Source organism: Halichoerus grypus, chromosome 10, assembly GCF_964656455.1.
Source record: "Halichoerus grypus chromosome 10, mHalGry1.hap1.1, whole genome shotgun sequence".
Lineage (NCBI taxonomy): Eukaryota > Metazoa > Chordata > Mammalia > Carnivora > Phocidae > Halichoerus > Halichoerus grypus.
This window is the reverse complement of record NC_135721.1, coordinates 7,143,316-7,431,047: the sequence shown is the minus strand read 5'-3', so window position 1 is coordinate 7,431,047 and position 287,732 is coordinate 7,143,316. Positions and strand designations below refer to the sequence as shown.

The 287,732-nt window shown below is 45.9% G+C and overlaps 5 protein-coding genes and 2 long non-coding RNA genes across 16 annotated transcripts; 2 read left to right on the top strand and 5 right to left on the bottom strand.

Annotated features, from left to right (window-relative positions):
- Nucleotides 1-11,621: 11,621 nt before the first annotated feature.
- Nucleotides 11,622-31,394, bottom strand: RRM2 (ribonucleotide reductase regulatory subunit M2). 2 transcript variants are annotated; one of them, XM_078055965.1, is made up of 11 exons: nt 31,151-31,394; nt 30,992-31,066; nt 30,480-30,623; nt 30,039-30,155; nt 29,341-29,474; nt 27,586-27,680; nt 27,325-27,458; nt 26,030-26,134; nt 25,830-25,943; nt 14,290-14,392; nt 11,622-13,909 (listed from the first exon to the last, which is right to left on the bottom strand). In XM_078055965.1, exons 1-10 carry the CDS (start codon nt 31,256-31,258, stop codon nt 14,300-14,302), a joined length of 1,119 nt encoding a protein of 372 aa, XP_077912091.1. In that variant the 5' UTR covers nt 31,259-31,394; the 3' UTR covers nt 11,622-13,909; nt 14,290-14,299. The 2 variants fall into 2 exon arrangements, with proteins under 2 accessions (XP_077912091.1, XP_035953445.1); XM_036097552.2 differs by lacking the exons at nt 11,622-13,909; nt 14,290-14,392 and adding an exon at nt 23,866-25,752.
- Nucleotides 31,395-31,485: 91 nt separating this feature from the next.
- Nucleotides 31,486-32,731, top strand: LOC118539180 (uncharacterized). Its single transcript, XR_004919019.2, has 2 exons — nt 31,486-31,717; nt 32,521-32,731. It is a non-coding gene; the product is annotated as an uncharacterized LOC118539180 (long non-coding RNA).
- Nucleotides 32,732-63,158: 30,427 nt separating this feature from the next.
- Nucleotides 63,159-84,598, top strand: LOC118539179 (cystin-1). The gene is made up of 3 exons (XM_078055959.1): nt 63,159-63,581; nt 78,607-78,659; nt 82,682-84,598. The coding sequence occupies exons 1-3, from the start codon at nt 63,225-63,227 to the stop codon at nt 82,794-82,796; spliced, it is 525 nt and encodes a 174-aa protein (XP_077912085.1). The 5' UTR covers nt 63,159-63,224; the 3' UTR covers nt 82,797-84,598.
- Nucleotides 84,599-91,541: 6,943 nt separating this feature from the next.
- Nucleotides 91,542-100,635, bottom strand: KLF11 (KLF transcription factor 11). The gene is made up of 4 exons (XM_036097551.2): nt 100,417-100,635; nt 98,378-98,647; nt 96,159-97,119; nt 91,542-94,254 (listed from the first exon to the last, which is right to left on the bottom strand). The coding sequence occupies exons 1-4, from the start codon at nt 100,456-100,458 to the stop codon at nt 93,974-93,976; spliced, it is 1,554 nt and encodes a 517-aa protein (XP_035953444.2). The 5' UTR covers nt 100,459-100,635; the 3' UTR covers nt 91,542-93,973.
- Nucleotides 100,636-118,241: 17,606 nt separating this feature from the next.
- Nucleotides 118,242-119,941, bottom strand: LOC118539161 (uncharacterized). The gene is made up of 3 exons (XR_013442146.1): nt 119,397-119,941; nt 118,982-119,196; nt 118,242-118,644 (listed from the first exon to the last, which is right to left on the bottom strand). It is a non-coding gene; the product is annotated as an uncharacterized LOC118539161 (long non-coding RNA).
- A 6,719-nt stretch (nt 119,942-126,660) lies between these two features.
- GRHL1 (grainyhead like transcription factor 1) lies at nt 126,661-176,978 on the bottom strand. 6 transcript variants are annotated; one of them, XM_078055960.1, is made up of 16 exons: nt 176,800-176,976; nt 173,400-173,586; nt 170,478-170,548; nt 168,015-168,405; nt 166,921-166,997; nt 165,373-165,529; nt 165,069-165,180; nt 164,024-164,118; nt 144,921-145,079; nt 138,290-138,377; nt 136,898-137,037; nt 135,187-135,224; nt 132,953-133,044; nt 132,526-132,611; nt 129,472-129,536; nt 126,661-128,363 (listed from the first exon to the last, which is right to left on the bottom strand). In XM_078055960.1, exons 1-16 carry the CDS (start codon nt 176,817-176,819, stop codon nt 128,249-128,251), a joined length of 1,893 nt encoding a protein of 630 aa, XP_077912086.1. In that variant the 5' UTR covers nt 176,820-176,976; the 3' UTR covers nt 126,661-128,248. The 6 variants fall into 6 exon arrangements, with proteins under 6 accessions (XP_077912086.1, XP_035953441.1, XP_077912088.1 ...); XM_036097548.2 differs by having other exon boundaries at nt 138,326-138,377; XM_078055962.1 differs by lacking the exon at nt 176,800-176,976 and adding an exon at nt 176,088-176,623.
- Nucleotides 176,979-190,277: 13,299 nt separating this feature from the next.
- On the bottom strand, nt 190,278-258,618 carry TAF1B (TATA-box binding protein associated factor, RNA polymerase I subunit B). Of its 4 annotated transcripts, XM_078055956.1 has the most exons (16): nt 258,276-258,367; nt 256,643-256,741; nt 253,045-253,132; nt 250,846-250,943; nt 248,666-248,761; nt 241,503-241,656; nt 236,493-236,649; nt 230,273-230,372; nt 208,873-209,020; nt 207,010-207,187; nt 206,387-206,433; nt 204,656-204,746; nt 200,578-200,648; nt 199,726-199,948; nt 193,836-193,950; nt 190,278-190,832 (listed from the first exon to the last, which is right to left on the bottom strand). In XM_078055956.1, the coding sequence occupies exons 1-16, from the start codon at nt 258,291-258,293 to the stop codon at nt 190,758-190,760; spliced, it is 1,758 nt and encodes a 585-aa protein (XP_077912082.1). In that variant the 5' UTR covers nt 258,294-258,367; the 3' UTR covers nt 190,278-190,757. The 4 variants fall into 4 exon arrangements, with proteins under 4 accessions (XP_077912082.1, XP_077912083.1, XP_035953439.2 ...); XM_078055957.1 differs by lacking the exons at nt 190,278-190,832; nt 258,276-258,367 and adding an exon at nt 258,523-258,618 and having other exon boundaries at nt 193,580-193,950; XM_036097546.2 differs by lacking the exon at nt 190,278-190,832 and having other exon boundaries at nt 193,580-193,950.
- Between the last annotated feature and the right edge of the window lie 29,114 nt (nt 258,619-287,732).

Below are 287,732 nucleotides of genomic sequence, written 5' to 3'. Positions count from 1 at the left end.
ACGGTCTCTCTGAATAGCCTTCGCAGGCACAATTAGGCAGGTTTAGCCTGGCTTTCACACTCCAGCTCTGAAAAAATCAAATCAGCGAGGAAGCGGAGCCTCTCGGAAGTTCTCTGAGAGCTTCTTTGGGCGGGGAACAAAGCGCACGCATAATTACCTGCTTAGCTGCTGAGCACCAGACCCCAGGGCCCTGCTTGCAGGAGAGCGGTCCTGCTGGCCGCCACCCCCCACCAACACCCGACCTCTCCCCCCCTCCCCTGTTGGCAGATGTCGTGGGGAGCAGCCAGCTGAGCGCACCTGTCTCCTGAGGTGTGGTGTGGGGTGGCCCTATCTGGAGGCCCCCTCCCTGGGCAGGCCTGGCCAGCTGCAACCACAGGACATTCGTTACTGCCTAGAGAGCACAGGCGAGAATCAGTGAAGCCATGGACCCCTGCGACTAGCAAGTCCAATCCCCTCCTTCCAAAGCTGGAGCCCCGAGGTCACATGGCACGTTCAGGCAGAACCCCAACTTGAACCGAGTCTCCCTGTAGGTGTCACTCGGCTAGTGGAAGATGCACAGCCATTTTTGCCAGAAAAAAGTTGGGGCTTCCAGCCAAACAAAGAAAATGGGTTTTTCCTGCTAAACTGGTACGTGCATCGAATTGTCCACACGCCAAGGAAACTGTTGCCAATAGCTTTCCTGGGGACAGAGAGGGGCCCTTTATCTCCACATGGAGAAAGAACGGGTCCAACTCACACAGCCAGTAAACATCAGAGCTGAGACTCATCACACCACCCCCAATTCCTGGCCAGAGCTCACGAGTGGTATCAGTGGGCCCCTACCCCCAAAACACTGTATCTGCAATCCTAACAAGACAGCATCCTAACTGACTCAGAGCCCAGGACTTGAAAAGGGCAGCTCCACACCATTCCACGGACCAACAACTTCGGAGGGCCTAGTGGCTCGAGAGAGATCACTCCAAGTGAGGGGAATCCCACTGTGATCTGGCTCCTCCTCTTTGAGCTCTGTGCACTTGGACAAGTCCCTGCCCTCTTGGTGCCTCAGTCCCCATCTGTAAAATGGAGACGATGCTGTCCACCTCCCAGAGCCTGGAGAGTGCCTGATCCAGGTTGCTACGTGGCACGCGGTGCATTGAAGGTCATATCCACTTGTGTTTGGGAACTGCCCCCATTCTATACCAAGAAAGCAGCCTATAAAGGCTCTGAGCAGTCCTGCAGGAGGGAAGCCTGTTGAACTGCTTCAACCAGTGCTTCCTAAGCCTCGATCCTCTAGAGCTGGTTTTTTTTGGTTGCACTATTAAAATCCTGTCGTGGGGGCACCTGGGTAGCTCAGTCGGTTAAGCATCTGCCTTCGGCTCAGGTCATGATCTCAGGGTCCTGTGTCCAGCTCCCTGCTCAGCAGAGAGCCTGCTTCTCCCTCTGCCTCTGCCCCCACCCCCAAGCTTGTGCTCTCTCTCTCTCTCAAATAAATAAATAAGATATTTTTAAAAATAAAATAAAATAATAAAATAATAAAATAAAATCCTGCCTTGGAGAACAGCACTCGAGCCCTGCCTCTCTGTGGGGTCCTCATGGAAAGAGCCTGAGTCTGACCTCAGCAGCACCAGCAGAGGGAGGCTGGGGTGGTGTGTGGAACGGAATGGGAGGGGTAGGCCCCAGCTCCTGAGGGCCAGACCCAGAAGTGGACACTAGGCCAACACTGCCAGCCAAGGACTGGTCATTGGAAGAAACAAGGAACTCAGCGCGCACCCCCAGTGCTGAAGGGCAGGAACCAATGGATAGTGAAGTGTGGAAGTGGCCTTCTGGAATCTGCCGGGGGCCCGAGGAAGAGACGCCCAGTGAGCCTGCTCATTGTCTCGGCATCAGAGCAGGTGAGAACCACTGTCCACAGCCCCTCAACTGCTCAAGCTGAACCGAGGACAACTCCACTCACTAGGGATGGGGTTCTTGTCCTACTTGGGGCCACGGACCCCTTTGAGAATGTCACCCACCCACCCCCACCTCACCTCTCAGGACCAGATGTAAATAAATATTAGGGCCAGATTTGGCCCCCATTCGAAACTGACATCCATCCCTTGGCCCAAGAGAGTGACGTGAAGGGCAAATTCACGGAAGAAGCCAAGAGACCATCCTACCCAAAGGGCTAATGCCCCGACCAGGCCGCCAGGGGTACAGCTCTTGACGGGTCACTGTTCTAACTACTTGGGGCGGGTGCTGGGGAGGAGCTCTCCTGGGCCTGCCCAGCTTGGGTTGGTCCCAGCTGACTGACCCCAGGCTCCTGGCGGAGGAGGCCCTTTCCTCTGCTGGGAGCAGCCTGGCCTTGCTCAGAGCAGAGCGTCAGCCCTAACTCCAGAGTCAGACGCTAAGCTGCTTATTATCTGAATTTAAATTAGCATAATGAGTTCAAGAGGCCCTATTACTCCAGACACAGAAAATGAAATTAGTGAGCAGAGATCACTACAATTGTATGCTAATCTCATCCTCTGGCTGAGGAAGGTCGGGGGAGGGAGGGCGCCAGATCCCGGGCCGAGTCTAGGCCCATGGCTCTCATCACGGTCCGGGTTACCGGCAGGGAGAGGACAGAGGTGGCTCCGCGATGAGCCCCCACACAGCCCACCGCCCAAAGAGAGTTAGATGTGCTGGTTGGCAAGGTACAGCTGGGACCCCTTCCCTCCCCAACATCCCCCTAAAGACAGGCAGCGGAGGCGGTGCGAGTTGTGCGGAGCGCTGACGTAAGGTTCACAGGTTCAAATCCTGGCTGGGCCACTTACAAGCTAGGTCACCTCGTACCATAGAGCTGACGGGCAAAAGTCTGTGGAGCGCTTTCCTCTGACCGACTCTGCTGGCTGCCTTATGTGCAGCCCCCACTCACTCCTTCCATAAAACCAAGATAATCATCCCCATCTCAAAGGATTGCGGCAAGGATTAAATATGCTGACGTTTACGAAAATGACCAGCCCGGTACTGGACAGAAGGAGACACGCGATAATGTTCTTTACAGAAATGCATTCATTCATTCCTTTATTCCTTCCTTAACTTCTGCGCTCTTTTATTTAAAATAAAAAGGCCACAAAAAAAGTAATAAAAAAATAAAGTAAATAAAAAGGACCGCTAGGGTGCCTGAGACTCCAACAGCCGTGGCTTTGCGGTCCCCATTTAAACACAGTGTCACCTGCACTCTCCCCTCCCCGCGTCAAGCCCAGTCCCCACAGGGCAAGGTGGTCTACAGAGTCAGGAGGAGAGCTGAGCCATCAGCCCGCTCGACCAGGATCATTCATAATTCTCCAAATGGAAACAGCACGAATGGCAGGCAGGAGTCGAAGGAATCAGTTGTGGCGTATTCGTACAATGGAATACTCTCTCCAACGGCAGAGAGGATGGGTTGTAGCTGCAACGGGGACGCGTCCACAGGCGGGACGCTGAGCCCAAGGAGCCGGATTTCCCAGGATTCCCTTTGTCCCCGGTACTGACCCAGGCAAGACCACCCCATGGGGACACAGCCAGCCCCTGGTGAGGTCCGGAGGGGTGGGAGGGGCTTCCTTCCTGATCTGGGAACCAAGGCCCAAGCGCATTCGCTCTGTGGACCAGCATCCAGCTGTGCCCCTACAGCACTTGGATTCTTCTGTTTTATGAATCTGGTTTTAAAAAAATGTCTACTAGGCATCCCAGGGCGGTGTCCTGTAGACAGTGGCCCGGATCACGGTGCGAGTGAGAAGAGAGGAGGCAGGGCTGAGCCCTGGGGCCTGTTCCCAGGTCAGGAAGCGGGAGCACCCAGCAGAGAAGACAGAGAAGGGGGCCTGGTGATGCTGGTGGGAACCAGACGCCATAAAGGCTTCCAGGAGCACGTGCTGCCGGGACCAGAGAAGACGGAGGACCCGCCTTTGGGTCTGGCAACGTGAAGGTCACTTGCTAAGAGCATTTTGGAGGTAAAGAGGGGGACAAAAGCAGACTCCTGAGAAAACAGGTGAAGAAAGGGGACAAGACCCGAGGAATCCTAACTAGCTTGCCAGGCTCAGCTCATGCCGCCGCCTCCAGGAAGCCTTCCCTATGGCCCTCTTCCTCTCAAGGCCACTTCACTTTACAGTCACTTAAAGCTGTCCCCACCATGTGAGCCTGGGCACCTCCCCGAGGCGGGACTGTCCTCTGTCACCCCTGCATCCTGGCCCCTCCGTGAGCACTTCAGAAATCTGAGCTCCTCTCTCCCTTCTCAGATCACAGAAGAAAATTCTGAGACTTCCCCCAAACTTTGTCCTCCCGTGCAGTGAACCATTCCTCCCCAACCAATTGTTTGTGGATTGCTGTGAGCAGATTATTAGTATAATGATGAGAGCTAATATTGCATTAATGCGGTTGTTAGATTATTTGCATTGTCATAGTCATTAACTTGGTGATTACAATTTTGTTTCAATTTCAGCTAGCTCCTTGTGCATTCTGTCAAAACTTCCAGAAACAAAGGAATCCAGAACCACATTTCCTAACAGACTGAATATCCAATTTACAGAATTTATGGAAATCCGGCCCGCAGTGACCACCCTCCACCAGGAGAAAAAACAAAGAGAGCCAAGTCCCGACAGGTGAGCGCAGGGCAGGGCCAACCTCCCCACCCTCACACATGGGGAGACGGTTCTCCAGCCCCCCCAAGGCCCTCTGGACCCCCCAGGGCCTCAGGGCAAGAACTGGGTGGTCCTGTGTTCAGAACGGCAGACAAGCAGCACGTATCTGCAGGAAGCCATGACCCAGCCCCTGGTAGCACTTTTTCTGGTACACAGGAGGGACAGCTTGGCTAATGTAGATCTCTCCCCAACCCACATCATCCCCGCCCTAGCCCAGGCTGCAAGGCTGGTGAAAAGCCTGGGTTAATGGAATTCATCTGGCTTTTGATCGCTAGGCTTCACAATCTTTGTGCTTGAACTAAACACGACCAGCTACATTGCTGATGGCTGAAACTGGCTTGTTGACGGCCAAGAGCCTCATGAGATAGCATTTGAGGCCTTTGGCAGTTGACCCAACTCAGAAACCTCACTACGGTGCCAGAACCAGAGCACAGCTTAGCTTACAGGGAAGACTCACATTAGCCAAGCTCACGTGGCTGGTGTATAAAACCAGAAGCCATGTTTTTTCATTGACAATGAGCAACTGAGCTGTGACAAGAGCTGGACTATTTTCTCCCAGAGATGCAGTCTTGCCTTCATCCACCACCCTGGGCCTCTCTCTGGACAGGATCACCGGGTTTTCGTGTCCCAAGGCACCAGGCCTCTGTGTGGCTCTCCTCTCCTGACCCCTGCAGAGGTGAGGCTGTCCTGGCCCCCCATGCTGCTTTAGCTCAGGCTCCACCTCCCATCACTGCAGCCAAGTCCACTGCCCATTTCCTCTTGACTTCTATTGTAACCCCTCACCTTGGGGCTTTTGGGAAAATCCCAGTATAGACAATGGATTGAGCTCATAAACTCCCCTCATTTCAATTTTGATTTTATTGAATTCCAGAATTCAAAGCAGTCCCTTTCCCATGGTCAAAGCTCAACGAATCATTACTGAGGGAATGGATAAATGAACTGGCCTGGCTTTTGCACCTCCGTTCTCTCTTCCTGCAGGTAAGCACCTCCCCAGGTGGCAAACAGACCCGGGGGTGGGGGAGGAGTTGATGACTCAGGTGTGCCTAATCCCAGAGGAAACACGGCCGCCCCCCCATCTTGGACCCCACGGCCAGTCTACCTTTTCTTGGCTCACTCTCCTCCCGTTAGGTCTTACAGGCCTGGGAGCTGTTCTCCCTCTAAGACTGTGCATGTCTCTGTTCCATTATAAGCTGATATGAAATTTAGCTTTGAGAGTGGTTATATTTCCGAAGTCTAGAGAGGCTCCTTAGGGTGCCTTCAGGTTCTACCCATAGACCCAGGCAGACCCTGGCCAGAACACCCCAGTCCTTGGAAAGCAGTGTGGGGTAGGGGCTTTGGAGTCAGACGGCCTGGTTTAGAAGATTGTCCGTGTGACTTTGGACAAGTTGACCAACCTCTCTGGGCTCAACCTCCTTATCCTTAAAGCAGAATTTATGTTGTGAGAATCTGGTGGCATAATTATTCCTCTCTGGGGGCATGACAGGGGTCACATAATCCTGGCTCGGCATCGCTCCCACAGCTGGGGGACTCTGGCTCTGGGAGAGCTCTCTGCTATGTCCTTGGGGAAACCCCACGTGCTGGAGAGGCCGGGAAGGAAGAGGGCGGGCCCAATGGCTGACACACTGGTTCGAGCTGATTCCAGCCGTGTCCTCTCCACTCCTCTGGGGAAGCCTCGTAGCTGACCGGCTGCATGGATGGAGGAACGGGTACCTTCCATCTGCTGACCACAAACACAGATATGAAAAAACCCGGCAGGAGGAGGTCTCATGGAGCCAGGCTGCAATTTAACACATGACACTCAGATATGCAAAACATTTAGCTTATTTATTCCTTTCTAATATATTTTACCATTTTCATAAGACTCCACCCCATTGGAGAATGTAAACTTGCTGATTTAAGGAAGCCCCATCGGATGGGGCCTTGTAGCCTGAACACAGCAGAGGAGCTGGAACCTTCTACTTCTCCTTTCTGAAGCCAATACAAAGACATCCACATGCAAAAAATAAACCATGACTCTTACCTCACACCATATACGAAAATTAACTAAAAAGTGGCTCATGGGCCTAAATGTAAGTGCTAAAACTACAAAGCTCCTAGAAGAAAACAGAGGAGCAAACCCTCATGATCTTACAGTTGGGAAGGATCTCTTAGGGCACACAAAAGCACTAATTATAGAAAGAAAAAAACACAGCACATTGGACTTCAGTGAAATTAAAAACCTTGCAAGGTGGAGAAAATGAAGAGGAAAGGCACAGACTGGAGAAAATACTTACAAATCGTATTTACAAATCTAACAAAGGACATGTATCCAGAATATACAAATAATCCTTGCAACACAACCTATTAAGACAAAGGATTTGTTGTGTGTGTGGGGGGGAGGGGCTTGTATTTTTTTTTAAGTAGGTTCCTTGCCCAGTGTGGAGCCCACTGCGGGGTTTAAACTCCCGACACCGAGAGCAAGACCTGAGCTGAGATCAAGAGTTAGATGCTTAACCGACTGAGCCACCCAGGCTCCCCAAGACAAATGATTTGAATAGACAGTCAACCAAACAAGATATATGTATGAAAAATAAGCACATGCAAAGATGCTCAATGTCATCAGTCATCGGTGAAATGTAAATTAAAACTCCAGGGGATACACTGGACACCCGCTAGGATGGTTAAAATTTAAGAATGTGCACATGAGGATGTGAAGCAGCTAGAACTCTCCTGTTGCTCTCACATGCTCGTGGGCATGTAAATGGACTGTCACTTGGGAAACAGTTTGGGAATTTCTTAAAAAATTAAACATACCCCTACTCTTTCACCAGCCCTTCTGCTCGTTGGTATTTACCCAAGAGGAATGAAAGCAAATGTCCCTAAGACTTCTACAGGAATGTTCATAGTAGCTTTATTCATAAGAACCAAAAAGGGGGAAAACTCAAAGGTCCATCAAGAGCTGAATGGATAAGTAAATATGGTGCATCCACGATATGGAATACTACACAGCAATAAAAAGGGACGGACCCTGGTTTTACACCAGTAGATGGATTTCAAAATAATTCCAAGTGAAATAAGCCAACAAAAGAGAAAATATGCTCTAAGACTCCATTTTTTTAAAAGATTTTTTATTTAGGGCGCCTGGGTAGCTCAGACGGTTAAGCGTCTGCCTTCGGCTCAGGTCATGATCCCAGGGTCCTGGGATCGAGTCCCGCATCGGGCTCCTTGCTCAGCAGGGAGCCTGCTTCTCCCTCTCCCTCTGCCTCTCCCTCTGCTTGTTCTCTCTCTGTCTCTCTCGCAAATGAATAAATAAAAATCTTTAAAAAAATAAATAAATAAATAAAAATAAATAAATAAAAGATTTTTTATTTATGTGAGAGAGAGAGAGCACGAGCAGGGGGCGGGGGGGGAGAGCAGAGGGAGAGGGAGAAGCAGACTCCCCGTTGAGCAGGGCACCTGATGTGGGGCTCCATCCCAGGACATCGAGATCATGACCAGAGCTGAAGGCAGACGCTTAACTGACTGAGCCACCCAGGCGCCCCTATAAGACTCTATTTAGATAAAATTCTAGCAAATGCAAGCTAACTTACAGCGGCAGAAAGCAGCTAAGGGGTGGCCCGGGGACAGGGTGAGGGTAAGGAGGAACCCAAGGGAGAAATCACAAAGGGGTGAGAGCAAACCAGGAGTGACGCAGACATGCATTAGCTTGATGGTTTCATGGGCGTGTACATATGTCAAAGCTTATTAAACAGCACGGGTTAAACATGAACAGCTTATTGTATGTCATTTATACCATAATAAAGCTGGAAAAAAGGAAAAATCATTCCAGAAAAACAAGGAGAAAATCCCAATTCCAAAAGGCAGCAACAACATAAAACATTCTAGAATCACTGTGCAATTGTATTAAAAATAAATGACAAAATCTTGAGGCAGGATAAGTCTTTAGCTCATGAGTCAAAGAAGCGGTCCAAACCCAAATTGCAGGTCTAGAAATAGTAATAATGAAAACCTGCATGTGAGATTCTATAGGAGTCAGCTAAACAAGTCCTCAGAGGAAAATCCATAGTCTTTTTCTTTTTTTAAGATTTTATTTATTCATTTGACAGAGAGAGACAGCGAGAGCAGGAGCACAAGCAGGGGGAGTGGGAGAGGGAGAAGCAGGCTTCCCGCTGAGCAGGGAGCCCGATGTGGGACTCGATCCCAGGACCCTGGGATCATGACCTGAGCCGAAGGCAGACGCTTAACGACTGAGCCACCCAGGCACCCGGAAAATCCATAGTCTTAAAAACTTACATTTAAATAAACAGACCCCCCCCCAAAAAAAGAGGAAATCAATTAGGTGTCCAAAGTAGGAAGTCAGAACAAGAACAAAATCAACCTAAGAAAAATAGGACAGAACATGCATAAGGGTCAAAAGTAACGGATTGGAAAGTCAGCCCCTGGGCATCTCCTCACTCTTCCGGTATACCCCTCCCTCCGCCCAGGCTCAAAGTGGGTGCCCTCCCCACCTGTCCTCTTCCCTCCCCTTCTGGGTTCACCAGGCACTCCCTCAGGGCCTGCTCCACCCTACCCCACCCCAGTTCTCCTGCCCTCCAAGCCTGGCCCACCTGGGAAGGGGGGGACCAGGAGGAGGGTGATGAGCACACACCTGGGGGCGGGGTGGGGGGTGTGCACAAACCTGGGGGTGGGGGATGAGCACACACGTGGGGCAGAGGTGAGGGTTTGAGCACAAACCTGGGGACGGGGGTGGGGGATGGGCACACACCCGGGGGCAGGGTGTGGGGGGATGAGCATGCACCTGGGCGTAGGGGTAGAGGGATGAGTGCACACACGAGGGCAGGGGTGGGGGGATGAGCACACCCATGGAGGCAGGGGTGGGGGGCGAGGGGGGGGGATGCAAGGTGTGGGCTACCAGGCCTCCAGAAGAGGGTCCTTCTCATGCTCTGGCTGAATGAACACACCACCCAGCAGAGGCTGGGATGGAAGGCAGATACAAAGGCCACTCGTGCCCCTTCCCAGAGCAGTGGTCCCCAGCTAGCACGATGTTAAGATTGCCAGGGAGCCTCAAACATGCCAAGGCCCAAGCCCCTCCCCCAGCTTTCATCTGGGCATGTCCCTCAACTTTGGTCAGCTAGTTGCAAGAACCAGGAGCAGCAGGGGAGATGCAGGAGAGGAAGGGACTGTGGGAGCTGGTCTGGAGTTCAAACCCAGCTTCTTGCCAGCAATGCGACCTCAGACCCCTACCTCGACCTCCCTGAGCCTCCGCAAATATAATAAGTGTACCTCCCAGAAGTAGGTGGGGATCAGGGATAACATACATGACGATTCAGCTCGGCATGGCCACCTAGGAATGTGACGAAGGGGGGCTGTCATCACTGCCTACCCCCCACCCCAGCCGCATTGATTCTTGCGAGTCGACTGGGCTCCAGGACCACCTGCCGCATCTGGGGATTCAAGTGTGAGCCCGGCGGGGGGGGGGGGGGAGGCTGGCCATGTCGACAAGGGTTGCCTTGGATCCACGGTCCCAGCTTCCGTGAGACTATTCTGGGTCCAATTCAGAATGCCTGGCTCCTGGCTCAATGGGCTTTGTCCCAAAGATGTAATTTCTATTTTGATTCCATGCGACATTTAATGAAATGACTTTCAGACACCACGCAGCATGTCTGAGTTATGAAAGCACAGCTTCTGGATTCCCCAACACGACACCATCACGGGCCCCTCTGGCTGCTTCAGGGGCTGCTCCACGGCTCCTGCAGGGGGTACGCTGAGCCCGCGGATTCGAGGCGCTGCGCACAGCCCCGGGGCCCGAGGCCCGCCCCGATGGAAGCCTCCCTGTCCGCCCCAGGCCTGGCATTGCCACCCCCGCAGTTTCCCAGCTGGGCAGAGACAGCAGCCTCTGCCCGGGCTTCCTTCCTCCAACCCGGCGCTGTTCAAACTGCAGATCAAAAACGTTCAGGGAGACGGGAAATCAATGCAGAGGGTTGCAAACAGTATTTTTAGAAAAACAAATGAAACAGAATAGAATAGAAAATGCTGGAACGCATTGCACATGGCTGGAGTGACTGCGTCCTGGCATCCTGGGAGGTTGTACACGGGTCTCTGCAAAATGAAAGACTTGACAGAACGCAGCTCTAATCCACTTCCTCCAGCCTCTTGGAAATGCACATCTGATCTGCTTACTCCTCCACTAAAACTCACTGCAGCCTCAGGGACAGAGTTCAGATCCCTCAGCGTGACACTGAAAGCCCCCAAGACCTGGTTCCTGTCCACTCTCACCCCCCCACACACACCCAGGAGAGAGCAGGGCCAGGCGCACCCCCTCGGTGCTCAGCTGACCGAGAGGACCGGACAGCCTGACCGAGTGAGCCGAGCGTGATGTCTCCTAGGTGATCCCACGCCACACGCCACCTGCTGACCTCCTCTGGGCCGGGATGACTTCCTAGATTTTAGAGAAGCTAAGGTATAAATATTTCTGGAAGCCTTCTCTTCAAAAGGAAGTAGAAGCCCTACAATTTCTCAACAACTTGGCTATTAAAAATAGGAATTCCACCTACGTGCTAGAACAGTTTGTCGGGGATCACTGAAGGGCCAGAGTCATGAGGTCACTCACATGTTTGGGGCCAAGGAAGGCGCCGGGCTCAAAAGCTAAATGCCGCAAGAAGGCAGGCAGCCGTGCGCAGCTGGAGCCCCAGCTCCAAGCCCCCCGAATCTCCAGAAGCACAGCGAGGCCAAATGGCATGCAGCCATTAGCCCCATAAAACTCACTTCCCACCACACCACGGAAACATCTGGACAAGCACAGGTCCCAGAGAAAACTGGAAGAGGAATAAACTGTGCATTAGCAAGTAGACACAAGACCTCGTCTCGGACCTTGGGAGCACCCAAGGAGATGCCTGGCTTCTCTGAGTCCTCGGAAGGGAGCACAGCCCGGCCCAGAGCCAGGGACACGAGCGGAAGGAAGAGCCAGTATGCCCTGAGGATTCCGCCTTTGGTTGGGGTCCTGGGCCCGGAAGGCCTGCGGCTCAGGGTTATGGGACAGTCTCCAGAAGGCTCCGTGAAGGAGCGGACAGATGGTCAGTTCGCATCTGCAACCACTCCCGGGTTAGCCAGGCGGCCAGGGGAGAGGAGGAGAAGCTGGGAAGTGAGCCCCATGTACCAACCACCCCCTCAGGGGCCAGAGGCTCCAAAGCATCACCTCTTTTTTTTTTTTTAAGATTTTATTTATTTTCAAGAGAGAGAGAGAGGGAGGGAGGGAGCACAAGCAGGAGGGGGTGCAAGGGCAGAGGGAGAAGCAGGCTCCCTCCAGAGCAGAGAGCCCGATGCAGGGCTCGATCCCAGGACCCTTGGATCATGACCTGAGCCAAAGGCAGACGCTGAACCGACTGAGCCCCCCAGGCGCCCCAAGCATTCTCTCTTTTAATCCCCACTGTCATGACCCTCCTGCTACAGAGGGCAACTGCCCCCGGGGCGGTCACTCACTTGCTCCCGCATCCACTCATTCATTCAATAAACATTTATGAAGAGAATCCAGAGTGCTGTGCCCGTGTCGGGGGCTGGCCAAATATCCTGTGGGGACAGCAGACCCAGTCCCCAGCCTCAGGGGGCTCACAACCCGGGGGGTGGAGGGGAGGGTCAGCAAAGGGGCAGACTGGTTCCGTTCTGCACGGCAGACTCAGAGCAGGTACTCCTGCGGGCCAGGGGAGCACAGAGAGCACCCCTAACCCAGCCCGCTGGGCGGCGGCGGGGGGGGCTCAGGTAAAGTGGTCTCCAGGCTGGGACCCGAAATGCGGCAGGTGGACAGGCAGCAAGGTCCTGGCACGGTCGGGAGCCGCAGGAACAGTGTCCGCAGCCCTGAGGCTCAGGGAGGGTCCGCGCGCGGTCAAGGTGAAGCCAGCAGGGCGCCTGGGCTGGGGCAGATGAGGGCTTCACCTTGAGGCGTGGGGGGGCGCCCTGAGGGCTCCAGCAACACAGGGGCTCCTCCTGATTTGCTTTCTGAAAGATCTTTCTGGACGCTGTGTGGATAAGGGACTAGAGGAAGACAGAGTGGGCGCGGGCAGCCTGCCCCTGAGTGTGGCCGTAGGGATCTGCAGGGGGATGGGGCTGCACTGGGGCGCCATCTGGGAGCGGATCAGCAGGTGGCACTGGGGGGGGGGGGGTGAGGGTGAAGGGAGGGTGCGCGGCTCCCCCTCCTGCCCACACGTGGAACAGCAGCCCACACCTGGCTCTCCGCCCTAGCTCCTAGAGGCCCGGGGGCCACTCGCCCAACAGATGACCAGCATATGGGGTGCAGTTTGGCGCAGTGTCGGGGGCGCCCAAGTGGACATGTCTAGTTGAATGTTCGGTCTGCAACTCAAAACCTACACTGGGGAGAGTGGCAATTCCACAGACCGGTGTGAAAAGGCCCCAGGGGAAAACCCTGCAGGAGCAGAGGAGTGGGGAGCGGGGCATGGCAGAGGGCGAAGACTGGGAAGGAGACGCCCGGAGGGGTAGGTATGGGATCCCGGAGCCAGGGACCCCAGTGAGAACTGAAGGGGAGCCACAGACACAGGGGACACGAAGGACATAAAGGTTCAGAGCCACTCTGGAACCAGCCTGCCCCGCTGCCCAGGCTCAAGTACCAGTTCCTCCCCTTAACTGGCTGTGTGACCTTGGGCAAGCGCTCAACCCCTCTGTGCCTTTGGTCCCTCAACTATGAAGGGATATTGTAAGGGGTGAATGAGTCAGTATATGAAAAGGCGAGCACTACATAAATGTTGGGGGAAAGAAAGCAAAGGTCTCAGGCTCTCAGGGACGCAGGGTAGTGGCGAGATGGGGAGGAAGTCACAGGGCAGGAACTAAGGCGTGAAGGGACCTGGGTAGGTGGTGGTAGCTGCAGAGACGGAACAGGATGGGGAAAGGGTGTCACCTCCCAAGGATGCAACACAGGAAGGATAGAGAAGCCCAGATGTGGTGTCTGGGAAACCCTCCAAGGGGCCGCACCCCTGCGCCCCCCACCCCTGCCTGGTATGCTGGCAGGGCGGGCTGGTCGACCCTACCCGCCCTTCTCCCTCGTCCCTTCCCCCAAATAAAACCGCTCAGGCCCAAACTGTCATCCTTCCAGGACCCTTGGAGCCTCTGACTCCTCTCTCACACACAGGCAACCCCTGATTCGATCCCACCAGCTGTCTTTCCAACCCAGGCAGAACTTGGCCTGCTTGCCACCTCCACTCCTGCCCCTTACTACCCCTGCAAGTCTCCACCACCTCTCACCTGGACCGCTGTGACAGCCTCCAAGCAAGGCTCCGGCTTCCACTGGTACACGCCAACTGATACCGGACCTACAGAAACAACAGTGCACCTTTGAAAAGGTAAGGCTAATCCCAAACTTCCCATGCTTCTCATTCCACTCAGATGAAATCCCAACCTGGGCCTACAAGGCCCCACAAGACCCACTGTGCAAACCCCCCCCCCCACTGATCCAACCCCAACCCCATCCCTCACTCTGCTCTCACCACACAAAAACAAAAATGTCCCTGCCGCAGGGCCTTTGCACTTGCAATGCCAATGCCTAAAACAAGCTTTCCTCTGCTAACCATGTGGTTTGTCCGCCACTTCCTCCTCTAGTTCCTCAGAGCTCTTCCTCGACTACCCACATGAAAAAGCATGAGCCCTTTGCCCGCCGCCTCCTCCCTACTTCCATTTCCTTCCCCTGACTTACCGCACATCAGTTAGTTGGCTGCTTTCCCACGTCCCCCGTCAGTGCACAATCTCCACGAGGGCCTGGGCTTCATCTGCTTTGTGCTTCGTTGTCTCCCTGGCCCCTGAGCAGAGCAGACACATAGTAGGGCGCTCAGTAAACATGTACAAATTAACGGCCTCTCAACCCCACACCTCACCCCTCCTCCCGACTGTTTTCTGTCTTGTGTGCACTACTGTTTCTGGCCCTGGAACAGCACTACCCCCCCACCCCTCCTTCTTCCCTTCCCAACAAGAACAGGTAGGGGTCCTTCCCCTGCTCTCTACCCCCTCCCTCCCTAGACCTACTCACACCCTCCTCTGTGTGATCTTGGGACACAGGACCCTTAATCGCATGCTCTCTTGACTCCAAGGCCAGGCCTCAGACACCAGGCCCCCTTCATTCAGACACAAGCAGGAACCATCTATACTCTGAGAGCTGAGGCCTCTGTGGCATAACCAGGAATGCAAAAGAAGATGGATCCTGCCCCCGGGGGTTGACAGTCTCCCCAGGGAGGCCACATGAATAGAAGGGACGTCATCCCAGCACAGCCTCACACCTGAGGTCCTGGCTTTGCCACCTGTGCACTTAACCCCTGGGCCCAGGAGAATGTCTCACAAGCAGCGGAGCAGGACTTAGCTGGGTCCGCTGGGCTCCAAAGCCCAGGGTTTTCTGAACTGAAAGGGGCTTCAGATCTGGCCCCCTGGCCAGCCATTTTGGATGGAAGCAACTGGCTCCCGGTTTCCGGTGAGATGCTCAGCCTCCCGAGCACCATCCAGAGGTGATTGCAGAGGAGTGGGCGCACACGTGAATCACCAGCACAGCCCTGCGAGGGGCCGTGACATCTGCGTGACTCAGCCTGCACGCTGCAGGGCCCTTCTGGGGACAGCTGCAGGGCTGGCCCAGCCCTCAGGCACTGGGGGTGGGGGGCACCTGCCATCTGCCCGGGGAGCCGCTGCCTGAGTTGCGACAACCGCTCTTCAATATTTATTACAGGAAAATTAAAACAGAAAAACAGAACAGAAAGAAAAACGCACTCCCACCTCCCCAAGACAACTGTTTTCATTTCTCCATTTGCGATACCTCCTGTTTTTATCCATATGTACACATATTTTTATGTCATTGTAACCACGGTACACACAGAATTTATGTTCTGCTATTTTCATTTTCCGGTATTCTGTGAGCTGCTCTCCACGTGGCTGCATGACCTTCATTTATTTACCGCTTATAATGACGGGCTAGCACGCCCTTTAGAGATAGGACATAACTCGCACACCCATTCCCCTTTTGCTCAGCATTCAGATTATTTCCAGCTCTAACTCTAACTGGAGATGGAAGGCTGAGTCCCCTTTTAAAGATTTCAAAATGAATGGGATGATGCAGCCATTCGGCGAGCATTGGTGGAGAACCTCCCACCTGCAAAGGGCCCGGTAGTGGTGAGATGGGGAGCAAGTCACAGTGCTTCGCATGCATGCTCCACACAGAGGCACAAATAAAAACCCACTGACAGCCAGTGGTCCACTCACCACCTGTCCCTGCCCCCACACCCAGTTCCTGGCCCTTCCATGGCTCCCTACGGCTGCCAGGTCAAGTAGAGGCTCTTCAGCATGGCACCCCAGGTCCTGCCCAACCACCCCTTACAATTCTCTTCGATTCCCACCAGGTGACTCCTACACCATCGTCCTCCATCCCCAGATACGGAGTGCCCTCTCTTGCCTCTGGGCTTTGCAAACCCAGGTCACCCCTATTCCCGCACATCTGACTCACCCTCCAAGGTGCCACTTGGCATCCCCTGGTCTGTGAAACCTTCCCTCCCTCCCCAGGGCCTGGCATCCTCCTCTGCACCCCACCGGGCCCAGGCTGACCGTCTGAGCCCTCGGTGCCCTGCACCAGTGGTGTGTTTGTAAATGTTTAACAACCAGCTCTCCAGAAAGGGAGGCTGAATTGTAGCACTTACTAATTCCCATGGTGTAAATACTCCCACCAAAGCTGATTCCGAACCACCAAATGCTCAGCAATACACCGTTCTATAGTTATTTCTACCATATGTCATATAGTTATTTCTACCGTACAGACATGACAGGCATAAACAGCCTCAGCAGCACAGATGATAGGAATGTGTGGTGAGACAGGGTTTGAGTACTTCCCATATTTCTCTTTAATATAACGTATTTTAGGCTTACATAATTTGCTTTTTATTTTTATTTTTTTTATTTTTTATTTTTATTTTTTTTTAAAGATTTTATTTATTTATTTGAGAGAGAGAGAGAGAGAGAGAGAAAGAGCACAAGAGGGGGGAGCGGGAGAGGGAGAAGCAGACTCCCTGCTGAGCAGGGAGCCCGATGCGGGACTCGATCCCGGGACTCCAGGATCGTGACCTGAGCCGAAGGCAGTCGCTTAACCAACTGAACCACCCAGGCGCCCCATAATTTGCTTTTTAATAATGGCTGTATTTAATAACCAGCTCGGTGTTATGAGCTGAATTGTGTCCCCCTAAAATTCATACGCTGAAGTCCCAACCCCCAATACCTCAGAATGTGACTGGTTTTGGAGATAAGGTGTTTAAGGAGGTAATTAAACTAAAGGGATCATAAGGGTGGGCCCTGATACAATCTGACCCATATCCTTGTAGGAGGAGATTAGGACAGAAAGACGGGAGGGGCGACCGTGTGAGGACACAAGAGGAGACGGCCGGTCTGCAAGCCACGCACAGAGGCCTCGGGAGAAACCAACCCTGCCCACAACTTGATCTCAGATTTCCAGCCTCCAGAACCATAAGGAAATAAATTTCTGTTGTTCAAGCCACCCAGTCTGTGGTAGTTCCTTACAGCAGTCCTAGCAAGCTAATATGCTCCCAAAATTCCTAAAAATTTAGGAATTTGTTCTCCTGCCCGTGCTTCCTGGCTCCTGCCCGTTATTGACCATCTACCACTTTCCCTTTTCCTGACTTGACTGTGGACCCTCAAGAGCAAGGTCATGTCTCGGAACGTCTGGGTGGCTCAGTCGGCGAAACATCTGCCTTCGGCTCAGGTCATGATCCCAGGGTCCTGGGATCGAGTCCTGCATCGGGCTCCCTGCTCAGCAGGGAGTCTGCTTCTCCCTCTGCCTCTGCCCCTCCCCACTGCTCTCATGCTCTCTCTCTCTCAAAAAAAAAATAAATAAATAAAATTAAAATCTTAAAAAAAAAATAAAAAGAGCAAGGTCACATCTCACTCAGAAGTCACCCAATGCCTTCTGGAAAGGTCCAAATAGAAAATATTTTAGCTCTACCTAAATACGGCCAGTCGCCACATTTCTACTCTGCCATGTCAGCGTGAAAGCAGCCGGGACGGTACATACACGTGTGGGCCTGTGTCCCGGGGAGACCATCCGTCAGTGCTGAAATGTGGGTTCATGTCATTTAAACATGTCATGAAATATTCTGTTGATACATCTTTAAAAATTCTTAGCTCAGAGTCCGTACAAAAACAGGCGGTGGACCAGATGTGGCTCCGGCGCCTAGTTTTGTGAGCCACGACCTTCAGTGTGTCCCCTGCAGCCCCTGCCTCCGCCCCACCCCCACCCCCAGCACAGGGCCAGGCACAGGAGGAGAGAGGCGAAGTTAATGTTTGATGATCCGGGGATGAAGAAACGAAGGTCAGCCAGCCAGTTCACAGGCTCTCCAATTCAGCTAGCAAAGACCACTTCCAGGCAATGTCATGAATTTTTCTTTAATGCAGAATTTTTTTTCTAATATGCAAGGGAAAAAAGAGCTTTCTGAAACATAAATCTCTCCCTGCAAGGTAGACCCATCACCTCTTTGTTGCCTCTGATCTTCTAAATGATCTCTCAGAAATAAACATCTAGCACTTCTTCCATTAATAACTTCTATTTAATGAGCATCTCAAAAATGTGCCAAATCAAACCTATGATGACAGAACTTTTGATCAGTGGTTACCAGGGGCTGGGAGGGAGAGGGAGAACGGGGAGGACTGCTGATGGGTGCAGGGTCTCTTTTTGAAGGTAGAAAAGTGTTCTAAAGTTGACTGTGGTGGTGGTTACACAGCTCTGTGAATATATAAAAGCCAATGAAATGTGCACTCTGAATGGGTGAATTGGATGGTCTGTAATTATATCTCAACAAAGCTGTTTTAAAAAAAATACACCAGGCATTAGTCACCTGATTCTCACAATGACAATATTTTTTAATATTTTATTTTTTTAAGTAATGTCTACACCCAACGTGGGGCTCGAACCCACAACCCCGAGATCACGTGTGGCACTCTACCGACTAAGCCAGCCAGCGCCCCTCACAGTGACAGTTTCTAAGGTCAGCCTTTTTGTCGCTGTCCCTGCACCAACAGAAACAAACAGGCCCACCGTGGTGTGGAAATACAGCTCAGCAACGGAAACTCAGATCAGCCCAAGGGAGGCCAGGCCAGCCCCAGGCAGGCACTTGTTTGCACACCTTCCAAGCAAACACGTCCTGGGCCCCTGCAGGGGAGGCTCCCCCCCAAGTGGAGGGGAGGCACAGTGCACCACACACAGGCAGCTAGTCCCCAAGCTCTTTCTGGACACAGCTGGAACCTTCCTGTTTTCCATCTTCAAGTTCAGTCATTGCTCCCCACCTCGTTACTAAGCCCGAGTGTCCAATTAGCTGTGTGATGCATGACCGCTCCTCAGCCTCCGCAGACCCACGACCTCATCTGGGAGTCACAGGCAGAAGCAGGTTGGGAGTGGCTCCCTGGGTCCAAAGCCTGGGCCATGAAGACGGGGGAGACGCTTGCCCAGACGGGCCACCTGGTCTCGGGGACAGTGATGAGGCAGAGCCGGACAAGGGGAGTGAGGGCACGATCCCTGCTGAGCAGAAGCAGTCTCCTCGGGACCAGAGTGGAGGTCTAGGGCGCCTGTTCTCTCATAATGGGCTGTGGGTAGTAACAAGAACATGGCCGTGGGGCCAGGACACCTGAGTTCCAGTCCTGGCTGGCCACTGTGTTTCTACCTGTGGTCCTCAGCAAGGCCCATGGCCTCCCAGAGCCTCTTGGACACATCTGTGAAATGGGGCTAATCATCCACGCACCGCCCGCCCCCCCCCCCCCGACCCCTCCGAGTGGTGGTGGATCCAATGAACTCAGGGCTGTGGGTTCTGTTCAGGTCTGACTTGGTTGCATGTGGCACAAACATCCTGATTCTATTAGGACTTTATTGGCTTACTTAAGTGAAAAGTCGGGGGAGTGGAATTCAGGCATGGCTGGATTCAGAAAATGAACAAGGTCACAAAGACCCCGTCTTCTCTGAAGACCTGCAGATCAGCTCTCCTGTCCTGAGTGTGGGCTCCTTTCGACAGCCACAGCAGCCCCATCCCCTCTGCACCCCGTGGCGTCTGGAACCCCAGGGGCTGTGGCCAGGGGGCTTTGGACAGAGGGCAAAAGAGGTCAGTCGGTGGGTGGCCTCTGAAGGAAAAACAAGGCTTTCCAAGGCCCTACCCACTCCTGAAGCAACTAGTCAATGCCAGGAGAGACAACAGCTCCCCTCCCACCATCTCCACCCAATTCAGAGTGCAGAATGAAAGGCCTTCTCTGGGGCGCCTGGGTGGCTCATCGGTTAAGCGTCCAACTCTTGGTTTCGGCTCAGATCATCTCAGGGTCGTGAGACTCAGCCCTGTTTCAGACTCCGCACTCAGTGGGGAGTGTGCTTCAAGATTCTCTCCTTCTGCCCCTTCTCTCACTCACATTCTCTTTCTCAAATAAATCTTAAAAACAGAAGAGAGAAAAGGCTTTCTCTGGGTCACAGGCAGCCTTGGTCCCACTCCTATAAACTCTCAGGTCAGGCCACACCTCACAAGGCTCAGCCCGCCCCAAACTGGCCTGACATCCCCACTCAGCAAGTCTTGCCACCTGCCACCATCCAGGCCCCAACCCCTTGCCTTGTTCATCCCATTCGTTCATCCCTTTAGTGTGGCCAAATGGTGTCACTCGCAACGTTCTCATGTTGTAAACAGCCAATGGGTTACACCTGCCCAGCCCACACTGGGCCCCAAAACCCCACCCCGGTGGTCCTGCCTGGACACAGGAGGACCAGGCACCTTCTCATGTCTGGTAGGAACTCGAAGGAGACAGAAGTTAAAGGCTGGGCTCCAGGTTTGGGCTTCCAACCAACTGCATATAGACTCAGAGGACTCTCTGAATTTGGCATAAAAGCAAACACAGGGACAATGCAAAGCACTTTTAGGAAGGATAAAAAACAGACCGTGACTAAAGAGGATTAGATTAGAACCGCAAGACATTCCCCCTTTGGCCACCATGTCCAGCCGCCATCAGACCCTGGGAGGTAAGATAATGCAATGCCCAAAGACCCTGCAGACAGAGAAGCCATGCGGTCAAGCACAAAGTTACAACTGCTTCTCCCCGGATCATCCCTCAGGTCCGAACTGCCATTTCCAGTAAGCCTTTTTGCCTCAAAGTCCTTTTTCCTTCTAACACAGTGTCGCCCGCCCAGGGCTTTCCCCATCCTTCCCACCTTTTTGCATTATATGTTTAACTTTCAGAAAATAGCTTCTAGCTAGAGTTCTTCTCATCGAATCTTAAGCTTCTGTGATTTAACTGGTTAGTCTACCTGCATTTATTGGGCTTATTGATCTTATCAGGATTTCCATTTACCACTCTCTGCATTTTCTCATCTTTTTTGCCTATTAGACCGATCACCTGTTCAATACCCCTTCTCTGCCACCACTTTGAAAGTGACACACTCTGTTGTGTTCTTGTAAGCAGGACTGTAGACTCTTCACATATCTGGTGAACCCGCTAGCCCACTCTTACTTACAGCAGGACCTGCCCCCACTGTCTCCCTGCTATGTTGTCCAGTATTCTGGGTCCACTTGATTTTATCCATGATTAGATTCACTACACGGCAACCCATTTCTTTGCTCACTACCCTCCTTTTGATTCAATTTTCTCCTTAAAGTGTATTCTTTAGTCCTTCTTTTGAAGAGGGGGTATGAATGAACTTGGAAATCTTACTTCTGAGTAAGTTTATTTTCTCAGCATCTCAAGATTTGCTTCCATAACCTTTGGCTTTCACTGTAGTGCTGTTGAGAATTTCTGCCTAATAATTACTCCTTTATAGATCTACCATTCCTGTAAACTTGAATGACCTTTGTCCGTATGCTCTGCAGATTCACTACAAATGAGCCTAGGTATGGATTTATTTTCATTTATCTGACTTGGGATTCCTTGCACTTGCTGATTTAGTCGCTTCTAGAACATTATCAGTCATTATCTCTTTAAACATTAGCTATCCAGTCCCTCACGGTAAGACTTCCTTTAAAAATAACATGCACCCCCTTTCATCCTCCACGTCTCTCTCCCATCTACTTCTGGATAATTCCATCAGGTCCCTTCCCATCACCAATTCACCCTCAGTTGTGTCTCCTCCTACTAAGCATCTTTTTCTTAAGTTCCAAAATATTTAATTCCAGTAGTTTTGTTATATTCCTAGAAATCGTAGGAAGTTTTAAAAAAATCTGCCCACTTCTTTAGAATATGCTGTTCTTAGGGTTTTCATTTTTTTCCTTCTGATCCCATTATATCATCTATCATCGTAACTGGAAGTTCTCGAAGAGATGAATAACCAACCCCCAGGGCTGCAATGAGCCCAAGCTTTCCCAGTCCCTGTCTTTGTTCCCAGCATCTGAAAATTCCTCTTTCTTAGGAAATCAATACCCACTTAACTTTCGCGATCACTGGCAGGTGTTTGAAGCTGGGAGGCTGTTCAGGTCACCTCAGTCCCCTCTCTTGCTGGAACCACTCCAGTCCTTAGAGCCAGGCCAAGGGGACTGTGGTTTCTGAACCTTACATCCGTAGTGGTTTCAGCTACTCTCATCAGATAACATCCAGATGTGCGAATCCGCTCCCAGGAACAGCAGGGGATCACATTCTTTCTCAAGTACCCAGAGTACACCAGAGTGGCCTCCTCTACAGAAGTGGGGGGGGGGGGGCGAGATGATGGGGTATGCTATCAGCCTTCTCTCAGAACACGCCAAGCCATACATACAATCCTGTTCCCTCAAAGCTACAGCCGCTCCCCAGGGAGCTGGAACCGTATTGCTATGCGGGATTAAACCACTATCAGGATCTCCAGACCAACAGTGACAGAGCTATTCATCCTCACTGGCACACGAACAGCCAGTCAGCTCCCTGGCCCGACGGCCTTAATACCCATCCAGTTCCAGCTGCGCAAGGAGCCAGCACCCAAGTCGGATCACAGGCAAGCAGACAATTCTGACCGCGTGACTTAACCACACTTGGCTGACGCAGGTCCAGTAAGTGAAGTGCGGGAAGCGTGCTCTAGGGTGGGCAGCTCGCACAGGTGGACGGCAGGGGAAGCAGGACTGTAGGGGGCCCACAGGGAGGCTGTTCGGAGTTGATCCTGAGAGCATGGCTGCCCCAACCTGACATTATAAATCAAATGACATTCAGCGTGCCCTTGGGGTATAAAGGCAAAGATCTCTGCTAGGTTCCTCTGAGACACAGAACACACCTGCTCCCCAGACATTACCCACCCCAAAATACTCAGCTCCAATTAATTTCCTCATTCACCAGGGCCTGATCCTTGGGGGCCTCGTGCTAAGACGGGGATGGATCCGGACGTGGGTGTCCCTTCTACGTGAGCCTTTGCAGGAAGAGCAGGGAGGGAATCTGGATTAGTCCCCCGTCCCCCTCCTCCTCCACAGAGAAACAAGGTCACCCCCCACCCCCGGCACCTACACCTCTCCTAAATGCTCCCATCCACCTCAAGTTCTCCGCTGCTCCTTGCCTGCTCTGGCTCATCGTCTAACAGGTTCACTCACGCATCAGCTCCCCCCTTGAGAACGTAGCTGCACAGGGACGGCGGGGCCCCCAGCCCCACCCCCAGCACCTCAGAGCAGGGCCTGCCCGGCTGCTGGTCGTCACAGACACCCGCATATCCACAGTGGCAGGATACACAAGGCCAGGATTTCAAAAAGGCTTTAGGAAGGTGGGCCAGGAAAGGCCATTTATAGACAGAGGGGCCAATCCAAGGCCATAAAGAAGTCCACGCAGCTCAATTTGATGAGGAAGAGCAAAGCTGGGAAGACCTTTAGCCCCATCTGGTCCCCACCCCCATCGTTTAACAGCTGGGAAAACGGAGGCCGGGTAGCGGCTCACCCAGGGGTGTTGGGAACTTAAGCCCCCTTGACCCTGGCCCACAAACTCCAGGAGAAGCACAGGGCACGCTCTTGTTCATCACGTCTCAGGCATTAGCGAAGTCCCCTCCCCCAAATGGATGAAAAGCAAATGAACGCATACACCTTCATGAAAAAGACTTTCTCGTTTTTTCTTCCTAAACTGAAATGCAAATTAATTTATCAAGGAACGGACATAAGAACAGTTCATTTAACCCCTGTGCCGCATTCAGTTTTTAGACTTTGAAATGCTTGACTAAAATCTGCTTCCCTTTAAACAGATCAGGAAACAGAACTGGAGTTGGCAGAAATGAATCCTCCCGTTAACGCACTAACGGGGAGGCCGAATCCTAAAATCGACTTCCGACTTCCACCTGCACCTGACACGCGAGGCAAAAACGTTTATTCACTTTTGTGTTGCACAAGTGTAAGAACCACATAATCTGGATTTACTTTAGGTAACAATAATTTAAAAGATAGAAAGCCCCTGTTACAGAAATTGTTAAATTGACTATTAGACAATTTATACAATAAATGAAAAAAACTGACAATAGAACAGGCCAGTGATCAGCCAACACAACAGGTTAACAAATGCAGCCAAAGAATCAGTGCGTATCATCCACCACCTTCCACCTAACATCATGGCTGGGCCGGGTTTTTTTTGGGGGGGGGGGGCGTGGAAAGGAGAAGGCAGGGGGAAACAAAGGCAGGTCGATTCAAACTAGCCCTATTAAGTATATTATCTTATACTATCAATCTAAAATTATAATGCAAATAGAGCATGTGTTAATATAGCTCATGCAACTCGAGTTTTCTCCTGAAGGTCAGGAATCCAATAAGGTAAATGCTCAGATTGAGGCAGATGCTGGAAGTAACTGCACTGAATTCTATCTGCTTCAATCATGAACTGCACTAACTGGGCAATTATTTCAAACTATGAACCACAGATATAAAAGGACATACACAGTAAAAAAAAAAGTTCTAATTTAAAAAACATGTAGTAAATATAAATGAAATAGAGCAACAGTACCTACTTACAAATTCAACCAAATCGGAATACATGCTCAGCTTTTCGGGGAGCCAACTTCAGTCCTGGTTGTGCCACTTAATTGGAGCAAGATCCTCAGTGGGGCATTTTGTGCAAGGATGATTGGAAAATCAATTTACAATATTATCTCAGATCCTATAGCTAAGGATCTAAAGATCTTCGTTAAGAGCTTGAAGTTGGGGACTATAAGAGGATGCTGCCCCTCTCACATGCCCAGGTGACCAGCAGACAGCCTGCATCATACTGCAAGCTCCAATGATTTAAGTCAGAAGCTCCTTTCCCCTCGCTGTCATTCCACAACACTCGACCTGGCCTCCAAAATACAAACCACAACCTGTCTTCTTTGTGGCACCAACTAGCTAATACCTAGGTATGTGCAGGGCTGACTTTGAAGTTGATCAAAGAGCACATCCATTCTAGAAAATAAAGAATAGAAATAACGTGCTTGATCTGCACAGGTTTGACGGACTTTGGCCACCTAGTAAAATCCAGACCAGCTCCCATTAGTGGTCAATAGAAGGCTTTGCACGTGGGCTAGAAACCAAATTAGGTTAAATCAGGCCTTGTCAACAGTACAAACTCTGTTTATTTGTATGTAAAGTGCCAGTTTTATATACAAATCAGTAAGTAAACTTTAAAATCTGCTTTGAAGCACCAAGGCTGAGACCTCCCAAGGGCCTTTGAGTAACTGACTGATTAATCCTGCTGGATCTGACTCACTCCAGGGTCCACACATGTTGAGCCCTGACTGCCACTAAGAGCCACGGTGAACTCACGGACAGCCAGCCTGCCTGCAAAAGCCAAACACGGCCAAGGTCTTTCCTAAGAATCCGAGTAGCTTTTGTCTATGCTTCTTTCTCGGTGAGACAACTAGCATCACTAATCAACAGGCTTGCTTATGAGGTAGCTACACAGTTTTAACAATACTATTAATGAACATTATGGATAATTCATGGTGTAGCTGGTTTGATACACTTCAAGTAGCTGATTTTTTTTTTTTTTTTTTTGGATGAGAAAGGGGAAAAAAAAAAATCAGCAAAATAAGAGCACATCTTCATTTGTCTTAGAAGTCAGCATCCAAGGTAAAAGAATTCTCTGTTGGACTTGACATCACTCCCATCCTCTGATACTCGCCTACTCTCTTCTCAAAGAAGTTAGTCTTCCCTTCCAGTGAAATATTCTCCATAAAGTCAAATGGATTTTCTACTCTGAAAACCTGAAAAGGTTCACAGGAAAATTTAAATACGGAACACCAGTTTCAGAAGAACCAGAAGGCTATAAACAATACTTTACCTTGCCAAAACCTAGCTCCAGCATAAGTCGGTCTGCCACGAACTCAATATACTGCTTCATTAACGTGCAATTCATCCCAATGAGCTTCACAGGCAAGGCCTCCGTGAGGAACTCCTAGAGACCAAAACAGAGCTTCTCAATAAAACGGAAGCATCAAGACACCTTCTAGCTGGCACGAGAGACACTGATGCAACACCCACCTGCTCTATCCGAACGGCATTAATAATTATTTCCTTCACTCTCTGCTCGGAAGGTTTGTGGACCAGGTGTTTGAACATCAGGCAGGCAAAGTCACAGTGTAAACCCTAGAAGAAAAGGTTTAAGATCACTATTAAAACCAGACTTGTATCAGGGCGCCTGGGTGGCTCAGTCATTAAGTGTCTGCCTTCAGCTCAGGTCACGATCCCAGGGTCCTGGGATCGAGCCCCGCGTCGGGCTCCCTGCTCAGCGGGAAGCCTGCTTCTCCCTCTTCCACTCCCCCTGCTTGTGTTCCCTCTCTCGCTGTCTCTCTCTCTGTCAAACAAATAAACAAATAAACAAATCTTTAAAAAGGAAAAAAAAAAAAAAAGAACCAGACTTGTATCGGTAACATGAAACAGGAAATGGCTTTCCCCTTTTCTGCATTCTCCTCCTACCCCTTGTGTGGCGGTGCTTTAAGCACTTCAGCGGTCAAGGGGAAGAGGGCTTCAACTGCCATCTGCTCTGCGAAGGTCACGGCAGGTTCAGCAGCACCCAAGGCCCTCAACACTGCTCCTCTGGGGAACAACAGCAGGCCAGGTCCGGTCCCTGCTGCCCCGTGTGGTAGCCAAGGATGGGGTAAGACTTCTGCTCAAAGCATTCTTCCTACATCTGTGAGCTCCTGTTTTGCCACTATTCCCAGCAGGAAAGGCAAAACTCGGTGAACAGTCTAGCTGGTTGTGAGATTTACAGCCTAATGCTCGGGAAATCAGTAACGCAATTTCCAGTGAATGGAGTCTACGAGTCTTAGTGCCAAGTAACCCTGATCTTCCTATAACAGAAGGAAGAGCTTCTTATAAAGCAAGACCAAATGATCTGCCCACTGGGCTCCAAGTATGGCAGGGTTCATGGCCCTGGCCTTGCCAACTGGAATTAAATTAGAACATCTGGACATCTTCACCTTCCCCTCCAGTTTAATCCAAGTGCACTCAAAGACATAAACTGGACCAGAATGGATTCTCATTCTTCACTAGGATGCTTATCACCCAACTTTGAAGTACAGTAGGGTCATAGAGAATACTGGGCAAAAAGAATAGAACACCCCATCACCTAGGGTGCATCAGACATATAAAGGTATTGAGAACACAAGTACTTCCAGTAAATTAAAGTATTTCATTTTCTGCCAAGTACGGATATGGCTGAACTCACATGTTAAATGTGGATATCAGGCAATCTTTTATCTGGAGTTCCCATCAGTGAACCCAAGAGTTGTAGATGTTTGGGGTGCCCATTAACCTGTTATGTGAATTAGACTCACCTCATCTCTGCTGATAAGTTCATTGGAAAACGTGAGGCCAGGCATCAGGCCGCGTTTCTTGAGCCAGAATATTGACGCAAAAGAACCAGAAAAGAAGATTCCTTCCACAGCAGCAAAAGCTACAACCCGTTCTCCTGTGAAGAGTTAACACCGACATAGTTCTAGTGAGCAACCGAGCACACGCACAAGGGGGGCCACAGACCAGGGACGTCACTCAAGAGGATGAAGCTCAGGGGGACACGGGGCCAGAGGGGTCCTTACCGTAGGTAGCCTCTTTGTCCCCAATCCAACGCAAGGCCCAATCTGCCTTCTTCTTTACACAAGGCATTGTCTCGATGGCGTTGAAGAGAAATTCCCTAGTAGACACCCAGAGCGTCAGCAGTTACAGCAAAGACCTCCTATCACAAACATCCGGAGAACACCACTGGGGCCAAGGCCAAATCGAGCCTCAAACTGAAATGTTTTCTCATTACTGTTTTTGCTTTTCCTCCAGTGTTCTTTTTAAAATCTCAACATTCACTTGGTTCCTATTCTTTAGTTCATAGGGATCCCCGAGATCTACTAACATTAAAAGTCTTAGTCCGTTACACCAAGAGCATTTATCAGCTTAATTATATCAAGCCCAGGTCATGACAAAGTTCACAGGCCCTATCTTTGAACTTGAGAAGCCATAAAATCTTAACTGCTAAGACTACTTCAGCTATTCTGACCATTATCTTCCTAGATAGCACCTTCCTCACCAGACTATACCATCAGGTCAATTATATGGGCCCCAAATGCCATATGTATATAATAAAGTAATTAAAGCCAATAAATTGAATCATCTGAGCTTGCTTCCTACTGTAATTCTATGCTACACTGATGGTCCCAGATCAGGAAAGCAAATCAACTGGCCCCCCACTTACCTGGGTCTTCCTTATTACCCTCTTCCACCTCCAATGTAACCCTGTGCCCTGCCTGGGAGTCTACAGATTCTCCAGCCTGTTCCTTATCAGGCGACCTTGTTCTCTGAAGCCAAGGTCATCAGACGATATGGCTCCCTTCATTCTCTTTCCATGTCTACATCCTGAGACCAGGGTCTGCCTCTCCCTAGCTTTTGAAGCTCAACCACCACACCTTCCTGATCCTGCCCCTTCTGGTTATTTATCTGGGTCATGCCTATCTTTTATCTTTCCTCATTTCTGCCTACAAATGTGTTCAAATCGTCCTACCCCCCCGAGTCTCCCCAATCCTGCCAGCCCTTCCAAGCCACCACTCATTTTCCCAAATCACACTCTTCCTGGTTACCCACAAGAGCCTACCTTCCAGCCCTACCACTTCTGTTCCACGCAAGACTCTCATCCTGAAGCTGACCTCAGGATCTAGACCACTTAGACAGCCACTTTTAACGTTCTCCTCCTCTCTAATCTTGAAAATGTAAAATGGGTGTGAAGCTACCTTCATTTCTCCTCTGTGATCCCATGATGCAAACCATCTCTTCACACAGTCCTGTGCCTAAGTTCATCTAACCGTAAACTGCTGCCTCTGTTTATTATGGAATTCCTCTCACTCACACTTCTAGGTCTGATTCTCTGTACTGTATTACGAGCTCTTGAAGAGGAGAGTAACGTTCTACTCGGGTGTACCCTCCATCCCCTCCATTTTGCCCCAGCTTCCCATTGTAGGTTAACAGATTGGCCACACGAGTACAAACTCTCAGACCTAGGATTTCGTTCATCATACACAGCCTCCTTGGATGTGTTTTGTTTTGTTTTCAAAGGCATTAGATTGAACGACCAACGGTACACTTCCACTTCTAAAAATGGAGTAACCTCAGAACTTTGAGTTTTTAAGTGACTTGCTAATAAAGTGAGTGTAGGCCTCTTCCTCAGAGCAGACGGGAACATGGGTGGTAGAAACTGCTTTGTCTGCTTAGTCACTTAAGTCATTCTTCTACCCCTATGTAAACTCAAAAACTTGAAATAACGTAACAATTAGTGAGTCCTAAACATGTTGGCAGGCCACCCAAATACTCACCTTTCTTTGGAATCTTTAATATAAGTGTCAATGAGGAGACTGTACATCTCAGAATGGATGTTTTCCATGGCAATTTGGAAGCCATAGAAACAGCGGGCTTCTGTAATCTGAACTTCTTGGCTAAACCGCTCCACCTAGTGGTAAAACACATCACAGTTCAGCTTGAGGAGCATCCACTCAGGGGATCCTGGATACATCACACTCCCTTTGTACCATTATAGGGTTTGCTTCTATTTTTAGAAACAATACTTCATTATTCTGTGGTAAAGCTGGGCATTTTATGCCATATGCGCTCAATTTACAGATCAGGAAATAGATAATGTCTATTTTATAGGGATCCTAAGAACACTCATCAATTCATTTTTTCCTAATTCACTGCACGAAGGATCCACTCACTGTAAGACATATATAGACTCAAGCTATTAAAACAGCAAAACCACAAAAAGGAAAGCAATGTCATAGCCACAAGGAGTAAACCTATTACTACCACTTAACATTGTCTTTGAGCCTCTCGAGAGCCAGTGGGGGGAAAAATTAACCATAGGGAAGAAAGAACTGCAAAGGATATTATAAAACAGGCAACACCATGTAACAGAACTACTAGCTTACAACCAGTATAACTTAAAAGATGAGGAGAGAGAATTGATTTTCTCTTTAATCTTGAAGTGAATGAGAGCAGACGTTTTTTGGAAACTCACCAAGTTTTCATTTACTATGCCATCACTCGCGGCAAAGAAAGCCAGAACGTGGGATATAAAGTATCTCTCCTCAGGCTTCAGGGATTCCCAGTGCTGAATGTCCTTGGAAAGATCCACCTGAAGTTTAGACGACCACAAGGGACATTAAGCATGCGGGGCCTCACACATACACATAATTCTTAACCAACTGAGCCACCCAGGCCATACCATAATTCTTAAACCTTCTTTTAAGTCTACCGACACCACTTGATCAAGAACATCCCGCCCATGCACAGCTCCCTCCCATTCCACATCCTCCGTGGGCAACTATCCCCAACCACCCCCAAGAGGAACAAGAGTATATTTCAAGCAAGTTACAACCACCACTGCAGGGGGCTTCCTCTAGAGCTGGGGGCAACGCTTCAACTTCCTTTTAAGTCTCCAGCTCCTGACTCTGATTACCTCTTCAGCTGTCCAAAAGGAAGCCTCAGCTTTCTTATACATCTGCCAAATATCATGGTACTCGATAGGGAAGATGACAAAGCGACGAGGGTTTTCTCTCAGTAGTGGCTCGTCCTCCACGCTGGGGCCAAGCACCTTAGTTTTCTGTTGGGCGAGAAAGTAATGAAAATGCTAATCATAGAGGGAATCACATGAAATTGCCATTTTTTCGGGCCTAGTGCGTTCAATGACCGGCAATCCCGGGTGGTTCAGTGTGTGGGTCAGCTGTCACGCATGTATATCCTACAGAGAACAGAACCGGGACGTGACAGAGGAACAGGAGGAAATCTGCGGAAGTGTAAAGGACGGGGACGGAATGCCTTGGCGGGAAAGAAGCGCGGGCCGGGGAGTGGCTAGGGTTTGAAACCCTGGAGGAGACAATGAGGCTTTGGCGCCAAGGGCGGCTGGCGCCCCCTACCGGCAGCGCCCCGCCCCCACAGGCCGCTTCCCCGCCGGCTGCCCGGGCCACTCACCGGCTCGGCGGGCTCCTGGAAGATCCTCCTGGCGGTCTTGCTGGCCAGCACGCGGGTCCCGCTGAGACTCGGGGGCTGCGGGGAGACGCGCGGTGAGGGGCAGGCCCCCGACCCACAGGCCCCCCGCCGCCCCGGCCCGGCCGGCCCGCGCGTGCTCACCGTGTTCTCCTTGTCCGCCAGGCTGAGCCCCTTGAGGGGCGAGAGCTGGAGCTGCTGCTGCTGCTGGGGGTCCACGATGGTGGCGAGCGGCACGCGGACGGAGAGCATGGCTGCGGCGGCGGGTCACGGCAGGCGAGGCGGTGCGCAGGTCCTGGGAGCCCCCGCGCCGCCCCGCCGGCCTTTAAAAGCCCACCGCGGAGGGGCGCGCACAGTGGGCGTGGCCACACTCCGCCTTCCCATTGGATGCGCCGGCCGGACGTCCGCGATTCGAGAGCCGCGCGGGAGCGCCGACCGCCCGCCGCCGGGACGCCCCCCGGGACGCCCCCGGAGCCCCCGGGCCCGCGGACAGGGCTAGGGGCGCCGCCGCCTGGACCCCTGCGGGCCCCCCCGGGCAAGGGCTGCAGTCCCCCCGCGACTCGGTGGCCGTGGCGCGCGCGGGACTCGCTTATCCGGGAACCGCTCGGAATTGAATAAAGCAACGCGATTGGAGGCCGCCCCGGAGCGGGAGAGGATTCCCCCACCCCTGAACCGTTTTCGCGGGTCGGGGCAAGTGGTTTTGCAAATGAGGTTAGTGCAAATGCCTGGGAACGCCCCTGGCTGCGAGAGAAGCGCGGGGTTGCGACCGTTTGGATACGTGTACCTGGGTGGGGGGTTAGGGGTCCTCGAGGTCCGGCAGATTTGTGGGAGGGTCGGTGACCACCGTGCTGCCTAACGCTTAGGGCCACTGGCTACTGAGTCCGCAGTGCAGTTGCTGTGTCACTTGGACGTGTCACCAGGCTAAAAAATTCAGTGCCCTCCTTGGTATAATGGGACTGGTCGCCGGACCTACCCTGTGGGATTATTAATAAAATGAGATAAATGCGATAATTCTTGTAAAATGCGCAGTCCATGGTAAAGCTGAGTTAAGTAAATGCCGGGGGGGCCCTTTGGTGCATTTTCCCACTGAACTTGTGTCTGCTGTCAGGCCACTGTCCCCAGTGTCAGCATTTTTTAAAATTAGAAACTGAGCAAAAAAATCCTGAGAAAGGGTGCCTGGGTGGCTCGGTCGTTGAGCGTCTGCCTTCGGCTCGGGTCGTGATCCCGGGGTCCTGGGATCGAGTCCCGCGTCGGGCTCCCTGCTCGGCGGGGGGCCTGCTTCTCCCTCTCCCACTCCCCCAGCTTGTGTTCCTGCTCTCGCTGTCTCTCTGTCAAATAAATAAATAAAATCTTTAAAAAAAAAAAAAATCCTGAGAAAGATTGAAGAACTGGGAATCCATGTACTGCTTATTGGGCATCAAGTAGCCTGAAGAGGAGATTGAAAACCTGCATTGTCATGAGGGAGACATGACTTTATTAGCACTTTTCATTTTACTTTGTGTTTGGTTTTTCAGATTTGCCACAGACATTTGCCCTGAAAGTGGCAAAATGCCAGGAATGAACAGAAAGAAATGTCAGGATCCGAGAAATAAATGATTCACCTGGGAAGTTCCAACATCTGCAAACACTCTTAGGGCCGCCCCTAAGAGAAACACTGGACTTTTTACAGTCTTTTCTGAATACAATAAAGAGGTCGGAGGTAGGGACGATCCCCTCCTCACTTGCGTCTGTTTCTTGCATTTCTTAGTACCACATACATACTGTGTTTAATGTATTCTCAAGCCTCAGAGAAAGATTACTGACAATCATTTCTCTTAGACAAAGCAACGACTAAAACTTCGGTCTGGCATCCTTCGTTTTAAAGCAACTCCCAGACGTGGTCAGTTTCACCTTCCTTCGGCATCCAGCTCCAGGAAATGGACATTTTTAGTGATGATTTTATGGCCGATAAAGCCATTATCACGTCTAAGGAGATTATCAAGGATTCCTTGGTACCCTCTAATACCCAACTCACATTCCTGTCTCACATCATCAGTAACCGAAGTGCTCCTTCCGGCTGCTCTCTCGGGCACCACGTGCTTTTTAGCTTCTGCTACACCCTGTGTGTACAGGAACCGTAAAGTATGACTCTGTGAGCTAGTCAGAATTTGTGACTTCGCCTTCCGCTTAACTTTTTCCTGACTCCCCAAATAACCCATGTGCGTGGTAGAGAACTTGGGAAGACGAGTGGTACCACGAGGCAGAAAGAAAGGTCGCCATTCTCCCCTTCACTGCCTCCCAGCTGAGTCACTTGGGCATGTCCCGTCTAGCCTCCTACGGATTTTTACTGCTCTCACTGCACAGGAGGAAGCGGGCGCAGAAGGCTACGTGGCTCTGCCCAGAGATCACTCCCAGAGGAGACCGCCGAGCGGGGCTTCTGGCCCGCAGAGCCTCCTCTCTAGCCCTGGGGACCGGAGAGAGAAGGGCGCGCGACCAGACCCGGCGCTCCAAATCAGCTGGACAGGAGGCCGCCCGGCCCGGTTATCTGCAGTTCTTTCTCGTTTCCCTTCGGCGCCCGTTTGACATCTGCTCCACGATTGGTTGGCCAGAGAGAGGCTCCGCCCCCGACTTCCGAGAGGCCGCCCTCCTTTGGGCTCGAGCTCCCCCGCCCGCCCACCTGCGAGCCCCGCCCCCCTGCCGTGGCCCGCGCTCCGGCCGCCGGGCCCCTAGCAGTTGCACCTTTACCGGCCCCCGGCTGGCAAAGTGAGGTGGTCTCTAAGGGGCCGCTTCCCCATCCTCCTCCCCCGGGGCAGAGAAACCGGCCCGGGAGCTCAAGTGGTTTTCTCAAAGCCACTGCTCACTCTACCAGACACCCTGCTAGGGACTATTAACACTAATGACGACTGCCCCTGGGCCCCTGGGCCCCTGAGCCAGGTGCTTGGCGCTTTCAATCCGGACAACTGTGTGGGGTATTTTTTTTTTTTTTTTAAGATTTTATTTATTCATTTGAGACACACAGAGAGAGAGAGCATGAGCAGGGAGAGAGGCAGAGGGAGAGGGAGAAGCAGACTCCTTGCTGAGCCAGGAGCCCGATGTGGGGCTCGATCCCAGGACCCTGGGATCATGACCTGAGCCAAAGGCAGACGCTTAACCATCTGAGCCACCCAGGTGCCCCTGTGTGGGGTATTTTTGACCCTGTTCTTCAGCTGAAGGAAGTAAGGCCAGGGAGGCAAGGAGACTGTCCAAGTTCGCACAGCTTAAACTTCACAGCTAGAACTTTTCTCCCCCAACTTTTTTTTAATTTATTTTTTATTAGCTACAGAGGTAGAATTTAATGGTTTATCAATTGCATATAACACCCAGTGTTCAGTCCATCAAGTGCCCTCCTTAATGCCCATCACCCAGTCACCCCATCCTCCCCACCCCCCTCCCCTCCAGCAACCCTCAGTTTGTTTTCTAGAGTTCAGTGTCTCTTACAGTTTGCCTCCCTCAATTATCTTATTTTATTTTTCCTTCCCTTCCCCTATGTTCATCTGTTTTCTTTAATTCCAGTATGAGTGAAATCATATGGTATTTGTCTTTCTCTGACTGACTTATTTTGCTCAGCATAATACTCTCCAGTTCCATCACATTGTTGCAAATGGCAAGGTTTCATTCTTTTTGATGGCTGAGTAATATTCCATTGTAGGTATATACCACATCTTTTTTTTTAAGATTTTAAGATTTTTATTTTTTTAAGATTTTTATTTATTCAAGGTTTATATTTTTATTTAAGATTTTTATTTATTCATTTGCACAAGAGAGAGAGATCACAAACAGGCGGGGGGTCAGAGGGAGAAGGAGAAGCAGACTCCCTGCTGAGCAGGGCACCTGACCCAGGGCACCTGATCTCGATCCCAGGGCCCCGGGACCATGACCAGGAGCCAAAGGCAGACACTTAACAGACTGAGCAACCCAGGCACCCCTACCACATCTTATATCCATTCATCTGTCGATGGACATCTGGGCTCTTTCCGTATTTTGGCTATAGTGGACATTGCTGTTATAAACATTGGGGTGCATGCACACCTTTGAATCACTGTGCTTGTATGCTTTGGATAAATACCTAGTAGTGCAATTGCTGGGTCGTAGGGTAGCTCTATTTTTAACTTTTTGAGGAACCTCTGTACTGTTTTCCAGAGTGGCTATATCAGCTTGCATTCCCACCAGCAGTGTAAGAGGGTTCCCCTTTCTCCACATCCTCACCAACATTGGTTGTTTCCTGACTTGTTAATTTTAGCCATTCTCTCCCCTAGCTTTTTATTAGGAATATTTCAACAGACACAAAAATGGAAAGAATTCTCCAGTGTTCAGCCACCACCTAGGATTCAACAGTCATTTCCATTTGCCGTATTTTCTTTCTCCCCTTCGATGGGTGTATGAGACTTTTGTTTTCTCTGGATCATTTGAAAATGGATTGCAGATGCTATGCCACTTTGACCCCAGGTTTTTCAATATATTTCGGCAGGTAGCTCCTGAAACTAAGGACATTCTCTAACAAACATGGTAGGATATTCACCCCTAAGAAAGCTAACATTAATTCCTAATATTACCTAATATCTAGCCCATAATCAAATTTTCCCAGCCGTTTCAAATATGTCTTTTAAGTTTGTCCGTTTTAAGTGCACACATTACATTTGGTTATTGTGTCTTTTTGTTCTCTTTTATTTAGAACAATTCTATTTCCCCCCCCCACAACATTGACCTTTTGAAGTTCAGGCCGTTTTCTTGTAGAATGTCCCGGCCTCAGTGGGTCTTCATGGTGTCATTTAACTTGTTTTGCTAACCCCTGTATTTACTGCAAAATGCGAGTTTGATCTAAAGGCTTTACTAGACTTAGCTTTTTTTTTTTTATTGTGGTCAAATATACATAAGCCAAGATTTACCATTTGAACCATTTTCAAGGGGCAAAGCAGTGCCTTTTAAGTACAGTACACCATTGTGCAACCATCGGTCACTGCCGTCCATCTCCGGAACTTCTTCCTCATCCCGAACTGAAACTCTGTCCCCATTAAACGCTAGCTCCCTATCCCTCTTCCCATCAATCTCTCATAACCACCATCCTACTTTGTCTTTATGAACTTGACTAAGTACCCCAGATAAGTGGAATCTTACAAAATTTGTCCCTTTGTGACTGGCTTATTTCACTTAGCACAACTTCTCCAAGGCTCATCCATGTTGTGGCATGTGTCAGCATTTCATTCATTTTTAAGGCTGAATAAGATTCCATCCTAGAGATATGCCAAATTCTGTGTATGAGATTTCCTTTCTACAATCCACCTGCCCCTTCTGTCCATGGCCACGTTCTTTTGTTTCCCAACCACTAGGCAGCAAGGTCAGCCCTTCTCAAAACTGTGCTCCACTCTGTGTGTGGTTCCAGAGCACCCCTTCCTCCTTCTGAACTTGATATTCCCCTTTCCCATCTTCAGGATGCTCAGAACCCTCTGTTGGGGAAAATGCATCCAAGGGAAGCCGGAAAACTGAATACTCCATCCCAAGTGTGACTTGTTCGCTGTGGAACTTCTAGAGTGGAACAGTGGGCTGACGGAGGGGTTGGATCAGCCACTTTCTGCCCTCCAGTCCTCTGACAACCACAGGAAACCTGACACGGGACCTTCCCTTCCACAGGTCTCTTGTGAAAACACCTCCCCACCACCCCGCCCTAGCTTACCTCAGGGCCCTATCTTGCCCTCCCTCTTTTGGGGCCTGACCACCAGGGCCTTCCCCAGCTGTCCTCGAAGCCCCTGCTCTGACCATCTTGCTCCCAGGCCCAGCCCCTCCCCCGAAGGCTGCGTTTCTGCCCCATCCAGGCTATGTCTTAAAGAGGATTTCCCAAGGGTTGACTTGAAAAAGAAAGAAAAGAATGTAAGGGCACAATTGTGCACGCCCAGGATAAGTTTATTTCCTCATGACCAAGCTCAACTTCCTGTTGGCTTATTACTGGTCATTTCTCCTTAATAGCCTCCTTCCCTGGATAAGGGGGCCACATCATTGACTTCTTTCTAAGTAGTGGTGCGCGTGTGTATGTTTGGGGGGAGAGGGGACAGCAGCTTTGAATGGTATTCTGAACGGGCCCACCGAGAACAACCTAAGCAAATAGGTTTTCAAGTAGGAGAAGGAGCCAGTCCTGCCATTTGTGAGGAGGGTGGGCTGGGAGGGGAAGGAAGGGGGGGCCAGGTCAGCGGAGAGGAATCCTGGGAGGCCACACTCAGCATTCATGCATTTGAGCTAAATAATAACTTCAGGAGGGGGAAAGACAAAGCCCAAGTAAATCAATCCTACACAGCCCTGATGATTCACTTGCTACAAGTTCAGCTGCTTTTAGACTAAGTGTGGTGGAGTGAAGGGACCAGCCCTGGATTCACGTCTGAATTCCAGCATCACTTCTTACTTATTAGATGACCTCGGACAAGCCGCTGGATATTTCTGAGCCTGTTGTTTTACTGATAAAATGGGCACGATAATTCCTACCGCACGGGGGTTCTTCTAAGGATTAAACAGAGTAGGATATTTAAAGCTCCTGAAAGGTGCTTTATGGAAGTCCAGTCCTTTCCATTTATTAGCCTAGCTGACCTCTCTGTCTCCTGAAATACAAAACTGAAGCTATTCCAATGTGGTTTTCCCCGTTTCCTACCTCAGTTCATTTTCGGGTCACTGGGTCATTATTCCGGCTCTCTCTTCTGTCTCCTCCCCACCACCGCCACAGTAGTCTTTGACGCAGGGGAGTGAAGCAGAAATGGCGCCTCCCATTCAAGCCAGAGGGCCCCACAGCACCTCTGGCCATCACGAGTGGGGGGCAAGGCTTCCTCCGAGGAACTGAAAGAGTGACTCATGAGGAAGAGGGCCCAGCCCCGAGTGTCTCCACTCCACAAAGCCCCCCATGTCCCCAGGCCTAATTCCTACTCCCATGAAGCATCAGGTCCCCTGACAGTCACATGAGGCTGATCTGAGGCCTGCCAGGGTTGGTCACATCCATGCTCAAGTGGCATCTCCTCCCGAGGCCATCTGCGCCAGTGTGGGCCTGGTCCGGGCTGGGACCTTGACTGCTTTCTCCATGCCCTGTGCCCTGTGTTGTGGAGCTGCCTCGTTATCCTCCCTGGCATTGTGCGCCCTGTTTGGAGAGGCCTCCTAGGCAGTCAGGTAGGGTGTGGGGGTGGGGAGGAAGGAGGTAGCCCCAGTGAGCAGACATTGGTTGAATTACATGAATGAGGAAGACGAGGCATTATGGCAGAGAGGTCATGAGCCTGGTTTATGAATCCCAGCTGGACCAGGAAGCAGCTCCAGAGAACTCTCACCCTTGCCAACTTGGGTTAAACATGGCCTCGCACCAGATTCAAGCACGGCCTTGGCCCAGAAGACTGCAGAGAGGCTAGGCCACCTTGGGTCAAAAGCCCAGACTTTCTCTTATTTAGTGAGCAGGAGGATGTCTTTGCAATTCACTTTTTCATTGTTCCAAGGGTACTGGCATTTGCTAAAAAAGAGTGTCTCTTCTTAGGTTCAATGTTAGCTCTTCAAAATTTGTTTTCGTATTGATGGCTGTGACCAAGAAAACACAGGCCCCAGATGGAGTCACTCCTATTAAGATCCCCAGGTCAGTAAACCAAGACTTAATACCTAACCTAACTGCAGTTTCAACAATCCGCAACCCGCCCTCCCCGCCCCCCCACCCACAATCTGGGAATGTAACCTTTAACCAGTACACCTGGAAAATACTGGTCAGCACTAGGAAAGTTACAGATAGAGCCTTTCAGCTAGTTACCCTTAAGAGGCCTTGCCTGAAACATTGGATTCTTTGCTAAAATTTTCTTTTTCTCACTTCCTTCTTAGCTTTAAAAATCCTTTTCTGCAGCTCCATAGTGCTCCCCTTTATTTGCTAGATGGCATGCTGCCTGATGCATGAATCAACTAAAAAAGCCAATTAGGGGGGCCTGGGTGGTGCAGTCCGTTAAGCGATGGACTCTTGATTTCAGCTCAGGTCGTGATCTCAGGGTTGTGGGACCGAGCCCAGCATGGAGCACCATGATCAGCAGGGAGTCTGCTTGAGATTCTCTCTCTCATCTCTCCCTCTGCCTCTACCTTTGCTTGCATGTGCGCAGTCTCTCTAAATAAATTAATTAATTAAATCTTTTTAAAAAAATAAAGCCAGGGCCTCTGGGTGGCTCAGTCGGTTGAGCATCGCCTTCGGCTCAGGTGATGATCCTGGAATCCTGGGATCCAGCCCTGAGTCGGGCTCCATGGTCTGGGGGAGTCTGTTTCTCCCTCTCCCTCTGCCCCTCCCCCTGCTCGTGCTCTCTCTATGGCTCTCTCTCAAATAAATAAATATAATCTTTTTTAAAAGTTAAAAAAAAAATAAAGCCAATTAGATCTTTGGAATTTACGCAGCTGAATTTTGTTCTTTAACACGGCAAATGAACTATTATTGCACTCAGGCATAAATCAGGGCCTTGCTCCAGGCAGCATCTTAACCCCCGGGAGCAGCTCCCTGCTTTGCTCCAGCCCCCTTAAGTTAAAACTTTGTAATTAGTTTCTGGGCAGCTCACTCAGTCCTGGACAGGAAATGGTTAAGCAGGAAGCTCTCCCACCCTCTGACCCCCATCCCTTACCTCCAAATAGATGGAGCTTTTTGATGTGGGTGTTAACCACAAAGTGACCCTAATTCTGTTCCTCCCAAGGAGGGTGGATACATTTTAAGCTCGGATCCCAATCAAGAAGTTGCTTTCTTGCCTCACAGCCTGGCAGAGTTCTACCTCCAGGGTGTGCAGACTCAGATTCGGCCACGGAGAGGCCAGGGTCAGGCGGCCAGCACGGTGCCCAGCTGGGATGGGTGGTGTGTTTTTTGCTTAGGTAGCCCCTAAAACGATGTCGAAAAGTGGTGTGCCCCTTTGTACACACTAAATTGACATTGGAACTTTTTCATCACAAGTTTAAATCGTAGCAGGGGATGCAATTTCCACCATGTTGCCAATATTAGCATTTTTAAAGCTTGACGGGTGTGATTTTTAGAACCTCAAATCCACAGATTTCTGTATGCTTGTTATGCGTTTATTTATTTATAGCGAAGGGAAATACTTCATTTTTTAAAATAGAAAACACCAAATGTAATAGCACTGATAAATTTATAGTTACTTTGTAAAGTCATGTATAAAATCTGAATTCATATTTAAAACACATGAATAATTCCTTATCCAAAAAGAAAAAAAAAAAATAAACCACAACTTGATTTATCTCAAAAGGCTTTAGGGTAAGAGAATTTCTTATGAGATTAAATTATTTTTTTTAGAATTTTTAAAATTTAAATTCCATTAACTAACATATAGTATATTATTAGTTTCAAAGGTAGAGTTCAGGGATTCATCAGTTGCATACAACACCCAGTGCTCATTCCATCACGTGCCCTCCTTAGTGCCCATCCCCCAGTGACCCCATCCCCAGATGACCCCCTTCCCCTGCAGCAACCCTCAGTTTGTTTCCTATGATTAAGAGTCTCTTATGTTATGCTTATTTTAAATTCTTGGTCTGTCCCTTCTAATCTCCAGTTTTTGATGGTATTTGGAATCTAGTTTGTTGTTTCTCTTTTGAGGTAGTTTTACTTTGGCCTGTGATCTCCCCTGGGGCAGTAGCAGCTCCTGGGGAAGGGCCAGCCCTGAAGAGGCCTGAAGACGGTGGCCCACCACCTACCACTGAGCCAGGAGATTCCACCTTCACCTTCAGGAGAAGGAGCCCCCGCCCGAGGGGAGACCCTCCCACAGCAGAGGGGGTGGGGAGTGGACCAAGAGCCTGAGGCTGTTAAATTTATCTGGTGTCTCTCTCTCTTTCTCTCCTTCTCTCACTCAGCTCTCTCACCCTCTCTCCTTTCTCCTCTCTCTCTCTCTCCCTCTCCTCTCTTAAATTTTTGGTCTGTTGCCTTTAAATATCCTTATAATCTATCCAATTATAAAAACGATACATTTTGTATTATTACAAATTCAAGCAATATAAAAATGTATAAACAAAAGGTAAATGTTTCCCATAATAGCTAGCCCCAAAGATAATGTCGGAGCTGGGTGCCTGGGTGGCTCAGTCGTTAAGCGTCTGCCTTCGGCTCGGGTCATGATCCCAGGGTCCTGGGATCGAGCCCCGCATCAGGCTCCCTGCTCCGTGGGAAGCCTGCTTCTCCCTCTCCCACTCCCCTTGCTTGTGTTTCTGCTCTTGCTATCTCTCTCTGTCAAATAAAAAAAAAAAGATAACGTCAGAACTTTCCTTTTATATCCACACTGTTGTCTGGGATCCTCTTATACATACTGATTTTCTCACTTCATATGCCTGCACATCCCTCCACATTAGCACCTGGAAATGTGGTATTTGGTTAAGGGTACAAGTTCTAGACCCAGGATGCCTGGGCGTGAATCCCAGCTTCCCCACTTGCTAATGAGCGTGTTTCCCCCGTTGTGAAATGAGCCTAACAGTACCTAGAACCTACTTCATAGGATTATTGTGAGGATGAAGTGAATCGATACATGTAAAGCACTTAAGAAAGTTCCTGGGACGTCAAAAACACCAGATAAATATTCGTGGCCATTACTGTTATTTTGTCTAACCAATCCCCTGTAATGAACATTTCGGTCATCTCCAATTTTTCACTATTATAAACAATGCTGCAGTGTACACCTCTGTATTTCTTAGAGCTACTCGGTCAAATGGTGTAAACATTTAATATCTGGGTCGGTACCATAAAGCTACCTGTGAATATGTTGGCCAATTTACACTGACAGTGAGTGGGAATGTCCGTCTGTCTATACGTTGGCCATCAGTCTTGTATGGATGGAAACTAATATTTGCTTGTTGTCCTCATCTGAATTTATTTCATTATTAGTGAGATTGAATATGGACACATGGATTTTTTTTTAATTTGTTTCAAGATTTTATTTATCAAATGAGAGAGAGAGTACGCATGCAAGTGGGGGGAGGGGCAGAGGGAAAGACAGAATCTCAAGCAGACTCCACGCTGAGCGTGGAGCCCGGAACAGGGCTCGATCTCATGACCCCGAGATCATGACCTGAGGCAAAATCAAGAGCCGGTAGCTTAACTGACTGAGCCACCCAGGCGCCTCGACACATGGATATTTATTGAATGTCCATTTATATTTCTCCTCCGAATTTCCTGATATTTGTCGCTACGTTGATTGGGTTATTCATCATCTTCTTACTGGTTTACAGGAGCTCTATTTGTTTGGGATAGTACCTCCTTCTCTCTCATATATACAGCAGTTATATTTTCCTGGTTTTTCACGTATGTCTTTTTAAAAATGAGAACTTTTAAATTTTCAAATAGTTTAAGATGCACAAGAAGTTGCAAAATTAGTAGAGTTCTGGTGTACCCTTCCCCCAGATTCCCTCAATATGTTACATAACCATAGTGGATTGTCAAAATCAGGAAATTGTCATTGGCACAATACCATTAAGTAAATTTTGAAGGTTATCTGGATTTCACCAATTACTTTCTTTCTTTTTTTTTTAAGATTTTATTTATTATCCATTTGAGAGAGAGAGAGCACACAAGCTGGGGTGGGGGGGCAGAGGGAGATGGACAAGCAGTCTGCCTGCTGAGCAAGGAGCCCACCATGGGGCTCCATCCCAGGACCCCGGGGGATCATGACTTGAGCCAAAGGCAGACGCTAAACCCTACTGAGCCACCGTGGCGTCCCGGATTTCACCAGTTTCTACATGCACTTCTGGGAGTAAACACTGTGTGTCCATGGTTCTTAGAAATTGGTCACACGTGTAGATTTAAGTAACTGTCACCAAATCAGGAGGCAGAACTGTTCCATCACCACAAAGAAAGTCCCTGTGTTACTCCTTAATAGTCCAAACTACCCCCATCCCTAACTCCTGGCAATCACCAATCTGTCTCCATCACCATAATTTGTCACTTAGAGAATATTATATAAATGGAATCATGCAGCATGCAGCCCTTGGAGATTGGCTTTTTGCACTCAGCATAATGAGCTTGAGGTGGACCCATGTTGCTCAGTGTGTGAGTAGTATATCCCTTTTTATTTCTGAGTGGTGTCTCATGGTGTGGATGTGCCACCGTGTGTTTAACCCTTCCCCTGGTGTAGGATGTCTGAGTTATTTTCTGGGTTTTGGCTATTACAAATAAAGCTATGGTGAATACTCGTATATAGATTTTTGTGTGAATATATGCTTTCATTTCTCTAGGATAAATACTCAAGAGTGTAATTGCTGGTTCATATGCTAAGTGTCTGTTTAACTTTATAAGAAACTGCCAAGCTGTTTTGGAGAGTGGTTGTACCGTTTACATTTTCACTAGCCAGGAATGTGAGTTCCAGGGGCTCCATGTCTTCACAAGCACTTGATATTGTTGGTAGTTTCCATGTTAGCATTCTAGTAGGTGTATAGTAATGTCTTAATGGAGCTTTAGGTGGCATTTCCCTCCTGGCTCATGATATTGAACTTCTTTGCATGTTGTGCTTACTTTCAATTCACACATCCTCTCCATCAAAGCGTCTGTTCGGGTCTTTTGCTCATTTTCTAGTTCAGTGGTCCTCAACCGGGCGTGATTTTGAACCGCCAGGGACATTTGGCAAAGTCTGGTGATGTTTTTGGTTGTTTTCTTACTGTTGAGTTTAGAGAGTTCTTTATTATATTTTGGATGCAAATCCTTTGTCAGGCAGGTGGTTTGTAAATATTTTCTCCCCGTCTGTGGCTTGTTCATTTATCTTTTAATATCATGTATGATGTCTTTTACCATTCAGAGGTTTGTAAGTGTTTATGTGGTAAGGCTGTTAAAAATTTCCTTTTCTGGTTTCTGGTTTTGCTGTCCTGCTAACACACCAGACAAAGATACATTTTCTTACAGAATATTGACGACTTACTTTGTACACTTGAATCTCTGATCTGCTGAATAAGGTTGAGCTCTACTCTACTTTTTAGTAGCTGAGCTCTCCTTTTTTTTTTTTTTAATATTTTATTTTTAAGTAAGCTCAACACCCAATGTGGAGCTTGAACACATAACCCGAGATCTAGAGCCTCCGGTTCCACCAACTGAACCAGCCAGGCGCCCCTGAGCTCGGCTTTTTTAAATTGATAGGTCAGGGCGCCTGGGTGGCTCAGTTGGTTAAGCGACTGCCTTCGGCTCAGGTCATGATCCTGGAGTCCCTGGATCGAGTCCGGCATCGGGCTCCCTGCTCAGCAGGGAGTCTGCTTCTCCCTCTGACCCTCCCCCCTCTCATGTACTCGCTCTCTCTCATTCTCTCTCTCTCAAATAAATAAATAAAATCTTTAAAAAAAAAAATTGATAGGTCATTGTTCCAATACCCTTATTGAATAATCCACTTATCCTTTCTATAGTAATTTTAGTTGATAGGGATTTTTTGTTTGTTTTGTTTTTTAAGTAGTTATACTTAACCCAAAGTAGGGCTTGAACTCAGCGCCTGGGGATGAAGAGTTGCATGCTCTACTGACTGAGCCAGCCAGCTGCGCCTTTTTCTATTTTTAAAAAGATTTTTTTTATTTATTTATTTGAGAGAGAGAGAGAGACAGAGCATGGGAAGGGGAGAGGAGGCAGAGGGAGAGAGAGAAACAGACTCCCCGCTGAGCAGGGAGCTGGATGCAGACCCCAATACCAGGACCCCGAGATCATGACCTGAGCCAAAGGCAGACACTTAACTGACTGAGCCACCCACGCGCCCCACAGCAGCCCCTTTTTCTATACTAATTTTAAATGTATCTTTATCCTATAAAGTACAGCACTAAATTTCCATATGTATAATTCCTGAATTCTCCATTATGTGCCACTGATCAATTCCCATATTCTTTTAATTATTGCAGTTATGTAATTTATTTTTTATGTCTGCTAGGCCATGACTCTCTCATTCTTCTTCTTCCTTTTTTTTTTTTTTTTTTAGGCTCCACACCCAATGTGGGGCTTGAACTCAAGACCCTGAGGTCAAGAGCCACACTCTATGGACTGAGCCAGCCAGATGCCCCTATTATTCTTTTATTCAAGTATTTCTGGACTATTCTTGCACAGTTATTTGTCAGATGAATCTTAACAATTTGTTTGTCAATTTCCAAATTAAAACAAACTAGAAACAACTACCAGAATTTTTAAATTATAATTTCATTTAATTTATAGATTATTTGGGGGAAAATATTATCCTAAGTCCACCCGTTCATGAACATGATACACTTCTTCATTAAGGTTTTGTTCAATGACCACCAGTAAGTTTTATCATACTCTTCTTGTAGGTTTTGCACATTTCTCCTTGGATTGAATTCTCAGTATCTTTATAGCTGAGTGCTTATCCCTTCTTTGTGTTCCATGGCCATCCCAAACTGACCCCCCACTTAGAGCCCTCGGGGTAGCTCTCAGGGCCTGAGATGCCCTTTCTCCTGGTCTCTTTCACAGCTCACTCTTCTCACTCTGATCTCAGCAGAGTGTCACTGGCTTGGTCACTCTGACACACCACCCTATTGTAATGTTTTCCACAGCACTTGTTAGTCACTTGAATTTTTTCTTATTTAGAATGTAAGCTTATGAGAGCGGGACCCAGCAAGCCGTTTACTGCTGCATTCCCAGCACAGGATCCCAGTATGTTCTTGACAAATACTCACTGAATGACGGGAAGGAGAATCTATGATCTGGCTTCACTTCACCCTCTTTCTCCTGAAGTATCTGTTGTCGGTGTTTGATACATATTCTTTATTATGTTCAATAAATGTCACAGTATTCCCAGATCACAGAGAGCTTTTATGAGAAGTGTTGAATTTAATCAAATACTCTTTTTTTTTTTTTTTAAGATTTTATCCATTTATTTGACAGAGAGAGACACAGCAAGAGAGGAAACACAAGCAGGGGGAGTGGGAGAGGGAGAAGCAGGCTTCCCGCAGAGCAGGGAGCCCGACGTGGGGCTCGATCCCAGGACCCCAGGACCATGGCCCGAGCCGAAGGCAGATGCCCAGTGACTGAGCCACCCAGGCGCCCCTAATCAAATACTCATTTGGCATCTACCAAGAAAACTGTGTGATTCTTAACCTAAATCTATTTAATGTAATGTGCTACATTGCATCCTGGAATGATGCTAATAATAAGAGCCAACTAATACACAACGTTTACTATATACTGGGATTGTCCTAAGCACTTTTTGTATTTACTCATTTTAGCTCCTGACGACTGCACAATGGGGATGTCATCATCCCCATTGTACATATGAAGAAGGTGAGACAGAGGAGTTATGTATCGTACCCAAGATCAAACAGGTGAAACTAGGATATGAACCTTACAGTCTTGTTCCTAAATCTGTGCAATTCACCCCAAAGTTAGTCTGTGTCTGTCATGGTCTTTTATTCTTTGACTACTCTACTAGAACCAATAGCATTATTTAGATTTTGCATCAGTCACACACAAAAAAATTGCTAATATTTAGATGATTAAATTTTCTATTCTCACATACTTTGGAATCCAAGTAGCTTCATTAGAATAAAACTAAGAAACTTTACATATTTTTCTTTGCTCTCATAGAGTTTAAATGCTCTGTCTCTTGTAAGCTTGATAGAACTTGCCTATAAAAACTCTCAAGGATTAGCACCTTTTTGTGCAGAGGGAGGTAAACTTTTGATAACTTTTTCATGTCCTTCTATGGGGTATAAATAGTCAGTATTTCTATCTGCATCTCAGTGAGGGATCATTCAGTGAGGGAGGCAGAAACTACTGTAGCCAATTTAAACAGAAAAGTGTTGACTAGGGGGAGTCAATGCTTACAAAATTATTGCAAGTGGTAGAGGGCTGGGCTCTGGGGGGAGCTTCCAGGAGCAACTTCCAGAGCACTGCAGAGCTGGCCCCCCAAGGGAGCTACGACCAGTACCATGACCAGAGGACTGGGATCAAGAGGTCAAGGCCCCCATAGGGGTCAAGTCCACACTGCTTAGCCAGGATCCTTGCCACTGAGTGGATGCTCTGTACTTTTCCTCTCGACACCCGTGTAGCTCTAAGCTGCTATCTTTTTCTTCGAACTTTTTATTTTGAAATAATTTTAGATTTATAGAAAAATTGCAAAGATGTTATAGAAAGTTCCTACGTGCTCTTCATTTAGCTTCTCCTAATAATGACATCTTACCTTTGTTAAAAGTGAAAAAATTAACGTTGGTACCAAATTATTAACTACAGACTTTATTCTGATTCTACCAGATTTCTCACTAATGTTCCAGGAGTCAATCCAGGATCCCACACTGTGCTTAGCTTGTTTGTTTGTTTGTTTGTTTTAATGAAATCATTAATGCCCTTGTATGTTCTTTTGAGTATATATTGGCCAAATTCCACAGGTTTTAATGGGTGTGATCTCATTTTTGCATTCTTTCTGAATTTTTGGTTTTGATTTCCACCTTCATCTGAGTGATTTAGAAAGTCAAAAATGTTAATTATCCATACAATTTGATTTCAGTTTTAGATATCTTTTCATTCCCACTCTGTTTCTTACATAGTTTGGAATCCAAGTAGCTTCATTAGAATAAAATTAAGAAACTTTACATATTTTCTTTGCTCTGATATAATTTACCAGAAAATGTGGCTTGTACTTTTTCCTTCCTTCCTCATTTTTTTAAAAATTAAAAAGATGCAGAGAGTAATGTAATTTTTAATTTTTTAAGGGACTGCCATGTTGTTTTCCATAGTGACTGCACCCTCTTACCTCCCACCAAGAGGGCACAAGGGCTCCCTTTTCTCCACATCCTCACCAACACTTGTTATTTTATGGGTTTTTTATTTATTTTATTTATTTTTTAATTTTTTAAAAAGATTTTATTTATTTATTTGTCAGAGAGAGAGAGTACAAGCAGGGGGAGCGGCAGGCAGAGGGAGAAGCAGACTCCCCACTGAGCAGGGAGCCCAATGTGGCACTCGATCCCAGGACCCTGGGATCGGGACCTGAGCCGAAGGCAGATGCTTAACTGACTAAGCCACCCAGGCATCCCTATTTTATGGGTTTTTAAAATAATAACCATTGTGGTTTGGGTTTGCATTTCCAGCATTAACTTTTATAGGAGTATTTTAATAGGCTGATGATGTAGAGTTTGGAACAAAGTTGATACTGTTATCTGTTGCCTATCACATAACCCTATTTGGTGAAAAAGGTTGAAAACATTTGACAAGAGACCAGAGATTCATTTGAGGTGGGACATGGAAACAGAGGGCTGTAACTCCAAACGTGGCCTTTGGAGTTGGACAGACCTCGTCTGCTGTCCTCTGTCACATCCTGCTGTGTAACTGAGCAAGTTGCCTCTTCCTCGAGCCTTACCTCCCTCATCTATAAAATGGGGCATTAATATTTCAGTAGGACATTTGAAGCTTCAGTGAAAGAATTTATGGCATCTAGTGGAGTAACTGGCATTTGGTAGTCCTCAATAATTGGTAGCTATTATGAGCATTAGGAGTTTTGTTCCAGAGTTTTCCAAGGGCCCCCCTGGACCCACCATCCAAAAGCCCCACTGCATGGCCTGATGAGACCCAGGGGAGGTGTCGCTATTCTTTCTCTGCGGGTGCCTGATGGGCAGGCCCAGGGATGCTTATCTAGGCTTGGCCCACAGCTGAGGACAGGAGTGTGGGGAGATTACGGAGTTTAGAGATGGGGCCTGCCAGATGGGCAGATTCGAAACCTGCAGAATCATACTTTGGGTGGGTTAATATAACCCAAAGTGTCAAGAAGGTGTTCCAAGAAGTAGAGGACTAGGATGCCTGGATTGCACACCCAGCGTGAGCTTGATCACTGTGACTTCATCTCGTACAAGCAGATGTCCACGTCCTTGTAAGGCCCTCGAGGCCCATGGGTCAGCTCCCCACTTTCCTCCCCCCCAAAGGTGTAGGGGAAGGACATGACCCTGGCAATTTCACGGCGCTTACCCCATTAGGAATGGGCAACCAACTCAAGCCTTGGGCTAAAGGAGCCCAATTTCAGGCCACTTGCTGGCCATGGGCGGAAAGAGAAGCTTTGACTTCCTGCTGCATTTGGAGCTTAGAGAATTAAGCCTGAGACTCAGAAGCACAGAGTGGAAGGTGGACTCAATGCAGAGCCAAGCAGAACGAACCCAGAAGGGGACTCAGAACTCTACTGGTTGCAAGTGATAAGACACTTGAGCAAAAAGGGTGTTTATTGATTTAAGTGCCTGAAAAGCCCAGAGTAGCTGTCCCACCCTGCCTACCCCTTCCCCCAACCCGCCCCCCGCACCCAGAAGTGCCATCAGTTTGGCGAGTACCCCTACCTCCACCCCATCTCTGGCACCATCATTCGGCCCTGTTCACATGCTCACCCTGGTGCCTGTTCATTCCCAGGCATCTTCCTACACGCGGCCAACCTTTCTTGCCCTCCTGCCCCTTCTAAGACCAGAGGGTGTGTGTGTGTGAGAGACCCTTCGGTTCTGTGTTAACAGTTCAAGGAGAGCTAAAGGAACAGCGCAGAAAAGGTCTAAACGTTACCTAATGTTACTTTTAAAAAAATCCTACTGATATTTAGTACTTTAAAATCTGAACTTTTTACTTACTTCCTCATAGAGACTGGTGATCAATTTAGGGTCTGACAACAAAAAACATGTCCCTGGAATTTAGACAATATTCCCTTAAAAATATGTACACACACATACATTCTCCCACCCCTTCGGGAGCACACAGCTCAGGCATCATTCCTAGGAAACCACCTCTTGTCTTCCTCTTCCCCTCTAGCGGGTTCTGGCCAGCTTGGCTCTTCAAGGTGACTCCACTTGGCCCGGAAGCACCAAGGACAGCTGCCATCCCGATGGGCTGCACAGGGTCCCCAAAAGCCATGGGGACTCCATCTCCTTCTCTGAAAACTTATCCATAAGAGATACTCCTTGGCAAAGGTTCTGGGAAATGGTACCCCCCCCCCCGGCCCCATCTCCTTCCCTGGGGCCACGTCAGCAGGTTGGAGACCCAAGATGTCCTGCAGGGAAGACCCTATCAGCCTCAGGGACTGGCACAGGTGGCCTGTAACTCCTGCTCCAGGACGCTGGGCCCACCACCTGGCCCCCAGCCCCTGGATCGTCTTCAGCTAGAGGAGGAGGTGTGGGAAAGAAGACTCCACTCCACTCCACTCTCACTGGCCTTTCCAGGAAGAGTGAGAAGCCATTCAAGCCCAAGTTCTTTTTTCTAGCGCCACAGAGGCACTAAGAGAAAAAGCATTTGAACCAAAGCAGATATATACATACACCCTTAATTCCACCCTTTATCTCCCACTCCGGGACCTTGAGTGAGTCCATTTACCGTGACCAGTGGTGAAGATGATGAGCCCTAACATTTACCGAGCGCGCACGGTGTCCCATGTTGGCGGCCCCGTGTCAGAGCACACCCCTCAGCACGTATCAGGGGCTGCGCGGGGTGGACGGAACAACACGCTGCGCTTTCGTCTTTGTGAGTTTACGTAAAGATCTTATTAATCTCCATATTTCCCACAGCTCTGAGCACAATGCCTTGCACGTGGTAGGACATGCTAGATATTAAATTTAGCCAAGTGCCATTGAAGGAACGAGCTGGTGATGGTGTGGGGTGTTGGGGGTGAGCGGACGGGGCGTGTCTCCTAAGCCCTCCTCAAATGAACACCCCCACCCAAATCAAATAGTGCGCGTTGCAAAGGCTAAAGTCAAGTCCCACAGCCAGTGTCACACCCTCAACTTAAGGGCAGATGGCTGCCCTTCAGCCCTGTTCATAAAGAGAGGTTCTGCGAGACCCCCACTCAGCCTGAGCTGGGATTGGAGTCCTGGAGGAGCGGTACCACTCATGGCCGGCAGGGGGCGCGCTCGGCGCTAAGTCAGTCACCTCCAGGCTGGAAGCAAAACAAACAAAACGGGAGACCTCTCCCCTGCTGCCTAGGAGACCCGAGAAAAGCTGATGGAAAACATGTCTTCAAGGAGACGCTGGAGGAGGGGGCTCAGGCTTCACGTTCGCCTGAGAGCAGTGACCCAGTTGTTCATTATAGAGAAGACGCTGGGACACATTTGTATTGCAAAGAAGACATTTTTGTTCCATCTAATAGTCGTTGATACAATCATGTCGAACATCAAAAGGAACACGGTTCTGGACAGGAGCAGCTGTGTGACCTTGGGCAGATTATTTACACCCTCTCCAGGCCTCCGCTTGCCCACCTGGAAAGATGGGCATTTAAGTGTCCTTTGAGCGCTGACAACTGATTTCTACTCCTCTTGATGAGTCCAGAGCCAGAAGGTAAACAAAGTTGTGCCCTGCTTAAGAAGTCAGCCCTGCCTGTCATGGGTACAGTGGCCCGCATGTGGCTGGCCCTCAGTAAATGTTCACTGAACTGTACCAGCTTTGAGCCGATTATACGTTCTCAGTTCTGTTACCAAATTTTCTCAGGCGCTCTAGGGAATTCTTCATTTTTTTCAGTTTTTTTCATCGATTCTCTGGGAAAAAAATGTATTTTGAATTTTAAACAGTTACCTTTTGCAAATGCATTTTTAGCTCACATTCTCTGAGTGCCTCTCACGCGCTCGACATTGTTGTATGCTGATAGCTTGACATGCACGCCCACATTCAGTCGTATTCACTCCCCACAACAACACGACGATGCGGGAATTATTAATCCCCATTTGATGGATGAGGAAGCTGAGGCGCAGTGAGACTAAATCATCTATCTGGAGCTACACAGATGGTGGAAGATGTGTAAACTCACATCTGAGTGTCTTCGTTTCCAAATGCCACTGCCTGAGAATAGACCCCATTTCTGTTTTGGCGTTGGCTGGACAGCGACCGGGTAGCCAGACGTATTTCTGCTCTAGAAGAACAAAAACCTACAAAGAATAGTTCTATGGACAGTTTGCCCATGCTTGTCCCCGGAGAGGAAACGACTGCATTCAACGCAACAAATGGTTACTGAGGGCCAAGTACTATTCTGGGTGCTGGGAGCATAGCAGGGAACAATACAGAAAAAAATCCCTGCCCCCGGGAGTGTACATTCTAGCAGGAGGAAAACAGAAGCAAACAATAAACATAATCAATAAGTATATTAAATTATATCTTAGAAGGAGAAAGGGCTATGGAAAGAAAATAGAGCAAAATAAAGAGGTTTGAAGTGTAGGGTGGGGGGTTGATTGAAAATAGGCCTCCCTACAATGATGAAATGGGACTGAGTGGGATCCATCCATGTGGATGGACGTGAGCTGTGCAGCTTTCTGAAAGAGTGACACAGACACGGTTAGTGCAAAGGCCCTGGGGTGTGCGTGTGTCTGGCATGATCGGGGACGGGCATGGAGAGCAGGGAGGCTGGCAAGGAATGAGAGAGGGCCATGAAGGTGGTCAGAAGTTGCCAGATTCCAGATATGTTATCGGAAGGCCAAACCAAGGGAACTGCTCATGTTTGAAGGTGTGATGTGAGAGAGAGGAGGAGTTGAGGATGACCCCAAGGTTTTTGGCCTGAGTAACTGGAGCAGTAAAGAATTTAGGAAATATAAGGCAGTCTGGCAAAATGAGTTTATGAGGTCCCAAGATATGAAAGGCAGTACCTCCTTTTATTCTCATGAGGAAAAACACACGATTTTTAAACACTTTATTTCGAAATAATTTTAGACCTATGGAAGAGCTTTTCCATAGCACGCCCAGCTCCCCCCAGTGCCGACATGTGGCCTCACCATAGTAGGATTGCAAAGCCAGGACACTGACTGTGGTAAGTACGATACTATTAACGTTCCTGCAGACTAGATCCCAATTTCCTGGATTTTCCCCTACAGTCATTTTTGGGGTGCAGGACCCCTCCTGTGTTGTGTCGCCATGTCTCCTGACTCTCCAACCTGAGACCGGTTCTCTGTCTCCTTGTTAACTGCCTGGCACCTCTCCTCTTTCCTGCCGGGCCCCAGGTCTGGGCAACGCTCTGGGGGGGCCATGTGGAGCTCCGACCACGGGCCCAGGCAGCCAGCACCAAGAGAGGGGCAGCCACAGTGGGACTCTCTCCCTGGCCTGGCCCGACGCCCTGGTCCCCGGCTTGCTGCAGCTCTTGGCCTCGGGGACCGCCAGTCCCTGGACACCAGGGCCACTTCCGATCCATACCGCTGGGGGGCGCCTGGCTGGCTCAGTTGGTGGAGGGTGCGACTCTTGATCTTGGAGTTGTGAGTTCAGGCCCCTTGTGGGGTGTAGAGATTAGTTTAACAACAACAAAGAAAAGGAAGCTGGGTCTGGGAGGCAGCAAAACGCCCCCCCGCCCCCCGCGATGCCTGTTCCCCCAACAAAACACAGATGGCTAAGGAAAGGCTCTCCTAACTCCACCAGGATCAAAGTACTGACTCGGCAGTTTGCTCCTGAGGCTGAAGATCGCTGGCGCCAGTGAGGAGAGCCTCCCTGCCCCTCCTTGCCCCTCCTCGCCCCCTCGGGCCCCCCACCCAGAGCTCGGCAGCCTGCAGCTAGAGGCGCGGGAGTGACTCACTGAGTGCTGGGTTTTAGAGATAAGACCAGGGTGTTGCTGGCACTGTTCAGGCCGGAAGAGGCTGATGGCCCAGTTACCATGGCAACCAAAGTTTGCTTTAAGAGCGGCGGTGCTCGCAGGGGCGCCTGGGTGGCTCAGTCGTTAAGCGTCTGCCTTCGGCTCAGGTCATGGTCCCAGGGTCCTGGAATCGAGCCCCGCATCGGGCTCCCTGCTCAGCGGGGAGTCTGCTTCTCCCTCTGCCACTCCCCCTGCTTGTGTTCCCTCTCTAGCTCTCTCTCTCTCTGTCAAATAAATAAATAAAATCTTTAAAAAAAAAAAAAAAAGAGCGGCGGTGCTCGCATCTTACTGGACTAGAGAGACTTCGAGATGCATGTTGTCATGATGGTGCATGACACGCTCTGTAAATGCCACCAAAGCCGTCCGTGCTCCCGCCTGCTGGTCTGCTAGTTGGGGGGGCTCGCGGGTGATGGAGGGCACAGCCAGGGACCCGGGCACGTGGCCTTATCGTGAGGACCGGTGTTCTGGAGCATGGGCTCTGCAGCGAGACCGCCCGAGGCTCCAATGAGCTGTGTGACTGTGGGCAAGTGTCTTGGGCTCTCTGAGCTTCAGTGCCTTGTCTGTCAAACGGGGGGACCATGGGGTCTACCCCATAATGCTGCTACGGGTCAAACCATCCGAATCTCACAGAGGCCCAGGGGCCCCAGAGCCCTTAATAAATGGTAGCTCTGAAATCCTGGCCGCAGGATTTCGGGTGAGTCACTTTTCCTTCTTCAGGACTCTGTTCAGCGCGTGTGCTACCCAGGCTCCTTCCAGGGCTGACTCCATGCCCCCGTGTTTGCTGTGTGGCATCCTCACCATCGCTGTCTAGTCTAGAACACAGCGCCAGCAGGGGCCCATGGGGGTCATGCTCCAAGTGACAGGATGACATCCGCGCTGGGAACGGGAGATGGGCTGGGGCCGGGAGAAGCCTTTCTTTACTCGAGGATTTCATTTCGTTCCAAGAGCAGGATTCTATTTAAAAATCAGGTTGCAAAAAAAATAAATAAATAAAATAAAATAATAAAAAAATAAATAAAAATCAGGTTGCTGTTTTTCCCACTGGAGCAGGAAGCTAAGAACCCAAGAGGGCATTTGGAAGAAGGCAGCATTTCTCTGCCCTCCCCGCCAAGCCTACGAACATCCCGTGCCTTCACCTCTGCTTTCGAAGACTCACCTTCTGCTCCTCTTTTAAAACCCAGCTCTGGTGTTGGCCCCATGACGCTTTCTTGACCACTCTGGAGTTAATTCATGTTAATCCTCCTTCCTCTCTATTTTGTACCTGTTATTTCCCATTTCTCCCTTTATTTGAATTATTTAACATAGCTGTCTCTCCCTCTGGCCCCCAAATTCCCTGAGGGTAGGGATTATGGATCATTTGTTTATTCCCCAGATTTATCATTATGTGCTTCACAAATGTTTGTAGACTTAATCAAATTGAATATATGTGGGGTGTATACTTGTTCAAACGGATTGAGTTTCTTTTCTGATGATTTCATTTTGGTATAAGTTTGCTTTTAGTTTAAGGAATCAAAGCATAATTGGGTATGTATTCTTAAACGGCTTCAAATAACTTTTAACACATCACTAGTGTTGATGCTTACAAAACTGGAAATCGGAAAGATTTTTCCCTTTATTTGTGTGTGAATAAGAGAGAGAATGAGGGGACGGTAATACTTTCAACATTTCATCTGTAAGGGAAAAAACCAGTAGAAGTAGAAACATAAGGATGACTTGCAGATCTAGTTTCTGGCTCATACAAAAGAAGGAATTTAAAAATTGAGAAGGTGGGTTTGTCTATGAGAACCTTTTACTCTGAATTTCATAGCTCAACAAGCTCACCCAAGGCCCTGGGTGAGAAGGCTAAGTTAGGTATGAAGGCAGAAATAAGTTACTAAAAATCGCAGGTGGTTAATATTAACTTCCTTTTCTTTCGTGAATAAGCTATATCATCCGGAATGACTGGGTGAAACTCAGAGGCCTTCCAACTAACCTGGGAATTGGCACACTTTCTGGGAAGGACCAGATGGTAAATATTTTAGGCTTTGCAGGACAAAGGGCCTCTGAGGTAACTACTCAACCCTTCAGAGTGATTTAAACCAGTGGAAGACCGCACGTGAACAAACGGGGGACATGGCCGTGTCCAATAAAACTTTATTTACAAAAACAGGTGGGAGCTGGATTTGGCTTGCTGGTTGTAGGTTGCCGACTCCTGAACTAAACAGTCCAGCTTCGGGTTTACTGGTCCCTTCTCTTAAACACAGCAAGCACATATAAATGGAAGCCATGATGACCAAGTTGTAAGGTTATTATGGTGTTGCAATTTTAACACAGAAAATCAAATGAGTGAGAAAAAAGGAAACCTCTCGAGTCTGAATGGCGGTTTCTGATCCAGAAGGATGGCTGGCCTCTCACCTGCGGCAGAGCCCAACTGCTGCTGTCACTGACCCCTTCCTCACCCACCCCCACCACCCTGTCTTCGAGGTCTGAGGTTTGTTGTGCCCAGAAGGGAGCTTGCTGGCTGTGTTGATCTACTGCAGTGTGGGGAGAGCACAGAACTATGCAGAGAAAGCCCCACACTGGCCCCAAATGGAAGTGTTAAGTTTTAATCAATGTAGGAAAATAAATTTGATTTTTTTGATTACTCAGAGATTTTACGTGGCTTACTGTATTAGGGTTTTCCAGAGAAACAGAAGCAATAGGATATATAGAGTGGGGTATATATAAGAGGAGGCTTACTATAGGAACTGGCTCACGGGGCTGTGGAGGCTGAGAGGTCCCATAGTCTTCTATCTGCAAGCTGGAAACCCCGGGAAGCTGGTGGCATAACTCAGTCTGAGCCCAAAGGCCTGAGAATGAGGAGCACCAATGCCCAAGGGTAAGAGAAGATGGGTGTCCCAGCTCCAGCAGGGAGTAAGAATTCGCCCTTCCTCCTTCTTGTTCAAATCAGGTCCTCAGCCTCATCAGGGAGGGCATCTCCTGACTTGGTCTGCTGATTCAAATGCTAATGTCTTCTGGAAACACTCTCCCAGACATTCCCAGAAATAATGTGCCACCAGCTACCTGGGCCTCCCTTAGCTCAGTGAAGTTGACACATAAAATTAACCACCACAACTACTATTAGAGTAACTCTTTATCAAAAGAAAATTACAATCAAAGCTTAAAAAAATCCTAGTTTCTAAGAATATATTTAGGACAAACCCTATTCTTAAACTTATTTATGCTTAACAACCCCTAGAATGAGCTAGAATAGGGTGGTCTTTGGAAACTGCCAACCTGACTGTACTATTCCCCAGAGCCCTCCACATAGTTCACAGAATCAAGTGTCCATTTCTTCACCATGGAGTGCAGTGGGGCTAGGTTACGCCACAGCAAGAAACACCCACGAGGACTGGCTTACAGCAGCAAATATTTAGTTCTTGCCTTGGCTCCATACCCATCACAAGTTGGCCAGGGCATCTGTTCAGTGACCGCCCCTCTAGGACCCTGGGTGACAGAGCTACCACCATCACGAACGTTGCCGGTCACCGTGGCAGAAAGAGAATTCGAGATCTTCCAGCAGGCTCGATGGCTGTAGTCCCAAAAGTGACACACTCAATTTTGCTCAGGAATCATTGGCCAGAGAATGTCCCAGGACCACCGAATCCCAAGGTGGAGAGTGTGTTCCTACCATTTTTCCAGGAGGAAATGTTTGCTATCAGACACAACATTCTAGATCTCCCATATTCCTCCAGTTTCATTTCCCATCAGTGACAGGACTAGTCTGTAAGAACATGATTAGGAACTTGTGCTTGGATCCTGTGTGTGTGTGTGTGTGGTGTGTGTGTGTGTGTGTAGGGATTAAGAGAAATTCTTTGGCCAGAGAGGGTAAAAACGTTAGTGTAAAATGAGAACATTACCTTAATCACTCAGCTACTCAAACTTCTGGGTTAATAGCGTCAGAAGAATTGGTGGGGCCTTAGCAAGTGTCAGAAAGCAGGAATTCCTGTTCCCTTCAAGGGTCCTTCTAGCTGGACTAAGATCCAAACTGACACGAGATAGATTAGCAAGAGAAAATCAGATTTAATAGCGTACATACAAGGAATCCACACAGACATGGAAATTCCAAAGACAGGCAAAATCAGGTATTTATGCCATTGTGAACTAAGGAGAAGGGGCGAGGGGGTCTTGGACTTCAAACGGAAGGGATGTAATTCACAGGAAGATGAAAAAGAGTAAATGTTTGGTAAACAAATGCTTGCTCTGCCATATAGATGGGTCACTCAGATAAAATTTATCTGTGGAAGTAACCCTTATTCTGGAAAGATCCTCTGATTTAGATTCTCCTATGTAGTTAAGGGAGGGGCAGAAGCTTCTCTTGAGCCTGTAGGGTCTGGATTGCCTTTAGCTCAAAAGAATCTGCAGGTCAGAGTGGCTCATCTTGGGGCAGCCTGTCCTCCACACCATGCTAGCTCATTCTGCACTTTCCTCTGGGGCGGGGGGGCACATCCCTGATGCACAGGGGAGAGCTGGGTGGATGGAGCATGGCTGAATCGCAGCTTCTACTTGCTCCCCGGTCAGGCACTTTCGTTCAGTAAATAATCTGTACAACCCTACACGTAGGGCGACGGACTCACTGGTTGAAAATCCCACAACCCAGGAATACCCTCAGTCCTGGGCAAACAGAAATGGTTGGTCACCCTACCTACATGGTAGACCTGGGTCCTGGGGTGGTAGCTCCTTCTAAGGAGCTCAGTTTGTCTATTCTGCTAGGTTTCTCAATATTTGGGTATAGCGAGCGTAACGAAAAGACCATGAGGACCAGACAGACTTGGGTTCGAGTCCCACCTTTGCTACTTCAAGGCTTCAAGACCTTACGCAAGTCCGCAGCTCTTCTGAGCCTCAGCTTTGCCGTCCCTAAAATGGAGGAAGGTAGTATCTACCTTAGGAGGTTGCTAAGAGGCTCCTTTAAGGAGCCCAGGTCTGTAAAGGGACCAGGAAGTGCTAGCTCACCTCCCTGGGTGGTGGTTGATTGCATTCCACAGGACAGGGGGTCCTTTCCACGGGAGGACCTGTACAAACAATTCCCAGGCACCCATCCGTATGAGCAGGCTGAGACTTTGGTGCCACTTAACAAGTTAAAACACTATGAACAGAAGGGCCAGCAAACTTAATATTTAACCTGAGCTTTGACTGTTCCTTTGGGTGATCAGTTCACTGGGGAATTCTCAGGTCTCCCAGAAGGAGGAGGGATATAAGCATCTCCCCAGCTCTATGGGACCATGCGCTGGTTCTGTGCAGAAGCGACGAGAACAGGGCAGTTTCCACATTGCAGAGGTGCCGTTCACGGTGGGGTGGTTTGAGCTTAAAGTTGGACGTTTCACGTTGGATGCGTGCTCCTTAGCCAGCGGGAGTGCAAAGGTTCACTTCCATAATCAAAACCTATTAAGGCCGTGTTCGCACCTGCTGCATTGCCCCTCCCCCCCCCACTGCCCTCTCCCCTCTCCCCTCCTGCTATAGGACTTCCTCAGGATGAAAAATAACAAAGCCTAGAGTCTAAGTATGCTTTGAATGCCCTCCAAATCTCCAACTCAAAACTGTGTTTGTGGAAAGGGGAGTCAGCCTATGGCTGTCTGAGTGGCGGATCTGCAAGGAGCAGGGATCAGGTTCACGGAGGCCGGCGACTGTGGATGACGCCATACTGCGCAGCTGTGATGCTTGTGCTGTCCACAGCCCCTGGGAGGGGACGGTCCCGCCAGCTGGGCCAGCACCGTAGCACAGTGGGCCAGGTGTGGGCACCCGGACCTAGAGTAGCCCAACTCCAGAGTGGGCTGCTTCCTGCCCACTCGTAAACACCCCACCCAACCAGAGCTCCCCACTCCAGGTAAAACCTCATCAGGAAAAGACTCTTTCACCCCGCAGCAGAGCTCCCCACTAGCCACCCGATCCTTTCTCCTGACACATGAACTGGGGGAGGTGGAGGATGATGCGTTGTCCATATGAAGACCTTCCATCAGTCTTCTGCTTTGTATGCCTACTTCTCGCTCCCACCTTCGTTCATACCTGCTGCCCGAGGCCCCGAGCCTCGTTGTCGGAAGACTGACTCTTGTTTCCCCCTCAGCCCCTGACATCATATCACAGGCTGTAAATCCTCTTCCTGTTTCATCTGGAAACCTTCTATGATCAGCTTTCCATCTTCCGGAAATGTGCTGAAATCTCTCATCTGTGATTTTCTCCCCCCTTTACAACACCTTCCCTGTCTCTTTTTCTTTTCTTTTCTTTTCTTTTTAAACTTCAATATCTTGATTTCAGTGGGGCGGGGTCTCAAATAAAAAAAGAAGCAAACAGTGCCTGACCTGCCCTTTTGGACCAGAAGCCCATGGATCTCTCTTCAGCAACGTGAACTGGTCACCTAATGGACAGCCTGCATCATTTACCCTGCTTCCCACCTTTTGTTTAAACGGGGTGTAAGTCATCCATGTTTTACTGCCTGTGGTCAGAACTTTTTACAACGTTATAGAATGGGCCAAATCCATCATGCCAACGCTGAGGACTTAAGATTTCTTATTTCTGAGTAAATACTGCGGAAGAGTTCTGTAATTCATTAATTATCCTTAATGAATAGTATCAACTCTTGCTTACATTTCTTCCCACCCCTCTCAGTGGTGAAGTCATGAAACTAAATGCAAAAGCGTGGACACTTTGCAAGGAGACAATAGCAATTCTATGAGATTACTGCTGTCCAAATGTATCAGCAATAATTGATAGCACTGTGGCTCTCTCAAGTTACTGATTAAGCATTAAAAATAGAAACATGGCTTGCCTGTGTTTCAAATGCTGTCTCATTTTTCCTCTGAATATAAACACTATCTTTCTGTATATTCATAATAACCAGAACCTACACAGTATATCTCTCCTACATAACGGCTACTGATGTGTCGGGAATGGTGGACGATTATAGAGAGGTCCTGAGCAGGGAGAATAGATCTGGGGAGTCCCAGAAGCAGGGCACTTGAGGGGGGCTTTAAGAGGGGGTTGGTCCTTGGGCTGTGGTAAGCAGAGCACCTCTCACCTCCAGATGCCAGGCCAGTCCTGTTGCCAAGGAAAGCATCACTCAGGACACATCTCCTGCTGAAAGAGGAACAACTACAGTTCTCTGCTGAGGTTTAATTTGCTCACCGCAAGGAAGTTATTATTTTCCAGGAATGAAGCAGCCGGCTCTTGAGCTGGGTCTCATCTTCCATCTCCCTCACCAGCCACCACCACAGTCACTGCATAAAGAAGTCCTTTAGCTGGAGACGTGTGGCTGCCAAGATGCCTCCATAAGAGGGATTAGACCCCATTTTCAATGTCCCAATATTCCTGGGATTTTGCTAACCCCGTGGGACGGAGATTCTTGTTTATTTCTAGAGATGATCTTAGGAGGCATTCGTCATGTGGGAAAACTTAGGTTTTTTGCTTATTATGGGAAACTTCTAATAAAATCAATATGGGTTTTTAGCATGTTTGATGGAAGCCAGGTCTCCAAATGTAGCTGATTTTAAGTGGATTCTCAAGAATGGAAAGAGCACAGGCTTTGGCATTACTGTTGCTGAAGCCAAGTGAGCTAGACAAGTCTGGGGGAACAAGGTTGGAATCTAGAGCGGTCAGAAACATCAATTGCCCTGAGAGGTAGAACACACAGAGCTCTGGATATATTTAAACCATGAGTCACATGACTAGACTCTACTTGGGCAGAAGTAAAACATGTTTTCCTTTAAATGATTAAACTTAGTTGAACTTAGTTCAAGAAAAATGTCTTTTCCCTCTGAACGTTTCCCCCCCCCCCACCCCAGGCTTAAAGAATTTCAAGATGAGATTTTTTTTCTTAACGAGAAAACATATCAACAGCTTCCAAATTAGACACATCTGTAGACTTGGAACACCCAGATGACTTCAAATAATATATTTGGCCCATCTCCTACATCTGGATGGTTAAGACTGCATGTCAAAAAAAGAAAGAAAAAAAAAAGGAAGTTAGAAAGACTTCCTTGGTCTGTTGATAATAAAACTGAATGGAAATGGACTTGCATCCCATGTTTATTCCATTTTCTCCCGCATAAAGTTTTTAATCCCTACTCCTGGAGTGATAAAATAGTAACATTTCAAGTCCACGGTTGGAAAAGATTAGCCAACATTTCATCTGACCAACTGTTCTGCAACTCAGTCAGGATTCTGGTTAATGCCAAGTCCACATGGGTGAGTGAGACTCAGGGCGTTGGCACGGCCTTCCTTTGGAAAAGTTGGGTTTTTAAGTAAGTGGGGAAAAAGAGAGGAAGAAATCAAGTCTAAGCACAACACAGGCAAGACCAACAATAACATCCCTGGGGTTGAAGGAAACAGCTTTGAGGAGCCCACTTTCTTTACTTGGGGGTTAGTTCACTTAAAATAATAAACGTATTTCTTTACTATCCAATGACCAAAAGCTAGAATTATGATTAGTACCTATTGGTATTTCCTTTGCTTTTTTGGGGGGCGGGGGAATGCTTTCTCTGTTCCCTTTTTTTTAATTTTTCTTTCCTAACAGTGATTACTTTTTATGATGAGGGTTTTGGGTGAGGCGCAGCGTTGGGGCTCGGGGTCTCAGACGGGGCGGGCAGGGGGCGGGGGGGACGAAAGGAGGGCCCGGCCCTTTCTGCTGCGGCGCCCGCCCGAAGGCTGGAGGGGCTGTCCTCGCGGAGGGTCGCCCCTTCCATCCTTCTGTCACGTTTAGGTCCCCCCGGGCGCGGGAGAGAGAGGGGCGGCAATTTGAGGCTGGGGGGCCACTGAGGTGTGAGACCCCGCACATTACCTTACTCAGTCCTCGGGTGTTTGTACCCCATCCGAGGAATGGGAGGCTCGGAGAGGCGACGTCGCCCACCGCCCGCCCAGCCCAGTGGGGCAAGGCTGTGATGTCACCTCCCCTCTCATCACGTCCTCACGCAGTGTTTTCCATAAATGAGCAAAGAGCCCAGCCGAGTTCGCCCCAAGGTCGGTCGGCGCCCGGGGGGGTGGGGGTGGGGGTTCAGTTCCAGGCGGCGGGTACCTGGCTGACCCCAGGGTGGCGGAGCCAGAGCCCGGCAGGCGGGCCCGCAAGGGGGTCCCCACCCCAGGCGGGGAGGAGGAGACGGGGAAGAAGACTGAGGAGGGGACGCTCCGCCCCAGTGTCCCCGACCCCTCACCCCAGTGCCCCGCGCCCGGCTCTCGCTCCCCGCACCACCTTCCACAGGCTGGGGCCGTGCCCCCCCCCCCCCGGCCGCCCCTGGCCCTGGCCCTCGCCCCCGGGTCTGGACCCCTCACCCTCCCGCCCTGGACCGCACCCCCTCCCGCGTCCCAGCCCCCGGATCGCGTCCCCCCAACCCATCTCTACCCCTCACCCTTCGGGCCCGGACCCGCACCCCTGCATCTCGTTAGCGCCCCCCCCCACCGCCGGCCAAACCCGGATCTGCATCCCCGTCCCCCTGGCCGCCCCTCCCTCTAGTGCCCTCGGCCCCCCCCTCCCCACCCCCCCCCCAGGCCCGGATCCGCAACGCAACCCCTGGCCGCCCCGGGTCCCGCATCCCCACCCCCGGATCGCGTCTCCCCCACCTCGCAACCCCCACACCCCTGCCCCGGTCCGCACCCCCGCCCCCGGCCGCGCCCCCTCCCGCGTCCCCGCCCCGGCCGCGCTCCCGCCCCGGGGCCGCGCTCGGGCGGCCAGACCTGCCTGCCGGGCGGGCGGCGGGGGCGCCATGGGCAGCGGCAGCAGCCGGAGCGGCCGGGCCCTGAGGCGGCTGCGCAGCCCCGACAGCCGAACGGCGGGGCCCGGCGGGGCAGCCTCGGACGGCGGGACGCGGCCTCTGGGCTCGGCGGCGGCGGCGGCGGCAGGCACCCGGGAGGAGGCCCGGGAGGCGGAGGCTGCTGAGGGGGCGGCCCACCCCGACCCCGACCGCGACCCCGGCCCCGGCCCCGCGGCGCCCCCCGACGGCGGGGACGAGACCCTGCGCCTGCTGGACCAGCTGCTGGCCGAGTCGGCGGCCTGGGGCCCCGGGGAGCTGGTCCCGCGGGGCCCTGCGCGGCCCCGACCCGCAGCCGGCGCCGGGAGCCCGGTGAGTGTGGGCGCCCGCGGAGCCGTGGGGGCCGCGCCCTGTCCCCCAGCCCTCCCCAGCCCCCCCCAGCCCCCCAGCCGCGTGTTTCCTCCCACCCGCCTCCGCGCCCCCCCCCCGGCTCCCTGGGCCTGCGCGACGCCTGTCCCCCTCTGCCCCGAGTGTCACCCACCGTCTGTGTGTCTCCGAATGCCTCCGAGGTCTCCTGCTGCTCACGCGGCCTCTCCTTCCCTAACACCCCCTCTGATTTTCTCCCTGTCTGCCCCTTCTGGGTGCTGGTCTCGCCGCCTCGAGTTTGGGGTGACCGTGCTGGGCGCAGCCTGGAAGAGCAGGGGGCACACATCCCTTGGCAGAAGTGCATCTCCCGGGCTGGCTTCTGGCCAGAGCTCGCCTTTCTCTCCTTTTAGAGCTGTGTGTCCACCCTCCCGGCAGGCATGCCAGACTCCTTCCAGCCCAGGTGGGAGTTGGCCAGGCTGCTGGCTGTTCTCTCCAGGAGACGCTGCGCAGTGCTGGGACCCGTAGCCAAACGGTGGCTCACGAATGTGTCAGACACATCAAGAGCCTTGCCTTGCTAGTCAAGCAATTCACATGCTACTGGCTATTTTTAAGATGCTGTGGAATCTGTTTTTGGCTTCCGAATCCTCTCTTCCAGAACACTTGTAATAACAGTCCCGTTGTTCTAGAAAAACAATAAAAACGAGCACTTCGGTTTGGCAAGTCTTCACTCCAGCAGAGCAGAATGAACAAGATCTTTACTATCAGCTCCTGGGCTTGAGGAGGATGCCAAAGGCAGCACCCCCTTCCCTGGAGCCCGACAGGCTTTGCTTAACTGCCAGGACCCAGGGAAGTGTCTTCTGGGGGCAGCCACCAAGCAGCAGAATCCTGAAAATGCCACTGTGAGGGGTAGGGCGGAGAACTGGCTCAAATCAGACAGTGCAGAGTGCCTCATCTGTTCCCCCCCGTCCTCCTGCCCGTCCCCTGTCCCCTGCTACCCTCCCAAAGTGAGCCGCAGTGAGTAGGACTGAATTTGTTCACAAGATTCCTTCAAGACTACATCACCATTCAGTTATATAACACTAAAAATGGATAAACAGTTGAGAAATTTGGGGGAAATTCTCAGAGAGCATGGAAGCAATCATCTAGTGTCCAAGTTTCAAGTGCCTTGGAAACTCTAGAAGTGAAAACGAGAGGAAAAGAAAAAATGGATTTCCCCCCGATGTCCTGAATATCAGTGACTGTCAGGGTGCAGGGCTGCCTTACTCACTCTCCCAGTCATTTCTATGAGCCCAGCACCCCTCTAGGTGCCAAAGCGAACACAGATGGCACACGGTCCTTGCCCAAAAGAAATCCACTGTTTAGTGGGGAGAGAGAGACCCGCAGACAAAAAACAGAAGAGGGCATGGTGAGAGACAGACCTGCACAGAGTCCACAAGAGGAGCGACCGATCCCCTGGAAAAGTCAGGGTGGCACTCTAGAAGGACAGCACTTGACCTGAATCTGGAAGGATCTGTGGCTTTAGCCAGGCAAACAAGCAGGGAAGAGCATTTGTGCAGAGAGAACCCCACGTGCCTGTGGGCAGAGGCGATGGGTCGGGGTCTACGGTGCACATGCTGTGGGTGTGGAGGGCCTGGTTGAAGAGGCTGAGGGGTACGTGCCATGCTGTTGCAGGTCGTGCTGGGAGTTTCCCACGTTGAGGAGTTTGGACTTTACCATAAAAGCTGTGGCTATCTCTGAAGGGCCAGGGGGAGCGGCATTTTGTGTGTTAGGAAGATGACACCAACAGCTGTGGGAGGATGGACTGGGCCAAGTAAGTGTGGGGCCAGGATGGCCAGCTGGGGGCCGCTTCGGTGGTGTGGGCGAGCAGGTCCTGAGTGGAGCAGGACCGTCGGAGAGCCGACGGGGAGACGGAGGTGCCTAGGAGGGAGAATTGGCCAGCCGTGGTGGTGCTTCTGGATGTGGATTGTATGTATCCTCTGTGCCATAAATATTTCTTGAGTGATTCCTAGAATCTTAGGATTATTAGATCTGTAAGAAAGCTCCTCGAGTCCAATTATTTTCAGGTGTGGGGAGATGAAGTGAAAAGGTCAGGGCTCCTAATTTCTTGACTGTAAAGGTCACAGAAGGTTAATTGCTTGTACACTCAAGTGTGGAGTTTATGCTTTTTTGCAGTATAGATTACGTCCTTTGACTGATTCTCTTGGCAGTTGTACATCTTATAAGATTCTGAGTTGACAAGACATCATTGAGCTAGGAAAAAATTGGCATTTAGATGGATCAATATTGACCCATCTAAATACCAAAGGGCCAACTTCTATGTATGGGTTGAAGTCGGCCCTTCTTCAAAATGTTAGAAATGATGTTCCCAAGGACAGAGCAAATGTTTGATTGAGCAAGTAAATAACACAATTTAAATTTCTTTAGGAGGGAAGGACGAAAACCTTCCTTAGGTTCTAAACTGTCTAGCATTTTGGAGGAGAGAGGTATTCTTCATAAGACAATATCAAACTCAAGTGAAATTATCCCTTTAAGCACCCACGTTTAAAAATTTTCACCACTGTCGGTTAGAATTTCTTAGAGACTGATTATGCATATCTCTGAACCATCATCCTGAATATTATGGATTATACTTGACTATATTCAAGAATAGTTATAGCTAATATTTTAATGTGCACTTGGGTCTCAAACAAGCATTAACTCTTTTCATCTTTAACATTATTATCGTCCATTTTTACAGGTGGGAAAGAGAAAACGGGCACAGAGAGGTTAAGCAACTTAACTAAAGCCACACAGTTATGGCAGAGCAGAGATCAGACTCTCGGCAGTACCCTTATTATCAAAATGGCCCTAACAGCTGTGATGCTTGTTACTGCCTCTCTGCCTTGGTCCGTCTTTCCACTGTCACATTTTAGCCATTGTAGGTCTGTATGCATCCAAACAAGCTTCTCTGTATCCCCGGCCCTAGTGGACGCCTCTCTGAGCTGCACTTGGGGGTTGGAATCACGTAACCATGCCTGCTGATTCTGTGTTTCAAGGAAGAGCAGGACCCTCCGAGGTCAGGCCTGGAGGAGGTTCTTCCCTCCATTGGCTGAAGAATCATCTCTTCAGCCAATGGGCTTTGTGGCAAATATTTTAGTTAATCAAATGTGCGTTTTTGTCTTGTTACTTAATTCTTGGTTGTTTTCCTGATACAGTTAAGGTTGCTGGATAAGAATGAAGTATTGCCATATTCTAAAACTGGGATTTTTAAAATTAAGTTTTAAGAAGTATTTACTTTTATTTCTTTGTTTACTTATTTATTTTAGAGAGGGAGAGAGATTGGGGGTGGGAAGGGGCAGAGAGAGAGAAGCCCAAGCAGGCTCCAGAGCCTGATGCGGGGCTCAATCTCACAACCCTGAGATCATGACCTGCAATCAAGAGTTGGACACTTAACCAACTAAGCCACCCACGTGCCCCTTTTAAGAGGTATTTAAATCAATTATATCTATCTATCTACCTATATATATAGGTACATATGAGAAATGTGTATCTACATATAACGGCTACTTCAGTGGTCCTAGTGGCATTATGTTGATATCACTGGAATTATAATATTCTGCTTTGGATTTTTATACTTCAACTATTTCATAAACAGCTTTTTTTTTTTTAAGATTTTATTTATTTACTTGACAGAGAGAGACACGGCGAGAGAGGGAACACAAGCAGGGGGAGTGGGAGAGGGAGAAGCAGGCCTCCCGCTGAGCAGGGAGCCCGATGCGGGGCTCGATCCCAGGACCCTGGGATCATGACCTGAGCCGAAGGCAGACGCTTAATGACTGAGCCACCCAGGCGCCCCTCATAAACAGCTTTTTATATTGCTGCATAGTATTCTTAATTATTTTAATAAATGCAAAATATCCATCAAATTCATGTACCATGAATTAAACCATCTCCTGTTACCGTCCTGGATTAATTTCTAACTTTGTGCCTTGCAGTATTAGGTGTGCAGAGCAGAATTTTTTTCCCAAAGCCAGTGGAACTTTAAAATCAACAGTATCTTAGTGGGATATTGAAACTGAAAACTATTTAGGATGGAAAAATTATGTGAGAAAAGCTAATTGTTTGGGCTTGGGTTTTATTAAGTTATTTGACCAAATCATAGTTTTTTAACCATGCAGCAGTATCTCCGCCACTCAGTGCTCTATTACCTGGGAAAATTACCGTCTATTCTTGATCCATGCATTTAGTGTATATTTTAGAGCACCTACACGTGCCAGGTACTGTTCTAGGTGCTCAGTATACATCAGTGAACCAGACGGACAAAACCTCTGCTACCATTCTGATCGTCTTAAGTTCAACAGTGAACAAAATAAAGCATAAAGAACAATAAAGCAGGGGCGCCTGGGTGGCCTAGTCGGTTGTCTGACTCTTGATTTCGGCTCAGGTCATGATCTCAGGGTCATGAGATCGAGCCCAGCATCGGACTCCACACTCAGTGTGGAGTGGGCTTGGGATTCTCTCTGCTCCACTCCCTCTGCCCCTCCCCCCAGTCCCTCTCTCTCAAATAAAAAAAAATATATATATTTAAAAAAAAGAACAACAAAGCAGCAGGGTCTGGGGAGAACAGGAGTGGGTCTAGGTTGCCATTTTTAATAGGTGGGCAGGGAAGGTGTCACTGAGGAGGCGGGACTTGGGCAAAGCCTTGAAGGAGGTGAGGGCTGCCGTGCTTCTGTGGGAACCGGTGTCCCAAGCCAAGGGGTCAGCCAGGCAGAGGTCCTGGGGTGGAGCCTGGAGGGTCTGCTCAAAGAGCAGCGGGTTGGGCAGTGTGGCTGGAGTGGAGAGGGCAAGGTCAGGGTAGTGGGAGACAGGATGGTGGCCAGGATGGTGGCCCGGTGTCTGGGCAAGGCATGATGGTCCTTTGGCCACTGTTAGGCCCTTGGCTTTTACTTTGAAGGAGGTGGGAAGCCCTGGAGGGTTTTGAACAGAGATGACCTGATTTGTTTTAAGGCTCACCCTCACTGGCTGCCGTGTTGGAGACAGAGTGGGGGTGGGGCAGAGCCACAGCTGGGACTGGAGTTAGGAGGCTTTCACAGGGATCCCTGAGAACAGAGGGCGGTAGTGAGGGACGTGAGGAGTGGTTGGCCTATGGACACAGACTAAAGAGAGACAACCAGTTTACCAGTGCATTGGCTGTGGGGTGTGTGAGAAAGAAAAGGGTCAAAGATGACCCCAGAGTTTTGGGCTTGAGCAGCTAGAAGGACATAGTTGCTGTTAGCTGACGTGGAAATGGGGAAGGGGCAGGTTTGGGGTGTTAATCAGAAATTTGGTTTTGAATGTGTAAGTTTGAGATGCCTATTCAACACCCAAACAGCGAGGCAAGTGAAGAGCTTGTCTTTGTAAGAGCTCGGTGCTCAGGGGAGACGTTGGGGTTGGAGCTGTGAGTGTGGGATCCGGCAGAACAGAGGAGCATGGAGGGTCGACCAGAACGCCAATAACAACGATGCCGGCTAACACCTGCCCGGGTGCCAGGCACTGCTGTGGCCGTGGATGTGTGTGACCTCGTATTCAGATGTGGAAAAGATGAGGGGACACGCCAAAGGGGACAACCAGTAACGCGGGGGGGGGGGGGGACCAAGAGGATGCCATGTCTGGAAGCCAAGGGAGGAAAGTGTTTCAAGAAGGGAGAGGTGACCAGCTCTTGTAAATGTTGTTTGATGGGATGAATAGGATGAAGCCAGGGAACTGACCACTGACCTTAGCAACTTGTTGGTCCCTAATGCCCTCGGGAAGAGCAGTAGGGAAAGCTTGACAGGCTGAGGTTCATGGAGAATGAGAGGCAAGGAACCAGAGTGTAGTCAATGCTTTCAGGAAGGTTGTTTTTACAGTGAAGTGGTAGTGGATAGTCAAGGATGGCTCTGGTAGGATACGGAATTAACCATAAAAATCTCAGTCCCAGGGGCACCTGGGTGGCTCAGTCGTTAAGCGTCTGCCTTCCGCTCAGGTCATGATCCTGGGGTCCTGGGATCGAGCCCGGCGTTGGGCTCCCTGCTCAGTGGGGAGCCTGCTTCTCCCTCTCCTCCCTGCTTGTGCTCTCTCTTGCTATCTCTGTCTCTCTCTCTCAAATAAATAAATAAAATCTTTAAAAAAAAATCTCAGTCCCAGAATGGGCTGGATAAACGAAGTTTTTGAGATTAAATGCACTAGTGAAATTCAAGGGCACTCTTAAAGAGGAAATTTTGATAGAATCCAAATTCAGCACCTTTACTACCACGTTATGTAGTTGAGACTTTGTCCCCCCTCCTGCCTAATAAATCTGGGCTGATCAAGATCTAGGGAAGTTTGTTTTCTGGAAAGTTTTTTTTTTTTAAGATTTTATTTATTTATATTTTTTTAAAGATTTCTTTTATTTATGTTTGAGAGAGAGAGAGAGAAAGAGAGAGAGTGCGAGGGGGGGAGGGGCAGAGGGAGAGGATCTCAAGCAGACTCCCTGCTGAGTGTGGAGCTTGAGGTGGCTGGATCCCAGGACCCTGAGATCATGACCTGAGCCGAAATCAAGAGTCCAATGCTTAACCGACTGAACCACCCAGGCACCCCTAAAGATCTTATTTTTAAGTAATCTCTACACCCAACTCGGGACTTGAACTCACAACCCCGAGATCAAGAATCACATGCTCTACTGACTTAGCCAGCCAGGCGCCCTTCATTTTCTGGGAACTTTATTGTTGCTGCAAAGGTAGCACATTTTTTTTACAAGAAGGTCTAGGCCAATCATGTCTTCTAGTTAGGCAGAATGAATCCATCTTCCACCATTTTTGCAAAGGTTCCATTTTGCTCTAGCAAAGAAGGACCAGGATAATCCTTGTCTATTACCATCAGCCAGGACTTTGGCGTAATCCTGGTTCACAGCTGCTATGGGATGTGAGGGTGAATACAGCAGTCAAAATGATTACGTGGCTGGAAAGCAGATCACCAGAGAGAGTTAAACATGATGGGTAATATGATGGACTTTTGGCAAAAAAAAAAAAGCCACTATTTTGACAACAGTTACCATCCGTCTGCATTCAGATGCGATCTATAGCAAAGCACACAAATTTAAGTGGCAGTAAGTGGTATTTGAGCAATCTAGGAAAAATAGAAGAGTAAAACTAGTACTGATCCCCAAAAAGCTCCTAACTGTGTTGTGGAGGGTTGTGTAAATGCACATGTGTCATTCATCATGGAATTCTTGCAGTAGAGGTATATAGGAAGGATTATACACGCAAGGAATACTTCCATCTGAGGCAGGCGTCTTCCCAGTGGGCCTGACGTCTGAGTTGGTTCTAAAGGATCAGTTGAGTTTTCCAGCAGTGGGAAAAGGATGGAGCCTTCCATACAGAGGGAACAGCGTGTGGAAACACGCAGAGGCATGAAAGTGCTTTAGGAGAACAGCGTGCAGCCCGTTATGGCTGGATAGCGAGGTGATGACAGATGGAGCGCAAAAGGCAACCATATCGCCTTGAGTCATGATTTCACAACCCTCTAGGCTAAGGGGTGGAACTTCATCCTGTAGACAGTGCAGAGCAAGTGCAGGTTTTCTGTGTTTATTATACTTAAATGTTGATTTTGAAATCAGAAGAGGTAATAGAAATGCACAGGAGAGATGTGAAAGATGCCCTGAAAAGGAAGTGTCCCTTCCACTGTCCCCACCTTTTCCCCGGGTCCCTTCCCCAGAGACACCAGCTTATTTCTCGTGCCTCCTCTCCTGGCCAGCCTCACTTTCGGAAGGTCCGAAGCGGCAGGGGGTAGGGATTGAGAGGAGACTGTGCACGAGTGAGACGCTCAGGTAGGAGGGTACTGCACTAATCCAGGGCCGAGGAGGTGGGAGGAGCCCAGATGACATCTGGGTATGACATGCAAAGGAAGGCGAGTTTCCAGAACGGCGCCAAGGCTTCTTGCTTGTGTAGTTGACCCGGGTTTGAGGTGGGAGGCAGACGAGTTCCTGGGGCTGTCCAAAATTCATGTCCACTGATGTTCATGGTTTGTGAACATCAGCATGCAGACGGGCTGCTGGGGGGGAAAGCACATGGACTGGGGGAGAAGAATGCTAAGCCTGGAGAACATCCAACGCTGCAGGAAGAATCCTCCCTCAGGGGACCTATAAAAACAGCGAGATTTCAACTGTAAGATGCACAGTGCCTGGAGAAGCGGGCAGGATGTGGGACCTCCGAGGGCTCCCTCCCTCCGTGATTGCAGGACGGTGGCTGAGAGCGCAGCCCCACAGCGCCTGGCCCGCCCCAGGCCTCAGCAGTGGCTGCTGGCTGCTGGCTGGAGAGGGGAAGGAAGGCGGGGGGGGGGGGGGGGGGGGTGTCGCTGTCAGGAGCATGACGTCCAGAGCTGCTGGTGAAGACTTTCTGGGCCCAGGAGCTTTAGTTCCCACAGGTGAGGGGCCAGCCGGGATCTGCACAGAGCAGAGGTTCTTACCTCCCTCGGGGCCAGGAGCCCGATACCAGCAAGGAAGGTAGCTCCCAGCCCAAGGCCACCAGTTCGGGTGGCCGCTGAACTCTGCCTCCTGACAGCCAATGTCCAGGAACCCGGTGGTCTCTTTCCAGTTGGAGAATCAGCTTGCTAGCCCCAAAGGGACACGAGACCATGAGGCCCATGTCTCATTTACGTCAGAGGCCTTTGGGGCTCAGCAGGGGGAGCTGCCCCAGGGCTGGGCAGGCCCGGGAGCCACGCCAGGTCATCTCCCTCCCCGTACACGGGCACGTGGCCGCTGGATGGGGGCCGCTCCCAGGGTGGGCAACGCGGCCCATCCGTGAGTCCAGCTGAGTCTCCAGTGTTTATAATGATGTGAAAATGTATGTGAACATGCTTTATAAGGTGAGAAAACACTATATAAATGCAAATGATTGTCCTTTTCCTCTAATCCCACCCCTTTTAGCTTCTCCAGGTCGGCCTGGCTTTCATTCTCTTTGGAAACACTTTCCTGAAGGCATGGCCTCGTGAAGGGAGGTGGGGGCTCCTCGACCGGTGGTCTCAGAGTCAGAGCCTCCTTTTGAAAAAGTCTGGTTGTCATTTTATTAACGCAGAACAGCTCTCCCTGCAGAGCCCACCTGGCCCGCAGTGATTGCTGCCTGGGAGGCCGCGGAGGGGGGCTGTGTGGGGACAGGAGCGCCCCCTGGTGGCGGGAGGGCTGAGCCCGAGGGCACAGCACGGGACCTCGCTGAGGCCGGGAGGCCAGGTACCAGGAGCTGCCCTCACGCTGTTCTCTCCACTTTATGTGCTCAAATGTCCATAATGAAACATAAAAACCCCAACCAATCGAACAAACCTGGGCTTCGAAGAAGGATAATTCTTCGATAGTGAAGAAGGGGGAAGTCTTCCCAGGCTGTGGAATATCACCCAGAAATAAAAGGGAGTAAACTTACTGGGATGCCTGGTAGGCTCCGTGGGTGGAAGATGCGACTCTCGATCCTGGGGTCGTGAGTTCGAGCCCCACATTGGGCGCAGTGAACCGTTGCTACACACAACGTGGATGGATCTCAGAATCATTACACTGAGGGAAAGAAGCCAGGGAAAGGGTGCACGCTGTATGATTCCGAGGGTCTCGGCTTCCAGAGAGGGCGCACGAATCTGCAGTGACCGGAAGCAGATCAGTGGTTGCCTGGAGACGGGAGGGCGGCCGAGGGAAGCAGGGAGGACCACCGAGGGTGCTGACCGCGGGGATGGTTTAACAGGTCCGTGCACGTGTGGAAGCCCACCAAACTGAATTCCTTAAATATCTGTGGCTTGTTCTATGGCAATTCTCCGTATCAGTGATATGTGTACATACATACATATGAAGCTGAACATGAAGAGTTAAAGGGGAGGACTCTCTAAACAGAAGAAGCAGAACATAGACATTTTGGTAAATAAAAGATGCAGCGGATTTCCTAAAAATTAACCATTGATACTTTGCTTTTTTCAAAAAACCCTAGTTGTAGGGGTCTGGGGAGACTAAGAGATCATCTGATTCACTTCCTCCTCCTCTTTTCTGCTGCTCCTTCAGCTCTGGTGTGTTCTTCAAAACCTGCCTGGGATCGCGAGTGATGACACATCGCCCGCCCATACACACTCACGTGCTCCCTGAGCTCAGCCCGGTTCCCACGGCCGCCGGCCCAGCCCAGGCACCACAGCCCCCCGGGGTCCCCGGGGTCTGTCTGGCCCAGAGGGGGCAGGCCGCCCGGGCGGGAACGTGTGTCTGCACTAGGCCGGGAGCAGCGGCAGGGGCTGCTGTGTCTTTGCTTTTCGTCCAAGCTCCCTCTGCGGCTTCAGCGAGCTGTGTTTCGGGGAGGGCGTCTAACACACTCCGCATGTGACAAAGTCAAGTGAAAGGCTGAAACGCACTGACAAGGAAAGGACCGTGCGTGCATTCAGACCTCGGGCACAGAAAGAAACCTCAGTAAACATGGAGCAGATATAACAAGGCTGAGCCATGGGGGAAATTACAAAAGCAAGAGCACAGCATCCCTTCCGAACCCTGCTGTAGGGTGTGTGCGGGTGATGGTGTGCCCCGTCCTGGCTGCTCCCCCGGGGCCGGCAGGGTGTCCCCCTTAGCGGCAGGGAAAGCAGCGGGCAGGTGGAGACAGGCTGATCCTGCAAAGGTCTGACTCTCAGTTGCCCTCCCGCTGGGAGAAACTGTATGTGTAACAACCTTCACACAGTCTGGTGATGAGGGGGAAAGCCAAAGTAGGTGACGACAAAGGCTGGTTCCGCAGAAACTGACAAGAGGGCACAAGGGTGCAAATAGGATGATGTCTAAAAAGCAGCTCGGGGATGGCTGGGTAAAGTACTACTTTTCTTCTCCGGAGGCCCTGGGCATGTAGGCAGGCCCCATGACCAAAAGCTGTAGGGTGGCAGTTTGGTGGCAGTGATAAGTGAGGACTTTCTTGTGTACCCGAGATAATTGAAAGGAGGGTCCCAAAGAGATCTCTGTCTACCCATGTTCAAAAGAGTGGTGCTCACAGCAGCCAAAAGGTGCAAGCAACCTGACAGACGAATGCGGTTCACACACACAATAAGATATTAGTCAGCCTTAAAAGGGAAGGACATTCTGGCACCTGCTCCAACATGGATGAACCCCAAAGACGTGCCAGCTGAAGTCAGCCAGACACAAAAGGACAAATACTGTAGGATTCCACTTAGACAAGGTGGTCAGATTCATAGAGACAGTAGGAGGGTGGTTGCCGGGGCTTGGGGTGGGGAGTTGTTGAATGGGGACAGAGTTTCTGTTTTGCAAGATGGAAAGAGCTCTTGAGATTGGTTGTACTTGAATGTACTTAATACTGAAATGTACACTTAAAAATTGTTAAGATGGTGAATTTTAGGCTATGTATATTTTATCACAGAATTTTGTTTTTAATTAAAAAGAACATTCAGGGCACCAGGGTGGCCCAGTCGGTTAAGCGCCCGACTCTCGATCTCAGCTCAGGTGTCAGTCTCAGAGTCGTGAGTTCAAGCCCCACATTGGGCTCCATGCCCAATGTGGAGCCAACTTAAAAAAAAAAAAAAAAGAACATTCAGATAGTCTGAGCTGCTCTGAGATGGGATGGGTGGCTTCAAGAGGCAGTGGGGTTAAGTGTGTGTGAGTGTGTGTGTGTGTTACTTCCCGTCCTCGTTCTTCCCTCTATCCCCCCTCTCTGTCCCTCTTCCTATTGTGAATTCCTTGCTGACTTGAGAGTCATCTGCTCTTCATCTTTATACTCCCCAAAGGCAAAAATGACTGTCCCAAGAAACGCGCCGTGATATGGAGTCCCCCATCGCAAGGTCACCAGCCACCAACAGCCACAGTCGGCTCTTGGGGACATGGCTGGAACGGGGCTGCGCACCCTCGCCGTGTGGCCAGCCTCCACTTGCAGTGGAGGGAAGACCAACCTCTACGGGACAGCGCGTCAAGGCTGGCTGGCCTTCCCCTGCCCAGCCCCACGGGGCTCGCGTTGGCAGGACATGGCCAGTGCGTGCTTGCTTCAGTTCCCAGCGCTAATGTTTCCCAAGAGACACATCAGAGCTGATTTCGCAGGGAAGAAAATGTTGTACAGGAACCTCTGCTTAGGCCTCGAAGACCAAGACGCTCCCTAGACCAACCACATCACGCAATCTGGTTATCTTCCAGGGGACCTTCGTCAGAGGTTGGCCTAGATTGGACGTTGGTTCAGATACTTCAGATGGTGTTTACTGGTCATCTGTAGGATGGCGGTTACACTACGGATGAGCCGGATGGATAATCTCTCGTCTCGCAGCAGCCCTGAGGGCTCAGTCCCCATTATGCACATGGGTAAACTGAGGCTCAGAGAGCCTCACAATCCACCCAAAGGCATATCATTATTAAATGGCACAACTGGGATTTGAACCCTTTTCTCTATTATGCTATTTTTACTCTACTATGCCAACTGCTATATAGACTTTAAACTCAAGATTATAACAACCCAGCACCTTGACATTCAACTTAATTCGGAAAATACTTCATGTTTATCCTGTGCCCAGCTTAGAGAAGTGGTACTCTTGCTGGGGAGGACTAACTAACACTAACAGGTTAATAACTAGAGGACGGTCCGATGATAATAGAAACGATAGCAGCTAATGTTTACTGAGAACTTACTAAGTGCCAGGCACTCTGGAATGACTTTAGAATATCTCCCAGTAAACTTGCTTTGCACACGAGGAAAACCACTGCTGAGAAAGGTCAGGACAACCACACGAACCGCAGAGCTGCTAGGGCAGGGTTTGGTCTGTCTCTCTTTCAAAACTTACGCCCCTGACTACCGTACTGCCCACCCTCTCCAGTTGCACATTTTATAGCAACACCCCGCCCCCCAGCTCTGTGTTCTTACACATCTGGCTAACTGTTTAATGTGTTTAAGACTTACTTCTCCAGCGACATTGCCAGGACCTCAAGAGCATAGAGCACAGGTCTGCCCAGCAGCTGATAGAGCATGGGGCACGCTGGGTGCTGGGTGAATGGCTGGTGAGTGATTGATCCATGTGATCACATCTCTGAGTCCGAGGATGCAGGAGGCCTTTACAAGAGAATTTGGAGAGAACATAACCAGCTTCCTGTGGGGGCAAAAGCCCAGTTCTGTCTATTGGCAGTGTAGGATCATGGAATGAGAGAACACAATTGCTCCACTATTAAAAGGAAAAAAACAAAACCTTTAAAACTCCCCAATGTCTGCAGAATAAGTGAGGTCCCGATCCCAGGCCTGAATGCATAGATTTAATTTCAAGTGGTCCCAGACTGGAAATGCTCCCGAGGTGCCCAGCAAAAAGTCATCTTCCTCTTAGGACTCAGAGAATACTCACAAAGAAGTTTCCAAGGACAAGGAGCAGCAAACAACAAAAAATAACCAACTATGCAAGGAACCCAGTAAAAACCAGAAAAAAAATAGTCAACAAAACTAGATCAGTGAAGGGCGTCTGCCTGGCCCAGTCAGTTAAGCATCCAACTCTTGATTTCAGCTTAGGTCATGATCTCAGGGTCCTGGGATCGAGTTCTGTGTCGGGTTCCACGATCAGTGGGGAATCTGCTTGAGATTCTCTCTCTCCCTCTCCTTCTGCCCCTCCCCCCTCCAAAATAGATCGGTGAAGACTTCAGTTGTTTGGATTACCAGGAACAGATTATATTCAATTTATGTTCATTATGTTTAAAGAAAATACCTGCAAAGGACAAGGGCCTAGAGAAAGTGACCTGGTGTATTTGAAAAAGAACCAAACAGAACTTGTAGAAATGGAAACTAGAATAAACAAAGTTAAAGATCCCGATGGTGTGGGTTAGCAGGAAATTAGACAGAGATGAAGAGATCAGCACATTGGAAGACAGAGCTGGAGAAATGACCCAGCGCATAGCACCCAGACGAGGCTCTGATCCAGATGCTTGAGAAAAAAATCACAGCAAGCATTAAGTTGTGAAACAATAGAAACTTTCCCTTTCAATAAGGGAGCAAGACAAAGATGCCTGTTATCATCACTTCTTTTCATGTAGTACCAGAAGTCTGGAAAAGTTAGGGGGAAATTGAATGGCTGTTATTCCCAGAAAAGGTGAATGAGAACAAAAATAATACAAAAAGAATCTATACATAAATTATTAGGGCTAATACAAGAGTTGGTAAATTCACCGACTCCCCCAAATATATATATTTCAGTCATATTTCTGCAAGAAGAGATATAAAATAAAATCTTATTTAAAAAAGGTGATGTTGTGTGGGGCACCTGGGTGGCTCAGTCGTTAAGCGTCTGCTTTTGGTTCAGGTCATGATCCCAGGGTTCTGGGATCGAGCCCCGCATCGGGCTCCCTGCTCAGCGGGAAGCCTGCTTCTCCCTCTCCCTCTGCCCTTCCTCCCCACCCCCCCTTCACACTCTCTCTCTCAAATAAAGACTTAAAAAAAAGACATTAAAGAAGGCCTGAATGAATGGAGAAACAGTCCTTGTTTATAAATCAAAAGGCTGATTATTATAAAGGTATCAATTCCCCCCAAATGATCTGTGGTTTAATACCACCCCAACAAAATCCCCAAGATTTTTTTTTCCCATGGAATAGGCCAACCTGATTCCAATACATATATGGGGAAATGCAAAGAACCGAGAGTAGTCAAGACTCTTTTAAAAAAAAAGGTGGGAGGACGTGCTTTAGCAGATGTCAAGGTTCATTCTAAAGCTGTGGTCACTGGCACAGGCTGGTGCACAGGGCTTGGCCCGGACTACCGGAAAAGCCCGCAGACAAACGTGTGCTCCGTCTAAACACCCTTGTCTGGGGACAGAGAGAGCTCGGCAGAGCCAAGTGGAAGGCAGATGTGACCCCTGGAGGTGAGAGATGGGGGTGCAGCCAGGTCGCTGGCCACATGTGTGAGCTTCATGAAGTCACCCCCTGCCCCAGCCTCAGTCTTCCCACCTGTGAAGTAAGCAGATGCAACCGGAGAGCCAGAGGGAGGCTTTCCCGCTGTGGTTTATCGAGTCCTGGGTTAAACATGGTGGCCTGTGTCTGTTGGCAGAAAGCGTCACTGACAATCTTCTGATGCTTCTTCCTTTTGTCCTTCTCAAGGTGTCCTCCAAACAGAGCGCTGACGAGCACCCAGAGAGCGGCAGAGTCTCCAGGTGAGTGCGAGGCTGGGGTGAGCACGTTTCCTCTGCCAGAAGCCGCAGCTTCTTGCCTCCGCCCCAGATGCCCACAGAACCCCATGGCTCCCAGGTCCCAGCTCACCTGCCCGATGCAGCTCCCTCCTTCCAGGGAAGGTCCTGGCCATGGGCTTGTGCAGAAGCCCTCAGCCTCACAGCCGCTGTCATCGTCCCCCTGAGAGAGGCCCTGATCCAGATCATCCAGGGCATTCCCGATCTCACTCGTTCACTCAGAAACTGTGTGCCGTGGGACATCTGCAGATGAGCCTTCCAGAGTTTACAGCCTAGAGGGATGGCAGATGGGCCCCCTGTAATCTGTTACAATTTTATCAGGAAAATGCTTTTAAAACCCCTGGGAAGAGTCAGCTAAGGACCCCAGGCCCAGAGACCAGGCCTTCTCTGTCTGCTCCGGGCCATCCCACATGGCTCTGGGCCGTGTGAGGATTTCAGGGCATCAAGAGCAGCCCAGCACGAGGTTTGGCTGGGATGACCTTGGGCCCCTGGCCTATTCTCCCCCACCATACCCTCCTGGCTTCCTTACCTCTAAAGGGATGACAGTGATCTGCCCCGTCCCTGGGATGTGGGTAACTCTGGGATTCAAGACCACGGATGTGAACAGGTGTAAAACTTCCTAACGTAATAGCTGTTTTTATGACCAATTCCAAATGGTTTCAGGGCAAGAAGCTTGCTGGTTTCCCTTACTGAACACACATTTGCAGGGGTCCTTCCCTGAGCAGCTTGGTCTCTTCACAAGGGCAGGCAGTGGGCTCAGGGGAGGTCAGAGAGGGGACAGGAGCGGTCTGAGGGCTCACAGAGGAGCTGGTAAGGGTTAAACTGGTTTGAAGGCCGCGTGGGAGGTCACCAAGGAGACAGGAGGCAGGAGCATCCCGGGCCGCATTTCCAGCTGAGGACGCTTTGTGCCAGCAGGTGGCAGTTAGCCCAGGGCCCTGGGGGTCACCGAGAGCCAGAAGCTCCCCGAGGTGGAGAGGGCGCTAAGTGCCACTGTAGCCATTGGCCACCGCTCTCGAGTGGGAGCGGGCTGGGACCCCTCGCTGGCGTAGAGGGCGAAGCAGTGGGAACGCTTACCAACCTGGCACCAGCCGTCCAGGCCCAGAGCCTTCTTCAGCGTCGTGGAGAGCCCTGGTCCTCCCTCAGACCCTCCTCCTCTCGTTGTATGGACTGGGGGTGGGCTTGGCACTCGGCGCCAGGGTTTGGGGGTGGTCTCGGGTGCGAGGGCAGCCACCGCCCCAGAGGCCCCGCCAGCTCTGCTGGGCCGACCCAGGCGCCCGGGCCTGCAGCTCTGTGCTGGGGACCTGGGGACACACCTGCCTGTGGGCCCCGCGGAAGGAACGGCGCACAGCTCAGCTCTGGCTGAGTGTTTCCACTGATTTTAAAGAGAATTAGCATGACTTTCTCCAGTTTTCATCAACCTGAGGAATTTAGAAGGGTTAAATTCTACGTGGAATCAATTAGCTATTTCTTCTGCTTTTTAACTGAAGGGGCCCCTTCCGCTCCCTGCAAACTCCGGGTGACTCCTCAGACTCCTCCCCACCCTCCCGGGAGTGTACTCCCTCCCTGGCTCACCTGCTTTCATGGGAGGCTCTGTCGGGCTCTGGCAGCCCGCCCTGCTGCCTCGGGAAGGAGGAGAGGGCCATGGAGGCAAGCTCTGAGGGCGCACTGGCCCTCCCTGGGGTTAGGCCTGGAGCAGCCTTCCTCTGGTCCCCAAACTTGGGCTCTTCGGCCTCTAAGGAGAGCCCGTGTGGGGAGGGAGCAGCAGGCCTCCTGGCCCACATCTGCCGTGGCTCCCCCAGGCCTCCGGGCCCTCGGGGGCCCTTCTCCCTCCACCCCCCACGCAGATCTCAGAGGCAGCAGCCCCCCTTCCTTCCTGGCCTCCTCCCCTACCCCCCGGCTCTGCTGTCAGAACCCAGCAGAGCAGCATTTCTGGGAGAAATGTCCTAACATCTGCAGTTTACTTTGAAATACCTCCAGAAATCAGATGAAGTAGATGTGTGATAAAGTAAATACAGCAAAAAAAAAAAAAAAAAAAAAGTGTATTTACTTAATTATTGAATCTACAATTTCAACCTTTCTGTATGCTTGGAAGTCTTTGTGATAAAATGCTGAAGAGAAAAATCCTTCCAAGCCCAGGTAAAATCTCTTCCCGCAAACTCTCGCCCTCCCCTCCGTCCTCGTCAAGCTGGGGTCTCGCCCCACTTTGTCAGCACCCAGCCTCCCGTGACCCGTAAGGTACCCACGGCAGTTGGCTCCCAGGCTCGCTCAGCCCCACGGAGGCCGCGTGGGCCCCTGCCTCGGGTCTGGTCCCTCACGGCGCCGGGCACGCAGTAGGTGTCTCATAGACGCTTGTTGAAAGGAACGTTTGATGTGAACCGGGGCCATGTGGGCCTTGACCCCCCAGTCCTGATCGTCCTTTTTTTTTTTTTATAAGATTTTATTTATTTATTTGAGAGAGAGAGAGAGAGAGACAGAGCACAAGAGGGGGGAGGGGCAGAGGGAGAAGCAGACTCCCCGCCCAGCAGGGAGCCCGATGCGGGGCTCGATCCCAGGACCCCGAGATCATGACCTGAGCTGAAGGCAGACGCTTCACCGCATGAGCCACCCAGGCGGCCCCGAGTCCTGATCATCCTTGATGACATCTACATCTTTCTCCTGAGGGGCAAGGGCGGGGAGACATGGAAACGGCAGGGCTGAGCTGGTCGGGCTGGCTTTGAGGGCAGGGCTGGCCCGGCCTGAGGTCCTAGGATTGGGTAACAGAAGCTGAGGGCGCATGGAGGGGACGCCTGGTGACTCTGGTGCCTCCTGTCTGCACCTGCCGCTGAGGATCCCCCAGCCCGGCTCCCTGAGTTCACAGGTGCGAGGGGAAGTCGCCCCAGCGGCCCGAGCGGCAGAGCAGAGCGGGCTTCCTCTCCAGCACCGCAGAGCAGGCCGCGGGAGGTCACTGTCCCACTGCCGGTGGCGGGCAGCTCTGGGCTGCGGACCTCGCATCCGCTCCAGCGGGTAGCACGCAGCCTGACCCATGCCCACACCGCCCCAGCTGTCAAAGGTTCTGGGCAGGCCACGGCCAGTGCCACGCAACACTGCCAGGGAGCAGCCTGAAAGAAAGGGAAGTTCGGGGTACAGTGAACACCACCCCAAAGTCCCTATGATGTCCAGAAAGTCGGAGAGGGGGTGGGCCACCAGGTGCAGGCTGATGGGAACCACCTTGTGGAGCCCGGGTAGCAGGAACAGGGTCTGACTCTGGTCACTTCTGCCATGCCCAGTCCTGTCCTGCAGCAGCAGCTCTGTTCAGCCCCCCCAAGGGAACAGGGTCTGACTCTGGTCACTTCTGCCATGCCCAGTCCTGTCCTGCAGCAGCAGCTCTGTTCAGCCCCCCCAAGGGAACAGGGTCTGACTCTGGTCACTTCTGCCATGCCCAGTCCTGTCCTGCAGCAGCAGCTCTGTTCAGCCACCCCCAAGGGTGTAGATTTTGCCCACGAGTAAATCAGGCAAATGGGTAGCTCGCAATGCAGCTCACATTTGCTTAGGGCTGTGCAGCGTGCAGGACTCGGTGTCACGTGCTCTCTGTGCATTATCTTATTTATGCCCCAGAATGAACTTATGAATACAGCTCCACTGTAGAGGTAAAAAAATTGATGCTCAGAGATGCAAATGCCTTGTTCAAGGTTGCAGCGCTAGTAAGTGGCAGAGCTGGGATTCGAACTCGGGCCTTTCCACCCTGAGGGCCCTGACCCTGAAACGCCCCAGGGGCTGGCTTCCTCGCAGGGTACGTAAGGTCTGGGCGGACAAGGTCATAGGCAATTGAAGCCAGAGTAATAGGCAGAGGCCCGCTCTTATAAAAGATTAAGAAGGTTTCCCCAGGGCAAAGGTTTTCGGATTTGGTTTAAGGACGGATCAGAAGTCCCTGAAGGGGCCATCGTGGAGATGACGAGTTTGAAGGTGACACCTTGTCTCCTGACACCCCTGTCCGTGTTTCTGGCTCACAGAGCCCCGGGCGGCAGCCACGGGAGGCCCGAGAGGCAGTCGGGCAGCTCGGCCATCTCGTACGACTGCTCGGAAGAGGAGCTGATGGCCAGCATCGAGCGGGAGTACTGTCGCTGAGGCTGCTGGAGCTGCCCTGCAGGCCCCCCGCCCCCCCGACCAGACTGGGGTTGCACCCCCGCCCCCGCCCCCTGCCCAGGCTCCGGCTGGAGCTGAGCCCCCTCCAACATGCAGTTACTCCTGGTTCTTTCGAAAGATCCGGCTTCAAGCTTGCTGGCAAGCGGTGCTCAGCGTGCAGACCCGGGCGTGAGGGCAGACACAGGGGCCGTCCCGCCGGTGCGCGCGCAGGAGCTCTCCCAGCTACTCCTCCCGCAGTCTCTGCGGAGGGCTTGTCTGCGGGCTTCTCCTGGAGCCTGAGATGCTTCCCCTGTCGGATGGCCCTCTCTGCACCGGGACTGGGGACAGCTCATCAGACTGGCTCCCTTGGGGCCTCTAACACGTCCCTGGTTCTGCACAGCAACTGCCCGGAGATGTTGATGTGTGCATTACGGTTCTGTGGCTCTGGGGCGGGGCCGGAGAGTCTGCATGTCTGACCAGCCCCCGGGTGAGACCCGAGCTCCTGGACCCCAGCCTCGCTCGGGGTAGGAAGGATTGAGTCTAAGCTTTAGACCTTACCCGACTCTTCCTTCCTGGCGCTGGGGCTGCTGAGAGCCACAGCCCGCCTGCCTCCCTGGAGAGAGGCCTGCGCCCCTCCTTGGCAGGTGTGATGGACGGAGAGCACAGGACCGGGAGCTGGAGCCCTCAGTTAACTAACATGCAGCCACTTTCACCCTGTGGGCCTCAGTTTCCCTCTCTAGAAATTGAGTCCCGGAGGCTCTTCCAGGCATTCCAGCCCCAGCAATCCAGGCTTTCTTGATCTCTGCTGTTCTGCCCTCCCCCTGGGGCACAGAGCTGCCTCTGCAGCTGGGGCGGGTTGGGGGGGGGCACCCCGGCCCCACCTGGAGGAGGTCCTGAGGAACACCTGCTCTCACCGGCCTGATGGGACTGGTTTACTCTCGTCCCACCTGGGAGAAGGTACGGCGTCCCCGCATTGAGGCCAGAAGAGCCCGAGAACGTTCCCAGCGGACAGATGAGAACGCCGGTTTGCCAGGGACGTCTGTGAATCCAGGGCAGGGCCAGGGGAGCCATAGGCTGACTGGGAGGCGGGACTCCTGGGGGGCGCAGGCGTGGCCGGCCTTGGAAGAAGGTTCTGGCTGGCGTGCGGTTCGGGGGCCAGGTGGCAGGCCCCTCAGGAGCAGCTGGGAGGGCTTCAGAACAAAGGGGCACGTGGGTGTGACATCAGCTTCTGCCAAAGCCGGAATAGGTCTCAGCTTGTCACACTTACCACCAACACAGAGCCTCCCTGGCGTCACCTGCAACACGCAAGAGCTTCTGGGACACAGACGCAGGGCCCGTTGGCGCTGTCCCCAGACCCACAGGCCTGCTGTCGTCGCAGGCAAATGGGTGTTTCCGTGAACTTTTATTGCTTGGCAAGGCGGCCTTTGATCAGGTGTCCCATCGCCCGGAGATTCTTACGGCCGAGCCGGAGGATGGCGCGTGGAGCCCTCCGACAAGGGTCGCCGACGGAGTGGCTCTGAAACCCCCCAAAGCGAGAGCGACTCCCCATCCAAGCCCAAATCATTTCTTTCGATCAAAGAGGAAAGCCATTACTATTTTAATCATACAAATATTTCTCTTAAAAGCAATTAATATTTTCTTTCTCACCACCAGACAGATCAGGCCTTGAATTTAATGACGTAAAATGTTTACAGTTTTACATCATTATTTTGTTAAAATGGAACACATTCAGCCAGTTTCCCGCATTTTCCAGTGGAAACCTCATACAACGATTCATGAGATAAAAATGTTCAGAAAAAGAAGAATTCGTCCTGTGGTTACTCCAGTCTCTGTCGAGGTCAAAGTGAGTGCACATCATCAAAGCAAAGCAGTTGTTCTCAGGTCCTTTTTTTTTTTTTTAATTCCCTGAATCAGGAAAGTGTCTTCTGAATGGTGACCAGCCAGATAAAGCCTAAAGCCGTGTGTCCCAGCCGTGAGGTGGGCCCGGGCGGGGGGCTGGCCCAGGGGTGGCGGCGGCGGGGAAGGCCTGGGACCACTAGACGGGGGCTGATGGCCCGTGGCGGCCACTCACCGCTCCAGCCCCTCCCGGGGCAGCTCCGTGCGCCCCCCCTGAGCCCCAGCCCTCTGCTCCGGAGCTGAGTGCGGGACCTGCTCCCAGACGGGGCGGGAGGCAGCTCAACGAGAGGCAGGAAGGAAAAGGCCTCAGAGTCGAAAGTGACAACGACCCAACCCGTGCGGAGGTCTGGGACGGTCTGAGCACCGGAAGTGCGTCTCCTGGTTTCTGCGGGGGCACGCTCCTCTGAGAGGCGGCAGAATGCCAGGAAGCCAGGAAACACACTCCATCCCGGCTCTGAGAAACGTCGTGGCCATTTCCCTGGGGAAGGAGCAGAGCCACGCCAGACAGTGCCCTTTGATGCGCCAAAGTCTTATTTATTTATTTATTTATTTGAGAGAGAGAGAGAGAGAGAGAGAGAGAGAGAGAGAGGAGGGGCAGAGGGAGAGAAGCTCAAGCAGATCCCCGGCTGAGCGCGGAGCCTGACGCGGGGCTCGACCTCACGACCCTGAGATCATGACCTGAGCCGAAATCAAGAGTCAGACGCTTAACCAACTGAGCCACCCGGCCGCCCCTTGATGGTCCAAAGTCTTAGAGCCACGTCCCACTGGGCTGTGCTGTCCCCCCCGTGAGGTCCCCCCGAGGCTCTGCTCAGTGCCACATGCGTCCCCATCCCCCGAGCCCCTGCTGCTGTGAGCCTGGCCCTCGGCTAGATGCCCAGTCCGTGCTTGCCCGCACAGCTGTAGGCACGTCTTCACTCCGGAGAGGGGAAAGGTTGCCAGAGAAGAGTAGCCGTCGCCCGCCTGGAGGTCCAACCCGTGGGGGTGGAGGGCCTTCTGTTCTGGCAATAATCAGGCAGGAGAAAAGCCTTCCGGGGTGCACTGGGGAGGATAAACCACATCTGAGGCTCTGAAGGCCAGCGCCCTCCTCTAGGCAGGAGGCAACACGAAATCAGCCCTTCGGTGTGCGGGCATCTGGACCCCTGGGGACCAAGCCGACCTTAACGGGTGTGCAGGGCTCTATTTTCTGTGATGAAATCATCAGTTTCCAGAGTTGGAAAGGAAAAGCTGCCTTTTCCGTGGAGTGTGGACCCTGGGAAGGAAAGGTGACACTTATTTTAAGTCTTCAGGAGGTGACCCTCTGACGGACGCCCGTGGAGCGGTGTCTGGGTGTGGCCACACAGAAGCGCGTGTGGTTTCTTGCTGCGCCTCGGGCACAGGGCTGTCCTTCCGAGACCCAGGCTTCTGCCTGCGTCAGGGGCCTGTGGCCAGGGGTCAACAGTGACACCACTTGGCAGCAAGCATCACAGAAGCAGCGTCGGTCAGGACTTCCTGGCTCAGCCCTTGGGGAGCTGCGGTTGGAAAGATCCCCATTCGGGCTCGCTAAGCCCCAAGAGGTTTAGCACAATTTGTAGGGAAAGAGGAGGAACCGCAGAGGGAAGGGCTGGGTTTCTTACGAGTCTGACAGGAGAGAATCTGAGCGGAAAATAGAAATAACACGGCTTTATGTGCTAGGCCCTGGGGGTATAAAAGACAGATGTGATGGGAATGAGCCAAGTCCCGTGCAAGCTCAGATGAGGGGCGGGGAGCCGCTGGGGCCTGGGTCCTGCAGTCCACACTGCCCCCTCCCCCGCCCTTGGAAAACGTGGGGTCGGAAGTAGCCTTGGTGCCTGAGGAGGCCGATCAGCTTGTCTCGGCTGCAAGAGCTGGGAGCGCGGGGACTGGGAGAGCCCCGCGGGCAGGGAGGAGGCCCGGACTCCAGTCTTGGCCTCACTTTCCAGCAAGTGATCTGGGGATCTTAGTGTCCTCAGCTATCCAGGGGGCAGATGGCGCCTGTCCTTCCCGCTGCCCACGATGCCCGGGAGGCCTGACCGGCAGATGGCTGGCGGGGAGCTCTGTCACTGCAAAGCCCATGCAGGTAACAGGTGGGCGCTTGGTCGTGAGGTCGGGCCGCTCAGTGTAGGTGGAGGGGCCGGTCTGTGCTCCACAGGTGGCCGGCTGGGCCCAGGCTTGGGGGGTTTGGTGCACCAAGAGGCACAACTCTTCCTCAGGGACACCCCCGAGGTTACAAGTGAGGACCCTTGGTTTCGAGCCCCACTCCGCTTACCAGCAGGAACTCCGCATTTTCCTGGCGTTCCCTGTATTAATGTTTCAGAGCTTCCCCCAGCCGTGTCGTCACTGGCCTGGGCACCCGTGTCACGGCCCCCCGGGCTCACACGCACAGCCGTCTCCCTGGGTTGGGACATCGAGCCAGCTGGGCACGGGGCTGGGGACTCCCGCACACTGAGCCCCAGGCCCAGCCCATGTCCTGCCCCCGCCGTGCACCCTTTGTGCTCTCTCCGAGAAGCCTTATCCTCAAGAGCACGGATCTAACCATGCGGAGTCACCCTTTGAGGAACTGGTAAGTGGCAGCTCGGCATCCCGGAGAATGGACACACGCCCACGTGCGCACGATGGCCTTGGGTTTCAGGTGCGGCCATGCTCCAGGCCGGTGTGCGCGCCGGTCGCTCAGGGGCGCCCTTGGCGGATCTCCAGCATTCTCTCGCTGTCCTCTCTTCCTCGGCACTCTGTCCCTTGACCCCTGTCCCTGGACCTTCAGTGCCATCTCCTCAACTCAGGGACTCCCCTGGGGCCGGCCTGGTTTCCCCTCCCTCCACGGCAGCCTGGAAACTTCCTCGAGGCAGCCAACGGGGGCAATCGCGGGGCTCACCCACTCATTTCCTGTCTCTCAGGGGTCTCTCTATGGTCCAGGTCCTTTGAAAACGCTAGGATTGCGATTTTATCTGGGTGGGTTTTCCCTTGCTATTTTAAGATTTATTTATTTGAGAGAGAGAGAGAGAGAGCACAAGTGGGAGGGGTGGAGGGAGAGAATCGCAAGCAGACTCCACGCTGAGCGCAGAGTCCGACTCGGGGTTCGCTCTCACCACCCCCAGATCACAACCCGTGCAGAAACCAAGAGTTGGACGCTCAGCCGACTGAGCCACCCAGGCGCCCCTCCCTTGCTATTTCAGATGTGAGGTGTATTCGTTTCTTGTTACTCCATCTAGGGTGGAAGTGAATTCATATTTCTATGATTTTGATGTTCACACTGTCACAAGTCGGGCCGTGGCAGTCCCTTGGAATGACTTCTTTGCTGTTTCGCACAGTCCCTGATGCTCTTGAAGGCAGCTGGTGACATGAGGATACTGTCTGGATGTTTCTGTGTCCCCCAAAACAGCTACACTGCAAGGAGCCCTGGCTCCTTTGGGTAGGAAACAACTAAGGTTTTTTATTTGTTTTAAGTAGGCTCCACACCCACCGTGGAGCCCAATGCAGGGCTTGAACTCATGACCCTGAGATCAAGACCTGAGCTGAGATCAAGAGTCGGACGCTTAACCGACTGCACCATCCAGGTGTCCGTGCTAAGGTTTTCTTCTACATGCAAAATAAAAGTGCCAGACACTGAGCAAGGCGCATTGCCTCTTGTCTTTACTTAGGCCTTATTTCATAAATAAGGAAATTAAAGCTTAGAAGGGCAGAGTATCTTTCAGCAGCACATGGCTAGATGGAGTCGGCCTGCCTCAGGCCAAATCAACACTACCCACCAATGCAGCCTCCAGGGACTCCAGGGCCTATCAGACCCCTTCGTGGAAAAGAAGGCCGCTCGGGGCGCCTGGATGGCTCAGTCCAATCAGCATCTGACTCTTGATTTCGGCTCAGGTCATGATCTCGGGGTCCTGGGATCAAGCTTCGTGTCAGGCTCTGTGCTCAGCAGAGAGTCTGCTTCAGGATTTGTTCTCTCCCTCTGCCCCCCCCCCCATAAAGAAATAAATCTTTAGAAACAAGAAAAGAAAAGAAGGCCACTCTCTTCTGTGCGGCCCCCGCCCGGGGCCGTCCACCCCTCTGCACGCGCGCCCTCAGACAGGACATGGGGAGACAGGACTGCCCACCTGCCCCCTTCCCCCGGCGAGACCTCACAGCCTTTGCCGCTCAAAGCCCATCTGTTTCCCAGCGTTCTTCCTGTGTCTGCGAGTCGGCAGTGTCCTGACTGAACTCCAGCCCCGGCCTCAACCCTCCAGTTCCTCGGCCAGAGCAGGCTGACCCGAGCACGGAGCATGAATTTGCCCTGTTTAACAAACACCGAGGGAGTCGCCTGTGCTTCCAGGATGCTGGGCTTCAGGGACACAGACCAGCCACGAGGAAGGGCTGCCATCCCTGTCCTCAGGGAACCCACAGTCCATGGAGGGGGACAAGGTGTGATTACCGTGACAAGGTCCGTGAAATAAGGCTGGGCAGTGAATTCAGCCAGGAGAGGCGCTAGGCTGTTGGCATGAAAGGGAGGTTCAGGAAAGGGGGAGAAGGGGCACAGACCCACATCTTCCCCACATCCCTCCCCAGAATCCAGGTGAGTCCGCAGCGGGTGTGGGCCGCTTCCCTACTCCCGCCCTGGGGCTCCCTCTGCGATGCTTGCCCAGCCCTGAGGGAAGACACGAGGCCGCCTCCCCAGCATCGCCCCCTCCGCTCCCACCGGGGCCCTCACACCCCACCTCTGGCACCTACAGCCTGGGAGGGGCGGGGGGGGGGACGTCAGCATCATTGTCCTGCGCGGGCTGCTGTTCTGGTCCAGGGCCTGGAAAACCTTCCCTCCACCTTCAGTTCAGATGTTCCTCCAGAAGACTCTTCCAGTGGCACAGCGATCAGCCACTCACTGCACGGTGCTCCCTGGCCCTCTATCTTCTTTTACCTGTTTTCGGCTCAATATGTTCATGTGTTTTCACGTCTTACCTGCAGGGCTACGAGCTCCTTGGGGGCAGAAACTAGAATGACTCATCTCTGGGTTTCTGCTCCAACATGACAGGACTTTGTTACGTGCTGTTGGATGGTGGATAAATGGATGGATGGGGTTTGAATGGATGGATGGGGAGGAGACGGATGGGTGGGGGGGTGGATGGGAGGATGGATGGGGGGCAGGTGGATGCGATATGACCTCTGGCATGCGGGACCTTACGTTTTAGCAGGTAAATTAGATTTGCAATAAAATCCAATGAAATATGACAAGTTTTAGTCTTAAAGACCAAACCTCTAGTCTTGAAGGAGCCCAGAAAAGGGGTGCCCTGGGAAGGCCCCCCAGAGGCTGCCATCAGAACGGCCTGCTGAGAGCTGAGCAAGCGCGAGCACCATCACAGTATGATTGTCACCTCACTACGCGTGCATCTCCCAGCACTTGACTTGTGGCGTCTTGTTTCTTCTTTATCATCTTGTTTGTTGGCCACTTTGTCCTCTGAGATCAGCAAGACATCCTGGGGAGAAGCAGCCTGTCTGCAGAGCCAGCTCAGGACAATTCTGGAAGGCACTAAGCTTCTTAGGGAGCGGTGAGGGGCCTTTGGGAGCCAACCCTCCTAACTTAGAGGGGACTGTGTCTCCCCCCTCGAGGGTGGGGAGTCCTGGTGCCTGGGCTTTCTCCCAGGAGGGGGCCCGGCCATCAGGAAAATGTCTCAAGTTCCTCACTGTGGAAGTCCCTCAACAAGGAGGCAGGTGGAAAGCACAGGGACAGTGGATGTTACAGCCAGGCAGCAGTTAGAACCCTGGGGACAAGAGAGGAAGGGCAGCGAGTACAAATTCACACAGCTCAAGGCACCACGCTTGTGGCTGTCCCCTAGAAACAAAGGTGTTCGGAGTCGGAGAGACTTTCCTGGGTGGACTGCTGAATGCAAAGCGCATTATGATCATTTATTTACCGACCCCTCACCCCCAGCCCGTCGCCTGCACGCACACACGACCAGGAGCAGTGTGGCCTATTGAATCACATCCCAGGGGGCCCAGCTTCGGAAGGCGGGGAGTCAGCGGGACTGCGACAATCGCGTGTGAGGTGAGAAAGGAGTGCAGGTGACTCCGAGGTTTTACACCTGAAGGCTGGAAGGATGGACTCCCTGTTCTTTTTCAAGACAGTGGGCTTAACCGTGAGAAAAGTGAGCATGGGAGAGATGACGAGCTTGGTTAAGTGTGAGATGCCGACTGGACACACGTCAAGTAGACAGCTGGAAGGGGGACTCCGATGCTCAGGTTAGAGGTGCAAAGGACAGATACACACACGGAGTCTCCACAGTACGGAGGTTATTTCTAAGGCCCGAGACTGGAAACGATCCCCGTGGTTGTGAGGGGAGTAGAAAAAGGGTCGGAGAGGAGGGGCCCCAGCAAAGAGCAGATAGTGCAGGACCAGTGTGGCCTGTGGGGGGTGACCAGCTCTGTCCAAGGCTGCTGACACACAAGCATGACGACGGAGGCGTGAACTCACGCAGATCTCAGCTCCTTCAGTGAGGTGTGGGTGCAGAGCCCCCGCCGAAGGTTCAGGAGAGAACATACCCCAAGAGCAGGAGTGAAGACCACGGCTCGGCGACACACTTGTACAGCCTGGGCTGGAGGGGGAAGGAGGGAGGGAGGAGACTCCCTCTCACGCGGCCTCCCGTCACAGGTCCCCCAGCCCGCGGTCCCACCGTCGGAACCAGAGCGGCGTCAGAGGGCCCACACAGACGCGGCCTCTGCACACGTTTCTTTCATAAAGGATCCTCCAAGGAATCTAAAGGGCACCTGGGAGCTGAACAGAAGCCCAGAAAACAGAGAGGAGGGTTAGGTAGGGCCAAGATACAATAAATTTTGTAGACTCTGCTGAGAAGATATGGGTACGTTCTGACACAGCTACGTGACACAGGACGCAAGTCCAGTTTGCAAATCAAAAAAGTTTTATAGGATTCAAAGAAAAAAGTTACATCACACATATTCATTTAAATAATAAGTCCAAGTCTGTTACATAAAACATAATTCCAAAACATTTTAAATTTTATTACTGAAACTACTTAAAAAGGCTCAAAGTCAAAAAAAGATCAAGCAAAATTGCTCAGCAATAAAGTGCACCGGGGGAGGCCGCGGCGCGCTCCGCTCCCGACGCCCAGAGCCGCCGGCCGGGGGCCTCCACGCTGAGAACCCCAGGGTTTCTGGTTCTCAGGAGAGTGTTTTTCAGATGGACACTCTCCCAACTGACAGTCTTTCAGTCAACAAACAGAGGGGGGCAGAAAAAATGTCGTTTACAGAAGGTATTTCTAAATCTAATCAGGAAATGGAAGTATAAATCAAAAGCATTTTAACCCATGTATTCTTTAGAAGCGACACTGCTCAGAGAATGAACTTTAATGTGACAAGTAATCCAATACTCAAAGACCTTGTATCATCCACCAGAACATGAGTCGGACTTCCATTATTTTGCGTTAATTAAGAAAAATATCCAAATTTAATGCCACTTAACGGCATATACATAGTCAGAAATGTTTATGTTGATTTAAGATGGAAGCGGGAGAAGAGACTGGGTGGTGGGGAAGCATGAGCTATATACATTTAATTACGGTTCTCTTGCAATGGTATTGTCCCATGAGCTGCAGGAATACTCAACTATGAAGGGTCCAAAAATATGAACGCCACCTAAACATACAGCCAGCACTCGGACGTGTAGGTCACTGAGCAGTTGATACCAAAGGGCAACTTATTGGGTATCAAGTAACATCCAGTGACTGACCAGGTGACGATTATCAGACTAGAGGACCCAAACACAAAACCTAATCATATTTATTCAGTATTTCACCATACCATCATTTTAATAAAAGTAAATGCCAGTAACAAAGAGACAAAGACAAAAATCTAAATACACATGGCACACATACACAAAAAAAAACCCATCCCCAGGCTCACAAAGCAGTGCAACATTCCTATGTTCCTTGCATGCATCGTGTCGCCTGGATTCCCGACGCCACCCAGCACAAGCAAGCTCAGTGGCTTCCCGGACCCCAGCGCCGCTGTCTCTGGAGAATTAGGACCTGAGATCACACGGATTCAAAGTGGTGCCATGGGTCTATTTTCTAAGCACACTGCAAAACACCCCATTCCAAGTAATTCAGTTCGATCAACTCCCTTCAAGTAAAATGAATGAAAGGAAAGCACAGTAGTATTACTGCCTTAAGTCTAACTTGCATTTCCTGTAGTTCTTAATATTTAATAATTAGGGGAATCAGAATATTGGAGCTGGGCTGTTTGCATGTACACTTCACCTCAGATACACTGTACTTTGGTGGAAAGTTCCTCCAACCAATAAGGACTTTTTCTTCTTCTCTAAGAAGTTCTTCTACTCACAAAATACTATAAGGCCACAGCAAAAGAAGTCAACAGACAATTAACAAAGTGGCTGGGTTTGAGTGCTTACGTTATCTTTTTTTGGTGTTTGAGGTACAAACAGGAAACTGAGTTAGGTTGCTCTCAGCAGAGCAATGGCCCCCAAAGACACAGACACTCAGATCCTACAGCTCACTGTTCACTGGGTATCTACCAGGTATTTTAAATATCCTCTGGGGTACATTCTTTACAAGTCACACCATGGACACAGGTAAATGACTAGTTCTACTTAACCAAAATTTTAATTCCTTGGGCTACAGCCTTAAAGGAATTGTTGCCTGGAATTTCTCTTGAAAATGCTATGAAAAAGCTAAATGCAAGTTCTTCTCTCCCCACCCCCCCTGCCCCATTTAAGAAGCCTCTATTCAACTAGTCCTGGTTCTAAAAAATTCTTAGATCTAAAAGGCCTGATGACAGACTTGCAGTTTTGTTTTTTTGTTTTGTTTTTTTTTGTGGCTGAATAATGTGCCAAATTTACTAAATGTAGAGTTATTATGAAAACCATTGTTGAACACTGAAAAGAAGGCTGTAAAATCACCTATCTAGAAATTGGTGATTTGAACACCAACAATATAAATACTTTAATAAAAAACAGTATAAAAATTAGTACCCTGTCTCAGTTCTACAAAACATGAATAGAAAGGTTGTAAAAATCCCGATTTTGTAAACTTTATTGCCGAAATGTCGGTTTGGATGCTGGTGATTCAGATGATCAAATTTTCTTCCATTTCCTCAAAAAAACTTCTGAAACTACAAGATTTTGAACAGGGTCCCAACCAAAAAGGAAAAGTTAACATACTTTCATCAGAACCAGCTCCCTACTTTCTCCTACTCCCTAAAACAATTTTTTTTTTTTTTTGGGAGAGAAAACCATCAGTTCCATTCCTGAAAAATGCTTTTTAATTCCCATGGGCAAGGCCCGGGCTGACCTCTCATGCAGAGGCCGGCATGCTCACAAGTGGGCTCCCGGGTCTCTCTGCTGAGGCGATTCTGTTCAGTTTGCCAACCTCTGCCTGCCAGCCAGGGATCTTCTTGGTAGTCATGTGGCGCCGGGCATGCTTTGTCAGGTGGTCACTGCGCATGAAACGCCGATCACACACGGGGCACACAAACTTCTTCTCCCCAGTGTGAGTTCTGCGGTGGCGAGAGAGTTCATCGGAACGAGCAAATTTTTTATCACAGCCATCCCAGTTACAGTTAAAAGGCTTCTCTCCTAAGAGGGGAGAAAAACACACATCAAAGAAAACGTAAACACTCAGCACCTTACCCAAGCTGGTTAATTCATGTCGTTTTGAAATTTTGTTCATCAAAATCTAAGAAAGTAGTATCCTGTTATTCTGGTGTTGAGTTATTCAAAAGTCAGGAAATCCTCCATTTTTTGTTGCCACACCTAAGATATATGTCAGGGCCCAAAGATGTCAGACTAATCTCACATTTCAAAAGATTTTTTTTTAAGATTTACCCATTTGAGAAAGAGAGAGAGCGTGCACAAGCGTGAAGTGGGGAGGGACAGACATAGTCTCAAGCAGACTCTGAGTGTGGAGCCTGGCACAGGGCTCGATCTCACAACCCCAAGATCATGACCCAAGCCGAAACCAAGAGCTCGATACCCAACAGACTGCACCACCCGGGTGCTCCTCAAAAGATATTTTTAAATAAAAATAATCTCTCATTGTTATAGCTTTGGGTAGGGGGAAGATTCTTGAAAGGAATAATTCCTTCCCTCAAAAGCAGAGCCCCTTAGGGGCACCTGGGTGGCTCAGTTGGTTAAGCATCTGCCTTTGGCTCGGGCTCCCTGCTCAGTGGGGAGTCTACTTCTCCCTCTGCCTCTCCCCCCAACTTGTGTGCGTGCTCTTGAGCCCATGCAGGCACTCCCCCCCACAAAATAAATACATAAACTCTTTAAAAAAAAAAAAAAAGTAGAACCCCTTGGAGGCACCCACTTGCTTCGATACATCTGTGACTATCTGTTAGACTCTATTCCATTCGTTGAGTGGGAGCCACCATGATTAGACCTATAATGAGCTATAACCACCAATCTGAAATGCATTTTGGAAGACAATACAATAGTAACTCCTTCCAGTTTAGCCCTTCCTACATTGTATTCCACAACTCACTGCTGTCCTACAGGCCGTTAGCAGACATCTTGGTGGAAGGGGGTTCCATGATCAAGAGTTTATGCAACACATCCTCACTGCAGACTCCGTGCAACCTGTTACTGTGCTTACACTCACGTATGTGTGTGAACCTCTCAAAGGTGAGTTTAACACACTATTTAACCATAGGAGCCTTAAAAACAAAACAGCAGAACACTAACTCAAAGAACAAGAGTGCCACAGAACATCTGAAATATTCTAACCGAATCTACTAAAGCAGCAGCTCTACCAGACCTCCGTTAAACATGGTAGCCACCAGCCCCATGTAGCTATGTAACGGTAAACTCAATGAGAATGAAAAATTTACTCCCTTAGTCACACTGTCCACATTTTAAGCAAACAGCTAGTGGCTACCTTAACTGGACAGAGAAAGTTCTAACATTGCCAAAAATTCTCTTGGACCAGGCTGATGAGATAAAAGGTATCACTAAGTCATTATAGTTTCTTGTATGACTTCTCCTTCTGAATTCAAAACTATATATTCCCAACCTAAGAAAACTACATCCCCTTAAAGTTCACGTATTTTCGAATTCAAACTTTTCCACACTTTACAGACCTCTCCCCATAGTGAACCAAAGTAAGTTACATTGATGTTTATTGAATGTGAAATGCACATTTTCTAAAACGCAAAGACCGAGGAGTCTACTGCAATGTAAAGAGAAAAGGGCAACATGAGCATCACCCTAAAAATCTATCAAAGGGACCACAATCCTAGAACTATACTACATTTTATCTACTGGGATGAGCAGATGGCATGTTCTAGAAAAACCAATGATGGTTGTACTAATGTTAATCCCAATCCCTACAAGACTATGAAGGCTTTTCGGAACCAAAGAAAAACAGCCAACTTTCCACCTTTTCCAGTGCTTCTCATGTTTCCCTCCCACTCCAGGAAGGCTCAGCGTGTGTTTCTTCAACACAGGCTCTGGAGTTCTAATGGCCTACCTGCCTTAGTACTCACCTGTGTGGGTGCGAAGGTGAGCCTTGAGGTGGGAACTTTTGAAGTAGGTTTTCCGGCAGCCTGGGAAGTTGCAAACATAATTTCTCCTTCGGGAAAAGTCTACCTGAGGGGCACAGTTTTGACCGGAGGCAATGAAGACTGGGGCAGGCGCAAGGGGCAAGAACTTGGTGTTGCCCACAGCCACGACACTGGATGAAGAGGTGGCAGGCTGGGGGAGGGTCGCCTGGGGCAGGACCAGCATCACAGCTCCCTGAGGCACAGGCGGTCCCACGAACACAGGCTGGGGCACGGGAGCAGCATGGGGCAGGATGGGTTTGACAGTCCCTGCAGACACTTGGGGAGGAGGCTTCAAAAAAGCTGGTAACATGCCACTCTGTCCAGTCACAGGGATCATTTGGCAAAAGACAGGAGAACTGGGGACAGGGACAGAAATCAGAGGGGTGGCTTTCCTTGGCAAGTCACTTTCATAATTCTTTGGTAAGCAGGTTTGAATTGCAACAGGCCACCCTGCCTGCTGGCCTTTGTCAATGGGGATCAGGCCACCAGACTTGTGCAAGCAAGGCTGACACGACACTGAGTTAGTGGTCAGTAGATTATCTGTGAGTTGTGTGTCCAGCAAAGCTTCAGTATGTCCCAAAATCTGTGCTTCTCCTCTGTTAATGGGAAGTTGGCATTCTTGAATCTGGGCAGTAGGAATGTGGCCAGGAGCAGGATTCCCCCCAGTGTGGCGGATGACACTTGTCACCATGGGCCTGCAGGGGGGGCTGGGGGCTGGCTCCAGTGGCTCTGGCTTCAAACCAGGAAGGCCCCTCTCCGCCTTCCTGCTCAGCACTTTGGCGGCCCCAGTGGAGGCTGGGTGGATGGCCGTGACCATGCATGCTTTGGAATCAGTTACTTGAGAAGGAACAAGTGTCCCTGTCGATGGCTCCACAAGATCAGGGCTCTGAGGAGGAGTCATGCACTTAAAAAAAAAAAAAAAAAAATTCCTGTGTGAAAAGGTTGTTGTGGTTAAATTTTAAAAGGGACTTACTTTGATCACCATGCCCCAAATGCCTTTTAAAAAGTATCTAGGAAAGACTCGTCTAAGCCTGCTCACAATTCACAGCACCCAGTGAATTTCAATACTACATGAAGTATTTTACTTTGCAGGCTTCTCCCCATTTCCTGAGCTCTCCCAAACCAACCCATTTGCTTAGTTTTAAGAACGTCAGTGCCACCTGTGGGCTTGCACAGCTACCAAAACGAGCACTTTAAGCATTAAGACCACAAATGAGAAAGCAAATTTACATTCAAAATAAGAGCTTTTCACAATAGTTTTTGATTCTCAAATTTTTTTTTTTTTTAATCCCAGTGCTAATCATTTAACACACACTTAGCCGGTGCCTACGGCTGCCAGGTGCACACCTGCCGGATGCTCTCCCAGAGGCTGCGCTCCACCCAGTGGCCCTGACTGAAGCACGCCTCTCCGTAGCACCCAACAGCTCCCACTTACTGTCAGCCCCCCGTGGGGGAGCTCAATGCCAAGGAGCTCCGTGAGGTGCTTCTGGCCCATTATTTGTACAATTCTCTCCACTGCCCACGAGTTCCTTCTCTTCCCTCTTCCCAAGTCTGCTTTCCACACTCTCCTTCCAGGGCAAGCTTCCAACCCAAGATCATCAGATTCTACTTTGCACATCTGTTAGCCCATTCTCAGTCTCTCCAAGCTGAGAAGTAATCTCTCCCAGCACTTCTGTAGCCCTAGCAAGTTAAGAAAACAAAAACAAAAACCGTGCTTGGCTGCACTCAGCTCACACAAGTAAGAAACGGGTTGCTCCAGGGAGGTCGGGGCCAGTATTTCAACCTCGCTAACGAAGGCTGGTGCCAAAGACAGGCTGCTTCTAGCTGCCACCCAGGCACCCTGATTCCAGACTGGGTCCTCTGGGGGAAGCTAAGCCCCCACCCTGCAATTCCCCACGGAAGCGAGTACATTTTACTTTCTCGCATCAATCTGTAGGTTTCCTCCTATGAACATTTTAACCCTGTGACTGCAAGCTATAATCTATTAATGGAAAGAGCCTATTTTCGAGAAGTAAGAGAAGTTTTCACCCTTAGGACCCACCCAAGAGGAGGTTATGCACTTGGCCTACCAGCATCCCAATGAATCTACCCTCAAGTTCTTCAGCACATTTATTTAACATACTCTAGTCATTACAAAAAATGCTCTTCTCCCCACTTCTTACCAGAGTCGATAAAGAGTCGAAGTCCTTTGGTAGCTCAGATGCGGCTGCGTCCACGTGCACAGTGCTGGTGACATCCCCAGGGTCAGAGACAGGTGTGAGGGGTCTTATCTTTAATAGGTCACCTTTCTGGGATCTTTGACCCCAGGAGCTCATGCAAACAAGAGCCTCAACTGCTTCGATGTCATTCTGCTCTAAGATGCTGCAGGTAGACCTTTCGCTATCATGCCTCTTCCTCTCCAGGATCGACTCACAGATGTCCATGATGTCAACCTAAAGGCGACACAACACAATGGCTTCTCAGTCCAGGGGACAAAGAGAGGGCCACCCTGATGGGCACGTGGGTACGTACACCAGGCGCCTGCACGATGCACGTAACACACCATACTCGACACACAACGCGCTCTGTATTCTAGGAAAATATGTCAACAGAACACTGACGACAATTTCACTTTTAAGCCAATGTTCTGAAGAATGAAGATGACTGGACTTGGCTGGCCAGCAGTTTCCACGGAAAACACTGATTCTTAAGAAAAGTTAAGTTCGTGTTTCCTTCGGTAATGATCAGTAAGACTTTAATCCCGGAGGTGTGAGCCAAAGTGGCCAGTGTGACACTGGCCAGCCAGGAGGAGAAACGGACACCGACTCTAAGCCTTCAGTTGGCTGAGAGGACACATGGCTCTTCAGAGCTGGCAAAGCCAGCAGAAGAGTGTCCCTACAGATGCATTTCTGGCAACTCTCTGAAGCACTCAGCACAGCCTTCTCAAGTCAGGGCATCACCATGGGCAGAACTTTCCAGTGGCTCAACTCCACGGGTGCCAGGAAGGGGGAGCCCACGCTGGCTGAGCCTTGTTCTTAGACTCTGGAACACTCAGTCACTCCCTACTGCCGCAGTCAGGAGGTAAGAAGAAGAATTTAAAAATATCTAGCCAGCCCAAGAGACAGATGTCCTTCCTGTGTGTCACACCGGTCTTTTTCGGGGGGGGGGGTGGGAAGAGAAGTGACTGGAATCAACTCATCCCTTCCCAAAGACCCTTTACATCTATAAAGATACACGTTTCCACTTGGCTTGCCCTAGCGAGCGTCAAACCCTCTGTCGCGTCAGGTCCCCCCCGCAGGGCACGCTGGTAAGGCGGCTGCCTTTGCAAGCGCCACTCTGGCCCAGCTTCGCCCGCAGCCCGGGCCCCGGAACCCTGAGGTCACAGGCGTGGGGCTGCCCCCTGCTCGCTCTGCCGCCATGGGCGGGAGGTCCGGAGGCGCGCAGGGCTCCCACACCTCTCTCTCAGGCCCTCGGGGTCCTCCAGTCTCGACGACCAAAGTCCTAGGTCTAGCCAGCCAACCAACTCCCCGTGGCCCTCAGGCCCCGACACCAAGGGGCCATGGCTAAGAACAGCGCCCTACCTCGCCCCCCACGCCCACCCCCGCGTGCGCCTTCCCGCCAACTGTGCCCCGCCCCACCCCCTTTGCCCCGCCCCACCCCACCTTTCCAGCTTTGCCCCGCCCCCTACATAAGGCCTTCCTCCCAGCTCTGCCCCACCCCCTGCCTCCACCCACCGCGCGCGGCCTTCCCGCCAGCTTTGTCCCGCCCCCTCCCCGCAGGGCCTTCCCGCCAGCTTTTGCCCCACCCCCTACCCCGCCCCCCCGCGTGCCACCTTCCCGCCAGCTTTTGCTCCGCCCCCCTCCCTTTCCACCGCCCGCTTGCCGCACCCCCGCCGCCCGCATGTCGCGTTCCCGCCAGCCGCGCCCCGCCCAACGGCCTCCTCCTCACACGGCCTGGTGACGTCATGGCTGGAAATAGCCCCGCGCCGGGAGCCGGCGGCCGCTGCGGAAACAGCAGACAAAGCTACGCGTAGGGCGGCGCGGGGCACACGCCCCCGGGAGGCCGGGCGCGTCCCCTGGCCCTCCCAGTTCCGGGGTCCCCTTGCGCCCCTAACCGTGCGGCCGCGGCAAAGCCCCGTGCCTTTCCGCCCTCCTCCGCGTCCAGGCCCCGCACAGGCGGCACGTCCCCGCCTCGCCCCTCGCTCAGATGGGCGTCCACTCACCGCACGCGCGTCGCCCGGGCCCACGGAGCCCGGAGTGTGCATGGTGCCGGCGGCCCGGAGGCAACAAAGCAGCTGCGGGGCCGGAGCTCGGCGCACGGCTGCACCCGCACGTGCGCCGCGGGAGGCGGCGACCCGGAGTCCCTGCAGCCGCCGGGAGCCTCCGCCCGCCCGCGCCGCTCTGCCCCGGCGCGGCCCTCGCGGTGCGGGAGGGGCGGGGCGGCCGCGGAGGGAGCGGCCGGGGGGGCGTGGCGCGAAGGCAAACCAAAATACACCGCGCCCCGCCGGGGCGGGGCCGGACGCCCGGCAGCCAATCCGCGCCCGGTCTTTGCGCCGCCGGCCAATGGGCGCCGCGGGGAGCCGCGTGATCGGAGCCTGGCCGCGGCGTGATCTGGCAGGGCGGGATGCGGCACGTGTTTTGGTCTGAGTGAGGGGCGGGGCCTGGGGGCCCTGGAAAGTAGGGGAAAGGTCCCGGCGGCAGCGGCGGCTGCTGCCAGAGGGAAGGGCGGTGCAGATGGGGCCGGGGAAGTCCCTGGGCAGGACTGGCTGGGGAGGGGGGTCGTACTTAAAGGGGTCCCGCCCGCGCCCTGCCCAAGTGCAGGCCCCCGTGGAGAGAATTCGTCCCGTAGAGGGAACCCACCAGGTTTTGCTTGCCTGTTTTTGTTTTTGTTTTTAATTTGTCTCCGGTTGGCTCCTAGGAGTGCCTCCCTGATGGGGAGGAGTTTGAAAGCTGGCTGGCTCCAGGTGCATCCGTGGCTCCTTTCTGCAGGCACCCAGAACCCAAGCTTCTAGACGTGGGTCCGCCTTTGACGCCCCTTCCCAGGCACCTCTGGGCCCCAGTTTCCACTCTTTTAAGTGGGCGTAGGGTGAACCAAGATCTGAAACGTGCCTGCTGACACCCTCCATTCTTCCCAACCCCGTGTAAGCGTCACCCCCTCTAGGACTCCTCTGGCTTGAATGAGAGAGACACGCACTGGCATCTTTCTTCCCCCTTGTACTTGGGTGTGGTTTACCCCCTTCTGCAGCTCTAAGTTCTTGCCGATCAGGGGCCAGGCTGTGTTGACGTGTGCCCCTACAGCCTGCAGCTCAGCGTGGGGCAGCCCTTCATGCGCCCACACGGCCCCCAGCTGCCGAGCTGTGATACGGCTGGGTGCAGCCGAGGTGCAGAGGCCACCGGGAGGAGTCCTTGGCCCTAAAAGCGAACTGCAGGAGAAAGTAGAGGATCCGTGCCTGCAGTGTGGGGGCTGTGCTCTGAGCTAGAGAAGCCCTGGGCTCAAGGGACAGGCCACAAGAGCATGCAGGGCCTCCTGGTAAGGGAGCAGGGGAGGCCCAGGGGTCTGGCTGCTGAGCCTCCTCACAGTTCTGCTCCGGTTGGGTAGGGGGAGGTAAGCTGACCCACTACTCTCCATTTCTTCTTCAGGCCCACTCCGGCACATTTCAGGGCCTGTCACTTTTCTGTTTCTTCGGTTCTTTGTTCATTGCCTCCCCTCCCTGGGTTGGGGAGCTTGTGTGCGTCCCTGCGAACCCCCGGTGCCGGGCTCACCGCAGGCACACTGTACCCATTGGTTGAAGGAGTGAATAAAGGCAAACACCTTCTACCCCTCGCTCCCCCCAACTTGGACATCCTGCAGACACCTCTAATTCTCTGTCCTTGAGACTGAACTCACAGTCTACCCAAATCTGGATTTCTCATCTCTGGGAAGGGCATCGCCAGATACCCTGATACTTCACCCAGAGAGCAGAGTCGACTTGGACCCTTCCCTTTCCTGCACTTGGTTCCTTTTGCCAATTACTTCATGCCCTTCTTCTTCCTGACTCTCTCTCAGATTGCTAGCTTCTTCTCATCACCCACTCGTGCCCGGCCCAGGCCACTGTCCTCTGTCACCTGAGTTGTTTCCACTGCCTCCCAGCAGGTCTCCCTGCCTCCGGCCTCATTGCTTACCATCCGCCCTTCATCTCACTGCTAGAATGATCTTCTGGAAGGAGAGACGGTACCAAGTATGCAAACTCTCAGCTGGAAGCCAAGTAGCTAGAGGACTGAACCTCGCTCCTTAGGCAAGAGTCCATGACTCTGCATAACCAGCCTGGGCCAGAGCTTCCTGCATCATGCCGACCAGTTCCCCCAATCCCTTATTCTCTTGCTGTCCCCCCTCCACTGCACTAATACAGAACTCCGTGCGTGCATCCGCGCCCCCCCCCCCCAACAACGTCAGGTCACGTCATTCTCTCCTGCTTTGCACACGGTGTACCTTCTACATGGAACACGGCAGCCCTTCTCCACTTTGGCTCCGTAGGACTGCGTGACTCCTCAGTGAAGCCCTCCCTGACCGCTATACAGCAGGACAGCTCAGCAGAATGCTAAGTGCAGGGTTTGGGAATCGGACTTGGATCCAAATCCCAGCCGTGGCAGTGTGGCTAAGTCACGTGGCTGGCCATGTCTCTGTCGCATACGAGATGACAGCTGCTGGCCGTGAGTGTGGTGTGTGAGCTTCTCCCACATCAGGCTCTGTGCCTGCTCCCTGGGCAGCAGGAACCCCTGGAAACTTGGACAGCAGGCTGGCTCAGGGCTCTTCAAGTATAAGGCCCCGTCCTTCCCTTGCCTAGCCCGTGTTACGGATGGACAGACCGACAGGCCTTTGCTCCTGCTGGTCCGTCCTTATTTCTCCGTCACCTCTACCCAGATCCTGCTTCTCCATGAAGCCTTTCTTCTCACACATGCATGCGAAGCTGTGGTTGCCGCCACACCCTGGATGCTGGTCCCGCGTGGAGTCAGAGGAATAGTGACATGTTTGTAAACTACAGACCGTTACAAGTCATTCACTCAGAGACATCACTGAGACCCTCAGAGTGTGGACAGACTGGATGTGGACATGGACAACCGCCACTGAGCAGACCACCGCCACCTTCCCGTGTGACTTTGCAGACCGAGTCTCTGTGCGCACGTGCTCTTCCCCAGCGGACAGTGTCCTGTGCACCTTCTGCACCTCGCTTGCTGATCTCGCCACGTGTCTTAGAGGGTGTTACCTCTCCGTTCACAGAGATCAGTCTCGTGCTTCCTAAGGGCTAACTAATGGTCCATTATACAAATGTGTCAGAGCTTACTTTCCTCCTGGTTAAATCAGCGGGCTGTTCAGGTTGTGTCCAGCTTGCCAGGACGTGATGTCCAAGCATTGTCTGCCCACGTTCGAGGACACCTACAGAATCTCCTCCTGCGACTGGAGTTGCTGGGTTAACTGCCCTTGCATTTCTTTTCTGTCCTTTTTCCTTTCAGTAAACGTCAGTGAAGCACAGTACGGATCCAGGAGAACGTGGAAACGTAAGGGTACCACTCACTGAATTTGCACGAGGCACACACTTGATGTCACTGGCACCTCGATCAAGAAACAGAATAGTAGCAGCATCCTAGGACCCCCCCCCGAGCCCCCCCAGGATAACCCCGATCATGGCTTCCAACACCAGAGGAGACTTCTGCATGTATTGAAACTTGTCCCGAGAGAATCCTACAGTTCTCTTTGGGGTCTAGCATGTAGTCACACGTAATCGGAATTCATTTGTCTTCGAGGCAGAACATGCCATGATGCATTGGCCCATCTTCTGCGGACTTCTGCATCAGGACTGTTTCCAGCCCGGGGCCACCACGAATGCAACCGCCAGGACACCTCTCATACGTGAGTACGTGCATCTTAAATTCAGAAAGATTGTCACGTTTTCCTCCAAACATGAACTCGTGCCCATTTATCCCACCAACAAGGGACTGCAAAGCCAGTCCCCTATTTCTTCACTAATGCCGGGCCGCCTTGAATTTTCTGACCTTTACCAAGCTAAGTGGAAAAAATGAGAACTCATGATAGTACAATGCATTTCTCTGATGGAGTTTCCTTCAGAGTTTTTCGTGTGTTTAAAAGCCATCTTGATTTCTTTTTCTGTGAACTTTGGAAGGAATTTTTTTTTAAAGATTTTATTTATTTGTCAGAGAGCAAGATCACAAGCAGGGGGAGGGGTAGAGGGAGAAGCAGACTCCCCACTGAGCAGGGAGCCCGACGTGGGGCTTGATCCCAGGACCCTGAGATCATGACCTGAGCCAAAGGCAGCCGTTTAACCGGCTGAGCCACCCAGGCACCCTGGAAGGAACTTTAAACGACAGTACAGAAAGTTGAGCATGTTTATATGCTGGAGACAAGGGGCCAGTGGAGAAAAGCGAATGATGCAAGACAGAGGTGGGGGTCTGACGGGAAGGGGGAAGGAGGCAGGGGAAGTGTGTGTTGGGAGGATGGGGGACACACAACAGGGAAGTTGGCCCTGCGCAGGAGGAAGGGCTTGCCTTGTGGGAGAACATGGGAAAGGAGAGAAAATGGCTGGAGATCCAGGAAGATTCTGGGTTGGAGAGGAGAGAAGGCCAAAGTGTTTACGTATGCTTTGCCTTCTTGGTGATGTGGGAGCCATCTACCAGGGAGCGGGCCCTGGTGGGATGAGAAGGATCCGGAACAGACTCAGCCAGGGACAGTGATGGCGATTGCCTGCCACACTGAGGGCCCAGTCATAATGTTGGAGTGACCCTAGACCAAGAATTAGGCTCTTGTCCCAGCTCCGGGGATTAAGGTACTAGGTCACCTGGGGTGGGCCTCTTTCTCATCTTTGAGCTCAGTTTTCTGACTTTGCTCTGTGATTCTAATCAGTCCTGAACTATGATCAAGTTCGTTGTCGTGGTTTTGTTGCATTTTTTCCCTCATGTATTTAAGTACAATTTAAGGACTATCATTTATTACAAAGATTAGATCCTCTTAATTTTTTTCGTTAGAATGTCCTGTGTTGTTTTTTTTTTAAAGATTTTTTTATTTATTCATTCGAGACACAGAGATAGAGAGAGAATATGAGCAGGGGGAGAAGCAGAGGAAGGGGGAGAAGCAGGCCCCCCGCTGAGCAGGGAGCCCGACGTGGGGCTTGATCCCAGGAAACTGGGATCATGACCTGAGCCGAAGGCAGACGCTTAACCATCTGAGCCACCCAGGCGCCCCAGAATGTCCTGTGTTTTTGAAAGAGGTCGTGATAGCAGAGGGTACAGAGTGCCCTAACCTGTGAAAACAAAACATTGGCAGCCCCCCAAATTTGTTCTGAAATTTTGTGGTCAGTGAAATGCCCAAATCTGGGACTCTCTGGACTAGATGTTTCCAGAGGCCCATTCCACCTCTGAGAGCCAACAAGGGCTGGCTGGACTCCCTTCAATGTTGAACTGGGAGGAGCTGATTTCAAAGTCAGAAACAGAGGCTGGAGCCGACTCCTCTGCACTCTGGCCTGGGCCTGGCAACAGCCGGGAGGCAAGGACCCACGGCAAGCAGACTCAGTCCTCCTCCTGACCCTCAGCACCCCTCCCTTGGGTCACTGACTGGCAGTCCCAGGCCTTACCAGCTCTCGAGGGTTTCAGCCTTGGCCAGGGCCCAGCTGTGGAACCAAGAGCTGCAAAGCAGAGCCCGCCGGGGGAAGGGCAGCAGAGCTGACATGGGGTGGGGGAAAGCTGGCTCCCCGTGGGGTCTGGGTCCCGTGCTGCTCTCTTTCCCCCTGAGTTGAGCTCACCGATGACTGGAAGCCACACGAGGACCAGAACCTGCTGCAAACTGACTAGCTGGTTGACTGTGGTCTGGTGGACTAAGCGACTTCCCTAATCACTGACGGACTAGAGGATGGATTAATGAATCACCAACCCACCGATCTCCCACCTGTTGGGTGATGGATCCGCCAGCCTGGCAGTGGGCACCTGCCACTCCTAACACCTTAGGGCCCCTGTCCTCCCCAACCCTGCCGGGGCACTGGCACTGGGGAGAGCAGAGGGGCTTGTAGGGGTAACCGAGGCACACATCATCCAGATTTTTACAGATGGGGAAACTGAGGCCTAGTGAGTCCACACGGAACCGCCTTGCTCAGGAGAGAAATGATAACGATGTCCTGTGTGATGTGCTTGAGTTATAAAGGAGGCTCGGCTCCACAGACCCTAATCAGGTACCAAACGTGGGTCAGGAATTCGGCAGGGTACCAACTCTTCCACCTTTTCCGTCCTCTGCTTCAGCCCCGTTTTACGATGAAGAGACCGAGAGCTAGAGGACTGAAGCCACCTGTGCACCTGGCACTGCGGACGCTGCGGACACCACAGCCCACCTCCTGGGCTCCAGGCCCGCGCTTCTTTGTCCTGTCTGCACAACAGGTGCTAGGAGCACCTGTGAGTCCCTGTAAGTGGGCCCGGGGCGGCCGGGGGGCGCTGCTGTGGCCCCCACTGGACCCACGAGGATGGCCAGCCTGTGTGTTATGTCTTCAAACCTTCCAGGAGGGAGAACCAGTTTGCATCTACGGGTCAGGCCCCCAGGCTCCGGAAGAAAGGTCATGTGGGCCTCAGGCTGCAACTTTTGCCAAAGGAAAGCCTCAGCATGGGCGCCCCCGGAGGCTTTCTGAGGGGGTAGGTGCTTGGTGGGGGACCTTGAGCACCCAGGCAGGACAGCCTGTTGTGCTGGGAAGGAGACCCCTGTGGTGTGCTGGGTGCTGCGTGCCCCTGGGGGACGAAGACCAACCCCCGGCCTTCAGGTCCCACTTGGCAAGAGAAACTGATCCACGGACAGGGGAATGAAGTACACACAGGTGCAGAGAGAGCAGAGGACCCCCGACTACCTCCGCCTACAGAGCTGGTGGAGAGTTTCCCGCGGGAGCTGGCTTTGGAACTGGCACTAAGGGACAAGTGGGTGGTAGCCATCCAGGGAACGGAAGCGACGTCTTAGAGCTGACACACACCGTATCCCCATTGCATACACAGCGGGTGCCCGATCGAGTGAAATAGCTTCAGAAAAAGACCTACGAGGGGATCCAGGCCAGCAGTTCTCACATTGAGCAGCATCTGAATTCCCAGGGGCGGGGAGGGGGGGAATGTTAGAACACACACTGCTGGGCCCAGTAGGTCTCAGATGGGGGTCTGAGAATTTGTGTTTCTAACAAGTTCCCAGATGTCGTCGACACCGCTGTTGCAGGGACCAAGCTGTGAGAACCACGGATACGGTCCAACCCCCTGGTTTCGTGGAAAGAGAAACAGACCCAGAGCACAGAAGCAACTTGTCCAAATCACCGTCCGAGGGTGCATAAAGAAGCTACTAGAACCCACCTCCAGACTGATTCCCAACTCAGTGCCCTGTCCCATATGACACAGCCCCCTGGACGGAGGCCCCCGGGCTGCTCTCTTGGGAAGAGCCCAGGAGAAAGCCTTTGGAGGCCAGTGTGGTCCTGGACAAGAGCAGAAACGGCCCACTGGCCTGGGAGGGCGATCTCCCCGGATCCCCGTGGCCACCCAGCCCGTCTGCCTGGCCCACTGCCTGGAGCCGGCTCTGCTCCCAGCCTAGTGGACTCCGAATAAAGTCGGTTTAGTCCGTAGTATTCTCCCGACGGTGATTTCTGAGTTTTGATGAGCTGAACCCGGTCCCGTAAGATGCTCGCACTAGGGAAGCTGGGTGGAGGGTATGCCAGAACTCTCTCTACTATCTTGGCAACTCTTCGATAAATCTAAAATTATTACCAAAAAATTGTTTAAATAATGCGCTGTGAGAGATGACTCGGAGCAGGCTTTCCAGACAGCACGCGCGCGTGCACGTGTGTGCAGATGTGGATTAGGGAGTGGTACACGCGTGCCAGGGGGCTGGAGGGCAGGCCGTGGAGGCTCGGGGCGGGGGGCCAGGAGCGTGGCTGGGTCCGAGTGCGAGGGGGCCCTGGGAGACAGGCAGGGCCGTAGGGGCATAGCCTCTGGTGAGCCCCAGTGAGGAGTTTGGGGTTCTAGGAAAGGGGCTGTGTTGTGCCGGCCAGAGCTGACACCTCAACTCTCAGGGGCACCAGCCGGATGCCTGATTTGCTCTGGCAGCAGCCCTCAAGTCCCTCAGCCCACTGAGCCCTCCTGCTCCTAAGACGTGAGGAAATAGCCTCAACTGCTCCAGCACAGCCCTTGTCCAGTTGGAGCCCCGCATCCTTCCCAGTATCCGCAGGGACCCCCAGGGCCACATCTCTCCCTTTGTGACCAGCTCTGAGAACTGCTCGTGCAGATTCCTCCTCCTCTCCTCATCTCCTGGGCCTGGAGTGCCCTTGGATGAGCCTGATCCTTCACAGCCAAGTGCATGGACACCTTGACTCAAGGTCACGCTGGAGGAAGAGGTACAAGTGAAGACTTAACGCAAAGCAGAACGTCCCTGTCGTAAAAGCCCGAGTCCTCGGGGCGCCTGGGTGGCTCAGTTCGTTAAGCGTCGACTCTTGATTTCAGCTTAGGTCATGATCTCAGGGTCCTGGGATCGAGCCCTGCGTCGGGCTCCTTGCTCAGTGAGGAGTCTGCTTAAGATTCTCTCTCCCTCTGCTGCTCCCTCAGCTTGTGCACACACACTTTCTCTCTCAAATAAATACGTAGATATTAAAAAAAAAAAAAAAAAAAAGCCGGGTCCTCTGTCCTCCATGTGCAGTGCCCCCCATGTCTCTCCTCCCCGGCTGCCTGACCCCCACCCAGTTAACTCTGCCCCTCTGCAACCCCATAGTGGGCAGGCCCTGGGGGCCGTCTTTCTACAACTGGTGACCCACAAACCTAGGCAGCTCTCTCCTCCAAGAATGGTCCTGCGGCTGGCTCTCGGATGGATGGCGTTTTCTCCCTCTCTACCAGCAGTGAAGAGGGCTATGTAATAGGATGTAGTAAGTGCACGGACCGCCCCACGAGGGGTGCGCCCCCCAGCGTGAGGTGTACCTGAGCCACGCTGGGCAGGAGTCCATCAGGGCCGTGAGGATGCCTGCCTCGGGTGGGCTGGCTACTGAGGCCCCAGGGCCGTCCTGGGGTTCGGGAGGCTCATGGCGGCCCTTGCTCCCCGGAGCCTTGGGCAGGTCTTGCCAGAACGGGAGAGCGCCACCAGCCTGCACTGGGCAGCCTATTCTAGCCGGAGCTGCAGTCCCCACGCCCAGACAGGGCCTCCTTTCCTCTGGCCTCACTTGCCTGAGCCACCTGCCATGAGCCACATACCACGAGTCCTGGCTTGGTACCTCCCTTCCAGCATTTACACCAACCCTGCGAGTAGAGAGGGTTTGCCGGGGAGTCATTCTGAAGCTCATGGCCCCACATCAACCGTCTACCAAGAATTCAGCCCTGAAGGCTGGCCAAGGGTCCAGGGAAGAGGACCCCAGAGTTCCCTTCATCTGTAAATGCACTTTGTCTTTTCTCGCCATACTCATCAGCATGCATGGGTCCCCAGTCCTCTCTGGCACTGGGAAGCCACCTCAACTGGCTCACACAGGGTTAAACCCCCAGAGAAATAAGGCCTCAGCAGGAAATACCAACTTGTCACCAGCCTCCCCCTGGGCCTTCCTCGCTCTCCCACTTCCGGAGGGCACAGGGCACATGTTTCCCCCTGGGCTCCTTTACCAGGATGGACATTGAGGAGGGCACAGGATGTGATGAGCACTGGGTGTTATAGAAAACGAATGAATCACTGATCTCTACCTCTGAAACTAATAATACACCATATGTTAATTGGTTTTACATTTTTTAAAAATGTAAAAAAAAATACTTCCCTACCTGAGTTGTTTTAAGAATTAGAGGTTTTGTTCCACAAAACATGGCACTTAGAGCCATCCAATTACCACCCCCCACCCACCCCGCAGAGCAGGTTATTTTTTTGGTGTCCCTGGGCCCAACCTTCCCCTCACATCAGGACCGGTTTTGATGTTGGGTGGGCGGGGCTCTTTATTTTCTGCCCGGGGAGAAGGGGACAGCTGTGGGACTGCATCGACTGCCCCGGATATGGGAAACCCTGGGGGGGGGGCAGGGCCTGGAGTCCCGCGGGCAGGGGAGGCACCTCTGGAGATCGGGTGCAGAGAACGAGGTCCCTGAGTTTGCACCCCCCTGGCTGGCGAGCTGGCCCGGCCGGGTGGTCCCAGGGGGCTCTTGGGGAGCACACTCGCCCAACAACCAGGCCTTGGAGCGTTTTTGGACCCAGTCTCACACTTTGTGCTCAGAAGCTTCAGTGCAGGGCGTGGAGACCATTCAAGTTCCCAACCAGCCCCCGCGCCGCACCCTCCCCCCCCCCCCCCCCCCCCCCCCCCCCCCGCAGCTCCCTAGCTCCTGGTTCACAAAGCTCTGGGTGGGGAAGGAAGGGAGGGGATGAGGGTGTCACAGGCCCAGGGCTTTCTTCTGGGTGGAGGCAGGTCGGAAGGGGTGCTGGGAGCTCCTGGTCCCACAGGGTCCCCCTGAGGGCTTTGTCTGGGATGCCAGGAGCAGGAAACTCCCCACCCTGGGGAAATTCCTCTCCACACATGGGTGGGCCTGGCCACCACTTCCCCTGCAGAGGGATACTCCCAGGTTGATTGCTCAGCTGCCACTGGGGAGTGGTCATGGGCGGGGAGGCAGGCTCCTCTCTGCCCCAGACTCAATTTCCCCTTCTGGCTACCAGAGGACGTTGTTAGGATGGGGGCAAAGGGCCAGCATGGGCACAGATAAAACAGCCCATGTGGGCTTCAACCAGCGTCTCTGCATTCCAGCAAATGTCTGGGCTCCAGATGCCTGGCATCCAGATCGGCTTTGTTCCCAAGATGGCCCCATTCACGTATGTCTGGCACTCCTCATTCAGAGGGCATGAACGGGTTAAATGCACCCCCCCCAGGAAGTGGGCATGCTGTCCATACAGACCCCTGCTGGTGGCCTGAGACAGCAAGATTTTGCTGCCCTCCAGAGTACACACACACTGTGTGTGTGTGGGGGGGGAGACACAGGTGACCAGGCGTTGGGGGCGGGGCCAGAGGAACTGGGTGAGGAGGGGGGAATCAGAGGCATACAGGTGGGGAAATTCTGGGTGGGAACACTGCTGAGCTTCAAAGAGGAAGGGGAAAAAAGAAGAGAAAAGGTGTGTGTGTGTGTGTGTGTGTGTGTGTGTGTGTGTGTGTGTGTTGGGGCGTGGGGCACAGAGACCCAGAGGAAAGTGAGAAGATCACGAACAACTGAAGCATGAGAGTTTGGGGGAGTTGGTCTCCATGCCCCCACCCTGCAGATAGGTGGGAGTTGGTGAAAAGGCCCATTTATAAGACCAGATTATTGAGGACCTTACAGACTGGGCTTGAGGGTTTGCATCTTACTCTGACAACCAAGAGCAGGCACTGATGGGATGCCCCCAGGGGCACAGACCATCATGTTTGCATCTAGACCCATGCTTCTGACCACGGCGTGGAGAGCAGATGGGGCTGGCACCAAATGTGGCTGGAGGCTGGGACTGCTCTGCAGGCAACAGGGTGTATTAGATTTATACACCGGGTGACAAATTACCACAAACTTAGAGGCTGAAAACGACACACATTTATTAGCTCACTAAAAGAGCAATCTGGACGTGGCTTAGCTGGGTCTTCGGCCTAAGGTCTCAGTAATCTACACTCAAGGTGGCATTTTTGGGCTGCGCTCTTATCTGGAGGCTCGACTGGGGGAGACTCTGCTTCTGTGCTCTCTCGGGTCATGGGCACAATTCTTCCCCTTGCTGCCGCATGGCCAAGGGCATGCTTCTCACCGGCCGTCTGCTTAGGTCTTCAAGGCCGTCCGCAGTTCCTGGCCGCAGGTCCTCTCTCTAGGCAGCACACAACCCAAGCTAGTGTGGGGCAGCCTGTCCTTGCATTTCCCTCCCAGCACCTCTCTTTCTCCCCCCATTCCTTCCACCTCCGTGCTCCCCATTCAAGGTGGTAGCTCTGGGCCCTTGCGTGGGGGAGAACCACGTAGGGCAGCGCACAGAATGCGCTCACGAGCCTTTCCCCAGCTCTGGGTTCCGAAAGCCTAAGCTCTCCCTTGAGGTTGAAGAAAAGGATGCAGGGCACAACGTGTTCATGGAAATAAGGCTTCTCCGCAGCACCCTCTGTGACACAGTCCTGGATGTAGCCACCTACGTCAGCCCCGGGGCCAGGAAAGGTGCCCCTGCCTTGGCCGAGGGTCTGGAACTAGGGCCTTCTGCTACTGAGGTCTGCACTCCTGACACCAGGGTCCTGGGCATGCCCAGGGTATCCGGCAGGGTTCCGGCAGGGTTCCGGCAGGGTTCCGCAGGAGAAACAGAGCCAGGGTGTACGTGTGTACGGAGAGCCACAGAGATATATCCATATGTGGGTGTGTAATGCAGAAGCCAGTTCCTTACATCTTTTTATGTAAGTGTAATTATGAGATTTACATAAACCACACGGTGCAGGGTAAATATGGAGCGAGTGCAGGAGAGCAAGAGAGCGCGCCAGGAGCTCGCGGGTACCGCGGGGGCTCGGAGGACACAGCTGGGAAATGTGCGGGGGGCGGCCGGCTGGCCCGTTGCCACCATCCACAGGCGGAATTTCTCCTTCAGGGAACCCTCCGTTGTGCCATCAAGGCCTTCGCGGGGGGATGAGGCCCGCCCACGTCACTGGCGGGGACCACGCGGACGTGGCGTCCCAGCGAGCTCTAGCTTCCCGAGGGCTGAATCACGGGGGCAGAGCCTGGCCGCGCTGACACGGGAGGCTGGCGCTCACCCCGGGCGCAGGAGCTGCGGAAAGACGGGGACGGGCGGGCACCGGAGTCTCCGCCTCGGGGACCGTGGCTTCCGGGGCCACCAGCCTCACCCTTGCTATGGCCCGTGGTCCTGCCCTCCCGCTCTGGCCCTTCGCCCCTCGGCCTCCCGTGGTGTCAGGAGTGCCGACCTCAGTAGCAGAAGGTCCTCTCTGGCACTGGGGGGGTGCGCGCGCGTGTGCGTGTGTGTAGGGGAGGCCCGGGGTTACGGAGCAGGCCACCCGGTCCCCAGGGCTCAGGACATCAGACCCCCTCTCCGCCGAGCAGCCGGGCTCGAGGGGAAGAGAAGAGGAGACCCCAGCGTGCTTCCCACCCTAACAGCCGCCCGGTAGGTAAGGCTGGGCCCGGAGCTCTGCGCGCCGGGAGGAATGCTTCTACCGCGTAGACGCGGCCTGCCCGGAGCTCCCCGACCTGTCCGAGCTGCCCATCCCCGTCTCCGCGGGCTGTGCATGCCGGAGCCCCTCGCGCCGGCCGACCGCACACGGATCCTCGATCCCCGGCTCAGGGCTCCCCGCCTGAAATCAGCCACGATGGGAAGATTTACGCCGCAGGGATCAGCAAACGCCGCCAGTGAGCTCCCGGCGCTGCGGTGTGAAGTCCCTGGGCTGCCTCCGGGCAGAAGCCGGGGCCGCCCCCAAGTGCACCCCTCTAGGAACCACAGCCCTGCTGTGCCCCCCGTCGGGTAGTGATTCCCGGCGCCAAGTTCAGTCTGGTACCCGATGCACTCCTATGGCTGGAACCCGAGTCCCCGTGGTCCTCTCTAAACTCCGCCGGTGGCTTCTGGGGGTGCTGGGGGGCACTGGTGCATCCACGAACATCCTGTGCTCCGTGGCCGGTCCCCGGAATGTCCCACGCTTGCCCCTCTGGCCAGGACGCTGACCAGCCCCCCACCACGCACACACTCTCCGCTCACCCTGCAATGACAAGTTTGTCTCCCCTCTGAGTGTCGCACCCCCGAGAGGTCCAGGAGGACAGGTCCCACCACCTTGGTCCCTGCTACATCCTATTCCCAGGCCCTGGGCCTGGGACACTGGTGTGAATGTGTGTGGAACAGACAAAGGAGTAGCTCACACGTGTACACACACACACACACACACACACACACGTGATTTGTGCAGTCTTCAGACCGTGCATGGCCTGCTCATGGGTCTCAGGGACACGGGGTGCTTTGTGGCCTCTGGCTGGGGATCCCTGCCACGGGGAAGGGCAGTGGCCCCCTTGCTCCTGGGGCTCTGCGCCCTCACAGCCCCTCAATCCCCCTTCCCTCTGCTCTGGCAGCTGGAGGGGAGCCCCGTCCGCCGGCCACTGTGTGCGCAGCCTGATCTCCCAGGGCAGGCCCCGGGCGGGGTCAGAAGCTCAGAGCCGCGCTGTGTGTTTGCTGTTTTGGTGCTTCCAGGAAATCAGAGCCCCCTCCCAGAAGGCCGCCTGGCCCTGAGCCTGCTGCGTAGCCCCCCCCACCCTCCGCTCCGGGGAAGCAGGTGTCCTGGGGCAGGGTGGTGCCAGGTGAGGCCGCAGGGCCAGCAGGTGAGGTGGGCCGAAAATCCCTCTGCCTTCCCTGGACGAGAGGGTTTGTTCAAGTAAAGCTGAGTTCCCCTTTCCCTCCACGTCTACACAGCCGCCACGTTGGGTCAGTACTCCCCCTTCACCACTGCTCGCACGCAGAGCTCCCTCTCCCTGTACCCTCCCCCCGGCCCCCCGCCCTGGGCGTCTTCTCAGTGGTCCCCTGCCTTCTGCCTTCATGCCTCCGGTCCCTTGTCCAGCTGTCGCCAGAATCCTTGGGTCTAGAACCTCCCCCGTCAAGGCCCCTCAGCAGCTCCACCCTCCCTCTGGGACTGAGGAATTCAGAGTCCCAGGCCCGGGTCTGCACCCACAGCTGCTCCCTGGCTGAGTAATGCAGGTGTCCAGGGGGGGCCTGGGAGGGTGCCCCATGTCAGCTGCGAGAGGCAATGGGAGGGGAGCCCAGCGCGGAGGGGCTGGGCTTGTGCCCGCGCCTTCCTGGGGAAGGGGACCCTTGAAGTCCCTTGAAGGAGGCAGATGGCTTTCTCCAGCCCGAGTGCCTGCCCTTGGTCCCTGCATCACAGCTGGGCCCGCTCTTCCCTGGGGGCTCCCGCAAGCCCTCCTGAGCTGTCACCTCCTCCATGAACGCCTTGCTGAGGGCTCTGAGACACTGGGGACATGTGCACTTGCGGCCAGTTTCCCCCCCCCCCCCGCCCCTCTTATCTCTGGGAAACCCTGCTTAGGAAGTCTTGGAGGGGGGTGGGCTTGTCTCCCTCTGCAGAAGCCTGGGGCCAATCCTCCGCATCCTACCAGTGACCTCCCTCAAGCCTCCACCCTGAGTGATACCTAGCAGGGGTCCAGGAGGCCTGGTGGGGAGCCCTGCGTCCACCAGTGACACGGTGGGGGGAGGACATGTCCTGGGCAGCCATGGGCCTGTTTCTGGGGCTTGGCCTTGCCCGTGGTTCCTGGCCATTTTCTCCCGCTGGTTTCCCAGCTTTCTGCCTTAGTGAGTTTTCTGTTGCCTGAAACCGGGAGCCCTGCAAGCCAGCAGAATCCCCCATACCGGGCAGTGTGCAGCTTCGAGCCCAGGAAAGGGTAGCTTCTTCCCTTCCTCTTTTCCCTCGGAAGGCTGCCCTCTGTCTCCAGGTGGATGGCCCCACCTGAGAGCAGGTTTCCCGGGGGCAGAAACAGAACAGGGACAGTGTCCCAGGAAGCAGGCTGTGTATACCTTCCCGGGGATTCTGGGGCAGCCTCAGGCAGCAACCGCTTCCCTAGGGCCCTCCCTTCCCAAAGTCAGTGGCCAGGCCGAGCCAGCCGCCGCACGGACACACACACACACGTGCGCCGGGGCCCACAACGCACACGCACTTGTCACGCCGCTCCTCCTCCTCGTAAGGCCTGGGCGGCCTCCTCCCGGCACGGGGATCGCGGAGGTGGGGGTGCTCCCCCAGGTTCAGGATCGCCTTCGGCTGGGTTCTCTACCGACACGTGCCAAAGCTGTTTGACCCCCTCTGCCCCTCGGGGTCAAACAGCTCCCTGCTCTCCCGAGGCCCTGGCCGATTCCCTGCAGCTCTGCCCTCCCTGCCCCTCCGGACGCCCCCGGCCCCCGCCCCCAGGCCCACCACAGCTCTCAGGCCAGTGTCCGCCAGTGTCCATGACAGGTGCTCCCCGGGAAGCCCTCTCCGGAGCCCTGGGCTTTGTCTACACTCGCAGGTCTTTACCACACGGGTGAGCTGAAACAAGGACTCCGGGGGGAGAAGCCCCGAGCAGACATCAGACCATATTTTAGGAAACTACCAGGCCAGAGGATTCTCCGAGGGATTCCCGAGAGGGAAGAAGGCCGCTCTGGGCCTCCACGTGGGTTCCCCTGACTACTTAGTAGCTAGAACTCGGGGAGGCATCTGTGGGAACATCGCCTCAGGGCTGCTGTGTTCTGAGCGCTACTAGCTCAGAGCCAGGATGGATTTCCCCCGTTACTACTGATGCCTCGGGTGGGGTCTGCCAGCTTCCCCGCCGTAAAGGTGCTCTCTTTTATTCTGTAATTAAGAAATATTCTGAGGGATGGTCCTTTGAAAGTGTGTAAATACCTGATTTTTCATCAGAATGTGGATGTATTCATGGGTTAGTGTACACCCATGTGGGATTGTGGGGTTCTGTTTGGTTCTGTGACGGTTACTTATTCCGAAGCTCGAGTCGGGTCCTTTCGCCGCGTCCCCATCCTTGGAGCTTGTTCTTGCTTTCTGCTCGACGAGGTGCTCTGGGCTCTGCTTGTGCGCTCGCCCCCACCCCGTCGCTGGGATCGGCCACCTCTCCCAGAGCCCTGGCTCCTTTTGGTGGGAATGACACCGAGAAGCCCAGGTTTGGGTCCCTGGTGTGCCCACTGTGATTAGGGCGTCACAGCTCCCAGGCCTTCTCAGCGGCCCTGGGAGAGCACCAACACACACATGCATGCATGTCTGCCTGCACTCACGCACACACACGCACACGCACGCACGCATGCACGCACAATGCATGTCTGCCTGCACTCACGCACACACACGCACACGCACGCACTCATGCACGCACAATGCATGTCTGCCTGCACTCACGCACACACACACGCACGCACGCATGCACGCACAATGCATGTCTGCCTGCACTCATGCACACACACACACGCACGCATACACGCACAATGCGTGTCTGCCTGCACTCATGTACACACACACACGCATGCTCACACACACATATGCACATCTGCCTGCACTCATGTACACACATGCGCATGCACGCACAATGCATGTCTGCCTACACTCATGCACACACACACACGCACGCATACACGCACAATGCATGTCTGCCTGCACTCATGTACACACACACACGCATGCTCACACACACATATGCACATCTGCCTGCACTCATGTACACACATGCGCATGCACGCACAATGCATGTCTGCCTACACTCATGTACACACACACACGCACGCTCACGCACACACATGCACGTCTGCCTGCACTCACACACACACATGCATGCACACGCATATGCACGCACGTATGCCTGTACTCACGTACACACACACATATGAACATGCACACATGCATGCACACACACATGCATGCACATGGACATTTGTTTCTCTATCTGTAAATATTGAAATAAAGAAATATTGAAAACTTTGAGTTCCCACAGGGAGCTTCTCCAGTGCCAACGAACAGTGTAGGTCCGCTCCAGTTTGCTCCTTTTCCACGTTTGTAACTCTTCTCCGATGGCGGGTGGGGGAGAGCGGCTTCCGTAATGTGGTCACTCATCAGGCCAGCCCCTCCCAGGGAACTGGGAACCAGCCTTCCATGTGGGCCTCCTCTCAGCTGCCCCGGGGCCAACGCCCCTCGCCCCGTCTGGGCTCTGACAGCTCACGCCAGCCCCCACCACGGGGATCCCCATCTGCGCCCTCCCCCCGGATGCTGCCCTCACCCCGCTCGGGAGCTGCACCCACACTGGGCAGCACCCCCACGTCCTCCTCCTCTGCTGGGACCTGGCACTGTGCCACGCTGTCCTGCCCCACTGCTCAGTCTCTGACCCTGCGCCAGGCCGTCTCCCTGCCCTCCCACGGAGCACCTGCTCGTCCCTGTCAGGCTGGGCGATGCCCTCCTTACCCCGCTGTGTGCCCACACCCGCTCTCACCACTGTGTCCCCCAACCAGACACACACCCCTACCTTGCACTCACCTACGGGCTTTGAACCAAATTGTTAAGGAAGGAAGTGAAGGGGACGGATGGGAGGGGAGGGGGAGAGCTGCTATTTCGTTTTTTGTTTTTTGTTTGAAGTAGGCTCCACATCTAGTCCAGAGCCCAGTGCGGGGCTTGAACTCAGGACCCTGAGCTGAGATCAAGAGTCGGACGCTTAACCGACTGAGCCACCCAGGAAATCTTGGTTTTTTGTTTTGTCTGTTTGTATTCTCGGAACTGCTATTTCTTAATAGAAGGTGGAGGGCAGCCACTCTGTGCCGGGAAGTCCTAATATAATTGAGCACAGAGCGCTCACACTGGGCTCAGCACCACATGCACCATCTTCGTCCTCACATGAGCCCAGGAGCTGGGCTTTATCACTACTCCGTCTCAAACTGCAAAAACGGCAGCTCAGGAAAGGCATGGTGACCACCCGTCTCAGGGCAGCATCCAGCTCCCAGGATGTTTCTAGAAATACAATTAGATTCCCCTTTTCACCTGTCCCAGCCCCCAAGCTCTGGGCCCTCCCCACCAGGTATGACGTCCTTTCAAGCTCTAGATAAGGGCTGCCGTCACCCCCCACAGCCTGTGAGCCCCCAGGAGCTTTCCCCGCGGGGACAGGAAGGCAGGGAGCAGCCCCCCCGGGAGCCGGGCAGGTGCAGGCGGACCAGCGCTTGCCAGCACAGGGAGCTGAAGGAGCCTGGCCGGGGAGGGGCGCAGACCCAGGAGACCTGGAAGGAGGCCCCAGGGCTCTGTGGCCGGCCTGGGGGCCCCACCTCCTGGTTTGCTAAGTCCCACTACTCACCCAGAGCACTGGCTTGACTCCGGGTGCCCCTGTCCTGCAATCCCCAAGCAGCTGGGACGGTTCTGTTGCCAGGCCTGACAAGACAGCAGGCTAGAGGGAGTCGGGGCTGGGGGGAGCATCTGCAGGTTCCATCGAGATGGGGTTCCCTGAGAGGCTGGGCGGGGAGGGGTAGCCACGACGGCCTCCTTTACATTCCCTCTCCAACCAGGGAGCTGCTAGATGATAGAGGCAGGATCGGGACCTGGCCCCGTGCCCTCTGGGGAAGAGGCTGTTCCTGCCCCTCAGGCAGGAGTGAGGAAGCTGGGAGCCCCTACCCCATGCATCCCTGCATCCCCCCAGCTCTTTGCTCCAGGGTCCAGGCAGGGCCTGGGGTTGGGGCTGGGGGTCACCAGGGCTCAGTTGGGCCCCCGCTTACCTCTGTGCCTCAGTTTCTCCATCTGGGCCTTGGGCTCTGGAGCGGGAAGACCTGCATTCCCCTCTGGGCCCTGCTGTCCCCCACTGTAGCTCTTTGGGGAAGTCACCTGCGTTGTCACTCTGTGTCTTGAGGATGGTGTCTGGGCTGTGAGAGATCGGGGAACCCCGTGGGACAGTGACACGGCCGGGAGCACCAACAGCTGGGCCTGGGGTGCTCCAGGTCCAGGGAATTAGAAGCAGACAACAGAGGCTGGGGGCACAAGGAGGGTCCCGTGATGACTGGCCCACCGTGTAGGCAGCTGAGAGGAAGTGGGTCAGTGAGGCCCGCCCGCAGGACTAATGCCCACCAGCGGCACTCAGGGCTTGGGAAGGTGCCCGACCGTGGACAGGGCAGGTGCTGTGCTGATCTGGAGCTGTGCTGGGGGCCTTAGAGTCCAGAGGGTGGCCCCTCGTCCTGCTCCAGCCCGCCTCAGCCCTGCAGGCCTGCGACGGACCTCCTCAGGCGCCAGAGTTCCCTTCCCTGCTTGCTTGTGTGGCCTTCAGGCCCAAGCAAGCAGAGAGGAGGCAGGGAATGGCCTGGGAAGCCCTTGCCAGTGACATGTGACTTCTGTAAACTTTAGGGGCCTGGAATCATCTGGAGGCCCGAGCTGGAAGTGGGGGAAAGGTCTCAGCGTCGCGCCAGCTGTGGGCTGAGCGCCAGGGCCGGCAGGAGGAAGGCAGCCGACGTCCAGCTGGGCCAGACACCCACAGGCCAGCCCCGGCCTGGCTGTCGGCCCCCTGGGCAGGCTGCACAAACGTCCACAGGCCTGGCAGCCTCGGGCCTCCCAGGCAGGCGGGCAGAGTCTGAGGAGACGGCGGAGGGAGGCCTCGCGGCGGCCACATCCCCTCCCGCCTCTGGCCCACGCTTCTCCAGGCTCGGGCTTGGCTTCCGCACGGGAAGGGTCCCTGGGGCACCTTTGCCCCCTGGAGCCACAGCCCTCCAGCCTGCGTGGTCCGCAGGATGTTTGCTTATGCTTATCACCGCCAGCCTGCAAACAGAGACGAAGGGCTCCGTGTTGGCACCTGGTAACTGGGCCATCCGTGTGGGCCACCAGGCTCACCGCGGGCTCCCTCCGCAGCCACGGGACAAGATGTCCACTGCCCGGTCTGGCCCAGCAGGACGTGGACATGGGAGCATCCAACTTGCTGGGGGTTGGGGGGCCTCAGCAGGAGGCCAGGACGGCTGTGTCCCTCTGCAATGCCCCCCCCCCCCGCATGGCTGAGCCTAAGATCTGGTCACACAGGCCACCCACAGTGCCCCCTGGGGAACAGGGTCACCTCTAGACACTGCCCGGGGATGGGGAGCTGGGACTCTCGAATGAGTGCTCTCTGACCTTGGGTTTAGACACACAAGTCAGAAATGGAGGGCTAGCTGGGTTTTCAGGGGCCCTCGGCTTATTCCTGGGCACCTCAGGCCTTGAAGGGGAGCAAGTCTGTGCACTTGCATGGGGAAAGTTTCTTATTAGCACTTTACTTTTTTAGAGCAGTGTTAGGGTCACCGCCAAATTGGGAAGGGACAGAGATTTCCCCTATAGCCTTTCCCCCAACACATGCACAGCACCCCATCAACAGCCCCCACCAGAGGGTGTATTTGCCACAACTGTTGAACCCACATGACACGCTATCATCACCCAGAGTCCGCAGCTGACATTAGGGTTCACTCTTGGGTGTTGCACATTCTACGGGTCTGGACAATTATAGAAGGATGTGTGGACATGGACCCATCATTATGATATCCTACAGAATATTGTCACTACTCTGAAAATCTTGTGTTCCACCTACTCATCGGTTCCCATAAACCCTGGCAAACACTGAGCCTTTTACTGTGTACGTTGCTGCACTTTTTCCAGAACGCCATAGAGTTGGAATCACGCAGCATGTGGTCTTTTCAGATTGGCTTCTTTCACCTAGAAATAATGCATTTGAAATTCCTCCATGTCTATTCATGGCTTGTAGCTCATCTCTTTTTAGCACTGAAAATATCCCAGCATCTGGATGGGCCACGGTTTTTTTAATCCACTTACCTACTAAAGGACACCTGGGTTGCTCGCAAGTTGTGGCAGTTATGAATAAAGCTATTATAAACAGCGGTGTGCAGGCTTTTGTGTGGACCTACGTTTTCAGCTCCTTTGGGAAAATGCCGAGGAGCATGACTGCTGGATCATATGGTAACAGGAGGTTTAGTTTTGTAAGAAATCACCAAACTGTCTTCCAAAGTGGCTGCACGTTCTGCATTCCTGCTCATGGTGAGCGAGCGTTCCCGCCGCTCCCCAGCCTCGCCAGCATGGGAAGTTGGCAGTGCTCTAGATTTGGGTCATTCTAGTAAGTGTGCAGGGGTATCTCGTTGTTGTTTTAATGTGCATTTCCTTGAGGATGAATGACGTGGAGCATCTTTCCATATTCTCACTTGCCGTCCATGGATCTCCTTTGGTGAGGCATCTGTGAAGTTCTTTGGCCTATTTTTTAATCGGGTAGTTTTGCTCTCTTATTGTTGAGTTTTAAGAGTTCTTTGTATATTATGAATAACAGTCCTTTATTAGATGTTTTCTGCAAATATTTCCTCCCAGTCTGTGCTTTTCTCATTCTCTTGACATTGTCTTTCACAGAGGAGGTGTTTTTCATCTTAGTCAAGTCCAGCTTATCAGTGATTTCTCTCATGGGTCCTGCCTTTGGTGTTCTGGATGTAAAGGAGGCCAAGGTCCTACAGACTAGACTGACTCAGGGCTGGCAAGTCAGGAGGGTCCTGAGGTTGGCAGCAAGAGCTTAACGTTGGCCCTGACAGCTGAAAGCCAGCGGTTCTGGTAGTCTTCCCAAACAGGCATGTGGAGAAACGTACTTGCCAGGAAGGGCAAGCCTAAGACTCAGCCTTTTACTCGTCTTTTTCTTAATGCCACGAACATCCCATCAGGCTCATAAAGCGTGAATCTTTCTCCTTGGTAACACGACCGAGACTGGGCAGACAATGATGGTTTTTATTAGACCAGCATTGCAGTCGACATCACGTAACCTCAGCAGACGAAGCTGTGCGGTATCTTCAGCTGATGGGATGAGAGAAGTTCTGAGACAGCAGGAAGGCTGGAACGGCTGAAGGAGGAGAGAGGGGAGAGTGGTCAGGGGTGGGGTCAGAAGGGTCAGCGGCCCAGATCCTGTCTCCACTGAAAGGACTTGGGCTTTTCCTCTGAGTTGAGCAGGGTTCTGAGCGGGAGAGGCTTCATCTGATGGACATTTCAGAAGGATCGTTGGGACTGCTAGACTGAGACTAAAATGAAGGGGCCCGTGGGTGGAAAGACTGAGTCCAGCTGGGTGACTGCCCAAGTCCAGGGGAGAGAAGGCAGTGAGCGGTGGTTGTGTTCGGGATGTGTTTCCAAGGGAGGAGCGGCAGGATCTTCTTGGAGATTGGAGGCAGGATGCAGAGAAAGGGAGGTTGGTGATGGCTCCAAGGTTTGTGCTTGGGGAGGCACAGGATTAACGTCGCCATTTGCTGGTGACCTTCCCCATGCGGAGACCATGCTGGGTGTGGGCTGAGCAGGAAAGGCCTGGGGCACGTCCTCAAGGCGCTAGCAGTCTGGGGCAGGGGCGGGGAGGAGCACGGTCACACATCTTAGCGGGTAGGTCCACGACACTGTGGAGGCCCCAAGGGGGACGTCTAGACTTTGCTTGAGGGTGCAGAAAGGAAAGTGCCCAGCAGAGCCCTCAAGTTGGTGATGGGTGAGCAGAGTCACAAAGAATGGAGGGAGGGGCGCCTGGGGGGCTCAGTCTGTTGAGCGTCTGAGTCTTGATCTCGATTCAGGTCATGATCTCGCGGTCGTGGGATCGAGCCCCGCGTCAGGCTCTGTGCTCAGTGTGGCGTCTGCTTCAGAGTCTCTCTCTGTCAAATAAATAAATAAAATCTTAAAAAAAAAAAAAAATGGAGGTAAATTCTCCAGCCAAAACAGGGAGGAGACCTTGAGGAAACAGAAACAAGGGCACAAGGCAGGAGTCGTGAAGGGCAGGACTTCGGAGCTCGGGGACGTGCTCTCGGGACCGGGGGCACCGTGGACGCCGCAGGCAGGAGCCCTTTGTGGTTTATCCTGACGGGCTCTGACCCTCACCTGAGAGCGTGTGAGAGCCGAACGGGCCTCGAGGTGGGTGAGCCACAGGCTGGAATGGGAGCCCCTGCAACATGGAGACGGAGAGAACGAGAGGGCTGGAGGAAGGTACGCCAGGCCTGAAGGTCTGACAGGAGACTGGGCAGAGTCAAGGTGACCACCGGTTTCTGGCTTGGCGGCAGCATAGGAGAAGCCCCGGGAGGAGGCTCACGATTGAGCAGGAAGAGTTTAGTCCACGTTGAAGTGCCTGGTGGTGAATGTCCAGGAGGCGGCTGGATCTAGAGCTGAAGGGAGAGCTCTGGATTGGAGGAAGGAATCTGGGCGTTGTTGCTGTTCAAGGGCCTAGGATCAGAGGACAGAGGAAATACCACAGCCTGGCCTCTGGGGACAGTGACACTCCGGGAGCAGGGGTGGGGTCAGAAGAGGGGTAGCTGGAAGCAGGAGCACCAGAGGTGCGCTGCCTGGTAAACAGTCCTCTCTGTTCCTTCTCTGCCTCACTCCCCCCGGTCAGTTTCCCCAAAAGCCTGATTTCTATTTATGAAGCTGTGTTTGAGAGGAGAAGACTTCCATCCCAAGGCCGTGATGCTTCACCAGGGCACATACAAGCGGGGACGATCCAGTTGGAGGGAAACCCGGGACTTTTGCCCGGAATCCTGTGCCTAGGAATTTTCCCTCTTCTGGACTTGGACCGGGAGATGTAGTTTGAGGAATTATTGGCAACCATCTGGAGACTACACAAGGAGAGCCAAACTTAGGATGAGGCCCCCAAAGAAGGAAAGAAGTTAGCTTGCTGGTGACATCAAGCTCCAGGATCAAGGTTTGCCACTTTTCAACTGGTATGTTACGCAAGTATTTGTACTTCCTTTATTGTTCAACCAAGCTTCAAGTGTTTCCACCACTTGCAGCAACCCCCACCTTCCAGCTCATACACCCGTCATGAAAGCCAAAGGTTCTTTAATGGCCGGTGCCCCACAGAGTAAAACAAGCAATTAGGTCGCCAGTAAGCGGGGAAAGTTTCCAGGGGAAACAGCAACGTGACCGTGGAAAGAAGTGGAGCTTTGGAATCGGACGGGCGTCTGTCTCTTCCTAGCAGTGTCATCTCCTGAACCTGAGTGTCGTCTGTGAGGTGGGGCGATTTCCCCCTTTCATTAGAGCCTATGAGGATTGGAGGACATTGTCAAGTGTCTGGGACAGGGTTAGGCAAATGGTATGGGAGGGACAGATGTCAGGTTGCACTGAATCGAAGCGTACAAGAAATGAGGAAGTGGGACAACACACGGATTATTTGCTTCAAGGACATAAGTACAAATGGCCCCTGAACGTGAGGTTATGCTCAACTTCAAACAGAGCAGCCCAAGTCAAATCAGGAAGATGTTGGGACACAAACGCTCATGCTCAGTGGGTAGGAATGTAAACTGGTTTGGCTGAGGGCAACTTGGCAGTATCTACAAACCACTTACTGAGCAACTGAGCATCGGCTGTGATTCGGCACTCTTCCGCCAAGAACTCATCCGACAGTTGCCCCGTACACGTATGTATGAGACACGTCAGTCAGCCTGTTTCCTGCAGCCGTGCTCGTAATGCAAAGCCCGGCCTGGAGGCCTGGCGGCGGGCTCAGGTTAGAGGAGGAAACTGAGGCAAGAGTACAGTGCCGTCATTAAAAAGAACACATCTGAAGGGTAGTGATAAATGAAAACGCTTGCAAAAAACAGTACACGATTTGTGAAACAGCATGAATAGTACGCTTGAGTTTGCAGTGAGGATTCCTGCGCAGCCGTGGAGAAATTATGCCTGGTTATCTCTGGGGAGCAGGCTTAGGGAGGTAGGAAATTTCTCCGAGAAATCTCATGGAGCTCAATATTCATTCTAATGGCTTATGTTTGTGTTTTTTTTCTTAGCACGTGTTACATTTATAATAAGACGATTAAGACACAGTTTGGCTACAAGATTTCAAGAGGGTGATGGCTAAAGCTGCTCAGGGCCGAGTGCGTGTGAGGCAAAGGGGACGTGAGCGGAGAGAGACCTTCCGTGTGCGTGCTGTTAGTCCGCACCTGCCGTGCTGGCCCTTGGGCTCGGGAGACAGGAGGCGTGGGTTCAGGCTCTGACGACACCACGCACTGATGGGGTGGCCTACAGGCTGGGGACCGACATCACGGGTGAGATGCAGACGACACTGCTAGGCTGCCTCCCTCAGAAGCGGAGGGCTAGACGCCGTGCGTGTGAGGGCACGTCGCCCGGTCCTGCCGAGGCGCAGGCCCGCCTTCTCCTGGGGCTCCTGCCCTACCCAGCCTCGTCGGCCTCAGGAAACCACCTCCTCTGGAGCACGTTCTCTTAGGGACTTCTGCTTTACTGACTTTAAGTAGGCAAAGCCTACTCTGGAGCCTACCGGTCCAGGTCTAGCCTGGACTAATTTGGGAGCTTCTGACTTGTAAACAGTCTCTCTGCTAACTGTCAAGGGAGAAAGAAACGCAGCTGAATGTGGGAAGCTCGGGGAGAAGGGAATCCGAGGAGCTCCTGGAGCCCTGGTGAACGTGGAGTCCCGCAAAGGCTCTGAGCTGGGCTCTGGCACTGCTGAGTGACCAGGAGCGGAGCCTGCCCCTAGATTCTGGACTTGTGGCCTGAGCGTTAGAGTGGAAAATGAACAGATGCCACAGGAAATCTATCAGGGAGTTCATTTCATTAATTTGATCATGTATTCATTAGAAATTTCTATTAGTGTCTGTCATATTTAGGCCTCAGATTACCTGAATAAGCTATAACAGCTGTTTGATTTAGAAAGTCTGATGAACTGAAACATTGTTGGTAGATTTTTAAACCAAACGTTTTTCTGTTTAGCTTTTAAAAACTAAGAACCCTTGAGATTTTAGGGTCTGAAAGTGTATGCCTTCAGGTTTAGTCATTAAAGTTTGGTAACAAGCTGAAAAATTATTCAGGGCTCCCTTATTTAAGAGTTACTTGGGTCATTTCAGAAACCTGTAAGGAAAAATTAAGATGAAGGAAAAGACAAGAGTATCCGTTTGAGAAATGAGGAGAAAATGCTAAGGAGAGTCTTTTCAGCTCTACTAGTTTAAGATCTCACATTCTGCATTACTGACTAATGAAAGGATAAAGTCAAATGGAGTAACAGGAAATGACATATTATGAAATAGACATATAAAATTTAATCCCTTTGGTTTAAAATACATCTTCAATGATACAATTAAAAACAAGCAAGACAAAAATTTATTTCATAAAACAAAATATAAAATAGTTATGACCCGTGTCCCATGATATCGTATCTTAGAAAACCAGCAATTTAGTTCACATACTTCATTAGAATATTTTAATGTAAAAATGTAACCATCAATCCTACTTATACAAATGACCTATTCTAGCTCCCTGAACCTAGATACCCGTGATTTTATTTCTGTTATAAAATTACACTTTTTAGTACTTTTATATATTTAAACATGTGTACAAAATGTTCCCCTGCCATAGTAATACAGTCTCATAAACTCATGAATGCTTTCTAGAATTATTAGCATACAAGACAATCAAAGCTTGAAGGCTCTGAAACACGATAAAACAGAAATCACTTCTTGTAAGAGGAAGATGAGGAAGGACTCCATTTTGGGTCATATCACCTAGTACACAACAATCACACATGTGTTGTAAGGACTGTGTGTTCACTCTCTCAGGTACGTACAAACTGATATTAGCCTACACAACAGATAGGAATTGCAGTAGTGTTCTTCCTATACTTCATTTGTTAAAACAGTACAGAAATCCGAATAACAACACTCTCAAGAGCAAACAGAATCTCTGCCATTTGAGAAGGTTTTGCTATGCTCTGGGATGACTGCTGTTTGGGAAAACACAGACAAAACATTTCAGTGCGTTCCACTAAGCACAGTACTCGATCTGCTTGGTATACATTACCAAAAATAACTTAACCTTTCATTTAGGGAAAGTCTTCAAGGTAGACCTTATTGCATCTCTTCACTCTATGTACAGACACCACATTTATATATTATCTATTTGTATAAGACACGTATATACACATTTACAGACACAGGCCTTCAAAAATGTATTGCACTTATATACAACGCAGCGTCAGCTTAACTGATTCATACTGTAACCTATTTCAGTTCTTCGTAAGAAAGGCAGTTGGATGTTCAAGAAAGTTGCAAAGGAAGATTCAGTAACATGCTCTATGTGAGTAAACATTTTCTGGAGGCTGAGAGGCTGAGGGAGAAAGGGCGCATCCTCTCCTCTTTGGATGCCGCTCCCACTGCCCTGAGGCAGTCAGAGTTACTCTGAGTTCAGGCAAGGGCACGAAATCCTTAAACCCAAGCCCACTGCCTTTTCTGACTTGCACTAGTGAGCAAGCAGGCCCACTAACATTGAAGAGACAAGGTAGATAGCCCAATATTTTTATAAATAATGTAGCAGATATTCCAAAGGTTCCCAGAGAGTCTATTAAATCTTAGAACAAAGTTTTTACTTTTAATCCTAAGTACTGATATCAGAAAATTCAAACATAATGGTGTAAGGATTTCTGTTGTCTGAAAACGCCAATGCAGTATGTCGAACGGTATCTACAAGCCAAATGCAGCGCCATCTCCAACTCGAAAGGAGTCCCTTCCGTTGACACCCACCCATACCTGCGATGTGCCTGTGGCCGGCCAAACAGTAAGACCCACGTAACCTTCCTTGGACTCGCTGGGAGCGGTGGGCCAGCGCGCCCTTAGATCTCAGTGAGGGTGAGTCTGTACGACCCCCCCGCTTCTTCAATCTGCAGCTGGAAGGTGTCTTCATTGGAGTAGTGCTTCACGATGTTGTCGTCCATGTTCACCAGAATCCTGGAAGAGGAAAAGCAGGACAGGTCTCCTCACTGCTGCCCGACACGGGAGGCGCCGGAGTTACCAGACCTCCCGCAGCCCCGATGCCCTCACCTACGACGCCCAGGGAGTGTCCGCGCCTAGCTCGTAAGACTGGCCGAGGACTCTGTGACAGACTCCAGGAAAGCTCCTCTAACAGTGTCGGGCCCGGGATGAAACAAAGCATACTAGCTTATTTGCTGTTATTACTTCAGCGTGTAGGAATCGCTCAATAAACAGGAGCTATTACAATGCACAAAGTAAGTCTACAGAACAAGCACCTCGTTGATCTGGCTTTAGAAGCATATTAGTCAAATTAACCTATGGGATCTGAAGCCACAGCTCCCTGACCAATTATCTTCCCTGGCAAGTTATCCTCAAAGTTTAACTGAACTACTAGTAAGTCTAACCCTTCCCACTAGGCTCATCCAGAAAATTCCAATTAGGATTTGCTTTAGAATGAGGCCAAATGATTCTTGTACCATACTCTGCTTACCCATGTCAAATAGCATAGTCACTTAAGTGAAATGGAACTAAAAATATCAGTTTCTGGACAAGGAAGCAATGTTCTATGATTGAAAACACAAGGCAGATTACAGTAGGGGGAGCAAGGACTGAACCTGAACCAAGGCCTTGGCACTAACCTGCTACCTGATCTTGGACATCACAGGCTCTGCCTCAGCTGCCATGTCTATGAACTAAGGATATCACACCCAGCTCAGAGGGCGATGTGGAAGTTAAGCACCACACGAAGTGCCTGATCCAGTGCCTGACTCAGGACGGGGGCTCAACAGATGGGGTAGCACTTGCTGTTACCCCGACTAAATTTCATGACGTGCTCTGGAATTTGGAGCCACTTCACTGCTGCCAAGCACGGGAAGAGCAAATGAAAATTTTACTTGAAAAAAGTCCACAAAGATGTCTTAGAAAGGCACATCAATTTTATATGGATAATTTAAGGAAAAAATACATCCCTGCATTCAGGTTTCTCTAACTTTTTCTAGACTGGGCACAAATGCACGTGAGTCACATTAATGTTACAGAATATTAACGTTATTTAGAAGTACTAGGAATGCCAGTTAACGCTTACCCTTTTTTACATTTCTTGAATATTTTCCCAATCTTATCATGGGGCACATCATATTTGTCTGAGATCTAAAAGAACAAAAGAAAATAATTACAAGATGCTGATCTCAAGGCTTTAAAACACAAACTATAACTATAAATACTGTGGTACAGTCACTCAGTTTTCCGTCTTTCAAAAATGCACGAAACCCACGCGTACTGGGGGAGGGGGTGTTACCTGCCTTTGGAGGGAGCTGCAGTCAGGTGTCTGTTATTTCCCCCAGCTTACTGAGGTCTCTCCGTGTGTTATACGGTCATCTTTTTAAAAATGACTACCCTATAGAGCAGTTTTAGGTTTATAGGAAGCCGGCCCAGGAAGTACAGTTGCTCAGTGCCCCACGGCAGCCCCAGTACTCACATCTCACATCGCGGCGGCGCTTTTGTTATCGTGACGAGACCACATCGCTACAACACTATGAACTAACACCCACAGTTTACAGTCGGGGTCACACCCTACGGGCTGTGAGCAGTGAACAGTGACATGGACCCACACCATCACGAGCGCTCTGCTCAAGCGCACAAAGGCCCCGCTCTGGAGTCGACACATCTGAGTTGAACCAGCTCTGATTTGCTTTCGACACAAGTCACAGTTCGGATCCCCAGCCTCCCCTCCTCAGGAAAGGGAGACTCTCACTTCCTATAGCACAGGACTGCTGTGAGGATTACTCCGTGTTCAACACAGAGCAGGAGTTAACTTCAGATACAGAATATTGGAAGGAAAACAACACTTTTTTTTTTTTTTTTTTAAAGATTTTGTTTATTTATTTATTTGACAGAGAGAGAGATAGTGAGAGCAGGAACACAAGCAGGGGGAGTAGGAGAGGGAGAAGCAGGCTTCCTGTCAAGCAGGGAGCCCGATGTGGGACTCGATCCCAGGACCCTGGGATCATGACCTGAGCCGAAGGCAGACGCTTAACGACTGAGCCACCCAGGCGCCCGGAAGGAAAACAACACTTTTAATGTCCCATAGCCCAGAAGAAACATCAAAGTCCCTGATCACAAACCAAGACTGCACCTCTGCCAGTTCTACCTAGAGCCTCTCGGAGAGCAGCACAGACTCCCGTAAAACCCCAAGGCTCTGGCTAACGTGGCTGCAGCCGCTGGGGTGTGGCCCTCAGGCCCTCCTGAGCCTCAGCTCTTCCCCTTTTCATGATCCGTGAGGGTCCACACAGAGCGGTGAAATCAGTGTGGTATCGAGTGTGCGGGTTTCCTTTCGGGGCACAAAGGAGAGAGGATGAATTAATCCAAGGATAAGCTGATTCAGTCTACACCAAATGCTTTATCTGGAATTGTGCAGACCATCCCCAAACTGGGGTTACCGCCAACCCTCCATCTGAACAGCAAAACTCAAAGGAGCACTGAGAAAGGGGGCCTCAGAAGGCCAACCTGCAGACTGCTTTCAAGCTAACAAAAGCACCCAGTTCAAACCAAATCTAAGCTCCCATCATCCAAACAAATCCATTTCTCTTCTGTATCACTGGGTAATAATTCCTTGTGTATTTATGAAGCATCAATTAGGAAACCCCAGGCCTGAGAGACACATGATACTGACGAATTCTTTATGGGTGTGAGCACGTTGTATTTACACAGTAAGTCTCATCACTTCTTTTTTCTCCATAATTAAGACTTTGCACAGTTCTGAAGAAATGAGGAAAGGTTATCAGAAGACAAGGTAAGAAAGAGTAATCTAGGAGAAATCGCACGAAGCTGAAAAACAGAAAGCAGAGGCTAATGTTGGTGCTGGCTTTGCGTGGGGAGGGAATGTGCTCAGAGACACCTGTGAGCTCAGGGACCCTGAGAGACCACAGCTCCCCAGTCCACTGTCCCCTCGCCCTGCTTTAGTTTTCTTCACTGCATTTATCTGTGAAGTGCCTGGAAAATTACTTCTTAAATTTCTTTGCCTACTTTCTTGTCCCTATCTTCCTAACTGGACCCTAAGCTCCATTCCGCAATGTATCACTTACTCTCGTGACTCTAGTAGCTAGAACAGAACCTGGCACAAAGCAGGTGCTTAACAAACATTTGTTAACTTAATTCAGCACACTGCACTTGTCAGGGGAGCCGGGGGAAACCCATTTCCAGTGACGCACATGCTTTGAATTCAAAGATGCCTATGATTTATAGGGGGTTGGTAAATATCAGGATACAGTGCTGATTTCTTGAATTGCATCCCAGGGCAAAGCCAAAATGGCCTCCTTCTCATGCTATCTCTTGCTGATGTCCCAGAAGGGCTAGCTGGGGTCAGTTTGCTCAGTGCTGAGGTCTTAGTGGGAAGGATTATGGTTATCACTGGCTACACATCTAAATTTTCTCAAATAGGCTTTGGGTAAGGACTCGATACAAGCTTGGTCATTCCCCAGGATGGGGAGTTTCAAAGGCAGACCAAGGAGCCATTGTTTTTATGCATGAAGTTTTTAAGGATTTCTATTTGACTGAAAATAATTTTTGTGAGCTTCTAAACAGTTTGTTAAATGGCAATCTTCCTTTAACCAAGTATATTAAAACTATTTCAGGGGTGCCTGGGTGGCATGGCTGGTTAAGCTTCCAACTCTTGGTTTTGGCTCAGGTCATAATCTCAAGGTCCTGGAATTGAGCCCCGCTTCAGGCTCCATATTCAGCGTGGAGTCTGCTTGAGATTTTCTCTCTCCCTCTCACTCTGCCACTCCACCTTGTGCTGGCTCTCTCTCTAAAATAAATAAATAAAATCATAAAAAAAAAACCCCACCCAAAACCCTATTTCATAGATCACCACAAAAGCAGTCAATTCAGTTGACTAGACATTCCTCAGAAGTTTCTATCTACCAACTAGTGTGCTGGGTGTGGTGATGTGAGGCCCAGTGGGGAAGGCCCTGCAGACAACTGAGGGCCCCACAAGACTGGATGAAACGTGGGCTATGCCACAGGCAGGCTTCAGAGATTTCAGTATAACAAGGAATCTGGGTGGCCTGATAAAATGTGTTTCAATGGCATTCTACTTAAGTCTGTTTAAAAAGAGCATTTCTAAGCTTATACTACTTACAGCCTCCATCAAGCCTTTCAAAGACGGAGTCTTGAGCATCAGGGCATCAAAGACTTCCTCTGACTCCTTTCGTACGTAGAGCAGCACTAATCCCCAGCCAGGAATAAGAAGGCAGGGGAAAGAAAAAGGACACAGTTATTCATATGAGAAAAATGAGAGAACAGATCCTAGATGCTGGTTAAACCGCAACGAGACATCCACATCAAGAACAGTAGACATGAACCAATATCAAATCATCTTGAGGAATACAGCTTTCAGTTTCTCTTAACTCTGCTATAAGTCCAAGCTTCAAGCCAAGAGCTGGTCTGATGGAAAAATATTCAAGAAAGTCAAGCTAGACAAGATTTGCTTAAGCAATTCATGCTTTTGACAGATTCAGAATTCACTTCTATTTGACAACTGCCACAAGAACTGTAAACCAACGCACCTCTCTTTGGTTCTTCTATCCGAGTCAGCTTAGCAGGAGGTGCAATCGCAAAATCATCCTCCGATCCATATGGACCCCTTTTCAAGTTAGATCTGCAGACAATCCAAATGAGGTGATTAGTGACTTCAACTTCAATCCCTTGCGGAAACAGAAAAGAGTTTTAGGGTATATCACTGAAGTTTAGTTTTAAAATGACCTTCATTCTTTATCTGGTCTGGCTTCCTTAGTTTATGGATGAAAATCTGAGGCCCAAGGGAAGGCACGGACTGAACCAGCTCACACTATTTAACGGCAGAGCTGGGACTATACTGAGGTCGCCTGCCAGACACGCCCACTGCTCTGACCCTAAATCAAGCTGGATTCTTAGAAACAGAGAGCTTCTTTTCAGGAAGCATTTTATGGAGAAGGTAGGATTTGAGCGATAAACACACACACACACACACACAGACACACACACACACACACACACACAAAGGTGGTAACAAAGGAGAGAACATGTTAACAAAGGGGGGAAGTGCAATCAGCAGAGCCAGGCTGGCTAAAATAGAATGCTCTGTAGGAAGACAAATCCAGAAGGGCAGCCTGGACGCTAGAGGGAATACCTTGATCATCTGGCTATAAGGAATTTTAGACTCAGTTGCAGGCTTTGAAATCTTTCAAAGTTTCGTGAAATAAGAATGCTGTAATCAAAGCGTGTGGTAAAGACTGGAGGGGACTCTAGGACCCACATGCAGAAGAACCTGTTACAGGACTCTGTGGATGATCACAGCATAAAATTCGAAAGGGTTCGAATACAGTAGCGTCAGTGCAAATAAAAAGAGGAAACAGACACCAGTGTGTTTGAAGAAATAAGTTATGGGGTTCAAATTCTACTTCGTGAGGGGGTTCACTGTGGGTGAGCAAGAAAACAGTACAATAACTGAAAATGAAGAAAGAGTGCTTGGTTTTGAGCAGAAGGATGACTTCAAGAATACGGGCTGGGCCTTAAAATACTCCATCTGTTTCAGTTTCCACCACATACCAGGCCTCCCATGAAAGCACCTGAGGTGTGTCTGAGCACGTCAAGAGTTCGAGAGGCAGTGGAGGATGGCCTTCAGAGAAAAGGCTCCCTACTCAACATGGATCTGAAAGGGGAGCCCCGAAAAGGGGACCAGACCCTCAACATGGTCGAGCGCTTAGTAGGGGGTCTGCCGGTGTGGACAGTCAGGGCCCAAGTGGGCCAACGGAGAGTACCCATGTGTCAGGGGACAGTGACTCCTCCGCAGTAAGGAGCACACCCAGGGCCAGGTTCCTTCTCCAAAAGGGAGGAGGGTTTCTTGGAGAAGCAGCTCATCCTCAAGCTGGGGAAGGGAAAGCACGAGTGCCCAGATGTGAGGGAGCACTCAGGAAGCTGGGGGGGGGGCACGCTGAAGGGACTCAGAAGCAGCTGGAAGGACTCCAACTGACCTTCGAGGACAATTTGAGCAAAGTGAATGATAGCAATGATTTGCAACTTGTTAAACAGAGCCGGAAACTATAAGTCCATACCGGTAATAAAGAAAAAGTTAATAAATTGAAAGTCTGATGAGGAATGAAATTTTCACAAAGCAACAAAGCACCTCCCCACAAAACACTACAAAAGGGGGACAGGTGCCCTCACGGCGGAGAAGCCTGGCAGACACCACCTTGATCAAGTGATCAAAGTGAACAGCATCAGCAGGGGGTAAAACAAAATTATGCCACTTGACAGGACAAACTGGGAACACAGTGTTATGTCTACAACATTCCTGCCAAGATGCATAATTACCTGAATCTAATCATGAGAAAACAACAAACAGACCCAAACTGAAGGACATTCTATGAAGCAAATGGCTTATAATCTTTAAAAGTATTAGGTCAGGAAAGTCAAGGAGACACTGAGACTGTTCGAGGCTAAAGGAGATTAAAGAGACAACTACACACACGGTGTGAGTCTGAACTGGATCCTTTTAGGCAATAAAGGACATTATTGGAACAACTGACAAAACCTGAACGGAACGTCTTGTTAATATGGCTCTGTTATGTGGGAGACTGTCCTCTTTTGTAGGAAATATACACTAAAGTGTTTAGGAATGACAGGTCACTGAGTCTGCAGCTTACCCTCAAATGGCTCAGGAAAAAATGAGTTCTTTGTATTGTACTTGCAATTTTTCTGTAAGTTTAAGGTTGTTCAAAAACAGAAAGAATTTATTAAAACAAAACAAAACAAACCTTACCCTTCCCCCTCCAATTCTTCTGGGGCAATAGGAAGGACCTAAGACCAAAACAACAACAACAACAAAATTAGATTGCTTTTCTAGTATATGCTCAAAATATTTCAAACCATAAGTGACATATTCCTAAAATGAAAATAATTTTGAATTTATCTGGTCTAATACAAAATCCTTTAGCCTTCTTTTTCTTTTTTTTTTTTTTAAAGGTTTTATTTATTTATTTGACAGAGACACAGTGAGAGAGGGAACACAAGCAGGGGGAGTGGGAGAGGGAGAAGAAGCAGGCTTTCCACAGAGCAGGGAGCCCAATGTGGGGCTCGATCCCAGGACCCCAGGGTCATGACCTAAGCCGAAGGCAGATGCTTAACGACTGAGCCACCCAGGTACCCCTAGCCTTATTTTTCAATAACCAGATTCTTAAAGGCATCTTGAACTCCTCTAAAGCAGGGGTTAGCAAATTAGGGCCCATGAGCCAAGTGTGGCCCAATGCCTGTTTATATAAACATTTATGGCACACAGACACGCTCATTCATGGGCACGTTGTTTATAGCTGTTTTGGCACTACAATGGCAGAGTGGAAGAGTCACAACAGACACTGTGTGACTCCAAAAGCCTAAAATATTTACTATTTGAGCCTTTACAGGAAAAGTCTGCCGACCCCTGCTCACCCCAAAGCTTCTCATTAGAAATTGGATACATGGTTGGGGCATCTGGGTGGCTTAGTTGGTTAAGTGTGCAACTCTTGACTTCAGCTCAGATCCTGCTCACTGAGGGTCGTGAGATCGAGCCCTGTGTAGGGCTCCACGATCAGCGACGAGTCTCCTTGAGATTCCCTCTCCCTCTGCCCCTCCCCACACCACGTGCTCTCTCTCAAATAAACCTTACAGAAAAAAAAAAAAAAAGAAAAAGAAACTGGATACATTGGCAATGCCCTCTCAACCCCCAAAACTAAAAAATCATTAACCCATATAAATCTGTGCACAAAATGCATGGCAGACTATCTTCTTCATATTTTTTTAAGCTCTGCATAGAAAGCAGGCTCCACTCTATCCAAGCTGCTATCTCCACTAAGCTTCTGCTCAGAGCAGGGTGTGGCTAGTTGTGACCTTTTATGTTAATTGCCAAGATATGGCTATGTGTCAACTATGATTCAGTAACTGAAACAATGAAAAGAGCCTTCGGATGTTTTTTCTTCCATCATGGCTACCTACCCTAAGTATTCCTGTGGCTTTTCCCTCCTGCCCAGAACCATGTAAGTTAAATCCACAAGATCATAGACTCAGACTCCAAACTATGTCACTATTCTAGCATTTTTTAAAATGAACTAAGAGGGCTCCCTGCTCGGCAGGGAGCCTGCTTCTCCCTCTGACCCTCCTCCCTCTCATGTGCTCTCTCTCTCTCTCTCTCATTCTCTCTGTCTCAAATAAATAAATAAAATCTTTAAAAAAAATAAAATAAAATAAAATAAAATAAAATAAAATGAACTAAGACATAAATACATACATACATACAGAGTGAAGTTGACAGGTTTGGTACTTCATTTCCATCAACAACGCTTACATCCACTTTACTGTAAGGACATCATGTCACCCCAACTGAATATTCCAGAAGGCTGACCCATAACACTGGTCAAACCTCACTAAATTTTGGCTTCTGTTTACCATGAATGCCAAAGACTTTCTCTTGCAGCCACCCTGGGATCCTGGTTACCTACGTGAGCACCCCGCTGAAGGTTGGCAAAGTGCACGTCGGGAATGAAGAGGACAGGCTGAGTATCAAGATCAATAAAGGGCTTGAAAACTGTGATATCCATTCGTTTGTGAGAGGGAAGCAGTGGCACTTTAACATCAGAAACTGAAAAAAAAAAATAAATAATGCCACCGCAGTCAACCACCTATAGACACATACTGGATGCAGGCCAGAGCATCCTCCTCAAATTTAAGAAACTTACATGGCAGCACTACATAAGGTTACAGGTCATGTTGCCTGAATTAAGAGGAAAATCACAGTTCACGTGAAGAAATATGCTGCTTATATTTATACTAAAATCAATTGAACATCTTAGAAAATCAGAAAAGGCTACTTTTAAACATACACAAAATTTGGAACAGAGGCAAAGCATATTTAATTTTTGTCTGAAAGGCTAAGACTTACAACCGTATAAACATAATTCAGAAGTCATTTCACCTTAGCTGTCCTGATTAAATAATTTACATTCTTACAGCAACGTACTCTTCACCTTGAGAACATTCACCTTTATACCTCCAACTTCACCTCAGCACTTAACCTCAGAGAGGCTCAGAGTAAGTGTCACTGACTAGGTTTTTTATTTATTAAATTATAGACTCCCTCTTCCCCTGTCATCTGCCCTGAAGCCCTTGGTGATGAACTCTCCTGGTTAGTCTCTCTGAAGTGACATCGGGATTCTGCACTTTGATCCCACCTGGAGAACCTAACACGCTGGGCTGCAGGGCAAACACCTGCTGAGCTAGACAGACTGCTCAGAGGCTCGCTGCTCGCGGCCCCCGTACTACCGATGACACACCACCCACCACCACCACAGAGCAGCATTTCCCCCTCGCAGCGGAGAGATACAGGATTTTGTGAATATGAGTACTGGTCACATTAAAAAAAAAAAAAAAAAAAAAGGAAAGAAATAAAGCTTTCCTGGTGAAATGTCCAAACAGGAGCCCTACAGATTCTGAAACGTCAGAATACTATACATAAGAAAACTACACGCATTTAGAAGTGAGACATCCTGAATTCTCGAGAGCGTTATTATTATTCTTAAAGATCTAGACAAGTCCCGGTTTTATCATCAGCTATTCAGATAGAAGACGTGTTATTTTTCAGGACTGGAATCAGTAACCCAAACTAAAGCTAACTGCCAAAATATCTGAACTCTGGAAAAACTCAAGAATCCTTTTCTGTTGTTCCCCCAAGAAAATGACTCCGATCAGCCATTCATCTGCTTGTGTAACAATAAAGGAAGCAATGCTACCACTTCACAGCATTAAGTATCCACTATTGTATCTTTTGCTTGAAAACCCTAGTCACCATTCTAAATGGAAAAGATCTGAAACGTGGCGGAAACATTTCTACTTACAGGCATTCAACTGGGAGCTGGGGTCAGTACACTTGCCTTTTCTTTTGCTTTGTTTTCGTTCTTCATCCCTGATTTTCCTTTCAGCTCCCTATAGGTCAAGAGAAGACAAGGCATGATTCTGTTTAACTGATCCTCTTTAAAATATTTAATTCTTATCTGATGAATGGGAAAAAATATCTCCTCTCTGGAGATGAACTCCATTAATATATTCATGGAGCTTATCATAGTAGTTTCCTCTAAAAAGCCTATTTTTTCCCCTTTTTTTTGAGAGGGAGGGGGAAAGAGAGGATCTTAAGCAGGCTCCATGCCCAGTGTGGAGCCAGACGCAGGGCTCCATCTCACAACCTGAGATCATGACCTGAGCCCAAATCAGGAGTCCAATGCTTAACCAATTAAGCCACCCAGGTGCCTCTAAAAAGCCCGTTCTTAAAACTGTTTAACTGTGTGAAATCATGGGGAAATAACATCTACTTAAAAAACAAATAAAGGAAAATTCCTCTCAATAATGGATGTGGCCAGGTTAAATGAAAAGCTGAAAAAAATCTGCTAATGTACTACATTGCCTTCAAAAACCTAAGTGACCGGTCCCATTGTCTAGTAACCAAGTTGACCCTGCTTTGAGTGTACTTGCCGATATGGGCAATGTTATCATTGGAAGTGTGATTCTGCCCAAGGACGTGGCATCAACCAAGTGACAGATATGAACAACTATAACTCCTAAAAGCAAAGATTTAAGTAGAAATCTGCGTAATCACTTAAAAGAGAAAAAGTGTACTCCCAAATCCTATAAAGAGGACCTATACACACAATATATATCAACTACACAGAGAATGGCAGTGCCGTGCAATTGAACCCACAAAAATAAAAAACAACCATATTAATAACAAACATGACCTAAAATTAAGCATGTATAACAAAAACATAACAATTAATCATTTTGCTTCACCTGTTAGCATTTATTTCTGGGTGATACAGGTTTCTTCACAAAGTTACCCAGTTAAGTCTGAACAAGAGCTTATTTTTCTGCAAATAAATTCCCTGATAGCAAAGAGAGGCAATGAAAATCATCCCACAGATCCTGGCACTATTATATAATGAAACCACATTTTAAAAAACAGAATACAAACCACCTTCTGCCTCTTCTAGAAGGTGTTAATACACTAACATATTGGTAAACATACAATCTGCTTTTATAAAAATTGCTCTGTAATGCTGACATAAACATCATCTCCTCGACACAGAAAAACAGGTCAATATCCCCAGTCTCCCACCCATTACCATATAGCTGGTCTGTATCTCTCTCAGTTCTTTCCAACAGTCTGACAGTAGCTTCCCTCTGATGATAAATTATACTCCCCAAAAGGTAGTTTTAAAAAATAAGACATTTCCCTCCACATTTATCAGCACCATCCATAAAGAATAAGGGACTTGTGCTTTCACTCAAGAGGGACTATCATAGGCCAGACTTACCCTCTACCCTGAAACAACTTTAAAAAAAAGACAGATGCATGAAACAAGGATTTTTAAGGTCAGGGCCCCCAGGCAACAAAGAACAGGGATCCCTAAGAGACAAGAACAAGCAAGATGAGCTTCACAGCTCCCAGGTGTGGCACAGGGACAGACGCCCAGAGGTCTGCTCCATCCAGGTTCCCTGGGTCGGGAGACAGTGTTGAAAATCCAGGGAGAGATCAAGGAAGCAGGACAAAGTAGCAACGGGGAAAGAGTTACATAGAAAGAACCCCAGAGATCTTTGGAGGGTCCAATACTGAGTAGTCAGTCCAGTACTGAGAGAGAAACAGGTGTAAGGAAGTTACCTGAGGTTGGGGGAAAAGCGCTCAGAAAAACTAGAGAATAGTGTCTGAAACTCACACAGGGAAGACAGTGCCTCTTCCCACCAGACTGGAGAAACTTAACATCCACAGGGTAGTTGGTAGAACAGTCAGGAAAACCTCAGCTCAGTTGTGGAGAATAATTAGCTGACACTGAGCACTAATCCAGACTCACCTATCAAACTGTAAAAGTAAGATCAGAAAGGATCAAAATGTTTCCAAGTAACTTCACTAGCTCTCAGGACAAAGCTCAAGAAGATTCAAAAGATGACAAAACCATCCAGCACCAGACAATGTAAAACTCACAATGTCTAGTATCCCATAAGATTGCCAGGCATGTAAAGAAGCAGGAAAACACGACTGTATGAGGAGGATATCAAACCACTGAAACCAGCCCAGAAACGACACAGAATTCAGGCAAGGACTTTAGCACGGTTATTATAACTGCATTCCATATGTTCAAAAAGTTAGTAAAAAAAACACATATTGAAACAAGAAAGCTATAAAACAGACCCAAATTGATCTCCCAGAGACAAAAACTACAACATCTGAGATGGAAAATACACTCGATGGGATTAATGGCAGTATGGATAGGGTGACGGAAATACTGATGTAAAACTTTAGGACATTAACAACAGAAAGTATCCAAAATGAAACACAGAGAGAAAAGGCAATCCTAGAAAATGAACAGCACCAGGGAGCTGTGGGACTGCAAGCACCATGTGTGTACGTGTGCAACCGGCATTCCCAAAGGAGGATGAAAGAATGTGTTTCAAGAAACAATGCCTGAAAAATGTTCCAGTAGGATGAAAACTATAAACCCACAGATCCAAGCAGCTCAACAAACTCTAAGTACAAGAAATGTAAAGAGACACATCAAATTGTTCAAAACCAGTAAAAAGAGAAAATCTAAAAAGAGTCATAGAGAAATAGATACATTAGGTACAGAAGAACAAAGATAATGATGATGGCAGATATTTCGTTAGAAATGTAAGCCTGGGGCGCCTGGCTAGCTCAGTCAGTTGAGGGTCCGACTCTTGATTTCGGCTCAGGTCATGATCTCAGGGTCATAAGATGGAGCTCCACATCAGGCTCTGTGCTCAGTGGGCAGTCTGTTTGAGATTCTCTCTCTCCCCCTCTCTCTGCCCCTTCCCCCACTCGTGCACTCTTTCTATAAACAAACAAATAAAATCTTACCAAAAAAAAAATGTAAGCCTGACAACAGCAGAGTCATGTCTTTCCAGCATTGAAGGAAAAAGCAGTCAACCAGAATTTTATACCCAGCAAAAAGATTTTTCAAAATCAGAGGTGAAACACTTTTCAGACATACAAAAGCTAAAAGAATTAATCAGTAGTAGACTCTGCAAGAAATGTTAAAGGAAGTCCTGTAACATTACAGCGAGCCATTTAAATTCACGCTATTTCACTCTCTCGCTCAACAACTAAAGAGGCTGATCTTGGGCAATCACCTCAGGCAGCGACCTAAAAAGTTAATCTATCTGTTCCCAATTACAGCCACAGTAAATATTACTCTGATGAAGAAAATGATCTGTGGGAAATAAAGGTCAATGACATTTTTCTCTCTAAGGATGAACCCCAGATCTATACATATATACAAGCTCATAGAAAAAGAAGCTGCCAAATTTCCATTGGTTAGAGATCCAATTCCTGTTCTTGTTTTCTCTGAAAAAGTGTTAAATTGCTGCTGCTTCTGCCGTAAGAGAAAGTTCCATTTATCAAACCAGTTGAGCAATTCATAATAAAGTACTAGTAAAACCTTCTTCTTAGGCGAGAAAAACAATGTAAATACCTCTGAAGGATACCAAGAGATGTCTTATTTCTAGTTTCTTACTGTGGATGTGGACTAGATTCATAAGATGTGAGAGTTTTAAGAACCAGCGGAGAAAAATGAATTGACAGGCACCAAACAACAGGTGAGTCAAATCTCAGAAAGGAGAGAAACAAGCAGGCACGTGGAATATTCCACAGAGAAGAGGCAGCACCAGACAACCAGATAACCCGAAGAGCAAAGCAATCCCAACCATAAGGGATGACAGAAGTTAAAACAAGATGCACGAGAATCAAGAGTGGGTGTGAGGTTATAGAGGAGTTCCATGGGGTTGAAAGATTCAGTAATATTCAATATTGAATATTAATTATACACAGCAATACATAATATTTTCTTCCCATGCAGGGTTTTATATCAACCCTAAGAGCTCTGAGATTAAAACCTCAGGATGAAAACAGTGTCTAAGTTCACCTCCCATGTCCCCGAGGCACCTTGCGATTGTATCATGCTCACACCACTGCTGTGTGCCATAAGGGCTGCTAAAGGGAAAGGAGACCAACAATTTTCATCCCTGAGGAGATCTCTGCTCCAGCAAAAGGGAAGAATAGGCCAGCAATATTTTTAGGGGCCTTACAAAGAAAGCCTTACCTGTGAAGGCTGAGGGTATGTGGGCATCTAGACAGTCCACACAAAGCACTGCTGGGGCAGATGCCTAGTTTCTAACCACAGCTTTGTGTGATCTCCTTTTACCGTGGTACAGAGCTTACACACAAGCAATGAAAAAACAGTGCCTGGCCTACACATGCGATCTAAACGAACAGGTGAGTAGGCAAGCAGCAACTCCTGAAATCATGTGTTGTCCCAAACCACTCTCAGTTTTGCAACTCTGAAGAAAAGGCTTTCTGCTTCACAGTATACATTAGCACACACTCACACAACAAAAAGAACCGGTTTCTAAACTTTGCACAACAACTGACTAATAAAATAACTTTGGACAATTCATGAAACTTCTCCTGTGTTTCATTTTCTAAATCAGCTACCAATACAGGAGCTTCCCTCAAAAAGTCTTAATATTAAAACCAAGTTTCATTTAAGATTGTGAATCAATACTGTTCCTTCTCTGCAAAACCGCTTATACAGCTTTTGTCATGTGATACGGAGAACTCCAGTTCACGCTAACTCAGGCTGACATCATTCAATCAGCCGATATTCTAAGTGTGATCCATGGACCACGATCAGTCCACAAACTGTTACGGTCCCAGGAACGATACATCAGAAACACAGTAAACACTTGGGTAACAATTAGAATAATTTTATGTCTGTTGAATCAAATAATAAAAAATTGGGGCTGAGAGTTTTTATGACTTTGGACATCTCTTTAGGTTTTCTTCTGGTTAAAAAAAGGAATGTGGTATGAAGGAAAGAAATTTGACTCAGGATCAGAAATCCCTGCTTCACACCTGATGTGACTCGTGATTTGTACAATGCAGCATATATGGGAAGTACTGTGGTGGGCAGACTAACAGCCTCTGGAAGATGTCCACACCCAAATCCTCAGGACCTGTGAACATGTGAGCTTACACAGCAAAGGAGACATAAGGTAGCTGATCAGCTGGCATTCCGATAGGGCAAGTGTCCGAGATCATCCCCGTCAGCCCAGGATAACAGACGGGGTCTTTAAAAGCAAAAGAGCCAGATGAGGACACATGGCAATGGCAGCACTGTCAGAGGGATGTGACGTGAGGCTCCTGACTTTAAATGTAGAAGGGGCCACAAGCCAAAGAATGTGAGTGCCTCTTGAAGGTAGAAAAGCAGACAAACAGATTCTCCCCCAGAGACTCCAGAAGGAGATGTGACCTTCTAACAGCTGGATTTTAGCCCAGCAAGACCTCAGACTTCTGACCTATAGAACCATGAAATAAGTGTGTTGTTTGAACCGCTAAGTTTGTGGTAATTTGTTAATAGCAACAACAGAAAACTAATACAGCCTAGCACATTACCAGGCACGTGGTACTCAATAAATGTTACTGAATCTGGGTGTTTGAGAAAGTTCTCTGAACTTGGAAGGTCTCAGGTTGCTCCTACGAGGCCACATGCTGTGTTCTGGTCCCCCATGTAAAAATCAGGACAGCAGACTTCTGATAGCAAATACACTTCCAGTTTTCTAGTACCTTCTAAAAATCTTAATAACAGAGAGGGTTGTTGTTGTTGTTTTTGTTGTTAAACAGGACAAAAAGAGGGGACTGGCAAAAAATACAGTCCAACATTTTCTGAATGGGAAAAGTCAAGGTCGCCTTCAATCGTAGTTCAGTGGCGCACTCGTTTCTCTACGGCTGCTGCCAAGTTCTCAAGGAGAACACAGTCTCCAGTCTTCAAGACGCAGCGGGCCCACGACCTCTCTCTGGAGTTCATCCAGTTGGGCCCCTGGCTCTGCAGCTGGCCAAAGTGACCATTTCTTCTCCAGATAAAAGAAATGATGTTGAACTCATTTAGGCTTATGCTTTCTCCTCTTGCCTACCTGCTGCTCAAGAGAAGACTCTGAATCTCATCTTCTGCTTTAGTGAGCTGGCTGACAACTTGCCAACGGGCCCGGAGGGAGGGAAGCTAGTGAAAGCACAGCCCTCTGTGGTCATGCACACGGAGCCCTCAGACACAAAGCCCCGGAGCTCCAGCACCGCAGCCGGCGCCTCCAAGTACCACTGAGCCGAGGGCACCGAGGACTGAGCACGGCCCTGCGTGTGCCATCTGGACTCCATCACACGTGCCCAACAAAATGTACTCATTGGCTCCTCTGATTTTTCAGTTAAAATGAGATTTTTTTTTCTCCCCCATATAATGTGTCTAAGTGTGGCTAAAACAATAATTTCTAATTTCAAGTAAGCTATTTCATATTATTAGCAATACATTTATATCAAACTGAAATATTAAAAAGACCCTGGTTATTCTCTGTGAGGAAGAGTATGTCTCTCGCATGCTTTACCCTAATTGTCCCTCCCCAGTCTGACAATCTTACCTTGTCACAGAAGACTTTTATCTGGCAGTATGCCCGATGCACAGGCTTGTTGCTACGGTTGTTATAACTATAGGTGTCAATTTGAATATTAAGAGGCAACCCCTTCACACCTTTCTGAGAAGAGAAATCTGTGCTTAAGCAGTTCACAGAGATGAAAACCTGCAAAGGGAAAATAAGGTATTAGAAGCAATAGGCACCAACAGTCAACCTTAGCACAGCTTGTAAAAATACCAACATTACTGAAATTACTCAGATATGTTCTAAATGAGAGCTCAGCTTCTCAGTTAAAATAAACTTTTTTTTAAAATAAAGGGCTTAGGGGCGCCTGGGTGGCTCAGTCGTTAAGCGCCTACCTTAGGCTCAGGTCATGATCCCAGGACGCTGGGATCGAGCCCCGCATCGAGCACGGGAAGCCTGCTTCTCCCTCTCCCACTCCCCCTGCTTCTGTTCCTTCCCTCTCTCGCTGTCTCTCTCTCTGTCAAATAAATAAGTAAAATCTTTAAAATAAATAAATAAATAAATAAATAAATAAATAAATAAATAAATAAATAAAAATAAGGGCTTATTTTATTTATTTATTTATTTTTTTAAAGATTTTATTTATTCATCAGAGACAGAAAGAGAGGCAGAGGGAGAAGCAGGCTCCCCGCTGAGCAGGGAGCCCGATGCGGGACTCGATCCCAGGACCCTGGGATCATGACCTGAGCCGAAGGCAGACGCTTAACCATCTGAGCCACCCAGGTGCCCATTATTTTAAAACTACTTGTAGTCATAGGAATGGCAGACTTTATTTAAAGGAGAAAAAGTAGACAGCAGCTTTGAACCTCTGTCAACTTTCTCTTCCCAAATGTTTACTTACAGCATCAGACTGTGGAAGAGTATGGTTGTCTTCCTTGATGTCATTTTTACCAATGTTACCAACAGCATAGAGATATAGAGATGTTTTATAGCTTAGTACAAACTCTGGGACTCTGCCTGCATTTATGTCTACACCAACTCTTAGGACAATTGTGGTACCCGATGAATGTCCCAATATTATGGAATTTATGAAATCAGTGAGTCACATTATTAAAGTGGCACTGGAGGTTGTTACGAGAAACCCAAGGGAATCTTGGTACAGCAAAAAACATGTTCCATTTCTCTCTTTTTTTGCGATTATGGATTTTAACCTCTCCATACAAGGTCACAAGGCATGGAGCTCCCTGTCAACCATTTAGTTTGAGAATTTATTTCTGATGCATGAGCACCACACAGTGGATACTACTGAAATTACAGTTTTAAAAATCTGTGCCTTTCAGAGACCCAAGACTCTTACACTCCATTCCTTCCGGTCCAGGGGCCAACAACTCGTTAGCTCTAACAACCGAGAACAGATCTACCGCAGTAGTACGGGGCGCCACTGGCTGAACCAAGACCCAGACAAGGAGAAGTTTAAGCCAGAACAGCTGGGATGGGGGAGCCCCTAAGAATGTAAAAAGAAGGGAGTGGACAGGGTAAGGAGAAAGAAAACTGTAACCATAATGACAAAGAATGTTCTCTAGAAGGTTTGCAAATGCTGAAACACAGGGGTTTTCTTCTTGCTCTGTCTGTACACTATTTCCAAGAAGGAAAATACCAAAACACCCTACAATGACTGAGAACTTGTCCACATTAACATCCTGTCCCTCCATTAGCTCTCCACTCTGGCCGGTCTACTCATGGCCCCTAGAACACACCTTAATGCTCACCCCTGCCTCACGTCTTTGTCCTTGTCCTTCTTCCTCCTCCTGTGTCCCTCCTGTCCCAGTCCAAGTCACCTCCACAGTTCCTCTCTGCCTCTCCACATCTACAGAGGTCCTGCTCTAGCGCCATCTCCACAGAGGGTCCCCATTCACCCCGACTTATGTCGTGGAGGCCACAGCAGTGAGCACCTAAGATTTCCAGACCTGCACTGGGCACCTGCTTTATACACATGATCTCATTTCACAACCCTGAGAGACCGTGTTAATCCTTTTTTTTTTTAAACTGTCCCCAAGGTAGAAAGCAAAGGGCTGGAATTCATATCCAGAACTTCCCGCCACCGCTTTATACCTATACTGCAACCTGTCTTTCCCAAATCAACTTTTTACCCTAATCACTTTTCTCCACTACTGGGAATGGTGTGCCATTTTGACATGTGTATGCTTTCTTTCCCTGGCTAGACTGCAAATACTTCGAGGCCAGGCCCATATTCTCCATGTGGCAGCTTTCTCAACACTTACTTTTAGCCCCGTACCGGGTCTTGGGTTGCCTTTTCTAGCCCACTATGATTTTTCTTTCCAGCTAACCCATTTTCAGTAAATAAACAAAATGCTTTTATTTTTAAAAATACCTAAATCTAGATATATAGGAAAAAGTGGTATGTATGAATTTCAAATCCATTACAGAAACTTTGTGCTTTGACTTTATATCTTTTCCTATACTGTTGACCCTGGAACAACGTGGGGGTTAGGGGCACCAACTGCCAGCCCCCCTACCAAGAGTCAAAAATCCATGTGTAACTTTTGACTCCCCCATAACTTAACTACTAATAGCCTACTGTTGACCAGAAGCCTTCCCAATAACACAGTCAATTAACACATATTTTGTATGTTATACATATTATATACTATATTCTTACAATACCTTTTTCTTAACTTTTTCGGTTATCTCTAGGCTGTGTAGTTCATCTGCAAGTTTTTTTAAATTGTTGCAAATCTCAAAAAATTTTTCCAATACAGTTATTGGAAAAAACTGACATATAAGTGGACCTCTGCAGTTCAAGCCCGTATTGATCACTGGTCAACAGTATGCTGTTAAAAACACTTCACATACAATTTACAAATCTGAGTTAAGGAGATCGGTTATGGAACAGACGAAAGACGGAACAGACGAAAGACAAAAAGACAAACAGAAAGACAGTAATCCAGGCAAACAACTGAGCACATCAAGTAACCAAATCTCTATATTTTCCATTTTACAACCAAGTGGGAAATCTAAATTATTCTCTCTCATTCTAGGCTACATGGCTCAATATAGGGCTCAAAAACAGCACCCTGGGAAAGTTACACTTAACCCTCAACAATTCCAGGAAGTCTTTGACCCAAAGTGATATTCCATTTACAAGAGGATTTCATGGTAATCCAACCTAAAACCTAACCTCCCCTTGCTTCCCAGTGTCAAGTTTCTATTCAAAGCAGAAATAAGCAGGAACCAAATCCCAGGATCAGTATAAACATGGAGTCTTCAGAGAGACATTACCCTATTACTCAGGATGACTTGCAATCACTTTCTTATACACATTCTTGTCCTATTTTTATAAAATCAATTCTTTCCAAACTTGGAAGTGTTTCTAATTGCAACAAAGAAAGTTTACAGCATCCCTCACTCAACATTAAAAAACACCACCTTGTCTAGATAAATACATAAACACACCAGTAAACACTGAGCAAGATGTGTGATAGAAGCATAGCAGGCCCGGGACACATGGTACAAGGAGGACAGTGGGCCGAAGACCTACAAGAAAGAAGTGAGGGCGGTGCTCACGAAGCCCCGCGTAGCAGGCTCCACAGCAAGAACAAGCAGGACAGTCATGGGCACATGCCGCTGCCAGTGAAGGGGTCACACTTGCTACAATTAAGCCTCAACCAAAAACTAGCAAGAGTGCAAGATGCCTCAGGTATCCTGCATATGTGGTCAACAGGAAAGGCTCTGGTCTGAAAATGGAAACATCAGAGTTTTAGCTCCATCGCTAATTAGTGCTGTGACCATGGACAGGGTCCTTACCTGTCAAAGGCAGGTTGAATTAGATGATGTCTATATCACATCTAACTCTTGAGTCCTATGATTATATTTATACTGAAAGATTATGAATCATTTATTCCTAACTCTGTATTTATTAGTGACAAAATTTTGTGTAATACATTTATCAATTTTTTTTTTTACAAATCATATTATTTTAAAAGAACCATGTAAAGTTGCCATTTCAAGTAATTATATGAACTACTCGTATAGAATTAAGAATCTTATAAAGCAGAGGTTCATAAAGCATGGCGCCAGGAGCATCAGCGCTGCCTGGGAACTTGGTTGCTTCATACCCCTGACTCAATCAGAATCACCCAGAGAACATCAGCCCTTCCTGGAGACAGTAAAGCCACATCTAGAGGTTCTGCTCTCACTGGCCTGGGGTGGGTTCCAGACGCAAGGCCTTTTTTAGGTGCTCCCCAAGTAATTCCAGTGATCAGTCAGGATGAAAGCCACGGCTGTCAGGTGATTAATCTTCTATATACTTATACTTTGATCCACCAAAGGTCTCCTTTGGCTCCAAAACTTTCAGGTGATTAAAACAAGCCCCAATATACAGTTTCCTTTCTTTAAAGAGTTCAGATATTCTTACATGTATTTAAAGGTATCCCATCAAGTTTTTTAATTAAAAAAACTTTAAGAGTTATAGCCCTATCAAATAATAATATTCATTTAACCAATGGAAAGATGAAGATTAACGCATCTGCTCAACCTTACTATTCAGTAAGATCATGCAAATCCTTAAGAGCTCATAGTTCATAAGATAGTGACCAGAAAAAAAAGCCTATTAAAAATCTACCAGCTATGCTTCTGTTTATCCCTCACAGAACATCTGATTTTCGCAGGGGTTGACCTGTGTGGGTGAACCGCGTGTTCGGGTGACCTGCAGTGTCACCGAGGGGAAGACCCCTGGAGACAGAACACTCAGTCTGCCCTTTCTGCTTCTGGTTCCTGGTGTGCAGCACATGCTTAACACGTATGTTTTTCACCAAAGAAGGAAAATGCAGAGGGAGTAGTGAATAAAGATGGCTAAGAGGAAGGACGCTGCAGACACGCATAACAGGTGTCATGTATTTATCTAAACCAGGAGACGGCTGACTTTCTCTGTAAAAGGACCCAACTGTGTTTCAGCCTTCGAGGATGACATACAACAAATAAACCCCACAGTAACAGTGCAAAAGCAGCCACAGACAATACGTGACAAGTGGGTGTGTGGCATTTCAATAAAGCTTGACCTGACCTCCATGAACAGCTGGCTGGCCAGGGTTTGCAGAGAGCTACGGTTTGCTGAGCCTTGATCTAAACAAACCCTTCTCTAAGGAGCTCGAACAACAATTTACCCTTACATCATCACAATGTGGTTAAGAGCAAGGAATTATTTCCACATAAGTGACTTCCTAAGAAGGACCTCTCACTAACGTGTCATTCGCGCATGGAACCATAGTTTTTTATCAAAACAACCCACACTCACAGAGGGGACTAGAGTACGTTTTAAGGGAGAAGCTGTTTCCAGGAATCTTATTTAGGAAGGTGACAAATCTTTCATCAGCAGCACCCAAGACGGGTGAGAGGACAAGTGTAGAAACACAAGGCAGAGCGCTCCTCTGGGTCCCGGGGCAGCAACAAGACAGGCATGGTCTGTTCATCACAGCGTTAACACTTGGGATTGGTTCTACCTCATGGGCAACTGCCCAAAGAAGCAGAACAACAGGCCAAGTCACCCAAATCCAGATAAAACAAAAGTTCGGGCCACAGTCACTGTGCAGAGAAAAATACTTTCTATAACACAGTTACAGAAAAACTGAAATATCTCCTCAGAGGGTGGGAAAGAGGTAAAAAGTAAGATGACTGTTACACATTCAACCCCTCTATGAAATACAAGCGGTGATAACCGCTTCCTTGCCACTGATTTGGAGGAAAAGCTTGCTTTTATTCAAACAAATGAAACATAAATCTTACACAAGATGAGCATCTCATGTTCCCAACCAAAATCACTAGAAGAGAAAAAAACTAACCACAAAAATAAACTGCTGAACAGGTTGAAGATGCTCTGCAAGATTCCTTTTCAAATGTCCAGCCCAGTTTTCTAATGTAGTTCCTCATTCTTGGCTGAGAATTCACACACTTAAAACTTTTCAAAAGATTTAATTTTGTTTTCAGACCTCAGTTGAAAATGTGAGGAAAACAACAAAATAAAGATTTATGTTATCAAAAGATTAACTTGTCTAGATTTTTTCTTCCAATTGCTTATAAGCGCAGAACCAACAAGAAATCAGATCGCGAAACGACTTACGATGATTCTTCCAGGAAGCCTTACGGCAGCCACACACTGCAGTTCGCACAGCTGGCTGCTGTCTCTACTGTTTCTCCTCAAAGGAGAAAAAGCGAGGGGGAGAAAGACACCAGGCAGCACTAAGCTCAAAACACAGGCTGCCATCAGAAGCTCATTTTCCCAGCCAGTGAAGTGAAAGCAACCGAGAACAAATTTTACAGACCCCCTTACTCACTTACTCTTTTTGGGCTTTAGCAACACAACAAACCAAGGCACAATTCTGATAAAACCTGCTGACTGTCCAGTCTAAAGAGAGTAGTCAGATATGTGAGCTTTAACAAGTGCATTTCATTTGTGGGGAGAAATTACAGAAATATTTTCACCCACCTAATTCACAGAAAGTGTTAAAAAAGCACTTGAAATTTATCAGTCAAAAGTTACAAAAACTAAACAAGTTGAGTCAGAAGCCAAATAATGAAACTGGCTGACTTAAGTACACTGTATTAGGATATTTTTCATGAACAAAAAGATTGTTCCTGGGCGCCTGGGTGGCTCAGTCAGTGAAGCATCCGCTTTCGGCTTACGTCATGATCCCAGTCCTGGGATCGAGTCCTATATTGGGCTCCCTGCTCGACGGGGAGCCTGCTTCTCCCTCTGCCTGCGGCTTCCCCTGCTTGTGCTCTCGCTCTCAAATAAATAAATAAATAAAATCTTAAAAAAAGGCTGTTCCTTTAAAAAATTTACCACAACAGTTAATACTCACTCTATATTATTATTCATGTACAAGAACCTGACATCCAAATGATATAGTCTTAATTCTTTTTTCCCACAGAGAGATTTGGGTAGAATTTTGCATGTTTTTAAAACACTGCTGCTATAATGGTGAAAATAATTTTCTTTCACTTTCATAATTTGGTTTATTCAATGAGTGGAATAAAAAATTTCAAAATGTGAACCTCTAGATTTGCTAAGAATATGAACCACCCTTATAACAGCTCAGATAAAGTTTTCTTCTTAAGAGATCTGATTTTTAAACTAAAACAAAGTGTTAGGCTCATCAGAGTACATGAGAGGTCACAGGAACTCACCCACATGACATCACCCAGAAGGCTGGGAAAATGAAAGAGGCCAGAAAAATCACGACCACCTTCCGTGGTTCTCCTCCCTCTGAAGGAAGGAATCCAAATTATCTGGGCCATCCAAAATCTAGCTCCAAATTCCCATTCCAGTCTCACATATCTTTACAGGAATTGGGAGACCTTCATTTTCTCTGCCCCTCAATTTTAAAATAACTTTTATTCCATTCTCTACTGACATGGCTCATCAATAAACACCTAGTTATCAATTGACAGAACTGCTGTGAGAAGCGTTCCCTAATGACCCAAATAGAATTACAGCCCCATTTTACTACTTCGCAAGTTGTACCAAGTAGCTCGCTTCCCCTCCCCTGTGACCAGACTCTGAGCTTCAGTTTGGGGTAAAGAACCACATCTCTCTCTACCCTCATCGCCTAGGTCAGGGAAGGGAATAAACAAATGCCCTGAACATGCCACCTCTATTCACCACCTCTGTCACTCTGTCACACTGTAATTATAAGTGCCCTAAGTCCCTTGATGGCAGAGATTGTTACTCATTTTTAAAGCATTTTCCGGTGTTTAGTACATTTTTTGTATTTCTTCCAATGCCTATTACAAAATGGTCCTGAATTAAATGCCAGTAATGACAGAAAAATCATGGGGATGCAAAAAGCTACACATTATCTCCAAATCTTAACTTTCAAATCCCCACAAAACTTTAATACACACAAGAGTGCCCCCCAAAACAAAAACACTTGATAAAAAAAAGAGCTAATATCAATTTACACAAATTAACTCTTCTTTCTCCCAATCTCTAGTAAAGAGCCCTCTGAACAATAAAATGGCTACAAATCAGGTAATGAATAAAATGAAAGAGACTGCTTCATTAACATTAGGCAATTGCCAAATACAGTATCACTACAAATCTTAATCCTTTATTCTTACTAAAATATTTTCTACAGCTCACCACTGTCTACATAATAGCAATTAAATTCCTCTGTGTTCAAGATGCCGTATGTGACACCAATCTACCTTTCCAGCCATGTTTCCTACCACCAACCACAGTATTTCTCAAATGTGAATAATATATGTATCCTTTTTATTTATTTATTTAGATTTTATTTATTTATTGACAGAGAGAGAGACAGCGAGAGGGAACACAAGCAGGGGGAGTGGGAGAGGGAGAAGCAGGCTTCCCGCGGAGCAGGGAGCCCGATGCGGGGCTTGATCCCAGGACCCTGGGACCATGACCTGAGCTGAAGGCAGTCGCTTAACCAACTGAGCCACCCAGGCGCCCCTCCTTTTTATTTATTTTTTAAGGGTTTTATTTATCTGAGGGAGAGAATGAGTGAGACAGTGAGCAAGAGAGCAAACGGCAGACACTCCCAAAGCACCCTGGCAGTGCCTAGTCAGTAAGAACCATGTGTTCGCTAAATGAATGACCCCAAATTCCTAAACTCCAGTTAAATAAAACTGCATACTGCCATGATATTTGAGCTATATTTACTGTATTCTTACAGTGCACCTGACTCTGGCCCTCGAAACAACCTATGATATCAGTACTATTCTGACCCCATTTCACTGATGAGGAAACTGAGGCTTAGAGGTTACGTAACTTGTTGCCCAAGTTCACAGGTTATTTATGTTCACAACTTTCCTCCAAGTGGACCTGAACACCTAGGTCATCTTGGTAGAGAGCAGAATGCCAAGCAATTTTTTACAAATACTGGACATGAAATAAATATCTGTTGAATGGATAATTAAATCAAATACACACACACACACACACACACACACACACCCATACCCACCCTCAATTAATTTGGAAAAGATTATGGCATTTCGAGGTTCACTGACATACATATCTGCGTGTATATATATATATATATCTGTAAATATATATATGTATATATCTGTAAATATATATATATATATAGAGAGAGAGAGAGAGACGGTAAGTTCTAGAGCAGAGATAAAGCCACATAATGAGCGATGAGGTGATTTTCTATTGCATTTACCCACTTTTACACTTGAAGATGTTCTTTACAGTGACCATCTATTAAGGAAATTGCAGGTATCTAACAATTTTGCATTTTATAAATAAACATTTTATCCCTTCACTTGTAGCTTCATGCCATACTAATGGGGGTGGTACTGTCCACTCTGTTGTTTTCTACACTACACAAGGTCTGGGCCTCAATATGTCAAAGCACCTCTAGGCTAAGCTATTCCAGTTGCCTCTTTTCCACTTAAATTCACAACAGATAATCTATGGGGGGGGGGGGGCGGGAATAAGGAAAAAGAAAAAAGATCCAATCAAATAGACTTTGCAAAAATATTCTGCAGGTCCACCCTTTCAAAGATCACAGCAAGTGCATTCTCTTCCATAAAGCCTTCTCTGATTCCCTTAGCTGAAAGTACTCCTTTCCCCTGGACATCTTCAGAGTTTTTTAACCTCACTTATGACCTGTATCATTACAGAGAGAGTATAATCTCTTTTGAGGACAGGCTTTATGCTTGAATCATTTCTTTATGTCCTCATAGTTCTTGCATAGAGAAGTACAATAAATAATCTGCTGAATGAATGAATGTATAGTTAAGAAAGTCAACCCTTTGCAACATGACATCTTAAGCCAGTTCTTCCACATAGTAACAACAGATTAATTACCTTGCACAGAATTTCCTGGAAGGATGTTAGAAATAATTTAAATTGGTCAATAATGACTGAAATAAAACAATCCTTCAAGAAAGAATGGTGTTTTGCTCTTGCAAACCAGATTATACACAGCAGACTTTTGGAAAAGCGTCAGCACATGGAGCCGAGAGCACTCCTGATTACATAACTATGTCAATATTATATACTATCATTTGTGTACTATAATGCACAGATAGTTCAAGTGAGTTTCAACTGTCTGGTAAACATAAGTAGGAAAAGAGAAAAGATCTGTTAGAAAGAAGGAAAGAAAAAAGAAAAGTTGGTTGACTTATCTATGAAAGATGCTTCAAAAAACTCACAACTGAAAAATGTTTTTATATTCCAAAAATGTACTTCAATATTTGTTGTATACCCTACAAACATTTACCTTCAGCATGAGCATCATATATATGGTTCAGACTCTGGCTACTCCACACCTTTTAACTCAAGAGAGACAGTGTTCAGTTGTGCCTGAGGCTCAGGCTCTGAAGACACAAACAGTAAAAGACTCACAGGAAACAGAAGGCAAAGACAAAGCCAGGACCCATACCTCCTGCTCCAAACTCAGCGCTCTTGAAACCCCACTGCCACGACGAAGCGCAGGGAGCTGAAGAAGCACCTCATGGAAAAACTGTCCCGAGAAGTAGAAAAACAGGGAAAAAGTGACCCCCAAATGGCTGTGAGCAGAGGTTGTTTTTTGATCATGAGGCATGAAATGAAAGGTCCCTATCCTTCATATCAAAGGGCAGTCTGTGCCCAGTTCCTATTTGACTTCATATAAGTCACAAGATTTAGCTGATGACGTGGTCCCCTTCGAGACAGCGGCCGCGACCTTGGATACAGTCCCAGTTGCCTCTGGGAATCTTTTTCATTTTAACCCCATCTAGTATTAAAATTCAGCTTAGTCAGATACAAAGTTTATAATTTTATTCCTAGAATGTAACTGATCTACTAAATTGAAAGTAGACACCCTGGAACAAATTCTAATTTAACTCTCTTCCATATCAGTCAGAAAGATCGCTCTAAAACATATCTAAAAGTAGCTCTTTTTGGTTAGAAACCTCCTGACATATGAAATTACAACACGAAGTCAAAAAACAAAGTTTATTCTCATCCTAAATCCAACAGCACTAATCAATGAGAATAAAATCACCCTTTTTCCAATATGTTGATATGAAGATATAAATGTCAACTGAAGCCAATGAACGGGAACCAGTTTAAACCAAGAAATCAAAATCCAATTCTTGGCTAAAGTCTAAATCGACAGGAACATTTATTGAGCATTATATAGCAGACACTTAATCCTAATCAATATTCCTCCTCCCCAGTCAAAACCAAACAAACAAACCCAAACAAACCCTGATTATCCTAGTTCTGTATGATCCCTGTAGCTCCTCTACTTATCCCGCATGTGCAGGCCTAACTAATGAAGCCCAAGAAGGTATCAGAGACTGAGTCATAAACTCAGAAGTAGAATCCCGGTCTTCCACTGATTCACTGGATAATCCCAGCAGTCATACTTCCCCACTACTCTGATGATGTGAGGTCATTAAAAACACCCTCCTACAGAATGATCACAGCCTGAACTAGAAGCTTCCAAATGTGCCACTAGGATTTGTGCTGTTTCTCAGACTATCAAACGACCATCAAGAGATAAGAAAAAGAGTCGGAGGGCTGAGAGTAGGGAGGAGAGGGATCTGGGAAGAGCAGGGCACTAACCTAAAATCTCCTCACCTCTACATGGGGTGTTTCCCTGAAGAAAAAACAAGGCTCTCCCAAGTCCTCACCCTTTCTGTGCTCTCAGTTCTGCCTTCCCACACCACCCACAGGGCAGCTCCAGTTGCTGCACAGACTGCAGAGAGCCAGGGGAAAAGTCACAGAGACAGAGAAAGAGAAAAGGAGAAGAGAGAGGAAGAGAGACAGAGAAACAGAGAAGGAGATGGGAAGAGAGAGACACAGAGACATTCTGGAGGTACCCACATACTGACTTCCCTCTGTCAGAGCCTTTAAGGAGGACCTGGTGAACTTAAGGACACTTGGCAGATACAGTGATTTGGCACCTGTTGTCCCAAATAAGTAGGATGTTTGTTGTGAAATATGCAGAACTGGATGCAGGTGTGACACAAGGCAAACACAGACCACATTCCAGCATCTCTAGGTTCAGAATGGGACAGGTAAGCACATGGGTCATAAAGGCAGACTTGGCAGGCAAGCTGACTTCCAATCATTTTTTAAAAAGCTAAAGAAAAAAGTCCCCAAATGAGTAATCAATGTAGAGAGTTCACTTATATTTACTAAAGGATCTGGAGTCTTGTGCGAAGATCTGCTGTATGAAAGAAACCTGAACTCCAAGGCCCCCTACTGCTCAGGTAAATCCAGTCACTACTACTAATGTCAGGCCGGAGTCGGAGTTCTCCGATTTAGCTTACAAGGAGCAAAACTGGTTGAAACGACAGATTTATAAAACCACTTTAGATGGAATTTCCAGGAAGGACCTGGAGAAGGAGGGTTGAGGTGACAAGCTGTCAAAGAAGAAAGTTCTGGAGAGGAGCTCAGTGTTTCTTGACAGTGGCAGGGTGGTGGAAGGGGTAAAATTTGACCAAAAAAAAAGAACGAAAAACAAATTCAAGTGACGGCACAAATGGCATTTAAGACATGATGCTTCAAACCTGTTTCACAAGATACAGGTTTCACTACCAAACCAAAGCTTTCTTCAGCTGCCAAGTGTCTCCCTTGTCCAATCAAAAACATAATGCGCTGGGCTCCTACCCTCAGGCGTGTGCTACAATAAATGTGCACTATTGTTACCTGCACATTCTGAGTTTCCACCAGGATTCAGTGCATTTTATTTTCCATCTGGCCGAAGCTCTTGCTTAGACACTAGAGTATACTACGTGAAATACTTTCAAGCCAGAGTCCAACAAAAAGAAATGTAAGAAGTTTCAAAAAAAAACCTTCCTCCTGATCAGACCCAGAACAGTTTCTTCAAAGCAAACTTTCCAATTGCTAAGAATTAACTCCGTATCAGCTAATTAAAGGCATTCTCCACAGTCTCCCATCAAGAAAAACTTCTTGTCATTTCCAAAACTGATCAAACTAAAACTCAAAAGACTATTCATTACCTATAAAGGAGTGTGACTATGTTTCTGGCACCAAAAAAGTTTATTTTTTACTTTGATAAATATGTACTTTCAAAACACCTGGAGTCAAATGCATGACAATTCAGAAGGCTGCATGGCTACCTTACGTTCCCCTTCCCCGCCCTCCCCCCCCACCCTGGGGGCTCTAAGGAGAGAACACAGGGATAATCCCATTCAATGGCGTCAGCCTTGCATCTGCCTAGACATAAGAAGTCTCTTATCCTTTGTTTTTTTAAAAGTAGCAATGCTTCCTGACTTCTATTTAAGCCAGGGAGTATACACTTTTGTTTTAAAACACCTGCCTGCATTTAATTGCAATTGCAAGTAAAATATTTGACTCACTTCTCTCCCTCCTCCCTCCCATTCACACTGGAAATCTAAAATTGTGAAACAAACCAAACCTGTCCCTGCTTAATGCAACCAAACATGGCAACACCTCACTTTAATAGAGCACTTAATTGATGCTTCACTAGAATGGAATCCCTATAAATGCATGCAATATGCTCAGTCCAAACAAATTAAAAATTACTCTCACAATGAATTCCAAATATTATGCTTAGACAAAACAACAAACTGTTATTAAACTCATAAACCTGCATCCCACAAGCACCTACAAAAAGTCTTAAGTTCAAGTTACCAGAATGGTTACACCCCTCTGACAGAATGAACTCTGCAAGCCTCAATAATCCCTCACCAGGAACTCCACACTTTCTGCTGAGACAAGAAGACAAAAGGGAAAGATACCAAAGCTGCATCCAAACCCAGGCCCCTCATGGTAAAGCTGCTCAGTACCCCAGTCAGGCTGTGCATTCTATTTTAATCCTCTTTCTTTTGTAACATGAGCTTCTCCCAAGATATATAAAACATTTGGCTCAGAATGACAATCCTTCAGAATGCCTCGGTATTCCTTCTTAGAGTTGATGGATCATATTTAAAAGTAAAAGCATAAAATGCTCTCATTGACAGGTTTTTTCCTCTAGAGAATGGGATGCTCTGGTTTTGCCCTATCTCTGACTGCCCCCCCCTTTACCCCCTCACTGACCATGAAGAGACAAAATGTGTAGAAATTGGTTCTGTCACCCCCCACAGATAAGATCAGGCCACCAAGAAAAAGATGTCACTCCATCTATCTGGGAAAAATCCAATCACAGAATGAAATGAAGCACTGCCTTCTGAAGGTCTAAGGAAGACTTTCTGAAAAAGCAACCAGGCTCCACAACAGCACTGGAGGAAAAAGGCCAGGTTGTTTTAAGCCATGGATGCGCAAGACAATGAAACAAAATTAGACTCCACATCTAACTTCTTCTTGATATTGCTTCCTCTAGCAGGAGCTTGATGCATGTCTGACAGGAAGTTCTTTGCTGTTGATAGTTTAAAAATCAAACTTGTGAATGGTAGCTGCACCGCAACACACCTTCTGGTGTAAAAATTTACAAGTCGCTATTGGAAAAAATCTGTTAGATGTTTTGTATCCCCAGGGTCCATTACATCTTTAAAAGGTTTGCTTAATATTTGGGGTCCCTGAGTGGCTCGGTCAGTTAAGTGTCCGGCTCTTGATTTTGCCTCAGGTCATGATCTTGGGGTGGTGAGATCCAGCCCCACATCGGGCTCTATGCTCAGGATGGAGCCTGTTTAGGATTCTCTCTCCCCACTCCTTCTGCCGCTCCCCTCACCCCCTTCACACGCATGCCCACTTACACAGGCGCCCGTGTGCACTCTCTAAAACTCTTTAAAAATAAAAATAAAAGATTTGCTTAATATTCTGGAGATCCCAACTACATATAGATGACCAAAGAAAACCTGAGCTTTGCTTTGGATTGTAGCTATTCTCCTATTGTCATATTGTCTAGGTAACTATAACTCGGTGTTGTCCCTAGTCCATCAACAGAGATCCCTTCCTATTAGTGTTCCCCTGAATCGAAGGGCTCCCTCAGAGCTGGTTGGCCCAGTTCTCACTTGATTCCAATACAGCTATAATTTATATTTCTCTGTAGTTAAACATCACTTATCCAACAATCAACATAAATTATTTCCCGTTAGCAAAGTGCTCTTCTACTACGGGAATTTATAACAGTGAAGCCATAATGCTACTCTATTAATGAGAATTTTTACACTTTTAAAGATTTTATTTTTTTAATGTAATCTCTACCCCCCAACATTGGGGCTTGAACTCACCACCCTGAGATAAGAGTCACAGGCTCCACTGACTGAACCAGCTAGGTGCTGCTATACTTTAAAATATTCTCCTGTCAAAAACGCTTTCTGTCCATTTCAAGGTCTAGATTCTTGCCTCCTCAGACAGCCTCACTGTGATGACCAAGAAGCAAACATGTACTCATCTAGAGGACTAAGTGCTTTTTTCGGGGTACTGAGCAGGTAGCACTGCCTCGTTAAGTACAAACACAGGGAAGGCACCTCAGCACAGTGCCTAGCATAAAACAGTCATTCAAGGAAGTTAATTCTCTCTCCCTAACTTCTGTTTCCTCTATTTATTTTAGATCTTCAGGCTTTGAGAGGCCCTTACCTCCTATCACTAACCAAATCTCAATGCTGTTGTAAACCCTTACATTTATAATCCAAGCAAGAAATAAAACTCAAGGCCAAGATGTGCAGCCTATCCAGAATTAACCGTTGGATTCTGGAAATACTGTAACTGGAATAGGACAGACAATCCTAATTTATAAATTATTAGTGTCTCCAAAGTTCATCTGCAAAGTGGTATAAACACCCGTTTCATGATGTTATATTTAGGATCTCAAGCTATCCCACAAAAGCCTATTTTAACCGGCAATATACCTGATTTACAATACCAGTGTCCTTAGCCTGGATCTAGCACAGTGCCTGGGTCAGAGCAGACACTAGCTATTTGCTGCGTCATGAATCCCTGGGATGGGGGAGGTGGCTCGGGCCATATATACATAGCCCAAGAAGGTGAGTGCACACCTTCTCCCACCTTCCTCATGTGCCCTTCTCACTTCCTAGTCCTCTCTTTCCCATGAGACCAATGCCCTCAGAACTCACTAATTCTAAACTTCAGCACCTCACCAGAGCTGCACCTTTTAATGTTTCAAAGGTGGATGCCTCTCCCTGCCAAAATTACCTCAAGCAGCTGATCTCAGCTGCACATTTGAAGGGAAGAAATCTGATTATAAAGGTATTCCACAAGGGAATATGAGTGTCTGATGGACTTTAACTTGTCCAGAGGTGTCTGCCTCTTTAAAAGAAGCCTGGCTACCAAAACAAATCTAACTTCGTGTGGAAGACAGGAAAATGAACTGAAATAGGTCTGCATAGCAGAGAGGTTAGGGCCACCTGGGGGACTGTTTCTAAGCTATCTCGGCTTTTCAAAGCAGCTTCCTCTTCCTTGCCACTTGAAAACTCATGACATGACTTTTTACAAGTTCCATAATTTCTTCAAGTTCCTATGGTAAGAGCAGGTATATGGTAACACTGATGGACGGGAGTGGATTTAGGGACAGCATACAGTAAGTCTAGTTTGGGCAGTGTTCTTCCCAAACTGGAACATAAGCCATGGTGTTCAAGATTCCTCCTATGTCCTCAAAATATAGTCACCCCCAAAGTGAGCCACAGAAGCTACAGGAAGATTCAGATGTCAACACGGGGCCAGAATTCTGGTTTTACTCATCCTGGCATGGCCAAAAGGGGATATTAGATTTGTTTTTAAAGTGTGTTGGGGAGAAAGGGAATGCCACATATATACTCTTATGTTTGTGGGGGAGAATGAGCAGGAATTAAGAATCAACAAATGTATCCTAAATGAGAACAAGAAAGTGGGCAAAGAAAGTGGATACTTTTGAAAAAGAATCAAAAATTTAAAAAATCTATACAAGATTCTGCATGTATACTTGTTCACTCTAGCTTCCCTGGGGCATCAATTACTTTAAGTGTAAAAACAGAAAACATCAACTTGGCCAGGGAAAGCAAAGAATCTAGATACTGAATTCCAACACACGCTTGAAGCTGATGCCTGATATCAGCACCAGAAGGTAACAGCCTCATCAAGAAATGGCACAAACTCCTTCCGGTAGCAGGCAAAGGCTTAAAAACCAAGTCAGCGTTGGGGGTCTGGAAGGGGAAATGAAAACTGAATTTACCTACATCAATGAACAAGTAGCTATTAAGGCTACTTAAGACACACCTCCAACAACATTTCTCTTTAATACAAATATGCTGAAGGTCTTCGGAATCAAAGCAGCCATTATCCTAACCCATCATCTGGGCTTTCATTACTCCCACCCCAAAGAGTGACACATCAGACAAACAGAACACCCTGCCCACATGCCGGGCCTTTCCGCCCAGAACGCCATGCACTCTGACAAGTGCTTATTAATCTTGATGACGTGCCAATGAAAAAGAGAGTTGGCCACCACAGCCTTTTTATTTTCCTAGGGGGATAGAGGGGAGAAAACTGAGCTAGTGAACTAAGGGACTAAACCCAAGGTCACAAGTAAGTCAGAAAAGTAGACTCAGGACTTAGATGTTGCCAATCACCTCCTCCACGATTTCTCAATTAGTCCCTAATGGCAAACAGGAAGTCTATCTCTATTTTGCTTTAAGAACAGAAGCACCCGGAGGGCACAGGGCCAGCTGTTCTTATAGGCTGCTGAGTCCTACTATGATATTTAATTTCAAAGTAACTGTAGCAACAATTACATAAAATGAAAAGTTTTTTTTCCTCCTAACAGCTCTTCTGTAGTGAATTCACAGTTTAATCAAGTGCCAGACTCTGGACTAAGCAACCTGAGGACACTTGTATAGGATCAAGGCGGTCGGCAAGAAGCCCTTCATGCGAATGCAATAACCTACATTTCCAGGCTGGCAGACCCAGTTCACCATATCCTCCACTGAAGACACAATTTTGCCTTAGACAGGATGCCCCCAATAAGAAAGGAAAGCAATTATAACGCAAAGTTCACACCGTTCTCAAGAATCCAGTCATAGGATTTTTTTTAAAAGGAACCCTAGGTAGTAAAAAATGAAGTTATGCAATAACTAATACCTAATGCTGTCTTATTCCATCACTGCTAAACTTCCCATTGAATAAGTAAAAGAAAAAATAAAAAAGGTTGAGAAAGACAGGAAGGTGGTCCTCGCTTTGTACCTGGTCCTGGACGTAGAGCAGTGCCCCGCACACTGCAAGTCTGCAACGCGCACTCAGCATCGGCCCCACACCACTGCCCACAAATGAGTGTGCGTTTCTACTGTGATGCCTGAGCTGCCAATTTTTCAAGTAACCTAAAGAATAAACTATATACCAAACCCCTATAATTCCGTGAAAGGGGGATTATACTAAAAGAATGCTGTGGGAAGGGCAGAAATAGACTTATGGGTATGCTTAATTTTTCTTGCAAGGACCAAACACTCCAGTTAGAATGATCCAAATGACCATGTGAATTGAGGCAACTCTTCAAGAGGAAAAGCCCCAGAGAGGAGAACCTTACTCTAGCTGTATTTGAAAGTAACGGTAGGTGAGTACTGCTAACAAAAACTTGTATTTAAGAGCCTTTCTGAAGAAACTCCAACAGCTTCATAAGCATTGTTTCAATAATCCACACAACATGCCCGCAGGAGGGAAGAGGCAGGTATTAACGCCACTCTGCAAATAAGGAAAAGGAGCACAGGAAATGGGGCGTCAGGCGCCCCGACAAACAGCGTGCAGTGCCAGGCTTCCCCCACCACCTGCAGGTTCACACACTGCACCACACGTGCTGAAGCAGGTTGACAAAAATTGTCCTTTTTGGAGGAAGGAGAGGGCACAAGGACAGTTTCGTAACATCTGGAAGAAGCTGTACTTTCAAAAAAATGTAAAGTAACGAAAAGAGAGAAAGTCAAGAATCCAGCTGGCTCTGCTAAGTCGGAAGGAAGGGCACAGCTGATGAGACAACAGCTACTTCTCCCAAAGTCTGGTCTCATTTTCATGCACTTCATGACTTAATGGCTCTAACCTGTCCTCTTACTGAGCTTATTCTCCCTATTCCTTAGCAAAAGAACAAAAACATGTAAAACCATAAAAAAAAATCAGTTGTCAAATCATTAAGCTCCTCCCACTTTCCCTCAAAAAGCTGGAAGTGGAGGAGTCCCTGGACTCCGTTACCTACCTTTGCTTCATCATTAATGTCCCAAGTGAAGGAAATGGCATTATACGCAATCTCCTCAATGTTACTGATGGTATTGAAGCTTTCTTTATAGTCAGCTACATGAGTGATGAAAAAGAAAGGGAAATCGTGATTTCTGGTTCCAAAGTGAGACTGCAGCAGTTCAAAGTAAGATTCTGTTTTCTATATTATTGTCTCCGAAAAATGTAAATGAACATATTGTTGGGTTGAAAAAGGTTCAAAAGATGAAGAAAAAGAATCACAGGATTTTTAAAATACAGGTAAGCTTAGACATATTTAATTTTTTCCCATTATGTCAAAATTAAGATATTTGGGACTAAAAAGTTTAAGTAATTGTCCCAAGGTCACAAAACTAGCCCAGAGAACCAAGATTAGAACTCAGCTCTTTTAATTTTTCTGAAAAGAGAACGTTACAAAAGACAAAAGAGGTAACACTAAGATAAAGGACCATCTTGTGATACAGACAAGGGTTTTATACAAAAATTATATACATGGCAAGAACAGCCACTTCATTAAATACGGATTTGCCCAGGTCTGCCGCTATACCCCAAGTGATACATCACAGGGTCTCTTTAAAGACAGAAGAGTATAGCAGGACAGTTCAACATATAACCAGGGGAGATGGTTAGGTAAATGCCCACCAGCAGTATTTGCTTTTGCTTGTTTATTTAGGTTTTTTCTCCCGACTTTACCATCATCTACAAATAATCAGTAGCTCTTGAAGAAGACATTTCACCTCAAAAACTTTGCAGACCAAAGAGCAGGGCACTCTTATGCGAGCAAGCTCTAGAGCTTCTGGTCCAGTGTCATCTGGAGAGCCACTGCTTGGGCCACATGTCCTTATGAAAGAAGTAATGTTAAGAGCACTGATTCCAGGAGGCCGAGAACAGTGTTTGGAACAGATCAGTAGCTGGCATAAAAATTCAAATGCTTTCGGCAGGAAGCTGATCACTGCCAAAAATAACTGGAATTGGAAAACTGGATGCTTGCACCTCTGGGAATAAAAGCAGGCTCTGGAGCTACTTACCTATGTCAATGCATCTTTGTTTAGCCGTGTGCTGCCGGGAGTGCCAGTATTTCCAATGCCTTAACTGATCTTCTCTGCTTTTGTCTTCTGCAAAAACCACCATGATCACACTCTATGAAAGAGAATGCATTATAATATAAAGACACTAAAGGGTGAGTATCTGTTAGAAATCTTACTTAGTGTTCTATTTTACAGTTAAAGCTGAAAACTGCAATTTTAGATCTTCATTTAGATCTTCTTCAGACCCAGGAATATTAAGCTCTGACTAGCTTTCCTGGAGAAGAGAACTAAGAGCAGAACTTACTCGGACTTTGCTGATGGGCCGGTGGATCCCCTCGCTGCTGGTCACCTCCTTCAAGGTGACAGGGTAGAATTGGCCTTTGTTCAGGTAGGTCATGGTGCTATCTCCTGGCTTCTGTCGAAGCGATTTTGAGGCTTCTAGGGTATATTCAAAGTTGTTCCTAAAGAACAAAAAAAGCCACAGCTCTCTAATCCACTCTTTTGGAAGCTTTCTTTATGCGTTAGTGCGATCTTGAAATGCTTCAGTGTGGATGTATGCAAATAGCCAACTACCAGGAAACATCCAACTGACTATGTCATATTATAAATAGCATTTGCTACTTCTTGCATGATAAATATAATCTTAAGTAACACAGATATTCTCAAATCTCTCATATGCAGGGCTACAAAATGCCTACTAGAAATTCTATGAAGTAATAAGGTTAAAAATTAGTTTAGAAGCTAAGGATATTAAAAATACTAGAAGCTGAAAAGGACTTTGGAAGGAAATCTCACAAGACATGCTGCCAATTTGGTATTTACTCAGCAAAGGTTGCAAACAGGTGGCTGGTAGGCCTCTGATTAAATTCGATTTGGTCTGCACAGCACTTTTTGTTATTTTTGCTTGTAATTTAAATGTCTTTGGATGGGCACTACACAGTTCTCTACATTTACTATCACCTTAAAGTAACATGCATATAACTCCCTCAAGTTGTTTAATAACCTTCCTAGACCAGAGGTCGAAAATTACACCTATTTTTATAAATAAAGTTTTATTGGAATAAGCCACACCCTTTATTTATGTATTACCTATAGCAGCGGCAGAGCTGGGCAGTTGCAACAGAGGCTGTAAGGCCCACAAAGATTAAATATGTACTATCTGATCCTTTACAGAAAAAGTTTGCTGACGCCTATCTTAGATCCTAAAGGCATCTGAGTTTGTGACTCCTGTACCTTGAGGCAGGTCTTTAAGGGAAATCTCAATTCCCATAAAATCCTAGACTTTAAAAAATAAACTGTTTTTACTCCAAAATACAACATACAAAAAATGCATAAGACAAAATTATAAAATGAAATTCTAAATGCCTTTAAAAAATATCTGAAGGTGTTTGTACATTTTCATAATTAACTTGGAAGATATTCATATTCCCGGCACGAGGTACAATTTTGTGAGGTTTTAAAAGAAGAGGTTGTCGGGGTCAGAAAAAAGCTGACTTCATTTATTTTACCACTAGTGAGGGTAATAAAAAATCCACTTGATGTTATTCCTAAATTCTCACAGAATTATACGTTTTTGGAAACAGAAGGGAGCTCAGAGACCTAATTTAATCCCCTCATCTCTTCTTTTAGATTCCATTCTACCATCACATAAAGAAACTGAAAGACAGAAAAAGCACCAACACCAAGAATTAAAGAAACATGAAACACAGTACAGAGTTCAAAATTAAATTCACTAACGCAAATGTCCTCTAGCAAAGATAATACCACCAAAGCCACCTCTGATTTTCCAATATCAAATTAACAAGTCATTAAAAGCTGAAAGTTAAAAATCAAATTAAAAGACAACTATTACCCAGAAACACTGTCAAAAACATAGTCCTCTGAATTCATGCCAGGCATCCGCAGACTGAGATCCGAGGGGAAGAAAACCTGAAATATCAATGTAATAAGCCACAACTATTTAACTGGTTATCAGGCTTACTAAAGACCAATATGTGGTACAGCACAGAAGTATGTGGCTTACAGCAACCCATTACTCATTTGATACTCATTTTAAAATAAAAATTGCAACTCTACAAAAAAATTCTGAAGGAAAAATATCCATTTTATATGCCACTCAATTAGATGAAGACAATCTATGCAGGTGCTCCCCCAGAGTGCTGCCTTATCCCTTTTTCCCAACTTCCCCACTCATCTCAATTCTGTTCAAACTCTAGAATCTGCCACCAAAAATCTCGTGACTTTTAGGGATCATCACACCAAGTGAAGATACATTATCAAGTTTGCACCAGCGCTGGATGGATTGGTGCATTTTCTCAGAAAAGGCTACTATTCTACTCCTAACTCCATAAGCAGAGGGATGTTCCTTTACCCATGAGACTTAAATATGGCTTCAAACATCTTCATTGCCTAACTTTTACCTGATAGGTGTTCATCACCACAAAACCCCCAAAGCATTTGGAGTTAATCTGTAAATTTCACACAATGCATTCATCATCAACATCTACTGCCTCCCTGACTCTACTACCAACTGAGAGAGACCAAGCAAATCCATGAGAAGTCATTTTATATTGAGACCAATTGCAAGAATCTTGTTTTGGTCTAGGGCAAAAGCTGAAAACAGACTTATGTGGAGGTATCTGTTGTTGATGGAAGATTACGTATGGGGTTCTCTTTCTCCAACAAATCACTTAGCTGAAATCATAATTGTTAACTCAAATGCTGGTAAGATTAGCCATGTGCCCTTGATAATAATTTCTGGTTTTGTAGGTTTAGTTTACAAATTATACCCATGGGCCTTTTCTCGTTAAAAAAAAAAAAAAAATCTTTTGTTCCTAATCCATTCATTTCAGGGTGAGTTTCAAGCTTACATAACAAGGAAGAGGTGGAACCCAATACTTATACAAACACACAAACGTCTTAGGAAGATGCTTGCATTTCCTGTACCTCCTGAACGCCTTCCTTGAAGGTCTCTGAGAAGGTAGAGTCTGGAGTTCGCCTTTGAGCATTTGGGGGTTGAGCACCAGAGCTGAACTGATCAGCATTAAGGTTCCGGTCGAAGACCACCACCCGCTCAGTGGGCTCAGGATGATATACTGCTGGAGAGATTCCCACAGCAAAGCCATGGGGCTGGGTTTCTGTCTTGATGGAGTGGGTAGGCATTGTTGCTATGGAGACAGTGACTGTTGTATCAGGAGCTGTTAGATGGCCTCTCTTATCAATGCCCAGTTGGTTGCCATGGGGAAGGACAATGTTAAATGGCACATTTTTCAGTACTTGCACTCTGTTTTCTCCAGCAGAAATGAGGGACTGCTCAGTCACATTTGGTATGCTGTTTCTTTAAGAAAAAAAAAAAGAAAACTGTGTTTTTAAACTCAATGCTGATACAGTTCTTTGACAATTTTTATTTTCCTAATGGCAATGGGCCATTGGGTCCTGTGCAATAGTAATAATAATAATAATACACTTGGGAGAAACGAAATAAATAGAAAATGGCAATGACAACCCATTACTAGAGCAAGAAAAAAAGACTTCATGGTTAATCAGTCATAAAATCCAAAAGTATCAAGTAAAATTTCATTTGAAATCTAGAGAACTCAGAGCTCTCCTCTACTACACTTTATTTTCAATAATCCTAATACAGTGGTCATATTTCACTAGAAGCCTGAAGCTACAAACGTAACTGGCTGGAGCAGTATGGTGCTTCAAGCACAGACTCTAGAGTCATTTTGCCTTGGTTCAAATTCTGTGACCTGTGGAAAGCTATTTCATCTCTTAGTAAGTACATGTTCATCTATAAAATGGGGGTAATTATGCTATCTATCTATCCTCACAAGGTTGTGACGAGGATGAAATGAGACGAGGTGCTGAAACGTGTATGATGATGCCTGGCGCACAAGGGCTCAAGAAATACGAACGGTTATCATTTGGCCACCACTCTTCCTAGTACTTACACTTATTTGGCTTTCTCTACACCAAAAGAAAACTGATGGTTACATTGTACCGGTAGATATATTTGCATAAAATTACTTTTGGTTTAATAAATATTCTGGGCAACAGAAGATGATTTCTAGTCCAGGGTAAAATTAATGAATTTTCAAACAATATAGGCTGATACCTTTAAGGAAAAAAAGCAACTTGGCAGTTTTGTACATTTCAGATCAATGAAATGTTCTAACGAACCATAAATTCACTCCCAAGAATTTATCCTAATGAAAGAAAAAAAGGAAAAAGCTATCTAGAAAGTTGTTTGTCAAGGCTTTGTAGTAGTGTAAAAAAAAAAAAAAAATTAGAGCCTTAATGTTAGGATAACTAAGTTTTGCTTAAAAGCTATAGCAAAAATAAACAAACAATTAATTTAAAAGTTGGAGAAGAGGGTAGAGTAGATCAAACAGGAGGAATTATGTTAGTAACTTTTGAAGCTAGTAATGATACACATAGGCTTATATGATTTCTCTACTTTTGTTGTTTGAAAATACCCATAATAAAAAGTAACATAATAAAAGCCGTAAGTCCTTCTCCAAAGGGTAATTATGAAGATTAAAATAGCAACATGGAAAACACTTATGGAAGGGATTAAGTAGAAGAACACAAACTACCAAATGTGAATACACACCACAACCACATAAAAGGTGCATGCACACCCAAAGAGTAAATAATTGAGATAGTGGGATTCTGAGTGATCACTGTTTCTTTAAAAATATTTTACTCCTGGGTGCCTAGGAAGCTTAATCGGTGACACGTCAGACTTGATTTCAGCTCAGGTCATGATCTCAGGATTGTGAGATCGAGGCCCATGTCGGGCTCCAAGCTAGGTGTGGAGTCTGCTTATGATTCTCTCTCTCCCTCTGCCCCCTCTTTTCACACTCTCTAAATAAATAAATAGATTGATAGATAATATGAATAAATATCTATTTCTATTACTAATAGAACACGGGGAAATTTACAAGGTATGTTTAAATTATTTTTCACGACTATAAAAGCCTTAATGTTCTGAAAGTTTTAACCGAAATAATCTAAAATAACTTCAACAGGAGTTTGGAAATACAGCTGCTTCTTTAAGCTTTACTTAGGCCATTATTCAAGATCATTGATACTTAATTTTTTTTTAAAGACTCCCACCTTTGCATTAAATGCCACACCCTTCTCAAGAGAAACTCAAAGACAAATAAGGGAACAGTTTGCTTACATTATTACTAAAAACATCCCTCCACAGAAAAAGAAAGTTAATGCTTTGTTTTGCAGAAAAGGCAACTATGTCTAAAGAAACTGGCAACTTCTCAGAGCAACAGGATCATAATTATCACCTATTTCTTCCACTAGAGCTTTTTCATTTAAACTCCTGTTTTATTTTCACAGAAACCTGTGAAAATACAACAGTACTATTTTATGCTCTCTATTAGACATTACCTTTTGCTGTGATCTGGCTCTGGGTGCTCAACATCTGGCTTTGCTGTTGATGACCTCCTCTCTCTTGGAACCTTAGATATTAATAAACATGATACAATTTAGTTCTCACTTAGTGGAGTCTAGATTCAGCCTCTTATTTTTCAGTTAAGTTCAACCACTCATATGTCTGCTTGATTGCCTACTAAATGCCAGGCTGTGGGGATACACAATGAATAAGACAGTGTCTGCCCTCGAGAGGTTACAAATCTTGTCATGAGGTTAATATGTAAAAACTGACGATTCTTTAGTTGCCAAATAAACTCAGGGCATCACAAATTTACTTTGTCATTGAGTTTGGGTTTCATCTCTTAAAAAAAAAAGTATTTCTGGCTTGGTTTTACCCATTTATCCATGCTATGGAATAAAGAAGCAGCTACTGAAAACACAACTGGACTCTCGGCGTCCTCGCTGCTCCTTCTCACTACCCCTCCTTTCAGATCAGGTGCACAATCAAAAGCATCAGGCATGCTAACAGTTCATTTCCAAGATCCAAGTGCTGGCTTCAAATGATAAATTTCTTCAGATACTCTGGGATTCGTATATCTGACACCCAAAGGACAAACCGAACTCGGTTTGTTCTATGCCTTTTTTTGATTCTGTTCTTCTCTACACAGGAGGTGAAAGCAGGCTAACATTACAGGTGTACTGTAGACATCAACCCACTCGAGACTAATTCCAAACATGGACTCCAAAACTGCTAAATGTTTGAGACTCTTTTCATTGTGAATGTATAAACAGAATTACCTTTAAACACAAAATAAATTGTTTCATGTGTCAACAATGTGCTTTGAAAGCTTTATCAAAGTTATTATGTAGGGGCGCCTGGGTGGCTCAGTCGGTTAAGTGTCTGACTCTTGATCTCAGCTCAGGTCTTGATCTCAGGGTCATGACTTCAAGCCCAGGGTTGGGCTCCACACTGGGCGTGGAGCCTACTGAAAAAGTTATTATGTAGAAACGAAAGATGGTTATACCCGAAGAACTGAAACAAATCAGTTCATTTAAAAAAGAAAATAATGCTACACCTGTCATAAGAAGCCTGACATGGTAGTACTAAGATTGTCACCCACATGTCTGTGGACAGACATGATGATTTATCTCCTCCTAAGCTATAAAATACTTCTAGGACCCTTTATTTAAAACACATACACATACAATCCCTGCAATCAGTATTATTACATCAGTCTCTCTGGCACTAAACTTGTTGGTCTTCTCCCATTCTCAAAAGTTTCAGTTACAAATACGTAACACTTCAAACTTCATAATTAATACTTAGGAACTTAATGATTTTTACACTGACTGAGTCAAGAAAACAAGACATAAGAAGAACAGATATTCCACTTCGAAGGAATTCTTTGGCTCTACTTCCCGGGCTAAGATTTCTTCCAGCATCGTTAGTTACTACAGAAGTTTCCCTTCATATTCAAAGGAAAAAACAAAACAAAACTTACCTCAGTCTCTCAAACACAACAAGCTGGATACATGGTCTCATACGAGAAAATAATGAAATCTTTTGTTTAGGTCCCACCCTAATTTGGTAATCATAATCAAGCTATCTTCTTTGCTTTTTTCCCTCCGCATCTCTCTTTTTTTTTAAGAGTTTATTTATTTAAGACACACACACACACACACACACACACACACAGAGCGAGAGCACAAGCAGGGGGAGCTGGAGGCAGAGGGAGAGGGAGAAGCAGACTTCCCACAGAGCAGGGATCCAGACGGCAGGCTTGATCCCAGGACCCTGGGATCATGACCTGAGCTGAAGGGGCAGCCGTTTAACGACTGAACCACCCAGGCGCCTCCACTCTCTGCATTTCTTATATTCAGGAAAGAATACAGTGCCAGAATGTAACAAAAGGTAAGCAACTGATGAATCTAGGTGAAAGTATCTGGGAGTTAATCGTCTGATTAAATTGAAGTTTTCTATAGGTCTGGAAGTTTTAAAAACAAAAATATGGCAAAAATCAACTGTGATATATAGCCATCACCACATACTATTACTGAGCAGAAAGAAGAATGCCAAAGAATATAGCAAGCAAAGGACGTTCCACAGGAGACAGCATGGCATGCTGAAGAGGATGACTTTGGCACAATCCAGACCAGGCCTGAAATCCTGGCTGCAACACATACTAGTTGTGTGACCCGTGAACTTAATTTATTCCCATCTGCAAAACACGGATCATACCACATATTTTGCAGGCTTTCTGGAGGGATCAGAAATAACATGCATGCCAGTAACATGTGTAGCGTGAAAGAGGTACTCAGTAAGTGGTGGCCAGTATTATTAGGACAGTGATGAAGCTACAGATCTCCAGATAGGAACATCACATAAAACTCCAGGCAGAGAACAGACTGTATTTAATTAAGACTAATCTATAGAAATAGGCAACAAAATATATCCTGATTTTAGAACTAGAAAGTCCAAGACTAGAATATAGCTTTTTTTCCTTCATGAATCCTACTATCAAATCAGAGTGTCTGTGATACCATGTAAGGAAAAGGAAATCACTCTGACTACATCAGAATAAAGGTTACAGCACAGGTAAATGAACCACTGTCTGCTCTTCAGGGCACTAAGAAGTCTCCTTGGTAAAACGTTCAATCTCAGTAAGACACATCTACCATCTTCTTTTATGGTAGCTTCACCTTTCAGATCGAGCTAGAACAGGGGCTACTTCACCCATTTTAAAAACAACCCTTTGATTCTATGATCGTAGATTTTCAGCTTTGAACCACAGTAAGTCAAAGCACTCATTAAACTATTTATAGTCACTAGAGAAGCAACTTGCATTACATTCTACCAGCAAATTACTGTTTTATATGCTGTTGAATCAAGTGCATCTTGGACTGTTGTTAGGTTTTTAAAAGAGAAGTCACGTCTACCTTGTAATAGTCATACAGCAAGCCCAGTGCAGCTGCACTGTCTTCATCTCCATTGATGCTCATCATCGCTTTGGTTGCTGCAGTGAGAGGGTTTTCCAGGAAAGATTTCCAGGCTTCATCCTCACTAGTATAGGAGCGCCGCTGTGGGTAAAGTGCTTCATTCTGAAGAACCAATACTGGCCGTTTGCTTCAGAGAAATTAAAAACACATATATAGATAGATCTCACTTTTTACCGCAAGGCACCATAAGCTAATTTTTAGAAGACCCAAACAACCAATTCCTTGATATTCTAATAAAAGAGCCCAACGACCCACCCCAGCAAAGTAAATTAAGACAAAACCAGGAGACAACCCACTTGAATGCACACCAACCGTCCCCCCCCCCCCCCCCCCCCCGCCAAGACATACGGTGTTGAGGCAGCCAGGGAACCTGCAGTTAACCTATACATGTGACCCAGGATATGCTATTTGGCAAAACAAAACAAAACAAAACAAAAAAACACTCCAAGAAAATGCCAGGCTATTCAAATACTTAAGTAAACAAACACAAGGACAAAGGAAGGCAAAACAGAACATCCATTCTCCTCAGACATCTACCGTCAGGACTGTACCCTCTTGAAGAGAGTATACATGGTTCAATCATCATGCTGCTACATGTTAACTTCCCTCTTTCTCCTGTTGATACCATGCCTTAAAAACTTTCCTACCCACAAACCAGGGAGAGAGGAGGAGGGGGAGGAAAGAAAAAGAGCGACTTCGTTTAATCCTTGGGGGTATATGAGAAAGTTAGAATATTCTACTGATTACCAGCAGATTGAGCATGGAATGTGGCCAAAGGGGACTGTAAATCAATAAGGAGGCATAATTTTCTGGCATGGGAGTTAACTGTTTATCTTAGAGATAAACACTTAAGAATCTACAACAATAAATAAAGCCACTGAACAAAAAGAGCTTTTTAAGAAAATAGGTGGGAAATCTGTTTTTAAAAATCTTTACTAGATTTTCACACTGGGCAAGAACGGTTTCATTTTAACATTGTAGTTTGGTGGGAAAAATTCAGAAAATCAACGGAGATCTTAGTAAAGTCTTACAGAAGATTTAATTTTAAAGATTAAAACAAACATTACCGATTCCAAAAACTTGAAATGTCAACAGTCTCAACAACTGTTCGGTTGGTACTATTTAATGAGTCAATAAGGAGAAAAAGTGGAACACGAACTCCAGCAAAATGAAGCATTTTTTTTTTTTAAGGAAAAGAAATTGTTAATGTTTAAAACTACTCTGAATTATCAGTATTCTAACAAGCAAATTTAAGGATCAGCTCTCATTGCAACACACAAATGAAATATGTAAATGGCCTAAAGGTGACCTACCTACTCTAAAAGTGAATGTAGAAAGATTGATTATCTTTTCAAGTAATCAACAAAGGTTAGGGTTTTGGCAGTCACCCAGGCCCTTTAAAAACAGATACAGATTTTTAAAAAGAAGAACATCTTTGAAAAGGGGTGGGAACACGGAGCAGCAACTTAATTTATCCTCAAAATTAGGTCTTATTTCAAAGTCAATGTTTTAAACTCATGTCTAGGCATAAAATCAAGGCATAAAATCCAAATACTAATTACATTTAGTAGGGAAAGCAGTCTTGAGGGGGTATACTATTCTAACACAAAACAAACACAATGAAGCAGTTTATTTAAAAATGAAGGCTGTGTATAAATCTCAAATTCACAATAAATAAATAAGTAAACGCACAAAAGGGCATTCCCTACACCATTAGGAGCAGGGTATAACAACCACTGAATCAGTGGTATCTTGGGGTGATTTACTGGTGTACTGCTAAGCTATTATTAATAGTGTAATAGCTACTTCCAGAAGATTATGACAGCACTTGGCTCATTCAATTCCCGTAATGCTAGTTTTTCAGCTTCCCTTCTTCTCCCACCCCCATCCCAAATTTGTACAGGCAACAGAAAATATTTTTTGCAAATGGTTCTGTTTGTGATCACCCTGGAGGTGTCTTACATTTCCAAAGTGTGCCTAAGGCCAAAATTTTACCTTTGGAAATTTGCCTTATCTAAACCATAAGTCAAGAAATAAACAGTAACCAGTTGCCTGTCTTAGTCTACTTCCTCATATGACAGTCAGGCAGTTGCTAGTCCCTCAAGGCCCGTCACTGCCTTCGGTAAGTCCTAAACCCTTCATCAGTGATCTCCCGAAAGACTTCTGAGACATATTTCAAGTGCTACTTTACCTGCACATTGTACAACACAAGACTCACCCATTTAAGGTATCCCATACACAATATGTAACCTTCCCAGTCAGAAGAAGATCGCTTAAATAAAATGATCCTTAACAAATAATTACAAAACTGGATACCTCTGATCTGGATTTACTGAAGTACACAGATTGGTTTGGTGCGATTTACTTTTTTTCCTAATAAATGTTTTATTTCGCAACAATTTTACACTTACAGAAAAGTTGCAAAGAAAATACAGAAATACCCCTCACCCAGTGTCCCCTAATGTTAACATCTTACATTACCACCTTGCATTTGTTAAAAATATTTCTTTAATCACGAGCTCCAAAAGGAGTATTAGTACAGTGCGTTCTGTTTATCACCCGGATTTCGAAGATTTCATCTTCTCGATACTTTCTGAAGATTTTTTAATTAGAGTAATCTGTAATTACCATCAATGATGCAAGTGGCAAAATAACTCCTACAACCATTTTCTCACTCACACAGCCAGCCGGGCGGGGGGGGAATGCCAGGACACCGGAGCACTTCAACTTTTCCCTAAATTTCTCCTTTCGGAAGTCCTAGCGGACGGACCGAAGGAGATGGCTGGACGACAAGGGACTGATCAGCAGAGACGTCTACCTTCCCAGCGGGGCCGCGGGGCCCAAAGAGCTCCGCCGGCGCCCCTGAGCAAAAGCGACCCTGGCGGGGGTCTCGCGCGGCGCGGCGCCCCGACTCTCGCTTCCCGCACCCCTGCCGGCAGCAGAGCCGAGACGGGGGCGCGCCCGCGCGGTGGTCCCCCTGACGAGGACGCTGAGGCGGAGGGGGGAGGGAGCTGAGGGGGGTCTCCCCTCATGAATTGAGTCCCCAGGGCAAGGGTCTCCCCGGGGGCTTCGGTGGAACAAAGGCGCGGGGGAGGGGGTGCCGAGGGCAGAGGCCGCGGCGGGGAAGAAAGTGGACGGCGAGACGAGCCCCCCGCCCTCCCCGCCCGCTTCGCGTCCCGCCCGGCCGGCCTCGCCCCGCGCCCCGCGCCCGGCCTCGCACCCCCGCCCGCCCGCCCGCCCGGCCTCGCCTCTCCCGGCCTCGCGGCAGGTGCGGCCGGCCCGGCGCACAGCGGCGGCCTCAAGCCGCACGGCCCGACTCGCGCGCCGGCGCCTCACTCACTTGTCGTACTCCTGTGTCATCGCGCTTGCTCGCCGCTGCCGGGCCGCAGAACTGGACTTTCGGGTTGGGACAGTACACCCGATCCGGGGGGGAGGAGGAGGAGGCGGCGGCAGCGGCGGCGGCGGCGGCGGGTCCGGAGCGGCTGCCCCGACGGGTTGGGTTCGCTTTTCTCGCTCTGAGCCGGCTCCGCGCGGGCTGCGCGCTCTGGGCGCCCGGGCTCGACCGCCCATTGGCTGGCGGCGCGCCGGCCCGGGGCGGGGCCTCGGGGGCCGGACGGCCGGCGGCGCCGCCTGATTGGCGGGCGCGCGGGGCGCCGGGGCGGGGGCCGCCGCTCCGCGTGGCCGCGTCCGTGCGGCGCGCCCCGCGCTCTCGGCCGGCCTCCCGCCGGGACTGGCGTGGCCGTGCGGCTCCCCGCGCGCACCTCCCGCCCCGCCGCCGGCCGCCGCGCGCCCACCGCCCCGGGCCGCGGTCGCAGGCCTCGGCGGCTCACCTGAGGGACGGGCCGTGCCTTGGCGCCGCCTTCTCGGGCCTTGAGGGTCCTTCCTTCCCCGCTCGCCCACCGAAGCCCTCCCCGCTCCAGTGACGGAGCCTCCCCGCCCGCGGTCGGCCGCTCCGCTGCCTCGGGCACCTTCCCTCCCCGGGTCTGTGAAGCTCCCCGCCCTCGTGCCGCCTCTCAGTCCGCGGCCACTTATTTATGAGACTTCTGGCTTTTACCTGAGAAAGCTCGGATGTCTCCTTCCTCGCCGAGCCCACCGCAGCCGTCCGGCTTTAGAACCTCGTGCGCATCCTTCTTACATTGGCCGCTAAGTGACAGTCACTGGGCAACCGTTGTTTCCCCTCGTGCGGCCGGGGTGCAGACCAGCCGAGTGGTGGCATCAGCCTCCGGTCCCAGCCGCCTGGTCCCAAGGGCTTGCCCGTCCTCCTCTTCTGCGCCCCAGCTCACTGCTGGCCCCCCGCCTGTCTCCCACCTCTAATCCCCGCGCACCCTTTTATCAGGACCCCCGTCGGGGCTTCAACCCCTTCACCCTCCGCTTCCCTCACCCCAGAGCTGCTTCCTCGGGCTCCATCTCTAACCCGCTGCTGAGCCTTCTAGCAGCCCTCTTGCAGTCTGTCTGCGCTTACCACCCGGCCGCCATTCATTTCCACCCCTACCTCTGGCCCAAATTGTCCTTCTGAGCTGAAGCTCTCTTCGTCTCTGGGGTCTGCTCGCTGGTTCAACAAATATATATTGAGAGAACTCCTATATGCCGGGCATTGTTCTAGATGCTGGAGATAGTGAACAAGTTTCCCTGCCAGCCTTCAGCATCCTAGGGGGTAATAGACAATAAACACAATGAGTAAATTATATGGTGTGTTGGAGAGTGGCAAGTTCTGCAGGAGAAAAAGGAGAGCAGGCAGCTGGAGAGCATGGGGTGGAGCCGGGATTGGAAGGCTGGAGGAGGAAAGGCCTTCAAGGAAGTGAGGGAGGGGGGTACAGGCAGAGGCACACCTTTGCATTAGTTGTGAACTGTGAACGTCAGGAGACCCGTATGACCAGAGGGGGACAAAGAGGGAGGATGGGAAGATGTAGGACTTTGTGCCCACTTTGGTTTTTATAGAGTAAGATGGAGAGTTTGGAGTAGAGCAGTGACCTGATCTCACCCCTGTCTTTAAATAATGTGGGTGGTAGGGGCACAAAGATGGGCGCAGTGAGCCCAGACCAAAGATAACAGTAGCGTGGCCTAGGGTGGTAGAGTGAGACATGGTTGGATCTCTTCTGAAGATAGAGCCAGCAGGATTTCCAGAAAATTGGACATAAAGTATGAGAAAAAGAGATTCAAAGACAGCTATTAAAGGTAAAAGCTGGAAGGAATGTTTTGCCATCACTGAGATGGGGAAGACAGCAGGCATAAGTCTGGGGGAGGTCAGGAGTCCCATTTTGCAAGTAAATTCACGATTTTTATTAGAGATCCAAATAGATATTATCAGTAGGTTGGATGTGAGTGTGGAGTCCAGGGATGAAGGGGCTGAATGGACATCGGGGAGTTATCAGCACAAAGATGGTCTTGAAGGCCTGAGGATAAGCTCAATCTCCACCGCGGTGAGGGAGGAGAAAACGGGACCAACACAGGATCCTGGAGCCCCCAACACGGGAAGGCTGGGAAGAAGGGGATCCAGCAGAGGAGGCAGAAGAGGGGAGACCACTGAGGTCAGAGGAGAACGGACGCATGGGAGCTGAGTAGAGAAAGTGAGACAGGAGGAAGGCATGGTCAGCTGGGGCACATGCTGCCTGGAGGTCAAGTAAGATGAGGATTTAGCAGCATGGAGGCCCCCGGGGGCTTCATTCAGCACCCGCTGTCCCTCAGCATCCTTGCCAGTTTCCTGCTCCCTGTTCTCCAGGCCCCTTGGGCCCTGAATCAGCATCAACAGACACTTCTCACTGTCCCCTCTGCCATTTCCCATTTCCATCCCCTAATCCTGGGTGCTGTACCCAGGTACAACACTGGAGCATGGAGCCTGTCCTCTTTTTCTTATTTACTAGTTTCCTGTTTAAATAAATTGTATTGTTTTAAATGAGATAATTTAAGGAAAATATTAATAACAGTATAGGTGGAAATCATCAGCGTTGCACTGCTTGAAGCGACTCACAGCGGGACCCTGTCTCTACCTCGACTTTTCTTCCTCTTCTTCCCCTACTGCATCTCCAGCTGTGGCCAGGCTGAGCTTTATAAAGCACACATTTGAGATCATGTCACTCTAGTACACTCAAGATAAAGTTCAAACTCCTTAGCCGGGTGTGTAGATGAATAGCTCAACCTGCCATTTCACTATTCTCCTTCCCGTGTTGATCAGTACTGAGAACCACCCTTGCCCCCAATTCCCTGCCCCTCCACTTCCCACTTGGCCCACTTCGCTCAACCTTCCAGACTCAGCCAGGACTCCCCATTGCCCCAGGGGGACCTCCCTGACCTCCTAGGCTGGGTCAAGTGTCCTGTGCACACTCACTGTCCCCCATGCATCACCCCATTACATTTACCAGATTCTGTTAGTAATATGCGATTTTCTGTTTGTGTCCAGCTCTACCACGGTGGGCGCTCTTCATGAGAGGGCGGGGATTGTACTGCTTCCATTTGAATGTCCCCGGCCTCATGCGATACACGTAGAAAACATCCAGTAAGTGTTCATTGAATGGGTCCGATCCTCTGCAGGCATCGGTTCTGCCTCTCTTCCCTTCTGGGCCATGTCTGCGGATTGATCTAAACGGCCTTCCTGTTACAAAGACTAACGGCCTCATGCTTCAGTCCCACTGCCTGATACATGGTAGGCACAAAATAAATACGGGATGAATGAATAAATGTCAAATCACAAAACCAAAAACAAGAACGGTAAGGGCCCAAGGTTGTTAGACCTTAGATGTATTAATAAAAAACACTGGGTCTATTTTGTAAATGTTCATACAGGCTTACTGAGCTTGTCTCTAAGAGTTCTCTAGAACAGAAGTTAAAATCCAGATCTATGAGCAATCCATCTGTCTGTTGGCAATACCTTTATTTTTGTTACTATTTTTTTAAGTTATACAAATCATACATGGTCATAGTTTTTTTTTAAAAAGCAAAAAAGAAAGAAAGGGAGAAGTAAAGGAACAAAAAAAAAAAAAAAAAAGGAAAAAAGGAAATTTAAGTAACCCAGAGGGTTTAGAGCACAGAGTCCCTCCCTCCTCCATTCTGTCCCTCTCCCCAGAGATATCACTGTGAGCAGTTTTAGTGTCTCTTCCCAGATAATGCCTATGTATCTGTAAGCATACATATGTCTTATTTTCTTACACAAATGGGATTCACACTGTGCACAACCCTCCTCAGCTTGCTTGCTTCCATCTCTTATGTCTTAAACATTTTCCATGTGAGTGTATACATATCTACTGCCTTTTTAAAAAAAAAAATGGCTACATATTATTTCTTTGTATTGATGTGTGACAATGAGACCCTATGGGTGAACAATTAGGGTTTTTCTCCCCAGTTTTTCACATTTATAAACGTTCTGCAATAAACAGCCCTCTAACTATACACTTTGCACACTCGACTGGGTATGGCTATTGGGTAAATCCTAGAATTGGAGCTTCCATGAAAAAGGCATGCAAAGTTGCAACTTTTATAGATCTTACCAAATTGTTTTCCAAAAGGTTGCCCCATTTGGGTTTCAACCAACAGGATATTGGACAGCGTGAAGTGCCACACCCTCACCAACCACGGGCATTATCAAACTTTGTTTTGCCAGTCAGTTAGATGAAAAATACTATCTCATTGTTTTGATTCGCATTTTTTGAAAATTATGAGTGAAGCTTAGCATCTTTGTATTTGTTTGGCAATAATTCTTTTTAGCTCATGGATGGGTGTGTGTGTGTGTGTTTAAGAGAAGGAGGATCTTTGAGGTACCTTCTCAAGTCATGGGCTTCCAAGTAGGGAATGTGGAAGTTAAGAGGCAGGCTGAATAGATTGAGTGGGTTCTAGCCCAGGTTCTTCTGCTTTCTTGGCCTCAGAAAAAGGAAGAGGTTGGACTGGCCATCTGGTCCCTTCCAGCTCCAACGTCTCATGACTCAAAAGGATGGTTGCTAGGAGTAGTTCTGATCTTAGCTATCCACCGTTTATAAAACTGAAGTTCAACCTCCTTGGTCTGGCATTTAAGTTCCTTCTCTATCTGGCCACTACATACATTTCCGAATTTATGTCCCAGTGAAAAGCCCCCAATGCTCTGGACCCCCTCACAGTGTTCCCTGAATATGTCCTACAATTTTCGGCCCCTGGTTGCGTCTGCTATTCCTTTCCTTCTCTCCACCTCACCACCCCCATCCCACCCCTGCCTTCTGGGCCACCTGCAATGCCAACTCCTCCAGGCATCCCTCCCATCCCATCTGAACGACTCCCACAGTGCCTCAGCTATCCCGTTATTAAACTGTTCTTCACAAGCTGCTCTGCCTTTCAGTTCATTCAGCTCTGCATGAGTTCGAGAGAATGACTTCAAGGCCATCAGATCTGGATTCAAATCTCAGATCTGCCTCATATTTTTACCCAAGCAGTCTACCTCACGGCCAGTCCTCAGCTTTCCCTGCTGTAAAATGAGGGAAACAATATCAAGTTTTGTGGAGTTAAATAAGATCATGTGGTTAAAGAAGCTCCCACAATCCCCTGCACAAAGACACTGGATGGTTGGCCTCCATCTTCTTTAGAGATTAGGTGATCGGGAAGCTAGTCTGGTTCCTCCCCGTGCCTGTTTGTTGGCCACGCCACCTCACCATCACCTGACCAGCCATTTGCAGGGCTCATCACATGCAGGGACCTCACTCTGATGAAACAGCCCGTATCGGAGAGACATCTCAAGTAGCTGCAATGGTAGGCCCTCCATGCCTGCCATCCGAGAGTCGGTCCCGCCCAGCGTACCAGAGCCATCCTGTCTCTCACGGTTGTGACAGGAAAGCCTTCCGCTCTGGAGATACGGGGTGTGGAAGGGAGAGTGTGGAATCCCCACCCTCGCCTCCCAGCTCTGTGACTTAGGAAAATTACTTAACCCTGAGCCTCAGTTTCCACAACTGGGGGGGTATGAGGTACTAATTCCTGTCACCAAAGGAATTATCTGTTCTGTTTTGTGAACAGGGTCTTGAACTACTGGAATTCAATAAATATGAAGCATTCCACCTTCCCATTCTTCCTTACTGTATTTATTATAAGCTGCTTAAGGGACAGAAACTATATCTCATATTAAAAAAAAAAAAACCCTCATCATCTAGCATAGCAATAAGCTAATTCTAGAGTATCGATAGTTGTTATTCGGGACTGTGATGACATTAGCCTTCTTTGGGCAGTATTCATTGATCAGAGATCACATACCTCAGCAACTTTGACTCTTAAAACAAGCCTCTGAGGTAGACAGGACTATGTCCCACCTTGCAGATAAAGAAATGAGGTCCAGGGAGATCAAATGATGTATTCAGAGTCTCATAGTCAGTGAATTCAGGACTTGAATCCAGACCCCTTATTTCCAAATCCCACACTTGCCCTTCTAGGTGGTGGTACCACCAATATGAGAGTATTTTTGCCTGACGTTCTGGGTTTAGCCTGTCGCCCCATTATAAAGCAGCCTGGACACTTCAAATGCGGCAGAGCCATGGCTGGGGCTTCTAGGGACAACACCTGGCGTAGGGGATGGCGTTTGAGTATTCTCTAAATTGATTCTCCAACTTTGAGAACATGGCGACTCCCTGAACTCTCTCTCCATTTTGTGGTATCGACAGTCTATCTTCCGATGTCCTTGTTCACGGAGGCTTCATCCCTTCCCTACCATGTCCTGCCTGTCACGCCAGGATGACTGCAGTCTCAGGTGAGTCTTGTTAAATACCTGGGACTTGATCCAGACTCTCTCCCCATTTCTGAATGGAGACAGAAGAAGCTATGTCAAGTTGGGTGTCACCCTCTTGCTGGCAACTGGAACCCAGATATCTCACATTCTTTTCTTGTGGCTTCACACAGATCGATCATTCCAGCGAAGGCTCAATAGTTGCAACACGGCGGCCAGAAAGCCCTTTGCTTAGACACGCTGGCCTTACCCTTCAGCAAACCTCTCTTGTGCGTGACTAATACTGAGTGGGGAGGAGCCATCATGCTTTGCAGCTATCTCAAGAAAGTGCTCCAGGCTCCGGAGTGGGAGGCCTTGGCTCTGCTTGCTGGTTCACATTGGCATATTTCACTCTTTGAAGAAAAGGTTACTAGTGGGGAAACATCTTCATTATAAAATGGATATTTAAAATTGTAGCATCTCACCACATTTTAATATGAGAGATTATCCTGCCTTTATAGGAAGGAAACAAGGGATTAAGTTGCTTGCCCAAAGTTGACATTTTATTAACTCAATTTTTCTAGTAATTCTTCCCCAGCTGAGTTTCTTTTTACTTGAAATTCGAGTATTTTGTGACTCACCTTTGGTTATCTTTCCTAAACACTGCAAAACTGTCAATTCCTATATCTGGAATTTTGAGTTACTCCTGTTGGTGATAGTTAGAAAAAGGAAGAACTAGGGGTTGAAAAAAGGAACAGGAAAAAAAAAATCAGGAGAATTTCACCACAAGCATCAAGAGAGAGAAATGACGTGGAAGTAGGATTCGGAGTTGCGGGATTGCTTCTCATGAAGGGACAGGGCTGCTGTGGGCGAGGTCTGAAACCACCTCGAGCACCACGCTGTTTCTATCACTTTGGAACTGAGAGGCAGTGGGGCAATATTCCTCAGGTATCCTGCCATCCTCTTAGTCAAAGCTCCTCAGGGCATCACAAAACTCCAGGTGACTCTACTCTGGGGCCGTCGTGGGGATCAGCAGATGGGGACACGAACTCTGAGACAGGAAATCAGAGGGCTTTTAACATGGAGACAGAGCAGGCAAAGCAAAAAGAGTGCTTCTTGGAATGCACATGATCCTTAACAAAGCAAAACAACGTACTGCCATTCGCATTGAGAATGCATAGAAGAGAGACCCTATGAAGTTTTGGGTGGGTGGCAAGTAGAAGTTAATTGTATGGGGCGCCTGGGTGGCTCAGATGGTAAAACGTCTGCCTTCGGCTGAGGTCATAATCCCAGGGTCCTGGGATGGAGCCCCACGCCCGCTTCTCCCTCTCCCTCACTGCTCCCCCTGCGTGTGCTCTCTCTCTCTCTGATAACAAACAAACAAATAAATAAATAAGTAAATAAATAAAATCTTAAAAAAGATTCTCTGCCCTCTCCTTCCTCTCTAAATAAATAAATGCTTGCATTAAAAAAAATTAATTGTATGAAGTTCATTATTATAAATTAGGTGTGTGAAATCTCCTAAATGAGCTTCTTCTTTGACATGTTACCTATATTTTTTTAACCTTTGTGAACTCTACTTTTCATATAAGATCTCAGGTTTCTTACCCTCCAAATCTCCTACCCAGCCCACGGGAGCGTGTATCCACGACTAACTCATGATCTGACGCACAAGTTGCTTGATCTGGAGACCTGGGCACATTCGCACAAATGTTGCAAATGCCCTAATGGGGATGTGTGTCGAATGCTTAGGGAATGATGGATTCTGCCTGGGGGAGCTGAGGGGGGGAAATGGAGGACATGACAATTGAGCAGGGTCTTTAAGGAAGAATAAGGGGTCTCCTGAGATGAAGGAGGACATTTCTGATAAGGAATACAGCATGGGCAAAGGCCCTGAGGTGGGAGATGTCATGGTTGTTCAGGATCCCCTTGTTTGCGATGGAGGAAGCGGGGCAGGTGAGGGAGGTGCTGTGTAGGACCCACACTCAGCAAGAAGCCATCGAAGGGTGCTGAGCCTCAGAGTGTCATTAGATCTATTTTGGGGACATAACTGGCAGGGGCAGGACAGGGACAGATGCTTGGAAATGAGAGTGGTTTTGCACACACCAGGAAGGAGATGATGAGGCCTGAGCTGGGCAGTGACCATGTTGTCAGAGGATTGGAGACTGGCCAGAGAGGTTGTTGGTGGTGGAACCGTCAGGGCTGAGTGACACAGATGTTGGGTGACAGACTGGGAGGGGTTGGCGATTTATAGCGTAGGTGATTAGGTGAATGGTGCCGTAATTGAGGGCCAGGGAGCATGAAGGACGAACAGGTTCAGGGCGGAGGTTTGGAGGACGGGGTGGTGAGGAAACACGTCAGTCATAAACGCTAATGTTTTCTTCTTCGTGGTAGCATTTGGGCTCCTTTGATTCCAAACTGACATCACCAGGGCTGGGAGCTTGGAGAGGCAGGGCTGTAAGCCGAAGCTCACAGATTCTGGAGCTAGTTTGCCTGGGATCAGGACTTCTCAGATCAGGACTTCTCAGTGTCTTTGTCAAATAACGTAGTGCATCATGGGATCAGTCAGGGGAGGAGAGGGGAGGGATATGTAAGTGCTGAGACCAGTTCCTGCCATATTCCCAGCACTGCGGGGACATGTGATCTCTGTGGTATCGCCTCAGGTGTACCTCGAGCAAAAGTGAGGCCGTGTTCCCCCTTCTGTTTTAAAAATACTTCCATCTGAGGGGCGCCTGGGTGGCTCAGTTGGTTAAGCGACTGCCTTCGGCGCAGGTCATGATCCTGGAGTCCCGGGACCGAGTCCCGCATCGGGCTCCCTGCTCGGCGGGGAGTCTGCTTCTCCCTCTGACCCTCCTCCATCTCATGCTGTCTCTCATTCTCTCTCTCGCAAATAAATAAAATCTTAAAAAAAAAAAGTACTTCCATTTGATTCAAAACCAACATTTGGAAGGCAGACAACCAGGTTCATTCGTCAAGCAGTGATCCCTGCAGTGCATAGCCGATAAGAAAGTAGGAAGGTTTTCATAATCTTTCCCTTTTTATCCTCATTCCTTCCATCGGAGCCCTTTCTTGAGCATCTGTGGGATGTGGGGTTCTATACGCAGAGCATGAGAAATGGCCCCTGGTCTCAAAGGCTTCCCGCCTGGCTGGGACAACAGGACGCGTGCAGAAGTAGGCTCCCCTAAATGCCAAACATAGGATGGGGATGTGTTGTAAGTGCTGAGGAACAGAAAGAGCTCTCCCTGATGCTGCGGAAGGACTCGGTGCCCTTTCAGACAGAGGGAGGATGAGATCATTCAAGGGACATAGTGAGTTGGGGACCGGGAGGCAGAACAGACAGCAGAATTAGGGTGCGTGGGGGTGGGGGTGGCCAGGTGACAAAATGCAGACTCTCAGGCCACCCCACCCACCTGGAGCCCCGGCCGTGCTGAGGAGGAGGCTGGCAGGGGAGTCAGGAAGGGTCTTAACAAGCACCACCTTGATGAAACACAGATCCCTGGGCTGTACTTGGAGAAATTCAGTGGATAGACCAGGAGAAGTGGAGAGGGGTTGACATGTGCAAATTGTGTTTTGGCAGAATGGCCAAGCAGGGAGTGGGAGGAGAGGGCCCAAGCAGGGTGACAAGGGACCCCAGGCAGAGGAGACCTTCCCAGGGAGACTTACTCTGGTGTGAATATCTAAGGAGAGAAAGGTAAAAATAAGTAAACATGTTTATAATATTTTCTTACCCCCCAACGTGGTAAGAAACACTTCTTTCCTAATTTTAACCTTCGAGCTAAAATCAGAGACCACCTCTTTCATTTTAGGTAATGTTTAACTTAATCACTTAATCTGAATTAATGCAGACAACAATGGTGACAAAAGGTAATTACATTTAAGTGGAATTCGAGCTTAAAAATTCTTTTGGAAATATCTGTGAGTCACCTGGTTCAACGCAAATATCCATAAAACATGTACTAATTGTTCCAGAGGAAATAATTGTTGCAGAAGGGCAAAAGGCCAAGTGAGCTGAAATACCAGGTTCTTAATTTATAAAGTCAATAAAAGCACTCTTTTGTAAGTTCTTCTCAAGTCGTAGCCTATTATCAGGTAAGTCTGGCACTAAAATCACTTTATGCTTAAATACTTCATGAGGGCACAAAACAAGGGAACACACACTAAGAGCTTCTTGAAAACATTTTGTGAGAGACTTAATACTATGTGAATTTACTTAGCTTTTGAGAATAGAGAGGTATTTAAAGCGGAAAAAAAAAGTCACTGGCTCTACGCCCAACATGAAAATATATGCTTTTAACTATCTGCAATATGTAATGATTCATAGAACTTTGGAAATTCTACTCAGTTTTCCTTAAGACTTGGAAATAATGCTCCTTCTCTCCTAAGCAATAACGCTTTCTGTATAAATACAGGGTTGGATTAATACTGCTTTTTTTTTTTTTCCTCCGCTTTGTGCCAATGGAGGGAAAAAACAAAAACAAAGAGAGAACAAAGAACTACAGAAACCCAATGGGTAAAGGTGCAGGCCCTGCCCCCGCCCTGGGCTCTCCTCTCCTCCTTCCTTTGGGCTATAGAAGGTTCCACTTCTGTGTGGCAAAGACAAGCCTTTTGTGGCCCCAGAGAAATACTACCCTTCGGTGAGGTAAGGCACACGGCAGCTCCTCACCCTGTTAACCAGCATTGCATTCCCATAATGATGTCCATTGACCCAGTACAAGAGGAGCCAAAGTTGGCAGGTGGAAGGCCCTCCTTTTCCTTTCAAGTCTAACCCAGAATCTCAAACTGCCTGAAGAAATCCACATTTTTTGAAGGATTAAAAAAACCAAATCCCCTCCCCCCCAAACCCCCAAAAACCCAACACCTGTGTTCAAAATTTATGAGATATTCTTGTAGATTAACAAAATATTTAGGCCAGTGTTCTGTATTCTTATGGGAAAAGATTCTCATCATAACTCACTGGCTTAATTTTTTAATTTTAAAAATTTAGTAGGAGTTTTTTTATGTTAATCTACTATGATCAAACTTTTAATTGCCACAGATGTAGATGGATAGATTTACCTAGATATAGTAAATGAGAAAACACGCAAAAGGTTCGGTAGGTAGGCGTGGAATAAGGGTACTTCACAGCTGTGTTTTCCATGAGGTTCTGATGATCCAAATTTGATACTCAGATAACTGAGAACATGACATTCTCTCCACTTTAGCACATATATGCTGTATTGGCATGGCTTTGAGCTTAGACTGATCACTGACAGACACAATGTAAAGACTCTTTTTCTAGAAGTACCTATTGCATTCTACTCATACCCCCTCCCCCCTGGAAGTATCTGCTTTCACACGATTACACTAGTTACGGGAGCTGAGACCATGTGAAATATTACTTGGTTTTATTTCCCTTTAGGGTGGTCACATAATTTGTAAAATTATATTTCACTGCAGTGGTAAGGAATTTTAATTAAAAAAAAAAACATAAAGTAAGTTTTGCTCATAAAAAAGATTCCACCCAAATCAACAAATATCACAAGTCACTCTAGTGGCAAAATAATTTATTGCTTCCCCTGAAAGGAGATTAAAAATTTGCTTCCTGCTCTGGGCGGGGGCAGCCTGGGAACGGGGGCACACCCCCCTGGGAGCCCAGCTCCGCCATGCTGCCCCCACCAGCTGTGCTCTCTTCCTCCTCTGTGCTCCTGGGGCGCTCCATCCGTCATGGCACTCAGCCTACTTCTGCCTTATTTCATCATTGCGCACCTTTCTAGTTTAGAAATAGCTGAGGCAAGTATTCAGGCAGAGATAGGACTTGAGGGGCCCACCTACAGGGTGCCCTGTGCTGATATAGGGGTCCTGCAGCAAAGGAGAAACGGCCCCCTATACTAAGGCATCCCTGAGAGTGGAGGTGATCCACAAGCACCTTCATTCTCGCAGAGCCTGGGGGGCGCCGGTGGAGGTGAGCACCAGCATTCCCTGTGGACAACCTGAGCCAGTGGGAGCTGAGCGGGGCGATCAGCACCCACAACCATCTGCGTCAGAGCCTGGCAAGGACCTAGAGGACACAGATAGGGTGGGGGCTCTTCCTCCACCTCACCCTTGAACCCAGAGGCCATCTAGGGAAGGAGATGGATGGGAGGAACAGCCTTAATAGGGATTTCAAATTTCACTTTACTGAATATTTATTCCAAAGTGGCTTTTTAACCCTGAAGAGATGAAGGTATCTTTAATTGGTAAGATTAAAGGTTCAAAGCAGTATTTTGGCTGCCCTCTTGGCTACCCTCCACCCCTACTCAACAGGGTGGAGGCTAGGGAAAATTTACGGATAATAAAATCAAGTGGCATTAATTTTGTATATTGAATGTGGTGAAATAAATTTTGACTCTGCTGGGGCGCTTGGCTGGCTCAGTCGGTGGAGCATGTGACTCTTGATCTTGGGGTTGTGAGTTTGAGTCCCACGTTGGGTGTAGAGATTACTTAAAAATAAAAATCTTCAGGGCGCCTGGGTGGCTCAGATGGTTGGGCATCTGCCTTCGGCTCAGGTCATGATCCCGGGGACCTGGGATCGGGTCCCGCATCGGGCTCCCTGCTCCTTGGGGAGCCTGCTTCTCCCTCTGCCTCTGCCTCTCTCTCTGTGTGTCTCTCATGAATAAATAAATAAAATCTTTAAAAAAAAAAAATTAAAAAAAAAATAAAAATAAAAAAAAAATCTTCAAAAAAAATTTTTTTTTTAAATATTTTATTTATTTATTTATTTATTTGAGAGAGAGAGAAACAGCATGAGAGGGGAGAGGGTCAGAGGGAGAAGCAGACTTCCCGCTGAGCCAGGAGCCCGATGCGGGGCTCGATCCCAGGACTCCGGGACCTGAGCCAAAAGCAGTCGCTTAACCAACTGAGCCACCCAGGCGCCCTAAAAAACATTTTTTTGACTCTTCTAATATTGTAAGCTCCTTGGGAGCAAAGGCTGATTAAGTCTCGGGAGAGATAGTGTGGTGCAGCAGTTTATTCCAGACTAGCTGTGTGACTTTGGGCAAGTTATTCAACTCCCCCTGTGTCTCAGGTTCCCCATCTGTAAAATGGAATAATAGTACCTACATCATGTGGTTATTGTGAGGATAAATAACTCATTTATTAATTTAACTCCATTGTTAATATATATGAATAAAATACATGAAGCACTGAGAAAAATGTCTGGCACATAATAGACATTATGCAAGCATTTATTAGGGCATTCCATAAGACTAGAACAAATCCGGATGCTAATAGTTAGAAAGTTTCTAACAGAATGCCCTGGCGGCAGATGATCAATAGATGTTAGGAATTGTTTTACCCATAATACCATAGCTTCATATTTTGCACATATGAGATGTTGAGACTTTGAACTAGAGAGGAAAGACCCCATGTGCAGACATTGCTCATTGCCTATCAACAGACAGTCCCCCTGCCTTTCCCTGCTAATAGTACCCCAATTTTGCTCAAATATTAGAGAAAGATCCTTAATCCTAGGGAAGGTAGGAATGCATCATGATAATCTAAAGCAGTCATGGTAATCCTATTCCCCTTTATGGTTCCCCTGGTGCAGTTCTGGCCAATGGAATGTAAAGGAAACTCTACCAGGGGGCTTCTGGAAAGGGTTTTCTCACCAAAGACACTCTTGAGAAAGTGTTTAGTCACAGTTCCTTCCTTCTACCAGGATTTGTTTGTGTGGAATCGTAGCATCCATTCTGGGACCATGAGGTAGCAAGCTGAAGAACAAGAGGCCAACATGGTATTAATTGGATTATCTTTACTGAAATGTCCACAAATCTTCCTTCTGGTAATGGAGTAAAAGAAAGCTGCAGAACAACATTTCTTATGAACATGGATGCAAAAATTCTTAATATTTCAGCAAATCACATTCAACAATATGTGAAAAGGATGATAGATCATGACCAAGTGGGGTTTATCCTAGGAATGCAAGGCCAGTTTAACATTTGAAACTCAATTGAATTTCCTATTAACCATATTATGAAAGCCATATTAACTGGCTAAAAAAGAAAAAAAATTCCATCATCTCATAGATGCAAGAAAAGCATCTGAAAAAACAAAAGAACAAAAACAAAAACAAACCAACATTAATTCCTGATTGAAAAAAACCCTCTGCGATCCAGGAGTAGAAGGGCGTGTGCTGCTGAAGCACAAGCCGCAACCATGGAGACCTCTCTTCTATCTGTACAAACTCTCTAGGAGATCCCATCTGGCCTCACGGTTTTTAAATAGTACTTATATTCTGATGTTTCCTACATTTACCTTGCCCCAGACCCCTGCCCCTCCAACTTCAGGCTTCAACGTCTCTCCAACGTCTAACAGGCATCTCAAACTCAATACGCCCCAAATAACACTGATTTCCCAATACCACTCTTCTGAGTCCCCCTGTGGTGTACAGCCTAAAATTAAGGCCTGATTATCTTGTGCTGCTTTGACATCTGGTGAAACGGGGAGGGCCCTAAAGTGGCCTAACTTTGACTTCCCCTCCCCACTCTGCTCCGATGGATAGGGTCCCCTAACCTTATTAAGAGGACCAGAGGAATTCCTGTCTGCCCGTGGGATTATTCAAATAAGCCAATCATACCCTCGTGCAGGAACCAGGGGCCACTCCATCCCTCTGATACAAAGCCTGCCTCCCTGTCCCTGGTTGTTCTCTGTTCCCGAATGTGACCCTATTGGCCCTGCATAGAGTGCTGCATCCTCTCCCAGGTGGTAAGTATATGTGATTAATTAGCTGCTGTCAATGTCATCTATTCAATCTTGGGTACCCTGTGTTTGGCTATTCCCACAGCCCTATAACCAACCCAGTTAACTTCCCTCACAAACAGGGTGAATAGGGGAAAATTAAAGCAGCCCCATCTTAATAAATGGTACAGGGGAAAAAAAATCGGGGCATTTTGATTTCTCACACCTACAACCAACCCATCACCAAATCCTTATTATTTCATACGTAAACTGTATCTGGGATCTAATCCCTTCCTACCACTTCCACTATAATCTCTGTAGTGCAAACCACCACCTCTTGACCAAACCAGAAGAGTAGTCTTTGTTGTGGCCTCTACCTCTGCCCATTTCCCCCGGCTATCTATTCACCACAGAGCAACGTAGTCCTTTTATGACATAGGTCTGATTGCACCATTTTTTTTTTTTTAAGATTTTATTTATTTATTTGTCAGAGAGAGAGAGAGAGAGAACACAGCAGAGGGAGTGGGAGAAGCAGGCTCTCCGCTGAGCAGGGAGCCCGATGTGGGGCTCGATCCCAGGACCCTGGGATCATGACCTGAGCTGAAGGCAGATGCTTAACCAACTGAGCCACCCAGGTGCCCCAGATCACACCATTCTTTTGCTCAAAATTTTCTAATGGCTTCCCATGACACCCTTGGGACAAAAGCCAAAGTTCTTACCATGGCCCTGAATGCAAATTCTTCCATTTCCTGTGTTACTACTCTCCCCTACAACCCTAACACTCCAGGTGCCCTGAACAACTTGCTATTCCTTGACTCCATCAAGCATACTCTTGCCTCAGAGCCTTTGCCTGTTTCCTCTGCTTGGAATAACGTTCCCCTGGAAAGCAACATGGCTTGCTCCATACCGGTTGATCTCTGCTCAAGGTCACCTCCCAGGGGCCTTCCTCAATCACTTTTTATAAAAAGGCCCACCTTATCACCCTTACCTTGCTTTTTCTTCATTGCACCTCATCAGCCCAACTATTGTATATTTGTTGACTATCTACCCCTACCCTATTAGAACAGAAGATCCTTAAAGGCAGGGACCTTGTTTACTGCTCTATCTCCAGTGCCTGGAATATGCCTGGAACACAGCTGTTCAGTGTTTGTTGCATGAATAAACTGAACAAGAATGCCTGATTTTCCAGTATCCTCACCAGATATTATAAACCTTTATATATCTTTGGTAACCTATTTTAATTTATATCATTTTTTTGGGTTGGCCTTTGTATTTCTTTTTTCCAGAAAGCTATCTTCTCATATTCCTTGCTCAGCCTTTTTCCTATTGCTTTGCAAGAGCTATTGATACATTAAAAAAATTATTCCTTTGTCTGTCATATGCTACAAATATATTTTCCTACTTGCTATTTGCCTGTGACTTTGCAGTCACATTACCAATTTTTCCCTTTTGGCTTCTGGTTTTGGGGAATGTTTGGAAAGTCCTTCCCTGTTCCAAGATCATCAAAGCAGCCATACTTGTTTTCTTCTAGTACTGTAATATATGTATATGTAAAAAATTATGCTGTTTAGATCTTTGATCCATCTGGGAGTTCCTTTGGGGCATAAAGAATAAGGAAGTGATCTAGTTTAAAAGCAAATTTAGCCTAAAAAAAAAAAAAAAGCAAATTTAGCTTTAAAATACAATGAATACAAATTTCTGGATACCATTTATAAAACTTACTGTTTACTCTTCTCAAAGAATATTCATAATTTAAAAAATAAATTCAAACACAATTCACTTATTTTCCAATACACATTTTTATAAGCACGTTTGATACATATATATGTATCTATGTATGTGTGGATATATAATCAAATTCTATTTCCCATAATTCTCTGGAATATTATAATTTGACATTATTATCACTATTAAAATATTTTCCCAAGAAAGTTTCTATTTCATTTTTCTCAGTATTTTCTCCCTTTCCTGGATCTTGATTTCTTTTTCGTTTTACTATATTTTGTTTTAAAAAGTCTCTTTTCAATTAAGCTCACTTCTTCATGGAGGGAAGAGGTCTTTATTCTCAGCAGGAAGGAGAAGAGATTTATTATGAACTGATAACTCAGCGAAAAATTTGATTCTTCATAGGTTGTCACATGTTTACAATAGCTAGAAAGGGAAGAAAAAGGAAGAAGTTATCTTAAAATGACAATTTAAAATGTATGCATCTATCCCTGAAACATCCCCCAAACTAGCAAATATATATGGTTAGGCTTAAAACAGTACTCAGAGTTGGAAGGAAACTTGGAACAATTTGGCAAAACAACTTATTTTTACAGAGGAAAAAATGCTGGCACCATCCAGGGGTTAGCTACCACACCAGGGTAACGGATGGTCTGGAGCCAGGACTCACAATTCCTTGCCCAGAAGTCCTTCCATTCCAGATGGGCTGCTTCTTTTTACCATGCTCAAAGCAAACAATAGCATACAGGAAGAGATTCTGGGCATAGTTTTATTTATTTATTTTTATTTATTTATTTATTTTTAAAGATTTTATTTATTTGACAGAGAGAGACACAGCGAGAGAGGGAACACAAGCAGGGGGAGTGGGAGAGGGAGAAGCAGGCTTCCCACTGAGCAGGGAGCCGATGTGGGGCTCGATCCCAGGATCCTGGGACCATGACCTGAGCCGAAGGCAGACGTTCAACAACTGAGCCACCCAGGCGCCCCTGGGCATAGTTTTAAAATAAAAGAAAATAAATAATCCCTAATCCCCACCCAAAATAAGACACCGGACTTGATAATGTAGCCTACAATCTTGTACCTATTATAGAAAGAAGAGTTTACAAAGCAATTTTACTTATCTTAAAAGTAGTAGATCAAGTCTCCAACTACCACCAAATCTCTAATTATGAATCTCTTAACTCTAACACTCCATCTCTAACTATACCAAGGTGTAGGCAATCCAGGGGACAGAGGAACATGTTAAATGGTATCATAGGTTGTAATCAGCAAAATGCAGACTATGGGAAATTGTATAGGACACAAGACCCGGATTATTCAACAAGTAATTTTTTCCCTGCAAGGGGACAAAAAAAAAGACATAAAAGGGGAATTTACCAACCAAAACACTTAAGGGATATCTTAGTTACTTGCAATGTATGGGCCTTATTTGGATTGAATTATATTAAAAATTTCATAGCAACTGGGAAGATCTAAACATTGACTGCATGTTTGATAATATTAAGGAATTACTATTTGTTTCTTAATGTCTGATTGATGTTTATTATGATTTTGTTTTTAAAAACATTATGACATTTGAGATATGCTTCTAAATAATCTGGGGGCGGGAGTGGAGGAGTGAGTTGGCATGTGGAAGCAAGCCTAGTCATGTTGACAATTGTTAAGGCTGAATGACAGGTACAGGGGGGTTCATTACACCATTCTCTCTATTTTTGAATATACTTGAAATGTTCCAGAGTAAAAAGCTTAAAAAAACAGGTAAACAACATATAGAAGATACAAACTTTTAGATATTGGATTTATAAAAATGTCCTACATTCCTGAAAGAAAGTTTGTGTGTGCACCACAAAACTCTGCCCCCATCAGTTGTGACTATGGATAACTAGCCTTGGTTCTCTCACCTGTAAAACAGGAAAAAATAACAGTGCCTACCTCGTAGAGTGAACAGAAGTATCGAATGAAAATATATATTAAACACTTACCCAATGGTCGGCACACAGTAAGGGCTCAAAAATGTTCACCTCCACTTTACTCCTTTAAAACTGATTTTTGTTTTCACTTAAGATCTTAAGACTACTTTAATAATCTAAAATAAAGCCAAAACTCCACCTATTCACTAATAGGACATTTAAAAGGCTCAAATACTCATTGATTGGTTTAACAGAAATCAAATATAAGCCATTTACAGGAATTCACACAAACTGGTGGTCTCTTGCTCTTCTTTTCTTTTCAATTTCAGCTATTTTAAGAGAGATTCTTCCAGACAAATGGTTACAACAAAAAGGGCAAAAAGTATTGTTTCTCTTACCTAGGGAAGCTCTACACCAGAAAGATAAGAAAAGGTATACAAATTATTTGCTCCCATAAGGACTTTTATTTTTAAGTTGAATCATTAACAATACCTTATAAGGATGACATTCTTTATAACAAACTCAGAAAACTCTCCTAGAGTTATAAGCCATAAAACCGAATATAACATACAATAATTTGTTATTGCCAAGTATTTTGCTGTGAGTAGAATATGTGCCAACGGATGTTCCTTGAGCTCTGACACAGAAAATAAATGAGTGTGGCAAATGGATGCTATAAGAATATGTTTATACAAACAATTGTATGTGAAGGGATAAGCACAGGTTTACATTTAAAAGAGGGCTGTAAGGTCCATTTGAACTTCCTTATGAGAACTTCCTTGTGAGAAGTTGGAATGTATGCAAAAAGAATAGTCTCTCAAGTCTGTATACATACAAAATTAAACCTGCTAACACAAGTTAAAGTTTTGGTGGTCTGAAAGATGTTCAAATTTGGCATATGACATACGTATTTGAGTACTGTTTTTTTTTTTTTACTCTAATTTAAAATATTAGTTAAAATAAAATTTTTAAAATTCAAATCAAATTTTTATGGGACCCCTCAAGAAAACTGTGTGTGTATGGGGGGGTAGGGGGACATCCAAAGCCTCCCATTTCCTGTGGACGGCAATTTGAAGTACCTCGGCTGTTCCTCTTCCTGTGGAAGGAGAGAGGAACCACCTGCCCCTCTCAGGGAGGCCAGGGACAGATACTTGATTAGCCAGTGCCGACAACGGGCCTTTAGACCTAGCTAATTGTCAGTAACTGGCCTACTTACAGATGGGTACTTCTATAAATGTGAGGAATATTAAGGGCATTCAAATTCATGAAGACTGTTCATTCTGCCTCAGATAAGAAGCATAAACAACCTCTCATATCTGAAGTGCTCTTATGGCCTTTCTCTGCTTAGTTCTCAAGGCCTGAGTGTTCTCACAAGTATTTTACGGTACAGCATTCGTCTCTTGAACCCTCAGACATGAGTCCTTCTGTGTAACAAAATTCTCTGTACAGCTGAAGATCTGCTCTCCTAAGCATCAAAACACCTCATTTTAACCATTGTGTATGGACATCTTTTAAAACTGAGTTATACATTATTAGTATAAATTATAAATGTATAGTATAGTATAAATTAGTATAAAATGAAATTAGTATAAAAATATAAAGTATATTATTACAAGTTGTTCATTTTTACTGTAAAAATATTAGAAAATACAGCTTAGAAAAACAAAGCCAAAGAGAATGCACACAGCATTTTGGGTCATGCTCTGCGTTAAAGCTGAGACCCCATCAGGCTTGTTTTGTTAGGTGGAGCAATTAAACAGTGTGTCAGGAATGACCTTCAGACTGCTGTCATTTGAGTTCTTTTGTCTGCTTCTGATTCTGATGCTGGCTCCTCTCTCGTTTGTCAAATAGATGTCATTTATGTTTGCTGTCAAGATGACTATCAGCAGAGCACCTCTCAGTCTCCCTCCTGCTTTGTTTCTTTTGATGATGAGGAGTTTGGAAATCAGACAACTCAGCCTGACAGAAACACACCTGAAGGCAGAGTGCGCTGGCTCTGAGTGAGGGGCTAAGGGGCTTTCTGAGAAAAGTGCGTTGGCTCTAGTCATGGACTTTGTGACATTTTTATTGGTTGGTGGAAGCCTTTTTTGCTTACTCTGTGGTTCTAGGCTATGGTCTAAATAGGCAAGGCTGACAGAATTTTGGTGCATAAAGTCATGGTATCACTGATGCTTTGTCTATAGGTTATAATTTTTAGCCTTATAGTTCATGCAGAGAAAAAAAAATCTCAGCTGTTTCATCTCTGAGTATACAAGGTCTATTTGTAACTAACTGTCTTATATTACTGTATTAAATCTGTGAAGATTTAGAAAGATCTAGAAATCCACTGATTGCACCATGGGAAAAGCATAAAGGTGTAAGCTCACCCCTAACTAACTCGGGACCGATTCCGCAGGCATGAGAGACAGAAGGGCACAGAACACCACTTTCTAACTTAACTGGTCTCATGCGGGTGCTCCTCACCGGCCGGGACTACAATCTTTTCTCTTCCTTTTGATGAAATCTTCACATCGGAAAAAGCCATTGCACTGACCACTGCACAGGAATGGAGCACCTCAGACGTGGTGCCGAGGCTGGGGTTTGGGTTCCAGACTTTTGGAACTACTTAAACACTTAGTTACTTTCCCTGTTGCTGCTGCCAAGTCAGCGCTGCTCTACAGTCATTCTAGACTCAGCTAAACTTTTGTTGAGTAGTAAATTTTCATACAGATAACTTCATTTTGTTATCTCCTACTGTAGTTCCTACATTTTACTTATCTTTCATTGATACTCAACTTAGGAAGAGAAACTCTTTAATAGAAAATTAGTTTTATTTAACGTAATGATCAGAGTTATCATGTATTGAGATTTACTATATGACAGATACCAAAATCTCATTTAATTCTCATTCTCTAATTTTTTTTTTAAAGATTTTATTTATTTAGTTGACAGAGAGAGACACAGCGAGAGAGGGAACACAAGCAGGGGGACTGGGAGAGGGAGAAGCAGGCTTCCCGCCAAGCAGGGAGCCCGATGCGGGGCTCGATCCCAGCACCCTGGGATCATGACCTGAGCCGAAGGCAGACGCTTAATGACTGAGCCACCCAGGTGCCCTCTCATTCTCTATTTTTCATGCATTCATTCAACACATAACTGGTGAGCACCTACTATGTGCTAGGCCCTGTTCTAGCCTCTGGGATTTTTCATTAATTAAGACAGAGTCTCTGCACTCAAGGACCTTATATTCTATTCTAGTGGGGGAAGGCAGACAAATAAGCAAAATAAATATATAACAATCTATTCAATACTGACAAGAGCTATGAGAAAGAAAACATAGGCAAGGGGGGTAGAGAGTGATGAGGTGTGCGTGTGAGGGTGAGGGGAGAGTTGGTGCTATTTTAGACAGGATGGGGAAGTGAAATGTGAGCAACAACCTGGCAGGAGTGAGTCTGTGTGGACATGTGGAGGAAGAGCATTCCAGGCTGGAGGCATAGCATGTGCAAAGGCCTGTGTGGGGAGTGTGCTCGGCAAGGTCAAGGAACAGATAGGAGGCCGGTGTGAACAGGGGCAGTGAACGTGGAGCAAAGGAGGCAAGCAGGGAAGGTCAGAGAACTGCAGGGGCCTGTAGGCTCCTTAGGGTCTTTTAACTTTACTTTGCATGAGATGGGAGCCACCGGAGGTTTTCAGAAGAGGAAGAAGATCAGTATTACACGCTGTCTGTGCCATGGGGAAAATATAAAGATATAAGCTCCCCCCCAACTCACTCGTACGCTGGTTTTACCACTGGGACAACAGAGCTGTAGAGCTGGTAAATCACTTGCCCACAAGGAGCAAGCAGCAGAGCTGGGATATGAACAGACCGATTCGTTAGCACGTCCTCTTCACTACTGGGAAACTGCCTTATAAACAGTTTCTTTGTACAAAGAGTGAGATTAGTATAAAATGAAGTTAGTATAAAAATATAAAGGCACAATGAAAAAAGTCTTTATAGTCTAAAACCTTTTCCAGCTTTGCTGAGACACTATCGACATAACATGTTAAGTTTAAAGTGTGCAACGTGTATGTTGTGAAATGATTGTCACAGTAAGGTTAGTGTCCATCTAAAACTCTTAAACAAGACTCAATGTATAATTCCAATTTTCTTGATTATAAGCCCAACATCTTCTAATTCCAACAAATAACCTATCTAGTTCTTATTATAGTCAACCGTAATTTTATGTGACTTTTTTAAATTCGAAAAGAATACTACTTCATGCCAAACTAAAGATTTCACGTTATGTTTTATCCCTTGATTTCTAAAAGCATCACATACCTTCTACAGAATTTCTGTGTACTAAGCCAATAAAGTGAATTCTTGGTTGTCAGTGACTGGCCTTTCTTCTTCAGGATCCCCTGGAGGCCATGTCCATGGAAACAGGTTCTAGCAGAGTCTCCTTCAGTCCAGTTGAACTGAAAACTTGAAGGACTTTTCTTTTCAACAGTTGGTGCTGAATCAACCAGTGTGCTAAACTGTTTTTGTAGACTCACCACCATTTCTGGAAACAGAGGGAAAAAGGAAAGGAATAAAATAAAAACTGATGTTAAATCACAGATGAGTTTACTTGTTAGCAATGTACTAATGTTGGTTTCTTAGTGTTGATAAATGCACCACAATAATGCAAGAGGATAACAACAGGGGGAGCTGAAACTGGATGAGGGGCATTGGGGAACTACTTAAAAAAGATAAAATGTATTTTTACCACAATTAGGAAAAAAAATGAACAAGACAACTTACAGGCAATTCTCCACAGAAAGAGTTCTGAAAGTCATAGAAATATAGGATGATTTTAGATTTTGGTGGGAACTTAAGTTCTGTTTTAAAGAATACAGTGTTCCTGAAACAGATTCTTCTGGAAATTTCTTACAGAGGATGGTATTTCTTTGGATGGGCACTGGAACACTTGCTGAAGAAGTAAAATAATTCCTTAGACACTTTTTAAGTTTATTTATTTATTTAAGTAATCTCTACACCTGACATGGGGCTTGAAACACAACCCCGAGATCAAGAGTTACAGGTTCTATAGACTGAGCCAGTCAGGTGCCCCAGGCACTCTTTAAGAAGTCAAGATATTTAGCTTTTCTACAATAGTACTGCTACATGGCGTTAAGAGACAACACAACTCACCTCTTCTTTTATATACCACTGCTCTGTCAATGGATGAGTGGTAGAGTGGCTTCTCGCTTTTCCACATATACCTATAATAATGCAGAAAAACATTTGGAGCAGAATGGAGAAGAAATGGACCTAAACACATTTCAGAGAAGTTTCTCTGAAGCAACATCTGAAATTCCTGATACTCAGTGTAATCGCTCTGCCTTAGAATGACCTACTGACACGGGTCTGTAGAGCTTACGTCACAGATGTAAGCAGGCAGCACTGAAGGAGACAGCAAGCCAAGAGAATGACATGCTCATCCCAAAAGGCTCCCAGATGTCATAAGGTCCTGAAGAAGATATTAATTACACAAAAATGTAGAAATGGTTTCCTTCACCATAAAATTCTCTTGCTGTCTGTCCTCAGGAAGTGAAACCACCACCTAAGAAACAACTGTTCCTCCTTGCCCTTGCCCATCTGCCCTTTTGCTGAGGATTAAATCAGAGGTACTTCTGGTAACTCATACAAAGCGAACAGTAAGTACCGGTCTTCTGATGTAGAGATGCAATCAATGTTAATAAATTACAGTTTTCCTGAGAATTATGTGTGAACTAAATTTTAGTGAACATACCACATTTAAAATATATCAGAGAACTTGTCACTGAACCCTATGGTAAAGGAGTTTGTGATTCTTTCAAATATCTTTTTTGTTATTTGTTTTCTTAAATAATAAATGTAACAATATACTCAAGGTAAAAAATAATAAAGAAGTTTCCTATATAGTCTAATCCCAATCGGTGGGTAAACCCACTATTAAAAATCCCTTGCAAATACCTAATCTAGACAGAATCTCTTATGCATTTATAAGGCATACACAGGTGGCAATTATGCTACAGGCAAGGAGGCATTACTTCCTCGGGGTCGTATGCCCAGAAAACGGGAAAAGTGATCTAAAATAACATTCTGTCTAGATACTCCTTCTTTAAAAATGTACCTTACTTTGCTTACCTCTTCCCCAAACTACAAAAGATACAAAAAACGGAGGCACGTCACAGGGTCCTAATGTTTTCTGCAGGAATCCTGCATGCTTCTCTCCAGTTTTCCCATATGCTTTTGTTTCCCAACTATTAAAAGTTAAGGTATAATTTACACACAAACTCACCCTGTTCATTGTACAGTTCTGCTGGCTTTGGCAAACACACACAGTCACGTAATGACCACCACGGTGAATACACAGAGCAGGCCCATCAATCCGAAACTCTCTCATGACTCTTCACAGTCAAGCCCTCTCCACACTCCCAGATTCCTGGTCTTAAAATTACTGATATCTGTTTCCATCCCGATTATTTAGCCTTTCCCAGAATGTCATATAAAGGGAATCATACCCTGTGTAACCTTTTGAGACTTTCGTTCAGCATCATGCATTTAAGTCATTCATAGTGTTGGATGTATCAGAAGTTTGTTCCTTTCATTGCTGAACGGTATTTCATTGTATAGATTTACCTCACTTGACTTATCCATTCACCAGCTGAAGGGTATTTGGGTTGTTGCCACTTTTTGGCCATTGTGAATGAAGCCACTATGAACGTTCAAATAGAGATTTTTACGTGAAGTTGTCATTTCACTTGGGTAAATATGTAAGAGAGCAAACTACTAGGTAGTGTAATAAATGTATGTTCAACTTCATGAGAAACTGTCAAACTTCCAAAATGGCTGCACCATTTTAAATCCCCACATTAGGTATGGTCAGTTGTTTGTTCATTTCGCTTTGTTTTTGGCCATTCTAACTGGTGTGTAATGATATCTCATTGTAGTTTTAAATTGCATTCCCCTATTAACCCTAATGATGTTGAGCATCATTTCACACATCTTCTTTACTGAAATACTTGTTCAAATCTTTTGTCCATTTAAAAAATTGGGTTTTTGTCTGTGTTCTTACTGTATGAGAATTCTTTATTCTGGATACAAATCTTTTATCAGATATGTGATGTGCACATATGTTCTCCCACTGTATGGCTTCTCATTCTCTTAACAGTGTCTTCTGAAGAGCAGATATTCTTTCTTCTGATGAAGTCCAATTTATAATTTTTCTTTTATAGATCATACTTTTGGTATATCTACAAAATTTTGCCTAACCCAAAAGGCTAAAAAGATTTTCTACACATGCTGTTAAATTTTCTTCCATGTTCCTCCCAGCATCTTCCATGACAACTAGAAGTCATCAAAGCCACCTCGTAAGCTGTTATTAGGTTTTCAACTACTGTTCATTAATGTTTTTCATAATCTCATACATAGGGACCCATATTTAGCTATGGAAAATGCTTTAATAACTTTCATCTAACAACATGGAAGATGATGTTCAGAATAATGGGAGAAAAAATTACAAATTTATGTCAACAGTGGGGGTCGGGTAGGGGCTCTGTGCCTAAGCACTAGTCAGTAGTGGTTTACATACGGTATTTCACTCAGCTCAAAGCACCTACTCCATACAGAAGTATCTTGGTAATGTATCCCCTGGACAATCTCTTCCCTGAGTCCTGGTCTCTCCCTGGAAGATGCCATTTTGGAAATAGACATACTCTCTCTGGTCATTAAATTCTCCCCTAAAGTACCTAAAAGTCAGTAAGTCTAAGATCTGTAACTGAATGCTGAAATACCAATTTGGGCTCTAATAGCTATGTCTGCAGTGTAAGCTGGTGCCTGGCTTGAGCTAATGAATTCTTAGTTACTACTGAGATGCCTGAGTGGCATGGTCCTTGAATACCTAGCCTCTCAGTATCAGTCAGGACAACCCCTGCTGGCACCATAAAAAGGAAGGCCCAATGGCTTGTACTCCCAAGATAACCTAAGACAACAGAACGAACTCCTGTTCTTCCTGATATTCTTGTAACCACTGAGATCCAATGACCAAAGAGACATTCCTTCTCTGACAAGCAAGAGGAAGGACCTAGTTTCCTGGGTACCCACAGGCTGTCAGAATAAGTTCACACCCCACCTCTTTTCTTTCATCATTGTGTATCAAACCTGACTAATGAGAAACTACTACACCTCTCCCCTTTTTGGCAAGGATCCTCTTCCCCACAGTGCTTTATTCATCCCCGTAAGTCTGCTTTTCTATTTAAAAGCTCTCTTAAATGTAGAAGAAAAATAATCCAGTTCTACCTGTGAAAACTGAAATTTAGTTCTTAGAGCACAAAGCAGGCATTATTATCCCTATTTCATTGATGAGGAACTTAGAGCTGAATGAATTATTTTAACTAATTTGAGGAGCCTTGATTTTTCTCAAAATATATAAAATTAGTTGATCAATTGAGCATTATTATAAATTTACTAAAATACAGAGACGTTAACTTTTTCTTCAAAGTCTTGTAAAGACTCAAAGTTCTAAGAATAGATACAAAACTGTTCAAATCAGAGATCAATAGAAATATACTCTATGTTATGTAAGATATAGCATCTATGAAAATTTATGAGCAAACTAAATTTCAGTGCGCCGAGGCTAAGAAATCAAGTAATTTGCCCATGGTTACACAACTAGTCCGTAGTGCAATCAGGATTCAAACCCAGCACTGTCTGTCTCTATAGGTATGCTCCTTCCACTCTATTACAACGAACCTACATCAGAACGAGAGTTTAAAGTCAAATGGTGAGACTGAATTAAATATCCTCTCTTTGTGCATTCCTCTGTTTTGATTTTTGTAGGGATCTTTATTTGGGGGAACATTCACTTTATTGGGGGACAATTACATATGTCATAGGCTGATACTTGTAATCTTCGTAATATTGGAAAGCAGATGGGAAATGATCAACTTTGAGAAAGGGGAAGGAGAAGGAATATTAGAAATGTAGGTGTGACTCACACAAATTATAAAAAATTAATAATTAAAAAGAGGACATTAATGGAAACACTGATGAAATCCAAATAAAATCTGGAGGTTATTTAATAGTAACACCAAAAAAAAATGTCAAATAGAACACAGGGGCTAATATTTCTAGAAAAAATGTCATAATGCTAAGGAGTCTAGCTGCTGAAACTTCAGCTTTTAAATATAAGGTAAGAGACTTAGAAATCAAGCAGGTAAACCTAAAACCAGAAGAGACAACATACTTTGCCCTGGCTTCCTCCCACTTTTGTTTTTTCTCATCAACAGATTTCTTCATCACTTGGTACCATTTTCTGAAATCAAACCAGGGTTTATCTGAAAGAAATGAAATCCATGATTAGTAACCAAATAAGTCACATTATAACCATATACATTATTCATTTGAGTCTTCATTCATTGATACAACTAAACATTATGGAGTCAACATTATGGGAATTATGGAGTCACTGTCTCCATACTTCAACATGACTCCTGAGCAATCTGTCACTGAGTTCCTATCTATATTGTGGCCCTAACTAGATTATACTAAAACCATCTTTTTTTTTGAGACAGAGGGAGCATGAGAAGGGACATTAGAAGACACCTTGTTCAACCTTTCACTCTGTGTAGAAGCTGACATAAAGCAATGTGTAGAAAGAAGTATTTCACATATATTCTGGAAAGAACTCACAAATTGATTTCTACCATTAAATCCAAGCTCTTAAAACCAATGCACATATATGTGAAATCTTGAAAGAAAAAAGAGTCAAACTCCTAGAAACAGTAGTTTCTACTCTAACAGAGTAGAAAAGTAGTTCCCAGGGGCTGGGGGGTGGGAGATAGGGAGAGGTTGGTAAAAGGGTACAAAGTTTTGGCTCTAAGATAAATAAGGTCTGAGAATCTAATGTAAAACATGGTGATTATAGTTGATCCCACTGTATTATATCAAGGAAATTTGCTAAGGGAATAGGACTAAAATGTTCACTCACTCACACACACACACATACACACACACAAAAGATTAAAATGTGAGGTGATAAATGTATAACCAGATGAGAGAATCCTTTTGCAGTGTACATGTATATCAAATCATCAAAATACACACTTTAAATATCTTACAATTCTATATGTCAATTATACCCCAAAAAAGCTGAATTATTTTAAAAAAAACAACAATGAACATAAATACTAATGACGGAATTAAGGAACTAAAATTGAATTTAAGAATTCATATACCTACGCACTTCACTGAATTGCTCTTAGGCCAGACACTATGTTAGGCACTAAAGATCCATGAAAAAAAAAAAAAAAGATAAGAAAGACATGGTCCCTCCCTCTAGAAGCTCACAACCTACCTTTCTATCATTTATGCTGTGCTTTACTCTATGTCAGCTATTCTTAGCACTTTACAGACACTCGCAATCTAATTGGGATAGACATACGTAGTCCACCAGGTCTAATTCAGTGTGCTAAACCTCTAACAGATGTTTGGATAGGAGCAGCTGTCGCAGGAGTGATTGGTTTTGATTTGGGAAGTGGTAAGGTTGGGAGTGGGTGTGAAGAGAAGGTAGAATCTTGAAGAATAAAGGTGGATTTGTCAGGGATGGAGGGAGTCGGGGGGTAAGAAGGAAAACATTTCAGGTAGAAGAACAGCGTGAGCAAAGGCTGAGGCATCACAACAGATGGTAGTCACGGAACTGCCAGTGTGCTCACGGGCTAGCATGGCTAGTGAGGAGAAGCCGGGAATGAAAAAGCAGGCTGGTCTTTACACATCATAGGAAATCACTGAAGTTTAGCAGCCTAGATGTAGAATTAGATAATTACATGAAGAAATAATTCTGGTATAAGGCACACTTTGTATACAAGTGTTTGTATATGTGTACTTATATATTTTTCAAAGTCTTCCTTACGTTTATTGCATCTTTTAATCCATCACTTACAATGACTTTGAATTTGAATGATAAAAAATTAAGTACCTTCTTTGTTCTTTTCATTGTATTTCTCAGCAATATTAGACAAAGTCCTGGAAAAACCAAAAAGCAAGTCAATTTTTTGGAAGTCACTTATTTGAAGACAGTTAAATTTTGAATTCTTCTGAAAGAAAAGTATAGAATAGTACTTGAAACTGATGCTAACTTTTAATGGAGAAGCAATCACTATACATACTGCCATTGTTTGTTGGCATTTGGGAGGAGTGACACTTCTAAGTTTCATTTACTTTCCACAATAATCTTTGAAGTCACATAGTGCCAGAAGCCTAAAGGCATACAGAAAGATGCCTTTAGGCAACTGCTACAAGATTCTTTAGGATTTGTGTATGACGATTTAAAGTTGGGAATCAGTGAAGCAATGAGAACATGAGTATGTACTTAAAAAATAGGAATAAAACATGAGATAAACAACTTACTAAGGTAGAATTAACTCTCTGACACTAGCTGAGTCAAAATTCATGTAAGAAGTAATTGTTGCTACTAGTCAGTGTTCTACAACTGAGAGGCTCTATTTTCTCTTGAGATAATATAAGGATTCCTTTACTCTGAATAATTAGGTAAAAACAAAACAGTGTAATTTTTTCCTCATAAAACTGACATACACTTACCATTCTAAATTGTCATCCAATAAAAAGAGCAGTTTCAATACTACTACAATGACAGCGACAGCTTGCACATCATATTTAACTGTTTTTGCCATTTTAGCTATGGGATCAAATGTCAGAAAATCCACTTCTCCTATTCCAGTCATTTTTACCACTTGGCAGGTTAAATCATTCATTTCATCTGTTGAAGAACAAAAACAGTAAAATGTGAATTAAATTCTGTGCCTAACTAGACCATACTAATGTGTACCTCTGTAAGATAAGCTTTATCATCTTAAAACATGGTACTATGCTAGAACTGAGGGACACACGTTTTCTGAATAAAACAAACCAAAAAATGATATCTGTATAGAAACACTAATGGTAGAATCCTGGCAAGGTCTCTCTTTTCCTATTTGGACTTCCTAAAACATCTACTATGTGTAGGACACATTCTGGTACCTGACACACAGCTACACGCTAGTTTTCTATCATTTCATACAACTCTCTTGTCTGTGTTTCTACAGCAATTTGCACTTGCTTGAAACGAAATCTCCTGTAAGACCCAGAGCTTCTCTAGGAATGTACACTAACTCACCGGCTGGCACCCTGGCTAGCACACTAGAAGCCTCCGTGTATATTAAACTTGATGTACTGCTTTCCTAAAGAAATTATATGGTCAGCTTGGCCTCCATCTATTAGTCAAGGCTGAATAATGTGGCACTTGGAACCAGAAAGCCTACCTAGGGCCTATATATTTAGGCTTTCCAATCATTAGCTTTGTGACTCTGCGTTAGTCACTTAACCTTAGTTTCTTCATTTGTAAAATGAGTTGTGGGATGAAATAAGATAGTGAATATACTTTGAAAACTCTAAATTACTAAGCAGATTTCTTTACTCACTAATCTAAGTACCCAAGATGCACAATATTCTATTTTAATTAATCTTAAGTGAACAGCTAGTATTTATAAGAGCATAATAAATTGTACTGAATTAAGTTGCATTTCCTACATGCATTCAGTCACCATGTCCTGTGGACTCTATTCCCACTCTCCATCCAATAGCAAGCACAGGAACCAGACACTTGCCAGGAGCCAGCCTGTGTCAGTTACATTTTGGTAATCCCTTGTGTTCCTTCTATTACCTACTACTAGATTTGTGTGTGTGTATATGTATATATATGTGTGTATATATATATATATGTTATTACATATTTATGTTTATCATTGGAATTACACTATACATATATACAGTTTTGTATATTGCTTTCTTCATTAACATATACATTTTCCTTCCCTATTAAAAATATATCCAATCACATTTTTTATATTGCTAAAGCAATAGGCTAACCACACCATGTTTGTATTTTCTCTTAAGAATATGAGTCCTGAATTTCTCACATTTCTAGTTTTGCAAGAAATTCAGGAATGGGTTCCATTGGCAGATTCCATCGGGTTACCTGCGTCTTGGTATATTGTGAACAAGGTCTAGTGAGGCTCTCTTCACATTCTGTGTTTCATTGCCTTAAAGAGTTCACTGTGATCCTACAAATGACCAAGCGCTGCCTTTTTTTCAGAAGGGGGGCATCCAGCTCAATAATAACACATATTGAAACATTTTTTACTTTAATTGCACTCAGCAAACTTACTGTAAAAACCAAGCATAGCCCTCACATCAAAACAGAATTCTTTATTTCTGAACAATGTCCTTTTAACCTTTTTAAGTAGCCTGAAATATTTTAAGAAAGGATTCTGAAATTAAGCTTCATGTTACGATGGACCCTGTCAGGTGGCTCTAACTGTCTGTGATCTAAGAGGAATTCTGTATTTTGCTCATTGTGATTTTACAATTCTATAAAAGTTCCCTCACCACATACACCACACTTACCAGGGAGATTGACTTCCATCAAGTATTTCATACACAAGATGTTTGGATGAAGATAGCAGTCTTCAGTTATGTCTGGAAAACGTGGCAAATCTAAGAATTTGGCAATTTCAATCATTTTTTTATAGATATCCTCATAGGCAGGCCAAGACTGAAATAAAAAATAAGCAAGGTAGCAATTTTTGCAACATAAATTATTTTAAAAATATTTTCTGATTTTAAAAGTAGTATGTATTTACTGAATGAAATTTGGAATGTGGAAAAAAGCATTAAGGGGAAAACCACCCATAAAACCCTAATATCCTAACTTAGCAGGTTAAAACAGTGGTAACGCTAAATTAAGAAGCCACTAAAATTCCATTTGGCTCATAAAACTCTTACTGGCCTTCCCCATGATGGAGGGAAATCATTACTTTTTGCCAGTCGCAGAAGAACCGAGGGGAAAGGACAAAGCTGTGACCCAAACTGGAGTTCCAGAGCCGTCGCGACTGCTACCGCACGACTTCCCTCTCATACTCCCTCACCACACCCTCTCATTCACCTTCAAGCTCATGGCTAACAAATTTACCTCCCTGTTTCACAATATTCACAGGCTTCTATGTGGGAGCTAACACCAGGATTTAAGTCTAATAGTTGAAAATACACAATTCAACTTCATATTCTCCCATATAATCGCATGTAAAATTTTATAGAATCCAGGAAAATCTATGAGCTACCATTACTAAATGTATTCTGTTCAAGATCACCCCTGTAGTTTATCTGGTATGCTATTTTTATTTTTGCAATTTATAAACATCCTTGAAATTAATACTACATATAATTTTCCTCATTTCCTCATCCATTCACATAAAACTAATAAATTTAGAGTCTACTCTATGCAAAGTACTTTGGGAAATGTAAAGACAAATAAAACAATGCCTTCAAGGAGTTTATAATCTAGAAAGGGAGATAAGGTATGCGAAAATACAGTACAAAATAGAAAGTTATCAAGTACCTCAAGTAAGATTTTTTTTTTTTTAACAAAGCTTATGGAATTTCGGAAAAACTAACATTTCTCATATGGTAGGACCCTATTAAAATTGGGCCTGAAGACAAACATTCTGGCCACCTGTTTGGCCGTACTAGAGCTGAGCGTGTACACGTTCTGTGGCAAAGCAATTCTACCCCCTAGCTACATATCCCCAACAGAAATGTGCATGATGTCCACGGAAAGACATGTACTAGAACGTTCTTAACAACACTATTTGTAAAAGTCCCAAGCTGGAAACTACCCAAACGCCATTAACGATAAGTAAATTTTGATATAGTCTCATAATGGAACACTACATGGCAAGGAAATGAATGCTCGGCCTGCGACGACACGAATGAATCTTCAAAACATCACGTTGGAAGAAGCCAGATGCAAAAGAGAACGATCCCAGGTATATAAAGTACAAAGCCCAGCAACTCAGCACCAAGCTTCTATGGAGTGAGTAGTGACCACTTGGGAGTGGGGGAAGTAATGACGGGAGTGGGCACCAGGGTGGAGCTTCAGGGGTGCTAGTAATGTTGTTCCTCCCTCTAGGGACTGGTTCAGGTTGTGAAAATTCATCAAGCTATGTACATTTGTGATATGTTCACTTTTCTGTATGTCTAGTTTACCTCAGAAAGTGGCAAGAAAGATAACACCAGTTAAACCATTGCGTGTAATAGAAATACTTCATACATCACTCTGTAGAAGAAATAATCTAACTGGCATATTCAGAGTTGGAAACACCCTTAGAAGTTTATGGTCCTACTTTACAAAATCCCTAGCAGGCAGATGTCTGGTCCTTCTTAAAAATCTCCAGGGATAGGAACTCAATACCTTTGCCGAAGGTAGTCAATTCTATTTTTAATGGGTTTAGTCATTAGAAAGTTCTTCTGTATTCTAAGTAAAAATTTTCCCAATTTGAGCTAATAATCAATTAAAATCCCCCCAGGTGCTTGTGAAAGTATTGCTGTTAAATCATGTCTTGCCCATCTTCTGAATGTGTGAGTGTGTTTGGGAGCCAACTAAAGGAATGAATATTTCTCTGTTAAATTTTACTTTGGTAAATTCAGCTCATATGCAATTGTAAAGCACAAGGAAATGCTTTATTAATGGTGCAGGGATATGCTTATAGAAGATAATCATACTGTTAATTTCTAGAAATTATAACCATGCTTGATTTTACTTTGCCTGAGGCTACAATCTCGTTTGTATTATATTTATTTTGAGTTTTATTAGAAAAAAAGGCCTTTGGGGGGTTTAGGCGTCTGCCTTCGGCTCAGGTCATGATCCCGGAGTCCAGGGATCGAGCCCTGAGTCCGGCTCCCTGCTCAGCGGTGAGCCTGTTTCTCCCTCTCCCACTCCCCCTGTTTGTATTCCCTCTCTCGCTGTCTCTCTGTCAAATAAATAAATAAAATCTTAAAAAAAAAAAAAAGGCCTTTGGTTTATGCTGAATTATTAACATATGATTAACCTGAGCTGAAGACTACAAAGTAAATTTCTGTCAATCCAAAGTAGCAGTGTTGCCTTTTAAGTTTTTTTTTTTAATGTGGAGACAGAGTGATTCTACTTGTACACTGAAGTACTATAAATTGTATTCTAATCTGTTAATTTAAAAGTGAAAAAAGGAAAACAAATTCTCAGTGACCTTTGGGAAGAAGTAGTCTTCTTTTTTCTTTATAAAATTAATTCATTTAGAACACTGGGATGGAGTGGTAAGCAAATGGGCTTCATTTTGCACAAGATTTGAAGCATCTTTTCAAGTTAAAATAATTTCAACATTACTGACAAGATTCATGGCAACTCTAATCCTTTCAAATAATGCAGGTAGGAGATGTAATTAAGCACTTTTATCTGCAAACAAAATAAACACTAGAGCAGTGAATGCTCCCCTTAGAAAAATAATCATCTCAAAAAACCAATTTAATGTATGATAAATTCATGACTAGTAATTGTAAGGTCCTTAATGAAAAGGAATCTGGCAAACTACAAAGATTTAATATATTTTCAAATGTCCACACTAAAAGCTGGTATGTCAAACTAAATATCTTGTGACAAACAGGCTACCATTCTTTCACGTATGATCTGAGGATAAAATAATTATTAATTATTAATAAATGCTAAGTCTATAGATTTATATTACAGTTTATAATAGATTCTAGATTCTCTTAGTTTCAAGTCAGTATGGTCAGTATGGTAGACTTCACTTTTAAATTTTTCATTTATTTTTAAACAGACTTCTCCTTTTTGAATAACACTGAAAACCTTTTTTTTTTAAAGGTGGCTACAGGGTTTTCAAGATCATTCTACTTATTTTTTACCAATCTTCTATAATTGTCATACATATAAGCTGTTTCCAATTTTTATACTACTATAAATAATGCCATGATGAATGTATTCTAGCAACACTTAAATTTGATTATAAAAATAATACATGATCATTACAGAAAATTTATGAAATATAAAATACTATAATAAAGACAATAAAAATTGCTCATAACTTAGAGAAGGCGACTGTTAGCATGTTGGAGGACTTTTAGCCCTTTGGGGCATATCCACATCTATAACATTGGGATTTCAATTCAACAGCCTCTTTGACACCTCCACTGGGAATATCTTTCCACTATGTCAAAAGTACATGTTCCAAACTGAGTTTTTCATCTCCCATACCCCTGAATTTTATCCCTCCATCAGGGTTCCTCACCCTGTCACAAAAACCAAACATTTAGGAATCATCCTTGGCAGCTCCATTTCCCTGCACACTACATGAATGTGGACTGTTTACCTCAAAGCTGGGTCTGGAATGCTGCTATTTCTCATCACATCTACGATTACTATCCTACTCTAAGCCTCCATCACCCCAGACTGGACTCCCAACCAAACGGTATCCCTATATCTGCTTTTGCCACTTTTAGCTACCACCAAGAGTGATATTTCAAAATGCACATCTGGTATGTCACTCCTCTACTAAAATCTAATAGTTTACCCTGCTCTTAGGCTAAGCTCCCATCTGTCTGAGAACCGCTGTACAAACTGAATTAGATGTACATGGCTTTGTCTCCTATTTTCACCTAACATTACATTTTGTGAGTATTTTCTAATGTCAGGAGACAGCCTTTGAAAACATCATTTTGAGTGACTGGAAAATATTCCCCTCTATGAACCCATCACTTCCTTATTATTGGACATCCATGTTAGATACACACTACATGCATACATATTAAGCAGTTATTAAAAAGCATTTTCATAGGCTGTTCTATGACTTAGGAAAATTTTCATAGTACAATTCTGAGTTTAAAAAAGCAAGAGAGAAATTTGTATATAGTCTTCAGGCCTAATTTTGCAAATATGTTTATGTACATTAAATAAGACAATCAAAAATACCAAATGTTAAATGTTAATGGCATCCATGAGAAATTGGATTGTGGGTGATTTTTATTTTCTTCTTTATACATTTCATTGTTTCCTACATTTCTTTTAATCACTCTGAATATTTTTCTTTCTTTTTTCTTTAAATATTTTATTTATTTATTTGACAGAGAGAGACACAGCGAGAGACGGAACACAAGCAGGGGGAGTAGAAGAGGGAGAAGCAGGCTTCCCGCGGAGCAGGGAGCCCGATGTGGGGCTCGATCCCAGGACCCTGGGATCATGACCTGAGCCGAAGGCAGACACTTAATGACTGAGCCACTCAGGCGCCCCTGAATATATTTCTTTCATAAGAAAAAAAAAAAGTATTCAAAAACGTATTACAGTGGGCTAAAAAATTACACATAGAATCACCATATGATACAGCAATTGTGCTTCTGTGTAGATGCCCAAAAGAACTGAAAGAAGGGACTCTAACAGATATTTGTACACTAAGGTTCATAGCAGCATCATTCACTATAGCCAAAGGTAAAAACAACCCAAATGCCCATGGATGAATAAACAAAATGTAGTATATAAATACAGTGGGATATTATTTAGCCTTAAAAAGAAATTTTCATTTCTGACACACACTACATAACACGGATAAACCTTAAAGACATTATCCTGTGTGAAATAAGTCTGACATAAAAAGAAAAATATTGTATTATTTTACTTACACGAAGTACTAGAATAGTCAGGTTCACAGAGACAGGAAGTAGAATGACGGACCTCAGGGGCTGGGGGTCTAGGGGGCAGGGTGCAGTGGGGAGCTGGGATTTCATGGGGACAGTTTCAGTTTGTGAAGATGAAAATGGTCTGGAGATGGATGGCGGTGGTGGTGGTTGCACAACAATGTGAATGTACTTAATTCCGCTGAACTGCACACTTAAAAATGGCTTAAATGGTAAGTTTTATGTTATGTATATTTTGCCACAATTCTTAAAAAGTATAAAAGAAGAACCTAAATAACATCTGTCTAAAGGGAAAAAAACCCACAACATATTAGAGAAGTCATAATTAGAATAAAAATGATGAAGATGACAAAAAAATCAACATATATAAAATCTACTACAAACATTCAAAATCTATAACTACTTGCTAATATCTACTTTCATCTTCTATAAAATACCTTAACAAAAGAACCCTACATAGGGGAGATGGAGTTTATGAAACTGTAATTATTAGATATATAACACTAAAGTATGGGTCTGCCTTCCCAGAAGACAAAATATACTGAGCAAAGAAGAAAATATAGTATCTGCAGAATCTCTTGCTCCAGGTCTCTTTAGACAGAAATGATTACTTAATGGTTCTAGTACAATACCGAAAGGGATTGTCTTCTTAGCGCCTCAAATGAGGGAAGAGTCAGAACTGAACATGACCACTGCATGCCATTCCTGTCCCAGAGGATGTCATCAAAAGGACCAGAATGCTACCCTTTGCTCCCAACAACACTTGAAGTGGTGGCCCAACTGTCCCTACAGGGCTTGGCTATGGACTAACCTCCCTATACATCTGCTCCCATTCCAACTAAGACAGGCTAGTTTGCGGGGCAGCAGAGTACCTAACCTCAGGCAGGAGACTGGGAGCACTGTTCCATAGCACTCTTCTACAGAATAAGACCACAGTGGAACATTTTCTGTTCCTGCCCTGTTGTCCTCAGCCCACAGAGGGGAATCGGGCTCTAATTTTGATAGGATTCTAAAACATGGATAACTATCATATAATAATTACCGTAAACATTTAATGGCTGTGTTAGTATAGTCTTATTTTGACTTAGAAAATGCATTCATGTATAGAACACACCCAAGGAAAGGGTCTCACCAAAGCTGCTGGTATTCGTACTGTATTTTCATTTGGTGTGTGGAATCTCTGGTGTATTCAAGTGGAATAAGAGGACTGCCAGAATCCTGTTTAAAACTTTGCAGGTGTAGCACAGTATAATGACATTTTGTTTGATACTGGCCCTTTGGTTATCTAACTAGTCTAATTCTACCTGGAATCTTTTGTGCAACAAGATGGAATAATAACAAAAGAAAGAAAGAGGCAGAGAGATAAGACTAGTCTGTACTGCACAAAGCACCACCTTTATCAGAATCATTGCAAGACAGTTGTTAAAAATGCATATTCCTAGATCCCACTCCAGACTTAATGAATCAATCTTTGGCATCCAGTCGAAGAATCTGTGCTTTACACAAGCTCTCCAGGATATTCTTATGCACGCACCCAAAAAATAATAAAATAAAATGCAGTGGCTTCCCATCCTCATTTTTCCTGTAGCCTAGAAGAGAGCCTCAGATGGCTTTATTCCACAAGCTTGAAAAGAGAAGTGCACCCACATATCCGAGTGATGGTTAGGATATTGTGGGAGGAGAGGAACAAAAGAAAACATCAGTTGGTTTCTATTCATGCTGTCTGGCAGTGGTGACTCTGGAAGGAGGAGTGGGAGTGAGGGAAACTGAGAACACCTGTTCTTATTACAAGCACCTCAATTCCCTCTGGTAGATTTAAACCTGCCACATTATTATTCTAACAAAGGTTGCGCAAACAATCTGAAACGCTGCATGTGGCCTACAGAGTAAGACCGCGAACAAAGCTAGAGTGAAGTTGGAAGACTCAAAGACCTTCACTTGGAGGTGCTCAAGGAGTGACTGACAGCTCTGGGGCAGTCTTTTTCCTCCTTCAACCGACAGGGACCTAGTTTCACAAAGGGTGTAAGATTGCTCCGAGGCAGGATGAATCATCTTGGCAAAGTGCCACTCAGTGGGTTTGGCCGAACCAGCATTACATCTTTTCTTTTTACTCATTCAGAGAGAAGATCAGAATGTTGCTGATCAACATTCAAAATACTGGAGATGTACTTCAAAACGAATTTCCAGTTTCCTTCTTATCCCTTCTTGCTGAGTCTAGTGAGGGATGACAAAATGCCTAATTCTTGAGAGGATTTAGAAACACTGTCAAGGAGCACAGTGAATAATATGTATATGACATGTTCTCTGTGTAGAAACTGGTCTGTGGGTTTAACATATCTAAAAATAAAGAAAATCAATACTGAAAAGATATATGTACCCTACTGTCTGTAAGTCCTCAGCAGATTAAGCAGTATCTATAACAGAGACACAAGTGTGTCTAGGCCCAGCTTTGGTCGAGCTGCAATCTGATTACTTGGGACTCTGCATAGAGATGGTTCTTGAAAGAGACTATATTTTTAGCTTATTCCACCAGATGAACTGAAAGATTTTTTGCTAGAAGTTTAAAGGATGCTTTGAATCAGCACCATACTCCAGAAACTTAAGTCAAAAATAAAGCAGAAGAAGAGGCAGAGGCAGAAGAAGAGGCAGAGGCAGAAAAAAGAGGTTATCTTTAAATTAAATAAGTAAATAAGATGAAGAGCCTATCCACCTGGAGTTGGGAATCATAACTCAGAAAAAGGAGATGGTGTGAAACACTAAAACTTAACTCGCACTAAACCTTAACCTCTTCTCCTGAGCTTTGCTCTTCAGGGAGGGTAATGGCAGGAAAACTCAAGTCTTCATGGCCCGCTTGGAAAAAGAAAACAAACCACATCAATACTCCGTATTCTGTATTCCATTCCCCTCGGTTTTAAGTGAGTTCTGTCAGGTTTGTTGTCATCAGGACAGAGGGGCCCACTTAAATACTAACAGAACAACTTAATGGAAAAAAAGAGGTCACCTAGGATAAAGGTTTAAGGGTCTTTAAAGCTCTTTTTGGGAGTGGTGGTTTGTTTTTAAGGTGTGCTCAACTTTCTAGAATAACAAAAACAAAACAAAACCAAACACAGAAGAAAAACAGTCCCCAGCAGCCCACACACAAAACACTCCACCAGCATTATCTCCACCGCCATCTCCTAGAACAATTGCACCTTTTGTCATTTCTGGTGGAGGTACAGCTGCTGAAGAAGCCAAGACTTACTGGAGAAAGCGAAGACATGGAAGGAGGGAAGAAAATGCTTCCTTTGTTAACAAAAAGCCATTTCCATTGAAAAGTTTCAACATACTATGGAACAGTGAATGCACTTTTGTGAGCAAAGGCAAAGCATACAATGAAGAAAAGCTGCCCGTCAATTAAATAAACAGTCATTTGAAGACATCCCAAACCTTCCCCCCTTTTCTTGAAAAAAGGAGGGGACAGGAGAGAGGGAATGTGAACTATCACTAGACATGGCCGAAGATGTGTCTAAAAGGTATGGCAAATATGATACATAGGGCTTCTGGAGTGAGACAAATTCATTTAATTACAATAGTAAGAAATCACAAGGTTAATATGTTTTTTAAAAGACCACAAGGCTATAATAAATTCTTGTAGCATGCATTGAAAACGAAGTGCTTGGGAAAGCATTTTATTGAATTTCACAAATATTCCAGTGAGTTTATTTTCCTTCATGAAGCAATGTCTGGAGACAGGTAAGGACAAGCTGGAGTTTCTGTTACACAAGAGCAGGCTCTGGTGATAAACCTGATTACAATACCCTGTCAGAGGTGAACTTCCTGCTTAGCTATTAAAAAAAAAAAAAAGAGTACGGTGCCTCACCCTTATTCTTATAATTGTTTTGAAGCAAAGATTCAGCTGAGAAAAAGTTAATGCTACATGCACCTGTTAGTCCAAACTTAAAACAAGACTTTCTTGGGGCACCTGAGTGGCTCAGTCGTTAAGCGTCTGCCTTCGGCTCAGATCATGATCCCAGGGTCCTGGGATCGAGCCCCGCATCGGGTTCCCTGCTCGGCGGGAAGCCTGCTTCTCTCTCTCCCACTCCCCCTGCTTGTGTTCCCTCTCTCACTGTGTCTCTCTGTGTCAAATAAATAAATAAAATCTTTAAAAAAAAACAAACAAAAACAAGACTTTCTTATTACAAAGGAAAATTAGTAAGAAATAAAAGTAATGTCAGAAGTAATGACGAAGCATGTAATATACTGTTTATGGAGGAAGGATAAAATGATTTCCACATGTATCATGATTCACAAAACAGTTCACTTTGCATTTTTTGTTTGCTGGAGTTATCTTAATGGTTGCAAATCTACCATGTAGTAACATAAAATACTTTTTTATGTTCAAAGTCTAGTCTGGAAGTTTGTGGTGAACACATTATGTGAAATATGGTCTTGGTCCTGGGGATGAGATTATTTTAGAAATACGTTGTCAACTTGCACAAAGACAAACCTTATGAACAAACACAAATTTATGAAATGATAACGAATGAGGACTTGCCAACTAAATAGGGAATTGCAATTTGTTTTGGGCCCAGGATGAGAGCTGGGGAAAACCTGCTGGAGTCCTCCTTCTTAAGATTTGTCTGTTGTCCAAATATTCTGATTGTGGCACACCTCTGTTCAAACTTCACATATCTGTACTAACGGAGATTAAAAGCTGTTATCCAGGAAAGCAGATGACCCCCAAGTAATTTCTATTTGATTTTGGAAGAGTTATGTGATTATTTTTGCCACAGATTGACTTTTGTCATTACCCAGTTTTCTTCTGGCTAGTGTAAAACCTAGGTCCCATCTCTCTTCTCCTGGGAAGTGGAGGAGAGGGGAGACCCAGGCTGGGTGTGCTGGGTCCTGGGGGTACTGGCCGAGGATCAAACTAAATTACAGATAATCCACATGAAATCACCAGTTTCACATAGCAAATATGAAGTGTGATTTTCCCAAAAGAAGTATCCTCAACATAGCCTAACACATGTGTTTTCTGACCAGAGTAATTCATTATTGGTTTTAGTATACTGGTGAACAGTACAAATTAATTGATGAGATAATTTATCTCACACACTGGTTTTCATGAGTGATACTGACACACCTATAACTCACATTTTCAATGTCCTTGCTTATACATTGAAGTTATGTCCCTTATACACTTAAAAATATTAGTAGAATGCTTTATTTTTTCCATCAAATGCCACTATTTAATGGCCTCCTCATATTTTATGTAATAGATACATCTGAAAGTTTCCTACTTGGGTGGAAAAAAGCCCCCAATAGATCAATTTGAAATCTCCTGAAAATGAATTATTTAAACTTATTGTTTTTTAGCTATTTCAAATAATTTAATCAATAAACACAGACTGAATCCTTACCATGTATACAGAATTATATTAGGTCTTATGGATAAAAAAATAGAAGCATTAAATGTGGTTCAAAGAGTAGTTGGGGGATGTAGGACATAGGCAAACAAACCCACGCACCACATATTGTCTTTTACTCCTGTTTTAGAAATTCTATTTGGATAACATCCTCTAGTTGCCTTTAAAATCTTGACAAATACAAGAGAACACATGTAACATACCTGTAATCTTGAAGTATGATAATAAAACGAACAAGCATGAATCTACTACTGAACTTAAGAACTAGAACATTACCAACACCGCTGCATCAACCAGTACACCCATTCCCTACCCTTCCCTCTGCCTCTCCTCCCCTTCGAGGTATAACTAGTATCCTGAATTTTGCTCATCACAAACTTACTTTTTAAAAAATACTATCATACACACAAACATACCTAAATAAATAGTTTACCTTCTTTTTGAACTGAATACAAATACATCATAATGTGTGTAGTTTTGTGAATCTTGCCTTTTACACTCAATAGAATGTCTTTTAGATTCACTCACGTTGCTTATGGCTGTAGCTGTTTAATATACCAGAGTCTGACTGTCCCATTTTATCCATTTTCCTGCTGACAGACATTTAGATGGTTTCTAGTTTTGTTTGCTTTGCTTTTTTCATTACCTGGCTGCCTTCTTTAGCCTTTTATCACCAAGTACAAAACTCCATCAATAAAGAACTAGTTAAGTAAACTGTGGCATACTGTATAGTGCAGCTCTTAGAAAACTGAAGAGTTAACTAAATTGTAGTTATATAAGAGAATATCTCTATTCTTAGAAAATATACACTAAAATATTTAGGGGTAATGGGCCATGATAGATGTAAGTTACCCTCAATGATTCAGAAATAGAATTGCGCAGATAGACCAATAGACAGACAGTGAGAACAGCACAAATGATAAAACAAATGGGATAAAATGTTAACAGCAGTTGATCTGGGTTAAGGATATATGGGTGTCCTTTGTACTATTTTTACTTTTGTAACTTTTCTGTAAATCTAAAATTATTCCAAAATGAAAAGTTTATTTCAAAAAGATACTCCAAGATATAAGCAGAAAAGGCAAAGTGCAATGGTTATTTTTACCAAGACATAATCTCATATTATTTTTATGTTTATACTTTCTACCAAAATCTCTAGAAGAAATCACTCCCCTATATTACCCCTGTCCCCTCACTCAAGATTAACTTAAAATAGTCAACAAAAGATATTATCACTAGGGCAAGTATTTTGTGTAAACAAAAGCCCATAACCATGACCTTCCAATAATATGGTCCAGCCAGGGGAAAATTTTTAAGCAAAGATCAGACTAGTGATAACATTCATTAATAGATATAATTTTTTAAAAAAAATCCAAGAATGAATGAGCAGTGAGATACTTTAGGCATTCAAGAAATAATTTTTTTTAGGTAAAACTTCCCTTAAAAAAAATTTGAATATTGAGTCTACTTCTAAATGTCTAAAAATTAGTATCTGGCATGCTTCCATTTCTGCCCGTCAAGGATTAAATACAATGGAAACTGACTTCCCACCATAAACACAGAAGTGGAAAAATCCATGAAATAACAGTTTCAGGCAGTAGACAACAGTTTCAGGTAATGGACAACATAGGACCATAATCCCTGAAAGAAGAGAAATAAATGGCCTAGTTTACTGCCTGGAGGCAGTTTCCAGGCTGCAGTGCAGGGACCCAGGGAGTGAAATGGAGCGTTGTGGTCTTGCCAAGTTGAGGAGACAGAGATTGGAGCTCCTGAAAGCTGAGGGGGCTACACTTTGCAGGCAGAGTACCAGCAAGGATAAAACCATACACAGAGAGAACTCTGGAGATCTGCAAAGAGGTCCTCTCAAGTCTTTGGCTCAGTACTGATTCATGCTGTGTAAGGAAAAACCTAAGGCCAAGGGGAAAAAAAAGAATCACCGGATTCTTTCCCAATGAATCCAAAAAATTCCCAGAGCTCATACAAGGCACCAGCTGCAGTGGAAAGACTGCATAACATTGGGGGCACTAGATAGAGCCTTCTGAGGGAACATGCCATAGTAGCAAGGATAAGTTAGAATAAAGGCCCTGGACCAGCAATGAAAAAGCTTAAAACCAAGCTTCTATAGGATCAAACTGATCTCCATATTACCTAATTATACACCAGAACAAAAATCCAGTATTCAACAACATAAAATTCACAATGTCTGTATCCAATAAAAAATTACCAGGCATGAAGAGAAGCAGGAAAATTTGACACATAATCAAGAGATAAACCAATCAATAGAAACATATCAGCAATAACAGAGACAATAGAATATAGTAGACAAGAACCTTAAAACATCTGTTATAAATATGGTCAATATGCTCAAGAATGTAAAAGAAAACAAACATAATGAGGGAAATGGAAAAAATAAAACTAAAATGAAACTTCTAGAAATGAAAAGCACAGGATGTGAAATAAGAAACACACTTATTGGGTTTAACAGCAGATTAGACATTCAAAAAGTAAAAATCAGTGAAACTGAAGACATGACTACGGAGACTGTCCAAAACAAAACATACTGAAAAAGAAGATATAAAAAACAAACAAAAAACCCCGAAGCCTTAGTGAGCTGTGGGCACTATCAAATGGTGTAACACGTAACTGGTATCCCAGAAAAAAAATCAAGGGGAGGACAGAAAAAAATATTTGAAGAAATAATGAATGAAAAATTTCCAAATTTGATGAAAACTGTACATCCACAGATCTGAGGTCAATGAACCCCAAACAGAAGAAACATAAAGAAAACCATGCCAAGGCACATTGCAATCCAACTGATGAAAAACAGTGATAAAAAGAAAATTTTTAAAAGCAGCTGGAGGAAAAAAGACACATTTCATAGAGAATAGAAAAGATAAGACTGACAGAATAGAAAAGATAAGAATCAGAAATCAGGCAGGCCTATATCAGACAAGCCCACAGCTAACAGCATACTCAATGATGAAAAGCTAAAAACTTTTCCTCTAAGATCAGGAACAAGACAAGGATGCCTACTCTCACCATTTTTATTCCAGATAGTATTAGAAGTCCTAGCTAGAACAATTAGGCAGGAAAAAGAAATAAAATGCATCAAATCAGAAAGGAAGAAGTAAAACTGTCTCTATTTGCAGATGACATGGTATTACATATAGAAAACCCTAAAGACTCCACCAAAAAACTATTAGAACTAGGAAAGAAATTCAGGAAATTGCAGGATACAAAATCAATATATGAAAAAGAGTGGTGTTTCTATACACTAACAGAAAACTATCAGAAAGAGAAATTAAGAAAACAATCCCATTTACAATTGCATCAAAAAGAATAAGGGGCACCTGGGTGGCTCAGTCGGTTAAGTGTCTGCCTTCAGCTCAGATTGTGATCCCAGGGTCCTGCTCCGAGGGGAGCCTACTTCTCCCTTTCCACCCCGCTTGTGCCCTCTCTCACTCTCACTCTCTCAAATAAATAAATAAAATCTTAAAAAAAAAAAAGAATAAAATACCTAGGAATAAATTTAACAAAGGAGGTAAAAATCTGCACACTGAAAACTATAAAACACCAATAAAAGAAATTGAAGACACAAGTAAATGGAAAGATATTCTGTGCATGTGGATCAGAAGGATTACTACTGTTAAAATGTCCACATTATCCAAAGCAATCTACAGATTCAATGCAATTCCTATCAAAATTCCAATAGCATTCTTCACGGAAATAGAAAAAAAATCCCTAAAATTTGTGTGGAATCATACAAGACCCCAAATAGGCAAAAACAATCTTAAGAAAGAAGAACAAAGGGGTGCCTGGGTGGCTCAGTCGTTGAGCATTTGCCTTCGGCTCAGGTCATGATCCCAGGGTCCTGGGATCGAGCCCCACATTGGGCTCCCTGCTCTGAGGGAAGCCTGCTTCTCCCTCTCCCACTCCCCCTGCTTGTGTTCCCTCTCTCGCTATCTCTCTCTCTGTCAAATAAATAAAATCTTTAAAAAAAAAAAAAAAAAGAAAGAAAGAAGAACAAAGCTGAGGGCATCACACTTTCTGATTTTAAGCTATGTAACAAAGCTATAGTAATCAAAACAGTATGGTATTGGCATAAAAACAGACACATAGATCAAAGGAACAGAATAGAGAGCCCAGAAATAAATCCATGCATTTATGGTGAATTAATTTACAACAAAGGAGCTAAGAATATACTTGGGGAAAGGATAGTGTCTTCAATAAATTGTGCTGGGAAAAGTGGACATCCACAGGCGAAAGTATGAAATTGGACCACTATTTAACACCATATACAAAAATCAACTCAAAATGGATTAAGGACTTAAATTTAAGACCTGAAACCATAAAACCATAAAACTCCTACAAGAGTTGGATAACCTAAGTGTCCATCCACAGATGAATGGATAGAGAAGGTATGAGACACACACACACACACACAATGTAACATTATTCAGCCGCAAGAAAGGAAATCTTGCCATTTGTGACAACATGGATGGAGCTTGAAAGCATTAAGCTAAATTGGATAATCTAGAGAAAGACAAATACTTCATGGTATCACTTATATGTCGAATCTTAAGAAACAAAAACAAAAACCCTGCCAAACTCAGAAACAATGAGTAGAAAAGTGCTTGCTAGGGGCTGGGGATTGGCAGAACCGGAAGAGGTCGGTAAAAGGGTACAAATATTCAGCTATAAGTAAGGTCTGAGGATCCAATGTAAAACATGGTGACTATAGTTGATAACATTGTATTATATAATTGAAATCTGCTAGGAAGGTAGAATTTAAATGACTTCATACACACACAAAAAAAGACAACTATTTGAGGTGATGGACGCGTTAGTTAACTCAATGGGGGAATCCCTTCACGAGCTACCCATAGAGCAAATCACCATGACGTACACTTTAAATATCTTACCATTTTGTCCATTACACTTCAATAAAGCTGGGGGGAAAAGAAAGAAAGAAATCAGGCAGGCCTATAGAAAATGAAACATCTTTAAAGTGCTAAAAGAAATTAAGTACAAACCCAGATTTCTGTACTAGTGAAAATGTCTTTTCAAAAACGAGGGCAAGGGGTGCCTGGGTGGCTCAGTAGGTTAAGCGTCTGCCTTCGGGTCAGGTCGTGATCCCAAGGTGCTGAGATTGAGCCCCATGTCCAGCTCCCTGTTCAGCGGGAAGTCTGCTTCTCCCTCTCCCTCTGCCCCTCTCCCCCGCTCATGCCCGCGCTCTTGCTCTCTCAAATAAATAAAAAATCTTAAAAAAAAAAAATGAGAGCAAATAAAGACTTTTTTAGACCAAGAAAAGAATTCACTGCCAACAGATCTGTACTCTAAGAAATGTTAAAGGACTTTTTTAGACAAGAAGAGTGCCAGAAATAGCAAATATGTAGGTAAATATAAAATCATTTTAACCATTTTAATTTTTTAAAAAGATAAATGAATTTTTAAAGCAAAAATAATCCAATGCATTGTGAAAATTATAACAGATAAAAGTAAAATGTTTGAGGAGCACCTGGGTGGCTCAGTCGGTTAAGCGTCCGACTCTTGATTTTGGCTCAGGTCATGGTCTCAGGGTTGTGAGATGGAGCCCGGCGTCCGTGCCATGCTCAGTGGGGAGTCTGCTTGGGATTCTCTCTCTCCCTTTCCCTCTGCCCCTCCCCGCTCAAGCTCTCTCTCTGTCTTTCTCTCTCAAATAAAAAACAAATAAATCGTAAGAAAAAAAGTAAAATGTTTGGGGCGCCTGGGTGGCTCAGTCGTTAAGCGTCTGCCTTCGGCTCAGGTCATGATCCCAGGGTCCTGGGATCGAGCCCCGCATCGGGCTCCCTGCTCAGCGGGGAGTCTGCTTGTCCCTCTCCCTCTCCCCCTGCTTGTGTTCCCTCTTTCTCTGTGTCTCTCTCTGTCAAATAAATAAATAAAAATCTTAAAAAAAAAAAAAAAGTAAAATGTTTGACACTAGAAGATGGGAGCAGGGAAATGAAAGTATATTGTTGAAAGGGTCCTACATTATACATGCACTGGTATACTAGTACTTGAGGTAGACTGTGATAAGTTAAAGATGAATGTTATAAACTCTAGAGCAATCTCACAAAAAAATCCAGAGGTATAGTTAATATATCAATAATGGAGATAAAATAGAATCATTAAAAAAAAGTCAATTCAAAAGAAGGTGGGAAAAGAAAAACAGAATAAAGACTAGATGAAACAAATAACAGCAGGATTTATAATTACATTAGATGTCAATGGTCAGACATATAATTCTAAGGCAGAGAATATCAGACTGCATAAATAAAAAAAAATCAAGACAACTACAAACTGTCTACCAGGAAGCCACTTTAAATATAAAGACACAGGTTAAAAATAAAAGATTTCCAAAAGGTATAATAGGCAAACTTTTTTTTTTAAATTAACATTGAACAAGGTCGATATGAGAACAAATATTACTGGAGCAGAGAAAAGGACATTACATAGTAAGAAGAGTCAGTTCATCAAGAAGACAAAATATCCTAATTATTATGCACCTAAGCTCCAAAATACTTGAAGCAAAAACCTATAGAACGTGAAAGAAAGAGTTGTAATCCTAGGACATTGGAGATTTCAACACACCTCTCTCAGTAACTGATAGGATGAGTAAAAATTAGTATTTGAATGGTTTCAGAGCATAAATAAAACATGAAAGTAAATATAAAATAATGAATTTTGTTTCTTAATTTACAAAATTTAAGTCTCAAATTACAAAAATTTAGGAGGGGCAGAGGATAGTCTAGATCTGATACCATAGTGAGAACATAATATTTCAGGCTGAAACCCTGAATCACCACCAGAAATAAATGTGACTATAATTGCAGGCACCCCTTCCCACACTGCCTATAAGAGGGCAAAGCCAATCTTGGCTAAAGGCTTGAGCCAGGCTTCTGGGAAACATAAGCCACGCTGGCCATGACCGTAGCAGTCCCTTGGTTCTGTGCATTATAAGTCACTCCTACAGTCATTTCAACATTTGGCAATAATGGGATCTATTACTATCTGAATGGACAAGGTATATATTTTTTAAAATAATTATTTTTATTTTTATAGAGTGAAATTTGAGTGTCTATTTGAGTATAAAGTGAAACCAAATTTCTTAATTCAAAAGGAAATTACTGGTTAGCTACCACTCCCAAGCATATAAACTCAGCCCAGGGAGCAATATCCTTTGCAAGAAGCTGAATTTATGGTAACCAAAATTATAAAACACTGTAATGAAAAGCAAGAGTCATATCCATGAACTTCCTGGCACCTCCTTGTAGCAAACTCAGAAATGGGCCTATGCAAAGGTTTTTTGTTTTGTTTATAACAGAGCTTTAAAATGAAAATTTTAATTTCCAAAAATGATACATTTTTTTCCTCTGAGTAGCTTGAGGATAACTGTTAATCTTTTCCTTAGAGGAAAAGCTTTTCTATCCTGGGACCTAGAAGGAATGTCCATTTCAATGTCTATGATATACCTGTATTTTGAAGATATTATCTCAAATAATCCTCAAGAAAACCCTAATGAGGTAGAGGTTTACCTATTCCCAAATCACATTTTTTTCTTAAGCCTGTTTCCTTACTGAAAAACTAAGAAATGTGGACTAAGGGATGTCTAAATTTCCCTCAGCTTTAATATTTCATGATTCCATGTAAACGATTCTGGTGTTTATCCCTAGAAGCTTATAATTTGCTTGGGAGTTAAATATAAGTAAGTTTAGTCACCAGCAAAAAGTACAAATAACCTAAACCAAGCAAAAATGATCAATATAACTTGAGTCGTGAATGGTTCTGAGAAATCAGGCTAAAGCCCAGGCAGTTAGAATGTAAGATACAGACTGGACTGGAAGCTAAGAGAGAAGAGAAGGAAGGGGCGATGGGAGGGGAGGGTAAGAAGGACGGGGGAGGATAAGGGAGGGAAAGAGCGGAAAGACAGAGAATTTTTTGTTAGCCAAGACACTGGAGAGATTAATGCAAAAATGATAACTGAGTTCCATTGGTCCCTCTAGAAATACTTAACTGTAAAGACACACACCAAGAATTATTGAACTAAATGTCTAGCCATGAACAATTTTTTAGCAGCTAAATTTGATACTGCTAATTAGTGAATTATACGGATTTTCAAATCAATTATTAAGAAAAAACCCCTTCTACGTGACAGTTTCAGGGTAGCATCTGTATTGTCCGAGGCCTACCCAGGAAATCCAGACGTGTCTCATTGAGCACAGGATGCTATTTAAAAAGATGAAAAACTAATCAACCTCGAATGCAGCCTAGTTCTGAAACTAAAAACTTGTGTTTTTCTTTTCCTAGAGGCAAACAGGGCTCCGGAGGTGGTAGGGGCTCCTTGTACGTTGTAAATATCTCCCTGACTTTACTCAAGTTCAGCTATTCCACCACATCTCTGAAAAATTAGCTGGGGTCTGGAGTGCTGACTAGAAAAACAGGATGTGTCCTCTGTGTCCCTAGTCCTTTAAATAAATCATTGCAACCCTCCAGTTACGGAACGACTAAGTCACCGGAATAAGATGTACAGCATCGGGACTCTAGTCAGTGATACTGTAATAGCACTGTATGGCGACAGACGGCAGCTACACTGGTGGCGAGCACAGCGCAAACGTATAGACACGCTGAATCACTCTGTTGTACACCTGAAACTAATGTAACATTGTATGTCAACTACTCAAATTTAAAATTTTTAAAAATTAAAATTAAAAATAAATGATCACAACCTGCCTAAGCTAAGAAAATTTTCATAAAGACCCATCTTTCAGGAAGACTCTTCTGGCTACCTAGCCTGTGCTTCATGCCAGGACACATGTACCTACATTGTCACTTCTAGCCTGGACCATCCTCCAGCTGGATCCTATCCCCTGCCTTCCAGTTCTGGTTGCCATGTCTATCACAGGGCCACCTCCTGGTTTTGGTAACCAGTCCAGAGCCCAATGAGGGGATCGAACTCATGACCCTGAGATCAAGAGCTGAGCTAAGATCAAGAGTCGGAAGCTTAGCTGACCGAGCCACCCAGGCGTGCCTCCCCCACCAAGTCCGGAGCTTCTTTATTGCCTCAATAACTTACTTCCACTTCCTGCCCCTGTTGTCCCTGCCCCACCCCTCACCCCACCCTTACTGCTTGGTATGGTTCCACTTTTTTTGTCTCCCTCCAAACTAAGGCTGCCTCGGCCATGCTGGACTATTCAGAGTGAGGATACCGGGCAAGTGACCTAATCTCTCTGTGTCTCCGTTTCATCATCTGTAGTATAAGCATAATAATAATACGGGGGCACCTGGGGGGCTCAGTCGGTTAAGTGTCTGCCTTCGGTTCAAGTCATGATCCCAGGGTCCTGGGATCGAGCCCCCCATCGGGCTCTCTGCTCCGCGGGGAGCCTGCTTCTCCCTCTCCCTCTCCCTTCCCCCCTCCGTGCTCTCTTGCTATCTCTGTCACCATCTGTCTCCCTCTCAAATAAATAAATAAATAAAATCTTAAAAAATAATAATAATACATACTTCATAGGGTTGATATGAATAATAAAAAGAGTTTATAAAATATGTAAAACAGGGCCTGGTACAGAATAAGCACTACCACTATTACTATTATTATTTCTTCTTTGTTTTCTCCAGGTTAAGTGGTGGCTGCAGCGACACCCCCTTCCCTGTGCAGCTCGAGTGCAAGCGCACGTGGAGCTGTCCCGTCAGCTCTCCCGGCTGTGTGATAAATGGTGACGACGTGGAAGCAGCCCTGGGGACGCGCCTCCAAACTTGCTTCCTCTCTCTAAACCCACAGGAACGGCTCCTGCACGAGATGTTCTGAAAGTAGAGCCATTTCTGGTTTAAAAATCTAATGTTCCCTACAAATCATTCATAGAGGCCAATACTCTAAATTCAATGCAGATGTAAAAGGTTATGGAATGTTGCAAGCTTGTTTATCTGCATTGCCAATCATCCATCACTTCTGGCTCAATGCTTCAAAAATATATTTTCACAGCACCGACTTAAGCGTTTAGAAGAACTAGTATAAAAAGGAGGGCAGAATGGCAGGCAGACAGAGCCAAAGATGATACGAGGAATAAAAGGCTCCAAGTCTGGGGTCACCGACCGTATGGCCTTGGCGTTCATTCTGTCTCCCTGAGGTGTCTGCTCATACGTACAACTGGGATGACAGTGAACCACGCTTATGCAGGGGTTTGGTAGGCGTCACAAATGTCTCTTGAATCAAACCACAAATAATTTAAGGCTGTGAAGGTTAGGAGGGCCTATAAAAATAATTCCTTAAGTGGGCAAACAGGATAATATTTAATGTTACTATTTAGCATACTGAAAACCTTCTGATGAAGAACAAAGAGAAGATAATCTTTGAGTACTACACATAGTGATAAGGACTCATAATTAAAGGACAGAAGCCCTTTCATTGGAGACATCTGAAAACAGATCTAGAAAAGACCAAGAAGCAAAGGACTTAAAATAGCACCTCTTGAAACAAGAGAATAACTTTCTTCTCTTTTCTCAAAAGCAATATAGTATGCAAATAACAAAAAACATTTTTTAAAAATTTGAAATTACCTAAAGGTCTCTATAGAAAACTTGTAAAGTTTAGTCTCAACCAAACATCTACTGACAGTGCACACACCTCACACCACACCTGTATGTTCAGGAGAACCTCAAGGATTAGAAGAGACCACATGAGGAAGATAAAAAATCATAATCCCATTACTCATTAAATTATGACTAATGTTCTACATACGGGCAGAACAAAAACTAGATGCCATTTTTAAAACCCCCCAACACCAAATAATAAGTCAGGAAAGGAATACAAATCACCACACCACGTTTGCATCTTATTAGGGACTGCAAAGTAAAAAAGAAAGTTAACTTGCCTCTATAGCAAAGATTCCTTTGTCACGCCCATATAATTTCATCTCTTCTGGAAAATGCTGAAAAGCATTTATGTAAGGAATATGGCCCTCTTCAACGAATCTGTATTTTCAAAAAGAAAGTGTCAATAAGAGATATACTGATTTAGCAAAGTGGGACAAACGAGCTGAAGACCAGGTGAGAACCAGTTGAGCACGTTGCATCTCCCACATGTTTTTAAGGAGGATAAATCTGAAAAGATCAGTTATTCTCTACACCCATGTGTGGAGAAAACATTTAGCCAATTATCTAATGATACCTTAAGTTTCTGACTAACTAGATGAAATATTTCTATGAAGTATGTGTCTTATTTGTCAATTCACTACCAGGCTTGCAGACACAGCATCCTTCTATCCCTAGCTCCCCTCACATGATGAGCATCTACTCTTCTTCTAAATCACTCCCTCGAGGAGACCTCCCTGGTCCATTTTCCGTTTTAGAACACGTCCCTGTCTACCTGCCTGTCCTCAGTCCCTCCGGGAGTGCACAGGAGATGCCCGCCCCTAGACATAATGCAGGGAAGGGACCTTGCCCATTTGCTTACCACTCCATCCCAACGTCCAGTACAGAGCAGCTGATCAAATATTTTGAGTAAATTGAGTTTGGAGAAAATAGCATATATATATATAAATAAATACACATATATATTTATTTACAATTCATTCATTAAGTCACAGAAATTTATCAAGTACTAAAACGCAGCACTATTTGAGGCTGTGGGCATACAGCAATGAACAAAATAGGAAAATATTCTTGTTCCCAAGGAGTTTTATGTTCTCATGAAAATAGATGACAAACAAAACAAATGAATGAAATCTATAGTATGTTAAGTGGGTAAAGATGGTAAGGAGAACAATAAAGCAGGGAAGAACATGGAGTGAGGAATGGGGGTATTGCAACCTAGGCCATATATATATCTCTATTAGATTTTTTAAAAAAGATTTTATTTATTTATTTGACAGAGAGAGAGAAAGAGAGCACGAGCAGGGTGGGAGGAACAGAGGGAGAGGAAGAAGCAGGCTCCTCAATGAGCAGAGAGCCCGGCGTGGGACTCAATCTCAGGACTCCAGGATCATGACCTGAGCCGAAGGCAGACACAACCAGCTGAGCCACTGAGGGACCCCTACCTATTAGATTTTTAAAATATGAAAATAGTTAAGGAAAATAAGATAAAGACAGGAATAAGTTAGTACACAAATGTTTTGCATTAAAATCTTTGTTGTTCTTACAGCTAAACTGACATCTAGCTTCTAGCTTTGTGTGTGTGAACGAACAATATTGATTCAACTTTAATTTCAAATTAAAAATATGATTTCTTTTAGTCTACTGAAAGTTGAGAATTAAAGTAAATTTTATGTAAAAATGGTGTTGTATGAAGTTTAACAATAAAGCAGGCTTCTTTAGAACAGTGCTATAGGGAAAACCATCCTCATTTAGATTTTTATTCATTTCTTTCATTTACATAAAAGTATGTGTGCATCGTAATCAGTATTCATATTATTTTAGAACTACATTCTTGGTTTAATATTATTTCATATACAGTATGTATTGCATGCTTATCATTTTATAACTATGTAGTGTTCTATGATGTTAATATATTCATAATTTACATAGTCATCGCCCCCATATGATAATACACATATGCCAGCCCTGTGTGAGGGTTAGTTCAGAGTCTTATAATAAAACATGAAAAGCCCCCACCACGGCCCTGGCAGGACAGGCAGACGGGCAGTGGATGCGTCAGTAGAGACAGTGCCCCACAGAGACACACGCACAGTGCTGTAGGAGCAGAGGAAGGAATGAGAAACCTGACCAGGGAAAGCAGAGCAGGTCTTGGCCATCTGGGGTTTTAACAATTTTTACCATTTATAACAGTGCTGCTCGTAATCTCTTTTGAAGTTTGGTGGGTTTTTAAAAAATTTCCTTTTAGAAAAATATATACTTTTCCAAAAGATAGCTATTGAATCAAAGCTCTGAATAATCGATTTCATTTTGTTAAGTATTGTCAGATGAGTCTCTGAATCAGTCCAGCAAGTTGACAGAGGATTTGCCATAGACTAAAAGCATCCCATATGCCCTGTCTGGCCATGTCCCCTGAAAACAGAGTCTCTATTTATAATTTTGTTGTATTTTTCAGAAGTTTCAATCTGTGATAGATTGGAAATTTAACAAAGTGGTTCTTTATCACAGATAATTTAAGTACTGCACTGGAGTTAGGTCGTGTCTACCTGCAAAACACACCCTGAGCCCATTCACCTTGTTCCATTTCAATTGCCACCATCCTACTCCAAACCACTATCTCTTGCCAGAAATATAGCAAAAGACCACCTGGTCTCTCTGCTTTCACCCTTGCCTCCCTAGAATCCATTTTCCTTATAGCTGATTGAATGGTCAGAGAATGTCTTCCCTGCTAAAATCTTCCAGGGGCATACTATCACACTCAAAAGCCAAATTCCTAATGAATATGGGGTTTCCTTCTGGAGTGATGATTATGCTCTGAAAATAGAGGTGATGGTTGCACAACCTTGTAAATATCCTGAAAACCACTAAATTGCACATTTAAAAGGGTGAATTTTACCATATATGAATTGTACCTTAATTAAAAAAAAAAAAAAATCCAAACTAGCCTGGCTCACAAAGACCTGTACCTGGCCCCTGCTTATTACCTCTCTGTCCTCACCCTCCTACTGCTCCTTCAAATTCTTACTCCTATTGCACGAGCCTCCTCTGCTCCTTGATCACAGAACTCGCTCTAGCTTGAGGGCTTGACGCGAGCAGCCTCTTTCTACTTGGAGCGCTAGTACTGCTGCTACTCACCTGCCCGCTCTACTTCCATTCAAAGAGCTTCTCAGTGAGGCCTTCCCTAATGACCAGTCTAAAGGAGCCATCACTTGATGCCAATCTTCTGCATAGCACTTCACTGTTTAATCATTATTTATTGAAATGCTTGTCTGTTTCCTCCTTTGGTCTTGAACTTTACGAGAGCAGGAACTTGTTCTCTATGGTTCACAACTGTGATTCAAGGGTCTAGACTCTAGAAAAATACCTGCATCTAGTCGGTATTCAATAAATATTTGTGGAATGAGGGGCGCCTGGGTGGCTCAGTTGGTTAAGCGACTGCCTTCGGCTCAGGTCATGATCCTGGAGTCCCTGGATCGAGTCCCGCATCGGGCTCCCTGCTCGGCAAGGGGTCTGCTTCTCCCTCTGACCCTCCCCCCTCTCATGTACTCGCTCTCTCTCATTCTCTCTCTCTCAAATAAATAAAATCTAAAATAAATAAATAAATAAATAAATAAATAAATAAATAAATATTTGTGGAATGAATACACGTTGACTATTCTTATTTATTATTGTTGTTATCACTAGGTAGGCAGGGTTCTTTATTTTTATTCTTTTAAAGATTTATTTATTTGAGGGGCATCTGGGTGGCTCAGTCGGTTAAGCGTCTGCCTTCAGCTCAGGTCATGATCCCAGGGTCCTGGGATCAAGCCCCACATCGGTCTCCCTGCTCAGCGGGGAGCCTGCTTCTCCCTCTCCCTCTGCCTCTCCCCCTGCTTGTGCTCTCTCTCTCTCTCAAGTAAATAAAATCTTAAAAAAAATATTTATTTGAGAAAGAGAGTGATCAAGCAGGAGGAAGGGCAAAGGGAGAGAGAGAATCCCAAGCAGACTCTCCACTGAGCACAGACCTGACACGGGGCTCAATCCCATGACCTTGAGATCATGACATGAGCCGAAATCAAGAGCCGGATGCTCAACCAACTGAGCCACTTAGTTCCCCAGACAGGGTTAATTAAAGGCTACTTTGAGTTATGAATTTATCCTAAGGACTATGGGTACTGCTAAAGGATTTAACCTGGGGAATGACATGCAGGATGAGTATAAGATATAGGGGTACTGGGGCCAGACTAATAATGTATTTCCTTCACACCAATGTTTTTAAAATACTTTTTCCCAGTTTGGTGGTAGTTCTCAAACATTAGCATCCATAAGAATCCCCTGGATGGCTTATTAAAACAGAGTTACCAGGCCCTACCCCCAAAGTTTCTGATTCAGGTTAGAATGGGTTAGAATCTGGTTAGAATTTACATAGTCATAAGTTCCTAGGTGATGCTGATGCTGCTGGTCAGGGAACCACACTTTGAGAACCTGTGACTTAGAGCTCCGTCTCTGAGAAAAATAAAGTGGATCAGTGGTAACAGTCCCCTTTCCTGTTGCTCCAAGCACTTAGGCTCAGTTCCCAAATGTGTATCCCACAGAGCAAAATAAAAGCCCTCCAGCTAATTAGATCCAATCTCCTTGAAGGCACTTCAGAATTCTCCTTTAAGGGAGGGGAGGAAAGAGGAAGAAGGGGGAACAGAAAGGGAGAGAGAGAAAGACAAATGTGTAGGATTTTACCCCCATCCTTCCAACCACATCTAATATTCTCCCTAAGAAGAATTACAGGTGAACATTATTTTCTCCATCTTGTTAGGTTTCTAGGAGTCTCGTTACTCCCTTACAGATTGCCCTGGGTAGTTGGACAGCCCCTCTACCCAGCTCTAGTGACATGATTTGATTATTGTTTCTGTAAGATTCCTGTGCTATGGAAAGGAAAATGGATAGGAGAGGCACAAGACTGTAGGCACAGGGCCCACTTAGGAGGTTGCTAAGTAATCCAAGTGAAGATATAGAGGGAATGGGGAGAAAAATGGTTTCAAGGGTTGTTTTGGAAGTATAATTGACAGGATGTAATGACTGACTGTAGCTCTAGAGAGAGGAAAGAGTCAAGGATGAATCTTAAGTTTCTGGATAGGAAGAAACGGAGTGTGTGATATTTACAGAGGAAAGAAAACACTGAAGAAGGAGCTGGATTAAGGAGAAAGATGATGAAAGATGGACTTCTTTTCATCATGCTGATTTTGAGATATCATAAAGACACCCAAGTAGTGTCCAACAAACAGGCAGTTGTATGTATGAATATATGAGTCTGACCCTCACTAGACAAGTCTGGGCTGCAGAAATAAATTTGGGCGTCGTCATCATCATATAGATGGTAATTAAAGCCTTGGGAGAAGATGAGATCACCCAATGAAGGCATATAGAGCAAGGTGAGGTTTTTAACTTAACAGTAAAATTCACTGAATCATGGACTATCTGCATGCAGAATTAATCACCTCTGAGAAAAGCCTTGTTATTTGGTTGATGTGGCCAAATTCAAAGGCACTATCATCATTTACTGGAGGCATTTTATTTAATCAAAGGGCCTAGTACTGATGATGATGATGATGATGAAAACAAAACAATAATAACTAGCATTGAGTTCTTATTATGTGCTAGGCACTGTCCTGAGTGCTTTTCATGCAGTAATAATTACTGGAAGTAGTTACAACTCTGTGAGGTAGATGTTATTATCAGCTCCATTTCACCAAGGATGCAACAGAGGCAAAGAGAAATTAAATAATTTACTCAAGGTCACATATAAGTGGCACAGCTAGGATTCAAATCCAGAAGTCCGGTTCCAGATCTGTGCTCTTAAAATCACTCCACACACTGACTAAACCCAAATGTTATTATTTAGAATACATATAAAGCAAGGGAAATCTGAACACACTAATGATTTTGGCACATCTTCTATTTAATGAGAAAGTCTTATACACAGTGCCCTAATTAACTCATTAACTATAAAACACTGTAAATTATCTTGAAAAAACATAAATGCTGACCATCTACTAACAGGTTTTTCTAATAGTTCTGTTTTCAGCTTATCTTATAAACACAGAGAACCTATATTCTAGCTCTTACCGACACCAATGTAAGCTACTGTGGAGCTCCTAATAACCATTTGCCAATATGAAGGTCATCTGTTCATCTTCTCTCTTAGAAATGCAAAACACTTAATACTACCACTAAGGTGCTTCAGTGTCACTTTTCATCTTTAGAGCATTTTACTCACGTTAGATAATTAATTTTCCAACACCCCGTGTAAGGTAAATACCATTATTGCACTATATGAATAAGGAAACCAAGGAGATGAGTTACCAGCCAGAAGAAGATTACATTTCAGAACTAGAACTCAGGCTACCCAATCTTTCCTGTCTCTCCCTCAATTTAAGTCTCCTTGTAAAATTCAAGATATCCAAAGTTTGTCCCCTAGTTCAGACAGATAATCAGCAAAGACATCATTATACGAGAGGTCGAGCTTACCTCAAAAGATCTGAAAGAGTAATTGTTTCTCTCTGCCACAGTAATGACAGATAGCAGAAAGCAAGTGTCCTCGGCACCGTCATCTTCACGATTCCCTTCTCCTTTCGCAGTGAATATTCGACTCCATCGAGAGATCCAGAACAGATGGATGCTGTTTCTTAGGGGATAATGAAGATTTTTTTTTTAAGTGCAGGTAACTATTTGGACAACAAAAGAAGAAAAACAACAAGAAGAATCCAAAGAAGCATTTTCAATATCTTAAAATCAAGTTATAATTGATACAATCTTTAAAAGAACAATTTGGCAATAAAGTGCAATGATGGCTTAGAGGAAATTGACCAAAAAGGTACTCGTTGGTTCTTTATGGGAGTGGGATGGGCTGAGATTCTAAAGAGGGATGCGACCTGCTTGAATTTCTTATAGTGACTAGGAACAATTTTTCAAATAAATACAAGAATAAGCAATTACAAAGCAAAGCAAAAAGTACGTAACTGCTTTGATCAGGCCCCAACCCACACGTCCCTCTAAAGGTCTGAGAGGCTCTCCAAAACACTAGCTAGGAGAGTACACAGGATTTGTAGGTCACGTTTTGTACTTTGGATTTTATTCTGGATATTATAAGAAGTTTCTGGAGAGTTTTAAACAGAGGAACAACCTGATTTCATTTGTATTTTTAAAAAGCTCTCTCTGGCTGCTACAGGAAGAATGGAGCTATAGGAGGGCCAGAGTGGACACAGACCACCACCATTAAGGACAGCAATGACAAGCACTTGGACTGGAGTGGTGGCAGTGCAGGTGGTGAGAAGTGGCTGGAATCTGGACATATTTTGAAGCCAGGGTCAGAAGAATTTGCTGGTGGACTGAATGTGAAATATGAGGGAAAAAGAGAAGTCAAGTGTGATCCTGAGAGTTTGGGCCTGAGCAACCAGGAGAATGAAAATGCCATTTACTGAGACAAGGGAGATAGCAAAAGAGCAGGTCTGATGAAAGAAATCAAGGTTTTAGAATTGCATGTGTTAAATGTAAGATCCTATTAACTGTACAAATGGAAATGGTAAGTAGGTAGTTGAATATAAAAATCTGTAGTTCAAAAAAAAAAAAAATCTGTAGTTCAGAAAAGAACCTAGAGAGAGAAATTTCTGAGTCATCAGGATGTAGCTGGTATTTAAAGCCAGAAGTAGGATAAATAGAAAGCAGGACTAAGAATACCTCAAGAGACTCCACGCTTTCTTGGACAAAACTCTCCAAATTATTTCTCAAAATCCCTCTTTCCAAATCCTATAAATCCTTTCTTCATAGCATTTATCAATAACTGAACTCTTTAATAAATGTGTGCACTTACTGTCCAGCTCCTCCTACAACAATCTAAGCACCTTGAAGGCAGACAGCCTTGCTCATCACTGTGTCCCCAGGGCCCCAAGCAGGCTCTAGCACAAAGGAGGAACCCAATAAATATTTGGTGACAAAGAGGCTAGCAGTTCAAGATTTTCACCAGAGTGAAAAGATTTTTAAAACGTGCAAAGAGGGCCGTGTGGGTGGCTCAGTCGGTTAAGCACCTGCCTCCAGCTCAGATCATGATCCCAGGGTCCTGGGATCGAGTCCCACATCGGGCTCTCTGCTCAGCAGGGAGCCTGCTTCTCCCTCTGCCTGCCGCTCCCCCTGCTTATGCTCTCTCTCTCCGACAAATAAAATAAAATATTTTAAATAAATAAATAAAATATGCAAAGATTCAAGGTCAAGACATGTTGTGGCAGTACTGTTTATAATATGAAACAAATTTAAAACAACCAAAGTGACAGGAGTAGAAATTTAATTAAATAACTCTACACAATGGAATACTACATACCAATTCACTCAATGCTTAAGTCGGTGGTTCTCAAAGTATAGTCCCTATACCAGGTGTATTAGCATCACCTGAGAACTTATTAGAGATGCAAATTATTGAGCCTACCAATCTATACATATATAGATTTCAATAAAGTATTATGTTAATATATATATGTATATATATATAAAATAGAGAGAGGCTCTCCAACATATAGAGGCTTCCAGTTAAGATGGCAGATTGAAGACACATAGTAGCCTCTGCTCTGTCCCACTACAACAGTTATACAGGAATTTTTAAGATAGATATAAACTCAAGAACTAACAACATGGAGAAGGAGACAACAGCAAAAAAATTTTAAAAGCTGGAAAGCACATGTACAGGTGATTACTGCCTTAGCAGTGTTGAGAAAGCTGGATTCAAAGCCAGCAGAAGGGAAAACTATAAACCAATGTAACTTTCCCCTGGGGACCCCTAAAGAAAGCTCCAGAATTGGTTAAATCCTGGAAATTGGGTGAAAGTAGGTCTAACACAAGAGAGATTGCCCGACAGTTGATTGAGACGCAGTCAGATACTCAGACTCCTGCCCCAACTCTGTGCAGCAAGTGCCTGCCCCCCACTTCCTAATCTGGGCAGGAAATTAGAAGTTTCTCCTCTGGAGAGAGTAAAACAAAGGGTCTCTGGAATAGGGCATGTCAATCATATACACAGTTGAGAATAGGGTGTATTATTAAAAACAGGAAGATTAAGTGAAAGTGTACATATTGAGTACTGAGACAGCCCCCAACCCCCACACACCCCTCAGGCCTTCTACCCACCTAGTTCCTAAACAGCCAGGATTACACCCTCCAAACAGATGACTCAAAGAGATTTCTCTTGAAAATCCTATCAGCTCAGGGGGAAAAGATTTAAAGACGATAATGCTGGAGGCTTGCTAAGAAAATAATCCAGCTAGATCATGCACAGCACAACTAACAAAACTCTCCATGGGTAGAAGGCTTTCACTCAATTTTTTAGTCTCCATTCTTAAGAAGACTAGCTATAATAGGCTCATAAACATTTGAAGAAACCCTCTAATACAAAAAGCAGAGAACAAAAGGATCAAGTCAAGGGGGAATATTATCAATATCATATCAATATCCTCAGTAAAATAAGAAAAGATGCACTACAAAAATGATGGAGTAAACCAGGAAAAGATGAAACACAGTCAAGGAAATAAGGAATTTAACAAAAGAGGGATAAGAAAATTTTCAGGATGTTGGTAAAGAGATCCCAAAGATAGCTGGGTCATAGGTTTAGAGATATATCCTTGTAGATTAGAGTAGGTCAGAAGTTCCACATAGATTTCTTCCAGAATATGAAATTGGTAGAATATCTAAGAAATTGAGAGATTTTCAGAACTGGGAGGAAATGTGGAGATACACTACTAATAAATTATAGATTGGTAATAAAATAAATAGAAAACTAAATAAGTAACAAGGCAATTATCAACTCTGGGAAAACAAAAATATGTATAGAAATGTAATCATAATAAGCTATATGGCTCACATTAAATATTGGGCTAGTAAAAAATTATAATTATATTGGGAAGAAAGAGAAAAAGAAATGCACAATTGTGTGCTGGTGACTACATGGGGAGAGGAGCAGTGAGGAATGTGTGAAATAGCCAAGACTTCATCTTTTATAGTGGGAATTTAACAGCTAATGTCCAAAAGCAGAAATCAAGATGTAGTACTAGAAGCATATGATAGTTGCCGAAGAGCTGAAAATGAATGCCTCTTGGGAATAGCACATTTAGGGGAACAAGGGACTATAACCTTTTCATAACAAGCTTTATAAATATTTTTAAATTACATGCAGGTAGGATTTTGATTAAAAATGTAAAGAATAGCACACATTTTTGTAAAAACAAATAATAAAACTCTTTCCCTCTCTCTATATATATACATGAATACAAAACTTTCTGGAATGATCTACCACAGCAATGTGGTTATTTTTGGATGGCACAATAACTGGTGATTTTTTCTTTGTGACTATTTGTATTTTAGAGTTTTGAAATAAGGGTTATATTCGTAGTTACTTTAAATGTAAAAACTAAAATAAAGCTGTAAGGATCATCACTTACTAAAAAACAAACACACAAACAAAAACTCTTAACATAGGTAAACAATCATGGTGCTCTAAAAGGCTTGGATGATTTGAGAGTCCTAGTTGTCTGGGACAATTTGAGTTCAGGCCTGCCTGAAAGCATGGAGCCAGAAACTCCAGAGATTCACTGCTGCCCAATTATTCTATGATCCTAACTTCTTTACTTCTTTGGACACAGAAAGTAACTTATCTGATATCTGTGTCACTGTGCAGTCCAGCAAGTAATGCGGATATACTGATAAAAGGAATTTTTACTCTTTGGAGGGCAAGAGGCTTGCAAAGCAGCAGTCCATACAAAAAATGTTTTGTTGAAAATTTTATATAACCACACAATCCAGATTTCCACAATCCCTAACACCAGACAGTTTGGAAGCTATTTCCCAAAGAACTCTGTCAGCACACATCAAGATTCTAGTAATCTATAATAAGAGCCTGGTCTGTTCTTAGAGGTCTGTTTTCCATCATGTTGTTTTAAAAAAAAAAAAAAAAATGTAGCGTGGAAACAACAAAAATCATGAATAAATACTTTGAGAAGGTCTGTATCTGTTACCTTAAACATACTCCTTATCTATTTTAGATTATGGAATTAAATCAGAGAGTAAAACTCACACACATACACATGATATGGTAAGTTTTGCTTCAGTCTATGCTTAGAAATTGGACATATCGTCTTTGACTCTTACCTATTTGACCATATGGCTAAGATCTATCATCTCTCTATTGCAACTTTTCTTTGAAAATTCTGAGCCCACATATATATGATCTCTGTTGAGCTAGCTTCCTTCTCTCTGGATCCACGTATTATTTAAGTTCCTTTAAAAATCACACAAAAATACTCATGTGGAAACAATGTACCTTTTTAAAAATTGCACTGAGATTTCATTTAATTTACCTTTCTCCTAGCCAAATGATTTAGCAAATCATTCTTTCTTGCTAGGCCAAGTTCCTTTCCTTGCAATATGAAAAGATTAGACTAAACTATTTTTAAGGCGCATTATCAGCTTTAAAATTCCAGATAGTCTGATTCTCATTTTTACCTGATTGTGATGCTTTGCTGATGGGGAAAGGCTTCTGAGTGCGGCCATCAGGCTGAGAGTCTGTTCCACTTTCAACAAAAGAACGGCAGCTAAAGTCACTCAGCAGGTCAGGCTCACTATCCCAGTCTGAATGACTTGGGTTATCTTCTAATACCTATTTGCAAAATATCACACATAAAATTATTACATTGGAATTTAAAATGCAATTAATTTCCATGAGCTTCCAAGTCCTGCCCATCTGAAACACCATAAAGTAAACTACTCTAGAGAACTGCAACCATCTGCCATTCCTAAAACTAAAAGACTTTTACCTCTACAATGTGCTCCCCAGCTGTTCCTGGAACACTTCTGGAGAAAGGCTACAGACAAGGGTGAGCAAGGGAACAGGCTGCCAGCAGACACATCAGGCTTCCTTCTCCCTCTAACTAACATCTCTCTTGTAGCCCTAGTAGCCACACCAATAAAAACATCAATAATGACTCCTGCACAATGCTGGCTTCTCTTCACTGAGCCTACCTGGGAATTTTTGCTTTGTATCTTTGTTAATTCCATTTCTCCTGCCCAGACTAGCCTTTCTTCTCTTTCTCTCCAATTCATTATTTACTCTATCATGCAGTCTTTCCAACCAACTCTTCTTCAATGAGTTCTCGATTTCCTGAACTCCTGTGGCACTTTACTATTTATAACACTTAACTGACGAGGATATACTAACTGATACCATTGTTTAATTTTTCACATATGTATTGTTGAAATGGTGGTCACAGTGTTCCTAAGAAAGGTCAGCTGGCTGGCTATCTAAAGGCCTCATTAGCTGACATAACCTTGGGGAAACTGATCACAGTTAAAAAGTCACATTATCAGCCACGCAGACCAAGAAACTCAATCTTATCAAGAGGAGGTAAGACTCATGTTAAGGAAACTCACAAGAGAATAAAGCAAAAAAAAAAAAAAAAAAAAAAATCAGGGATGAGATGCTTGTGTCATCTGTCAAGTACTTCCCCTCTCTACAGGTAAGCATATGAGACAAGGTACACCATAAAACTGGCAGACAAGCATGGACTCATTGAGAAATTTGAAGCAATCACAGAAGAAAACGTCCATCTGTCAAGTACTTCCCCCCTCTACAGGTAAGCATATGAGACAAGGTACACCATAAAACTGGCAGACAAGCATGGACTCATTGAGAAATTTGAAGCAATCACAGAAGAAAACGTCCACAAGCTTATGTAGACAACCATCTGCCAGGAATTTGACCACATACTCTACTCTCTGTCTGATTCTTCTGGTGGACTATCCGAGCTGCCATCTAAAAAGTCAGTTTTGGGGCGCCTGGGTGGCTCAGTCGGTTAAGCAACTGCCTTTGGCTCAGGACATGATCCCAGGGTCCTGGGATTAAGCCCCATGTCGGGCTCCTTGCTCAGTGGAGAGCCTGCTTCTCCCTCTCCCTCTGCCCCTCCCCACCACTTGTGCATGCTCTCTCTAATAAATAAATAAAATCTTAAAAAAAAAAAAAAAAAGCCAGTTTCTCCCTCTGGGCACCCAATCCCACCCTTTCTACTCAAAGATTATCCCTCATTTCTATTTTCCCTCTCTGCATTGAGAATCTCTTCTCTCCTGTATTATTTCTATCAGTACACAAATATGCTATCATTTATCCACTTAAAAAAAAAAACTATGCTTGACTCCAGCTACAATATAATTTCTATGTACTTCTTTGCAGCAATATGCCTTGGAAGAGTTATCCAGACTCACCGTCTCCAATTTCTCTCTTCCCAGTCTATCTTATACATCATTCTAATCAAACTTGTGACTCCACTGTTCCACTCATCCAATTTTAGCCCTTTTCCTTCCTGACCAGGCAGCAGCATTTCCCAGTTGATCAATCCCCTCTTCTTGAAACATTTTGCTCCTTGGATTCCAGAATGCCCCCTCACTCTCCAGGCTTCCTCCTAATTTACCAGTTGCTCCTCCGAGTTCTTTGTAGGTTCTGCTTTTATCCCAGACATCTTCATCCGACAGTGGCCCAGAGCTCAGTCCTTGGTCCCCTTGTCTTCACTCCTCAGTGATGTCATCTGGTCTTGTGGTTTTAAACACTACCTACAATGTTGTTTTCGACTCTAAAATGTACTGCCTTTTCCCCATATTTTAGTATCCCTGACATCAGGGTGTATCTTACAACCAATGGCATGTCACAGTTTGATTTGCAGCATTATTTTCTTTCTTGGGGATATTTAAAATAATGGTGTATCTTCCAAACAATGGCATTTAAGATGTGATGATTATAATGTACATTAACAACATCCAAATTTTTATCTCTAACAGAGTCCTCGCTCCTGAATTGAAGACCTATAAATCTAAGTACTTGGAATTTCCTCGTAGATGTCTACCAGCTGTCTCAAACTTAACGTGTCCAAAATGGAACTACAGATCTTCTGGTTCCACCTGTTGTATCAGGCCCCAAACTTAAGTTAACCTTGATGACTCCTCTTTCTCTCACACCCTACATCCAACCCATCAGGAAATTCTGATGACCCTATCCAAAGTTTATCCAGAATCCTAGCACTTGTCATTTCCATTGCTACCACCTTGTCCCAGCCACCACCATGTCTTATCTGGAAGAGGGCTTCTCAAACTTTAGTGTGCACAGGAAGCGCCTAGGAACTGTGTTAAAAATGCAGATTCTGATTCAGTAGGTCTGGGTGAGGCCTGAGATTCTGCATTTCTTCCCCCGGATATCCTTCATGGCTTACTCTCACCTAAGATTCCCGATCAGGGAGGGGAGGCCTTCCCTGATCACATCACAAATAGCACCCTTTCCTGCCACACCATTTTCTATCTCCCTTACCCTACCCTGATTTATAATAATTGCTTGTTCATTTTTTCTGGAAGTTTTAAGTAATTTATCTCACCCAAGATCACACAAGTCACAGTAGTGGAGCCAGGATTCAGATGCAGGCCTCTTACTATCTTGGTGCAGTCACATTCAAAGCATGAAGAAATTACTGAATATTTGAGAAGACTTAGCTTCTTTTTTTTTCAATTCTTTTTTTAATTTAAATTCAATTAATTAACATATAGTGTATTATTAGCTTCAGAGGTAGAGTTCAGTGATTCATCATCTTATATAATACCAAGGGCTCATTACACCACGTGCCCTCCTTAATGTCCACCACCCAGTTACCCCGTCCCCCCCAGCCCCCTCCCTTCCAGGAATGCTCAGTTTGCTTCCTATGATTAAGAATCTCTTGGGGCGCCTGGGTGGCTCAGTTGGTTAAGCGTCTGCCTTCGGCCCAGGTCATGATCCCAGGGTCCTGGGATGGAGTCCCGCAACGGGCTCCCTGCTTAGCGGGGAGCCTGCTTCTCCCTCTCCCACTCCCCCTGCTTGTGTTCCCTCTCTCGCTGTGTCTCTGTCAAATAAATAAAAAAAATCTTTAAAAAAAAAAAAAAGAATCTCTTATGGTTTATCTCCCTCTCTGATTTCATCTTGTTTATTTTTCCCCTCCCTTCCCCTATGATCCTGTTTTGTTTCTTAAATTCCACATATGAGATCATATGATAATTGTCTTTCTCTGATTGGCTTATTTCACTTAGCATAATACTCTCTAGTTCCATCCACGTCGTTGCAAATGGCAAGATTTCATTTTTTTGATGGCTGAGTAATATTCCATTCTATATATATACACCACATCTTCTTTAACCATTCATCTGTTGATGGACATCTGGGCTCTTTCCATAGTTTGGCTATTGTGGACATTGCTGCTATAAACAATGGGTGCAGGTGTCCCTTTGGATCGCTACATTTGTATCTTTGGGGTAAATCCCTAGTAGTGCAATTGCTGGGTCGTAGGGTAGCTCTATTTTCAACTTTTTGAGGAACCTCCATACTGTTTTCCAGAGTGGCTGCACCAGCTTGCATTCCCACCAACAGTGTAAGAGGGTTCCCCTTTCTCCACATCATCACCAACATCTGTCGTTTCCTGAATTGTTAATTTTAGCAATTCTGACTGGTGTGAGATGGTATCTCATTGTGGTTTTGATCACTCCCCGATACAGAGTGATGTTGAGCATCTTTTCCTGTGTCTGTTGGCCATCTGTAGGTTTTCTTTGCAGAAATGTCTGTTCATGTCTTCTGCCCATTTCTTGACTGGATTATTTGTTCTTTGGGTGTTAAGTATGATAAGTTCTTTATAGATTTTGGATACTAGCCCTTTATCTGATTAAGACATTTGCAAATATCCTCCCCCATTCTGTCAGTTGCCTTTTGGTTTTGTTGACTACTTCCTTTGCTGTGCAAAAGCTTTTTCTCTTGCTGAAGTTCCAATAGTTCATTTTTGCTTTTCTTTCCCTTGCCTTGGAGACATGTCTAGCCAGAAGTTGCTGCTGCTGAGGTCGAAGAGGTTGCTGCCTGTGTTATCCTCTAGGATTTTGATGGATTCCTATCTCACATTTAGGTCTTTCAACCATTTTAAGTCTATTTATGTGTATGGTGTAAGAAAACGGTCCAGTTTCATTCTTCTGCATGCAGTTGTCAAATTCTCCCAACACTATTTGTTGAAGAGGCTGTCTTTTTTCCATTGGATATTCTTTCCTGCTTTGTTGAAGATTAGTTGACCATAGAGTTGAGGGTCCATTTCTGGGTCCTCTATTCTGTTCCATTGATTTATGTGTCCGTTTTGGTGCCAGTACCATACTGGAGAAGACTAAGCTTCTTCTTCTTTTTTTTTTTTTAAGATTTATTTATTTATTTATTTATTTATTTGGCAGAGAGAGAGAGAGAGAGAGAGAGAGCATGCGCGTGCACACACACAAGCAGGGAGAGTGCCAGGACGAGGGAGAGGTAGAAGCAGACTCCCTGCTGAGCAGGGAGCCTGATGTGGGGCTCGATCCCAGGACCCTGAGATCATGACCTGAGCTGAAAGCAGAAGCTTAACCAACTGAGCCACCCAGGCACCCCAAAGACTAAGCTTCTAACTTAAAAGTACTTGTTCCTTTCAAATAGAGTATGGGACACCTGGGTGGCTCAGTCGGTTAAGCGACTGCCTTCGGCCCAGGTCATGATCCCAGGGCTCTGGGATCGAGTCCCACATCTGGCTCCTTGCTCAGCAGGGAGCCTGCTTCTCCCTCTCTCTCCCTCTGCTTGGGCTCTCTGTCAAATAAATAAAATCTAAAAAAAAAAAAACAAAATCCAAACAAACAAAAACCAAAATAGAGTATATTCAAAATAGCTGTACTCTTCAATAAACACTATATTACCAATTTGTACATCAGGTTAAAATTGTGCTTACTGCTTATTTATTCATCAAGAAGATTTTAGTGTGATGCTAATATTACTTTAGACAGGTGTTTATTCAAGTTAACAAAACCTTTTTAAATATTTTAAGTTAACCTAAAAATGTTAAAATGTCAGAGAGAATTCCAGGTTCTGATTCAAATTTTCTATGTGCTAGGCAAACCCCCAATGTACAAATATAACCAACCAATACCTTAGCTATGTAATTCTAAAGATCAGATTTTTTGAAAAAGATTTTATTTATTTGAGAGAGAGAGAGAGAGTGTGTGTGTGTGTGTGTGTGTGTGTGTGCAAGGGGGGGAGGGGCAGAGGGAGAGGGACAAGCAGACTCCCCACTTAGCAGGGAGCCTGACATGGGGCTCCATCCCAGGACCCTGGGGTTATGACCTGAGCCGAAGGCAGATGCTTAACTAACTGAGCCACCCAGGTGCCCCAAGATCAGATTCTTAATAGCCTGGATGGCTCTTTCTTTTCTATTCTCTTTCAAAGTGTCACCTGAGAACCACATAGCATCTTTTGTTTTTCTTTTTCTTTTTTTTTTTTTTTTAAGATTCTATTTATTTATTTGACAGAGAGAGACACAGTGAGAGAGGGAACACAAGCAGGGGGAGTGGGAAAGGGAGAAGCAGGCTTCCCGTGGAGCAGGGAGCCTGATGTGGGGCTCGATCCCAGGACCCTGGGATCATGACCTGAGCCGAAGGCAGACGCTTAACGACTGAGCCACCCAGGCGCCCCATATCTTTTGTTTTTCTTGAGAAGCACCTGCCTCCTGAATCAAGAGAGGATAATGTTTCATAACTCTATCATTATAAAATTGTCTGCTCTAGTAAATTCAAGTTATTCCTCTTGAGTTTATTTAAATGCACTGTCCCAGATTAAAAAAGGAAGTTTCCTACACTAATCGCTTAGGTCAGTCCCCCTTCCATCATTGTCTCTCTCACGGCTTAGCTCCTCTAAACTTCTCATTCTCAGAACTTATTCCTTTCTCTCAGACCTGGGTTTCTCAGTCCTGGATCACTCAACTCTGCATGCGGAACCTAGGCAACCCCAACCAAACAAGGAAACACTGGGCCAAGTCTCCAAGCTCTTAAGAAATGTGTGTCAAATAGATTCAGAATCTCTTCTCAGCCCTGGAGACTAAGCACCACACATCAAACCTATCAGTTTATCAAACTTGCCTTTCTCAGTGGTGGAATCTTCTCCTACCCCAAGTAAAATGTCCCATGGCACATTCATAAAGCAGTTAAATGCAAACTAAAGGGACACCTGGGTGGCTCAGTTGGTTGAGCGTCTGCCTTCAGCTCAGGTCATGATCTCGGGGTCCTGGGATCGAGTCCCGCATCGGGCTCCTTGCTCGGCGGGGAGCCTGCTTCTCCCTCTGCCTGCCGCTCTCTCTGCTTGTGCTCTCTCTCTGACAAATAAATAAAATCTTTAAAAAAAAAAAATGCAAACTAAAAATATAAATGCTCTGGGGGATGTGGGAGGGGGTGGTGAGGCATCCAGACTTATTTTCTTCACATAAAGACTGCTGAGTAGAGATAACTGAGCCGAATCATGAAATACCAGGAGGTGGGTATTCCAAGCAAAAGGAAAAACACGCAAAAAAAATTTTTTTCTAATACTATAATTAATGGAAAGTCCTTAAGCTTCTATTTAGAACTTAACTACAAATTTGTTTCAACTAGTCAAATAAGAAGTCAAAATTAATTCCAATGTCTAGATCAGTGACCCTGTCCTTCTGGACTATAAGAGAAACCTCTTCACTGACAATTCTCTGACAAGCATCGTAAATCCAGAGGAGGCTGAACCTGTCTTCATCTCTACCTCACACTAGAAATGGCTTTTCATCCTGCTTCTCAGACTTGTGACTTACCGTAGCTTTTCTTCCACTGGTATAAACTGGGTTTTTACAATATGCCTGCTTGCTCTTCTGAAGGTAGCGCTTCCAAAAATTATGTAAAACTTCATTCTAAGGTAGAAGGGAAATGAGTAGTGATTATGACAAATATACTGGTACATCTATACCACTTATACTTTATATATTGCCCTCCATCTAAATGTATTCTTACCTTTCTACCTATAAAAAGAATTATCATCATAAAATCAGGTATATGGGAAACACTGAATAAATTCTTCATAATCTTAGATTTTTAAAGAAGAGACTAATTCCATAAAGATCACCTAGTTGAATCCCTTCCTTTTGTAAGTTTAGTATATTAAGAATGAGAGAAAGAAAGCAACTTATACATGACCACACTTCTAGTTAGAGGCAAAGCTGCTATTGGGTCCAAATGGAAGTAAAATAAGATAATAAAACAAAACAACTTTTCTATTTATTCATCACCTACTAGGTATGAGGCATCCATTAGCTCTAATACAACACTGCAAGATAACTACTATCTCCATTTTACCACTAAAGAAACTGAGTAAATTGGCCAAAAATGACCCAGCCAATAAGTAGAAAATCCATTAATAGGATTTGGAGTTAGTTTTGATTCCAGAGCCTGTGTTCTTAGCATAATGCCATTCCTGTGCCATTTAAATGGTCAGGTCTAAACAGTTATGTTCATTGGCTAATTTCAGACAAACTGTTTTCAGAATTAACCCTGATGAAGTGGGTAGAAAACTATATAGGAATAAACCCTACTGTAGTTATTTGGTATAACTATATGAAATTATAAATTACAAAGCATTTATAACATAGGATGACTTGAAAGAAACCAGTTTCACAAACCCCCAGACTACCACCATGGGTGCCATCTGGTCTCTCATGTTTTTGTATTTTTAAATCCTAAAATACTTTTCAGGGTCAGCCCAGAGTCCTCCTACGCCATGCATCAACCTAGAGGGCATTCTTGCTGGCTTGCCCCAAACACTGGTTTGAACAGCAAAGGCTCCTTTATAAATCTTTCCTTGGTGACTTCAGTCCACATTGATCTTTCTACCTTCTCTTTTTGCCCTTAATGTCACTTATGATCACATCGTCTTATCATTTCATGTTTACTCATTCCACATATGCATAAAACCCTCTCTCCAACTAGGCTGGATCTCTTAGCACCTGGTTTCCAATAATGGGCACTAAGCAAGTGTGCAATAACCACTTGTTGCTAAATAACTGGCTTTTTTTTTTTTTTTTAAGATTTTATTTATTTATTTTGACAGAGAGAGAGAGACAGCGAGAGAGGGAACACAAGCAGGGGGAGTGCGAGAGGGGGAAGCCGGCTTCCTGCCGAGCAGAGAGCCCGATGCGGGGTTCGATCCCAGGACCCTGGGACCACGACCTGAGCCAAAGGCAGACGCCTAACGACTAAGCCACCCAGGCACCCCTAAATAACTGGCTTTTTAAGGAATTCCTGAAATGGCTTCAACCAGAAGAAGAAACATGAAATTCACACAACAGCAGGGATATTGTGGTATTCTGGAGGGGCAGCAAAGTCCAAGTGTGGTCCCTGGACCAGCAGTCTCAGTGTCACCTGGGAACTTGTTAGAAATGCCCTACTCCAGACATACTGAATCAGAAACTCTAGAATGCGGTTCAGTAATCTTGTTTTAACAGCCTTTCAGGTGATTCTGGTACACTTTCAAGGTTGAGAACCACTGGTTTAATATATTATTCCCCAAAGTGCATTCTGGAACTCAAGTCCTGATCAATGCTACATACATATACACACACTACAGGATTTTGTTCTCAAATTGTGAATACTGTATACTACATCCCTTTGGAAATCAAACAAGCACATTAACACAGAAAAGACACCAAATAGTCTGCAAAGTTATTTGTTTTACTTTATTTAACCCAATCTTTCCTAAATATCTGAAGATTAAAACCTTTTTGGTTTTCTTTTGGTTGTATTGCTTACTTATATCCTGTAGAACACACTTTGGGAATTAATGGTCTAATAAAAGGATGAAAGCAAAAACATCAGAAAAAAATGATTCTTCCAGGAGCTAGTGTCATTACTGATAACCCCACTTTTCTCCTTAGTTTCACTCCAAATCTTATTGTTCTTCAAACAAAATGTAAGGCTAATATCTAGACACGAATGGACTTACCTTTAATTCTGGGCCTACTCCAAGGGTCTTTAAGGCTTCTGCTTGTTGATAAAGTATCTGCTGAAAACCTTCACACACATACCAATCCCAGCCTTTCTCTAAATGACAAATAGCATGGTTCAGACATTTACACTCCTATTTCCTACACGCTACTACAGAGTTATAACTGTGTTTTACACACTACAGCTGGAATTGTCCTGTATTCCTGAATAGGGTTTCCATCCTTATACTCCCATTTCCAATCTGGCAAATAGGTACACAAATGCTAAAGCTAAACCCCATTTTTATTTTTCAGATTTTAAATATTTTAAATTATCTACAATTTTTCTGAAATATTAATGTAAAGGGCAGAAAAATGAATAGTCACCATTTTAAAAAATGAAGTAAGTTTTAAAAGTATGTACTGAACAATGAAATGTATTGTACTGGACAATACCCAGCAGAATCCTAAAGGAAAGAGTGCTCAATACTCAGCCTCTGGTTCTCCCCTCCTCTGTTCCAACTCACAAAGAAAGGGAACAATGAGTATTTAGAGAATGAATGAACAAAAGCCAAGATGTGATGGTCCAGGAGTGCAGGAAAGAGCAACAAGAACATACAGAGAAAATAAACTGTTCGATGGCATTCTGCTTTTCTGGAAACAGTTCTAGGCTACAGGGAGACACTGGAAGCAAGGAAACTAATACTTACTGAGCCCTGCCTAGGCATCAGGGATGTACTAGGTATTTTAAACACGTCCTTTTCTTTAATCCTCAAAATAACCCTAAGAGACTGTGAAGAAATGTGCCACCACCACAGACAGAGCTACGTGTTTAAAGAGAACTAGAAGGTAAAGAAAATGTTAACATCTGTTAAGAGCCTAATGTTTTACTCCTCCCTGCTGGATAAATATTACAACTCTTTGAAAAACATGTTATCAGCACCTTTTACACTTAGCTTATGAAGTCTGTTCCTAGGACCCCAAGATCCCCCTCCCCTGCAGAATGTCACAGGACTCCTACTCCTCACCCTGCTGACTACCTCAATTTCTTGGATTATATATAAGTACAAGAGAAAGCCTCTAATTCTGATGCATTCTGAAGTTGCGCAAGTTTAAACTCTTCAAACTGTATCTGTGTGCACTCTTCTTCCAGAACACGGCTCTTATAAACTGGTAAAGTCGTATTTTGAATTCAGAGTTTCTGTTTTACGTGACAAATGGTATTACATTCTCATTTTACAGATGAAGAAACTATGCAGGGTCAAAGAAGTTGAATATAAGATACTTGACAGCTAATTTGAAGTACCTAAATTTACTGTAGCAATTTAAATTGAAACTATACATTTTAGTTACTTAAGTCAAATCCAAATTAATCAAGTTTTACTCTAATAAAATTTAGTTAAAAAGTAACCAGCTTCTAGCCTAATAAAAATAGTCACTGTTAAAGGTTAAACAGAAACACGAGTTGCCATTTAGGCATTCTCTCTGTTACTCATCTAAGAATATCAACGTATTTCATAGAGATATTTCACTAACACTTATATGTCTGTATTTCATGCGTGTGCGTCCTTAAAGCTACCTCACCTATAAGAATCCACCACTATCATTAGCCTGATTTCAAACTGGAGAATCTGGCCCTAGGTAGTCACAGAAATAAAAAGCATCAGTTAGACTTTACCTCAGAATCTTCTCAATAATGGTTAATTATATGTACTCACTGGATTAATGAAGTAGATTACCTTTCAAAGCACACCCATGCTGAGATTATTTTAAGGAAAATAATTTTCCTATTTTAAAAGGGTGTGTTCAAAATTCAATGTGAGAAATAGATTTCTAAAAGTTGAACATCACGTTGAACTTGCCTAACCTGACAATTCCATACATGAACCATTTCAGAAAGTAAGCATTTTTCTTTAAAAGCACAGAAAATCATATTCTGAATAGAGGACATAGAACAGAGAAACATATGCCAACAGATAAGGAGGAATACACTCCATTAAGATTTTTTGTATAATAGTTGCTCCACTGGAAAAGCAACTCACAACCATAAGCAGGATAAAAACAGGATATGCTTAAAGACATTTACTTCCAATTTTACCATCAACGATTACCCACTTTAAGTCGACTTTGGATGACCTGTTTACAACTCTGGCAACTTCTCAAGAATCTACTTAAGATTCCATTGTACATCCCTAAGCACATATGAAGAAAGGGCTTACCAAGTTTTCTTTTTCTCTTAAGTCCCCGGCTGATGGCTTGTATTTTAGTATTAGGGATAGCCCCAGTGTTTATGACTTCCTTAGATCTCTGCAGGAGACAGACAGACCATTAAAAAGATAGTTTTACATCTCCCAAAAGGTTTTTCCAAGCATGCTCTGGGAAGTACAGTGAACCAAACTGTGAGTGCCAGGACCAAGGACAGTAACATTTTGGGAAAATTACATCAACTGTAACATTTTGGTTAACTTTTACGTTGTTTTTTCATTCAAAATTTTTCACTACTCAAGACAGTACCTGGAACACAGTAAACACTAAATAAAAGTCTGGCAAATGAATAAACTTTTATTTTAAGTCACTTTCTAATTTTTTCAAATGAAACCTAATGGTAAAATCAAATTTGTTCCCTTTTTCCTCCATCCAAACACACTCCAGAATTAGGAGAACTGTATTTATTGTAACCAGCAATCACTATGCTACATACAGATTCGTTTCATCCTCCTTTTCTATGTATTTGAATAATATAATTTTCATTTCTGAAATTATAAAAGTACTACTTTTTATTTTTAATCAAACCTACACAATTTTAGAATGACTCAATAATGAGTACAATTCATCCCATAGTCTTCAACTCCAAGTGCTCTCAAGGGCTGGTACCTAAGATTCTGCTTCTCTCACAACCAAAATAAAAGAATTAAGTCTCAATGAGGGAAGAGAGGTGAAGATTTTTAACCAGCAGGCAACATTTATATATTTCTCTAAACTTAGAGATTGGAATGAAGTTTATCTTGAGCCCTCATTAAGAGTAAAAGAAACATCTTTAACAATAGGATTTGGGGGATGTATTTCCTCTAGTCACAGAAACCACATTCGAAGTCACTCTGGTGGGCTGGGTTGGCCACACTGAAAACATAAGACACATCAGAATACATACCAAAGCAGTTACCCTACAAAGACGGTACAATGTATAAAGAGTAGGCAGGGATAAAAAGGCTTAAAATCTGGACTAAATAAAATGTGAAATAACTAAAAGCTAGAAAAAGCTAAATATCTAAAACTGGATCTATAATTAAATTACTAAATGGTTACATTGTGGGATATATATACAGGCAATAAAACTGTCCACAAATGTTTAGAATAACACAGGAAAATATTTAATTAAGACAGAAGATTCAAAAGTGCTCACCCACATCCCCTTTCCCTTCCATACATAGCAAAAAAGAGTTTAAAAGGAAGTGATTAAAATGTTGTTTACTGAGATTACTGGTGATTTTATTTCTATTATTATTTTTAAAGATTTTATTTCACTGAGAGAGAGAAAGCACAAGCAGGGGGAGTGGCAAAGAGAGAGGGAGAAGGAGACTCCCCGCTGAGCAGGGAGCGCGATGCAGGGCTCGACCCCAGGACTCTGGACTCATGACCCAAGCCAAAGGCAGACACTTAACCCACTTAGCCACCCAGGTGCCCCAAGATGACTCATGATTTTAGCTTTCATCTTCATTAATTTCTAAATTTTCTACAATAAATCTGATGTTATAATCATAAAAATCTATTGAACTCACATAATTCTAGCCTACACCTTTATGAAATACCTACAAGAACATCTACTGTCTAAATTGGCCAGATTTAAGACCTGAAAAAGGTTTTCCTGTTTAAAATACACCAATGTAACACTCTCGTTCTTTTACTAATTCAAAAGGCCTTTTTCCAGATTATAGCGAGTATCCATAGCTTGAGAATTACAAACAGGCTAAGAGCTGGAGGGCAATGAGGGTGCAGAAAAATAGGGAAAGTTGCATCATGACCTCTACTCTTCATAGCTAGAACTACGTCCCACTGGCCATCCTCCACCCACTGGATATCAACATTGCCACATTACAGCACCACAAACCAGGCAGCATGGATCACATCATATCCTACATGAAGAACACGCCTGGGGTACCATAAAGCCAAGAATAACCACTGAAGTTGTACAATACACAGCTCTGCCTATCATATGGGAAGGCACTGAGTTGGGTTCTTGGCCTATATATAGATGCTGCCCATCTTCAGGAATGCTACATTCTTGGGGCACCTGGGTGGTGTAGCTGGTTAAGCGTCACAGTCTTGGTTTCAGCTCAGGTCATGATCTCGGGATCGTGAGATCAAGCCTGGCACCAGGCTCTGCGCTCAGCTCGGAGTCTGCTAGAGATTCTCTCCCTCTGCCCCCCCCCCCACCATGCTCTCTCTCTTGCATGTGCATGCACTCTCTCACAAATAAATAAAATCGTAAAAAAAAATAAAAAATAAAGTGTATGAGTTGATATGTATACATATGCATATACTTCTATGTGTATCTATCTATCTATATACATATATATACATGGTTTACGAAACCATCACCATAAACAAGATAATGAAATATCCACCACCCACAAAATTTCACTGAGCTAGCATTTTTTTAATATTCTGTGTGACTTAAGTGGGAACCAGGGATAAGAACTTCAGCTGCATACTGAAGAACAATGATTATTTCAAAAAAAAGCTCTGTGTGAGCAACAAGGTGAATTAGCCACTTTCCTCAAAGGAAATTTTTTTTTTAGTTGTTTTATATATTTTGTTCAAGTTTCTAGTTGATTAAGGTAGGAAGGTAAATCTGGTTCCTGTTACTCCATCTTGGCCAAAAGCTGAAGTCTACACAGTTACTTTCATCTGTCCCAAATTTGCCTTTCTTAAGTCTATATGGTAAATGTAATACTTGTTCCTTCCTGGCTCTGTAGACTTTGAGCAAATCTTTTTCCAGAGAGGAGTCCTGGCACGTTCAGCCTGTCCAGTAGCAGACTGTCCACAGCCTTGATTATTTTGGTTATACTGCCCTGAATGTGTGGTAACTGGAACAGGACCTCACACTCCCAGTGTAAAGGGGGCCTCACTGACCAAGGTTACACATAAGACAGCATGACAAGCTCTAGTGTAAGAGGCAGGTGTAATGGGGTAAAATGACCACTGCAGTCAGAAGACTCAGGTTCACAGCCTGGCTCAACACTTTATACCTGTGTGACTTTGGCAAGCTCACTCAAACTCGTGAGCCCTACTTGCCCCATCAACGGATAGGCATAATAGTGTATCTCACACGTGGTTATGAGGAGAAAATGAAATAAGGAATAAGAAAACACTTTGTAATCTCTAAGGTACTGTACAAGATAAAATGACAATGAAGTATACTTCCAATACTCCCAATAGTCCTCAATCTTTCTAGCATTCCATCTTCCAAAACTCTAAGCTACCACAATGTATTAAAAACTCTTACATGAGTATTAACTAATAAAAAGAAATGCCTCACCTTCTAAGTACAATTTTAATTATTTTCCCTTATACTACACAGTCTGAATCATGAAATTATTTACAAATGCGGCTCAACATCATTTCAAAAACCCATCCTAAATCTAAATTACTCATTCCTTAGCTCATGTGTAAGCACTTGAAGACTACTTACATTCTTGGAATTTGGGCACTGCAGGAGTGACAGAAATACATTATTTGGGAACTATGCCACATATCAGGCTAAAACTGTAATTTTTTAAAACACTAGCAGATTCGTAAATGATATATGTTACTTACTTCTGTAACGTTGTGGCAAGAAGTACAATAATATTTGCCTTCATCAGTAAGACCCCAAGAGACAGCAGCACACTGAGTGCATCTTTCTTTAAACTCTTTCTATAGGAGAAGATAGAAAAAGTGTTACTATCAAGCCATATTCAATACATTGCACCTAAACCCTGAAGTTCTACCTAAAGGGTTCCCTGCAATTTACCTTACAGATAAAAAAAACCATAGAAAATAAAGAATGTATCAGAGAGATTAACTATAAACAAAGAGAAGAACGGTTCAGTCTTCTGAATAGTTGGAAATGGAATTAAATGATTAAAAAAGTTTTTTTTTTTTTTTTAAAGATTTTATTTATTTATTTGAGACAGAGAGAATGAGAGAGAGAGCACATGAGAGGGGGGAGGGTCAGAGGGAGAAGCAGGCTCCTTGCTGAGCAGGGAGCCCGATGCGGGACTCGATCCAGGGACTCCAGGATCATGACCTGAGCCGAAGGCAGTCGCTTAACCAACTGAGCCACCCAGGCGCCCTTAAAAAAGTTTCTAAAATACGCTGTGTGTGAGGGGGAAAAAAAGAAGAAAAGGTGGTAGGGGTAAAACGGAAAAAAATGGATGAGTTAATAAAACTCCTGGAAAGTGCCCTGAGGAAAAAAGAGGACAAGATTTAAGTAAAGACTTTAAAAATAAAAATTGCATGCCATTTGGAACTTTCTCAATGACACTAAAAACACATACCACAAAAGAATCAGATTTTTATGGGGGCTGTTCCAAGTTTCGATTTATTCATTCAGCAATATAAGGAGAATCACCTATGTATGCATTAGGCATTTACCTAGGTGCGGGGGATTCAGTGGTGGGCAGAACAGACATGATCCCTACTCACAGCAAATGCAGGTTAATGGTGAGATATAATTACTAATTTCATTAACTTAGCATGTCCATCCTTCGATAGACATTTATTGAGCATCTATAATGAGCAAGGCCTTCTATCACCCTGCATTGATGGGCACTAAACTACTCGTCCCGAACTCTCTGCTCTTTGACCTTATCGTTGATCTGATTGCCCAATATTCCTTTAATACGGCCAAAGAATGCGGCATTTTATGTAGTATGTCAAAAATGAACGCCGTGTTTATTTCAACAAGTCGGTAAAGTTTGCAATGGCCCCGTACTGATAACCAGCATCACCCTGGAGAGGCCCAAACCCCAGCGCGGCGAGGATCCCCGTGAGACGGGCGGGGAGGCGGGCTGGGTGCTCCGGAGCCAGCGGGCGCCAACCCGGACCTCCCACGCCCACCCCGGATCAAAGGGAGCTTGTGGGTGGCCCGGCCGACAGGGGATGGGCCATGTGGGTGGCCACCCCATAAGACCCACAGCTCCATCCCCCTCCCGAAACACACCCACGTGGACTAACGCCCCGCCCTCCCTTCACCCACAACTCGCGCAGCCAGAAACTCCAGTCTCTCCCCAAAATGCTCGCGCGCCCGGCCCGCCAGCCCCATCCCTTTCCCCGCCCCGCAGCCTTCTGCCCGCCCTCCTCCGGCCAGGGGCGCCCCCACGGCCAGTCGGCGTCCTCCGGCCGCTTCGCGCGGCCTCACTCCCGTCCCGCCCCGCCGCCGGGCCCGCAGGGCGCCCGGCTCCCTCACCGCCTCCTCCAGCTCCATCGCGGCGCCCCCGCCACCCCCGCCGCCCCCGCCGGGCCCGTTACCCGGGCGGAGGGCAGCTTCCGGGAGCGCCGGAGGAGCCGGCCGGGCGGAAACCGAGACCGCGGCTTTGGGTTCCGGGCGCCTGCGGCCGCGGGCTCGTCTCCGCTCGCTCCGGGAGGGAGGCTCCGCACCCCCTGCAGCCCCCTCCCACTTCATTCCTGCCCCGGTCGAGGTAACCGGAGCCGACCTCGGGAAGAACCTGGGCGCGCCTACTGCTGAGCGGCTTCGGCCCGGCTCGGCTCGCTGCGGGACCGTCTTCCCCTGCACGCGGCCAGGGAGGCGGGGGCGGCCCACCCTCCCCAGCGGGGACGCGCCGCCCCCCGGGTGCACGCCAGTCTGGCTTTACCGGCACGGGAGAGGCGTGGGGCTCTGGAGGAAGGAACACGGTTGTTGAGGCAGAGCCGGTGCGTTCCGCGCCCTGTGCCTCAGTTCCCTCCTCTGTTAGAATCGGATACTACTAGTGTTAGGTGAGGATTTTACTTGGAAGCGATTGGGTGAGTTGCACGATCTGACTTCTGTTTGGCGGACCAGTGTGACCCTCGTGGGGAGAAGAGACGGAGCGGGGCGAGGGCAGGAGACGAGTCAGGAGACTAGTACAATAATCCGGACAAGATCCAGTGGGAGCTTGAACCAGGTCAAAGCACTAGAGACAGTGAGAAATACAGAGGTTCTAGAAACGCAGATTGTGAACGTAGGGCCGTAGGGTAACTTGATGGACAGGAAGCGCGCGGCAGGAGAAAGAAACGAGTCGAGGGTGACTTCCCAGAGTTTTGAGCCGAGCTCTGGAAGGGTGAAGTCATCACTGAGTAGGGGCGGGCTGTGGGTGGAGCAGTTTGGGAGTCGGGTAGAGGAGGAACCAAGAGTTCGATCTGGGACCTGCTAGAGATGCTGGTAAGACCTCCAGGTAGGATGAGAAGACAATTTGGTGCTGGAGTCTAGCGTTCTCAGGTGAATTCTGGACTGGAGACAACACACTCGGGAGTCCTCTCTGTCTGGATGGTATTTAAAGTCATGGACTAGACGAGAATAGAGAACGACCGGCTCTCTATTCACTTACTCCTTATTTACTTGTCAATTCATTTATTTCACAAAGTTATTAAACACCCACTGTATGCCAGGCATTGTGCCAGCAGTTGGGAAATGAGAGATAAAGAGTCCCAGCCTTCAAGAGACCCCCCCCCCCCAGTCCAGTGCAGCAGTCAGTCTCATTATTTTATCATGGCACTAGACAAATGTCCTGTCCATTTGTGTCGCCCATGTCATTTGCCAGGCTTGGCTCTGTGCAACTTCAGACTCTTACTGAAAAACCTTCCCTATCTTTACAGCTTGTCCTAAGAAAAGCTTGATCATAAGCCTTTTATTTTCTAGATCAGCCCTGATTTCATATGTTGAAATATTAGAACAGGAAGGGGCGGTACTGAATGCGCAACCGAAGAGTTAATGTACTGAACTAAAATACGAGATCAGGAAAGTTTGTCTTTGTCTTTTTGTTTCTTGCTATATATCCAGGGCCTGGAACAGATCTTAGCTCACAGGATGTGATCAATAAATATTTGTTGAATAGATGAATGACTTTGTAAGATTTTCATGTATATGCAAAATAGTTGAAACAGTTGACGGACCTTGATTTGAGACTTTGGACGTGTGGTTACACAGAAATGAGTCACAGATTTTTCCGGCCATTCTTTCACAGAAAATTGAGTGTTTTGAGCAAACTCAGCCCTTTGCAAGAAAATGTTTTCTTAGACTATAAGACTTCTCTGTTAAAACCCTTAGAGGAGGGTTTTAACAGAGAAGCTTTAATATGCAGGTCTTAAAACTCTGGCTCAGGTACCATTTTTGCTTATCAGATTGGCACAGATATTTTTTTGTCTGATGGAAATGATCAGTGGCGGAAGTGCTCAGTGAGCTGAATTCTGCCTTATGCTGCAGGTGAGCTTGAACGTGGGTATATTTCTTTCTTTCTTTTTTTTTTAAATTTTATTTATCCATTTGAGAAAGAGAGAGAGAGAGAGCATGAGCGGGGGAAGGCAGAGGGAGAGGGAGAAGCAGACCCCCCCACTGAGCAGGGGGCTCTAGGACCCGGAGATCACAACCTGAGCCAAAAGCAGACGCTTAACCATATGAGCCACCCAGGCGCCCTGTGGGTAAATTTCTGGAAAACAGTTGAGCTACATAGAGGTGGTATGGTGGAGCAACATTGAGGTAACCCCAAGAAGAGGAAACAGGGAAATAAAATTAGAACAGAGATAATAAACCTTTAAAGGGACTGAGGAGTCTGGGCCAATATTTTATTGAACACCTTAATTGAACATATTAACATATCTAAAGAAAAAATGTGTACATCAGAAAGAGATATGTTTAGCCCTTCTAGCCTAATAAGGGTGGACTTAAATCCTAGCAAGGACCCCAGCTCTGCTATTATGCACAAGCAGCTACTATACCCAAGTTTCCACATAAGTGACAGACACAGAAGTCAACACTAACCATTGCTCAATTCTGTAATAGAGCCAGTAACTCTAGGCCAATAAATTTGAAATTTTGATGAGATGGACAAATTCCTAGAAAAATACAAGTTACTGAAAGGTATATAGAAGAAATAGAAAATCTGAACAATTCTATATTTATTTAAGAAATAGATTCTATGTATAAAAAAACCTCACTAAGAAAACCCCAATTTCATATGAGTTAAAGATGGTAAATTCTACCAAATGTTTAGGAAAGAAATAGTACACATCGTACACATTCTTTTTTTTTTTTTTTTTTTTTTAAGATTTTACTTATTTTTTGACAGAGAGAGACAGCAAGAGAGGGAACACAAGCAGGGGGACTGGGGGAGGGAGAAGCAGGCTTCCTGCTGAGCAGGGAGCCCAATGCGGGGCTTGATCCCAGGACCCTGGGATCATGAGCTGAAGGCAGACATCCAATGACTGAGCCACCCAGGCGCCCCTGTACACAGACTTCTAAATAATGGGAAAAGTGAGTGCATTTACCAGCACATCTTACGAGGCTAGCATAACCTTGACATCAAATCGTGGCAAGGATATTTGAAGAAAAGTAAAAATTAAAGTCCGTTCTGTCTCAGAAAGAGATGTAAAAATTCCAAACAAAATATCAGCAAATTGAATGCAAGTCCTTTGTTATATTGAGCAATATATATAAATAGGTTAATAAATCAAAACCAAGTTGGGTTTATTCTAGAAATGTAAAGTTGGTTTAACATTAGAAAATATATAAGTCAAACAGTAGTGCAAGAATGGACCAAAAGATCAATGGAACAGAATAGAAAGTCCAAAAACTGAGCCAAAAACATGTAAGATAAACTGATTTACAACAAAGGTGCTACTAAAATTCAGTGGGGAAAGTATAGTGTTTCAATAAATGATTCTGGATCAGTTGGACATTCATATGAAAAAAATATTGACCCCTACATCACACCATATACAAAAATTAATTTGAAATGGATCACAATCCCACATATAGTAAGTAAAGCCATAGAGCTTCTAGGGAAAAAAAATCAGAAAATATCTTTCTGACTTGAGATGGGACAGATTTCCTGAAAAGCACAATCCTAAAAGCACTATTCATGAAAGAAAAGATTGTTACATTGGACTTCATTAAAATTAAGAACTTTACTTCATCAGAATTGTTAAGGCAACCCAAAGACTGAGAAAAGGTATTTACAAGATATTTATATCCACTACAAATCAATAAAAAAAATTAAAAAGTAAGCAAAAGACTTTAAAAACTATTTCACAAAAGAGGATAGTTAAAAGATCAATGAATACATGAAAAGCTGCTCAACATCATGACTCATCAGAAAAATGCAAATTAAACCCACAATGAGATGCTACAACACATCCACTGGGATGGCTAAAGTTAAAAAGACGATATCGAGGTTTGGCAAAAACATGGATACACTCAGTGTCTTCTACATTGCTGATGGGAGTGAAAATTGGCAGAAATATTTTGGAAAATTGGAAGTAATGCTAACTGTAGGCTAATTATGACTCAGCAATTCTACCCTTAGATATATACCCAAGAGAAATTAGTACATATGTTCACCAAAAGATATGTACAAGTATTTTCATTAAACTTTCTTTATAACAGCCCCAAATTACAACCAACCAAATGTCCATCAATGGAAGAATCAATAGCAAGTTGTGATAGTCATACCATGGAATCCTATACAGTAATGAGAAAGAATGAATACCTGTTATAGGCAACAACATAGATGAATCTCACAAAATCATGATGTGCAAAAGAAGCCTGTGGTGGATTTAAAGTAGACTTATGTTCTTTGCCACTCTTCCCGTTGAAAGATGTGATCCATCTCCCTGCCCCTTGAATCGGCCGTGGTCTTGTGGCCAGCTTTCAGCAACAGAATTCTGAGTCAATGGTGTTATATAACTTCTAAGCAGTGTCTTTGCAGCTTTCGCTTTTCCTCAGATGTGCTGTCCTGAAAGCCAGCGACAAGAAGTCCGACTCCCCTGAGACAGCCATGCTGTGAGGAAGCCCAAGCATGCCATGTGTACTAGCGAGGTAACGCAGAGGACTGAGGTGTCAGACACGTGAGTGAAGCCTTCTTGGATCTCCCAGCCAGCCCGGTCACTAGCTACATGCAGCCCTCTCCCCATGCCAGGTAGAACAGAAAACCACCCAGCCAAGTCCTGCCCAAATTCATGACTGACAGAATTCCAAGTCAACAAAATGGTTATTGTTTCTAAGCCACACTAAATTCTGACATACTTTGTTATTATAATAGTAGTTTGTTACAAAGTAATAGGTAAGCCACAGAAATTGGTTATCAGAGTAGAATGTTATGTAACAAAACCCTAAAATACATCCCCAGAGCTAATCCTATCCAAATTCCTCTTCCTTTAGACAGTAAACTCTCAGAAAAGAATTTTGAACATATATCCCCATTATACAGATACGTATTTTTGTATAAATTATACACACGCAGGACTGTTCTAATGATGTATATTATAGGACACTCATAAATATCAAAATAAGCTAAAAATATAAATTATTAATTAAATAACCTCCTTTTCAATGAAAATATTAGTACTATTGTAATTAGAGTAATCTTGTCTTAACACTGTGTGATACAGAGATTTGTAGTTCTTGTCCTAAATTTAGTTTACTTTAATACTCCTTTTTATGGTGATCATAACAGAAAAAGATACCTCACAAAGATAAAGAAAACCAAGTATTTTCATACCAATGGAAACATTTGTAAACATTCATTCTCAAAATGTAGTCTCCATAGCACGTATGTCTTCCAAAAAAGCGATTACTTTTTCATTCCTTAGACAAAGGAGTGCCGAGCAGGTGCCAGACACTGTTTTAGGCACAGGGAATAGCAGAATATGAAAATAGAATAGACAGGAGGAAAGGTTGGAGGTGGGAGTTGCTATTTTATTTTATTTTATTTTAAGATTTGTTTATTTATTTTAGAGAGAGGGGAGGGGCAGAGGGAGAGGGAGAGAAATCCCCAAGTAGACTCCCTGCTGAGTGCAGAGGCTGACACGGGGCTCGATCCTAGGACCCCGAGATCACGACCTGAGCCGAAATCAAGAGTCAGACACCCAACTGACTGAGCCACACAGGCACGCTGGGAGTTGCTGTTTTAGACAGACTGGTCTGGGAAGGCTTCTCAAATAAAAGTGACATTTGAGAGGAGATTTAAAAGAAGCAGGGGACTGAGCCATGCAGATAGGTTGGGGATCAGCACTGCAGGTGCAAAGACCTTGAGACAGTGAGGTGGCCCTGAGAAAGCAAGGAGGTGTGTGATAGAGGCCATGAGGTCGGAGAGGCGGCCAGGCCAGATGAGGGATAAGGTCTTGGGGATTATAGGAAGGACATCAGGTTTTATTCTCAGTGAGATGGAAGGCAGAAGAGTGACAGCAGCTGACTCATATTTTAGAAGGGTCCCTCTGGGGATGTGTAGAGCAGGGGGGATCAGGAAGGAGTAGGGCGATGTAGGGAGCGGGGGGGGGGGGCAGGGAGATCACTTAAGAGGCCACTGAAGTGGCCCACATGTGGGCTGAGGGCAGGGTGAGGGTGTAGACACTGAGGAGAAACAGTCAACCTCTGGACTGATTTCAAAGTCACAGTCTTCCTGATGGATCGGATGTGGGGGGTGAGAGAGAAGATATTGAAGATGACTGCAAAGTTCTGGGTCTGAATGCTCATGAGAATGCAGTTGCCATTTGTGGAGACCAGGGAGACACGTGTGGGCTTATGATAGAGTGGAGGAAAGAATCAAGAGTTTGCTGGGATGTTCAAAAGTTAGTGATGCCTACCCAGTATCCAAGTGGGGACGTTGACGATGCTGTTGAGTAGGTGAGTTTGATGTTTGGTGGAAAGCTAATGACTGGAATTAGGAATCTGGGAATCAGAGGCTGGATAAAATCATCAAGGGTGTGTGGATAGAAAGGTCCAAGGACCGAGACCCGGCCACTCCAACATACTTAAGTAAGGAGCAAGAAGGAAGATGAGAATGAATGCCCGAGAAGCAGAAGAGAACCAGGAGAATGTGGTATCCTGGAAGCCAAGCAAAGAAAGTGTGTCCAAAAGGTGGGGCCATCAGCTTCCTCAAAAGCTCCTGAGAATTGCAAGATGAAGACCAGGATGTGAATGTCAGATTTGGACATGGGGTCATCCCTGCCCTTGACAAGAGTGGTTTCAGTGTTGGGGATGAAGGGCAGAAGAGTGTAGACCACTCTTGTGAGGGATTTCATCATAGACAGAAGCAGGGGTGCCATCGCTGGGAGACAACGTAAAGTCAAGGCAGATTTTTGTTTGTCTGATTTTGTTTCTTTGCTTGCTTGTTTCAGATATGGGAAGAAAGGGAATGATTTCAGGGGCTATCACTGAGCTGGGAAGAGGGGATGGGTCTGCAGCTCAGGCAGAGGGATTGGCCGGAGCATAGACAATTCAGCTGTGACAGGACCAGGAAGGGAGGGCCTGTGGTACAGGCATGGTGGGGACTGAGGAAAGGGCTCTTTTGACTGCTTCTGGTGAAATGGGAAGGAGGTCATGAGCTGAGTGTGAGAGTCGGGAGGGTTGCTCGAGTTCCAAGGAGAGGTCAGAGGTGTAATACCTCTGGGGAATAGGAGAGTTAAATCAGAAATCTACTAAATTGTCAGGCACCTTTAGGGCCCCCCTGGACATCTGAGATCGTAAATCCAAAGATAAGGCCAGTCAACACACCCAGCCATTCAGATGCTCACTTTGTTGAAACAGCCCCTTTACCCCGAAGGGACAAATTAAGTATATTCACAATTTCAAAAAGACCTGCCAGGCAGTACTACTGACAACCACTTGTCATTGCAGGAATACTTGCCTTTTTGTTTCACGAGAAAAAAGATAACTCATCTATAAGTCTGACAGGTCTTTTAAGTATTTTGCCACGAGATAGACGACAGCCTTCTATGTGGAACAAAAGATGTTTATGGGTATTCGGCTCATTACAGGTTATGGTAAGGATCCCATGACATCTGAAAGGTCCCGTGTTTATAAAATCAGCTGCGTCCAGGGCATTCCACAGTCACGTGTGCCCCTCTGCCTGTGGTCTCCGCTGCCATTCGCTGCTGGGGAAGGAGGCGGCGGGCAGATCTCCCCGGCCGTCTGTAGCCTCATCCCAGAGCTCTTCTGCCATTCTAGTCAAAGTGGGTCTAGTCAGTGATTCCATGAACATGGTATCTCCAAGTAGCTCTTTTGTTTTTTTTTAAGCAGTTTTCAGGTTTATCTCTGCCTTTTTTTTTTTTTAAGATTTTATTTATTTATTTATTTGACAGAGAGAGAGAGCACAAGCAGGCGAACCAGTGGAGGGAGAGGGAGAAGCAGGCTCCCCGCCGAGCAGAGAGTCCAATGTGGGGCTTGATCCCAGGACCCCGAGATCATGACCTGAGCCAAAGGCAGAAGCTTAACCGACTGAGCCACCCAGGTGACCCCCAAGTAGCTCTTGTATAAAAGATACGATTTACTGTGGAGAATATATGTTCTCTGATGCATCTTCCCAGGAATGGCCCCTCAGAAGCAGTCCTTCCCATGTTCCATGACTGAAATGGAATCCAGTGACTACCACAAGAAGGGACTTGTTAGAAATATCTATATTTTATCCTGCCAGATAGCAAACCTTCACACTGCAAACCTGTGACATTAAAACACTCGTTTTCTTCTAAATTTTCGGCAGTTTCTGCATCTCTTAACAGTATTTGCAGCAGTATTTGTCATCTGCTCTTTCAGCCATATCATGGCAGAATGATAGAAAACAGATAAATATAAAATATAACTTTAGGGAGTGATTCATGCTTTCAAGCCAGGTAGGTATATAGGGTGACTGGGGTGGGGTGGAGTGAACAGAATTTGTATAGGGTCATGAGGAAGACTTCCCTGAAGAAGGGCCAGTGGAGCCAAGATGGGAATGCGAGAGCCATGCAGGAATGTGGGGAAATGTATCCCAGGGAGAGTGAAAAGGCCCTGAGGCTACGCTAGGCTTGGTGTGTTTGAGAAACAAAAGGAAGCCAGTGTGGCCAGGATAATGGGTAAGAGGTAGAGCTGTGGGCCTCAGGGTGAAAGCACTGGGCAGGGCCCTGACTGCCCGGAGGTCCCCTGGCCCCACAGGACTGATATCAGCCAGTACATCCGTAGTCTGTCCCATGCATTGTACCAGATGTCCTGGTAGATCCCACCTCCTGGCTACCATCATTGGCTCCCACTGGGGAAGAGGGAAGGGAGAAGGGGCACCTCATGGATCAGTGGGGGGGCCAGTCAGCAGGCCATGGCTGCCTTGTACTGCCCACTTAACCCATGCCAGCCTGTAAAGATGATAGCCTTCATGGAATTTTGGCTCAGAGAGGGCTGGGGGAGCCTGGGGGCGCAGACAAGTGGGGGGCCCACACAAGTACTAGCCAGGCATTTGGGGCTTTGTTGGAATAGCAGTACTCCCTCCACAGGAGGGAGGCTGCGAGGAAGGAAGAGCCCGAGGATTCCAGAGTGCAGCTCCCACTTTTCACCATTCATACTCAATTTTACTTCCAGTGAAGGGCGTCCCTTTGTCAAAACCCACCACAGGCCTTCTAGTCAAGGGCATTAACCGCAGGGTTTTCTTAGTAAAGTGAGAGCTAATGCATATCTAGCATTTTCCGAGCCAAGCACCATTCTAAATTTGTTAACTCACCATGAGCCCCATTTTCTATACAAGAAAACTAAAACAAAGGTTGTCTAAAATTTGTGTAAGCGTCTGAGCCAGGAGTCAAAACTGAGAGCCTAGTGGGGCATGCAGTTTTGGCAGCCATTCTCTGAGCCTCTCAGGAAGGATCAGGCTCAACATCATTAGACATGGTGCTCCACAAAAGGTTTTTGTGACTTAGCCAATAATAAGACATTGAATATGGAAGAATCTCAGATGATACTGTAAGGATCAGGAAATATTTTAATATAATTGTTCTTGGTTGAATAGCAGCTGAGAGACAATTCATTACCACAAATAATATTGTTATTGAGAGAAATTCTCTATTTTGAGACTACAACTTAACCTAGTAGCTACTGATTTATTGGGGAAGTTATTGGAAAAGTTGGATGCATTTCCCTCTGTCAATAGGGGTATTATTTAATTTGTAAGAACCTATCAAAAGATCACACCAATAATTTCTGAAAACCAACAAATGACTTAGAAATTATTAGACTGATTTGGTGAATGCTCTGTTATAACTTATTTTGTTGGCAGTTTTATTCTTTTTTAAAAGATTTACTTATTTGGGTGCCTGGGTGGCTCAGTTGGTTAAGCGGCTGCCTTCGGCTCAGGTCATGATCCCGGAGTCCCAGGATCGAGTCCCGCATCAGGCTCCCTGCTCAGTGGGGAGTCTGCTTCTCCCTCTGACCCTACCCCCTCTTGTGCTCTATCTCTCTCACTCTCTCTCTCAAATAAATAAAATTAAATTAAAAAAGATTTATTTATTTATTTCAGGGGTGGTGGGGAAGGGGCAGAGGGAGAGGGAGAGACAGAATCTCAATTAGACTCCACACCCAGCACAGAGCCCCACACGGGGCTTGATCTCATAACCCTGAGATCATGATCTGAGCCGAAATCAAGAGTTGATTACTTAACCCACTGGGCTACCCAGGTGCCCCGCCGTTTTATTCTATAAACAGATTTAGTTTGGGTTATTTAGAAAATAAAAGGGAATACATTTTAGACTCTTATACATGAATATATTATTGAACATGGGTGTTTTGAATATTCCTTCTGAGGCCACGGTTAGGCATTTCAATTTAATTCTAAGTGTGCTGAGAAGTCATTGAAGGATTTTGAACACAAGAACGGCATGGTCTAATTTACACTTTGAAGTATTGTTCAGGTCTCTGTGGGGAATGGACCAAGGAGGAGAAGAAGGAATGAAAATGACTCACTGGGAGGACCAGTACTTGGTTTTGTGGCCAAGGAGAAATAGATATACTTTGAAGGTGGAGCCAACAATGGATTGGGTGTAGTTGTGAGAAAAAGAGAGGAATCGAAGATGGCATAGTAAGGTCATGGTGGAGTCCTTCACTGGGATGGTTATGGGCAGGTTGGGGGGTGAGATCTAGATTTGGGACATGTTAAGTTTGATATGACTGTAAGAAATACAAGAGGAGATACTGAATAGGAAGTTGCACAAATGAGTCTCGAATTCAGGGGAAGTGTTCTGGCTGGAGATGTGAATTTGGGAGCCGTGGTGTAAACATGAGATTTAAAGCCCAGGACTAAATGCAGACACCTAGGGAGTGTAGATCGTAGATGAGGGGAAAGAGACCAGGGCTGAGATGAGGGCACTGTAACAGGTAGAATTCAGGCAGAACAGAACAATCCAGCAAAGATGGTAGAAGGAGAGAACCAGTGAAGGGCAGTGACCAGAGCCACATGAATAGTGTTTCAAGAAAGAAAAAAATGTCAAATGCTCTTAAGAGTTGGGTGAGCTTAGCCCAGGATCCAGCAAGATAATTGTCATGGACAAGATGATTTTGGTCAAGTAGGAAGGGTGGAAGTTTGATTGGCATGGGTTCAAGGCAGAACGGGAGGAAACAGTAGACAGTAAAGACAAGGCCCATGGGAATTTTGCTGAAAGGAAGAGTAAAGAATTGGTCAACCCTATAGGGAGACACAGTGGGGTTAAACAGGGAAGTTGTAGCATGTTTGTGTGCTCATGGAAAAGAAATATTGGCTAGTAGGAAAGAGAGGGGAGATTACAGGCAAAGTCCAAGCAAAGCCCTTGAGTGGGTGAGAGGGACAGATCTGGCCCCTGATGAGCCTGAGGGGCTGCATTATTCTGTCCTGACCAGGCCGTGGGAATTCCAGGAATGTGACCACCACTCCGCCAGGCAGGGGCCCTGGTCGGGGGCCCTGGTGGCCGCATTAGAGCTGGTCCCACTGCCTTCTCCCGACTTCCTGATGCTGCCAGCATCCCCAGGCTTGGAACCCAGCACACCTCAGCTAAAAGTTTAGTAAAGGAGGTTCTACTAAGTGTGGGAATAACTAAATACTATTTCAAGGAGGCAACAGAGCAGAGACTCTGCAATAAAGAGAGTAGATTTGAATCCTGGCCCTGATATGTTTGGGGTAGCTATGTGACCTGGACAGGTCACTTCTCCAGGGCCCAGTTTTCTCATCTGCAGTGTGGGGATAATAACTTACACAAAACACCTTCTGAGATTGTAAGGTGCAAATGAGGTGACGGATGTGCAAAGACTTTGTCAAACATCCGTAAACTGGAAAGTGAGAACGAATGCCATAAATTGTCATGAGGCTAAATTTACTAGGTCATTCCCCCATTTATCTCACTGAACAGGCACAGCCTGGGGAAGAGGCATTTCTCAGGACACATTCCTGGGCCATGTCTCTCTGTGGGCTTAATTCTCACAACTAGACTTTTAAGGTTTTTTTTCAATAAAGATAAGAGCAAGTCTTTGGCTTGCTCCTCGCCAGAGCCTCCAAATTTCGTTACAGACATAAGTGTATCACTTGAAGATCATTGGTTGAAAGATCATCATAGGTTGAAAGGGAGGGGAGACATATTATTAACTTCAAAGCTTTCTTGGAACCTATTAAATGTTAATCACAAAGCACAGGGATGTTCCCGAAAGCAAATGCCGTCCAGACACTTCTCAGATGCATGAGCCTTCCTCCTTGGGCTCCCATCAACATTTCTGCTGAAGGGAAGAGAGACTCTAGTATGTCCCCCACCAATGAATGGACCTTCTGGGTGTTCCCAAGCCTGCTTGTGGCCTGGTCTGTCCACAGCTGAAGCTGAAATCTTTTATGGTTTGCCTAGTGCTGGGAAGAAGGCTGGAGGAATGAGTACTTGCTGGGCACATTGTGTGTCAGGCGCGGCACCAGGCCCATTACACAGGTCATCTCATCATTGAACTGGGAGGTAATTATTCTCTTCTCATCAAACAGGAAGAAAAACTGAGCCTTGGGAGGTCAAGTCAGGCGGTGCGGCCAGCAGGAGGAAGAGGGGGGAGAGGGCTCCAAAGAGCCTGCTCTCCCTGCTTACTCTCCCTGCTTCGTAAAGGTTCTTTAGTGAATGAGTAGATGGATGAATAAAGTCCTCTGAATCCAAAATTGCCTTGTCAAAGGACATCAACCGCCAGGAGGCACGGCCCCAATTAAACAGAAGCAAAACAACCTTCTAAGATTGTGTGAGGTACTCCGAGTTTGCCTTAAATAACTCAGGCGTTTCCCAGACTCTTGAGTGATAAGATCTCAGGCAAGTTGCAGAACCTGTTGGGGGCTGGTTTCTCCATTTCTAGTGGTGAGGCGCTCCTCTCCATGCTCCTCCCTCCCCTTTGGGAAGCAGACTCAGCAGAGCCACAGGACTTGTAGCTCTGGTTACAGGCTATAAAATCCTTGAAAGAGGAGTCCTGGCTGGTGACCATCCTGTGGCCAGGACTACCTACATAATTCATGGGGCCCTGCACAAAATGAAAGTGGCACCCCTGGTTCAAAAATTAATAAAAATTTTCAGGCCAGAACAGCAGACCATTAAACAGAGCTCAGGACCCTTCTGAGTGTAGGGTCCTGTGTGACTGTATAGGCTCCACACCCATGAAGCCAGCCTTTACCTGCAGCCCTTGATTTGGGAGAAGGGGAGAAGAAGTCTTAGAAGGGGGTTGGATGGAGGGGGCTCCTGGATGGCTCAGTGGGTTCAGTGTCAGACTCTTGATTTTGGCTCAGGTCATGATCTCAGGGGTTGTGAGATCGAGCACCATGTCTGGGCTCCACACTGGCTGTGGAGCCTACTTAAGATCCTCTCTCTCCCTCTACCCCTCCCCAACCCCCAAAAAAGACGGGGATTGGTGGGACATCATGAAAGCACCAAAAATAGGACAAATTAAATAGTTACGGAGGGACATCTGGGTGGCTCAGTCCGTTAAGCTTCTGACTCTTGGTTTCAGTTCAGGTCATGACCTCAGGGTCCTGAGATCGAGCCCCGAGTTGGGGTCCCTGCTCAGCAGGGTGTCTGCTTCCCCTCTCTCTTTCTCCCTCTGTCCCTCCCCCCACTCGTGCACACACTCTCTCTCTAAAAATGAGTAAATAAATCTTTTTAAAAAATAGCCATGGAGATCAGGTTCTGATCTCTTGAAACATACAATTCCAGGATATAAAGTTTCTGAAATTCACCTAGAACTATTCTTCCATTTTATGTCTGAGGAAGTTGAGATCCAGACAGAAGCAGACAGAAGCAGTGACTTGGGGAGTCATGGGGCCCCACAAAGAAGGCAACCCCTCTCTGAATCTCAGTCTCCTTATCACTGAAACAACACAGGGCAGGCTGAATAATGCATTATTTCCTATTTCCACCAAAATAACAATCACATAAAAGGGCCAAGTCCACAAGGACCAAGGAAATAGAAGGAGGAGGTGATGGCAATTGAAGAGGATGGAGAGTGGGTGGGTGGGGCAGGAGGAAGCACAGTCTGGGAACTGGAGAACTGAGTGAAAATCTGAATACTGCTCTTAACTTCCTTTCCAGAATGTCGGTAGCAAGTTTTACATCTCCCCAGGCAGGAGATGAGAGTCTTCTCTGGTATAAATTCCAGAAATTACCATTTGGGATTCTTCATAGTGGGTTTGAACTCTGTCCTATTAGGCGGAAGCCCTAGGGCCCACATCTGGCTTATGTGCAAAGAGCTTTCTAGGCTCCTGAGAGCTGATGGCCAAGCACCTCCGGACATGGGAAAAGGCTTCTAACTTGAAAGGCAGAAAACAAGTGGAAAAAAGAATTGGGAAAAATCAGACAGCTTCAAAATAAAAATTTAATATAAAAAATAAATTCAGAGAACATTCCAGAACAAAAAGACAAAAAAGATGGAAAATAGCAGAGAAAAGATAAAGCAAGAAAAGAAGTCTACAGGGTTGAAAGCCATCTGCTAGAAATGCCAGATAGAGAGCCAAGGGGAAAAAATTATCAAGGAAATAATATAAGGAAATTTCTCAGAACTAAAACATATGTTTCCAACTCAAAAGGGCTAGCATAAGGAATGAAAAAGACCCAGAGTCAGGTACATCATTGTGAACTTTTCAAATACCAGGGATACAGAGAAGATGCTGTAAACTTCTAGGGAGGAAAAGAAAATCAAAATCCATTGACCTCTCCACACTGTAATCTAGTGGACAAGAGACCAATGACTTCAATATTCTAATCTGCACCCTACACCTCTATACTCAGCCAAACCATCCATCAGATAAGGGTAAAATATTTCAGGCATGCAAGAACTAATATCATTTCCTTCCCTTGTACCCTTTCCTTGTACGTTTAGTGGACTACTAGAGGTGATGATCCAATAAAGAAGGGAGTAAACCAAGATGGGAACCCATAGAATTGAGGAAGCAAGGGATCTACATCATAAGAGGCAATGTGAGTCCCCATGATGATGGTGAATGGAAATTTCCAGATGACATCTGTATAATGTCCAGTCTAAATTGAAGAATATGGAAGGAAGGCTCTGAAAGGAAGGTCTCTAGGAGTAAGATGCATATGACATATTGGAGATTATGGAAAACATTGATAGAATTGAGGTAGACTTTGTTAGAACATTAGGAAAAATTAATGATGCATAGAAAATCAGGCACATGGGAAGAAAAGGCGGAAATGAGTGACTCCAGTAAAAGTGAAGGACTGAATAAGAAATTTGGTATGAACATAGTGTTAATGTGGTTCTCTAGTAAATGCCATTTGTGCAGTCATGAGCAAGTATATATACTGATTATTGATATAACTAAAATTGTTTTATAACTATGTTGGGGGGTAGGGAATGGGAAATAGGGAGGTATAGGAGACTCAGTCCTTATTTATCATTGTAGAAACTCAGTATAGTATCTCAAAATGTAAAATAATGCATTAAATATGGATAGCTCCAGTCCCGTGGTTTTAAATATCATCTATAAGACTTCCAAGTTTAAGAAGGTGAGGAGAAGACATTCCTACTTCTTTTTCTCTCAAAAATTACCTCAAAACAACGAAGAAAATAACAAACAGAAACACAAACTCTAACCTTGACATTAGAAGACATTGCAATTCTGAACCATTACATGTGACGCTAAGTGGCTAGAAGAATGACAAATGACAAAAAAAGTGAACAAAGATGAACCCAAATGCCAGTAGAAGTATAATTTATTTACAATAAAATTCACAATTTTAAGTGTACATGATGAGTTTTGGCATATATATGTATATATCCACTACCAAAAAATATGATTTAGAACATTGCAGTCAGTTCCTATCTCTAAGCCCCAAACCCCTAGCAAACACTGATCTGCTATCATCACCATAGACTTTCCTTTTCTTTTATTTTTTTAAGATTTTATTTATTTATTTGAGAGAGAGACAGAGTGAGCGAGAGCATGAGCGGGGGGCAGGAGGAGGCAGAAGGAGAGGGAGAAGCAGACTCCCCACTGAGGAGGAGCCTGAGGATGCAGGGTTCAATCCCAGGACCCCTGGGATCATGACCTGAGCTGAAGGCACTTAACCAACTCAGCCACCCAGCACCTCTAGACTTGCCTTTTCTAGAACTTTTCTAGAACTTCATATAAATACATACAGTGTGTAGGGGCGCCTGGGTGGCTCAGTTGGTTAAGCATCTGACTGTTGGTTTCGGCTCAGTTCATGATCTCAGGGTCGTGGGACTGAGCCCCGCATCAGGCTCTGTGCTTAGTGCAGAGTCTGCTTGTCCCTCTCCCTCTTCTCCTCCACCCCCAATCGCTCACTCTCTTTCTCAAATAAATAAATAAAATCTTTAAAAAAACACATACTGTGTATTCATTTTGGATCTGGCTTTTTTCACTTAGTAATGCTTTTGTGATTCATCCATGGTATTGGGTGTATCAGTAGTTCATACCTATTAATTGCTAAGCAGTATTACATTAAGATATAGATTTTTCTTTATCTACTTATCAACTGATGGACTTTTGGATTGCTTCCAGTTTGGGGCTACTCCAAACAAAGCTGTTATGAGTCTTCATGTATAAATCTTTGTGTGGACATAATGTTTTCATTTCACTTGAAAAATACCCGAGAGTAGAATTTCTGAGTCATATGGTAAGTGAATGTTTAACTTGGTAAGTAAATGTAAACTGTTGCTTCACATTGTAGCCAAACCTTGGCATTATCAATCTTTTAAGCTTTATCCACTTCAATGGGTGTGTAGTAGTATCTCCTTTTGGTTTAAATTTACACTTCCCTAATGACTAATGATGTTGAACATCTTTTCATGTGCTTATTTGGCATCTATATTTTTAAAATAAAATGTCTACTCAAATCTTTTGCCTAATTTTAATTATCTTGTCTCGTTATTGAGTTGTGAGAGTTCTTTATACCTTGTGAACACAAATCCTTTATTTTATGTATGTTTTGCTAACATAGTCTCCCAGTCTGTGGCTTGCTTTTTCATTTTCCTAATTGTGCTTTCAAAAAACACATATTTTTTATTTTGATGGTCCAAAGTATTGATTTTTTTATGTGTCCTACTTAAAATTTTTTTGCCTACTTCAAGGTCATTAAGACTTTCTGCTGTTTATGTCCACAATAGCCAAACTATGGAAAGAGCCTAGATGTCCATCAACAGACGAATGGATAAAGAAGATGTCACACACACACACACACACACACCCCCACACACACACACACACTGGAATATTATGCAGCCATCAAAAAATGAAATCTTGCCATTTGCAATGATGTGGATGGAACTAGAGGGTATTATGCTAAACAAAATAAGTCAATCAGAGAAAGACAAGCATCATATGATCTCACCAATATGAGGAATTGGAGAAACAAGACAAGGATCATGGGGGAAGGGAGAGAAAAAGGAAACAAGATGAAACCAGAGAGGGAGACAAACCAGAAGAGACTCTTAATCTCATGAAACAAACTGAGGGTTGCTGGAGTGGAGGGGGGTGGGAGGGATGGGGTGGCTGGGTGATGGACATTGGGGAGGGTAAGTACTATGGTGAGTGCTGTGAGTTGTGTAAGACTGACGAATCACAGAACTGTACCCCTGAAACAAATAATACATTATATGTTAATTAAAAAAATTTTTTAATTGCTACAATATAAAAAGAAAATATTCTCTGCTGTTTTTTTTAAATAAGTTTTATAGTTTTAGTTCATTTTTGTGCATGTAACCAACCAATTATTCCAGCACCTTTTATTGAAAAGATCATCCTTTCCCCATTTAACTGTCTTGGCATCTTGCTAGAAAATCAATTGACCATATTTTTGTGGGGGTCTCTTTCTGGACTTTCTAGTCTATTCCATTGGTCTATATTATATGTCACCTTTAGTTCAGTACCATACTATCTTGATTACTCTTAGCTTTATAGTAGATCTGGAAACTAGATAGTGTAAGTCCTCTAACTCTGCTCTTTTTCAGTATTATTTTGGATTTCCACATACATTTAAAATTTTGCTTACTGAATTTTAAAATAACCCTGCTAAATTTTGAATGTCATCGTGTTTAATCTATAGATGAGTTTGTAGGAGAACTGGCATTTGGGGGAGGAGGGAGGTAAGAATTGGTATTTTAACAATATTGAATCTTCCAGTCCATGAATATGGTATATGTCACCATTTATACTTATCTTTAATTTCTCTCAGTAATGTTTTATAGTTTTCAAAGTACATTTACATATTTGTTAAATTGATCCCTATTTCATAATTTTCTTTCTCTCTTTCCCTCTGTGTGTGTGTGTGTGTGTGTGTGTGTGTGTGTTTGAGAGAGAGAGAGAGAGAAAAAGAGGAAGGGAGGAAGAGAGGGAGTTTCCTCTATGTTTCCCAAAGTTGAGTAAAAGAAAATTGGCTAATTAAGGATTGTGGTTAGCTGAATTCCAGTTAAGTCAGATTTTACTGTATTTGGCATTCGCACTAATAGCTCTGATTATGTCATGCCCATGTTCAAAAACCTTCATTGGGAAATAATTATGGGATGTGCTGAAAGAATGTAGTATCAATTTACAAAGCAGAAAATTGGAAACAACCAAGCTGACTGATTAACTAGATGGTGCTATATTCTTTTTTTTTTTTTTTTTTTTTTAAAGATTTTATTTATTTATTTGAGAGAGAGAGAATGAGAGAGAGCACATGAGAGGGGGGAGGGTCAGAGGGAGAAGCAGACTCCCCGCCGAGCAGGGAGCCCGATGCGGGACCCGATCCAGGGACTCCAGGATCATGACCTGAGCCAAAGGCAGTCGCTTAACCAACTGAGCCACCCAGGCGCCCAGATGGTGCTATATTCTTACTATGCAGCCATAAAAATGACGTGATGGAACAGTGGTTTTCAGAATGGGGTCAGGGTGTCTTCCAGGGTCAAGCAGGCATCAGGGCCTTCACTCATGCTCTGATCACAGTAGCCTTATTTTTATCCTTTTTGGCTTTTGTGGTTCCTGGTAGGATTTTGTTTAAACACAGAGTTCCCAGTGCATCAAGTGTTTAAAAACCATTATTGCAAAAGAATTTTTAATGACCAAGAAAGACATCTGTGGAATTATAATCAGATTAGAAAAGAATCAGTGTGTTGTGTCTTTGGGGAAAAAGAAGATAATTGTGTACAGAAAGACACTGGAAGTTTTTACATGTATCAAACATTAATAGCAATTCTATTTGTGCAGATTGTGAATTATTTCTAAACGCTCTTGTTTGTATGTTTCTAAATGTGTACAATGTATAGTGTAGTGTTCTTTAATGAGAATACAAATTCCTTGAGGGGCCATTCAAGTCTCTCCACCATCTGACACTGAATGTCTTTCCAGACTCCCTGCTATGATACAATTCCTCACTGAACCACAAGGTTAGCCTCAAAGAATTACTCACCGTTTCCTGAATATGCCCTGCCTTTCCCTGTCCCCACACCTTTTCTCCAGCTTAGTTCTTAGCACAGCATTCCCTAATCACACACCATCACTTCCTACTGGAGTTCAACCCATTCAAACTGTATGTGATAAAATGTAAGGTAAAGAGAAAAACAGTTTAAAACTATGTCAAGAGTGTGATTTCAGGGGTGCCCAGGTGGCTCAGTCGTTAAGCGTCTGCTTTCGGCTCAGGTCATGATCCCAGGGTCCTGGGATCGAGCCCCACATCGGGCTCCCTGCTTGGCGGGAAGCCTGCTTCTCCCTCTGCCACTCACCTTGCTTGCATTCCCTCTCTTGCTGTGTCTCTCTTTGTCAAATAAATAAATAAAATCTTTAAAAAAAAGAAAAAAGAGTGTGATTTCAACTAAAGAAAAAATGCAAAGGAGAAAACTGGAAGGAACAATGCACATCATGTACAGGGGCAACACCTGTGTATCGGGATTATAAGTCTTTTGTTTTGTTTGTTAGTTTGGTTCTTGCATTTTACTACGCTTTCCAAATCCATGATGACCTATTCAAATAGTAAAAAAGGAAAAAAAACCATACTCATCTTAAGACCTATATCAAATGTTAACACCTCCAAGAACCTTTCATAAAGAACAATGAGAATACATTTTTGAACTCTCCAGGCTGTGTCTCCAAACAATCTAACTGTATCAGTGTCGCATGATACAGTCCCAAACACCCTGAATCTAGAGGCGGAGGCCCTCCTGTTTAACGCTGGCCTCTCCTTACTGAAATCACCTCACCTCTCTGAGTTTCTAGCTCCTCCCAGTGTTGTAGTAAGGATTAACTGAGACCCTATGAATATGCTCTGTAAACTGGAAAGTGCTATTCAAGTGTAGGCCACGTCTGATTCCCATACGAGGCTGAGGCTCAGTCACCCCAACTATCTACCACAGGTGACACTAATAAATGGCCATTGATTTAAATCTCCCTGCAGTTCCAAAAATAGAGCAAAAGCCTCTCTGTGTCCTGAGACGTTACCAGTAGACTAGGGTTTGATAAAGGTCTGTGCTCCAGAGAGCCCATGATTTTTATCGAGATTTGATTTTCCTTTGCTGTTCCCAGCACTTGTGGCCTTAATAAGCAAGCTAGCACTGGGTTAGCATCAGCGGGCTCCAGCACAGCCCCCCGGGGCGGGGCGGGGGAGGGTTGCTCTTCAGTGTTTATTAAAAATAGGAAACAAGACTAGAGCAACACTTACCCTGAAGACACTCTGCAGCCCTGGGCAAAGTCTATTCCTTGTCTACTTCTTGAAAAGAGATGACCGAGAATAGAGCCAGCCTCCAGGCTGGCCCGGCCATGGCCTTTATTAACTGGATGGACTTCGGGAGAGACGGACGGGAGCCACCTGTGTTGTCCAGTCCAGCTTCTCGCTCCTCGGAGGGTTCCTGAAGCCCCAGGAGGGGATGCGGCTTGCCAAGGGCACATGCTAGTTAGTAACAACTAGTTAGCACTGGAACTAGAGCTTGTTATTTGGGTCAGCTGGGGTTGCTCTAAGGAAGCAGGAATTCCCACTGGACTCCGTCCCCCTCCGCATCAGGCAGAGCCTGGTCCTAACTGGTCCTCCCTGAGTGTCTGTGGACACAGCCGTGTGCAAGTCAGCACTCCTCTTTCCTTGAGATCCAACTACAGCCCTCAGCAAAGATTCTTTCCAGACTAAGAAAGACCGAGCCACCTGTCCGGGACCAGAGCTCTCTAAGCTCTGGAGTGATTTACAAACATAGGCTGTCATGGCTCTATTACAGGTAGAAGCAACCACGAGCATCATGATGATGAGAACCAAGCAGACCAGACACACCAAAGAAGGAAGACCTGCTCAACAGAGATAAAAAGAGACTCCAGGGGCGCCTGGGTTGGGGGGGGGTGGCTCAGTCGGTGAAGCGTCTGTCTTCGGCTCAGGTCGTGATCTCCAGGTCCTGGGATTGAGGCCCGCGTTGGGTTCCCTGCTCATAGGGGAGTCTGCTTCTCCCTCTGCCCCTCACCCAGCTTGTGCTCTCTCGTGCTGTCTCTCTCTCTCAAATAAATAAATAAAATCTTTAAAAAAAGTAAACAGGACTAAATAATAATAATAATAAAATAAAAGTAAATAGGACTGAGGAAATAGATGCCCATGAACTCCTTTCATGGCCCATTCTGATATTTCTAGGAGGGAAGGAAAGAATCCTTGACCCCCGCCTCAGCTTTCTGGTGCTCTAACCTGTACCCTGCTGTGGGGGTCCTGCCTATGTGACCTAGTGCCGTCACCTCATAGCCAGATGTAAACAGGCCCTTGAGACCCACAAGGCCCATATTCTAGAAATTTCTAAAAAGTCTGCGATTCACAAATGCCCACAGAGCCTACAACTTCTCCTAACAACAAAGGCAAAACACGAACTGAAAACATTCACAGGACCCGTTGGCCCCTCGGTGAGCACAGCTTTGCTGCAGAGGCCTGGGAGCCCCACAGCCAGCCACGCTGGGGTCATGACTGTTTGGGCGCCTGTCCCCAGCTCTATCCCCGGCCACCCCATAGTGTGTCAGGAAAACGACACGTTACCAATGTGTGGTGGCTTCCAGGAGAGCTCATGTGAAATAGAGACTCTGAGAGCAGGACACCTCCGGGAGCCTTTGGGTCCTCAAGAGTGAGCCTGCATATTCCTTGCAGCCAGGAAGCCTTTTTCAAGATTTCTCACAGCATTTCTGTCAATTTCCACATCTTTGAACTCTTCCCTGGAAAACACTGCAGATGACAAAAACAAAAACAAAAACATTTTTGGGGTGTCCCACCACTGCCATGAGAATTGGGGGGCCCAATAAATGAGCTCCCTTTCCCTGCACATAGAACCTGGAGAATGAAACACAGGAAAAAACGCAGCGTGCATGCCATCCTTTTTTTTTTTTTTTTGTATCTACATCCTGGCAGAAAAGGGAGATGCTTGGAGATGAAAAACCAAATGTGAGGTCTGGCTCTGTCACAACTCAGTTCCCTTCAGTTTGACAAATACTGATCATCAGCCTCTGTCTGCACGACTCTGTACCAAGTACCTGGTGGAGCTACCCCAGTGAACCTCTAGGAAGAAAAGCAGCTGGAATTACCGAGTCCCTGCTGGGTTCCCAGTGAGGTCCGATGCTTTTCACAGCGATCAATTTTACTTCATCATCATGCAATCTTAAGAGGCTGGTTACGATCGTTCCTGTTTTTCAGAATGAGAAATCTAACACTGGACAAGAGGAAGCATGTTGCCCCAAATAACACCACTAATAAAATGGGTAATCCAGAATTTGAAGGAATTTCTATGTGTCTCTGAAGTCTGGGAATGAGTGAAAAGGAAAGGGTCAATTTCTGTAAGTGTAGAGAAAACACTAGAAGGAAACACCAAAGTGTCAACAATGCTTCTTCCTGAGCGGTGGGGCCACAGGAATTTCTTGTGCATCCTCGGGCTTTTTCATCTCCCATCTTTTCTCTTTCCTTGGACTTCAGGTGCAGAGGATGACGTTGATCCACTCCTCGGCCCGTGGTAGACAGTCATCATCGGTCTTTAAAAAACCCTTCTGGAGCTTCATTTAGGATGGATCTAGAGGGTAGAATGCTAGGTGAAATAAGTCAGTCAGAGGAAGACAAATACCATATGATTTTACTCATGTGGGATTTAAGAAACAAAACAAATGAGCAAAGGGGAAAAAGAGAGAGAGATAAATCAAGAAACAGACTCTTAATGATCGAGAACAAACTGATGGTTACCAGAGGGAGGGGGTGGGGGGATGGGGTAAATAGGTGATGGGGATGATGGAGGGCACTTGTCGTGATGAGCACTGGGTGATGTATGGAAGTGTTGAATCACTAATTGTATACCTGAAACTAATATTACACTGTATGTTAACTAACTGGAATTTCAATAAAAACTTAAAAAAAAAACAAACTGAAAAAAAAATTAACTCCCTTTATCCTCATTCCCTACTCTCAAGTGTTAGATGCTATCACTTTGGGCTCTTGTAAAGTGTGTGGCTGTTTTGTGTATAGGTATTTCATTTACCTAAGTGGGATCAGCTAAAAAAAAAAAATCTCATTTTGCTTATTATGTTTAAAAATACCCACCACAAGAGGCACCTGGGTGGCTCAGTCGGTTAATTGTCTGACTCCTGATTTTGACTCAGGTCATGATCTCAGTGTCCTGAGATCGAGCCCCTTGTCAGCTTATGTGCGCTCGCTCTCTCTCTCTCAAACAAACAAACAAAAAACTCTGCACACAAAACTTTTTATTATAGAAATTTTCAGGCATTTAGAAGTAGAGAGAATAATATAACCACCGAACCCAGCTTCAGTGAGTGCTGGTCCGTGACCAATCCTGTCTATCTATACCTCCTCCCACTTTTTAACCCTCTGGATTATTTAGAACCAAATCACAGACCTACTATTTTATCCCAGACATGTCCCAGACATAATATTTCATTCAGTATGTATCTTTAAAAGATAACCGCTCCTTAGGAAAAATAAACGCAATGCTATTTATGACACATAAAATATAATGCAATTCCATCGTATTATTAAAAACCTAGTCAGTGTACATAGTTCCTTGATTGCCTTAAAAATTTTTCTTTGTTAACGTTTTCTTAAAGCTTCCTCCATTGTGATTATTTGCTATTTTTTTTCAGTCTCTTCCAATTCATTGGTATCTCTTCTATTTTATTTTCCTAGTGATTTTTTGTTGAAAAATTTTTTGTGGGAAAAAACCTAGTCATTTGTTGTCAAACTTCCCACACTCTGGATTCTGCTAATTGCATCCTGTGGTATTCGTTAGCAGGTCCCTCTGACCCTCATATTTCCTGTAAATTACTGGTTAGATCTAAAAGTTTTTCAGACTCGTTTTTGCTTTGTTTCACTGTTTTTGTTAGTTTGGGGAAGACCACGACCTAACTGGTACCATCAGAGGTAATTATATCTGGTTCTCTTTCTTTTGTGGTGTTATCAGTCATGATGATCATTGTCCAGATCCATTAATTCATACAGAGTTGCAAAATGCTGCGTGTGTTAATGAGCCTTCTCGGGCTGCCATAACAGGATACCACAAACCAGTGGTGCCTGGGGGGCTCAGTCGGTTAAGCGTCCGACTCTGGATTTTGGCTCAGGTCATGATCTCAGGGTCATGGGATCGAGCCCTGTGTCAGACTCCCACTCAGCACAGAGTCTGCTTCTCCCTCTTCCTCTGCTTCTACCCCCTCCCCCAACCACGCTCGTGCTTGCTCTCTCTCAAATGAATGAATGAATAGATAAATAAATAAATAAAATAAATACAATCTTAAAAAAAAAAATAATATCACAAACTCAGTGGCGTAAACAACTGAAATGTATTTTCTCACGGCTCTGGAGCCTGGAAGTCCAAGATCAAGGTCCTGGCAAGGTCAGTTTCTGGTAAGACCTCTCTCCTTGGTTTACAGATGGTGACTTTCTCACGGTATCCTCATGAGGTCTTCCCTCTGTGAGCACGATAAAAGAGATCTCTGGTGTCTCTTCCTCTCCTTATAAGGACAGTAGTCCTATTAGATTAGGGCCTCACCTTAAGGCCTTCATCTAACCCTAATCACCTCCATAAAGGCCCTATCTCCACACTGAGGCTAGGGCTCCAACATGTGAATTTGGGGGGAGGGGGAGCAAAATTCAAGCCATAACAGTGATGTTTTAATTTCTATCATTCCTTGTTTGTTTATTAGTTGGAATATGTAAATAAAGAGAAACATTTCTTCATTACCTGTTTGGTTTAACTCAGGTACAATTCATATCAGGAAAGCAGGAAAAATACTTAATTCTTTACCCTTATTTATCCATTTTCAAAATAATGAAGCGGTTTCCTAGTATTGTCTAAGGGGTAATCAGTACTGTTTTTGCTTGTTTGTTCTTTTGGTATGATTATAAATTCGTGAATATAAATACATTTGATTGTTTTCATCGGTTGCAGTGATCAACCTTATTAATGCGCAAATTGTCTTATCTTTGGCCTGTAGGGGTTTCTTCAGGTTGGGTGTTGTCCTTTAACCTGACTGATGTCTTGGATTGCTTGTGAATCTGATCTGACCTACCTAGACCTGGAATCAGTCACAACCTTCCCTGAGGACGGGACCACAGACAAGGCCGCAAAGAACATCCTTGTCCAAAAGTGGAGAGGTGGAATCGCTGGGTCGTATACTGGATTAACCTCATTTAGAATTAGGTTAAGCGATTCGATTAAAAGTTTCCAGATGAGGGGCACTTGGGAGGCTTAGTGTCTGCCTTCGGCTCAGGTCATGATCTCAGGGTCCTGGGATCGAGTCCCCCATCGGCTCTCTGCTCAGCGGGGAGTCTGCGTCTCCCTCTCCCTCTGCTCCTGCCCCCTGCTGCTCGTGTTTGCTCTCTCTCCCTCAAATAAATAAATAAATAAATAAATAAATAAATAAATAAAATCTTTTAAAAAAATTTTCCAGATCACTCCAGAGGATGGCTGCACAAAATTCACACTCTGACCACACAGCATAAGGAGCCTTTACCCACTTCCTGCCCCTCCCCAGCGCCTGGTTTATTTAGCCCTTTGGTGTGGGAAACCAAAATTTTGTTTTTCTTGTTTACTTTTCTCTGATTCCTGATGAATTTAACAGAGTATGCTTGCTTGCCTTTCAGGTTTCTTTCTTGTAAAGTGCCAGTGTATCTTTGGAATAGATTATATGGTGTTAGGTAAGGTGTAACAAGTTTGTTTGTTTGGTTTTTCTATAGGGAACCAGTTTTCCCAATACCATTTACCTAAATACATATTTACATATATAATCTCTTCCCTATTGATAGTGATGCCAAATTCTTGTACTAGGTTGCCAAATATTAATGGGTCTGAGTGCTCCATTCTTTTGCCTTGGTCTGTTTTAGTGCTATTTTTATTAAAACGGCTTTGTAGTCTGTCTTAATTTAGGTCAATCTTAAAGTCAATCTTCTTTCCTTTTGGTTTTGTAAATTGACTTATGGGGTGCCTGGGTGGCTTAGTGTGTTAAGTGTCTGCCTTCTGCTCAGGTCATGATCTCAGGGTTGTGGGATTGAGTCCCACATCGGGCTCCCTGCTCATTGGGGAGCCTGCTTCTCCCTCTGCCTCTGCCTCTGCCTCTCCCCCTGCTTGTGCTCTCTAGCTCTCTCTGTCAAATAAATAAATAAAAATCTTAAAAAAAAAAAAAGTTGACTTACCTAATCAAGTATCTTTTATACCTCTATGTAAATTTTAGGGTAAATTTATAAGTGTCTGTAAAAAATATCTCATTCTTTAATCTGGAGAATTTTCTCAGCCTTTCTTTGTGTTTCATGACACCGACGTATTTGAAGAATACAAACCTGTTATTTTGAGAATGTCTCTCAATTTGCATTTGTTGGATTGTTTCCTCAAGATTTGATTCAGATTGCGTTATTTTGGCAGGAATGCTACCTGACTGACCTCCTGTTCTTCTCCACGCATTACACCAGGAGGCATGTGACGTCAGACTGTTACGTTCATGTTTACTCTGAGCACCTGGCAAAGGTGGTGCCCTCTAGATTTCTCCACGGCAAAGATATCGGTTGTTTCTCTTATTTATTTATTTATCTGAGAGAGAGAGAGAGCACAAGCAGGGGGAGGAGGAGAGGGAGAGGGAGAAGCAGACTCCACACTGAGCAGGGAGCCTGAGGTGGGGCTCGATCCCACAACCCTGAGATCACCACCGGAATGGAAATCGAGAGTCAGACACTTAACCGGCTGAGCCAGCCAAGACCCCCTTTTTCTATTTATAATTACTAAGTAGTCTCTGGGGAGATACTTTGAGACTGTAAAAATCTGGTTACCCAACACTCACTCAATGGTTTCAGAATTCTTGTTTGAATCCGTTGTTTGATGATGGTTGTGAACTGTTTTTCAAGCTCTCATCTTTCTACATTTGTTGTCTTTCTGCTATAAAGAAAAGCTTTCCCGTCTCCCCCAACTTACTTGTATATTTGTTTCATTTTTAGGATCAGCATGGACTCGTGCATTCTTGTTGATTCCATGTGTTATCACCCGTTGCTGTCATCCTTCTGGATGATCAGATTGTCCCAGCTTTGGCCAGGATCATCCTCTCTAAGCGGACCGTGCTGTTGACATTCCCCCACCATTTATATATCACTTCCTCTACTCTCAGGTGTAGCAAAAAGTCTGGTTTCATCTTGTACTTTTCTTTTCTCAGCCCTGAAATCATTTATTTCTCTAAGAAATCCTTGTCCCTTTTAATGGAGAATGGTACTTAGGAACCAAGATCTGGATGTTGTTGTGCTTGCCACTGCTGAGGAGACTTAGAGGCTGAGCTTGGAAATTGATTTTTTTTTTTTTTAAAGCATGAGTTCATTACGATACCTCTCCTCCCAATCCAACATCACAAGGTTTTTCATTACCATTATGGCTTTAACTATTTCCCCCCAAAAGATGTTGAGGTCCTAATCCCCCAGTAGTGAATGTGACATGATTTCGAAAGAGGGTCTTTGCAGATAATCAAGTTCATATGAAGTCGTTAGGGTGGACTCCAGTCCAATATGGTTGGCATCCTTATAAAAAGAGGAAATTTAGACACAGACCCAGAAGAGAAAACCCTGTGAGGATGAAGGCAGAAATGAGGGAAATGCTTCTACAAGCAGGATATGCCACGATTACCAGCAAACTGGGCTAGAGGCCAGAAGAGATTCCCTCTCTCAGCCCTTAGAAGGAACCAACCCAACCTTGATCTTGGACTTCCAGCCTCCAGAACCGTGAGACAGTAGATGCCTGTTGTTTAACCACCCCCCCACCCCATCTGTGGTACTTCATTCTGGCCACCTGGGAAACAATCCACTGGCCTTTCTCCATTCCTTACTTCGATCTCTTTTCTCCCACAATGAAAACTCTGTCTCCTAATATCAATGTATTTACCCATTTTTTCAGTCTTATGATACACAGAAATTGTTTCAGAATTGTTATATCTCTCCCAACTATAAAATTATTAAGTAAAATTCAAGATTTTCTTTTTCCCAGTTCTTTTTTTTTTTAAGACTTATTTATTTATTTGAGAGAGAGAGAGTGTGCACAGTGGGGAGGGGCAAAGGGAGAGGGAGAGAGAGGATCCCCAGCAGACTCCCTGCTCAGTGTGGAGCCTGATGCAGGGCTCGATCTCACGACCTTGAGATCATGACTTGAGCTAAAATCAAGAGTCAGACACTCAACCAAATGAGCCACCCAGGTGCCCCTCCAGTTCTTTTTGTGTTTAGACTGAGGGTATAAAGTACTGTGTTCAAAATTATTTGAATTAGTTCTTTTTCTTGTGCAGTTATGTTATCCATTTGCTATAGAGTTTAGTTTAGTTGTTTTGGCTTTATTCAATTTTAGGGCTGACCTCCCCATTCATACTGATTGAACTTTATTTACTGAATGTGTTACCTATTAACAAGGTTCCAAAGTTTGTTAAAACTGCAAAAAAGATGCAGTCAGAGAAATATCATTCTCTCTCCCTTCCCTTCTCTTCCACTCCATTTTGACCCACCCCATTAGGTTGTTTTATTAGTTTCTAGTTTACCCTTCCTCTGTTTCTTTTTGGCAAAAATAAGCAGATTTATATGGATATCTTCTTATTTCTCTTTCTTACACAAAAGATAGCATATCGCATATGCATTTTATTTTTTTCTACTTAATAGATTTTGTAAATCATTCCATGATGGTTTTTAGAGCTCTTTCTCATTTTTTTTTTTTTTTTTTTTTTTTTTTACAGCTGCCTAGTACTTCATTTTGTGGACGTACCACATTTAATTCATTCTGTCTCAGATTATGGGCATTGAGGCAGTTTCCAAGAATTTGCTGTTACATATAATGTTGCAATGAATAACCATGTGCATATATATTTTCATGTTGTTGGAAACATATCTTCAGGATAAATCCCTAGAAATGGGATTGCTAGGGCAAGGGTTAAATATATATCTAATTTTGTTCGATATTGTCAAATTATCCCCAGAAGTCTTTACCATTTTGATTTCCACC

What these genes read in the sequence shown, in the direction of transcription:
- RRM2 (XM_036097552.2), bottom strand. Translation starts at nt 31,258, where the DNA reads ATGCTCTCCGTCCGCGTGCCGCTCGCCACCATCGTGGACCCCCAGCAG. An exon ending in GCATAGTAAATGAAAACTTG is followed by an intron (nt 29,475 to 30,038) that starts GTGAGTTTCCAA and finishes TTTTACCACTAG; the next exon opens with GTGGAGCGGTTTAGCCAAGA. An exon ending in ATGCCGTTCGGATAGAGCAG is followed by an intron (nt 25,944 to 26,029) that starts GTGGGTGTTGCA and finishes TTTGGTCTCTAG; the next exon opens with GAGTTCCTCACGGAGGCCTT.
- LOC118539179 (XM_078055959.1), top strand. Translation starts at nt 63,225, where the DNA reads ATGGGCAGCGGCAGCAGCCGGAGCGGCCGGGCCCTGAGGCGGCTGCGC. An exon ending in CAGCCGGCGCCGGGAGCCCG is followed by an intron (nt 63,582 to 78,606) that starts GTGAGTGTGGGC and finishes GTCCTTCTCAAG; the next exon opens with GTGTCCTCCAAACAGAGCGC. An exon ending in GAGAGCGGCAGAGTCTCCAG is followed by an intron (nt 78,660 to 82,681) that starts GTGAGTGCGAGG and finishes TCTGGCTCACAG; the next exon opens with AGCCCCGGGCGGCAGCCACG.
- KLF11 (XM_036097551.2), bottom strand. Translation starts at nt 100,458, where the DNA reads ATGCACACTCCGGGCTCCGTGGGCCCGGGCGACGCGCGTGCG. An exon ending in TCGACTCTTTATCGACTCTG is followed by an intron (nt 97,120 to 98,377) that starts GTAAGAAGTGGG and finishes TTTTTTTTTAAG; the next exon opens with TGCATGACTCCTCCTCAGAG. An exon ending in TCACCTTCGCACCCACACAG is followed by an intron (nt 94,255 to 96,158) that starts GTGAGTACTAAG and finishes CTCCCCTCTTAG; the next exon opens with GAGAGAAGCCTTTTAACTGT.
- GRHL1 (XM_078055960.1), bottom strand. Translation starts at nt 176,819, where the DNA reads ATGACACAGGAGTACGACAA. An exon ending in GGCCCATCAGCAAAGTCCGA is followed by an intron (nt 165,181 to 165,372) that starts GTAAGTTCTGCT and finishes TCTCTTTCATAG; the next exon opens with AGTGTGATCATGGTGGTTTT. An exon ending in GATAGAAGAACCAAAGAGAG is followed by an intron (nt 132,612 to 132,952) that starts GTGCGTTGGTTT and finishes GCTGGGGATTAG; the next exon opens with TGCTGCTCTACGTACGAAAG.
- TAF1B (XM_036097546.2), bottom strand. An exon ending in CAGCAAAGCATCACAATCAG is followed by an intron (nt 236,650 to 241,502) that starts GTAAAAATGAGA and finishes TTATCCCCTAAG; the next exon opens with AAACAGCATCCATCTGTTCT. An exon ending in TGGGAGGAAGCCAGGGCAAA is followed by an intron (nt 200,649 to 204,655) that starts GTATGTTGTCTC and finishes GCATTATTATAG; the next exon opens with GTATATGTGGAAAAGCGAGA.